The 288358-nt window shown below is 37.3% G+C and overlaps 4 protein-coding genes, 1 non-coding gene and 6 pseudogenes across 15 annotated transcripts; 6 read left to right on the top strand and 5 right to left on the bottom strand.

The window, feature by feature from the left end:
* Positions 1-4653: 4653 nt before the first annotated feature.
* On the top strand, positions 4654-7596 carry LOC143679930 (thioredoxin-like protein 1 pseudogene; annotated as a pseudogene).
* Positions 7597-12197: 4601 nt separating this feature from the next.
* LOC143679923 (ragulator complex protein LAMTOR5 pseudogene) lies at positions 12198-12487 on the top strand (annotated as a pseudogene).
* A 20653-nt stretch (positions 12488-33140) lies between these two features.
* On the top strand, positions 33141-81781 carry ACBD5 (acyl-CoA binding domain containing 5). Of its 6 annotated transcripts, none has more exons than XM_077153251.1 (16): positions 33195-33256; positions 34122-34201; positions 34401-34556; positions 38176-38296; positions 40219-40291; positions 51454-51568; positions 51661-51693; positions 58744-58878; positions 59533-59736; positions 60438-60544; positions 65433-65694; positions 71256-71455; positions 75704-75748; positions 76085-76194; positions 79818-79879; positions 80825-81781. In XM_077153251.1, exons 3-16 carry the CDS (start codon positions 34481-34483, stop codon positions 80830-80832), a joined length of 1551 nt encoding a protein of 516 aa, XP_077009366.1. In that variant the 5' UTR covers positions 33195-33256; positions 34122-34201; positions 34401-34480; the 3' UTR covers positions 80833-81781. The 6 variants fall into 6 exon arrangements, with proteins under 6 accessions (XP_077009374.1, XP_077009364.1, XP_077009366.1 ...); XM_077153242.1 differs by having other exon boundaries at positions 33201-33256; positions 34391-34556; XM_077153259.1 differs by lacking the exon at positions 34122-34201 and having other exon boundaries at positions 33141-33256; positions 34391-34556.
* A 1557-nt stretch (positions 81782-83338) lies between these two features.
* On the bottom strand, positions 83339-84397 carry LOC143677394 (coatomer subunit beta pseudogene; annotated as a pseudogene).
* A 575-nt stretch (positions 84398-84972) lies between these two features.
* On the bottom strand, positions 84973-86150 carry LOC143682798 (coatomer subunit beta pseudogene; annotated as a pseudogene).
* A 36863-nt stretch (positions 86151-123013) lies between these two features.
* On the bottom strand, positions 123014-201762 carry LOC143677344 (serine/threonine-protein kinase greatwall-like). 6 transcript variants are annotated; one of them, XM_077153224.1, is made up of 13 exons: positions 201532-201762; positions 195552-195689; positions 178169-178308; positions 176220-176308; positions 162742-162848; positions 162325-162475; positions 154256-154428; positions 150457-151590; positions 149264-149405; positions 146635-146649; positions 142643-142756; positions 142454-142555; positions 123014-123176 (listed from the first exon to the last, which is right to left on the bottom strand). In XM_077153224.1, the coding sequence occupies exons 1-13, from the start codon at positions 201715-201717 to the stop codon at positions 123127-123129; spliced, it is 2541 nt and encodes an 846-aa protein (XP_077009339.1). In that variant the 5' UTR covers positions 201718-201762; the 3' UTR covers positions 123014-123126. The 6 variants fall into 6 exon arrangements, with proteins under 6 accessions (XP_077009339.1, XP_077009319.1, XP_077009329.1 ...); XM_077153204.1 differs by lacking the exon at positions 123014-123176 and adding an exon at positions 124053-125539; XM_077153214.1 differs by lacking the exon at positions 123014-123176 and adding an exon at positions 124053-125539 and having other exon boundaries at positions 149264-149402.
* On the bottom strand, positions 130717-131606 carry LOC143688255 (GTP-binding nuclear protein Ran-like). Its single transcript, XM_077165996.1, has one exon. It carries the CDS (start codon positions 131534-131536, stop codon positions 130886-130888), a length of 651 nt encoding a protein of 216 aa, XP_077022111.1. The 5' UTR covers positions 131537-131606; the 3' UTR covers positions 130717-130885.
* On the top strand, positions 143218-143324 carry LOC143652746 (U6 spliceosomal RNA). Its single transcript, XR_013160815.1, has one exon. It is a non-coding gene; the product is annotated as a U6 spliceosomal RNA (small nuclear RNA).
* LOC143679919 (NADH dehydrogenase [ubiquinone] flavoprotein 2, mitochondrial pseudogene) lies at positions 146758-148425 on the top strand (annotated as a pseudogene).
* Positions 193254-194408, bottom strand: LOC143679910 (tetraspanin-3 pseudogene; annotated as a pseudogene).
* Positions 201763-201975: 213 nt separating the features above from the next.
* On the top strand, positions 201976-258950 carry YME1L1 (YME1 like 1 ATPase). The gene is made up of 19 exons (XM_077153199.1): positions 201976-202798; positions 206387-206518; positions 211910-212072; positions 224005-224103; positions 227888-227997; positions 229349-229499; positions 229873-229956; positions 231938-232020; positions 236859-236949; positions 238705-238857; positions 239377-239509; positions 240581-240643; positions 244247-244359; positions 245480-245635; positions 246592-246743; positions 249806-249932; positions 250021-250094; positions 254136-254222; positions 256466-258950. Exons 1-19 carry the CDS (start codon positions 202766-202768, stop codon positions 256607-256609), a joined length of 2148 nt encoding a protein of 715 aa, XP_077009314.1. The 5' UTR covers positions 201976-202765; the 3' UTR covers positions 256610-258950.
* The last annotated feature ends 29408 nt before the right edge of the window (positions 258951-288358 follow it).

The following is a 288358-nucleotide window of genomic DNA, read 5'->3' as shown; positions in this document are numbered from 1 at the left end:
TTATAGCAGACATATAAAGGCTACTGTAAAAATAAATCCTGGGAAGATTGTGGGAAGATGGTGGATTCCAGAGGAACTCCCTGAAACAACTATTTTGTAACTCAGCAGTCTAGTGGAATAGAGCAGAGCATCCAAAACAGAATAGAGAAGATGTTAGTAATTTGTGGCAAATCCCTGTGAATTTCACCCGTCTTGAAGCAGTTGTGAGCCCACACACCCCAGCCTTATGGCAGACAGCAAAAGGACATAGCTCTAGCTCCTGGCTTAGCTTGTGGGTGCCAGGTGGGACACAAAGATCTAGTTCTCCACACTCCAGGGGCATAAGGTTTGATCACTGATCACTGCTTTTGATTAGCTACTTAAGAGCACTGGGGACTAGCTCTGAGGGTGGCCATTGTTCCAACTGGCCTTGGGAAAATGTAGCAAAGGAATCTGAAAGATAGTATCTTTGCTCACAACTATGGAAATGAATTACAGGACTGGATTAACTGGGCAAGTGCTGAATCAACAAAACCCATCTTCAAAAACCTAGAAGAAGCTCCTGGTACTCTTGTTGTCCCCGCTCCCATATCATCCGCCCGGCTGGATGGAGCCAAACAGAGCTACACTGTGGGTTCCTCGCCCTGTTGCAGAGGGACCAGAGTGGACTCTGTGCACATACAGGGGTACATTTATGTCAATACCAATCTATTGTGGTGGAAATCTCAGGGACTCAGCCAGGGAATTTGTTTTAGTCTCTACCCTCCCTGTGTTCATACTGAGGGCAGAGAAGCAGTCTGTAGATAGCTGGGACAGTGTGAGAAACAATTAGATGAATGCGGCCTGGGGCAAAGGACTACCTTCATTAAGTCAAGCAAGAGAGCACCTAGTAGGGGGTGAAAGTCGAGTTCACAGAGAATAGAGGAGGCATTCACTGGAATTCCTGTAAGTGTAAACTGTAAATGGGGGAATTCCTAAGGCCACAAGTCCAGAAAAAGAAGCAAGCTCAGCTCATGGTGTCTGGAAGGCTCAGAGAAGAGAGAGGAGACCTTGCACTTTGCATTTTGTCTCAGCAAATGATGGGAGGCCTGAGCTCTGAAAAAGACCACTAGCCAAAACAGCCAATTTCCAAGAACTGTGAAAGGCGATTCTTACTTTGGTTTGCATGATTGAATTAGCTCTTGTCATTCAAGAAAATCTCTGTCACATCATAAGCTAGTTATAACTTAAGGAGCTCAGGGATTAAATCCTAAATTAACACTTTAAAATGTTAAATGTATACTGGCCAACAAAAGATTACCCAGCAAAGAAACAGGAAATGATGGTCCATCCAAATGAACAAGATAAACATTCAGAAACCATCGAGATTTTGAACTTACAAGGCAGAGACTTTTAGAAATGATCTTCGATGTGCTTAAAGAGACAAAGGAAAATACAGAGAAAGAGCTAAAGGATATGAAGAAAACAATAAAACAGCTATATGGAAATCTGTTTAGACTCTTAATAGAAATGAAACAAATGCTCGAATTGAAGACCACAATAACTAGCAAGAAAAAGTTCCTAGATGACTTCAACAACAGATTGGATGTGGCAGAAGAGAGAATCCACTATTTCAAAGACAAGACAGCTGAAGTGATATAGGCTAAAGGGCGGAAGGAAGAAAAGAATAATAAAGAACAAACAGAGTCTAAGAGACCTGTGGGACAGCACCAAATATACTAATGTATGCACTCTGTAAGTCCCAGGAGGAAGCGAGAGAAAGGACTATTGAAAGGAAAAATGGCTGAAAAACTTCACAAACTTAACAACAGAACATGAATATGCACACACAAGAACCCCACTGAGCCCCAAACAGGATAAACTCAGAGAGAACCAATGTGACACATAGTATGTATACTGACCAATGCTAATGCCAAGGACAGGAGAGAGTTCTGAAAGTGCAAGACAAAAGCAACGAGTTACATACAAGGGAGTCCCAATAAGATTAAGTATCATTTTCTCATCAGAAACCAGGGTGCAAGAAGGCAGGGGTACAAACTATTTAAAGTGCTGAAAGAAATCACTTGCCACCCAGAAATTTTATATCCTGCAAGTCTTTCTTTTAAAAGCAAGGGACAGATTAAGATATTCCCAGATAAACAAAAACTAAGGGAGTTCATTACTACCAGACCTGCCGTAAAAGCAAAGCTAAAGGAGTTTTCCAGACTAAAAGGAAAGGAGATTAGACAGTGGTTCAAATTGACATAAAGAAATAAGGTAACCAAATGGGTAATTATAAACGCCGGTGTTATATAATTAGTATATATGTTTGATTACATACACCTTAGTTCTTACAGGTGCTGAAATGCAATGCATAAAAAATCATGATCAATCTATAGTGTTTGACATAGGATGGACAAAGATATAATTTGTAACAAGTGCCAAAAAGGTGAGGGGACACCAGAGTATAGGAACACTGTATTGTATGCTATTGAAGATAAGCTGGTATCCAACCAAACATGATTGCTATAGATTTAGGATGCTAAGTTTTAATGCATGGTAAACACAAAGAAAATATCTGAAAAATATATTCAGGGAGAAAAGATATGGGACTCCAAATGGTACAATAGAAAAGCTAATAAATATGAAGGTAGGTATTAATGGCAGAATTGAGGGGCCTAAACGATGTAAGACATATAAAGAGCAAATATCAAAATGGCAGGAGAAAGTCCTACATTATCGGTCGCACTTTAAATGTACATGGCTGGGCTATCCAGTCAAAAGATAGAGAATGGCAGAGAAGATACAAAAGCATGGGGGGTGGGGCGGAAGGGTAGTTCAGGGGTACAATTCTTACCTTCCATGTGGGAGACCTGGGTTCAATTCCCAGTGTATGCACTTCCCGAAAAAGACAAACAAAGAAACAAAACCAAACAAAAAATAAAGCAAATAAAAATTCAACAAAGGTTGCTGCAATAATGGCATATTCACATGGAAAAAGAATGAAATATGAATCCACCATACAGCATACAAAAATAAAAGGAGGATCCACCTGTATGTTGTCTGTAAGAAACTCACCTAAAATCCAAAGTATAAGTAGGCTGAAAGTGAGAGGATGGGGGAAATTATATACGATACAAGTAATAACCAAAAGAGAGCTGGGGTGGCTATATTAACATCAGATAAGATAGAATTTAAGTCAAAAAATTGTTCTGAGGACTAAAGAAGATCACTAAATACTGACAAAGGGGTCAGTCAATTCAACAAGAATGTGTAGCAGTTAGAAATATACATGTACCTAATAGCAAAGCCCCAAAATATATGACAAAAACACTGAGAGATCTGAAGGGAGAAATAGATGATTCTACATTGACAGGAGACTTCAGTACACCACTTTCAACAATGGACAGAACATCTAGTCAGTGCAGCAGTAAGGGAGGTACAGGACTTGATCGCTATGCTAAACCAACTAGACCTAACAGACATAATAGACCACTTTATCCAAGAGAAACAGAATACACATTCTTCCCTAGTGCACATGGATCGTTCCTCAGGATAGACCATATACTAGATCGCAAAACAAGTCTCAACAAATTCAAAAACATTGAAATCATGCAATATGTCTTCTCTGACCATAATGGAATGAAGCTAGAAATCGACAACAGAGGGAGAAGTGGAAAATTCACAAATCTGTGGGACCTAAAAAATGTACTCTTTTTTTTCTTTTTAAGCAGGCAGAAAATCATATCTATTGATTAAACATATGAAAGGACACATGGGCACACTTACAAAGACAGAGGTAAGAAAGATGAGAAGCTAAACAACATACTCTTAAATAACTAATGGGTCAAAGAAGGAATCCCTAGGAAAACAAGAAAATATCTTGAGGCAAATGAGGTTGAAAAGACAACATTCCAAAACCTATGGGATGCAGCAATGGCAGTGCTGAGAGGGAAAGTTATAGCTCCAAATGCTTACATTAAAAAAGAAGAAAGATTTTTTTTAATATGCCTATGGATAAGTTAAGTAAGATATCCATTTTAGGTGGTTAAGGGTTCCATGTGTTAAGTGTAAAAATACTTGCATCTTCATATAAAATATTTCACAACATAGGTCATTATCATAGCAATGCAGGTATTTGTAAGAACTTTCTACTTGATATTTTGAGAACATCCACAGGTCTGACAGCTAATCAAACGGTATGTAAGTTAGTGTCTGTGGTAGTTAGGTTCAGGTGTCAACTTGGCCAGATGAAGTTACCTAGGTCTATTGCTGTGAACCTGAGCCAATGGCATGTGAACCTCATCTGTTGATGATTATATCTACAGTCAGCAAGGAGGCATGTCTGCTGCAATGAATGACTTAAACGAGAGAGGTCAATGTAGCACAGCCTGAGCAGTTCAGCATACCTCATCTCAGCACTCGCAGCTCAGCCCGGGCCCCCGGAGATGCAGAAAGGAATCACAATGGGGAAAGTTGTTATCACTCAGAGGCCTGGAGAGAAGACCAGCAGAGATCATCCTGTGCCTTCACAACTGTGGGGATGCATGAGTCCAAATTCCGTAGAGCAGGCTGGAAACTGGAAACTCCAATGAAGGTTCTTGATGAATTCCCCAGGAGACGCTGGCTGGCTTTAAAAGCTCTTGTAACCTTTTGTCCAGGGCTCAGACTTTTGAGGTGACTCAGCTGGACCCCATGAACATGGACAAGTAAAATCTTGCTTCCTAAAGCTCTGGAGTCTCGGCCCCAATTTCTTCAGTATTCCGCATAACGTTCCAGGAAGCTCTTGCAGCATTTCGCTCCGGCTTGCATGATCACCTCGCTCCAGTCAGATAGGCAGGGCTGGGGGTGAGTTGTCGCGAACGCTGTGAGGCAGCTCCTGGCTGGCTCGTTAAGACAGAAGCTGCCAGACTTCCCTTGTCACCACAGTCCCTTTCCAGTGTCCACATCTCGGGTGAGAAGGAATTCAAGAATGAGATAAGCAAGTGCAACCCAGTCAGAAAAGATCACTGACAGAAAAGAAAGTGCACCATTAAGAACCCAGAGTGGGCACATTCCAGGGACGGGAGCGTGCAGGTGGTTTAGCCCAACGGTTTTCCCAGACCCACATCTTGAGTCCCATTCCTCCCTAGCCCGGCCTGACCCACACCTTGTGGCTGCAGAAGGGGGATCTCTCAGGCCAGGGGTATGGGTGAGGGTGGAGGCTAGCAGTACAGAGTCCTGGTGCTTCCTGTCCTGACTGCCAGGTACCAGGACCCTCATCAAGTCATGGAACCTCACAATTGCCTCCTGAGAGAAACAGGGTCACATACGGTATCACATACGGTGATTGTAAGGATGAAATGAGTAAGACACTTACACCCATGTCCCGGCAGAGTATGATCTCTCAACACTGTCTTTGCTACCTCTTAGCTTGATTTTTGTGTTTATTGGTTTATCATTTTTTCAATTTTTTAGAATTTTTTTCAAAATGGAAAAGTCCAAAACCTCATATTACAAACACAGTGCCTAATACCTAGAACTGAAAATGGTTTCATCTTTCTTTTTAATGGGAAATGAACCATTCAGATAAAAATGAAGAACTGGGTGGGCCACAGTGGCTCAGCAGGTAAAAGTGCTTGCCTGCCATGCCCAAGGACCCAGGTTCAATTCCCGGTGCCTGCCCATGTAAGAAAAATAAAATAAAATAAAAAAATTTAAAAAATGAAGACCTTTCATCTCATCTGCCATAACCTGTGCCTCTGCCCACCGTGGTTACTAACACGAAATTAATGTTTATCTTTCTATACACTGAAATATAAATTTAGATATTGTCTGTATAAACAATTTATAGTTCTGTTTTGTGTGTTTCATATATTAAGCAAATTCATTTTTTGTCACTTAACATTATATTCTTGAGATCCATTCATGTTGGGATATATAGTCTAGTGTAGTCCATTTTTTTGTTTGTTTGTTTTATTTTTTATTAATTAAAAAAATATTACAAGAAAGAAACACAAACATTCCCAACACATACACTCAGCAACTCACAATATCATCACATAGTTGCATATTCATCATCATGGTCATTTCCCAGAACATTTGCATCAATTCAGAAAAATAGTCCATTATTTTTAATTCGAGTAGCTAGAGGCCAATACAGCTTCATTTTAATAGCTATTCAGTACGTTTATGCAATAAGCTAATTTACAGTTGTCCCAAAACAACCCTCAGAGGGCGTAGGTCTGGGCAGCCCAAAGACCAAAGAAGATGCCAGACAGAGTTAGACATTATTTACCCATTCTCCTCTTGAAAATATTTAGGTTATTCTAAACTGCTTACTAGTACAAACACTCCGTGATGGATAGCTTTATTCCTGTGTCCTTGTATGGATGGGTGAAAATTTTCTTAAATATATAATAGAAAAGGAAATTCCTTCATTATTGGATATGTGTATTTTCATTTTTACTAGATAATGCCAAATTGATCTCCAATAGATTCCATCACTTTACATTCTCATTAGGAACGTGTGAACGTTCCGTTTGTCCATATTCTCACCGGTGTTTGATGTGGACAGACAGAAAACGATTTGGAGGCTCCGGGTCCCGGCTGCTCGGCCCGGGAGAGGGCGTCGCGGTGGCCACCTGCTCTCTCCAGCCTTCAGCCTTCCTGGGTCCCCTCCTTTCATTCCGAAGCCGGTGGTGTCGCAGAGTCCTGGCCCTTTCTCTGTCGGGGGCAACCCGGATTTCCAGCCGGAGCTGAGCAGCGGGCTGCAGACTCACCGTGGCCACGGTTACCAGGGGAGGCTGCAAACCGTGTGCAAGGACTGCCCTAGCATTCAGGTCTGCAAGGAATGAGCATCCACAGGCAGTTTTCCTGGAGATGGCTGTGCATCAGCGACAGGGAACAGCTGCCACCGATAATACACCAGCAACACCTCCATTTCTGTTCTGTTGAAACAAGGTGAGACTTGATCAGTATCAAGGACCACATGCTGTGGGATTCGAAGGAAAAATAAAGAGCACCTAGAAAATGACCTTGGAAGCAATGAGGGCACTGATATTCCAAAAGGCTCTATGGACTTAATGCTTTTTATTAACAAAGCTGTTTGAGAATGTCTTAAGGAGCAATGAAGAGGGATTTGACAACTGTTCACAAAAGACAAGACCTTCTTGGAATCTGTCTGTAATGAAAAGCTGCTTGTTACCGTGGCAGTCAGTCAACCTGTTAAGCTTTATTCCATGAAATTTCGTGGGCCATGTAATGGTTAGGTTCTAAATATGTAAAAATATTTATCAACTAAAAATAAAATATTTATCAACCTACTTCAATCTATGGATTTTGAAGATGCCAAAAGAAGTGAACCAACCAAGTTCTAAAACTAACAGAGGATGATATTAAAGAAGGTGGCATTGTCCCACTTCCTTATATTAAATTTCAGAAACTAACGGTGTAACTGTATTTGTTCAGTCCAATCAAGGTGAAGAAGAAACAAAAATTTTATATTTTACTTTTGGGACTTCAGTTCAGGCAACAAATACGAATGACTTCGAACAAGTAGTTGGCAAAAAAGGAGAAAATCACTAAGGTACAAGACACTAGAAGGCCATACTGCAATCAGATCTACAGCTCCTGGATAATTGCTTAATTCTTGCAAAAGACTGTCAATATTTCATTTATTGTCATTACTTATAAATCGTTTCTTTTGTTCAGATGCTTTCACTAGTGTTTCTACTTAATCTTGATACATGCAATTGTAAATAAAGGTCACTACTTAGCTGTGTTAGGGTTCTCTAGAGAAACAGAGTCAACAGGAGAGAACCGTAAATATGAGATTTATAAAGGTGTCTCACGCAACTGAGGGGATGGAATAGTAAAAAATCTGTAGGGCAGACTGTGAAGCTAGCAGCTCTGATGAAGAGTCTGGACGAACTCCACAGGAGAAGCTTGCAGGCTGAAGAAGCAGTGAAAGAGTCTTTCTTCTTCCTTAAAGTCCTTTAACTGATTGAATTATCTCATTGTGGGAGACACACCTTAGTTGATCACAGATGTAATCAGTCACAGCTGCAATCAACTGACTGATGATTTAATTAGCCAGCCTTCCGGTTTATCAACCAGCCATGAAATGTCCATGCAGCAACAGTCAGGCCAGTGCTCACCTGACCAGACAACCGGGCATCATCGCTTGGCCAAGTGGACACCAGAATCTAACCAGCACATTTGCCAGGCTTAGTTTTTGTCATTTAAAATAAGTGATTTTTTTCATTTATTTGAAAATTGGCATATGTTGCACACACACACACACACACACACACAAGTTGTCAGTTCTCAAAAAGCATTTTTGCTTACTATAATATTGTAAAAGTTTAAATTTAAAATACAAGTGATTGATGTAAATGGACTTAGAAGCTAACCATGTTCTAACAAGTACTAGCTCATTTTATGAAAGGACTTTTGGGAGAATAAAAACTATTCAATTACTACCAGAAATAAACAGGTTTAACGAGATTCAACAATTTAGCATTAACTGGCCTGTAGTGATATCTGTATTATATTTCTTTCCTAGTGATGCTGCCTTGGTTCAAGTAGAGGCAGAAAGGCAAGAAGTAAGAATTGATCATGTTCCTTGTATGTATACCATCTCACATTAATCACATCTGAAGTCAAGGATAAGATTAATATAAAAAGTTTTGTTTTACACTTTGGTATACTTAACCTCCTAGGATGAGTGTTAAAGTGTCTCATAGTAAGTATTGCTGTCTTCATCCTACTTACACTTGACATTTTCAAAACCCAGTGAGAGTAATTTCATATCTGTAAAGGACTGGACATCAGATTTATATTGTTGACTTTTCTATAACTCAATTGGTTGCCATATTCAAGCATTCCATATTATTTAAATTGTAAATAGTGAAAAATTAATGTTTATGAAAAGACATGACCTTCTTAGAATCTGACTGTGATGAACAGCTGCTTATTCCTGTGGCATTCAGTCAACTTGTTAAGCTTTATTCCATGACATTTCATGGGATAAGTTGAAACTGTAATATGTTTAACTTATGGGAAGTTTTAATATTACAAATAAACATACATAATTGACATTAAGAAAACTATTTATAGGACTGATTAATAAAAAATGGTATTACATTTTTGTTTGAATTTCTATTTCCTTGACTTCTAGAGATTGAGCATCTTCTCAATTTTTGTCCTGTTACCTGCCAGTTCATTTCCCTCATCCATTCTTCCTTTGAGTTGTTTCATCTTTTGTTTTCAATTAATTGTAATTCTTCATTTCTTCTATACAAAAAGGTATGGCTTCAGGTAATAAAAAACCCTACAGAAAGCCAGGTGTTTATATTTTTTTGGACATAGACCATACAAAGCTGGTGCAGCTGTCCAAGGATGTCATCAGGGACCCAGACTCCTCCTTTCTTTAAGTTTTGTCCTCCTTGATACAGGGATTTTGTCATCCCTGGGCACTGTAACTGCTATACTTCTATATTAGTTTGTTAAGCTACTAGAATGCAATATATCAGAAATGCAATGGCTGTTAAAAAGGACATTTATTAATTTGCAAGTCCACAGTTCTCAGGCTAGAAAAATGTCCAAACTAAGACACCCAGTTAAAGATACCTTAGCTCAAGAAGCCCAGGAGCACCTCTGCCAGCTGGGAAGGCACGTGGCTGGTATATGCTGGTCTCTTGCTCCTGGCCTCTGCTGATTTCAGCCTCTGTGATTTCCTCTCTAAGCATCTGTCATGGTTAGGGACAGGTGTCAACTTGGCCAGGTTGTGGTACCAGGCCTCACCGTGGGCACAGCTTCTCCCCATAGAAGCAAGTTTCATAAGGACAAGCCTCAAAATCAAGGGCCTGGTCCATTTCCCTGGGAGTCCCCAGTGCTTGAGACCTGGGGCTTCCCAGATAGGAAAGTTCAATAGCTCCATTTTATATATATAGAAACTATATATGTATATATATTTTTCCCTTTGGACCCTCAAGTGACTCCGTCAACACATCCATATTATTAGCCCACGACAATCCGAGATGTATCCCAGCATTATACCCAGCTCCACATAACTGCAAAGCCTTGTTCTCACCCTGGACCCCAGGAGTTTGGGTCATTCGAACGATCTATCCAAACAGGTTGATTTAGACTATGTGTTACAGAAAATTTAGGTTCTAGACATAACCTTTCTGCCTTTGGTCCCATAAAGTAGGTGACAGTTGGGAGCACATACACTATCATGTTTTACTCTGTATCGTGATTCACCTTTTCCTAACCAGATTGGCTTTGTTTTAAATTCTAATTGAGGTTTGATCTCCCCTGCAGTTACTTTAACTGTTATTACACGTATCTGTAGTACTCCATCTCTAGGTCCCAGGTGTCAGGTGTCAAAGGGTTACTCAAAGTTCCAGGGAAATACCAATTGATACATATAGAGCTCAGTGTCTCAGCATCCAGAAACATATTTACAACTTCAGACTACGTGTGGTTGCTATAAGGGTTTACAATCTAGGCTCAAATTTTCCTATATTTTCTGAAAAAGACTTTAGCATATTTGTTCTTTTGTTTCTGTCTTATTTTGCACAACACATGGGCCCCAAGTTTTATTCAGTTCGTTGCATGCCTCTTGGCATCCTGCCTTTTTGCAGCCACACCATATTCCATCATATAAATGTATCACAGTTTACCATTCTACTTCTCAGTCACTGTACCATTCCATCTATGCGGGTTTCATGGATAATGATCACTGAGTTTTTTTTTTTTTCCAGATTTGGCCTGTTAGAAACAGTGGCATTATGGACATTTTTGTACATGTATTTTGGTGCACATAATGTAGCACTTTTTGTATCCTTTCATTTTAACAGTTTTACAATGTGTGGTAATTATTATTAGTCAGGTCTGTTTATCCCATTAGACTGTGAGTTCCTTGATGGGACTTTGTAACCCTGGGGTCAAGTACATCACTTGAAACAAAGGAGTTTAAGCAATTTTTGAAAAGGAAGGGGAATCTCAAAGCATCCTTTTTCATTGATCATTTTAACATTTATTCCTTTATGTTGCTTAAAATCTATAAATGTACTATTTTACCTTTCAAAAGGTCATGTGTAAGAAGTGGGTCCATTGTTAATTAAAACATCTTTGAAATACACGATGATTAAAAATCAATAATGCTTCATGTAGGCATTGCACTGAAAGTACTGAAGGACATTAGCTGTTGTGGACGTGGCTACAGGACTGCTGTTAGCTTTCCCAGTGGGGAAGGTGACCCAGAAGGCAGCCATCAGATGTTTAGAGAAAGTGTGCACTGTCTACAGTGCTGTTTCAGTTTGCTAAAGCTACTGGAATGCGATTATAGCAGACTTGGACTGGTTTTTATAAAGGGGATTTATTAAATTCCAAATTTCAATTCTAAGGCTGTGAAAATGCCCAAATTAAGGCCCCCAAAAGAGGATACCTTCTCAGAGGAAAGGCAGCCAGCAGCTGGGTCATCTCTGACAGCTGGGAAGGCACGTGGCTGGCATCTGAGGTCCTTGCTCCTGATTTGTTGTTTCTAGCTTCTGATTCCAGTGACTTTCTCTCTCCAAGCTTCGGTGGGCCCTCACTTAGCTTCTCTGGGGCAAATTCTGGATTTTATCTCTTAGCTTCCCCTGACTTTCTCCAGGTTCTGGCTATTTCTAGGAGTCCTTGCTTAGCAACTGGAGTATTTCTTTCAACTGTGAAGGCACATGCCTGGCATCTCCTGGTCCTGTGCTCCCAGGTTGAGTTGCTTTCTGATTCCAGTGGCTTTTTATGTTGATACTCCAAGCAATTCCAAAGTCTGTGTCTAGGTGTCTGTTCTCTGTATCATCTCTGACTCTCTCTCTCTCTCCATGAACTCTTTTCAGGATTCTGGTCAACTAACTAAGGCCCAGCTGAAATGGATGGGGCCACATCTCCACGGAAATAATCTAATCAAAGGGACCCACCAAATAATAGGTCTGACCTCACAAGATTGAATTAGGGTTAAAAAACATAACCTTTTGATTCTCAGAGCATGCACACCAAAAAAAAAAAGATGATTAAAAAAACAGGGCTTTTCTGGGGTACCTAACAGCTTCAAACCAGCACAGCTGCCTACACAAATAAACCATGATTGGGGAACCCTTTTCACTGGATGGATAGCCCAATCCTGGGCCATGAATCAAGACATCATGTGGGCCTAATTTCACTGGCAGAGAAGTATGCATTGTGCTGAGGGATCGTGGATGGCTGGCAGAATGGAGGACACTTTGGAGCAGCACTTGGAGGACACAAGGAAGAATCCATCCATTGTTAGAATTCTGTGCACAGACTCACAAGGACTTAATCTGGGCTGCTGTGGGACTTTGTCAGATGACCATGCTAAGATGATATTTGTTATGGTCCAGGAAAGTAGCTAAGCTATCTTGTGACCCCACTGAATATTCCTGTGGCATGTCTAGAATCAGATAATGGGGACATTATGATTCAGAAACACAATTGTATCACAGTGGCTGTAAACCTCTTTTTGTGTGTGTTATACAATTAAAAATTTTTTTTTAATTTGTTTAAACATAACAACACAGAAATATGAACATTCTTACCATATGATCATTCCATTCTTGATACATAATCAATAACTCACAATATCACATAGTTGTGTATTCATCAGCACCATCATTTCTTAGAACATCTGCATCAATTCAGAAAAAGAAATAAAAAGAAAAAAATCGTATACATACCATACACCTTACCCATCCCTCTCATTGACTGCTAGTATTTCCATCTACCCAATATGTTTTGGCCTTTGTTTCCCCTATTTTTTTCTATACCCCTTACCACTTCCTTTCATTGATCACTAGCATTTCAATGTACTAAATTTATTTTAACATTTGTTCACCCTATTATTTATTTATTTTTAATCCATATGTTTTATTCATCTGTCCATACAGTAGATAAAAGGAGCATCAAACACAAGGTTTTCACAATCACACAGTCACATTGCAAAAGCTATATCATTATACAATCATATTCAAGAAACATGGCTACTGGAACACAGCTCTACATTTTCAGGCACTTCCCTCCAGCCTTTCCAATCTACCTTAACTGCGTCAGAAAAACCTCCAGGATAAACTCTCGATTCTGTTTGAAATCTCTCAGCCATTGACACTTTATTTTGTCTCGTTTCTCTCTTCTCCCTTTTGGTTGAGAAGTTTTTCTCAATTCCTTGATGCTGAGTCCCAGCTCCTTTTAGGATTTCTGTTCCATATTGCCAGGAAGGTTTACACCCCTGGGAGTCATGTCCAACATAGAGAGAGGGAGGGCAGTGAGTTTGCTTGTCATGTTGGCTGAGAGAGAGAAGCCACATCTGAGCAACAAAAGAGGTTCTCTGGGGGTGACTCTTAGGCCTAATTTTAAGGAGGCTTAGCCTATCCTTTGCAGGGTTAAGTTTCATATGAACAAACCCCAAGATTGGGGGCTCAGCCTATTGCTTTGGTTGTCCCCACTGCTTGTGAGAGTACATAACTTACACACATAAGTTAAAGTTTTAAAATATGAATTACCATCTATTTTCAACACCCTGCAATACTGACATTCCTTTGTTCTTCCTCATGCAAAAAACATTTTTTAATTTGTCACTATCATTGTACACTCTAGGCATTCCTAGATTATACCATCTCAGTCTTTATCATCTATCTTTCCTTCTGATTTCACTTGTGCCCCCGCCATCCTCCCTCTATTATTCTCACATTCAGCTTCACTCAGTGTACTAACATTACTGTATTACGCTTAGGTAGTATTGTGCTACCCATTTCTGAATTTTTACAATCAGTCCTGTTGCACAATCTGCATCCCTTCAGCTCCAATTACCCCATATCTACTCTATTTCTTTCTCCTGATGGTCTCAGTTCTGAGCTGAAATTCTCCAAGTTCATATCTGTGAGACCATACAGTATTTGTCCTTTTGTTTCTGGCTAATCTCACTCAGCATAATGTCCTCAAGGTCCATCCATGTTGTTACATACTTCATAACTTTATTCTGCCTTACAGCTGCATAATATTCCATCGTATGTATACACCACAGCTTGTTTAGCCACTCATCTGTTGATGGACATTTGGGCTGTTTCCATCTCTTGGCAAATTGTAAATAATGCTGCTATAAACATGGGTGTGCAAATGTCCATTTGTGCCCTTGCCCTCCTGTCCTCTGAGTAGATACCTAGCAATGGTATTGCTGGGTCATATGGCAATTCTATACTGGGCTTCCTGAGGAACCACCAGACCGCTTTCCACAGCAGTTGTACCATATGAAATTCCTACCAAAACTGGATAAGTGTGCCTCTTTCTCCACATCCTCTCCAGCACTGGTCGTTTTCTGTTTTATTGATAATGGCCATTCTGGTGGGTGTGAGATGATATCTGTTTGTGGTTTTGATTTTCATTTCCCTAGTGGCCAGGGAAGTTGAGACTCTTATCATGTGCCTTTTGGCATTTGTATTTCCTCTTCTGAGAAGTGTCTGTTCATGTTTTTTGCCCATTTTGTAATTGGGTTGTCTGTCTTTTTGTTGTTGAGTTGAACAATCTCTTTATAAATTCTGGATACTAGACCTTTATCTGATATATCATTTCCAAATACTGTCTCCCATTGTGTAGGCTATCTTTCACTTTCTTAACAAAGTTCTTTGATGCACAAAAGTAATTAATTATGAGGAGTTCCCATTTCTTTCTTTCTTCCTTCAATGCTCATGCTTTGGGTGTAAGATCTAGGAAACTGCCTCCTATTATAAGAATTATAAGCTATTTCCTTACATTTTCTTCTAAAATTTTTATGGTCTTGGATCACATGTTTAGGTCTTTGATCCATTTTGAGTTAATTTTTGTATAGAATGTGAGATATGGATCCTTTTCATTCTTTTGCATGTGAATATCCAGTTCTCTAGGCACCATTTATTGAAGAGACTGTTCTGTCCCAGGTGAGTTGGCTTGACTGCCTTATCAAAGATCAGTTGTCCATAGATGAGAGGGTCTACATCTGAACAACCTATTTGATTCCATTGGTCAGGATATCTATCTTTATGCCAGTACCATGCTGTCTTGGCCACTGTAGGTTCGTAATATGCCTTAAAGTCAGTTAGCATGAGACCTCTGACTTCATTTTTCTTTCTCAGGATATTTTTACTATTTGGGGCACCCTGCCCTTCCAGATAAATTTGGTTATTGGTTTTTCTATTTCTAAAAAGTAAGTTTTGGGGATTTTAATTGGTATTGAATTAAATCTGTAAATCAATTTAGGTAGAATTGAGATCTTAACTATATTTAGTCTTCCAATCCATGAACATGGTATGCTCTTCCATTTAATTAGGTTTTCCATGATTTGTTTTTTTTTTAGCAATTTTTGTGGTTTTCTGTGTATAGGTCTTTTGTATCCTTACTTAAGTTCATTCCTAAATATTTGATTCTTTTGGTTGCAATAGTAAATGGAATTTTTTTCTTGATTTTCCCCTCAGATTGTTCATTACTAGTGTATAGAAGCACTACAGATTTTTGAGTGTCGATCTTGTAACCTGCCATTTTGCTGTACTCATTTATTAGCTCTAGTAGTTTTGCTGTGGAGTTTTTGGGGTTTTCAAAATATAGCATCATATTATCTGCAAAAAAAAAAAAAGTGAGAGTTTTACTTCTTCCTTTCCAATTTTGACGCCTTGTATTTCCTTTTTTTTGTCCAATTGCTCTGGCTAGAACATCCAACAAATGCTGACTAATAATGGTGATAGTGGACACCCTCATCTTGTTCCTGTTCTTGGGAAAATTTTCAGTTTTTCCCCATTGAGGATGATTTTAGCTGTGGGTTTTTCATATACTCCCTTTTTTACGTTGAGTAAATTTCCTTCTTTTCTTATCCTTTGAAGTGTTTTCAACAAGAAGGGATGTTGAATTTTGTCAAATGCATTTTCTGCATCAATCGAGATGATTATGTGGTTTTTCTGCTTTGATTTGTTGATATGGTGCATTGTATTAATTGATTTTCTTATACGGAACCATCCTTGTATACCTGTGATGAATCTTACTTGGTCACAGTGTATAATTCTTTTTTTAAAAAATTTTTATTAATTAAAAAAAATACAAGAAACACAAACATTACCAACACATACACTCAACAATTCACAATATCATCACATAGTTGCATATTCATCATCATGATCACTTCCCAGAACATTAGCAGCAATTCAGAAAAAGAAATAAAAAGACAACAGAAAAATATAACAAACAGAAAAAAAAATTTTACATGCCATACCCCTTACTGATTCCTTTCATTGATCACTAGCATTTCAAACTAAACTCATTTTAACATTCGTTCCCTCTATTATTTATTTTTATTCCATATGTTCCTTTCATCTGTTGACAAGGTAGATAAAAGGAGTCTCAGACACAAGGTTTTCACAATCACACAGTCACATTGTGAAAGCTATATCATTATACAATCATCATCAAGAAACATAGCTACTGGAACACAGCTCTACATTTTCAGGCAGTTCCCTCCATCCTCTCCATTACATCTTGGATAACAAGGTGATATCTACTTAATGCATAAGAATAACCTCCAGGATAACCTCTCTACTCTGTTTGGAATCTCTCAGCCATTGACACTTTGTCTCATTTCACTCTTCCCCCTTTTGGTTGAGAAGGTTTTCTCAATCCCCTGATGCTGAATCTCAGCTCATTCTGGGATTTCTGTCCCACACTGCCAGGAAGATCCACACCCCTGGTAGTCATGTGCCACATAGATAGGGGGAGGGTGGTGAGACTGCTCGTCATGTTGGCTGGAGAGAGAGGTCACAACTGAGCAACAAAAGAGGCTCTCTTGGGGGTGACTCTTAGGCTTAATTTTAAGTAGGCTTGACCTATCCCCTGTGGGGTTAAGTTTCATATGAACAAACCCCAAGACTGGGGGCTCAGCCTATAGCTTTGGTTGTCCACATTGCTTGTGAGAATATCAAGAATTCAACTTGGGGAAGTTGAGTTTTCCCCCATTCTCACCATTCCCCGAAGGGGACTTTGCAAATACTTTTCCACTCACTGATCAAATCACTCTGGGATTCATCAGGGCATCACCTGGACAAACCAACAAAATCTCATGTCCTATACAAAGTTCCATGTACTTAAGGTGTTCAATCAACTATCTACATAAGTTATATCAGGAGATGCACTAGTCAAAGTGTAGATTTGTACCAAATAAACGTTTTTTGCTTTAGTCTCACTCATTAGTTGAAATTTTTAAATATAAAGTACCATAGTACTTTCTTCTACTATTTTGCCTTCTGGATTTTTTTTTTTTTTTATTTTTTTATTTTTTTTTTTTATTTTTTATTTTTATTTTATTTTTTTTTATTTTATTTTTTTTATTAATTTAAAATTTAATTAACAAATCAATTAGAAATCATTTCAATGTACATGTACAATCAGTAATTCTTAATAACATCACATAGTTGCATATTCATCATTTCTTAGTACATTTGCATCGATTTAGAAAAAGAAATAAAAAGACAACAGAATAAGAATTAAAACAATAATAGAAAGAAAAAAAAAACAAAAAAAACAAAAACAAAAAACCTATACCTCACATGCAGCTTCATTCAGTGTTTTAACATAATTGCATTACAATTGGGTAGTATTGTGCTGTCCATTTCTGAGTTTTTATATCCAGTCCCGTTATTTACAGTCTGTATCCCTTCATCTCCAATTATCCCTTCTCTTTTTTTTTTTTTAATTAACAGAAAAAAAGAAATTAACCCAACATTTAGAGATCATACCATTCTACACATGCAATCATTAATTCTTAACATCATCACATAGCTGCATGATCATCATTTCTTAGTACATTTGCATTGGTTTAGAAGAACTAGCAACATAACCGAAAAAGATATAGAATGTTAATATAGAGAAAAAAATAAAAGTAATAATAGTAAAATCAAAACAAAACAACACAAAACAAAACAAAAACCTATAGCTCAGATGCAGCTTCATTCAGTGTTTTAACATGATTACTTTACAATTAGGTATTATTGTGCTGTCCATTTTTGAGTTTTTGTATCTAGTCCTGTTGCACAGTCTGTATCCCTTCAGCTTCAATTACCCATTGTCTTACCCTGTTTCTAACTCCTGCTGAACTCTGTTACCAATGACATATTTCAAGTTTATTCTCGAATGTCCGTTCACATCAGTGGGACCATACAGTATTTGTCCTTTAGTTTTTGGCTGGATTCACTCAGCATAATATTCTCTAGGTCCATCCATGTTATTACATGCTTCATAAGTTTATCCTGCCTTAAAGCTGCATAATATTCCATCGTATGTATATACCACAGTTTGTTTAGCCACTCTTCTGTTGATGGAGATTTTGGCTGTTTCCATCTCTTTGCAATTGTAAATAATGCTGCTATAAACATTGGTGTGCAAATGTCCGTTTGTGTCTTTGCCCTTAAGTCCTTTGAGTAGATACCTAGCAATGGTATTGCTGGGTCGTATGGCAATTCTATATTCAGCTTTTTGAGGAACCGCCAAACTGCCTTCCACAGTGGTTGCACCCTTTGACATTCCCACCAACAGTGGATAAGTGTGCCTCTTTCTCCGCATCCTCTCCAGCACTTGTCATTTTCTGTTTTGTTGATAATGGCCATTCTGGTGGGTGTGAGATGATATCTCATTGTGGTTTTGATTTGCATTTCTCTAATGGCCAGGGACATTGAGCATCTCTTCATGTGCCTCTTGGCCATCCGTATTTCCTCTTCTGAGAGGTGTCTGTTCAAGTCTTTTTCCCATTTTGTAATTGGGTTGGCTGTCTTTTTGTTGTTGAGATGAACAATCTCTTTATAAATTCTGGATACTAGACCTTTATCTGATATATCATTTCCAAATATTGTCTCCCATTGTGAAGGCTGTCTTTCTACTTTCTTGATGAAGTTCTTTGATGCACAAAAGTGTTTAATTTTGAGGAGTTCCCATTTATTTATTTCCTTCTTCAGTGCTCTTGCTTTAGGTTTAAGGTCCATAAAACCGCCTCCAGTTGTAAGATCCATAAGATATCTCCCTACATTTTCCTCTAACTGTTTTATGGTCTTAGACCTAATGTTTAGATCTTTGATCCATTTTGAGTTAACTTTTGTATAGGGTGTGAGAGATGGGTCTTCTTTCATTCTTTTGCATATGGATATCCAGTTCTCTAGGCACCATTTATTGAAGAGACTGCTCTGTCCCAGGTGAGTTGGCTTGACTGCCTTATCAAAGATCAAATGTCCATAGATGAGAGGGTCTATATCTGAGCACTCTATTCGATTCCATTGGTCGATATATCTATCTTTATGCCAATACCATGCTGTTTTGACCACTGTGGCTTCATAATATGCCTTAAAGTCAGGCAGCGCGAGACCTCCAGCTTCGTTTTTTTTTCCTCAAGATGTTTTTAGCAATTCGGGGCATCCTGCCCTTCCAGATAAATTTGCTTATTGGTTTTTCTATTTCTGAAAAATAAGTTGTTGGGATTTTGATTGGTATTGCATTGAATCTGTAAATCAATTTAGGTAGGATTGACATCTTAACTATATTTAGTCTTCCAATCCATGAACACGGTATGCCCTTCCATCTATTTAGGTCTTCTGTGATTTCTTTTAGCAGTTTTTTGTAGTTTTCTTTATATAGGTTTTTTGTCTCTTTAGTTAAATTTATTCCTAGGTATTTTATTCTTTTAGTTGCAATTGTGAATGGGATTCGTTTCTTGATTTCCCCCTCAGCTTGTTCCTTACTAGTGTATAGAAATGCTACAGATTTTTGAATGTTGATCTTGTAACCTGCTACTTTGCTGTACTCATTTATTAGCTCTAGTAGTTTTGTTGTGGATTTTTCCGGGTTTTCGACGTATAGTATCATATCGTCTGCAAACAGTGATAGTTTTACTTCTTCCTTTCCAATTTTGATGCCTTGTATTTCTTTTTCTTGTCTAATTGCTCTGGCTAGAACCTCCAACACAATGTTGAATAATAGTGGTGATAGTGGACATCCTTGTCTTGTTCCTGATCTTAGGGGGAAAGTTTTCAATTTTTCCCCATTGAGGATGATATTAGCTGTGGGTTTTTCATATATTCCCTCTATCATTTTAAGGAAGTTCCCTTGTATTCCTATCTTTTGAAGTGTTTTCAACAGGAAAGGATGTTGAATCTTGTCGAATGCCTTCTCTGCATCAATTGAGATGATCATGTGATTTTTCTGCTTTGATTTGTTGATATGGTGTATTACATTAATTGATTTTCTTATGTTGAACCATCCTTGCATACCTGGGATGAATCCTACTTGGTCATGATGTATAATTCTTTTAATGTGTTGTTGGATACGATTTGCTAGAATTTTATTGAGGATTTTTGCATCTGTATTCATTAGAGAGATTGGTCTGTAGTTTTCTTTTTTTGTAATATCTTTGCCTGGTTTTGGTATGAGGGTGATGTTGGCTTCATAGAATGAATTAGGTAGTTTTCCCTCCACTTCGATTTTTTTGAAGAGTTTGAAGAGAATTGGTACTAATTCTTTCTGGAACGTTTGGTAGAATTCACATGTGAAGCCATCTGGTCCTGGACTTTTCTTTTTAGGAAGCTTTTGAATGACTAATTCAATTTCTTTACTTGTGATTGGTTTGTTGAGGTCATCTATGTCTTCTTGAGTCAAAGTTGGTTGTTCATGTCTTTCCAGGAACCCGTCCATTTCCTCTAAATTGTTGTATTTATTAGCGTAAAGTTGTTCATAGTATCCTGTTATTACCTCCTTTATTTCTGTGAGGTCAGTAGTTATGTCTCCTCTTCCATTTCTGATCTTATTTATTTGCATCCTCTCTCTTCTTCTTTTTGTCAATCTTGCTAAGGGCCCATCAATCTTATTGATTTTCTCATAGAACCAACTTCTGGCCTTATTGATTTTCTCTATTGTTTTCATGTTTTCAATTTCATTTATTTGTGCTCTAATCTTTGTTATTTCTTTCCTTTTGCTTGCTTTGGGGTTAGCTTGCTGTTCTTTCTCCAGTTCTTCCAAATGGATAGTTAATTCCTGAATTTTTGCCTTTTCTTCTTTTCTGATATAGGCATTTAGAGCAATAAATTTCCCTCTTAGCACTGCCTTTGCTGCGTCCCATAAGTTTTGATATGTTGTGTTTTCATTTTCATTCGCCTCGAGGTATTTGCTAATTTCTCTTGCAATTTCTTCTTTGACCCAGTCGTTGTTTAGGAGTGTGTTGTTGAGCCTCCACGTATTTGTGAATTTTCTGGCACTCTGCCTATTATTGATTTCCAACATCATTCCTTTATGGTCCGAGAAAGTGTTGTGTAAGATTTCAATCTTTTTAAATTTGTTAAGACTTGCTTTGTGACCCAGCATATGGTCTATCTTTGAGAATGATCCATGAGCACTTGAGAAAAAGGTGTATCCTGCTGTTGTGGGATGTAATGTCCTATAAATGTCTATTAAGTCTAGTTCATTTATAGTAATATTCAGATTCTCTATTTCTTTGTTGATCCTCTGTCTAGATGTTCTGTCCCTTGATGAGAGTGGTGAGTTGAAGTCTCCAACTATTATGGTATATGAGTCTATTTCCCTTTTCAGTGTTTGCAGTATATTCCTCACGTATTTTGGGGCATTCTGATTCGGTGCGTAAATATTTATGATTGTTATGTCTTCTTGTTTAATTGTTCCTTTTATTAGTATATAGTGTCCTTCTTTGTCTCTTTTAACTGTTTTACATTTGAAGTCTAATTTGTTGGATATTAGTATAGCCACTCCTGCTCTTTTCTGGTTGTTATTTGCATGAAATATCTTTTCCCAACCTTTCACTTTCAACCTATGTTTATCTTTGGGTCTAAGATGTGTTTCCTGTAGACAGCATATCGAAGGATCCTGTTTTTTAATCCATTCTGCCAATCTCTGTCTTTTGATTGGGGAATTCAGTCCATTGACATTTAGTGTTATTACTGTTTGGATAATATTTTCCTCTAACATTTTGCCTTTTGTATTATATATATCATATCTGATTTTCCTTCTTTCTACACTCTTTTCCATATCTCTCTCTTCTGTCTTTTTGTATCTGACTCTAGTGCTCCCTTTAGTATTTCTTGCAGAGCTGGTCTCTTGGTCACAAATTCTTTCAGTGACTTTTTGTCTGAGAATGTTTTAATTTCTCCCTCATTTTTGAAGGATAATTTTGCTGGATATAGGAGTCTTGGTTGGCAGTTTTTCTCTTTTAGTATTTTAAATATATCATCCCACTGTCTTCTAGCTTCCATGGTTTCTGCTGAGAAATCTACACAAAGTCTTATTGGGTTTCCCTTGTATGTAATGGATTGTTTTTCTCTTGCTGCTTTCAAGATCTTCTCTTTCTCTTTGACCTCTGACATTCTAACTAGTAAGTGTCTTGGAGAACGCCTATTTGGGTCTAATCTCTTTGGGGTGCGCTGCACTTCTTGGATCTGTAATTTTAGGTCTTTCATAAGAGTTGGGAAATTTTCAGTGAAAATTTCTTCCATTAGTTTTTCTCCTCCTTTTCCCTTCTCTTCTCCTTCTGGGACACCCACAACACGTATATTTGTGCGGTTCATATTGTCCTTGAGTTCCCTGATACCCTGTTCAAATTTTTCCATTCTTTTCCCGATAGTTTCTGTTTCTTTTTGGGATTCAGATGTTCCATCCTCCAAATCACTAATTCTATCTTCTGTCTCTTTAAATCTATCATTGTAGCTATCCATTATTTTTTCTATGTTTGCTACTTTATCCTTCACTTCCATAAGTTCTGCGATTTGTTTTTTCAGTTTTTCTATTTCTTCTTTATGTTCAGCCCATGTCCTCTTCATGTCCTCCCTCAATTTATCGATTTCATTTTTGAAGAGGTTTTCCATTTCTGTTCGTATATTCAGGATTAGTTGTCTCAGCTCTTGTGTCTCATTTGAGCTATTGGTTTGTTCCTTTGACTGGGCCATATTCTCAATCTTTTGAGCGTGGACAGTTATCTTCTGCTGCTGGCGTCTGGGCATTTATTCAGATTTCTCTTGGTGTTGGACCCAGCAAGGTTGTAATATTTTTCTGTGAAATCTCTGGGTTCTGTTTTTCTTATCCTGCCCAGTAGGTGGCGCTCGTGGCACACGTTTGTCTGCGGGTCCCACCAGTAAAAGGTGCTGTGGGACCTTAAACTTTGGAAAACTCTCGCCGTCCGGGGGGTTCGCTAGCCGAAACGGCTTGAGCCGGCCCGGGGTCCGAACGCAGGGAGGGTTGCTGGTCCCCGCAGCCAGGGAAAGAGCCCGTCCGAATTTCCTAGTCGGCCCTGGGCAACAAGCGTGGCGGGAGGGCGCCAGCGGCAGCGGCCCGCCCGAGAGAGTGCACGTTCCCCAGGAGTCACCGGTTTGGAAGGGGCCTCCCCCACCCGTCACCGTTCTGCGCGGGCTGGGGATTTCCGATCCAATTCTCTCAGTTGGTCCGGGGGCTGCGCGTGGTGTGGGCGCCAGCCGTCTTTGTTTCAGGGGACCGCCTCTCCAATTCTCCCAGCCGGCCCGGGAAGGGGGAAGGGAGTAACTCCGGCCGCTTGCCACCCCGCCCGGTAAGGCCCGCGCGCCTCGGCGATCTCACCCGAGCTGCTTCTCTCAGCCAGCCAGCCGTTCCAGGATGGGGTACGCTGTCTTTTTTATCTCTGTTGTGGCTTTGGGCGCTTTCTGTATCGTTTCTACTCCCCTAGTAGATGTCCTGGAGAAGAAACTAAGATCCGCGCGTCTTACTAAGCCGCCATCTTCCTGCCTTCTGGATTTTATATGCCATACCTAATTTTCCTTCTTTTTTACCTTTACTCATAGTCTTCCTTTCTACACTCTTCTCCACACCTCTCTCTTCTGTCTTCATACCTGTCTCTAGTGTTCCCTTTAGTATTTCTTGCAGAGCTGGTCTCTTGGTCACAAATTCTCTCAGTGACTTTTTGTCTGAAAATGTTTTAATTTCTCCCTCAATTTTGAAGGACAATTTTTCTGGATATAGAATTCTTGGTTGGCAGTTTTTCTCCTTTAATAATTTAAATATACTATCCCACTGTCTTCTTGCCCTCATGGTTTCTGCTGAGAGATCGGAGCATAGTCTTATTGGGCTTCCCTTGTATGTGATGGATTGCTTTTCTCTTGCTGCTTTCAAGATCCTGTCTTTCTCTTTGACCTCTGACATTCTGATTATTAAATGCATTGGAGTATGTCTGTTTGGATCTATTCTCTTTGGGGTACGCTGCACTTCTTGGATCTGTAATTTTAAGTTTTTCATATGAGTTGGGAAATTTTCAGTGATAATTTCCTCCATTAGTTTTCCCCCTCCTTTTCCCTTCTCTTCTCCTTCTGGGACATCCACAACACGTATATTCGTGCGCTTCATATTGTCTTTCAATTCCCTGAGACCCTGCTCATATTTTTCCATTTTTTCCCTATAGTTTCTGTTTCTTGTCGGATTTCAGATGTTCCGTCCTCCAGTTCAGAAATCCTATGTTCTGTCTCTTGAAATCTACCACTGTAGGTTTCCACTGTTTTTTTCATCTCTTCTACTGTGTCTTTCATTCCCATAAGATCTGTGATTTGTTTTTTCAGACTTTCAGCTTCTTCTTTTTGTTCTTTCCTTGCCTTCTTTATATCCTCCCTCAATTCATTGATTTGGTTTTTGATGAGGTTTTCCATATCTGTTCGTATATTCTGAATTAATTGCTTCAGCTCCTGTATGTCATTTGAATTGTTGGTTTGTTCCTTTGACTGGGCCATATCTTCAATTTTCCTAGTGTGATTTGTTATTTTTTGCTGGCATCTAGGCATTTAATTACCTTAATTTGTTTATTCTGGAGATTGCTTTCACTTCTTTTATCTAGGGTTTTCTTGCTGGATGAATTTGTTGTCTATCTGTTCTTTGACACTCCGTTCAGCTTTATCTGGACCTTTAGCTTAAGTTTTGTTTAACAGAGGAGAATTTTTCAGTTCTTGTTTTCTTGTTTCTTGCCCTGCTTGTGTTGTGCCTTTATCCTCCACACACTTAGGAGGGTCTACTTAGATATTATAGACCCCACCCAGATTTTCCCAGACCAAACTGGCCTCCTATCAGGAGGAAAGAGCACCTGTGTCGGTTTTCCCTAAGGGTGAGACCCAGCAGGTTGAAAGACTTTTCTGTGAAGTCTCTGGACTCTGTTTTTCTTATCCTGCCCAGTATATGGTGCTTGTCTGACTGCAGGTCCCAGCAGCATAAGATGATGTGGTACCTTTAACTTTGGCAGACTCTCCCTGCTGGGGGCGTGGTGGAGACAGAGGAGAGGTTGTAGGCTGGTTTTAATGGCTTCAAATTACCAAGCCCTGGTGTCTGAATTCCTTGATGGAGGGATTCCACCTGGGTGGGGCTTCACCCCTCCCCTGGGGAAGGCAAAGGCTCCAGATAAGCCCCCAAAAGAGCTCACTTCTGCCTATGCCTGGGGCAGCTGCAGCCTGAAAAGCCCTGCCGCTGTATCCAGAGGCAGTCAAGCCTTTGTAGATACACAGTCGCAAAAACCTCTGTTTCATTCTCCAACCCCCCCACCTTTTCTGTCAGTCCTGCCCTTTGGCTCTGGGGCAAAAATGAGCAACCTCCGCTTTGATCAGGTTCACCTAAGCTGGGGGCCTATTTTCAGTAGTCAGAATTTGTTAATTAGTTCCACAATTGGCATTTGATTGTGCCCAGTCCCTGCTGCTGGTAAAGTCCTTTCCTTTCCCCTCTGGGAAGCGGCCTGTGGGGGAGGGGCGCTGGCCACTGCAGCTTTGGGAACTCACGGTTCTGGGGGGTGCACGCAGCTGGTCCAGCTGGTCCAGACTGGAGTAAGCTGTGTGTCCGGTGACTGACGTGGCCCCAGGAGCTGTTCTGTACTGTTCCTGGTTATTTAGTAGTTGTTCTGGAGGACGAACTAAAATGTGCACGTTGTTAAGCTGCCATCTTCCACAGTGTATAATTCTTTTAATGTGGTGCTGGAATCAATTTGTAAGAATTTTATTGAGGATTTTTTCATCTATATTCATTGAGAGATTGGCTTGTAGTCTTCTTTTCTTGTAATATCTTTATCTGGTTTTGGTATGAGGGTGATGTTGGCTTCATAGAATGAGTTAGGTAGCCTTCCCTCCTCTTCAATTTTTGGAAGAGTTTCAGCAGGATTGGTACTAATTCTTTCTTGAATGTTTGGTACAATTCACATGTGAAACCATCTGGTTCTGGACTTTTATTTTTTGGGAGCTTCTTAATGACTAATTCAATTTCTTCACTTGTGATTGGTTTGTTGAGGTCATCTGTTTCTTGAGTTAATGTTGATTGTTCATGTCTTTCTAGGAAGTTGTTCATTTCACCTACATTGTCTAGTTTATTAGCATAAAGTTGTTCATAGTATCCTCTCACTACCTCCTTTATTTCTGCAGGGTCAGTGGTTATGTCTCTTCTTCCATTTTTGATTATATTTATTTGCATTCTCCCTTCTTCTTTTTGTCAATCTCGCTAAGGGACTATCAATCTTATTGATTTTCTCATCGAACCAACTTCTCATTTTGCTGATTTTCTTGATTGTTTTCATGTTCTCAATTTCATTTATTTCTGCTCTATTTTTTGTTATTTCTTTCCTTTAGTTTGCTTTGGGGTTAGTTTGTTGTTCTTTCTCTAATTCTTCCAAGTGGACAGTTAATTCCTCGATTTTTGCTCTTTCTTCTTTTTTGATATAGGCATTTAGGACAATAAATTTCCCTTTAGCACTGCCTTTGCTGCATCCCATAAATTTTGATATGTTTTGTTTTCATTTTCATTTGCCTCAAGATATTTACTGATTTCTCTTGTAATTTTTCCTTGACCCAAAGTTGTTTAAGAGTGTGTTGTTTGAGCCTCCATGTATTTGTGAGTTTTCTGGCCCTCTATTATTGATTCCCAATTTCATTCCTTTATGAAATAAGAAAGTGTTTTGTGTGATTTCAATCTATTTAAACTTATTGAGACCTGCTTTGTCATCTAGCATATGGTCTATCCTTGAGAATGATCCAGGAGCACTTAAGAAAAAGGTGTATCCTGCTGTTGTGGGGGTAATGTTCTGTAAATGTCTGTGAAGTCTAGTTCATTTATTATATTATTCAGGTCCTCTATTTCTTTATTGATTCTTTGTCTAGATGTTCTGTCCATTGATGACAGTGGGGAATTTAAGTCTCCAACTATTATGGTAGATGTGTCTATTTCTCTTTTCTGTGTTTGCCTCAGGTATTTTGGAGCACTTTGGCTTGGTGCATAAATATTTATGATTGTTCTGTCTTCTTGTTGAATTGTTCCTTTTATTAATACATAGTATCCTTCTTTGTTTCTTTTAATTATTTTACATTGGTAGTCTAATTTGTGGATATTACTATAGCTACTCCTGGTCTTTTCTGATTGTTGTTTGTATGAAATATCTTTTCTCAACTTTTCACTTTCAACCTATGTTTATTCTTGGGTCTAAGATGCATCTCCTGTAGACACCGTATAAATGGGTCCTGTTTTTAATCCATTCTGCCAGTCTATGTCTTTCAATTGGAGAATTTAATCCATTAACATTTATTGTTATTACTGTAAGGGCAGTACTTTCTTCTATCATTTTGTCTTTTGGATTTTATATGCCATATCTAATTTTTCTTCTTTTAACATTTACTGATGGTTTTCATTTCTACACTCTTTTCCACACCTCTCTCTCCTGTCTTTTCCTGTCTCTAGTGCTTCCTTTAGTATTTCTTGCAGAGCTGGTCTGTTAGTCACAAATATTCTCAGTGATTTTTTTCTCTGAAAATGTTTTAATTTCCCCCTCATTTTTTGAAGGACTTTAATTTCCCCCTCATTTTTGAAGGACAGTTTTGTTGGATATAGAATTCTTGGTTGGCAATTTTTCTCTTTTAGTATCTTAAATATATCATCCCACTGTCTTCTTGCCTCCATGGTTTCTGTCGAGAAATCTATACATAGTCTTATTGGGCTTCCCTTGTATGAGATGGATTGTTTTTCTCTTGCTGCTTTCAAAATTCTTTCTCTTTGACATCTGACATTCTGATTAGTCTGATTAGTGTCTTGGAGTATGTCCATTTGGATCTATTCTGTTTGGGGTATGCTGCATTTCTTGGATCTGTAATTTTAAATCTTTCATAAGATTTGGGAAATTTTCAATGATAATTTCCTCCATTAGTTTTCCTCCTCCTTTTTCCTTGTCTTCTCCTTCTGGGACACCCACAACATGTATATTCATGTGCTTTATGTTGTCATTCAATTCCCTGAGTCCCTGTTCATATTTTTTTTCATTCTTTTCCCTATATTTTCTTTTCCTTGTTGTATTTCAGACGTCCATCCTTCAGTTTACTAATCCTATCTTCTGTCTTGATCTAACATTGTAGGTTTCCATACTTTTTTTCATCTCTTCTACTGTACCTTTCATTCCCATAAGTTCTGTGGATTGTTTTTTCAGACTTCCAATTTCTTCATTTTATTCATTCCTTGCCTTCTTTATATCCTCCCTCAATTCATTGATTTGATTTTGATGATGTTTTCCATGTCTGTTTGAACATTCTGAATTGATTGTTTCAACTTCTGTATCTTATTTGAATTGTTGGTTTGTTCCCTTGACTGGGCTATATCTTCAGTTTTCCTAGTACGATTCATTATTTTTTGCTGGTGTCTAGGCATTTAATATCCTTAATTATTTTTATTATATCCTTAATATCCTTAATTATGTTTATTCTGGAGATTTTTTTCACTTTTTTTAACCTAGGATTTTCTTACTGGATGACTTTGTTGTCTATCTGTTCTTTGACATTCAGTTCAGCTTATTCTAGACCTCTAGCTTAGGTTTTGTTTGACAGATCAGAGTTTTTCAGCTCTTGTTTTCCTCTTTCTGCCCTGCCTGTATGGTGCCTTCTCCCAACCCTTAGGAGGGTCTACTTAGGTATTATAGACCCCCAGTCAGATATTCCCAGGCCAAACTGGCCTCCTCTCAGGAGGAAAGAGTCACCTGCATCAGTTTTCCCTGAGGGTGAGACCCAGCAGATTGAAAGACTTTCCTATGAAGCCTCTGGACTCTGTGTTTTCCCTATTATGTTCAGTATGTGGTGCTTGTCTGCCTGTGGGTCCCACCACCATTAGGTGATATGGTACCTTTAACTTCAGCAGACTCTCTTTGCTGGGGGCATGGTTGAGACAGAGGAGAAGTTGTAGGCTTTCTTCAATCATTTCAGTTTTCCAGACCCTGGAGTCTGAATTCCTTGAGGGAGGGAATCCACCTGAGCTGTACCACCCCTCTCCCGGGGAAGGCACAGGCTCCAGACAAACTCTCAAACAAGTTTAATTCTGCCCATGCCTAGGGCATTTAGAGCCTGAGAAGCCCTACAGCTATATTCAAAGAGTAGTCAAGCTGTAGAAACACAGCCACAAAAAAGAAAATAAAAATTCTTTTCAGAGCATGGTGCCCATTCCTCCGGTTTGCCAATCAACAGCTTAAGTCAGTACATTGCTCTGTGTATCTCCTAGTCCTATTTGCCCCCTCCTTTCCTTCAGGGCCCAGACCCTTTCAAGTATTTTGTGCTGTCCAATGAAAAAAAACCTCTATTTTTTTTCTCTTTTTCCATCAGCTCTGCCCCCTCTGCACCTGAGCAAAACCCAGCAACCTCACCTTTTATTCAAGGTTCAGCTGAGCTGGGGACCCATTTTTTGTAGTCAGAATTTGTTAATTAATTCCACTATTGGAGCTTGGTTGCACTCAGCCCTTGTTGCTAGTCAAGTCCCTTTCCTTTCCTCTCTGGGAAGCAGCCTGTGGGGGAGGGGTGCTGCCTCCGGGGCTTGGGGAATTTACGGTTCTGGGTGGGCTCGCAGCCAGTCCAGCTCATCCAGAATGGGGTACACTATGTGCCCAGTCATTGATGTGGCCCCAGGAGCTGTTCTGTTTTGTTTCTGGTTATTTAGTAGTTGTTCTGGAGGCTGAACTAAAACGCGCACATTGCTAAGCTGCCATGTTGGCCCGGAAGTCCAGCCATGGCTTTTAGTATTTCTTGTAGGGCTGTCTCTTATTGAGAAATTCTGTCAGGATTTGTTTGTCTGTGAAAAATTTAATTTCTCCCAGCAGTTGTTCTGTACTGTTCCTGGCTATTTAGTAGCTGCTCAGGAGGATGAACTAAATCCCACTTCTCACTAAGCTGTCATCTTGGCTCTAAACCCCAAAATGGTCTCTTGACCCCTCAAAACAATTCTCCAATCTTTCAAAGGGACTCAATCTTACGTATGTTGATTATCTTATAGAACTATTAAAACTCCAGTAGTTAGGCCATTCATGTAGTGTACATTGGGCAATTTTCCATTTTATTTTAGAATAAAATAAAATACTTCTTTGGATTGACCTATCAGATAGGTCTGGATTGACCTATCAAAATATTGGTAAGAAAGAAACATGTTTTGAAGCAGCAGGTCCAGGTCATTTTGTATTTAGAATTTTGTTATGTTCAATAAATCTGGTTGGAGTTAAAAAAAAAAATCATGTGGATGTTCTGGTCATCCTACAATCCCACAGGTGTAGGCCTTATTGAAAGAATGAGTGGTTTGTTAAAGAAATAGCTAAAAGATGTTGTGGTAGTTAGGTTCAGATGTCAACTTGGCCAGGTGAACGTGCCTAGTTTTGTTGCTGTGGACATGAGTCAATGGTACATGAACCTCATCTGTTGCTCAATACATCTGCAGTTGGCTAAGAGGCATGCCTGCTGTAATGAATGAATATTTGATTTAATTGGGTGGTGCTTAAATGAGAGAGCTCAACGTAGCACAGTCCAAGCAGCTCAGCATACCTCATCTCAGCACTTGCAGCTCAGCCCAAACCTTTGGAGATGCAGAAAGGAATCACCCCGTGGAAAGATGTTGGAACCCAGAGTCCTGGAGAGAAGGCCAACAGAGATCACCTTGTGCCTTCCCCCATAAAAAAGAACCTCAGTCGAACGTTAGCTGCCTTTCCTCTGAAGAATTAAAATAAATCCCCTTTTATTAAAAGCGAATCCATCTCTGGTGTGTTGCATTCTAGCAGCTATCAAACTAGAACAGATGGCAAGAGGTTCTTGCAACAGTGGACTAAAAAACTATCAGACCTTAATTCCCTTGAACGCAATGCCTATGCTTCGGCCCCAGCTCCTAATGAAGTGGTAATGGCAGGACCGATACAGGCTCTGAGAACATAAATTGAAGTGCCACCTGCTTTACTGCCTAAAACAGGGAAAAAAATTTGTTTTTGCCTATGTCTCAGACCAAACAAACGGGGGGAAATGAGGTCGCTTAGCCTTAGTTCTAGTTTATGCAACCATGTTGGTTAGGAATCTTAAAACACGTGGGGAAAAGGAGTCACCCAAAATATTGTAATATCACCAATCCAGGGGCTATTTTCATGGGAACCTTATGTATAACTATGTGGACCCTTTTTATGCCTAGGTCAATGATTGATATCACAGCAGAGGCCTCAAAATTCTCAAAGGGAAAATATCTGGTATTTTAAAACATCTCTTTAATGTTCTTTTACCTGGCACCTTGTTGTTAACCTTTGGGATTCTAGCACATATATTGTTATCCATTAACATCTTTCTTTACACCCATAGCATCCCAGCAAATGCCTTCCTAAATGAGCTTCAGTGGTAACTCATTTCCACAATCCAATGCAATGTTGGGTTTACATGGACTTGCCATGTCTAGGCACCAGCCTTCCTCAGACTGTGTCCCTAGTGAATTGTACTGCATGGAATACCTTGCTGGCCTGGTAGAATTCAGCACATTGAAAAATCTGAAAAACAACCTTCTCATTTACAAGACATTGCACATGGGGACAGCCTTATGTCCTGTTACCTTATATAATTCTTCACCCCATACTCCTAAATTAGAAACTTGTTTAACTCCCTTTCTTGGCCATGGCGGTATTTCTTTGGGGGGTTGTTTTCTTGTGTGCGGACTCCTACTATACTGCTGTCTCTTATACTGTTGTGGAATATGAATGCATTATCTGTTCAACGATCAATGTAGTCTGCTGCGTGGGGGTGGATTGTAGGAATCCCAGCGCTCAGGATTCCCTTCCATACTGAGAGCAGGTCATTTCACTAACTGCCTAATTGACTGGGACAGACTTTAAAGGTCAACAAATCTCCTGGTGGTGGTAGTAGTGGAAGAATGTACAGATGAATCATAAACAAAACATTGAAACTCCCCTCTCTTGATCACTGCTGTTAACAAACCCCCGCATCAGGAAAAACTGCTGAAAGTCCGTTCTCACATCCTTGTCCTAGACTCTTACTACCCCTTGTACTCTCCCCACGCCCTCTGCGAAGGACTAACCATTTTCCACGGTCGGGTGCCGCTAAGGAAGATCTTCTCTTCTTAAGTCCTAATGAAAATTCATGTCCAACTCTCTGCCTAGTATGTTCTCTGGGCTTCTCCAACCCAAGCCCTCCCATAAACCTATTGAACAGCTGTCAAAACGAAGTTCTAGATTAGAAATAAATACCCAAACCCTTTTACAAGTATGTATGACTGAGGAGACGAGAACTGAAAAGTATATAAGGGAAAGAAGAGTAGAGGAAGCAACACACATTGAATACAGTCCACCTAGTCTGAGAAAATTAGAAAAGTTTAGTCCCTCACACTTACGGGGTTGCGGGTTGTGCTGGAAGAAGGTTAAGAGATAAAGTCTGAGGTTTTTTGGACTGAATCACATCTGCCTCTGGTGCTTCTTAAATTGTGAGGCCTTGGGCGAATCTGTACTCCTGGGTATCGATTTCCTCATTCGTAATCACCCCTCGGCATTTTCTAAGAGGATTATGAAATATGCTTCTAATGCTTGGCTTAGCAAACGCCACGCACTCAGGGTTGATTTTTACTCCCCGAATGACACTCGCAGCTTTCACATACATGATCTGAAAGATAGTGAGCATCAGAAGCAAGAAATTTGGCCGCCGTTCAGGGGTTTAGCTGCAGGAACCCAGGACGTCCGGCTGAGGACCACACTCCTCTCCGGGAACCGGACGTGGGCGTCTTAAGGAGTAGACCGAGAGCTGGAAGGCGGGCCAATAGGAAGAGGGATTTCCGCCGGGCGCAGACCCCGGACCGGAAGCGGTGGGCGGAGCGCTCGGACGACCGCCTCCGCCGCCGCACGGACGCGCCACGGGGGGAACTACAAGTCCCAGAAGCCCGCGGGGCAGGCCGACGGGAGGGCGTCGGGGCCAGTACCGGACAGGCCTTGCTGGGCAATACCCAGGTAAATGCCGGCACCGCGTTGAAGGGGAGAGTCACTTGTGGTCCTGCGCCTCGTCCTTGCCTAGATTTGAATTAGTCACCCCTCCCCCCAACCCATCCCAGACTGACAAAAACGACTCCCCCAACCTGGTGTACTTCGGGGTTGCTGGGCCGCCGAATTCCAGCCCTCCCAACCCCTGTCAGTGCCGCCACGACGGGTCTGGGGCGGTGCCCGACGCCTGTGGACGCGGGGGCTGGGCTAGAAAGCGGAGCCTCTCTCTTGGGTTGACGGTACAGGAAGGGTTCTGGTTCGTCTCTGCCCCCGTCGCATTGGCTCTGGGCAAGACCTGGCTGAGGCTCGAGGAAGGGGTGGTCGGGGGAAGGGGCGGTCGGGGGAAGGGGCCTCCTTCCCGGCCGCTCTGCTAGTTGGTGACCTCGCCCCACCTCGCCCTCCGTCGGTTGCTGTCCGGCTGTTCTTAGGCCTCGGGCCCGCTCAGCACCTGCGTCCGCGGTCTTCCCTAATCCGACCACCTGCCCACAGGGTGGCGGGAGGATGCACTCTCGAGGCTAAGTAACTTGCCCGAGGTCCCAGGACGTGAGGTTCGGATGCACAGCGCACTTCCTGAGGGGCAGACTCTTGGGCCCCCGACGTCCAGTCCGGCCTCCTTTGGCCCCGAGCTGATCCGTGCGCCAGCTGTCGGGGGCCCCGCGGGCCGATTGGGCCATCGCCCCCGCACGCTCCTTCCCCCTGGCAGCTTTCCCCCATCCCTCCCCTGCTGGGCGGCGACAGCTGGTGGGACCTCCCGTGACTCCGGGGCGGGGCCGAAGGGTGGGCGCGGACCGGCCCGTCGACCCCGCCGGAATGGGGGGTGTGGCTGCTCCGCCAGGGTCCTCCGGGTGGGAGCGCGGCTCCGCGACCGCCGGCGGCCCGACTGGCCCGGTTCTACTGGAGATGTTCTTCCTCCGGGTGAGTGGTTTTTCTGCCTCTGCGGGAGGACTTCGCGGCCTTGGTCACGCCCCGGGGAGGAGGAGGAAGGATCCGGGCCACCTGGGCCCGTGGGGCCTGGATAGGGCAGGGCAAAGGGGGACCTGGCCAGCCGCTCCGGGCCTCCTCCCTCTGGGGCATGTTGATCCGCGGCTGCGCTCCATGTTCCAGTTTCATGCAGGCTCCTGGGAAAGCTGGTGCTGCTGCTGCCTGATTCCAGCCGACAGACCGTGGGACCAGGGTCAGCGCTGGCGGCTGGAGATGGCAGACTCGACATCTGTGCACCAGACCAGGTTTGAGGCGGCCGTGAAGGTGATCCAGAGTTTGCCGAAAAATGGTATGTGCCCTGGCCCTCGCCGAAAAAGCCTTCAGAGGCCGGAGGCCCCAGGCCCCACTTTACTCGCCCCTTCAACCCTCTTTCCCCTTCGAGTCTTGCTTATTTAACCCACTTTTTCCCTGCGTTTAAAAGAAATGTCATTGAAGGGGAGATGTCGAATGTGAATTAATTCCTGCTCGTCTTTCAAGCCAGTGACGAGGGTACTGTCTGGGTTCTAAGCAGTCTTCTGTTGTCTACGATAAACGGTCTTGTCACTTGGTGACTGCGCATTTGGGTATGCCCCCCCCCCCCCCCAAATATGTGAGTATGGTGCCGCATACTCATCAACTACAATTTAAGCCTTTTGAAACTTTTGCTATGAGGGGAGACTTAAAAGAAAAAAAACAAACAAAAACTACTGTGTTCATTAGTGAACCCATTTCCTTTAATTTAGTAAATATATACATTAACTGTGTCTTTTTTCTGGCTGTTTTCCTAGTGTTCTGTTTTTTTATACTCCTATTGGGCCTTCTTTTCAACTTGGAAAAAGTCACTTGACTTGTCCTCTTGTATTTAATGTGTCATATATATGGCTGCTTTGAAGATTTTTTCTTTTATCTTTGGTTTTCAGCAACTTGATTATTGCAAACCAGTTGTGGTTTTCTTATTTAAACTGTTTGGGGATTGCAACCAGGGGTTGGGAAATTTTCAGCCATTATTCACTTTTTTTTTTTTCCTGCTCTATGATAGTAGAGAGGCTTGGTAGGGAGACTTAGTTTTTGCTTCAAATATTTCTGTATTATTTGAATTATTTTTCACAGTAGACTTTTTTTTTTTTTTTTTTTCTTTTTGGGTGGCCAGGTCCTGAGAATTGAACCCTGGTCTCCAGCATGGCAGACAAGAATTCTGCCACTGGGTCACCATCACACCGCCCTGACATGTATTTTAAAGATGCTTTTATGAACTGCCAAGAGTTGTACCAGAGTTGCAAAACTAACTGAATACAATATGAATGCATTCATACAGCATTTAATACCGTGTCCTTTCTTTTCCTTACTCATCATTTGTCTAAGTAATCCATATTTATTCAACGTGGTTCGTTCAATAAATATTCACTAAGTACAGATTCAAAATATTTTGAAAACAGATATACACAAAATAATATTCCTCTTGTAACTTCAAAACCACTTTCACTTTAACAAAATAGCCACCATAGCATTGAAAGAGAACATATAGAGAATTGAAAAATAAGACAGAATGAACAAAAAGAAAATAAATAACTTAGGAGCTTATTTAGGTATTGAATTTTAAAATGCTTAAGAGGGTTCATAGAAAGGCATGATTCCAAGCGTTTTTTGTGAATAGTAATATAGTATGTTAACCTTTTTCCCCAAACCACACATTTAAAAGTTTTTTTGGAAATTGGAAAAGCTAGACTTTGTATCTCTAGTCTATTATCTTTGTTGGCATTATATATCCCTTATTAAGATACCTAAATGTGGTTTGTATTTACATTGCAGGGTTAATAACCTGCCAAATGGCCCGTTTGGGGCAACATTCAGTATACTATTCTCATTCAGATATTGTTCCAGCGACTGATTTAGTATCAGCTGAAGCAGAAATGTTAATAAGTTATTAACTATTTTTAAAATTATATATTTTTAATTATGTGGTCTGCCCAGAACTGTTTTACAAGCATAAGAGTTTGTCATTTTTTTGTTCCTTGTTGTTGTTTAATCCTTATTTAAGACCTAATAAATCCTGTAATCTATGGTATCTATGTTTGGTATGCTTTTGGCCTTTGGATATTTAAATTCTTAGATAATATCTTAAGTACATAGAGATAATGAAACATATCACGTGTGAGTACCTTGATGATGGGAGCATATTTTATCCAGTGCCTTATAGGTAGGATATATTAAATAAACATTCTTAGTTTTTTGTTTTAATATCTTGTAATGTACATATCATGTACGTAAGCCAATACATTTATATATTTAAAAATATTTTTATTGACAAATCTTTCCACATTTGTAGTTCATAATGGTTTACAATCAATGTCAATAAACTTTTTTTAATGCCAGTAAACTTTTTTTTATTTATTAAAAAAAAATTAACTAACACAACATTTAGAAATCATTCCATTCTACATATGCAATCAGTGATTGTCAGTAAGCTTTTAAACTTTGTTTCACTCACTGAAGGTATGATGTCTTGATATTTTAAATTTAGATTTGTTATTTAAATAGCCTTTTAAACTTTAGTTTCTCTAGTTTTCCTTCTGCTATAGAAGAGGGACTATATCATTTAAACAGAATATCTAATAGATATTCCTAAATGTGCATATATTATGTAGATATTACTGTGATTTTGGGATTAGTCATTCACTCTTGGCCAAACCTGAAATACTAGCTCTCAGCTCAGGTGTGTTGTAATTCCCATAATATTTATCAGCAACTAGTTGTTGATTACTGCATATAATCTGTTTATTAGGCAATCTACAAAGTTTTTAAAATATCCTTGTGGAGTTTTAATTTTTATAATCATTTCTGTTATAAAAGTAATAAACACTTATGTTAAAATTTTAACAACAAAGATAAACAAAAAGGAAAACTAATAATCTGTAGACTATGCAGATATATTGTCCTATAACATTTTTTTTTTTTTTAAGCATGGGCAGGCACTGGAAATTGAACCGGAGTCTCAGGCATGGCAGTCCTATAACATTTTGATGTATGCTCTTATAGCCTACTTTTTCTTTACGCAAATACTTATTTTGCAAAAATGCATCATACCTTATATATTGTTTTTAAACTTTTTTTCCCACTTTATAATAGATCATGAAAATGGTTTCATGCCATTATTTATAGTGTTCTACAATATAATGTCAAGGGCTGTAAAAATGAGTCTCTGTGTATCACAATTATTTGTTTATTATATAACATTTACAGTCCAACTTTTTACCTTATTGAGTGTATTATAATTTGTAGCACTCAACAGTTTTAAATTTTAAACATAAAAGAGTTATAGATATGCTAGAAACATATGAAGACTGATTTTCAAAGAAATTGATATGTCCAAAATTACAGAACTAGGAAATGAAATCTATTTTTTTATATTAGATTAATTCTTTTTTTACCATGTTACATATTTATTGGCTTTAGGTAAAGTTACTTATCCAATGAGAAATTGAGATTTGGCTAAGAGAAGATGAATTTTTTCTTCTTTCTGATACAATTTTATTAACCATAGTATTCATTTAACTTTTTCATTTATGCTAGCAAGTTTTGGTTTGTCTTAAGCTTTGAAATACAAATGCTCTATTTTTGTTGCATAATACAATTATCCTATATATTAATATATTTGTTTTTAAATGACCTTTGCCAGTTACTTTGGTTAAGCTTAAAGCCTATTTGTTCATATACTCTATTTCTTGAACTGTGTTTGACATAATTATTAATGTTTAAAATCTTATAGAGCTTTTCAAAGTCAAAGGAACAAGGCAACCAACAGCCATAAATTTTGTTTCTGTAAGCTAGAAATAAATTGTCTGTACTAATTAGTGAAATATAAAATCACTGTTAATGTACCTAAGCTAATTTATAACATTAGATCTGTATTTAATGTATGTTTCCAATAGGCTCATTCCAGCCAACAAATGAAATGATGCTCAAGTTCTATAGCTTCTATAAACAGGCAACTGAAGGACCATGTAAAATATCAAGACCTGGATTCTGGGATCCTATTGGAAGATATAAATGGTAATTTTATGTAGAGAACTATGAAAGAATGTTCATTTTAGTGACTAAACATCATACGGTTATTATTTATGTGATTGTATGTTATTCCATATATTAAGTGTTCTGTGTACTGGGTATGGTTTTATCTGCCAGGTGCTCTTAACACAATTTCACACAAATAGGAAAATCTTGGGAAAGAGATGACAGCGATAAGAAGATAAGAAACATTTTCAGTTAATTTTTTTTTTTTTTTAAATGCGTAGGCACCGGGAACCAAACCGGGGTCTCCAGCATGGCAGGCGAGAACGCTGCCACTGAGCCACTATTGCCCACCTGGTTGGTTGGTTTTTGTTTTTGTTTGAATGCCAAGAACAGCCTACAAACTTAATTAAACAAGCAACTCTCCTGTCTCTTTCATCTGCCAAGAAAAATAATAACTTTTCCTTGTCAAATGATAATTGTGTGCTTTGAGCTTTTAAGGTAAATTAGGAGCATGCTCACTTAGTCTGCTGAGCTGTTTATCTAAGCCCTCGCTCCTGACTCACTGTATCTGGATAGAAAAATTAATTGACTTTTCATATGCTGAAAAGAATGATAAAACATTGAAAGATATCTCTGCCAATTTTTCAATTTGACATTCTTATATACTACTGAAGACTGTTCGGATGTCTAACAGTCTGAATTGGAAGTGCCATCATCTTGTATGAAGATTTCTTAGTACTGTATTTTCTTGTAAGATCATTATGAATAGTCTTTAGAATAACAGGCTAAATAAAATAGCAGTTGTGTATTATTTAATCTGTTTTGTTTTAAGAAAATTTATTTACTTAAATTTTTATTTACTTTGCCTTTTTCCCTCCAAATTGATGTTTGATGGAATTAAACTGTTCTGGAAAAAAATGTGTGAAAAGAGAGATTATCATGTTAGGCAAAAAATACAGAGGACTAGTCTAGTCTCATTATCTTTTGTTTTGAAGAAACCATTTTCACTTGTATACCATTGTCCGTAGCAGCATTATCCACAATAGCCAAAAGGTGGAAACAATCCTAGTGCCCATCAATAGATGAATGGATAAACAATATGCAGCATAGACATATAATGGAATATTACTCAACTCTAAAAAGGAATGCAGCTCTAACATAGATTATCTGGTTGAACCTTGAAAACATTATGCTTAGTGAAATAAGCCAGATACAAATGAGCAAATCTTGTATGATTCCACTTATATGATATATCTAGTATAAACAAATTTATAGAGACAGAAAATATAGTAGAAGTTACCAGGAGCCAGGGCTTGGGGAGAAGAGAGAGTTATTGCTTAATGAGTGCAAAGTTTCTGTTTGAGGTTTTGGTAATTGATGGTGGTGATGGTAGCACAAGATTATAAATGTGATTAGCATCACTGAATTGTACACTTGAAATGGTTAAAATGGGAAATTTTTTGTGTTATATATATAATTATAAAAATTAAGAAAAGTTGATTTTTATTTCTAGTGTAGGCTTTTATTTAAATTAATGGAATTTTTTTTTTTTTTGGCATGGGCTGGCATTGGAAATCGAACTGGGTCTCCGGCATGACAGGCAAGAACTCTGCCTGCTGAGCCACTGTAGTCTGCACAAATTAATGGAAACTTTTAACTAAAAGTTCTGTTCATTTAAGAATGACTGCCACAGCTCAGATAGTCAATAGTTTCTGTATGTGTATAGACTCTGAATCTATTAATAAATAGATGGGTTATATACTTACTGATTTTAAATACAATTTTTTAAATTTATCAGTTTATTTGGTTTGATATTTTCTCTAGAATGTTGCATTTAAAGAGAAAAAGAACATGGTTTAGGTAGAGCCTGCTTTAAATGAATTACTCTGTAGTGTCAACTATAAATTATCTTCTAAGCAGTTAAAAATCAGATGTCATTATTTGGATATTTTCATTTCTAGGGATGCTTGGAGTTCATTGGGTGACATGACCAAAGAGGAAGCCATGATTGCGTATGTTGAAGAAATGAAAAAGGTAGGAAAAGTCATTCACAGTAAAATTCTTGTTATTCATGTCTGTTATACCAATAACACAATCACAAACGAGCCTTTCAGAAACTGGTAAAGAAAGATAATCTAAATCCTCTTTGGCTTATTAACTATTCCTTTTTTTTCTTTACCTTAAACATCATTATAGTTTTGGGGACACAGTTCTATAATGTAAAGCTGAATTGACACATTAAATAAAATTTACCCATTTTTATTTTCCAATTTTATTAATTAATGATGTAGCCACAGTTTAAAATGGGACTGGGATGAAATAATGTATATTCTACTATTTTTTCCAAAGATATTTAAACTATACTGCTGCCTTTTAGCTGTCTTCAAAACTTCCTCTGTGTCTGTAGATTTCTATACCTACTTCTCTAATTGAAAGATTATATTAACTGTTTTCATCAGACTTTAAAAATTTCATTTCATATTATATATATATAGCAAAGCTTATAGTAGACTTTAGAGGTAAATATTAAGTATTAAGATTTCTATAGATCAAAATTTGATTTCTTTCTTATTTTCAGAATTTAGCTTATGAACATTGGTGAATAAAATTGCACGTTTCTGAATGAACATTTATGAGAATACCTATCCCAAAAATTTGTTTACTGAATTTGGAACTTTTTCTAATAGCATTTGCTGAAGCTGTCATTAAATTATGTTCTTAAATTTACTTTACAAATCACCGAGCAGTTAGTTGCTTTTTAGTATTATTCTTTATAGGATAAGTCTCGTTCTGTACCTTCGTATTCAAGGATTTAAGTAATCCTCTTAATTCATATTTTATAATGGATAATGTTTTACCAGAAATTGCTTTTCATGGTTTGTAAATTGTCCAGTAAAATGTCACTTAAAAAAGTTACTGGAATCAAAGATTCTGTTAAGACTGGGATAGAAAGATCAAAGGTGATGGTGGGGTTACAGAGAGAAGGTAGGGTTTAACAAAAGAATGTGACTGTGATTGCTGAATCATTAAATTGATATTTCTTTTAGTCTCCAGTATTTTAGAGCAGCCAGAAGTAAAAACCCAAAATTGTGGAATTGGAACCCATACCAAACTCTGAAATCTGTTCTTCAGTTAATTGTTTTGCTGTGCTTTGAAATTCATTGCTTCTTTGTATATATGTTATTTGTCACAAAAAAAGAAAAAAAAAGTTGATTGTGATGATAAAAACATGTTAATACCTTCTATATTCTGGAGCAGCTAGAAGGAAAAATCTGAGAGGACAGTATGGTAACCCATGACAAACTCTGGGATCTGTCCTATAACTGCTTTTTGAAACGGGCTTTGAAAACCACTGCTTTCTTTTTACTTTGCCTTGACTATATGTTATATATTATACAATTTAAAAAAGTTTAAAAAGTTATTTTAAAGTAATTTAATAGAGTTTTAGCTTTGACTTTAGAATGACTTGTATGGTTTGGGGTGAAAAAAAAATCCATGCTTCTTTAAATGAAGTTGATTTTGATTCACAATCAGAGAAGAATGCAAAATTCTATTTTCAGTATGGATTTGGGAGGCTAGCTTAAAGAGATTTCTGTTGTATTCAGCCAGTACTTGAATAATTTGCATTATGTCTGTTGAATTTAAAGTGAGACCAGTGTACTCAACCCTGGCTGCATATTAGAATCACTAGAGGATTTTGTAAAAACAAACAAACAACTAAAAACATACCTCAGGATGACCCCAGACAGATTATTTCAGGCTTTCTGAGAGTATGGAATAATCACTGTACTAGAGGGAGGATTGGAAAAGGGTCTGTTCTAGTTTGCTAGCTGCCAGAATGCAATATACCAGAAACGGAATGGCTTTTAAAAGGGGTGATTTAATGAGTTGCTAGTTTACGGTTCTAAGGCCGAGAAAATGTCCCCATTACAACAAGTCCATAGTAATGTCCAATCAAAGGCATCCAGGGAAAGATACCTTGGTTCAAGAAGGCCGATGAAGTTCAGGGTTTCTCTCTCATCTGGAAAGGCACATGGTGAACACGGTCAGGGCTCCTCTCTCAGCTGGAAGGGCACATGGCAAATACAGCATCATCTGCTAGCTTTCTCTCCTGGCTTCCTGTTTCATGAAGCTCCCCGGGAGGCGTTTTCCTTCTTCATCTCCAAAGGTCGCTGGCTGATGGACTCTTTGCTTCGTGGTGCTGCAGCATTCTCTGCTCTCTCCGAATCTCTCCTTCTCCTTTTGTAGGACTTCAGAAACTAATCAAGACCCACTCAAATGGGTGGAGACATGTCATCCCTTAATCCAGTTTAACAACCACTCTTGACTAAATCACATCATCCAGGGAGATAATCTCATTCCGGTTTCAAACATACAGTATTGAATAGAGATTATTCTACCTTTATGAAATGGGATTTATATTAAAACATGGCTTTTCTTAGGGGGTATACTTCCTTTCAAACCAGCACAGGGTCTCCTAAAGACCCTATGCCACACTGGCATTCTCAGTGGTATTAGTGTATTTTTTATCATTCAGTAATATGTCTCTCACCCTGGAAAAGTGCTGGATAAACACAGAAACATTATTTTGCTTTGGATGCTCCTTTTCTTGGTCTTGCTGTGTCTTAAGTATATTGACAACTGAAACTTTACACTCTTGATGAACTATAGTACTCTGTTTATGTTCATTTTGTGCCAGTACATCCTCCATTTAGTTAGTTGTTCTGACATTTCAAATCCACAGTTCCCTCTCTAACATTATAGGATGTAAGAAATCCAAACAGTAAACCAAGTGACTCTACTTAAACGACAATTTGAGAACGACATTGCTTTTATAAGTTTTAATTGAGAGGTAACTGAAAGAGATCTGGTTTGGAGGAGGATCAAAGGAAGGATTGAATGGGGGTCAGGATGGGATAAGTGATTAGCCTACCAGATTCTGCTAAATCAAATCTTCATATTGTTGCAGTGTGCTGACTTAGGTTTGAATTATATCTTTGCCGCTTATTAGCTGTGACTTCGGTCATGTCAAAGTAAACATTACCCTAAGGCTTCAATTTTTTGGTTTAAATCTTATTCTCAGAAATATCATTGTAAACCAAATACATTTCAAATCAAATGTCTATAATTAGCTATAAAAATGCTCCCAACAAAAAATGGCTCCAGTATTATACCAACAAGGATTTCTTTTAGGAAAAAAATTTTTATGATTTCTATGATTAAAGCATTTCTTTCACTCCTATCCACTGATAGGAGCAGCAAATAGATAATTTATTAGCTGTAAACATTATATTGTAATCACTAAAACCAGTTATTAACGTAGTTCAATCTGAATAACCTCTTTCAACTTGCCCCTGCCCCCCATGGTGCTTGTGTTGATTGATATATTTGAGTTCAAAATCATATCAGGGTGGGCAGCATGACCGTGGCTCACTGGCAGAATTCCCTCCTGCCATGCTGGAGACCCAGGTTCGATTCCCAGTGCCTGCCCATGCAAAAAAGAAAAAAAAAATCATATCAGGGTTGCTGATTACCCCAGACTGCATGATATGTTCTGTTTCTGGTTTAGAAACAAAAGCGTGTTTGACCAGAAATTTTAGAGATCTAAACTAGATTGCCAATTATAAACCTATGTTCTAGGTCCTGGAAATAAAACCATGACCTATACAGAAGGCCCTTCTTCATGGAGCTTACATTCTATTGTGGCAGGGAGAGTGACTAAAGAACAGGGGTTGCTGTTTAGAAAGTGTGTTCAGAGTAGGTCTCTCCGTGTTTAAGAGGCAATGTGGAGTAGTGGCCAGAATATGGAAATACGAAGTATGACTCAAGAGAACTGAGCTCAGAGACCTAGGCTGAAATTAGCTGTGTGACCTTGGTTAAGTCATTTTTCTTGCCTTTAGTTTCTTCGGTAGATTTATAGGGAAATTCCATTCTTAAACATGCTCAGTCATACACTTTTTGATGAGTTCCCTTCCTCCTTCTGAAACGATCTTTTAAAAATTGTTCTACTTAGTTTTAAAGATATGAATAACCACTTTAAAACTGCTTCTGTCAGCTGAAAACATCCGTGAGAAGGATGTAGGGTTTGGGTTACCTAAAAATTAAAAAAAAAAATTAAAGTGTTCATTTTCACAATAAAAGTGGTATCTGCAAATGTAAAAAAAAAAAAGACATTAAAAGAAGTTTAAAATGCAAATTAAATGAGTCTTCCCCTTCCCTTCATTTTCATTACTTAGTGATCATTTTAATTGTTTTATAGATTCTTTCAGAAAATTATTTTGCATATGCAAACATTTATGTATATATGAAAATGTACATGAACATAAATGAGTGTATATGTATGCACACATATACCTAATAGGGTATATTAAAAAAGAAGAATATATATATAAAGATATATAAAAAAGAAATCCACTAATGGCATCATACTGAACAGACTCTGTGACAGCTAGCTTTTTTCCTGTTAAAAAAAAATCGTAGTTATTTTTCCACTTAACATATGTAGAACTAACTTACTCTTTTTAGTATTTTGTGTCTTTTTTTAATTAATTAACGGAAAAAAAGAAATTAACCTAACGTTTAGAAATCATACCATTCTACATATGCAATCAGTAATTGTTAACATCATCACATAGATGCATGATCATCGTTTCTTAGTACATTTGCATCGGTTTAGAAGAACTAGCAACACAACAGAAAAAGATATAGAATGTTAATATAGAGAAAAGAAATAAAAGTAATAATAATAGTAAAAAAAAAAAACCTATAGCTCAGATGCAGCTTCATTCAGTGTTTTAACATGATTACTTTACAATTAGGTATTATTATGCTGTCCATTTTTGAGTTTTTGTATCTAGTCCTGTTGCACAGTCTGTATCCCTTCAGCTTCAATTACCCATTATCTTACCCTGTTTCTAACTCCTGCTGGACTCTGTTACCAATGACATATTCCAAGTTTATTCTAGAATGTTGGTTCACATCAGTGGGACCATACAGTATTTGTCCTTTAGTTTTTGGCTAGACTCACTCAGCATAATGTTCTCTAGGTCCATCCATGTTATTACATGCTTTATAAGTTTATCCTGTCTTAAAGCTGCATAATATTCCATCGTATGTATATACCACAGTTTGTTTAGCCACTCTTCTGTTGATGGACATTTGGGCTGTTTCCATCTCTTTGCAATTGTAAATAACGCTGCTATAAACATTGGTGTGCAAATGTCTGTTTGTGTTTTTGCCCTTAAGTCCTTTGAGTAGATACCCAGTAATGGTATTGCTGGGTCGTATGGCAATTCTATATTCAGCTTTTTGAGGAACCACCAAACTGCCTTCCACAGTGGTTGTACCATTTGACATTCCCACCAATAGTGGATAAGTGTGCCTCTTTCTCCGCATCCTCTCCAGCACTTGTCATTTTCTGTTTTGTTGATAATGGCCATTCTGGTGGGTGTGAGATGATATCTCATTGTGGTTTTGATTTGCATTTCTCTAATGGCCAGGGACATTGAGCATCTCTTCATGTGCCTTTTGGCCATTTGTATTTTCTCTTCTGGTAGGTATCTGTTCAAGTCTTTTTCCCATTTTGTAATTGGGTTGGCTGTCTTTTTGTTGTTGAGTTGAACAATCTCTTTATAAATTCTGGATACTAGACCTTTATCTGATATGTCATTTCCAAATATTGTCTCCCATTGTGTAGGCTGTCTTTCTACTTTCTTGATGAAGTTCTTTGATGCACGAAAGTGTTTAATTTTGAGGAGCTCCCATTTATTTATTTCCTTCTTCAGTGCTCTTGCTTTAGGTTTAAGGTCCATAAAACCGCCTCCAATTGTAAGTTTCATAAGATATCTCCCTACATTTTCCTCTAACTGTTTTATGGTCTTAGACCTAATGTTTAGATCTTTGATCCATTTTGAGTTAACTTTTGTATAGGGTGTGAGATACGGGTCTTCTTTCATTCTTTTGCATATGGATATCCAGTTCTCTAGGCACCATTTATTGAAGAGACTGTTCTGTCCCAGGTGAGTTGGCTTGACTGCCTTATCGAAGATCAAATATTCATACATGAGAGGGTCTATATCTGAGCACTCTATTCTATTCCATTGGTCGATATATCTATCTTTACGCCAATACCATGCTGTTTTGACAACTGTGGCTTCATAATATGCCTTAAAGTCAGGCAGCGCGAGACCTCCAGCTTCGTTTTTTTCCCTCAAGATGTTATTAGCAATTCAGGGCACCCTGCCCTTCCAGATAAATTTGCTTATTGGTTTTTCTATTTCTGAAAAATAAGTTGTTGGGATTTTGAGTGGTATTGCATTGAATCTGTAAATCAATTTAGGTAGGATTGACATCTTAACTATATTTAGTCTTCCAATCCATGAACACGGTATGCCCTTCCATCTATTTAAGTCTTCTGTGATTTCTTTTAACAGTTTCTTATAGTTTTCTTTGTATAGGTCTTTTGTCTCTTTAGTTAAATTTATTCCTAGGTATTTTATTCTTTTAGTTGCAATTGTAAATGGGATTCGTTTCTTGATTTCCCCCTCAGCTTGTTCATTACTAGTGTATAGAAATGCTACAGATTTTTGGATGTTGATCTTGTAACCTGCTACTTTGCTGTACTCGTTTATTAGCTCTAGTAGTTTTGTTGTGGATTTTTCTGGGTTTTCGACGTATAGTATCATATCGTCTGCAAACAGTGATAGTTTTACTTCTTCCTTTCCAATTTTGATGCCTTGTATTTCTTTTTCTTGTCTAATTGCTCTGGCTAGAACCTCCAACACAATGTTGAATAAGTGGTGATAGTGGACATCCTTGTCTTGTTCCTGATCTTAGGGGAAAAGTTTTCAATTTTTCCCCATTGAGGATGATATTAGCTGTGGGTTTTTCATATATTCCCTCTATCATTTTAAGGAAGTTCCCTTGTATTCCTATCTTTTGAAATGTTTTCAACAGGAAAGGATGTTGAATCTTGTCAAATGCCTTCTCTGCATCAATTGAGATGATCATGTGATTTTTCTGCTTTGATTTGTTGATATGGTGTATTACATTAATTGATTTTCTTATGTTGAACCATCCTTGCATACCTGGGATGAATCCTACTTGGTCATGATGTATAATTCTTTTAATGTGTTGTTGGATACGATTTGCTAGAATTTTATTGAGGATTTTTGCATCTATATTCATTAGAGAGATTGGTCTGTAGTTTTCTTTTTTTGTAATATCTTTGTCTGGATTTGGTATGAGGGTGATGTTGGCTTCATAGAATGAATTAGGTAGTTTTCCCTCCACTTCGATTTTTTTGAAGAGTTTGAGGAGAGTTGGTACTAATTCTTTCTGGAATGTTTGATAGAATTCACATGTGAAGCCCTCTGGTCCTGGACTTTTCTTTTTAGGAAGCTTTTGAATGACTGATTCAATTTCTTTACTTGTGATTGGTTTGTTGAGGTCATCTATGTCTTCTTGAGTCAAAGTTGGTTGTTCATGTCTTTCCAGGAACCCATCCATTTCCTCTAAATTGTTGTATTTATTAGCGTAAAGTTGTTCATAGTATCCTGTTATTACCTCCTTTATTTCTGTGAGGTCAGTAGTTATGTCTCCTCTTCCATTTCTGATCCTATTTATTTGCATCCTCTCTCTTCTTCTTTTTGTCAATCTTGCTAAGGGCCCATCAATCTTATTGATTTTCTCATAGAACCAACTTCTGGTCTTATTTTCTCTATTGTTTTCATGTTTTCAATTTCATTTATTTGTGCTCTAATCTTTGTTATTTCTTTCCTTTTGCTTGCTTTGGGATTAGTTTGCTGTTCTTTCTCCAGTTCTTCCAAGTGGACAGTTAATTCCTGCATTTTTGCCTTTTCTTCTTTTCTGATATAGGCATTTAGGGCAATAAATTTCCCTCTTAGCACTGCCTTTGCTGTGTCCCATAAGTTTTGATATGTTGTATTTTCATTTTCATTTGCCTCGAGGTATTTACTAATTTCTCTTGCAATTTCTTCTTTGACCCACTCGTTGTTTAAGAGTGTGTTGTTGAGCCTCCAGGTATTTGTGAATTTTCTGGCACTCCGCCTATTATTGATTTCCAACTTCATTCCTTTATGATCCGAGAAAGTGTTGTGTATGATTTCAATCTGTTTAAATTTGTTAAGACTTGCTTTGTGACCCAGCATATGGTCTGTCTTTGAGAATGATCCATGAGCACTTGAGAAAAAGGTGTATCGTGCTGTTGTGGAATGTAATGTCCTATAAATGTCTGTTAAGTCTAGCTCATTTATAGTAATATTCAGATTCTCTATTTCTTTATTGATCCTCTGTCTAGATGTTCTGTCCATTGATGAGAGTGGGGAATTGAAGTCTCCAACTATTAGGGTATATGTGTCTATTTCCCTTTTCAGTGTTTGCAGTGTATTCCTCACATATTTTGGGGCATTCTGGTTCGGTGCGTAAATATTTACGATTGTTATGTCTTCTTGTTTAATTGTTCCTTTTATTAGTAGATAGTGTCCTTCTTTGTCTCTTTTAACTGTTTTACATTTGAAGTCTAATTTGTTGGATATTAGTATAGCCACTCCTGCTCTTTTCTGGTTGTTATTTGCATGAAATATCTTTTCCCAACCTTTCACTTTCAACCTATGTTTATCTTTGGGTCTAAGATGTGTTTCCTGTAGACAGCATATAGAAGGATCCTGTTTTTTAATCCATTCTGCCAGTCTATGTCTTTTGATTGGGGAATTCAGTCCATTAACATTTAGTGTTATTACTGTTTGGATAATATTTTCCTCTACCATTTTGCCTTTTGTATTATATATATCATATCTGACTTTCCTTCTTTCTACACTCTTCTCCATACCTCTCTCTTCTGTCTTTTCGGTTCTGACTCTAGTGCTCCCTTTAGTATTTCTTGCAGAGCTGGTCTCTTGGTCACAAATTCTCTCAGTGACTTTTTGTCTGAGAATGTTTTAATTTCTCCCTCATTTTTGAAGAACAATTTTGCTGGATATAGGAGTCTTGGTTGGCAGTTTTTCTCTTTTAGTAGTTTAAATATATCATCCCACTGTCTTCTCACCTCCATGGTTTCTGCTGAGAAATCTGCACATAGTCTTATTGGGTTTCCCTTGTATGTGATGGATTGTTTTTCTCTTGCTGCTTTCAAGATCCTCTCTTTCTCTTTGACCTCTGACATTCTAACTAGTAAATGTCTTGGAGAACGCCTATTTGGGTCTATTCTCTTTGGGATGTGCTGCACACTTCTTGGATCTGTAATTTTAGGTCTTTCATAAGAGTTGGGAAATTTTCAGTGATAATTTCTTCCATTAGTTTTTCTCCTCCTTTTCCCTTCTCTTCTCCTTCTGGGACACCCACAAGACGTATATTTGTGCGGTTCATATTGTCCTTGAGTTCCCTGCTACCCTGTTCAAATTTTTCCATTCTTTTCCCTATAGTTTCTGTTTCTTTTTGGAATTCAGATGTTCCATCCTCCAAATCACTAATTCTATCTTCTGTCTCTTTAAATCTATCATTGTAGGTGTCCATTGTTTTTTCCGTCTTTTCTACTTTATCCTTCACTTCCATAAGCTCTGTGATTTGTTATTTCAGTTTTTCTATTTCTTCTTTTTGTTCAGCCCATGTCTTCTTCATGTCCTCCCTCAATTTATCGGTTTCGTTTTTGAAGAGGTTTTCCATTTCTGTTCGTATATTCAGCATTAGTTGTTTCAGCTCCTGTATCTCATTTGAACTATTGGTTTGTTCCTTTGACTGGGCCATATTTTCAATTTTCTGAGCGTGATCCGTTAGTTTCTGCTGGCATCTGGGCATTTAGTCAGATTTCCCTGGGTGTTGGACCCAACAGGTTGAAAGATTTTTCTGTGAAATCTCTGGGTTCTGTTTTTCTTATCCTGCCCAGTAGGTGGTGCTCGTGGCACACGTTTGTCTGCGGGACCCACCAGTAAAAGTGCTGTGGGTCCTTTAACTTTGATAAACTCTCGCCGTGGGGGAGGTTCGCCAGCCGAAGTGGCTTGGAAGAGTGTCAGCCGGCCCGGGGGTCCGAACGCGGGGAGGGTCGCCGGCCGCTGCAGCCCGGGAGAGCCCCTGTCCAAATTTCCTAGTCGGCCCGGGGTACCAAGCGTGGCGGGCGGGCACCAGCCGCCGCAGCCCGGGAGAGTGCACTCTTCTCAGCCGGACTGGGGAGTCACGTGTTTGGAAGGGACCCCCCCGATCACCGTTCGCCACGGTCTGGGGATTTCCGATCCAATTCTCTCAGTTGGTTCGGGGGGCCTCGCGTGGTGGGGGCGCCAGCCGCCGCGGCTTGAGGGGGCCGCCTGCCCAATTCTGCCAGCTGGCCCGGGAAGGAGGAAGGGAGGTACTCTGGTCGCTTCCCGCCCCGCTCGGGAAAGCCCGCGCCCCTTGGCAATCTCACCGGAGCTGGTTCTCCCAGACAGTCAGCCGTTCCAGGGTGGGGTACGCTGTCTTTTTGATCTCTGTTGTGGCTCTGGTAGCTGTTCTTTATCGTTTCTACTCCCCTAGTAGCTGTTCTGGAGGAGGAAAGGTGAGGGTGGCAAGGCTGTCGAGGGCGGTGGCGGAGGAGCCGGTGAAGGCGGAAGAGGGCATGGTGGTGGTTGGAGAGCCGCTGGAGTAGGAGGAGAAAGGAAAGGATAAGATGGCGGATGGAGCACCGCCGGAGCAGAAGGGGAAGAGGAGGGCTGGATGGCGGCGGGAGCGCCGGTGGAGAAGGGGGAAGAGGAGGGCTGGATGGCGGCGGGAGCGCCGGCGGAGAAGGGGGAAGAGGAGGGCTGGATGGTGGCGGGCCTTTTTTGCCTTTTTTAAAAAACACTACCTTAATGATAAAGAACAGAGATAATAATTTGACTCTACCCTCTTATTTTTGTTTTATTTAATATCAATGCTCCTTTTATTTATGTATACAATGCATAATTTATATGATTCTATAAAATTTTTCATGAAGCTTGTGTAAAATAATCTTCAAAATGAGACCACTTTTGGGTCTTTAATGTACTTGAAAATTTTCTAGGAGACTATATACATTCAGTGCGTAATTATTATAGATACTTTAGAGAGTTTTGTAAATAATCTTTAGCTCTTAATAACTATTGTAAGTTGAAAATATTAGGTTATTTGATACTAGTGTGGATCAGATTAATAGTTTGGGATTTCAGAAAATTTTTCTATTTTGATTGCAGATTCTTGAGACTATGCCAATGACTGAGAAAGTTGAAGAATTGCTACATGTCATAGGTCCGTTTTATGAAATTGTAGAGGACAAAAAGAGTCGCAAGAGCACTGATTTAACCTCAGGTTGGATTGTTTTACCTATTTTTATCTGGTAACTGATAATGTTATGCATTAATATTTATATAATTTTTTTTTTTTTTACTTTCACATGCCAGTCCGAGTGGAGAAAATCTCTAAATATTTAGAAGGTAGGAATAATAAAATCCATACAAAATTTTTCTCTTTATCAGTTTCCATGCCAAAAGAATTCTGCACAAACGTATGAAACTTATAAGTTTGTCATGCAAGTTTTCATCTCAAAACAAGCTCTTTTTATGTAGTGTCAAAATATTATAACCCTTAAGTGCTCAGTTATTTAAACATGGCAGGTGGTTCACTCAACATATAAAAAATTGTGACAAAATTCATAATTTTGTTTTGGTGGGTTACATTTTCTGGTTTGCTTTTGAAATTAGCTGAAATGATCTTCAAGTTTCATATTTTTAATAATTTAGTTATAGAGTGGCAAGCTAAACAAGACATTGATGAATTTAGTTATCTTTTTTTTTTTTTAGAATTTTGCTTTCATACTAGTAACGGATTGAATGGACTTATGTTTTGCTTTCTGCAGGGGTTGTGTAGTATGGAGGATTTGCTGGTATTACTGTAAACATTTATGCTTTGCATTTTTTTAGAAAACAGAGTAAAATGAGCCCACAACTAGTCATTTAAGTGAAAATTGTATAAGCTTTAAAAGCCAGCCTGGCAGTATGTTGTGGTTTTGTTTTGTTTTGTTTTTTCCCTGTCATCCCCATTACAAGACATCTTTCCATAATTGTTAGAAATTGCAACATTTCAGAACATACCTTTTCTGTTCTGTAATCAGTTTCTATCTGCTGTAATAACAAAACCAGGCACAAAGGAGTAGTGACTGTTTCCTGGGAGTCCCTCTGTACCATACCATTCTATTGGTGATTTCTTAGATTTCAAATATTAACAAATGGTCTTCCTTGTAATTCAGGTTTACCCCAGAAAAAAATATTAGATGTTTTCTCTGTGTGAAGTACATTGTTAGATTAGGAAGAGGAAGAAGTCTGGACCTCTTTTAGTAGTGTTTAACCTACTGGCCAGATACAGATGTTTAAATAACTTTTTATAAAATAAAGAATGGATAATAGTAGTAAATAAAGGCTTAGGTCCACAACCACTTGGCTATAATTTAAAAATACAAAAAAAGCATTTGACAGCTGATCAAATGGTATCTAAGTTAGTTTTTAATACTTGGAATTTAGGAACTTTGCTATCCAAATATGTAGATTTTTTTCCTTATTGCCTTAATTTTAAATTGGCTTATGAAACTTACTGTGCAAACATAGGCTTTACAATGATTATATGGATACTTATTTAAATATGCCTATGGGTAAGCTAAGATACCCATTGTTGGTGGTTCTAAGTATATTGTTTGTTTTATTAAATAAAAAATATGTGAAAAAAAAAACCAAAGGTTTTTTTATAGTTCACTTGGCGGCAAAACCTTCCTGATATGAACTAAGTTAGAAACAAATCCTGACCTGTAATGACATGAGGATATTTTAAGTCACACGTGTTTTACTGCAGAAACACATTTTTAGTGGGAGCCATTGTTGACACTACTGAAGGTGTTGTTGCATAATTATACAGAATAGGCACTATCTGACCTTTGCAAAAGAAGAACAATTTGGATTTCAAAAGCTATCTGGATTCTAGGGTTGTAAGTAAGGGACCTTAACCTATACCATTCTGATGGACATTTGGTTTGTTTCTTCTTTCGATCTGCTGAGAGTAACCATGTGCATACATCATTTCACATATGTGGAAGTATATCTCTAAGAAGTAGAATTGTTAGATCAAAGGATATAAGTATTTATAATTTTATGATATTACCAAATTGCAAAACTATTTTAAATCTTAACTTTTTCTCTTTTTAAACAAAGCATCTTGTTAAAAGTATTCCTATAAGCCCAGTAGAACAGGTGTTTAAGTGTCATGAGGGCTTTTATACAATATATAGGTGCAATTTACAATATATATTGAAACTGGGCAGAATGGGTCCTCCAACTTTGTACTATTTAGCTTGTCTGAATGTTTAAGTTTGGATATTTTTGGCTAATCTTAATCTCTCACATTTCCATATGAATTTTAGAGTTCGCTTGTCAGTTTCTCCAAAAAGGCCACCAGGATTTTGCTAGGGATTGGGATGAACAATTTAGGGATTATTGCCATCTTGACAATATTAAGTCTTCTAATCCATGTACATGGAATGTCTTTCTCTTTATTTAGGTCTTCAAATTCTTTCAACAATGTTTTGTCACTTTCATTGTACAAATCTTACACTTTTGTTAATTTTTTCCTAATTATTTTCTTCTTTTCAGTGCTAGTACAACTTGAATTATTTTCCTAATTTCATTTTTGGATTGTTAATTGCTAGTGTGTATGGAAATGGAGTTGATTTTTGTATATTGTTGTATTTTGCATATTTTCTAAACTTGTTGAATAGTTCTAATCATTCTCATAGTTTTTTGTAGATTCCATCGATCCCTCTACAAACAGAAGGAGTTATACTTCTTCCTTTGCAATATGGAAGCCTTTTATTTCTTTTTCTTGCGAGTTGCCTGGGCTAGAACTTTCAGAACAATGTTGAATAGAAGTTACAAAAGCAGACCTCCTTGTCTTATTTATTATTTTAGGGGGAAAACTTTCAGTCTTTTATTGTTAAGTATGATGTTACTTGTGAGGTTTTTTGTAGATGCCATTTATCAGCTTGAGAAAGTTCCCTTTATTTTGTAGTTTGTTGAGTGTTTTATCATGAAAAAGTGTTGGATTTTGTCAAAGGCTTTTTTCCTATCTATTGAGATAAACATGTAGCTTTTGTCCTTTAATCTGTCATTATGGTATAACTAATTAATTAATTTTTGGATCTTAAGCCACCCTTGCATTCCTTGGATAAATTCAACTTGGTCATGGTGTATAACCCTTTTTTTATATATATTGCTGGATATATTTTGCTAGTATTTTGTTGAGGATTTTTGTGTCTATATTCATAGAATATATTGGGCTGTAAATTTCTTTACTTGTGGTGTCTTTGGTTTTGGTATCAGAGGAATACTAGCATGATAGAATGAATCAGGAATTGTTGCCTTCCTTGAGTTTTATATTTATCTGATGTTAGGACCAAAAGCTTGACTAAATTTAAATTGAACTTGTTTGGCAAGAATACCTCCTGGATGGTTCCTTTGCATTTCATATTTTATCACATCAGAAGGTGTGTAATGTCTCTTGGGATTCTGAGATTGATGTATTAAAGAGTTCCCCATCAATCTTCTCATAATGATTTTAGCATTCATTAATAACTGTTATCTGAATCAGATATTTCAGTAATGGTTGAAAAATGATGATTTAAAAAATTCACTTCTACACTTACTTACTTGCAATTTTTCTGTAATGAGAACTTCTCAGCAGCCAAAATCACTTTATTTCTCTAAATTACAGAGACATATATACTAAAAAAGCAGGATAGATGCTTTAATTCTTACCCAGTACTTACATTTTTCGCATTTAGGGATTGGTGCCCTGTTTAGTTTTGTTTTGTAAAAGATCATTATGAACGCATTGATTTTTTTTTTTTGCATGGGCAGGTACTGGGAATCGAACCCCAGTCTCTGACATGGCAGGTGAGAAATCTGCCACTGAGCCACCTTTGCACCACCCCCTTTTTTTTTTCTTTTTTTTTTTTTTTTTGAGAAGAGAAAAAGTTTACCATGGCTAGCCTTGCAAAGACAGAAAGGCAGTCCTCAAATCTGTATTCCCCAAGCTGGAGGAACTTTTAGTGTTGTATATAGCATTCAAACAAAGGCAGGCAGGCTCCGGATCATAAGCAAGGCAGTTTGAGATGACAATGATGAGGTCAGAGATAGTCTAATTACCGAATATGTGCAGAGTGACTACATGCTTAGGATGAGAAACATGTCGGGTGTGCTAACCTTTATTAGAACTGGCTTGGTTCAGCAAGAGAGTCGGAATTTGGGGTGATTAGTTCTGGGCTTACACATATTAATCAGTAAGGTACTATACATGTAAGGGCACCCCACCTCAGGGGGATACATGCAAGGGCACCCAACTTCAGTGTTGCAAACAAGATAAGTGGATATAAGCAGAGCCAGTCACAGATTGTCTTGTTACTGCCCATTTCCAGGGTGCCCATTTCAATATATATATTTTTAATACATATTGTTTGTTTTAGTCAATTGCTTTATTTTAATCCTATCCTTGTCCAGTAGGAACTGCTTAGAGTAGGTGCCTGTACCCTTTTAACTCAATCCTAATAGGAGTTGGCAGATTCCTTGCTCTCAGGCATAAAATATCACAGGTATATCTTGTGCATTTCCTGCCCAATCTTAGAATCAGCCATTTCTCCAAGGAGCCCTAGTTTTTTTCTACTAGAAAATGATATTTAGAGACAATCTACACACTGTGCATGCTCACTGCTACTAGGTATTCATCTTTTCTAGGCCTAATTAGGGAACAGAGCTGGGACATATGTATCGTTTAAAAGAAAAAAATTGAGTTCATACTGATATTTGTATTTATAACGATACTTAAATGGTTTGATTTTTTACTCATAACTGTTTTCTCTTTGGTCCTTATGGTAACAGTAATTCCTTATTTCCTTTGTCTTATACATAAAATTGCTCCAAAGCAACAATACTACTATTATTACCAACTGCAAGACCAGGAAACAAAGTCTTTAGAATATACCCTAAAAATGTATAGCTCAAATACTTTTAAAATCTTTACTTTTTAAAGGTACTTGAAATAATAAAGTTCTTTTCTCCATTTTGCTATGACATCAACTTATGACTTAATGTACATTTAGGTACATTTGTTTCTGCTTGTTTTTAAAACTTAGGGACTTTTTTCTTTTGATTTAATTTTGAATATGTGAAGCATTTATATAATTCCAAAGACAAAACTGTATACCCCTTTTCCTGTTTTCTCCCTGTGCCTATATGTAAACATTTGTTATTTTGTTTTATTCCTCCAGTGTTTTTTCTTTGCAAATATTTAATAAATGTTTGTACCTTACCTTCTTACATAAATGTAGCATGTTTATATACACTGTTCTGTACTTTTTCCTTTTAACTATATTTTTGTCATCACTCAATATTCATAAATAGAGATATTTTCCCACTTTTCTTATTTTCAGACCCATGTACCTAAGTTCCTGTTTAGGGAGGGATTTTCTTCTTTTGGAGATGAATATTAGTGATGTTTGTGTTTTGGGGTCAGTAGGTCTCATCAGTAATTCCCTTTGCTTTCTACTGTTATCACAACTGCTGTGGTACTGCTTCTGCCACTATCAACTAATTTTGCTACAACCATCCATTTTGTGGGGGTTTTAGGAATTACCTGTTGCCTAGGGTTGTTGGAGATGTTAGTGATTTGGGGGGTGAATCAATTAGCTATGTTTTGTGTTAGCATAACAAAACTGTTAAATGATTGTTGATTACCCTTTCCAGTGAATTTGTCTAATATTCTGTGAGGAACCCAGTGCAAGTCACTTATCTAATAGTGACATCTACATAGGACATGTGATAGCTAAAATTAATTGAGCTTTAAGGAATTGTTACTATTAAAGTCTATATTCAAAGACAAAAAAAAAAATATGTCCATGATGGTATTTTGCTTGCTTTTTGATTTTCTTGTTGTGTCTGATAGTCAGGAGAGGAGGATAAGGGAGGTGGAGAAACTGTGCTGCCACCATAATTCTTTAAGAGAGAATAGAACACAATGCCTAAGATAGAGCTGGATTTTTGTTCCTCTGTTAATCGGTTACATAGATGCAAACAAGAAGGTAGGCCTGACTTTAAGACCTACAGAGATTTTGAATTTATTATGTTATTTGGAATGCAGAAGAGCATTCAAGATGCATCTGTAGAAGTAAAAATACAGCCCAGAAATTTACGAGGAAGACCGCTCTTTTTGGTCACTAGCCACTTAGGAAGCCTTTAGTATCTCGAAAAGCGTTGACGGAAAGTTCTTGTTCCTCAAAATGTTTTGGGTTGCTAAAGCTGCCAGAATGTAATATACCAGAAATGGGTTAACTTTTAGAAAGGGGATTTATTAGGTTATAAATTTACAGTTCTGAGGCCATGAAAATATGCAAATTAAAGGCACCAAGAGGAAGATACCTTCTTTCAGCAAAGGCTTCTGGCATCTGGGGTCTGTCATATGGGAAGGCACATGGTGATGTCTGCTCATTTTTCTCTCCTGGATTCTGGTTTCAAAATGGCTCTCTCAGCTCCTCTCCTTTTGGCTCCTTCCTCCTGGGAAGATAAAACCCTGAATGGTTTATCTAAACTCTGTTGTCTCTGAGCTCTCTCCAAAAATATCTCTTAAAGGACTCCAGCAAGGGATTAAGACCCACCTTGAATGGGCTGGGTCACATTGCCATGAAAACAAGCTAACCAAAAGGTCCCACCCACAATAGATCTGCCCCTCCAAGAATGGATTAAAAGAACATAGGCTTTTCTGGAGAACGTAACACATTCAAACCAGCAAGCATCACACAGAGCTTTATGGAAATGCAGAATCTCAGATCACCCCAGATCTATCGATTGAGAATCCGCATTTTAACTAGATCTCACGTAAAAGTTTGAGAAGCTCTGATGTATTTACTCTCAGAGTATGACTTTGGGCAGCAAGGCAATTTGCCTCTAGGTGATTGATTAACTGATGCTTTTAAAAAAACTTAAAACATTAAAGACTTAATAATGTAAGTTGTATATCTGAAGCCCTAGAGGTAATGAAAGGATAACATTTTTAAAAAATCTAATCTAACCATAATAGCGATGAGATCGTTGTTGGGTCCAAAATTATTATATTGATGTTCTCAGTATGCAGTGTATGGCACCTGCCTCTTCATTTACCATGTATGAAGAGGATCATGCATTGCTAAGTTGACTGTTTTCATTGATGTTAACTTAAAAATAACTTATCCTCTGGCTTTGTTCAGAAAGGATTTAAGATGATTTTATCATTTTTATTGTAAACCAATAACATATTTATGTAGTATATATATTTACAGTTAAAAGAAAGTGTGCTGTTAATTATATATTGAACTTCTAACTTTTTACTTCAGAATGACTTTGTTAGTTATTTGTAAATAACAGCACTACTGTGTATTGCAACATTAGAGATTAAAAGGACATTTCATATTTTAGATCTTGGTAATGTTCTGACTTCTACTCCAAATGCCAAAACTCTGAATGGTAAAGCTGAAAGCAGTGATAGTGGAGCTGAGTCAGAGGAAGAAGAGACCCAAGAAGAAGTGAAAGGTGCAGAACAAAGTCAAAATGGTAATCTCTGAATGATGGACTAATCATTTTACATTAAATAAGATAAAAGACTGTGGAGAGGTTTGGGCTGATATGGCATATGGTGGGATGTGGGCTGTTGACCCTTGATCTGGGTTTTGCTGTGGACTAAAAGGCACTACTATAGAGTATAGGGACAGTAAGGCAGAGGATTTGATGAAGACGAAAGACTGGTATCATGGAGCACTGCATTCAGGGTTCCATGTTAGTAAAAGCACCAGTAATTCATGGGAAGAAACTAAAGGTAACTGCACGCCTTAGTTTTTGCCTTCACTTTCCAGTAAGGGATGACAAATAATACCTTCTCTGTGAGATCTTCTTGACTATGTGGACCTCTTTGCATTGCTGGGTCTTATAGCACAAATTGCCTTGGCCTGAGAGAGTTTAAATACTTTAAGAGTGTCTCTGAAAAGGGTTCTAGGAGATTCACAGGGAACTGAAACAGTTTTGAAGTCAGGACAGTTTGAGTAAGCTCTCAGCATGTGGCAAGCACCCCATCTCTCTGATCCAAGTAGGAGGCCCTTCAGAGAGATTATAGTAGATTGGGGAAACAATTCCTGGATGTTAGAGGTAGTATGAAGAAGTTGATTAACTGTGACCAAGTTTTATGAATCTCTCTCTGTTCTCTCATAAAAGATAAGAAAATGATAAGGAAATCAGCAGATCATAAAAATTTTGAAATCGTTGTCACTAATGGCTATGATAAAGACAGTTTTGTTCAGGATATACAGAATGATATTCATGCCAGTTCTTCCCTGAAAGACAAAAGCACTGAAGAAGTAAAAGCTGTAGATCAAAACTTTGAACAAACTGGAAAAACTGCTCCCTGCATTCACCAAGGTATTGTCCCATAATAATTTTTGTTCAGGCTTTTTTCTCTGAATAAAATGTTCTTTTAGTAAGTTTTAGAGTAATTGGGAGCAGTTTAGGATAAAAAAAGTTTTATTTGGTAATAATATCTTAGGGTTTATTATTATAAAGGTTTATAGCCTTGAAAGACAATGAATTCAAGCAAAGGCTATTTTATTTTTGCTGAGACTTTTTTATTGTGTTATTGTATGACATTTTAAAATAGAATCTTTGAAATTTTTACTTTTATTCCTGATATTTATTTTAGCTGAAACTTCTGATTACATGATGCCTTTGTTCTCCAGTCAGCAAGGTTCATTGTCTAGTGCTCTAGAGGTGAACCTATAGTACATATACAGTGAGTTTTTAGCATTGTAACAGTTCAGTCAAGAGATATAGTATCTTAATGTGACAACCAGAGTAGCATAGTTGCATTTCAAATCAAGGCCTCTTAGCTGGTTGTGAGTTATCTCTGATAAGGTTATTAGTATTTATAAGGTTTAATCTGGATTGCATCTTTGAATAATTCAAATAGAAATTATCAACTAAATTGAAAGTTTTGGTAAATTAAAATAATTTTGACTTGGTAAATTAAATACATCTCCCAATGATAGATTTTGAAAAAATGGAATAAATGGATTTTTCTTGTATTAGAGCACAATTCTACCTGGACATTTATTAATTATATTTAGATATACATGATGATCGTGTTGAAGATGTTTCAGGAATTCAGCATTTGACAAGTGATTCAGACAGTGAAGTTTACTGTGATTCTATGGAGCAATTTGGACAAGAAGAGGTAAAAAATGACATTTTCTAATTGGTAAGTTTTCAAAGTGGAACATAAGAATTCAGTGCAGAGTGCAGGCCACGGTGGCTTGGCAGGCAGAGTTCTAGCTGCCGTTCCGGAGACCTCGGTTCAATTCCCCGTGCCTGCCCATGTTAAAAAAAAAAAAAAGAATTCAGTGCACAGCTTCTGTTAATAGATGTGCATGCCTTCCATCACTTTGAAAACATACCTCCAAAATGTTTAAACATTTGTATTTTGAATTATTTTCTTGCAAATTAAAAATATATAAATCTCTGAATATTCAAAGAAAAGGTAATAATACTTGAATATTATATTATAATTTACAATCTATTTATATTTATAAATATTCTGGGAAAGGTGGGATGGGGAGGCAGAATATAAACTCTTTATGTTTGTTTCTATGTTTGAAACATTGATTAACGTTCAAGAAAATTGAACAATTTTTCAAACAAATAAATCTGTTCTTCATGTTGACTTTAATACATTGGACTGAAATTTTGAGTGGAAATAATTTTCAAATTTCAGAACATTAGAAACTAATATTTGAAAAAAAAAGATTAAAGAAGGATATGAATTTTCTTTTCTCTTTGACGACTTTCATCCTGATCACTGACCAGGGACCTCCTGTCATGTGTTTATGTTGATGTTTCCATGTTCCCTTCCCACCTTGACCCTAATACACTTTAGGTGTCTTAAAGAAAATCATTTCTCTTTTGCCTCCCTGAAGTGATAATTTTAACTTTTTCTCTTTGTGTTTTTCCCTTTTTTAATTTCATAACAAAATTAAATCTACATTTTAGTCTCAAATTTTAAAAACACATGAATGAAATGTTTTTTAACTAAGGTCAAACACAAATGAGTAACATAGACTGGGTAGAATAATGCTAAGGTGACCAAATTGAGAATGAGCTAAAATTAGTGTAAAATGAAAATAATAAAAACTCAGATTCTGTGAGTATATGTTCCAAAAACACTAGATTTAGAAAAACAGGCAACAGACTGTGGGCCATAGTCTATAGCAGTGAATATAATTAGAACAAGTTTAAATCTCAGAGTTCAGGTGGTGTGACAGTGACTCAGTGGCAGAATTCTCTCTCCTGCCATGCCAGAGACTTGGGTTTGTTTCCCGGTGCCTGCCCCTGCAAAAAAAAAATTAAATAAAATAAATAAATAAACAAACAAATCTGAGTTCCCAGGTTCCCTTTGTTTTTTCTATTTTAAAAGATTTATTTGGAGAAGTTTGGCGAGAAAGGACTGGAGAGGAATTACTCTCAATAAATATCTGGCTACTGAGTTCTGGGTTTGCTCCAGTTTTCTCCATTAATCAATTAGTGAACAATTAAAATCCTTCATAGGTTCTGCCTGACCTGGCTCCTACTTACCTCTGACCTCTGTTAACACCTGTCTTGTTGGTCTTTGTTCCTCACCTATCCTGCCCTTCTCTCTATTCCTCTGATAATGTCAGGCTCCTCTACAACCCTCTGGTTGCCCCAGTGTCTTTACATTCCTCTCACTGCAAATGTCCCTCCTCCCCATTATGGAGGTAATGCCTGCACAAGTTTTAAACCCTAACTTATATGTCCCTTCCTAAAGGAAACCTTCTCAGATAGGGTACAGCCCCACCTTATCACCGCCAGTCACCAAGTCTAGGTTCATTGTAGGTTATCACCCACTCATTTCCTAGATGGGTTCTTTTAAACATAATCTCTGTTATCAGTTTTGGAGACCTTGAGAATCAAGGTGCTTTTCAAGTTCTTTTTGTGAGCCACTAATACCAGATTTATAGTTTACCTGTTATGGTTTGAACATTTTCCTTTTCACATTGATTTACGCTTATAAAAGTGTTTTTAAAAAAATCGATAATACCTCTTGAATTTGTCAGTTAAACATAAACACACCACACACATACACACCAAAAGCAAGCTATATTTTAAAATCTTTGGTATAGGTTAAAGTAGGTTGATAAAATTCACTGAAATGGTCAGTGGAAGATGAGTCAATAGGTAAAACAAAAGTAACCCAAAAGTGATAATTCTTGAAGCTAGGTGTTCGGTATTCTATTTTGATATATGTTTGAAATTTTCCATTATAAAAAGTTTACAAATGAACTATATAGTTTTCTATGGACTATTTCTTTTTCTCTTCTTTTTTATTTTCTAACTAATGGTACCTATGTGATGGTTTTCTTTTTTTTCTTCTTCCCTCAGAGTGTTGAATTTAATTTTGTTCTATGTACAATTCCATCATCATTATTATTGCACTGTAGCTCAGTTATGACTCCGTAATCAGCTTCTCTTTACTCTACTTCCTTGAGTTCTATTATCACCTACTCTAAGGAGCCATTATTTATTTTGTCCCTCAGTGCTTTTTATCTGTACCTTGTCAACTGAGGCATTTAACCAATCTGCTGTTATAATGAATATCTTGTTTTACTATTACCTGACCTATTTTTTTTTTAAATGATTAATCAGAATATCTATGGCTACAGCGTGAATTTAGTCAGAGCAACAAGTTACATGTGTTCCTAAAGGGAACAAATACTTACCGCGTGATAGCATATGAATAATAACTTTTAACTTCTTTGTTAGCAAGATAATTGTATATAAAGAGAGAATTACTAATCCCACGCACTGTACAGCTGATATATTTTTAATCTAACCCCAATCCTAAATAACATTACTTCAACTTCTTTATGACAGTTGAGCTAAAATAATCATTTTTTAAAGTATGTAAGGGAATTTCTGTAATACTTTAAATACAGTAATATTTTTGCCTTGTTTCTATTTATATTGCCTGGTTTCTGTCCTTTCTGTTAGGCTTACGGTCTAGGAACACTGCCTCCCGGGGATTTTACTAAATTTCAGTGGTGGTAGAGGTCCTCGTGCTGGCACAGGCCTGATCTCACTCAACAGATTCTTGTTCAAATTTGTTGCACAGTTTTCAGTCCTGTTTAAATCAGTTGAGCGCTTTATAGATTCTTTTTTGAAATGCTGAAATTTTGAAAGATTGAATTATTAATGGTTATTGCTTTGCTGAATAATTATTAGTGATTATTGCTTTGCTGAAGCTGAAAATAAACTATGTTCTAGAATAACTGTTTAGTGAAATGGTTTGGGAGTTTTGTTCTGAAATGGAAATAAAGACTTGAAATGTTTATGTAGTATTTTAGGTCCCTGTAAGACTGATTTTTTTATTGGCTACAAGGGACCAGTGTGCTACTTCTGGTATCATTTCAGCCAGTATACCAGTGTAGGCTCCTAGGCTTGGTATCCTGCCAGGTAGGTTAGTTTCTAAGATAAGGGAGTAAGAGAGATCATTTTAATCATTGAGAAGCTAGAAGCCATTCCATTACTCCTTCAACTTCTTCCACTTACTCTTTGACTTACCAACTGTAAGCTACACCTGTCCAGTCCTTGCCACCTGTCTTCCCACCTCAACAAAAGACATGTTCTTCTTCTCACCTAAGGTCATTTTCTCTACTGTGCTGTGTCATGTTTTCTCCCATCTTTTGGGGATCTTCATCTTTTCTACCTCTCTAGTCTCTATTCCCAATCATTGTCTCTCTTCTGTTTCTTTAAGTTATTAATGTGCTCATATCCTTTCTGTCTTAAAACGAATATTCCCCTACTCTTGTGATATCCTCTAACTATTGTCTTCTCTCCCTCCTTCCCTTCTTGGTCAGGCTTTCTGTCCTTAGTATTCTTTCACTTCAGTAAGGCTTCTGCTATATACTGCAACCTGCCCTGCCCTTGTTACTAATTTGAGTGGATGCTTAACATGACTTGATTTCACTTGATTTATCAGTGTCATTAAATAATTTGACTCCTCTCCTTGAAAATATTCTCTTGTCTTCCATGACACCATTCTTTTAAGGGTTTCTTTTTACCTCTTGGGTCCATTGTAGACTTCCTTTGTTGGCACCTTAAATTTGGTGTTTCTCAGGCTTACATCCCTATCACTGCTCCTAGGTTTGTAATATCACTCTTGTGCTGATGACTCTCAGAGTGATAACTCCCACCTTTGTCTTTCTTCTGAATTCTAACTGCCCTACACTGGCCATCTTGCCAGGGGACCTTGACTTTTACTTATCTGTAACTATAGCGTTTTCTCTTTCTGTTCCCCTGAAACTGTCTGTTCTTTTGTAGTTCTTATCTTGGTAAGTATCACACAACTGTTAGTCCAGAAACCTGGAGTCTTGTCATTCCCTTACTCCCCACACTCAGTCTTTAAGTCCTGTTGATTCTGTAGTCTCAGCAGATCTCAAATCATTGCTTCTTTGCTGTCCCACTACTGTGTTGTTGGTACATGTGTTGTCATGTCCACACCTTTGATTTGGCTTACACTCATTTGTTCTCCAAGTCTCGGTTCATATCACTTCTCCCAGGAAGCCTATCCCGACCAGGCCTCCACTCAGTCTTACTATGGTCCTCAGCTTCTTTGCATGTCTTTTACATAACATTTATCAAACTATGTTGTAATATTCTCACTTGACTGATTCTCTTCCAAAGACTATAAGTTTCTTTCAGACAGAGATTCTATCTCTTTCGTCATAATATCACTAGAGAGTTATCCTAGTTAATGGAATAAGAGTAGATATTTAAATGTTTTTTGGATAAATGATTGATTCCCTGAGAACAGTTCACTGCCAAAACTTCTCAAGTCTTTGCACATGGACAAAGCATTCCTATTCCATTTCTTCCTTGCAAATGGAAAGCAAAATATGAATTGAAGAAATTTTTTAGAAAAAGAATATATGCTATAATAATGTGAAAAAACATTTTAGAAAAACTGTTTCTTCTGTTAGTGTTTCTTCTGTTAACATTGTGAGGTATAATCTTTTTATAGCTCTTAACTAACCATTGTTTTAAATTTGTAGTCTTTAGACAGCTTTACCTCTAATAGTGGACCATTTCAATGTTACTTGGGTGACGATCCCAGTCAGCCCTTGGAAAATGCTGGTTGTCCTGAAGATGTGCCTCCTGGAAATGGCAGTATTGGGGATATGCAAGGGTTAGCAGTCGAAGGAAAAGGTGAAGTAAAGCGTGGAGGAGAAGATGGCAGAAGAGACAGTGGCGCGCCCCACCGTGAGAAACGGGGTGGAGAAAGTGAAGACTTCTCCAGTGTCAGAAGAGGGAGAGGTGTGTATTACTCCTTTTGTACTCACTGACTATCTTTGTGAATTAATTGGTGAAACAAGGTCTAGTTCTAGATAGGAAAGTGCTTCAGAATATATGTTCATTAATAAGTATTTAAAAATAAAGAAATGCTTCAGAAAGGTGAAAAATAAATGAATAGACAAAGGTATATTGGGCAAAGGTATATCAAATTTTATAAAGTAAGGTGTGTGATCTTGATGTCGTGGAAGAGTAAATTCAGGGCAAGAAGCATTAAGACGAAGAGGGTCATTTATAATGTAAAAGTATATAATAAAGATGTAAAAATTATGAATGTATTTACAACACAGAATATAACATCAGCGTTAAAAAACTGCAGAAGATAAAGATGTAGTAGGTAGACTTTATATCAGAGTATAAGGACAAAAATAAGTAGGGATGAAAAGGACCTCAACAATATCATTAATTTAGTAAATCTAATTGGTAATTCTATCACACTATATATCATGTAATCAAATAATATAACAATGGAACCTGATCATTCTGATTCTAAATTCTTCTATTTGTAACCCTTATGTCATCAAGCAAGAAACCTTGGACTATAGTTCTCATTTACAGCCACCATCATCTCCTATTTCTACATTTGATCCCAACATAAACTTGTATGTCTGGCCCCTGGATGTCATGCTTTCTCTTTTGAGAGCTAGGTCATGGTTTTCATTTTTTTACTGACTGCAGGAAATCCTAAGTTTGTTTGGCTATTTTTATTTTCTTCCTATTCCAGTGGAAGAAAATAAAAATAGTGGTTAAATAAAAAAAGTGGTTAGAATACCCTTTCTGACTGGTTTTTGTTTGTTTGTTTTAAAGGCAATAATATTCCTGCTGAAGAATATATTGTGAGTTTTTGTGGTCTGCCTATAAAACTGACACTCCTTAGCTTCTTGTGAAAATAAGTTCCAAACTATCCTTTCCTGCCCCTGACTTTATCATCCTCAGTTTTCCTCTCTCCCCTTTCTAGTTTCTACTTCAAATAAGCCAAGGAAATCTTTCCAGTCCCCATGTCTGACCTACTCATTCCATGCCTTCTCTTTCTGTATGCCTTTCTTATTGTTTGAGATTATCTTTTTTACCTTTTCTTCGCTAATATTTGACTATTCCTTCCTTCAAAATTGAACTTTAAAAATAGTACTTTTTGGAAGTCTTTTGTGATGAATCACATTTCACTTTGAATCAAGGGGTTAATACCCTTTTATTTTCCTTTTGCTGTTTTACGCATTCCCTGCTATCAGGAGGTTCATGTGTTCTGCACATACTATATGCTCAAATAAATGTTGGCAGCACACTGTAAAGCAATAAGCAAAAAGTAGGGCCTGGGTACTTCTAGGGAAAGATCATCACATGTGCATAATCATAAAACATCCTCCCTTAACGTGACTAAAAGAATAATGATTTAAAAATCAAGGCTTATGGCAATAATCCTGAAACTAGATAAAGAGTTTACCCTCATATAGTAGATTTTGCAGGGAATTGGCAGAGAAAAAAGACAATTAGAAATAAACTAAAAGATCAGTCCTGAGATATATAGGAAATTGTATCCCATCCTTTGTAGAAAGTGGTGCAGGGAGGAGGGTGAATCAATGATATTTTGAGAAATCCCCTCAACTTAGTGGAAAGCAGATCAGGAGCATTAGTAACTCAAGGGGAAAGATCCACAATATCCTGCTGGGAACCTTTTGGGTAAAGAACCAGAAGGATTTTAAGGCTTATTCATATTTTACCTTCTACTGGTGTTTGGGAAGAATAATCAGATAGAACTATTCATCCCTTGTGATAAAGGCTAGAGAAGAGGAGAAAATAAACAGGGGATTAGGTAGCCCAACATATGACTCAAAGCACTTTACTTCCACCGTGGGACAAGCACAGCCATAGCCAGAGCTAGAAGGAATTGGGGTTTGTTTTCACATTTGACCTCCCCCTTCCAGGTCTAACCAGAAGGAAGTTGGAGTAGGTGAGGAGGAATAATTGCTCAGAGAGAATTGTTTCTGTGCCAAAGCCCCAGTGGTGGGAAAGTTGTGAGGCACTCAGGTTCCTTGTCATTTGAGACATACACTATGGTCCAGGGGGAGAACCCCTAGTGTGGGACATTGAACAAAGTTAAAGAAAAGAGAATGCACACACAAAATCCACTTTTATCTTATCCCCGGCAGCTAGTCCCTGTCAGAGGAAGAGCCTAATGCAGAAATGCAATGCATTAATATCAAGCCTACAAGCTTAGATTCTGAGGGAATCTACTAAGTGAGGTAAGCGAGGCGAGAAACATACTGTTTAGACAATTAATAGAACTGCCCCCATCACAGATGCACAGAAACAGACCTGGAAACTAGGTGGAAATTGTACAATCAAGAAAAAAGGGAAAGGAAGGACAGAAGCGCATACTATACAAACAAAAGATGAAGAATATTTTAGAAGAGCACATAAAACCAATACTCCCCATTCAAGGAAAAAGAATATAAATTCTTACTAACAGGAGGTCAGAGCAGAGAATAAAGTAACAAATTGACCTGAAAAGAGGAAATTGCACAGGTAAGGGAAAATTGAGACATAAGTAATATTATTTATGGAATTATAAATAGATTAGAAAAAGTAAAGAAGGAAATTGATGTGGCAGAATCACAAGTCATTCATTTATTTCAAAGAAGCAGTTCTAGGTTTTATGAATATGAAAATGAATATTTGTTTAAAATGGAAAAAGAAAAATTACAATATTTTATTAGAGCCTTGGAGTTAGGCAGGTTACTAGAAGTATTTATGTTAAAGCCTTCCTAATTAAAACCTGACTTTGCCACCCCACCTACAACACCTGACAACTCCCACCCCTTACCTGGGTGCTGTAAATGTTAACCTGGAAGCTGAGCTTCATTAGCCTCATAATAAATCTGCCTGACATTAAGCCCATATTATTGAACACCTTCTCTTTGTCAGGCTGCTTTCTGGGTCCTGGGGAGACTGTGGTGAGCACGGCAGAGTCCCTTCTTCCATGGAGCTCACATTAAAGGGGAGCCGAGATAAATAAGCAAACAAAATACATTTCAAATGGTAGTAGGTGAAGAAACTCAGATTGGGTCATTGGACAATCACTGGAGGTGGGGATCACGGCAGCGTGCAACTGGTCGAACTTGTGTTCTTTGTGCAGATTGATTTGAAGCTACATGTTGTACACAGTGCAGGGTGAGTGCCCTCTGGGAGATCATCACAGAGGATCTTTTTTTCCCTGTAAATTCCATCCCAGTAGCTGGGCTCATGAAGGGCCACTTCAAAATTTACTTCCTTTTGATACAAGAGTAGAAGTCTTGAAAGAGGCATCAAGCACCTCAGTGTACTTGCTGGGGTTTACTTGCAAACAGCTCCATTTGTTTCTCTAAAAATCCCAAAACTGCTCACTGCAAATTCAGGTACTGAAATCCTTCTGTTGAAGAGTTCAAAATGCCAAAGGACAGCTAGACAGATGATTTCCTACTTATTATTTTAAACAAAACAAACAAAACTTACCCGTTATATTAGCAAACACTTAAAAATTGTAATATTCCACTTCTGCAAAGTTAGGGTAACATGGTGTACCTTTTATACACTGCAATATAAACTGTTTTAGCCTTTCTGAGAAGTAACTGGCAACATCTTTTAAGAATCTTGCAAAATATCCCTTGACCCACTAACTGCTCTTGAAATCTGTCTTAAGAAATGAGCAGAAATTTAGACAAGAATTTATATACAGAGATATTCATTGCAGTGTTATCTGTAATAGCAAAAATCTGGGACCATCTTAACTATCTGAAAAGTAGGAAATGGTTAACAATATTACTTTTATGACTTTGTTAGGGACTCTGTATAGCCATTTAAGTGTTTTTGGAATAAAAATGTAAGGATGTGGATCAATGTTCATAATAAGATTTAAAAAGCAGGGCACAAAATCATAGATAAGAGGTACTACTGATTTTGTTAATATACACATAGAAGAATAATGGAGCAATATGTAGCTAAACCTTCATAGTAGTGAGATTTCAGTATCGCTATAAGGAATATGAAATTTATAATAAGAAAAACATATTTTAAAAACTTTTGAGTGTACTTTAAAAATAATAGAATGATGATATCCTTTATTTCCTGGAAAATTTATTTTATACATTGTTTACATCTTAGATTGCATTTGTCTTTACTTAATTTAAAGTGATGAATCTAATTTGAATCAGCTGATCTTCCAAGCTATCATGCTTAAGCTGTGTCAACAGCATTTATTTGTATTAATGATAAATATTTCCATCAAAATTTGCCTCTGAAACATATGCCATTTTTAATTTTGAAATGTCGGTTCTTAAGATACACTGTTTGAAGCTACTGTGAGCTTCTCTATTTCACAGTGCAATCAGCATATGACTATATAATATTAGAAAATATTGTTCATAAAATATGTTGATAAAAAACAATAAAAGTTAAACAAATTAAAAATAAAATATATTGATATATGATAAAGATCTGATTTGTGAGTGTGTATGTGTGTGGTTACTTTTTTTTTTTCTTAGAGGAGTTTATTTAAAAAGATGGGGTTACCTTTTTGTATGTGATGACATTTTTTTTTTCCCCCCAACCTGGGCAGGCACCAGGAATCAAACCTGGGTCTCTGGCATGGCAGTTGAGAACTCTGCCTGCTGAGCCACCGTGTCCCACCTGTGGTTACTTTTTAAAATGTGAAATAATGAATAATTAATTTTCTTAAAATAAAACATAGGTTAATAAAAGAGACAAAAAAAAAACTTTGTGTGCATGGGTAGTTTAGGGGTAGAATTCTCGCCTACCATGCAGGAGACCCAGGTTCAATTCCTGCCCATGCACCCAAAAAACAAAACAAGCATTGTGAACAAAATTTCCTGTGATAAACATGTAACATATCTACCTCTGTATATGTGTGTGTAGAGATTTAGAAATATGTTTGCGGAGACACATGCAAATAAAAAAAACTGTTGGTAGACTTCCAATGTAATGAAACTGAAAATGACCATAAAACGATTAAACATAGCTATTTAGGAACCTCTATTACTCTAAAGAAGCAGTGTTCAGATTTTTTAAATTGTATTATTAGTAGAGAATCTTTTTTGTTGTTGTTGTTGTTTTTTTGCAGAGGCGACCTGCAACAAGGAAAGGGCATCCCTTCCCATTAGTAGAGAATCTTTAAACATGTATCCTGAATATGTCTATTATTTCTGTGTTAGGTGTATTTAGTTCTGTACCCTGAATATGTCTATTATTCCTGTATTAAGTGTACTTAGTTATGTACAAATATATGCATTGTAAAACTAGCAAAACATTTTTAAGTATATCAGTGTAAATAGACTTTTATATTTACTTCTTTTTAACAAATGTTTACTTCTTTTCTCTCTGTAAATTATTTTGGGTATTACCTGCTTGCTTACACTCCACTTTGGAGATTTAGTATTCAAAGAAATAACAGAAAGAGGAAAATGAATAAAACCTACAGCTTCTACTTTCATAAGAATTATTTAAAACTAATTTATTTTGTTCTGTTGAAATAGGGCATAGGATGCAACATCTGAGTGAAGGAACAAAGGGTCGACAGGTGGGAAGCGGAGGAGATGGAGAACGCTGGGGCTCGGACAGGGGGTCACGGGGAAGCCTCAATGAGCAGATTGCTCTAGTGCTCATGAGATTGCAGGAGGACATGCAGAATGTCCTACAGAGACTTCATAAACTGGAAACACTAACTGCTTCTCAGGTCAGCTTCCAAATTTATCTTGTCTTCTTCCAGTTGTTGATCCTGTAAATTAGTGTGTAAATCTCTGTTATCAGATTATGCAGATCACTGAATTCTAATGATTCTTGAAAATAAGAAGGACCTACTTTTGAAAATATTAGTTAATAAAAGATTAACTTGAAAGCTAAATGCCACTTAAAATATTATCAGTTTTCATGGGGTGCCAAGATTGTTCAGTGGTAGCCTTCTCATCCACCTTGCAGGAAACCTGGCCTGTGTACATTCTCACCCCCCCAAAAAAATTAACAAATGGTCCTGTATTTACAGGAGACTCACATGGAAAAAGAATGAAATGTGACCCCCACCATACAGCCTACAAGAAAAAAAGTCAATTTTCCAGAGTGTAAAATTAGCTTTGCCATATTAGATATAGGAGTTGAGTGTCATGGTATTAGAAAAATAAGAATAGTTTAATAGTGCAGCTTGGAGGAACTAATAGAGACCATCCTCTTGCCTAAAATACCAGTCTTAAAAGAGTTGGTCTTTAGTAGTAAACATTGTCCCCTATCTTGGCTTCTTTTTAAAATGCTGGTAGAGATAATAGGTTACTAATCTTGAATGTTAATTAGTTTTAGGATCAGAAGAAAGGAATTTAGAGTTATAGCTTGACCTACATTTCCTGGAAGATCCAAGTGTAAGGAACCTTTAGAAAAGGCAGTATAGCTTCTCAATTGCAGAAACTCAAGCAGAGCCCAGATATCCTGTCTCCTATCCAGTGTTCTTTCTACTACATAAGACTGCTTTCCTGAATTGAATAAAGAAGTACTAAATGGGAAAATTAAGCTTTGCTCACACTTTCGACTGGGTCGTGGTGTTTTCTGCGCTTAGATACAGAGGTTTCACATGGCTGCTAGAGATCTTCCCCATTTGTCTCCTGACATATGCCATTTGAGTACCACTGCCTGGAGAGAAGGACACAACCAGCCTGCTGCCTGACCTGACCTTCAGACATGTTCTGACAGCTAAGCATCATGCTATAACAGATTTAAGAAAGATTATAAAGGTTAATCAGAGAAAATTGTCCCATTCTTAATGTGCTTCCATTGTAAGATGAACACATTAGCTTTGAACCTTTGTGAAGAAACTGATAACTGCAGCTTTTCTAAACAGCCTTTGTGAATGCTTTACCCTAATAAATAACTTATTCAGGTTATCTCAAGGAATCTCAGTTACATCTATTTAAAGGATTCTCAGTTGCATTTTAAATTTGTCACTTTGTGCCATTCTAGGCTTTAGGGAGTCTGTGAACACACTGAAATAATATGCAAACTTTTATGTGCTTTTGTATTTTTGAGGGAAGAGTATCTGTTGCCTTATCAGATCCTCAGTAGGCTCTATGATGCAAAAGAGGTTAAGAATAGTCCTTTAAATAATTGACATTTCTGGCTTCAACACGTATGTATAGGCGTTGGTAACAAATGCACTATTTTATGTATGTTTTTCATGAATTAATAAGTCTATTTTGTATGTGTTTGACAAATAAAAAGGATATTAGCTCCATTACCCCATGAAATGATCCCTACCTTGGTATAGAACTTTTTGGGGGGAGGGGGGGTTATGCTATATGGCAGGGTCACATTTCATTCTTTTTTTCATGTGAGTATCCTGTTTTTGCAGCACCGTTTTTTGAATTTGTTTGTTTTTTTGTTGCATGTTTGTTTGTTCTTTTTGGGAAGTACATGGGCCAGGAATCGAACCTGGGTGTCCCGCATGGCAGGCGAGATAGAACTGTTTTTTAAAAAACATATGAGCTACCACTTATAGGAAAGCTCAATTCTTAGTTTAGAATTATTGAACTTTATTGTTACTGACAATATGTTTTTTCTTGTTCTGTGATTTTCTAAAATAATACTTTGTATATTTTCCATGTTGTTAATGATATTGAATGTCTACTAAAATTCCTTTTTTTCCAGACATTTCACTTTTTTACTCATATGTAAAACAAACTTTAAAAAACAGGATTCTGATCTGTTAAAGCCTTTTTCTTCAAATTTGTGTAATTCATGTGAATGACTCTTAAAATACCTAGTTGATAGTAGAGTAGGAGTGGATTTGGGGATTGAAGGGAGCCTACTAAGTTATGTGCCTTTACTTGGCAGAGGGAGAACTTGAGAGCTGAGAGGGTTCACTGATTAGTGCTGAACCAGGACTATAACTCAGGTCTCCTGATTTCTAGCATAATGCACTTTCCAATGCTGTCAGCTTCCTGAGATATATTATTTTTTGCAAAATGGCTCCTTTGATTCATTCACACTTAGTAAATATTTGTTGAATGACCATGTAGCAGATCCCTTTCTAGGCAAAGGGTACAAAAATGAAAAGGGAGCTCGTACAATGTGTAGGCCTGGCTGGAGCAAGCAAACTGCAGGGCTCATAGCCCAGCATGGCCAATTAACTGTGTGATCTTGGGTCAGGTGACTTAACTTCTCGGTGCCTCAGTGTCCTTCTCTATAAAATGGAAATAGTTATTACTGTTTTCTCATGCTTATCTCATGGATGGCTTGTTTTCTCCCTTCAGGAAGCTTATAGCCTTAGAGAGAGCCAAATTTAAACAACTCCTAGTTTCCTTAGTTCCTTTGCAGTGGTTACTATTGTGTGAATTCAACATGAATTTCAAAAACAGTTCAGTAATCCTCTGTTTTAATCTAGCAGTAGAATAACAAAATGATTGGGCTTTTTCTAATTTCTAAATTTTTCTAATTTCTAATTATGTAAAACTACATAAAACCTACTTAACATATGAATACTTGTCTTTAAACTAAAGAAATTATAATACTATTTCCAGTGGCTGTATCTGTTACTTCTTTAGTGAGGGTCTTTCAAAATCTTCATTTGCCTTTTCAAACCTTTTGTAACTCTTAAAAATCCATTGATAGCTCCATTTAGTAGCTCTAGTTGACCTTAGCATTTGTTTAGTAGCTGCTGCTTTAATGGGGAGTGGTAGTATTTGCCACATTTGGGTTTCGTCATCTGTAAGTTTCATTTCCATTCCTGAGTGCACTGAGTATAAGGTGACCTTGGATTAGTCATTAGCCACCTGAGAGCTGGGTTTTGTAAATCTGCTCTTTCTTCCATCTAGTTTGGAGAAATGCCAGAAAGGAAATCCTTGGTTGAATATCGTTATGCCATTTATCGCATAAGAGTAATTAGCGTGTATTGATGCTTTTAGCACTCAGAGTGTATAGCTTGAGTTTGCTAGGACTGTGCCTTGTTGTTTAGTACCTTAACTGTCTGTAGGGACTGAGGCAACATCCATGGGCAACTAAGTGATTTTTCTCTGTAAACCATAGTCGTTCTGAAGTCCTTGAAATCATATTATCCCGTAACAAAGAAATATAAAAGACCACCTTCCCTCCCCACCTCACCCCCCACTCCCACACCCTTCCTTTTGTTCTCGTTTAGTCTCCTTCAGTTTACTGGCTTCCTTGTTGTTTCTTGAACTTGAATTTAGTAAATATTTGTTGAATGGAAGAGTAAATTATCTCATAAATCTTAATACTATTTCTCTAAGGCTTATGATAAATGAAGAACTAATATCTAGCCTAAGAAAGTTTGTGTTTGGGATGAGCCAAATTATAATCAGATTTCCCTAAATTATTCTGCTGTTTTTCTGCTTAGTTTAGCTACTTCTCATTTAAAAACATGCAACATTAAAAGTTCATTTCTCCTATCTTTCTTACACCTCCTCTGCTACATCTTGTCATGAATTTCTGATACACATTATGGCACATAGTTTTTATTTAGTCACCAAGGTTACATTCTAATTTTTTTTGTATATTTTGACATCTCCGGGAATCAGTCTCTGGCATGGTAGGCAAGAAAGAACTCTGCCACTGAACCACCATTGACCACCCTATTCTAATTTGTTTTTAAATCAGTAGTTTGTATGGAAATTAAGAGATCAATTAAAAATTGAGTAGGAAATTGAGACGAATATGAAAGCCATGAGAATTTAAGTTGATTTGAGGTTTATTTAGATAATTTTATATAATTTGAACTAAAAAATATAAGGATCAGAGGTATTCATTTGGCTAGCAATTTTAAGGACCTTGTCATTTGGTGGTATGGATTTCAGGGTAATCAGAGCACAATTTGCAGATAAATAGGTAATATATTAGTATTTCAGCCTTTTTCTAAAAAAAAAAGGTAAATAAAAAACTTACTGTATTTTTTTCATTTTGACAAAACTAACGTCATTTGTATATCTAGGCAAAATCATCAACATTGCAGACCAGTAATCAGTCTCCCTCACCGGTAAGACATTTTTTTCTGAAATCTAAATGCCAGGGTTTCAAATAAGTTATAATAAATTCAGATCATATGAGGTCTTTAATGCATGAAATGAAATCTATCCTTTAGAATTTAGAAGTTAAAGAATATTGTATTGTATTGAAGTCTGAAATACTCCTGAAAGTCTGTGCTTTAAAATATGAATTATGCTTTGAAATGCAAAAAAAAAATCTCCCTCCCTTTAGCAGGAGTGGAATTCATTACTAGTTACATATTTTCAAAATAATGAATGAGATATGTTTTTATACTATACATACATTACTGAAATAGATTGATGACTAGCTTATTTTATTTTCTCAGAGACCATCTTGGTGGCCCTTCGAGATGTCTCCTGGTGCATTAACTTTTGCTATTATATGGCCTTTTATTGCCCAGTGGTTGGTGCATTTATATTATCAAAGAAGGAGAAGGTAATAATATTTGCTTACAGTTTTATAATTCAGAGTGGTGTATAAGCTCTTATGATCTGTAGTAGACAGAGTTTTCAGCAGCAGTTAAGGGGAGAGGGCCATTTTGTAGATATATTATCATACTGAAGATTCTGTACTGATCCTAAGATTTCCACTTCCTTGGAAATGCTGTCTTGTGGGTTACCAGGTACTTCTTAGACTTCAGATACTGTCCCTTGAGAACATCTGGTTGATTTGTGCACCTTTGATTTAGGCAACAACAAGAAAATTACCCCACGTTTCTTAAGTTTTTTGGCTTGTGAGAAAAGAATGCTCTTAAAGTGTGACGTTTATTTTGGACCCTTTGCTAATAATTACAGGAAAATGGAGAGGTAAACAAAACCCAGAAAGCCTCCCACTCTCTCTGCCTGTGAAAAACAGACATTGATTATGGGCATCATGATAAATTTTCAGCCCAGTGACTGACTATTTCTAGAATTAGAGATTATCTAGCTGGGGCCAGGCTTCCAGTTTGAGATGCCAGGAAGATACCCTGAATAGGTCTAAGAATAATAAATTGGAATGCCTGAAAATGCCTTGAGACTATCTATATTAGGAATAAATAGCTTCAGGCCAAAACTCAGGGGATCAAAACAATGTATAAAGCATTTTTGTTGTTGTTGTTGTTACCTTGTAAACTGAACTACTTTCTCTGAATGGGAGAATAATTGTTTCCCTCACTGACTGCACTGTTATTGCTTTTTGTTTTTTTCTTGTTATTTCATCACCATTCTCCATTAGGTAACAGCAGATAGAGAAAAGAAATCGGGTATTTGCTAATGTGCTTTTAAGTGCACACTTAAATATGTGCAGTAGAAACATTTTTTTAGAAAGTGTATGTTTAAGTATTTATGAGCATGTTTTTCCTCTACCAAAAAAAAACCCAGGTTTGTAGTTTTTAAGCTTAATAACAATAACAAACATTAAACATTTATCCTTTTGTTATGGGAAAGGGACAAGCAGCCCTCTGGTATAAGTGCTGTTTATAGTAGATAAACTGAAATACTTCTGAGTTTGGGTATATGGGTTGTCTTCCTTGTTCTTTGCTTATATTAAGTCAGTTTGATTTATGTTCATAAATGAACTAAGTAAGTTTTCTGGTTCACTAATGTTTTTGAAATACACCCTTCCACTTGGAAAAAACTTTAGTTAGGGTTTCAGGAGCTTAAGTTGCTGTGTCAGCTTTATCTACCCCTTTTCAAATCCATTTTGTGTGTATGTTGTTACAGCAAAGATATAGACCTTAATAGACCTTAATTTATAAACTTCTTTTTCTTCCTTTCTCATACTTAAAAATTGTCCTATGATGGTTGGGTTAGTGGTCTACAGTGTTTTAAATTCCAATTTAATTGGTAATGGAAGGAAAAAAGAATCAAATCTTTTTCAGTATGTTGTAGTGCTAAGTTTAAGCAAACAAGGCACAGTGACACTAAATAAACGTAGGCATTTACATATTTTGCAATACATTTCAGAGTTCTTTTCATGTTTGCATTTGGAGAGTTGGGGATTAGAGAGTAGAGAATTTTGGCATAAGACAAAACCAACCCTGATGCTTATTTTGGTTAATAATTTATTTCATGCTTAAGGTTGAAGCAGTTTGTCAACTCATTAAAGATAAAACATTAAATTCTGCTTTGGCAATTACAGGAAGTTGGAGTTTTTCTAAAAAAAAATTTACTAGTAGAAGAATAGTAGAAGGTTATTCACCATTTCTCTTAGGGATCCCTTTCAGTTGTTCACAGATGTCTCTGAATGAAGAAACTCCTCCCTATTTTTAATGTTCTTTTTCGTTATTATTGAATGTTTATGAAATTTTCACTATACGCTAAGTATTTGATCTTCCCAAATTACAAATTATTTCACACTAGGCAACTGCATTTTGCTGAGGGATAGCACTTTTATGTATTATTGGCTTATATAACAGATTAACTGGGCTTAGAGGTAGAGCCATATTTGAAATGGAAATAAATTTTAGCCTCGAGGAATTTAGGCAGTGTTTAGCAGTTATAGGAATGAAGACTAGAGCAGTATGTATGTTTAGAAGAGATAGGTTCCCAGTTAGAGATAAAGAGAAAGCCCTGGAAATCTGATTGGGAGAGGAAAAGCATGTTCCCTACTCATAATAGGGACCGTCTGATGCACTTGATAGCCCAGTAGGTATATAAGCAGATATATTTGTGATAAGCTTTTTTTTTTTTGCATGGGCAGGCACTGGGAATCAAACCCAGGTTTCCGGCTTGGCAAGTGAGAACTCTGCCTCCTGAGCCACTGTGGCCCACCCTGTGATAAGCTTTTTTTTTTTTTTTTTTTTTTTTTTTTTTTTAAAGAAAGACAGAGAAGGAAGGAAGGATAGAAGGAAGGAAGAAAGGGAAACATCTTTATTTTATTATATTTTGTTTGTTTGTTTGTTTTTTTTTTTTTTACATGGGCTGGGGCCGGGAATCGAACCGGGGTCCTCCGGCATGGCAGGCAAGCACTCTTGCCCGCTGAGCCACCGCGGCCCGCCTGTGATAAGCTTTTTAAAACAGTATTTTCCTTTTTTAATATTAAAAGTAATACCCTTTTAATAGAAATAATTTAATGTGCCCTTGTGATTTTTTTTCCAATATAATAGAATAAAAATTTTAAAGTAAAAGATTTCTTACATTATTAGTGCAACAGCAGATCATTTGTAAGGGAAGAGCAACACTTGCAGACATCTTGTTCAAAAACAGCCCCTGACCAGTCTCGTCAAAATTATCAACTAATTACATCCCCCTATCCTTTAGTCAACCCCCTTCTCATCATGAAAAAGTCTGAACAGGCATTGCCCAAAGATCCCTATAGATTGGGAAAAAGATCAAAGGAGAAGAAGGAGTTATAACAGAGAAAATAGGATTTAACAAATGAATATGACTGCTGAATCACTATATTGATATTTCTTTTAGCCTCCACGTGTTTTGGAGCAGCTAGAAGGAAAAATCTGAAATAGTAGAATGGTAACCCATAACAGACTTTGAAATCTGTTCTGTAACTACTTGTTGAAGTGAACTTTGAAAATTATTGCTTTTTCCAAAAAAAAAAAAAAAAACCCAGCCCTTGAAGAGCCTTGTATGGTACCACCTCTCCCCAGTGACCTAGCCTGATAGTTAAATACTGAAAACAGACCCTTAAATCCAGAAGTCTTCTGTCAAAGTATTACTTGGAAGGGAAGGGTGTTTCTAGCCACCCTTGTCTTTTTCAGTCTGCCCTCTGTTTTCCTGGCCACCCAACCTTCACTGTGGATGAGTAGAGCCAGAGAGAGGCAAGGAGCTCAGGCAGGGGGACCTGCCTCACATGGAGCCTGGGGCAGACAGAGGTGGGAAAGAGGCCCACACAGAGTTCATTCAGCTGCCTGCTGAGGAAGGGAAAAGGCAGAGAATATTCCTGTTCTCTCCTATTCCCTCATCTGTTGTTTTCTGAAACGTTTCTTCTCTTATCACACCACACTCTCCATTTTTGCAAGTTAAAAACCAGAGAAAGATCTCATTATGAAACTGAAAAAATTCTTAGGATACAAAACATAAAGGGACAGTGATTCGTTTTTATTCTGTTTCCCCTTACAGTAGTCAGGGTTCAAAGACCAAGTTGTCAGCTATTTTAGTAAATCTGCTCCACATGGTCCTTGGTAAGTATTGCTCACTGTTCTGGAACCCTATGACTAAGACTTCTGGTAAACTTCACTCAGGCAGCTTGTCTTTAGAACCTTTAGAATCACCCATATCTGTCTTGTCTTTGTCAGTCATTTCAGTTTTCTTCCTCCAGGAGTCTATTTTCTTTCTGCTACCAGGGATCTCCTGTGGAAAATTGATGTGATTATTTAAAATGTCACTCCTGCTAATGGGGTTGCATAAGAGGACTTCCAGATATAAGAATGAATCTGTAATGAAAGGGTTTCAGGCATTTTGGCACTCTGTGTGTGGGGAATGGTGCAGAGACTTTACCGCGGCCGGACTTCCCAGAATAGTTCTTGTCTTTTGTGCTAAAAAGCCCACCCTTCTCACATAACCCGTTCACTGTGCTATTGTCAAAACCATGGCACTGTGCAGATCTGAGCTGCTGGTTTGTGAGCATCCCTTGCACTATGAGCTCGCTGAGGTCTGAGAGCCTGCCTTATATCTCTCTGACTCCCAGTGATTGGCAAATAATATATGACAGAGGTTTTATTAAATGAGTAGTCTAGGTTGTGTGCAACTACCATCCTTTTGTAATTTCCTTAAGATTTTTGTTTCATAACTTGCCCATTTTGATAAAATTATGAAATAATTCCTAAAAATATGAATTATATAAAAACCAACCAGAAATGAATGAGAATCTAAGGAGGTTTGAAAGGAGGGATGTTAATTTAAATTACTTCTGAAAACTGGTAATTTTAGTACTTGCTGTTAGATCTTTCCTATTGGGCTATAAGTCACATGAAGTATGATCATAATGATCATTTATAATTTGTAGTTTTACTTTGAATTTGCATATAATTATTTTTATCATTCAGAGAACTCTTTGGTATGGATGTGTTTCATATTTAGGTTGCATATATACTCATGGGAGATTGATTTTTACTTTCTTTTTAAAGAAAACTGACCTGAAGGAAATGGTGTTTTACTTCAGAAGACTACTGGGCCTGGATGACCTCAGAAAGAAATGAATTGTGGAGTTCACAAGAAAATCTTAGTTCGTAATGATTACATTTCTTTTTGTTGTCCAGTAGTTTGGTTTGTGTATACACACACACACACACACACACACACATATATGTATATATATGCGGTGCACTACACAAATGATAACATTTTAAGGACTTATATTGCCGATACTTGAATAATCAATCTCAACTAGATTATAAGTAGCATACATAGATTTACCCTACCCTTAAACTTGAAGGACATTAAATTATTAATTATTGTTTGGTAATATGTTTACCTGATTATCTCCTATAGAGAAATTTAAGCTGCTTTTCAAAGGTACAGTTGTGATAATGAGATCAGATTTATTAATGGCTATTTTTAGTTTGCTAAAGTAAATATGAGAAAGAATACAAACCAAGAGTGAATTTCAGCTGAGATAAAATTGACTTTATATCTTAGTCACCTGACAGAAAACTGCAGGGTGAATCTTTTCCACAATTCTCTTTGTGGACTGCCCAGAGTACTTGATTTCCATAATCTTTTCGTGGGCATTCACAGCTCTAACTTTGGTGTTCGGTCATCATTGTTAAAAGTAGAGCCCTACTTTGGCTTGGGTTTTACAGATGACTCCCAGATTAGGCATAGCCTGTGGATGGAAATGAGGAAGAATGGGCCTAATGGAGGTTTGAAAATGTATTCTGAGCCTGCAGATAACTGATATGATTTTTATTCAATCATACATTTATTCGTTGGTAATCCTTTTTCTTTAACTGAGGATATCTAGTTTCTGCTTCATAGGGTGCTCTGAAATATAAAATGAAAACTTATTTATAATGTTTTTACAAAGGTTAACATGAAAAACAAAACATTTTTCTGCTAATAAATTACACAGACTGGACTCTTAACCTCATAGTGCCTCAGTTTTTCCTTCAGGATATATTTGAGATGTATGTACTGCACAAGGGTATTGGAAGGACTTGCAAGCTAGCAGGCAGATGCTTCTTTGTGGATAAGAATACCCAAGCTACACAAGTTTAGTCTCTCCTCTTCCTTCCCAGAAACGTAGACTGAAAAGAAGACTGATTTAATCAGCTCCTTGGAAAGCCTTGTTTGGAAAGTCAATTCCTGTATCCTTCTAAAACTTCATACTCAAATTATTTAGTAGATAAATTTTGTGCTTTTAAAGATTTCTCAGATTCAAAGGCTTTATAGCAAATATTTTTTAAGCATTCTCAGTATGAATGATGTTAGGTTTGGCATCATGTGTTCAGAGTGTTTTAAGTAAGAGTGGAAAAGTTAATCTATCCCTCCTATACAGAATGCTTCTTTGTTTGCCTAAAGAAAAAAAGTATAATACAATTTGCTTTTCCCAAGACTCTGATTTTCCTTTTGTTTTTATGTAACAATTTTTTTTTAATTTTTAAATCCCATCTTGATTAAAATGTGGTCGATCTAAAGGGACCTACTAATATTTGCTTTTTAAAAAACTGTCCTCTCTTTATTTTGGGAGAAAATGAAGCAAGTATCTGAATTATATATAAAAATAAAGTTTAGACCTGTGGATCAGGAATTATTTTTAAAAATTAAATATCAATCTGGTTTCAAAAGATGGTAACTTTTCTCTTAGAGTATAAATAAATAAAGTGCAAATTCAGAATGTAAGCAGTTGTAATTTGTTTTGAATAGTCAGGGCTAGCTAGCTCCTAGGGGTAATCACTTGTATCCTGTTCCAAAGTCTTATTTTATAGTTTGAAAAGCACTTTGCACACTGTTCTTGTATATAAATATAATGATGTAATTATAAGATATAGTGTTACTGCTTTGTTTAAAAAGAAACTCATTTTAAATTGACAGCTCTGGTATTTTTTTAATGATCTGCTTCTTTTCAGTTTATTGTAAAACTAAATTTAAAATAAAAGATTAATGAGAAATGATACTGCTTTTATTATTTATTACTATTGAATGGGCGGGCCACGGTGGCTCAGCAAGCAGAGTTCTCACCTGCCATGCTAGAGACCCGGGTTCAATTCCCAGTGCCTGCCCATGCAAAAAAAAGAATATTCCTATGAGAAGTGGATATGTACTAAGAATTAAATGAGAACAAATAGTAGGAATGATATCAGGTAATTGTGCCTCTTTTAAAATAAAGCTATATTCTTAACCCTAAGTTGAGAAAAATAAACTGGGATGAAATTTAACTCAGTCTTTGCTTGAGAACGTTATTGACCCAGGCAGAATCTTATTTTGAATTCTTTTGTTTTTAATTATATAATGATACATTTATTTTTATAAAGTAACAAAAATTTAGCAATAGATTTGTTTATTGTACTGTGAAAATGGTCTCGGTATATGTGAGAAACATATACTTTATACAGCATTCAAAATGGTTAAGACAAAAGACAAACTAATTTTAAACTCAATCTTTATTTAAGGGAAAGATTATAAATTATTGGCTGGAATGCTTTCAGCATGAACTCAGATTCTAAATAATAGAAAGCATGAAAAAGTGCAAAAGATGTTGGAGTCCAGTAAGCCCACACCTAAATTGTAACTGTAAAGCTACAAGGACTTTTTGTTTATATACTAGGTTTTCTTCTGAGGCAAGTTGATTTTATCTCCAAGGCATAAGGCCATTCCCTGACTCTTTATATGAATTCTTATGTGGCCAGTAACAGAGGTCTCTGGTCCCTGATGAATTGGCTTCTCAGTGCTGACATTTGCAAACACATTCCTCTATGGAATGGGCATAGAGGTTGATTTCTGCAAAGCCACAGAAACCAGAAAGGGCCTTCTTTTGAGTGAGGCATTTCATGTTAGTTGCCTTTAACATGTGCTGTAAATACTCATTAATCAGTTATGTTTGTATTGACCGTTACTTTCTTTTCCAATTCAACTTTGGGCCACATCTGATGAAATTCAGCATCAGTGCAAGTTGCAGCCTGGACATAGTCCAGGATCTCAATGTGGATGTCACTGAGGAGCACACAATTTCTGTCACTTGCAGCTCCAGAGACATCATAAACTACATTACCAAAAATTATTCAATTTTCTATCGATGCTACTTTGACATTAGCTTTAATATTTATGTAATCATGAGGAACAAAAATCAAGGGAGATGGCTTTTCTACAAATGTCAGATCCCTTAGAGTAGCTAACTCTAATGTGCAGTTCTGTAAAGTATCACTGGTTTGAATCACAACAAGTACCTCCAAGACAATGTCATATTGGTTGACATGAATATAAGCTTCTGCATATACAGGAGTTAATAAACCTGTTAACTGGGTGACCTTGTTAAGTTTAGATGTGAGGGGGTCTGCTGCCTCTTTTCTCTGTGTGTTACCCATTGCTGCCAGCAAATTCTGCTGAAACTGATATTCCTTGCAGTTCATCTCATCCTTAGCAGTTAGTTGCATGAAAGAAATGGAGTCATCAGGCTTTACTGTCACATCTTCTTTTCAGATTCTTTCTTCTGGGATAATACCTTTCCTTCAAGTTTAACAGATAACATGTGAGAAATGGACTGTCTGTTCCTTATTAAAAATGTCATTCATGGGCGGGCCACAGTGGCTCAGCAGGTAGAGTTCTCTCCTGCTGTGCTGGAGACCCGGGTTCGATTTCCGGTCCCTGCCCATGCAAAAAAAAAAAAAATGTCATTCATTAAAGGTGAATGCTCAGACAAGACCTTGAGGCACAGGGAAATTTTGATCTATATCATCATCTGTAATTGGCTTCTTAGAAAGAGAACTGCCCTAATGAAGTATGGCGGCCGTGAGTAACGTAGCTTCAGTAACAAAATAATTTTGTTTCTCCTTCTCCTGAACCAAAGCTATATAGTGCAAGGCAACCTTAGTCAGATTTGTGGCAAGGGAGGCAGCAACAAAGAAATCTCCATATAGAGGGAATCCTCTCAGGGGAGGTGTTTCTTCCTCTTGGTGGGTCAAGAACTGCCAAGAGCACTCTGCATTGCATAGGTGCCCATCATTTACCGATTTCTGAATTGGCCCCACAGTGATTTCCTCAGGTTTTCATTCATCAGCTTCTTTCTTTATTTCTGACTCTACAATTGGGATCTTCCGAAAGGACCTGTGGACTTCAGTCATTTACTCTGAATGTCCTCCTTTGTACTACAGTATTCTCCTAGGATCCATAATGCTCCTCAGTAAATCTTGACTGATTAATAGCATGAAAGACTTCAGGCATCTTTCAACAATGAGCATTCTCAGATTATCAAGGCTTTGAATGGCTTCATGAATAAACTCCAAGACATCAGCAGCTGCTGCTTCATTATTATCACTGAGAAGCTCCATCAACACAGGAACAATCTTTGCAGCCAAATCTGGAAATCAAACAAATGCAACGTTTGCACATGAAATTGTATTTGTCAGTGTCTTCATGCTCAGACACATTATTTGTTTTAATCACCTCTTTCTTCAGGATAGTAACCAGCTCTTGAACATTCCTAGAAGACACAAGATCCAGGGCTTATTGTAGAGTTTTGTTGCATACTTCTAAGTCTGGTGTGCTTAATGTTCTTAGGATATCCATAACCAAATCCTGTAATACTGTGTTCATGAGCAGGATGTTCTTTTAATTCTATCAATCGTTCCAGAACTTTGAACTTTACATTGTTGTAATTCTCCTTAACAATTAAATCAGTTTAACACTGAGAAACTGCCTTGATTGCAGTTGGTGCACTAATGGTACGAATGTTCCAGCAGTTCATATTTTACAGCAGGGCTAGGGCTAGATGACTGTAATAAGTTATAGATGCAGTGAATGAAGTGAGCCCTTTCTGATGGATTAGCATGACAGACCTTATAAATGAGTTCACCAATAACCAGTTGAAGAATGCTTCTCCAAATGTTTGAACTTAATCTATACAAGTGTTAGGTAGTCCAAAACTCTATCATGAGCTACATAAATAAGCATCATAAATGCATTCCTTTTGCAACTTACATCCTTCTCATTCACCAGAAAATCATGTATCAGTTCAGGAATATCAGGTATAAGATGTTCAAAATTTCTATAGATAGTATGGAGAGCCAAAACAGCATTTCTTCTAACATAGTTGTGATGTTCCAAACTAGCACAGATAGCTGGCATTAAATTTTCTAGCAATTCTGCTTTGAATTTGCAGAGAAGACAAAGAGAGGGATCCTTAAACTCATTAGGCTGCTGAAGATCCTTCCTGTGTGCATCACATACGAAGATCAATTCATGTAAAAATCTTCCATCTGGGCGGCCACGGTGGCTCAGTGGCAGAGTTCTCACCATGCCAGAGACCCGGGTTTGATTCCTGGTGCCTGCCCATGCGAAAAAAAAAAAAAGTCTTCCATCTGGAGTTGTTTTAGGAACAATTTCCAAAAACACCAAAAGTAATTATTTGATGGTGTGATCTTGAAGAGGTAGCACAAAATTACTCATGGCCATCAGAAATCCAGGAAGTTTTTCACCATTGAGAATCATAATGATTCATTTCTTAAAAGCTTCAGGCTTTGACTTTGTATCTCCTTTTCTTAGGTCATTTTTAAAGCTAATTTCAGATGTGGTTCTGAATCCATTGGCACGTTAACATATAGCACAGTTCTCAGCAGCCATCATGGTTTCCGATTATAATCAATCTGATACAAGATTTAAGGTTGACAGATGCCCGAAAATCTGGCTCCAAGGGGCAGCGGCTGGGGCAACAACAGGGCTGTCTATTCCAGCTCCAATCTTTCTGCTTCTCAGTTCTTGTTTTCCCACTAAGTTTCTCTCTCTTTTTTTCCTTTTTATTTATTTATTTAAAAAATTAACAAACAAAAACATTAACATATCATTCCATTCTACATATACAATCAGTAATTCTTAATATCATCACATAGTTGCATATTCATCATTTCTTAGAATATTTGCATCGATTTAGAAAAAGAAATAAAACAATAATAGAGAAAAGAAAGATTATACATACCATACCACTTACCCCTCGCTTTCATTTACCACTAGCATTTCAAACTAGGCTTATTTTAACATTTGTTCCCCCTATTATTTATTTTTATTCCATATGTTCTGCTCTTCTGTTGATATGGTAGCTAAAAGGAGCATCAGACACAAGGTTTTCACATTCACAGAGTCTCATTGTGAAAGCTATATCATTGTTCAATCATCATCAAGAAGCATGGCTACTGGAACACAGCTCTACATTTTCAGGCAGTTCCCTCCAGTCTCTCCGCTACATCTTGAACAACAAGGTGATATCTACTTAATGCATAAGAATAACCTCCAGGATAACCTCTCGACTCTGTTTGGAATCTCTCAGCCATTGACACTTAGTCTCATTTCCCTCTTCCCCCTTTTGGTCGAGAAGTTTCTCTCAATCCCTTTATGTTAAGTCTCAGCTCATTCTAGTATTTTTCTCAATCCCTTGATGCTGAGTCTCAGCTCATTCTAGGATCTCTGTCCCACATCGTCAGGAAGGTCCACACCCCTGGGAGTCATGTCCCACGCAGAGAGGGGGAGGGTGGTGAGACTGCTCGTCATGTTGACTGAAGAGAGGTTTCTCTCTCTCTTTTAATCCTTCTTTCCTTCTCTCTCTCTTTTAATCCTTCTTTCCAACAGTACCAAATATTATAAGCTAGACCATGAGAAATGCCCTTTGCCTATTTAAGAATAACTTTTGCATCCATACATAAAATCAAGTGAGGGGAACTATTGCTTTTTTTTTTTTTAATTCTGCCTAGCACCCTCCCCTCTCCTGATACAGCTTTCCTTTGCCCCATACTCCCATCCCTTTGCAGTGCCCTTCTTCCTCCACTCTAACCAGGGGTTCTGGTAAGGCTGCTACCCAGGTCCCCAGCCTGCCCCCACCTACCCCCCAGCACCAGGGATGGATGTATAGCCATCAGGGAGGTGAGCAGTTACTCTCTGGGATTTTTTCATGAAGCTGGGAGACAGCATTCTCTTTTTCTTGTTGAATGATAGTTTGTAAGGTTATTGCCCCAGAGATTCAGGACACCGTATCTCTTGCCATTTGGAGGAGGCTTAGATAATGAGGTCAACCCCTAAACCCAGAAACTGAGTTGAGAGGCCTAGTGCTGACGTGGAAGTCTCTTGATCCGCTTAACTCTGAAACCAGCATGAGACTTCTCTTACACAGTCTGTCTAATGGTGTATTGGTTGGGGTTCTCCAGAGCAGCAGAACCCATAGGATATATATATATAAACACACACATCTTAAGAGCTTTAGTTTAAGGAATTTGTTCCTGTGATTGCGGGGGCTGGCAAATCTGAAGTTTGTAGGGCAGGCTGGTAGGCTTGAAACTCAGGAGTTGCTGTTGCAGTCTTGAGGCCGTATTTCTCTTCCAGAGAACTTCAGTTTGGCTTTTAAGGCCTTCAGCTGCTTGAATGAGGCCCAGCCATATTCTCAGGGATAATCTTCACCGCAACTAATTGTAGGTGTTAATCACACCTACAAAATACCTTCACAGCGACATCTAGACCAGGGTTTGACCAAGTACCTCGCACCATAGCCTAACTAAGTTGGCACTTGAAATTAGCAATCACAAATGAGTTACTAAGTTTCCCTGATTACTTAAGGTATTTTAAGCTAAGTTTGGTTGGAACCACAGTCCTGCCTAGTCTAGGTAGCTCTTAATTTTAGGTATGATTACAGTCTCTGGAATCAGCTATCTAGATTTGAATTCTGGTTCTGCCAGTTTCCAGCTGGGCCAATTATGGGCAAGTCACTTGAAACATTTCTGTGTTTCAGTTTCCTCGTCTGTAATATTGAGATAATAATATTTACCTTGTAGGGTTCATACACGCCAAATACATAAAACAGTCTCTGAGCACAGTAAATATTTAGTAAATAGCAGCTATTATGATGGTGATAATGATACTTTCAATTATTATTTCACTATAAGTACTTCTACAGAAGCAAGCCAGAGGATATAAAATCCATTCCCTTTTGTGGGTTTTGGAAGTGCTTTGAAGAGACAGACACTGGAAAAGGTTGTGCGCAGATACAGATTTTTTTTAAAGACCAGTCCCTTCCACTTATCCTTTTCCCAAGTACTTTGTCACATTTTTTCTTCCCCAGAGGGAACAACTCTCATCACTCTTGGCTGATTGGTACTTGCTTCCAAGTTTCAAAATAATGTTTAGATTGCTATGTGTTGATTTTTCAGTTTGAGGAATTATCTACTGACTTTCTACTATCGAAATTGAAGGTTTCATTCTTTTTCCTTCCTCCACATTCACTGCTCACATGTATCCTTTTCACTTCCCACCTTTTATATGTAGTTCTTCAAGAACTGTGAAGTATCTGAGATTTTATGCTACTTGCAAACTAACAACTTAGTCATAGTTCCCCCCTGCCGCAATTCCATGGCTGCTAGTAGAAGACATGATCCTCCTGGGTCAGAGATGAAGGACAGTTTTTTGCTTGCAGTAACAGCAGTAAGCCAAAAAAATCAGCATTTTTGTACTGGTTCTCCGAGATACAATTACCCCCCAGGACACACAAAAAGGCCAGATGAGACATGCGCAAGCAGCGCACTTTCAGGAGAGGAATCGTGACTTCACTGTACCCAAATCTTTCATCATGGAAATAAACATACATGCACTTTGCTCCAGAGGGAGATCTTTTCCTTATCATATTGGACAGTAAGTATCCTGCCACTTGCGCCAAAGAGAGACATCAACCTTGTCTTCTAAGGATGTTCCTTCTACAAACATCCTTGAAAAGCACGTCCAGAACAGGAGATGGTTGGTACTTCACTCACAAAACATGCAACAGTGCAAGAACCGTGGCACCTTGTTTCCCAATGTTAACATCAGAAAACATGGTCTCATATAGTCAGGCCTGCCTGATCCCACATCAAACAGAGAAACGAGCCTTTTTGCTTTGGTGAGAAGGTGAGTTTATTAAAGATGCATCGACAAAGAACTAGAGGGCAAAAATCTTTCCAAGATCAGTTCAGAGTAAGAAAGGTGAGTTGGGTTTTTATAGCTCAAGCAAACAAAGGAGTGGGAAGGATCCAGAAGAAAGCAGGGGAAAAAAAAGAAGAAAACTAAGTAAAAGTCACAGGATTCATTCAAATTGAGTGACACTCACCTGCTTCATTTTGCTTGGTCAGCATACGTTGTTATCTAATAATTCCTCCTCGCTTACTGTCTATTCAGACTTTGATCTTTATTTCATGTAATTTTATAGAGATATATTCGTACACCATACAATCCGTCCAAAGTATACAATCCATCCAAAGCATAGTATCATCACATAGTTGTCTATTCATCATCATGATCATTTTTATATCATTTGCGTTACTCAGGAAAAAAATTAAAAAAGAAATACCTAAACATCCTGTGTCAGTTTGAAAGTATTACGTGCCCTAGAAAAGCTATGTTTTAATCCTGATCTGATCTTGTGGGAGATGCTGTTTTTCAATCCTGATTCAAAACTGCAGGCTGGAACCATCTCCATGGAAATGTGGCATGCCCAATTGTGGGTGTGATCTTTTGATTAGATAGAGATGTGACTCCACCTGTATTACAGGTGGGTCTTGATTAGTTTACTGGATTCCTTTAAAAGAGGAAACATTTTGGAAAGATTCAGAAATGACAGAAACCTCAGAGCCGACAGAAACTTCACAGCAGAGCTGATACGGAGAAGTGGAGAACAGAGGTATGGATGTTTGGAGAATTATTTTTCTTTTTCTGCTAACTAGCTAAGCACTGGTGCCCTAGTAATTTTTGCCCATGTGACTATAAAATGTCAGGTATCTTCACAAAGACTTGATTTTCTTATGCAAATATTCCTTTTCTTTGAGTTCAGGCTCACAGAATTGAAGGGGAAGAAAAAATGGTGCTAGACTGTCAGTATGAAAACTATTTGCACATGATAAAAACAAACTTGAATGTTAATTGTCTCCCCTACAGTTCTGAATATCCTAATGAAGAGGAGATGGGAAAAATCCACCAGCATAGTTCCATTCTCTCTCCAGGGCAGTATGAGGATGAGGGCTTGGGTTGACTCAGTTCTGGCAAGTTCAGGAAAGAACCATCAAAGTGACAGTGCCCTTTTTCCACTTAACAGCTTCACGGGTTACTCCTTCTAGACTCTGCCCCTTGACAGCAATGCAGGTCCTTCGTTTTTTACCTTTGTTTTTTCCATCCTTTTTAGAAGTTTGTCAGATCTTCTCTTTGCTTCAGTGTCTGAAATTTAATTGTTATGTATTGGTATGTGTAGGGAATATTTTTGCTGCAATAATGCCATCTAACAACCTAAAAACTCAATGTTTTGAAAACGTTTCCCCCTTGCTTATGGGTTTGTGAGTAGGCTGTGTCTGTGTTCAGCTCTGCTCAGCTTGGCTAGGTTTGGCAGAGTGTGGCTGTGGTTTGAATTCAGTTCTGCTCCCTGGCTCCCTACTTGGATCAGTACACAAGATGTCTGCTAACCTTCCATTGGCCAACACAAGTACAAGACCTGGTACAAGATCAATGTATTGATCTTCCCAGGACACAAAGCAGGCTGGAAAGGGGTAGGTGGCTATGGAAGGGCGAAAGGAAGATCTCCAGACCTGTACCCCTGCCTTCAGTGATGCCTGGCATGCCTCTTGCCCACCTTATACACGGAAAAAAACTGCAGTGCTTTGCAAGAGTCACTGAGGGACAGGGGACAGTCAGGAGGGCGTATGCAGAGTCTAGGGGTCTGCGTCTGAGCCTTTCGTGGGTCTTTTGCATGGTAACTTGCATTGATTTTTACTTTTTTTTTCACAATTCATCTTAGACTTAGTTTTCCTAAGTCTTTTACCACTCACTCTATTTACATCTCCTCAAATTTTGTTGCCTTGTCTCATTTTTTTGTCCTTGTGGGTTATTCCAGTTACTATGGCTAGGTAACAAATTACCCACAAACCTAGTGGCATGAAATGGCCATTTATTATGCTCATGGATCTGTGGGTTTGGAATTTGGACAAGATCTAACAGATTCTAGAATGTCTGAGGCCCCCCAAATCATGAGGCTACCATCACCTGAAAACACACTTGCTCATGTCTGGCAGTTGCTTCTCTGGGGGCTTGAAGCAGTTGGAGGCTGGTACAGCAGGGCTTCTTAGGATATTTATGTGTGGCTTCTTCAAATGGTCTTCCCTGCTCCAGGGTAGCGAGACTTCTTACCTGACAGCTCAGGTTCCCAGATGTATCGCCTTCTCTAAGCCAACCTTGGAAGCCATGTGGAGTCACTGAGGCTTTTTTCTTCACTGGAAGCAAGTCATGAAGCCTGGGCCACACTGAAGGGGAGTGGAATTAGACTCCACCTTTAGTAGGAAGAGTGTCAAATTTGTGGATATGTCTTAAAATCATGTGGGTTTAAGCCTTAAAAACCCAACTCTGTACTTGTTTAGAGGAATTTCATGAAGGAAAATGGCTACCTGTGTTCAATCTATGATTTTTACCCAGAAGTCTCTAAATGGCTTTTTTTTTCTTTTTTGAGTAGGCAAATTTAATGAAACTTTCAATATATACTGAAGATTTATTTAAAACAACTTAAGAGGCAGCCCATGCACTTCCCCCCAAAACAAACAAAGAAACAAAACAAACAAAAATTCAACAAATGATTCTGCAATAACAGGATACTCACATGGAAAAATAATGAAATGTGACCCCAACAAACAGCATAGATAAAGAAAAAGACTTAAAATGGTTCAGTGGTAGAATGCTTGCCTTCCATGTGGCAGAACTGGGTTTGATTCCTGGACTATGCACCCCATCCCCCCCACAAAAAAGGCTTAAGAGTTAAAGATGTGTAAATTGGTGTTGGTATCAGAAAATGAAGCAATATCTATCAGAAAATAGTATCAATATCGATACCAAAATTGATAGCAATACAAGGAGAAATAATGAACCCATTATGACCATTGCAGAATTCAACACATGTCTATTAGCAATTGATGGATACAAGTAAGATTTTCAGGCTATATTTCAATATTGTGGTAATATAGCATGCTTTTCAGCATTTTAATTTTTCAAATTTGTTAAGGTGTGTTTTATGTCCCAGAATGTTATCTATGTTGCAGAATGTTCTATTTGAGCTTGCAAAGAATGTTTGTTGCGCTATTGTTGGATGGAGCAAACCATAAATGTCAGTTAGATCAAGGTGATTGACAGAGCTGTCTAACTCGTTCTTGAATTCTTTATTTGAATGTCTCACAGATATCTCAAACTTATGTCCACCTATCCTGTCCCACATTCCTGCATTTCAGGGTATAACACCACAATTGACCCAGTTGTGCAATCCAGAAATTAAGTGTTAACTTACCTCCTCCCATTCATTCACCCACCACATTCAATACATCAGTAAGTCCATTGATTCTAACTCTAAAATACATATTGAATCCATGTAGGCTGGTGCCTTCTCTTCAATCTCCTCCTTCATCTATTCCTCCATCTAATGCGCCTTGCACACAGTTCGAAGAATGACCTGTCCGTGGCTGGTTTGGTATTACTTGAAAGGACACCTGGTGGAAACAGTAAATGTACTGTCTCCTGGACTCTGAAGATGTTTGTGATTAGCTAAATATATGATGATTCTTACTGGTAAGTGGAGCAACTACATCTGGTGCCCTTCAAGATGTTTGGAACATAATGGCAAGGTTTTGTGTATATGACCATTCCCCACCCAAAGACACATGTTCTAAGAAGGAGCAGGGCACTTAGGGTACAAATAATTCTCATTTATTATGTTTGCTATGCACTTTATCTCATTTGATTCTAACAGAGGTGGGTTAAGATGTTATTGGACAAAGGCTGTGGATTCTTTTGTCTGACACACTCAACAACTGGGGTTTCAAAGAGGGAAAGGGTCTTTTACTAGGTGCATAGTAAGAGAGCAGATGGCCTAGTGGTCCACAATCTGTCTCCCTGAACTGCAGTAATTCAGGTAATTTTATTAGAGAAAAGATGGGCAGGGCTAAAGATAATGAGCCCAGTGGCTCCAGATCATATAATTAGGGGTGGTCTGATTATTGAGCATGCACAAATTGATCACATACTTAGTCATTGAATGTATGAAAGAAAATGGCAGAATGAGGTATAGGTGACTTGTAGGTTAAATTCTAAACTACTGTGCATGTCAGATGGGCCCACTTAGGTTAAATCCAGTCTCAGTCATCAAGATAATTTGGGATTTGGAGTGGGTTAGTTCTGGGCAGATCCAAAACCCTTCATTAAAAACATTAAATAGAGGCTATCTTTAGTGATTTAAAGATTCAAAAGTTGAAAAACTGGATAACAAGGTACAGATGAAGATTAGTCACAAGGTTTTTACAATCACAGGGGCAGAAGATAAGGGCTATACAATCATTATCAGAGATCAAAGCAGCTGGATTACAATTCAGAGATTTCAGGTATTTCCCTGTCTACTCCAATATGCCAGAAAATAAAAGGAACGTTTATAAAATGATAAAGTAATAGAAATCATCACTTAAATCCTGATTTCTTGGTTACAAAGACATATGGGTAACCTCTTCAGATATTTCATTTGCTGGGAATGGGGAGAAAATAATTTTCTATTGGTAAAAATCAAATAAGACAACAATTGCATTTGAATTAACTGCTAGTGATGGTATGGTCAATAGTCAATAGGAAGACATCAACAATACCACAGCAACACCAGGGGCAACTAATTGGGAAGGGGGAGGGGCAAGTGATAGGAGTAGTTTTTATAAAAAGTATTTTTATTGACAAACCTTCACACACATACAGTCCATACATGATTTACAATCAATGGCCCACAATATCCTCACATGGTTGTGTATTCATCACCATGATCATTTTTAGAACATCTGCATCACTCCAGAAAAAGAAAGAAGAAAAAGCTCATGCATACCATACCCCTTCCCCTCCCTTCTATACACAACTGTATTTCAATCTACCCCATTTATTTTACCCCTTATCCCCCACATTTTTTTCTTTCATTTTGTTCTGTTTTTCTTTTTTTCATCTTATTTCTTTTGGTTTTTTTCCTTTTATTATCTTTTTCCTTCCCTGTATTATTTTTATCCGTGTATATTTTTTACTCATCTGTCCATTCCCTGGATAAAAGGAGCATCAGACACAGGTTTTCACAGTCACAAAATCACACTGTAAAAGTTATATTGTTATACAATCAGCTTCAAGATTCAAGGCTTGGGGACAACAGAATCAAAAGGCCAAGCCCTTGATCTTGGCATTCGTCCCTATGAAACTTATTCCTGCAAAGGAGAGGCTAAGCCTATTTAAAATTATGCCTAAGAGTCACCCCCACAGAACCTCTTCGGTTGCTCAGATGTGGCCTCTCTCTCTAAGCCAACTCAGCAGGTGAATTCACTACCCTCCCTGGTACGTGAGACATAAATACCAGGTATATAAATCTCTCTGTCAGTGTGGGACATAACTGGTGGGATTTGCCAGGATCCAGAATCAAGAGATTGAGAAAGCCTTCTTGACCAATAGGGGGAGGAGAGAAATGAGAAAAAATAAAATTTCAGTGGCTGAGAGATTTCAAATAAACTCGAGAGGTTATCCTGGAGGTTATTCTTATGCATTATATAGATATCCCTTTTTAGTTTATGGTATATTGGAGTGGCTGGAGGGAAGTACCTGAAACTGTTGAGCTGTGTTTCAGTAAATTTGATTCTTTTTTTTTTTTTAACTTTTTTTATTAATTAAAAAAAATTAACAAACAAAACATTAAGATATCATTCCATTCTACATATACAATCAGTATTTCTTAATATCATCACATAGTTGCATTTCTTAGTACATTTGCATCGATTTAGAAAAAGAAATAAAAAGACAACAGAAAAAGAAATAAAATGATAATAGAGAAAAAAAAGATTATGCATACCATACCCTTTACCCCTCGCTTTCATTTACCACTAGCATTTCAAACTAGGCTTATTTTAACATTTGTTCCCCCTATTATTTATTTTTATTCCATATGTTCTACTCTTCTGTTGCTATAGTAACTAAAAGGAGCATCAGACATAAGGTTTTCACATTCACAGAATCTCATTGTGAAAGCTATATCATTGTTCAATCATCATCAAGAAACATGGCTACTGGAACACAGCTCTACATTTTCAGGCAGTTCCCTCCAGTCTCTCCGCTACATCTTGAACAACAAGGTTATATCTACTTAATGCATAAGAATAACCTCCAGGATAACCTCTCGACTCTGTTTGGAATCTCTCAGCCATTGACACTTAGTCTCATTTCCCTCTTCCCCCTTTGGTAGAGAAGGTTCTCTCAATCCCTTGATGTTAATTCTCAGCTCATTCTAGGGTTTTTCTCAGTCCTTTGATGCTGAGTCTCAGCTCATTCCAGGATATCTGTCCCACATTGCCAGGAAGGTCCACACCCCTGGGAGTCATGTCCCATGCAGAGAGGGGGAGGGTGGTGAGACTGCTCGTCATGTTGGCTGGAGAGAGAGGCCACAACTGAGCAACAAAAGAGGCTCTCTTGGGGGTGACTCTTAGGCCTAATTTTTTTTTTAACTTTTTTTATTAATTAAAAAAAAATTAACAAACAAAACATTAAGATATCATTCCATTCTACATATACAATCAGTAATTCTTAATATCATCACATAGTTGCATATTCATCATTTCTTGGAACATTTGCATTGATTTAGAAAAAGAAATAAAAAGACAATAGAAAAAGAAATAAAATGATAATAGAGAAAAAAAAGATTATACATACCATACCCCTTACCCCTCGCTTTCATTTACCACTAGCATTTCAAACTTAATTTAACATTTGTTCCCCTTATTATTTATTTTTATTCCATATGTTCTACTCTTCTGTTGATATAGTAGCTAAAAGGAGCATCAGACACAAGATTTTCACATTCACAGAGTCTCATTGTGAAAGCTATATCATTATTCAATCATCATCAAGAAGCATGGCTACTGGAACACAGCTCTATGTTTTCAGGCAAGGCCTAAATTTTAAGTAGACTTGACCCATCCTTTGTGGGGTTAAGTTTCATATGAACAAACCCCAAGACTGGGGGCTCAGCCTATAGCTTTGGTTGTCCACACTGCTTGTGAGAATATCAAGAATTCAACTTGGGGAAGTTGAATTTCTCCCCACTCTCACCATTCCCCAAAGGGGGCTTGCAAATACTTTTCCAGTCACTGATCAAATCACTCTGGGATTCATCAGGGCATCACTCTGGACAAACCAACAAAATCTCATGTCCTACCTGAGATTCCAAGTACTTATGACATTCAATCAAACTATCTACATGAGTTATATTAGGAAATGCTCTAGTCAAAATATAAATTTTGTAACAAACATTTTTTGCTTTAGTCCCACACATAGGTGACATTTTAAAGTATTAATTATCATCTATTTTCAGCACCCTGCAATAATGACATTCCTTTGTTCTTCTCATGCAAAAAAATTTTTTTAATTTGTACATTGTAATTTCACTATTATTATACACTCTAGGCATTCCTAGATTATACCATCTTAATCTTTAGCATCTATCTTTCTTTCTGATTTCATTTATGTCCCCAGCCCTCCTCCCTCTATCATTCTCACATGCAGCTTCATTCAGTGTTTTAACATAATTGTATTACAGTTAGGTAGTATTGTGCTGTCCATTTCTGAGTTTTTGTATCCAGTCCTGTTGCACAGTCTGTATCCCTTCAGTTCCAATTACCCACTATCTTACCCTATTTCTATCTCCTGATGGTCTCTGTTACCAACGACATATTCCAAGTTTATTCACTAATGTCAGTTCATATCAGTGAGACTATACAGTAGTAGATCTGATTCTTGAAGATGATAGTTTAAAGTTATAACTTTTACAGTGTGACTGTGATTATGCAAACCTTGTGTCTGATGCTCCTTTTATCCAGGGTATGGACAGATAAGTAAAGAAAATATGCATTAAAAATAAATAATGTGGGGATAAGGGGTAAAATAAACTGGGTAGATGGAAATACTAGTGGGCAATGAGAAGGAGGGGTAAGGTGTTTGGGATGTATGTGTCTTTTCTTTTACTTTTTTTTCTGGAGTGATGCAAAAGTTCTAAGACAAGGTCATGGTGATGAATACACAGATATGTGATGATATTGTGAGCCACTGATTGTACACCATGTATGGACTGTATGTGTATGAAGATTTTTCAATAAAAATATATTTAAAAAAGAGTCAATGCTACTGGAACACAGCTTAACAATTTCAGGTACTTCCCTCCAGCAACTCCAATATACCATTAAAAAAGATATATAAAAATAATGCATAAGTATAACCTCCAGGATAAGCTCTTGATTCCATTTGAAATCTCTCAGCCACTGAAATTTTGTCTCATTTATCTCTCCCCCCTTCTGATCAAGGAGACTTTCTCAATCCCATGATGTCGGGTCCTGGCTCATCCTGGGAGTTCTGTCTCATGTTGCCAGGGAGATTTACACCCCTGGAAGTCACGTACCACGTAGTGGGGAGGGCAGTGAATACACCTTCTGAGTTGGCTTAGAGAGAGATGCCACATCTAAGCAATAAAAGAGGTTCTGTGGGGTAACTCTTAGGCACAATTTTTAAATAGACTTAGCCCATCCTTTGTGGGAATAAGTTTCATAGGGGTGAACCCCAAGATTGAGGGCCCAACCTACTCATTTTGTTGTCTCTACTGCTTGTGAGAATATCAGAAATTCTTCAAATGGGGAAATTGAATATTTCCTTCTTTTTCCATTCCCCCAAGGGGACTTTGTAAATACTTTTTTATTGTTTGCCAGAATTACTCTGGGGTATATTGGGGCATCACACTAACCTGGACAAACCAACAAGATCTCATGCCCTATTCAAGAGTCCATGTACTTATGGTGTTCAACTAACTGACCATACAATTTAAATTAGATAATGCGTTACCCAAAATATAAATTTTGCACCAACTAAACATCTCCTTCTTTGGTCTCACACAGAACTTGAAGTTTTAAAGTATGGACGATATCATCCTTTAGCCTGTATTCTGATCTACCCCAGTCCTATCCAGATCAGCTTCATTCATATCTCTAGTCAAAGTCTGATCCCTTTTTCCACTTTTTAAACAGTTCCTGTATGGGGTAATGCTGACTTTCATAGCTTCAGAGCTCTAACTCTGAGTCTCAGGTGTCATGTAAATGCCTGAAGTTTCTGGGTATGCCCAGTTTATAAACAAACAGCTCAGTATCTCAGAATTTAGAAATAACAGTTACAACTCATGAATATATGTGGCAGCTATAAGAGCTTATAATCTAGGACCCTTTACAAAAGGCCCCAACCTGATCACCCATGCTCTTGACTTCAGTTCACCAGGTTTTTATATTACTGTTAGTTTGTATGAGTGAGGCGTCATAAGATTTGTCTTTTATTTTTCTGACATTTCATTCACTATACAGTCCTTAAGGTTCATTCACCTAGTTGCATGTCTCACAACCTCATTCCTTCTTCAGCCTGCTCAGTAGTCCATTGTGTGTACACACCACAGTTCCTCCTTCCATTCCTCAGTCATTGTACCCTTAGGCCAGCTCCATCCATTGTGGATCATAAACACCAGTGTGCAAATGTACGTTCGTGTCCCTACACTCAGTTCCTCCAGGTATATGTATGTATATATTTTTAATTTTAACATTTTTTATTGTGAAAGATAACATACATACAAAAAGCAATATATTTCCAAGTACATTTAAAAAAATAGTTATAAAAGAGATTTTAAAGTCTGAAATGGGTTACAGTTCCATGATTTTTTGTTTTTTGTTTTAGCTGCTCCAACACACTGGAGACCAAAAGAAATGCCAGTATAATGATTCAGCAGTCATACTCATTTGTTAAATTCTGTCTTCTCTTATAGTCTTCCTTCTATTTTTTTTCTTTTTTGTGAAAAATGACATATGCAAAAAAGCAATAAATTTCAAAATAAATTGCAGCAATTAGTTGTAGAATACATTTCAGAGCTTGGTATGGGTTACAATTCCATAATTTCATATTTTTACTTCTAGCTGCTCTAAGGTACTAGAGACTAAAAAATTATCAATATGATTCAGCAATCATATTCGTTTGTTAAACCCTACCTTCTCTGTATAACTCCACTTTGATCTTTCTCCCACTCTTTAGAGGATATCTAACTTTTTCATGTTGGAAGGGGCTGTCTATAATATGGAATAGGGGGATGGAGCTAGTTGACATCTGGAGAGGCTGGTCCCTTTGCATTTCAGGACTTATCTGGTCCAGGGACCCATCCGGAGGTTGTAGCTTTCTGGAAAGTTACCCTAGTGCATGGAATATTTGTAGAATCCCATATAATGCCCTAGGTATTCTTTAGGATTGGCAGGATAGGTCTGGTTGGGGTTTGGCAAATTATGATAGGTAGCAATGTCTAAGAAGCCTCTTGACTCTACTTGAACTCTCCCAGCCACCGACACCTTATTTGTTAAACTTCTTTCTCCCTTTTGGTCAGGATGACACAGTTGATTCCACAGTACCAGGCTCAGGCGCATCCTTCTCCATGTATATATTTGAGCAACAGGGTTTCAGGACCATATGGCAAACCCACCCTAGCCTCCTATGGAACCACCACACTGCCCTCCACGGGGCTGCACCTCTCACTTTCCCTACTGACTGTGAATAGCACATCTCTTTCTCTGCAGTTCTTCTAGCACTTCTCTCTTTTCATTTTTTTAATGGCAAAAATGTACTTTTTTGGTTTTCTATTTTTCTTAATATTTTTATTGAGAAATCTTCACACACATGGAGTCCATTCACGGTGTACAATCAATACTCACAATATCATTATATAGTTGTGTGTTCATCACCATGATCATTTTTTAGAACATTAGCTTCACTCCAGAAAAAGAAATAAAAAGAAAAAACTAATACATATCATACCCCTTATCACTCCCTCTCATTGACCACTAGTATTTCCATCTACCCAATTTATTTTATCCTTTGTCCCCCCCATTATTTATTTATCCATATTTTTTACTCATCTGTCTGTACCCTGGATAAAAGGAGCATCAGACACAAGATTTTCATAATCACACAGTCACATTGTAAAAGTTATATCTTTATACAATCATCTTCAAGAAGTGAGGCTACAGGAACACAGCTCAACGGTTTCAGGCACTTCCATCTAGCCACTTCAATACACCATAAACTAAAGGATATCTATATAATGTGTAAGAATAACCTCCAGAATAACCTCTTGACTTTGAACTATCTCAGCCACTGAACTTTTATTTTGCCTCATTTCTCTCTTCCCCCTTTTTTCAAGAAGATTTCTCAATTACATGATGCTGGGTCTTGGATGATATGTGGATTTCTGTCCCACACTGGCAGAAAGATTTACGTCCCTGGGAGTCATGTAGGGGAGGGCAGTGAGTTCACCTGCTGAGTTGGCTTACAAAGACAGGTTACATCTGAGCAACAAAAGAGTTTCTTTGGGGTGACTCATAAACACCAGGGTGCAAATGTCCATTCATGTCATCACACTCAGTTCCTTCAGGTATATACTGAGCCAGTGGGTTTCAGGATCATATGGCAACCCCACCCCCAGCCTCCTGTGGAGCCATCACACTGCTGTCCAAGAGGCTAGCTACACTTCTCAGCTTCCCTGCCAACAGTGAATAGGTACATCTATTTCTCCACATTTTCTCTAGCACTTGTTTCTCTCTGTTCATTTTTAAACACTTTTATTCGCACATGATACAATCCAACCTAAGTGTGTAGACATGCCTTCACCACCATTGTCTAAATGAGAACATTTCCTTTTCTTCTACAAAGAATCCATACCCCTTCCCCTTGCCTGTTGCATTTAGTTTTGGCATATGCCTTTTTTTTACATTTAGTGGAAGCATATTACAATGTTACTGTTGACTATAGACCCTAGCTTGCATTAATTGCACTTTTTCTTATATACCAACCATTTTGAACATCTTGCAATGTTGACATTCACTTGCTCTCCCTCATGCAAAAACATTGTATTTGTACATTTAATCACCATCGTTGTCCACTCTAGGCATTCCTAAGTTGTACCATCTCAGTCTGTATCCTCTATCTTTCCTTCTGGTGTCATACGTGCCCCCAGTCCTTCTCCCTCTATCTTAGTCACATTCGTCTTCCTTCAGTACTTATATTACTGTGCTACAGTCAGATAGTATTGTGCTATCTATTTCTGAATGTTTATCGTGAATCCTGTTTCACTATCTGTATTCCTTCAGCACCAAATGCCCAATCTCTACCCTATTTCTTTTTTTTTAAAAAAAGAGGAATTTATTAAGTTGCAAGTTTACAGTTCTAAGGCTGTGAAAATGTCCAAATTAAGGCAAGCCTATAAAAATGTCCAAATTAAGGCATCCAGGAAAAGATACCTTGGTTCAAGAAGGCTGATGATGTTTGAGGTTTCTTTCTCAACTGAAAAGACACATGGCAATGTCTGCTAGCTTTTTCTCCAGGCTTCTTCAGTGGCTTCCTTAGGGCTCTGCCCATCCTGTTGACCCTATCAGTTCTGGTGGCTCTGTTGGTGCTGTTCGCTTTAAGGTTTTTTTTTTTTTTTAATTTTTTTATTTTATTTTTTTAATATAAAAAAAAACACCTAACAAACGCAAACATTCCTATTTTGATCATTCCATTCCAAATATATAATCAGTAATTCACAATATCATCACATATTCATCATCATGGTCATTTCTTGGAACATCTGTATCTTATTTCTAACTCCTGATAACCTGTGTTCTAAACTTCAATTCTCAATGTTCACTCATTAATGTTATTTCATATTAGTGAGACCATACTGCATTCGTCCTTTTGTTTCTAGTAATTTCACCCCAGTGCAATGTACTCAAGGTTCATCCATGTTACATACTTCATGTCTTTATTCTACCTTACAGCTGTGTAATATTCCATTATATGTATATACCACAGTTTGTTTAGCCGCTCGTCCATTGATGGATATTTGGGCTGTTTCCATCTCTTGGCAATAGTAAATAATACTCCTATAAACATCAGTGTGTAAATGTCCATTTGTGTTTTTGACTTCAGTTCCTCTGAATATAACCTAGTAATGGGATTGCTGGATCATATGGCAATTCTATGCTTAGCTTCCTGAGGAACTGCCGAACTGCCTTCTAGAGTGGTTATAGGTTTTTATATTCTCACCAACAGTGGATAAATGTGCCTCTTTCTCACATCCTCTCCAGCACTTATCATTTTCTGTTTTTTTGATAATGGTCATTTTAGTAGGTGTGAGATGATACCTTATTGTGTGTGTGTGTGTTTACATGGGCAGGTACTGGGCAGATAATCTGGCAAAGTTGACCAATGGTATTGGCTGGAAGGCAGATTTTAAAAGCCATGAACTTGGATATTTATCAGAAGAGATCTCCAATTTAAATGTGGAAAGCACAGCCTGGTTTCTCCTCACAGCTTATAGTGAAATGCAAGAGGAAAGAGATAAGCTGAGAACTGAACTCTTGGGTACAAAGAAACCAGAAATTGAAGTTCTGGAAAATTCTGGGCCTACAGAAAGGGAGACCCCAGAGTATAGTACCCTGTGTGTGGATTTAACCAAATATAAAACCAGTCAGACATTTCAGAGAAAGCCAGGATCGGACATGGAGTTATCCAGGAAAGATTTGTGGAAACTCCTTATGTCTGATGGGCATGATCCAACACTACTGCATAGAAAGCCAACGAGAGTGCTGTGGGACCTGTATAAACAGAGCCACTGCCAGTCTGGACTGAGGGGGTCAGAGAAGGGACACGTTGGAGGAAAAATAATTTCAGAGGCAAAACCATGGAGGCTGAGGTCTGAAGTTAAGAAGCCTCAGGCAAGGAGAGCGGACCCACCCAAGCCCATGGAGAGGGTGAGTTTGCCCCAAAGGCAGAGGATGGGCCTTCTACCTCGTTGCAGTGGAAGAGTCATGCCGCCTCAGGCCTTGGAGAAGGTGAAGCACATTCCTTGGGGTTTGGGGAGAGCCTGGCTGCCACCACATGGAGAGGTTGAGTGTGTGCCCCGGAGAAGGCAGAGAGCCCGGGTATGGCCCCGATGCTTGGAGAGGGTGGAGCCTAGAGAAGGGTGGTCTCCCCAATATCCCCCAAGGTTGCATTTGGAGAGAGGCAGGTGCAGGCATTTGAAAAGGGTGGGACTGCCGCTTTCTAAAGCCCTGAGGATAAATGACTCTCAGACTTTGAAATCTAATAGACTTTGCCCTGCTGGTTTTCGAAACTGACCCCTGTGTTCCTTCCGCCCTATGGAAATGTGTATACATATCCTATGAACGTTCCTCCTTTATATGTTGGCAGCAAATAACTTGTTATGAGTTTTCAAAGGTCCAGAGCAAATGGAGAGAATTTTGCTTTAGGACAGACCATGCCTGTAACTGACTTGATGAGATTTTATAATGTCCCTAATTTTGTACTTCATTGTATTGCTACTGAAAGGTTTAAGGTTTCTGATATTGTTATGAAATTAATGTATTTTGTATTTGGGAAAAACATGTCTTTTTTAGGGGCCAGAGGGTGGAATGTGCTGGTTTGAAAGGAAGCATGCCCCCTAAGAAAAGCCATGTTTTAATATAAATCCCATTTCATAAAGCTAGAATAATCTCTATTCAGTATTGTATGTTTGAAACTGTAATGAGATCATTCCCTGGTTGATGTGGTTTAGTCAAGAATGGTTGTTAAACTGGATTAGGGGATGACATGTCTCCACCCATTTGAGTGGGTCTTGATTAGTTTCTGAAGTCCTATAAAAGAGGAAACATTTCAGAGAGAGCAACACTATGAAGCAGAGAGTCCACCAGCCAACGACCTTTGGAGATGAAGAAGGAAGACGCCTCCCAGGAGCTTCATGGAACCAGAAGCCAGGAGAGAAAGCTAGAATATGATGCTCTATTCAGTATGTGCCCTTCCAGCTGAGAAAGAAGCCCTGACTGTGTTCGCCATGTGCTTTCTCACTTGAGAGAGAAACCCTGAACTTCATCGGCCTTCTTGAACCAAGGTATCTTTTCCTGAATGCCTTTGATTGGACATTTCTATAGACTTGTAATTGGGACATTTTCTCGGCCTTAGAACTGTAAACTAGCAACTCATTAAATTCCCCCTTTTAAAAGCCATTCCGTTTCTGGTATATTGCATTCCAGCAACCAGCAAACTAGAACAATGCCTTTTGCCCATTTTTAAATTGGGTTGTTTGTCTTTTTGTTGCTGAGTTGAAGAATCTCTTTATATATTTTGAATACTAAATCCTTATCTGATATGTGGTTTCCATATATTGTCTTCCATTGAGTAGGCTACTTTTTTGCTTTTTTGACAAAGTTCTTTGATGAATCAAAGGGTCTAATTTTGAGGAGATTCATTTATCTATTTTTTTTTTCAATGTTGGTGCTTTGGGTGTAAGGTCTAAGAAAGGTCTTAATCTATTACAAGATTTATAAGATATTTCCCTACATTTTCTTCTAAAGGTTTTATGGTCTTAACTCTAATGTCTAGGTTTTGATACATTTTTAGTTAATTTTTGCATAGGGTGTGAGATGAATCCCCTTTCATTCTTTTGGATATGGATATCCAGTTCTCCAAACACCATTTACTGAAGAGGCTGCTCTGTCCTAGGTGAGTTGGTTGACAACCTGTTAAGGCATAGTTTGATTTGACAGTTGGTGATCTTGTATTTGCCAGTTCTTTGTCATTATGGACCAATGAAAATTGTCTAAATTTGAGAGTGCTTCTGATTGTACAACCAAGTGAAGATACTGTAAAATATGGTTTGCTTATTTTGGACATTGTCCATGATGCCCAGTAGAGGGAGGGAGCTGAAGGATATAACGACTGAGAAGCACAATGGCAGATGGTGAGAATTGTATAATGATGGAATATGGGGCAGCTACAAAAAGGAAGGATGTTGAAGGACACACAACAAACTGAATAAACCTTGGGAACAATAGTTGTGCAAAATAAGCCAGAAACAAAACAAATATGCTAAGGTCTCTCTTGGAAAATATTTATAAGAAAATGGGAGCCTAGATTGTGGGCACTTATAGTGACCACATTTGGTCTGAAGTTGCAGATGTATTTCTGGATTCTGAAAGACTGAGCTATATGTGTATCAGCTGGTATCTCCCTGAAACTGAGTTGCTCTAGGACACCTAGAACCAGAAATGGAGTGCTGCAGACTTGAAAGTTCACATAGTTATTATAAACTATGTTGTTTATAATAACAACTAAAGTAACTGAAAAAGAGATCAGGCTTCAATTAAAGTTTAGAAGGAAGCCAAGCTAGCTGAGTAAATTAGAAAACAGGGTTAAAGATAATAGTGTATCTACTCTAGACCTTTACCTAGTATGTAAGACCAAAGGCAGAGAGGTTTATTATTCTAGAACCTACATCTTTTGAAACAGATAATCTAGATCAATCTCTCTTGATAGCTCATTTAAACAACCCAAGCTCCTTCCTGGAGTCCAGAGTGGGAATGAGGCCTTGTAATTCTGTATAGCTTAATATACCTGGATACATCTCAGACTATGGTGGGCTGAAAATTCAAATATATTGGTAGAAACTCTGAAATCTGTTCTACAACTGATTGTTGTGGTGTGCTTTGAAATTTATTGCTTTTTGTTTATGTGTTGTTTTTCACAAAAAGGAAAAGAAAAAATAAGTCTATTGTGATGATAAAACAAACAAACAAAAAGAACACTTATTCCTCCTAGCCTCCAATGTTCTGGAGCAGCGAGAAGGAAAAATTTGAGATGATGGTATGGTAGCCCATGACAAACTCTAGGATCTATCTTGTACCTACTTGTTGAAGAGTGCTTTGAAAACCATTGCTTTTTTCTTTCCTTGCTTTATATATATGTTATATTATACAATTAAAAAAAAGTTTTTTTTTTTTTTTTAAAAAAGCATTGGTAGAGAGTTCCTGGGTCAGATAAATCCTGAAACTCAGAGGGACCAGCCTCTCCAGGATTATCAATTAATTACATTCCCCTATCCTTTAGTCTTGACACTCCTTCTCAACATGAAAAGTCAGAACAGGCATTGCCCAAAGATCCTTATAGATTTGGAGAAGGATTAAAGGAGGAGGAGGTATAACAGAGAAAATGGGATTTAACAAGTTTGGCTACTGAATCACTATATTAATATTCCTTCTAGCCTCCAGTGTTTTGGAGAAGCCAGAAGGAAAAATCTGAGATGATGGTATGGTAGCCCATGACAAACTCTGGGATCTGTTCTATAACTACTTGTTGAAGTGTGCTTTGAAAATTATAGCTTCTTTCTTTCCTTGCTTTGTATATGTTACTTTTTATTGGGGGAGGGGTGCATGGTCCAGGAATCGAACCCAGGTCTCCCACATGGCAGGCAGGCAGTCTAAGTACTGAGCTATGTGTGCACCTATATGACACTTTTTACAATAAAAAAAAACATTAAAAAAAATTAACTGAGCTCAGGGTCTGCAGGCATTGCCTGTTTGTGACTGGCCTTTCTGAGAATGAAAAACCACAGGAAAAAAACCAACAGTCAAACTACTGACAATGCATCATTTGGAATCAGTGACCTTCAAAGACATAGCTATAGACTTCACATAGGAAGAATGAGCCCTGATGCACACATTCAAGAGAAAGCTGTTCATAGATGTGATACTGGAAAATATCAATCATTTCATGTCCATGGGCAGGGAATGTGGCCTTAGAAAAGAAATGATATCCATGCAATATATCTGCCATTTAGTCAGATGGAATATCTACTATTTTTTTTTTTGGCAATGCAGAGATCTCACACTCAAGGGGATAGCATGGAATGTAATAATTTGCAAGAAAAATTCATTCACAACTCCATATTAACTCAATATGTGTCAATTCAAGTTGGAAAGAAATCTATTTTAGCAAAAATTTTCAAGAAGTTCTCAGTGACCAGACATCCTTCTATCCATGTGAACAAATTAACACTAGGAGTAAACCACATAACAGTCATATATGTGGGGAAGCCTTCAGAAAGAGTTCTGATCTTAGGCAATATGAGAGACACACACTGTAAGAAAAAAGTATTGGTGCCAAATATGTAAGAAACCCTTCAGTAACTCTTCCAAGCTCAGACAACATTAAAGAACTCATGCTGGAGAGAAACCTTATGATTGTCATCTATGTGGTAAAACCTTCAGTCAAATATCTACCCTTAAGTACTAGAGAGGCTAGAGGGAAGTGCCTGAAACTGTAGAGCTGTGTTCCAGTAGCCATATTTCTTGAAGATAAATGTATAATGATATAGCTTTGGCAATGTGACTATGTGATTGTGAAAACCTGTGTCTGACACTCCTTTTATCTACAATATTGACAAATGAGTAAAAAATATGGATTAATAATAAATAATGGGGGAACAAACGTTAAAATAAATTGAGTAGATTGAAATACTAATAAATAATGAAAGGGAGTGGTAAGTGGTATAGAAAAAAATAGGGGAAACAAAGGTCAAAATATACTGAGTAGATGGAAATACTAGTGGTCAATGAGAGGGAAGGGTAAAGGGTATAGTATGTATGAATTTTTTCTTTTTCTTTCTTTTTCTGGAGTGATGCTAATGTTCTAAAAAATGATCATGGTGATGAATATACTACTATGTGAGGATATTGTGAACCTTTTATTGTACACCATGCATGAAATGTTCGTATGTTAACAATGTTCATGTTTTTATGTTGTTTTGGTTTGATAATAAAAAATATATTTAAAAAAATCTACTCTTAGACAAAATGAGAAAAATCACACTGGAGAGAAACCATATGAAGGCCATTTATGTGGGAAAGTTTTTCAGAAGAAGTTTTAACTTTAGAAGACATGAGAGATCTCACATTAGAGACAACAAATATGGGTGTTAAATACGTGGGAAAGCCTTCAGCAAACTTCCAAGTTCGGACAACATGAGAGAATTCACAGAGGAGAGAAACTATATGAATGCCTTTTATGTGGGAAAATCTTCTGTCACAGTTCTACCCTCAAATATTATGAGAAAACCCACACAAGAGGGAAACCATATGTCATGGTCAGTTTTGTGTGTCAACTTGGCCAAGTGATGGTACCTGTTTGTCTGGATGGGCAAGTGCTGGCCTGTCTGTTACTATGAGGACATTTCATAGAATTAAATCATGATCACGTCAGCTGCATCCAGAGCTGATTCCATTTGTAATCAGCCAAGGGGAGTGTCTTCTGCAATGAGTGATACTTAATCTAATCACTGGAAGCCTTTTAAGGAGGATTCAGAAGAGACAGGCTCTCTTCCAACTTCGGCTGGCAAGCCTCTCCTGTAGAGTTCATCTAGACCCTCCGTCAGAATCGTCAGCTTCCCAGCCTGCCCTGTGGATTTTGGACTCTATGTTCCCATGTGAGACATTTTTATAAATTTTATAACCCTAACAAATACAACTTGGTACCAGGAGTGGTTCTTAAGAAACAGAATTTTAAAAATGGGTTTCTACTCTGACTGGACTCAAAGGCACTAAGGACTCTGATTCCCATAATCAGAATGACACTCCCAATCCATGGAGTGAGTTGGCGAAAGAGATAATCAAAATATCACCATTCAATTCTTCTAATGCTTCGCTTGTATGAAGCCAGGCTCTGGGGGATGTTTTTGACACCTTTATGGAGTTTTGTGGAAATAAAGGTATAGAGATGTTGGCTGGTTGTTGCATTAAAGAGTGAAAAGGATGGGCTTAAGGCTTCAAACAAGAAGCTTAAGCACCGTCGAACAGATGTAGAAGCTTCTATGAGTGTCCTGAAGGAAAATCTTATTTCCTATAGCCGTAGACTTGAGATCTCAGAAAATCAGATTTAGAATCTTATTGTTAGAGTAGCAACTTTACAACATAAACTGAAATCTCAATGTTACATGGTGTCTGCCATTAAAGTGAGGGCATTGATTGGAAAGGAGTGGGACCCTGAAAAATGGGATGGTGACATATGGATTGATAACGATGTCAGGGGCAAGGTTGAAATCCGAGGTCATGCTGAGTCTTCTCTAGATAACCTTGTAATAGCCTGCGCTGAGGACTTGGCCGCCCCACCTCCAGCCTGCCTTGAGGCATTGGCCACCCAACCTCCACCTGAAGGGATTAGCCCTCGAGTGGTTAATCCTGTTTCACCAGATGAAACTGCAAATGAATGCCCTGAAGCAAATGGCTTGGAAGATACTTCTTATTTTTTTTCATGACCGACCCCCACCACCCCTCATTTGTTCCAGACGTGTAACTAGACTGAAGTCCCAACAGGCCCCTAAAGGTGAGGTACAAAATATCACACATGAGGAGGTATGTTATACTCCTAAAGAACTGTGTGAATTTTCCAATTTCTATAGACAGAAATCAGGGGAATATGTATGGCAATGGATTTTAAGCGTGTAGGATAATGGTGGGAGGAATACAAGGCTGGATCAGGCTGAATATATTGATATGGGCTCACTAAGCAGAGATTCTGCATTCAATGTTATAGTTTGAAGGGTTAGGAAAGGCATTAACAGTTTATTTAGATGGTTGGTTGAAACATGGATCAAAAGCTGGCTGACATTACCTGAGGGTGAAATGCCAGAACTGCCCTGGTATAATGTGTGTAGATGAGGGGATCCAGAGGCTTAGAGAGATTGGAATGAATGGATTTATCATGCAAAGCTTGCCCTTACACCTCAGGAATATCCAGAGGATGCACCTTTTACCAGAACAGTGAGAAATAAATTTGGGAGACTTGTGCCATCATCCCTGATAAGCTCTGTAGTTGCACTTCTCTGTAGGTCAGATATTATTGTGGGAACTGCTGTCACTGAGCTGGAATCCTTAAACTCAATGGGAATGATCAGATCCCGAGTTGGCAGATGCCAGGTGGCAGCACTTAATCGCCAAAGACAGGGTAGACGTGACTATTATTATAGAGAGCAAACTCAAAGCAGGAGTCAAAATTATATGGCTCGCAGAGATTTGTGGTGTTAGCTAGTAAATCATGGGGTACCTAGAAATAAAGTAGGTGGGTAGTCTACTAAATTATTGTTTGAATTGTATAAACAAAAGAGTTCTAGGTCAAGTGAACAGAAGTCTAACCTGAATTATGAAAACACAGAGTCACGGCCCCTTAATCAATTTCCAGACCTCAGACAGTTTACAGACCCAGAGCCCCTTGAATGAAGGGGAGGCCAAGTCTGTTTGGGGGAGAACCCTGTTACACCGCCACAAATTTATATGTTAATCTTTCTCCAAGCCTTCCCCAAGAAGACTGACAGCCTTTTACCAGGGTAACAGTGCATTGGGGAAAAGGAAATAATCAGATATTTTGGGGATTATTAGGCACTGTATAATGCCTAATAATAATGTTCAGAAGTAACATTAATTCCAGGGGACCTAAAACGTCACTCTAGTCCACCAGTCAGTGTGTGGGCTTTTGGAGGCCAGGTGATCAATGGAGTTTTAGCTCAGGTCCATCTCACAGTGGGTCCAGTGGGCCCCCAGACCCATGAGGTAGTTATTTCCCTCATTCCAGGGTGCATGATTGGAATAGACATACCGAGCAACTGGCAGAATCCCCACATTGGCTCTCTAACTCGTGCAGTGAGGGCTATTATGGTGGGAAAGGCCAAGTGGAAGCCACTAGAACTACCCTTACCTAGCAAAATAGTAAATCAGAAGCACTACCAGATTCCTGGAGGGATTGCAGAGATTACTGCCACTCTCACGAACTTGAAGGATACAAGGGTGGTGGTTCCCACCACATCCCTGTTCAACTCTCTTATTTGGCTGGTGCAGAAAACAGATGGAGCAGGATAACAGCAGATTATCATAAGCTCACCCAGGTGATAACTCCAATTACAGCTGCTGTTCTAGATGTGGTATCATTGCTTGAGCAAATCAACACATCCCCTGGTACCTGATATGCACTATTGATCTGGCAAATGCTTTTTTCTCAATAGCTTTTAGTAAGGACCACCAGAAACAGTTTGCTTTCAGCTGGCAAGATCAGCAATATACTTTCACTGTCCTGCCTCAGGGTATATCAAATTTCTAGCCCTATGTCATAATCTTGCCTGCAGGAAAGTTGATCGTTTCTCCCTCCCACAAAACATCACATTGGTCCATTATATGGATGATATCATGTTGATGGACCTAGTGAGCAAGAAGTAGCAACTACTCTAGAGTTACTGGTAAGGCATTTGCATGTCAGAGGATGGGAGATAAATCCAACAAAAATACAAGAGGCTTCCATCTCAATGAAATTTCTAGGTGTCCAGTGGTATGGGGTATGTTGAGATATCTCTTCTAAGGTGAAGGATAAGTTGCTGCATCTGGCCCCTCCCACAAGCAAAAAATAGACACAATGCCTAGTTGGTCTTTCTGGATTTTGCTGACAACATATTCCTCATTTGGGTGTGCTACTCAGGCCCATTTATCGAGTGACCAGAAAAGTTGCTAATTTTGAGTGGGGACTTGAACAAGAGGAGGCTCTGCGACAGGTCCAGGCTGCTGTGCAAGCTGCTCTGCCACTTGGAAATGATCCAGCAGATCCAATGGTGTTGGAAGTGTCAGTGGCAAATAGAGATGCTGTTTGGAGCCTTTGGCAGGCCCCTATAGGAGAATCACAATGCAGACTCTTAAGATTTTGGAATAAAGCCTACCATCTGCTGCAGATAACTACTCTCCTTTTGAGAAACAGCTTTTGGACTGCTACTGGGCCTTAGTAGAGACTGAATGCTGAACCATGGGCCACCAAGTTACCATGAGACCTGAGTTGCCTATCATGATCTGGGTGTTGTCTGACCCACCAAGCCATAAAGTTGGGCGTGTGCAGCAGCATTCAATCATAAAATGGAAATGGTATATACGTGATAGGGCCAGAGCTGGTCCTGAAGGCACAAGTAAGTTACATAGGAAGTGGCCCAAATGCCCATGGTCTCCACTCCTGCCACATTACCTTCTCTTTCCCAGACCAGAGCTATGGCCTCTTGGGGAGTTCCTTACAGTGAATTGACTGAGGAAGAGAAAACTTGGGCCTGGTTTACAGATGGTTCAGCATGATATGCAGGTACCATGTGAAAGTGGACAGCTGCAGCACTACAACCCCTTTCTGGGGTGTCCTTGAAGGACAGTAGTGAGGGGAAATCCTCCCAGTGGGCAGAACTTCTAGCAGTGCACTTTGTTGTTCATTTTGCTTGGAAGGAGAACTGGCCAGAGGTGTGTTTGTATACTGACTCATGGGCTGTTGCTAATGATTTGTCTGGATGGTCAGGAACTTGGAAAGATCATCCAAGAGGTGGTGACAAAGAGGTCTGGGGAAGAAGTATGTGGATAGACCTTTCTGAGTGGGCTAAAAACATGAAGATATTTGTGTCCCATGTGAATGCACACCAGAGGGTAACTTCAGCAGAGGAAGGTTTTAATAATTAAGTGGATAAGATGACCCGTTCTGTGGATACCAGTCAGCCTCTTTCCCCAGCAACTCCTATCATTGCCCAATGGGCTCATGAACAAAGTGGTCATGGTGATAGGGATGGAGGTTATGCATGGGCTCAGAAACATGGACTCCCACTCACCAAGGCTGATTTGAATACAGCCACTGCTGAGTGCCCAATCTGCCAGCAGCAGAGACCCACACTCAGCCCCGATATGGCACCATTCCCCGAGGTGACCAGCCAGCTACATGGTGGCAGGTTGATTACACTGGACCATTCCCTTCATGGAAGGGGCAGCAATTTGTTCTAACTGGAATAAACTCATATTCTGGATATGGGTTTGCTTTCCCTACATGCAATGCTTCTGCCAAAATTGCCATCCGTGGGCTTACAGAATGCCTTATCCATCATCATGGTATCCCACACAGCATTGCTTCTGATCAAGGAATACACTCACAGCAAGAATGGGCACATACTCATGGAATTCTCTGGTCTTACCATGTTCCCCATCATCCAGAGACAGTTGGATTGATAGAATGGTGGAATGGCCTTTTGAAAACTCAATTATGGTGCCAACTATGTGGCAATATCTTGAAGGGCTGCGGTAATGTTCTCCAAGAAGCTGTGTATGCTCTGAATCAGCGTCCACTGTATGGTGCTGTTTCTCCAGGAACCAAGGGGTGGAAAAAGAGGGGCACCACTCACTATTAGTGTTCCACTAGGAAAATTTTGTCCCTGCGACCCTGAGTTCTGCAGGTCTACAGGTTTAGTTCCAAAAGGGGGAGTGCTTCTGCCAGGAGAAACAACCATTCCATTGAATTGGAATCTAAGACTGCCACCTGGTCACTTTGGGCTACTCATGCCCATGGATCAACAAGTCAAGAAGGGGAGTACATTATTGGCTGGGGTGATTGACCCTGACTATCAGGGGAAATAGGACTGCAACTACATAATGGAGGTAAAGAAGAGTTTTTCTGGAATATAGGAGAGCCCCTAGGGCGTCTTTTAGTACTCCATGCCCTGTGATTAAAATCAATGGAAAACTGCAACAACCCAATCCAGGCAGGACTACCAATGGCTCTGAAACTTTAGGAATGAAGATTTGGGTCACCCCACCAGGCAAAGAACCACGGCCAGCTGAAGTGCTTGCTGAGGGTAAAGGGAACATGGAATGGGTTGTGGAAGAAGGCAGTGATAAATATGAACTACGACCATATGATCAGTTACAGAAATGAGGACTGTAATGCTGTTTTGTTCATGTTATACTATTTAAGTTGTAAGACATCAAGTTTAAGAATGAATATTACCCAAAGACTTGCACTCTATTCTGAAGAGATTTAATGTGTTTCCGGTTATATGCAGGATAGTGGAGTATTGTTAGGTGAAAGAAAAAACTTGTGCTTTCTTGTTTTGTTTTGTTTTTTATTTACTTATTAATTCTAAAAAAATTAAGAACAAACAAAAACATTAACATATAATTCTGTTCTACATATATATTCACTAGTTCTCAGTATCATCACATAGTTGCATATTTATCATTTCTTAGAACCTTTGCATCAATTCAGAAAAAGAAATAAAAAAATAACAGAAAAAAAGATTATACATACCATATCCCTTACCCCTCACTTTCATTTATCACTAGCATTTCAAACTAAATTTATTTTAACATTTTTCCCCCTATTATTTATTTTTATTCCATATATTCTACTCGTCTGTTGACAAGGTAGATAAAAGGAGCATCAGAGACAAGGTTTTCACAATCACACAGTCACATTGTGACAGCTGTATCATTATTCAATCATCCTTGAGAAACATGGCTACTGGAACACAGCTCTACATTTTCAGGCAGTTCCCTCCAGCCTCTCCATTACATCTTGAATAACAAGATGATATCTACTTAATGCATAAGAATAACATCCAGGACAACCTCTCAACTTTGTTTGGAATCTCTCAGCCATTGACACTTAGTCTCATTTCACTCTTCCCCCTTTTGGTCAAGAAGGTTTTCTCAATCCCTTGATGCTAAATCTCAGCCCATTCTAGGGTTTTTCTCAATCCCTTGATGCTGCATCTCAGCTCATTCTAGGATTTCTGTCCCACGTTGCCAGGAAGGTCCACATCCCTGGGAGTCATGTCCCATGTAGACAGGGGGAGGGTGGTGCGATTGCTCTTTGTGTTGGCTAGAGAGAGAGGCCACATCTGAGCAACAAAAGAGACTCTCTTGGGGATGACTCTTAGGCCTAAATTTTAAGTAGACTTGACCCATCCTTTGTGGGGTTAAGTTTCATATGAGTAAACCCCAAGACTGGGGGCTCAGCCTATAGCTTTGGTTGTCCACACTGCTTGTGAGAATATCAAGAATTGAACTTGGGGAAGTTGAAATTCTCCCCGTTCTCACCATTCCCTGAAGGGGGCTTTGCAAATACTTTTCCACTCACTGATCGAATCACTCTGGGATTCATCGGGGCATCACTCTGGGCAAACCAACAAAATCTCATGTCCTACCTGAGATTCCAAGTACATATGGTGTTCAATCAAACTATCTACATAAGTTATATTAGGAAATGCACTAGTCAAAATATAAATTTTGTAACAAATAAACATTTTTTGCTTTAGTCTCACACATAAGGTGACATTTTAAAATATTACCATCTATTTTCAGCACCCTGCAATAATGATATTCCTTTGTTCTTCCTCATGTAAAAACATTTTTAGAATTTGTACAATTAGTCACTATTATTATACACTCTAGGCATTCCTAGATTATACCATCTCAATCTTTAACATCTATCTTTCTTTCTGATTTCATCTATGACCCCAGTCCTCCTCTCTCTCTCATTCTCACATGCAGCTTCACTCAGTGTTTTAACATAATTGTATTACAGTTATGTACTATTGTGCTCTCCATTTCTGAGTTTTTGTATTCAGTCCTGTTGCACAGTCTGTATCCCTTCAGCTTCAATTATCCAATATCTTACCCTATTTGTATCTTCTGATGGTCTCTGTAATGAACAAAATATTCCAAGTTTATTCACTAATGTCAGTTCATATCAATGAGAACATATAGTATTTGTCCTTTAGTTTTTGGCTAGTCTCACTCAGCATAATGTTCTCTAGGACCATCCATGCTGTTACATACTTCATAAGTTTATTCTGTCTTAAAGCTGCATAATATTCCATCGTTTGTATATACCACAATTTGTTTAGTCACTCGTCTGTTGATGGACATTTTGGCTGTTTCCATCTCTTTGCAATTGTAAATAACGCTGCTATAAACATTGGTGTGCAAATGTCCATTTGTGTCTTTGCCCTTAAGTCCTCTGAGTAGATACCTAGCAATGGTATTGCTGGGTCATATGGCAATTCTATATTCAGCTTTTTGAGGAACCGCCAAACTGCCTTCCACAGCGATTGCACCATTTGACATTCCCACCAATAGTGAATAAGTGTGTCTCTTTTGCCGCATCCTCTCCAGCACTTGTCATTTTCTGTTTTGTTGATAATGGCCATTCTGGTGGGTGTGAGATGATATCTCATTGTGGTTTTGATTTGCATTTCTCTAATGGCCAGGGATGTTGAGCATCTCTTCATGTACCTTTTGGCCATTTGTATTTCCTCTTCTGAGAAGTGTCTGCTCAAGTCTTTTTCCCATTTTGTAAGTGGATTGGCTGTCTTTTTGTTGTTGAGTTGAACAATCTCTTTATAAATTCTGGGTACTAGACCTTTATCTGATGTATCATTTCCAAATATTGTCTCCCAATGTGTAGGCTGTCTTTTTACTTTCTTGATGAAGTTCTTGGATGCACAAAAGTGTTTAATTTTCAGGAGTTCCATTTATTTATTTCTTTCTTCAGTGCTCTTGCTTTGGGTGTAAGGTCTATAAAACCACCTACAGTTATAAGATTTATAAGATATTTCCCTATATTTTCCTCTAATTGTTTTATGGTCTTAGACTTAATATTTAGATCTTTCATCCATTTTGAGTTAACTTTTGTATAGGGGGTGAGATATGAGTCCTCTTTCATTCTTTTGCGTATGGATATCCAGTTCTCTAGGGACCATTTATTGAAGAGACTGTTCTGTCCCAGATGAGTTGGCTTGACTGCCTTATCAAAGATCAAATGTCCATAGATGAGATGGTCTATATCTGAACACTCTATTCGATTTCATTGGTCAATATATCTATCTTTATGCCAGTACCATGCTGTTTTGACCACTGTGGCACCATAATATGCCTTAAAGTCAGGCAGTGTGAGACCTTCAGCTTCGTTTCTTTTCCTCAAGATACTTTTAGCAATTCGGGGCACCCTGCCCTTCCAGATAAATTTGCTTATTGGTTTTTCTATTTCTGAAAAGTAAGTTCTTGGGATTTTGATTGGTATTGCATTGAATCTGTAAATCAATTTAGGTAGAATTGACATCTTAACTATATTTAGTCTTCCAATCCATGAACACGGTATGCCCTCCCATCTGTTTAGGTCTTCTGTGATTTCTTTTAACAATTTCTTGTAGTTTTCTTTGCGTAGGTCTTTTGTCTCTTTAGTTAAATTTATTCCTAAGTATTTTATTCTTTTAGTTGCAATTGTAAATGGAATTCTTTTCTTGATTTCCCCCTCAGATTGTTCATTACTAGTGTATAGAAACACTACAGATTTTTGAATGTTGATCTTGTACCCTGCCACTTTGCTGTACTCGTTTATTAGCTCTAGTAGTTTTGCTGTGGATTTTTCCGGTTTTCGACATATAGTATCATATCATCTGCAAACAGTGAGAGTTTTACTTCTTCCTTTCCAATTTTGATGCCTTGTATTTCTTTTTCTTGTCTAATTGCTCTGGCTAGAACTTCCAACAAAATGTTGAATAACAGTGGTGATAGTGGACATCCTTGTCTTGTTCCTGATCTTAGGGGTAAAGTTTTCAGTTTTTCCCCATTGAGGACGATATTAGCTGTGGGTTTTTCATATATTCCCTTTATCATTTTAAGGAAGTTCCCCTGTATTCCTATCCTTTGAAGTGTTTTCAACAGGAAAGAATGTTGAATTTTGTCAAATGCCTTCTCTGCATCAACTGAGATGATCATGTGATTTTTCTGCTTTGATTTGTTGATATGGTGTATTACATTAATTGATTTTCTTATGTTCAACCATCCTTGCATACCTGGGATGAATCCTACTTGTTCATGATGTATAATTCTTTTAATGTGTTGCTGGATTCGACTTGCTAGATTTTGTTGAGGATTTTTGCATCTATATTCATTAGAGAAATTGGTCTGTAGTTTTCTTTTTTTGTAATATATTTGTCTGGATTTGGTATGAGGGTGATGTTGGCTTCATAGAATGTATTAGGTAGCTTTCCCTCCTCTTCAATTTTTTTGAAGAGTTTGAGCAGGATTGGTACTAATTCTTTCTGGAATATTTGGTAGAATTCACATGTGAAGGCTTCTGGTCCTGGACTTTTCTTTTTGGGAAGCTTTTTAATGACTGATTCAATTTCTTTACTTGTGATTGGTTTGTTGAGGTCATCTATTTCTTCTCGAGTCAAAGTTGGTTGTTCATGCCTTTCTAGGAAGCTGTCCTTTTCATCTACATTGTTGTATTTGTTAGCATAAAGTTGTTCATAGTATCCTGTTATTACCTCCTTTATTTCTGTGAGGTCTCTTCTTCCATTTGTGATCTTATTTATTTGTGTCCTCTCTCTTCTTCTTTTTGTCAATCTTGCTAAGGGCCCATCAATCTTATTGATTTTCTCATAGAACCAGCTTCTGGTTTTATTGATTTTCTCAATTGTTTTCATGTTCTCAATTTCATTTATTTCTGCTCTAATCTTTGTTATTTCTTTCCTTTTGCTTGCTTTGGCGTTAGTTTGCTGTTCTTTCTCCAGTTCTTCCAAGTGGACAGTTAATTCCTGAATTTATGCCCTTTCTTCTTTTTGATATAGGCATTTAGGGCAATAAATTTCCCTCTTAGCACTGCCTTTGCTGTGTCCCATAAGTTTTGATATGTTGTGTTTTCATTTTCATTTGCCTAGAGATATTTACTGATTTCTCTTGTAATTTCTTCCTTTACCCACTGGTTGTTTAAGAGTGTGTTGTTTAGCCTCCATACAGTTGTGAATTTTTTGGCGCTCTGCCTATTATTGATGTCCAACTTCATTCCTTTATGATCTGAGAAAGTGTTTTGTACAATTTCAAACTTTTTAAACTTGTTGAGACTTGCTTTATGACCCAGCATATGGTCTATCTTTGAGAGTGATCCATGAGCACTTGAGAAAAAGGTGTATCCTGCTGTTGTGGGCTGTAATGTCCTATAAATGTCTGTTAAGTCTAGCTCATTTATTGTAATATTCAAATTCTCTGTTTCTTTATTGATCCTCTGTCTAGATGTTCTGTCCATTAATGAGAGTGGGGAATTGAAGTCTCCAACTATTATGGTAGATGTGTCTATTTCTCTTTTCAGTGTTTGCCTCAAGTATTTTGGAGCATTCTGGTTCGGTGCATAAATATTTATGATTGTTATGTCTTCATGCTGAATTGTTCCTTTTATTAGCACATAGTATCCTTCTTTTTCTCTTTTAACTGTTTTACATTTGAAGTCTAATTTGTTGGATATTAGTATAGCTACTCCTGCTCTTTTCTGGTTGTTATTGCATGAAATATCTTTTCCTAACCTTTCACTTTCAACCTAGTTTATCTTTGGGTCTAAGATGTGTTTCCTTTAGACAGCATATAGAAGGATCCTGTTTTTTAATCTATTCTGCCAGTCTATGTCTTTTGATTGGGGAGTTCAATCCATTAACATTTAGTGTTATTACTGTACAGGTAGTACTTTCTTCTACCATTTTGCCTTTTGGATTTTATATGTCATATCTAATTTTCCTTCTTTCTACACTCTTCTCCACACCTCTTTCTTTTGTGTTTTCATATCTGTCCCTAGTGCTCCCCTTAGTATTTTTGCAGAGCTGGTCTCTTGGTCACAAATTTTCTCAGTGATTTTTTTGTCTGAAAATGTTTTAATTTCTCCCTCATTTTTGAAGGACAATTTTGCTGGGTATAGAATTCTTGGTTGGCAGTTTTTCTCTTTTAGTAATTTAAATATATCATCCCACTGTCTTCTCGCCTCCATGGTTTCTGCTGAGAAATATACACATAGTCTTATTGGGTTTCCCTTGTATGTGATGGATTGCTTTTCTCTTGCTGCTTTCAAGATCCTCTCTTTCTCTTTGACCTCTCACATTCTGATTAGTAAGTGTCTTGGAGAACGTCTATTTGGATCTATTCTCTTTGGGGTATGCTGCACTTCTTGGATCTGTAATTTTAGGTCCTTCATAAGAGTTGGGAAATTTTCAGTGATAATTTCTTTCATTAGTTTTTCTCTTCCTTTTCCCTTCTCTTCTCCTTCCAGGACACCCACAACATGTATGTTTGTGCGCTTCATATTATCATTCAATTCCCTGAGTCCCTGCTCATATTTTTCCATTTTTTTCCCTATAGTTTCTGTTTCTTGTTGGATTTCAGATGTTCTGTCCTCCAGTTCACTAATCCTGTCCTCCAGTTCACTAATCCTAACCTCTGTCTCTCGAAATCTACCATTGTAGATTTCCATTGTTTTTTTCATCTCTTCTACTGTGCCTTTCATTCCCATAAGTTCTGTGATTTGTTTTTTCAGACTTCCCATTTCTTCTTTTTGTTCATTCCTTGCCTTCTTCATATCCTCCCTCAATTCATTGATTTGGGTTTTGATGAGGTCTTCCATGTCTGTTCATATATTCTGAATTAATTGTTTCAGCTCCTGTATCTCATTTGAATTGTTGGTTTGTTTCTTTGACTGGGCCATATCTTCAATTTTCCTGGTGTGATTTGTTATTTTTTGCTGGCGTCTAGACAGTTAATTACTTAATTAGTTTATTCTGGAGATTGTTTTCCCTTCTCTTACCTAGGGTTTTCTTGCTGGATGAATTTGTTGTCTATCTATTCTTTGACATTCAGTTTAGCTTTTCTGGACCTCTAGTTTAGGTTTTGTTTAACAGAGGATAATTTTTCAGTTCTTGTTTTCTTGTTTCTTGCCCTGTTTGTATGGTGCCTTCCCCCCCTCCCCCCCTTAGAAGGGTCTACGTAGGTATTATAGACTCCAGCCGGGTTTCCCCGGACTAAACTGGCCTCTTATCAGGGGGAAGGAGTCACCTGCATCAGTTTTCCCTGAGGGTGAGGCCCAGCAGGTTAAAAGACTTTCCTGTGAAGTCTTTGGGCTCTGTTTTTCTTATCCTGCCCAGTATGTGGCGCTTGTCTGCCTGCAGGTCCCACCAGTATAAGAATATGTGGCACCTTTAGCTTTGGCAGACTCTCCCTGCTGGGGGCGTGGTGGAGACAGAGGAGAGGTTGTAGGGTGGTTTTAATGGCTTCAAATTGCCAAGCCCTGGGGTCTGAATTCCTTGAGGGAGGGATTCCACCTGAGTTGGGTTTCACCCCTCCCCTGGGAAGGCACAGGCGGAACAAGCCCCGAATGCAGCCCGTTTCTGCCTATTCCTGGGGCAGTTGCAGCCCAAGAAGTCCCACCGCTGAATCCAGAGGCAGCCAAGCTTCCGTAGGAACAGTGCCACAAAAACCTCCATTTCCTCCCCTTTCCTCTTTTTCCGTTAGCCCAATGAACGACCTCTGCTTTGACCAGGTTCACCTGAGCTGGGGGCCTATTTTTAGTAGTCAGAATTTGTTAATTAATTCCACAATTGGCATTTGGTTGGGCTCAGCCCGTTGCTGGTAAAGTCTGTTTCCTTTCCCCTCTGGGAAGCAGCCTGTGGGGGAGGGGCACCAACCACCACGGCTTGGGGAACTCACGGTCCTGGGGAGGCTCGAAGCCAGTCCAGCTGGTCCAGACTGGGGTACGCTGTGTGTCCGGTCACTGACGTGGCTCCAGGAGCTGTTCTGTACTGTTTCTGGTTATTTAGTAGTTGTTCTGGAGGATGAACTAAAACATGCACATTGCTAAGCCGCCATCTTGACATTATATCTGCTTTCTTGTTTTTTATTTAGAAATTAGATATGGTTTAAGGTGATGTGTATAGCTGCCAAGTTGAAAAGGGGTGGGCTGTCATGGTCAGGTTCATGTGTCAACTTTGCCAAGTACTGGCCTGTTGCTATGAGGACATCGCATAGAATTAAATCATGGTCATGTCAGCTGCATCCACAGCTGATTCCATTTGTAATCAGCCAAGGGGAGTGTCTTCTGCAATGTGAGATGCTTAATTTAATCACTGGAAGCCTTTTAAGGAGGATTCAGAAGTGACAGGCTCTCTTTCTGCTTCAGCTGGCGAGCCTCTCCTGTCCAGTCATCTAGATTCTCCATTGGAATCAGCAGCTTCACAACCATCCTGATGGATTTTGGACTTTACAGTCTCATGGCTACGTGAGACACTTTTATAAATTTTACATTTATGAATGTTTCCTGTTGATTCTGTTTCTCTAGAGAACCCTAATACACCATACAAATGTTATATATGTGGGAAAGCCTTCAACAAAAATTTTATCTTTAGACAACATGAGTGATTGAACACTGGAGAGAAACCATAGGAATGCCACCAATGTGAGAAAGTCTTCAGTCAATGTTCTACCCTTAGACAACATGAGAAAACTCATCTATGAATGTAACAAACACAGAAGAGCCTTCAGCAGCAGCACTAATGTTCAAATAAATGAGAGAACCTACACAGGAGTATAATTCTATGTCAATATAATCAATGTGATAATGCCTTTATTTGTCATTTGTCCTTAAAAAACATAAGCAAACTACACTTGGAGGAGGCCTATGTCTGCAACGACCTGGAGGTCATGTCAGCTGAACTTCAGATAAGGGGCAGACAGGGAAAATGTAGAGTAGCCATAACTCCTAAAACTGAAAATAAGACAGAAAAATACTTAACAGGAGGAAGAGACACTAGAGGAACAACAAATAATGTTGGAGAAGTTATCTGGAGAAAATATTTAATGAAATGAACATGAAAAATTCTTTATTAAATCTGTTTAATAAATAAAGGAAATATTTAGTGATTTTAAATTTCTTCATCAGCATGAAGACTCTCATACTGAAAAAATGCCAATGCAAAAATTAATTTAAAAATACTCAGTTAGTGTTCACATCAGAATCACCAGATGGGGAATAGACCTCTAACAAGGATTCTTTACCACACAATTCAACCACGAATTCAGAATACGGCATAATGTAGGATTGTGAAGATATGACAATGTTGAATGCAGAATTTTATAACAACCAGTAGGAAAGAATACTAAACTTTTCCCCAAATAGATTAGTACATGAAAATGCATGTGAAATAAAAGTTGCTGCTGAAATTTCTATTACATGTCCAGTTCTTATATGTTATTCAACACTAAATGAAATTTTAATTACTGGGGTGAATCAGAAAGCAATACTGAATGAAACTGAAAGGTGTAAAATACAAAATGATGTGCTATATTATTATATATGGTTAAAATGTGTATGTATAGAACTGACTAATGGAATATATAAATAAATAGATAACTTATGAAAAAAATTAATTGGTAGTGGCAGAGCAATGTCCTTTGGACATTCTGCAAAGGGGCACTGATGCCAACAGTCAGAACAAGGATGCTGACCCTCTGTGCAGAACTTCAAAGCCTTTGCTTTTTCTATTACTTGAAAATATTGAAAAAGGATGATAAATAATCCTATGCTTTTAACTAAATTAAGGGAAAGATGGAATTTATATTAAAGAAAGTTTTAACAACTACATATTTTGAACATTTTATTAGGAGTATATAATCCACTTAGTCATTAATAAAACAAGCACAATAAACCATAAAACTATGGATTCAATTATATTACACTGATCACAGTGCTGTATCTTTTACCATAACAGTTTTAAGCTTGTATTCTTTTTTTTTTTTGTAACAACATTACAACAGGGTTCTTACTAGGGTGCTAATGGAAAAGAAATGCTAAAGTCAATGTGCAAAAGCAACAATACAAATTAATAGATTAGCAGAGAATTGTACACATGATACATTTAAATTTCACTGTTGCTCTTCTGGGGATAGAGTACATTGAAAGCTTGAGAGAATTTAATCTGTGATCAGTGAAACTAAATCATGGTATATATATTTTTAAAAGAATGATACTGACAGATAATCTATTTGAAATATGTATTTATTAAACCAAAGAAAATTATTTTTGTTTATTGTTTTAAGGATTAAGCTGTGTCTGCTAATGTCACATGTTTTAAACAAATTACTGTAAGATATAAAATACATTTTCTGTTAAAACTGAAAAAATCTATTAAAATTGCTGTAATATCACACCTAAGCTTTCCAGTAATATTTTGAACAAATATGTATTATAGATCAAGCACCAGAAGCCCTAAAAATAGAAGTATTTCATATTTAACCGCATCTACAATAAAGTAAGCTAAAACACACTTAGTCTCTTTTGTTTATTCTTAAGTCCCCAAACGAGTTACATTACTGAGTGAAAGAATTTTCTGGCTGTATTTTTGAGGCTTTAAATGTATTATCACAAATGTGGTCTTAAATGATTGCCCTTGAGAGCACAACTTTTGAAGATAATCATGAGCAAATAAATTACAATGTTCAAATGCAACTCTAGGATTTTTTTTTTAACACCAAGCAATTCCATAACTGATGCATTTCTGATGGACAGAAACCAACAGAGAAGGAGAAAGAAAATTTAGTGCACACAGATGTACACTCTCTCTCCAAAGTATTAGTATTTTTCTAAGTTCTACTGATACATTATTTTTCATAAAGTGCAGTAAACAAAATAAATAAGAAAATCTATATACATTTCTGAGATTAAGATAAGTTAGTGATTATATTCGTTATAGCCTGTTAAGTCTTGGTAGCTGTTACATACATTAAGAGCGCACTGACTGAAGCCCCTGTCCCAGGTCAATTTAGCATTACGGAATTTGTAATTCTGCAAGCTCATTCTATACCATAAGGTTAGACTAGAAGAACATGCATGCGCTCAATCTAGTATTAAGAAATATAAACGGAACTAGCTCATTCTATACCATATGGCTAGTCTAGAAGAAGAGTGCATGTGCTACAGACTAAATCCAGATACAGTTAAGTGCTGGGCATGATTCCTGGCATCAAAATAGGACGTGTCTGTTTCATCATCTGGTTGGGGTATGAATGGCATCGTTTGGTGCTGCAGATTTTCCCAGTCCACACTGCTGAAGAGGGGATGACATTTCAGCTCTTAGGAAAAATATAAAACAAAACAGGATATAATGACATCATCATATAAGCAAGTACTATTTTGAAGGACTTAAAAACAGAATGTCTCCCAACAATCTTGTCCTACGTTGCCCTGTCCACTTCCTGACTATTTGTTCTATGCTACCTTCCCGTTGGAACCTACATTTGGCAAGGGCACATGTGCCGCTGTCTGTATGTCACCGGGCACATGAGAGGTGCTCAGCTAATTGGATGATTTGTCAAATAAGCGAATGAATGATGTGCTTTTGCAGAAGCCTGGTTTCCTCACACCCTGCCTCATCTCACACAATCCTGACTCTGAGGGTTGGGGTTTCTCATGGTCCCTGACGCAAGTTCAAAAGCACTGACCTTGCAAGACCACTGCTGCAGCCCTCTCTCTGAGTCCCTGCCACCTGCACCATTGTGTACCTGAGGGCTAGCTGCTGCCCCAGATAACTTTACCACACAACTCATCCTCTATTTCCTTCTACTTCACAGTGATTTTAACAGACCCATCAGTGACATTTCTGACACATTCTCCTCACAGTTCTCTTCCTGCCTTAATTCCCCTGACTTGTGTCTTGTATTTATCAGGATTCTCTAGAGAAACAGAACCAGCAGGAGATATCTGTAAATATGGGATTTATAAAAGGGTCTCAAGCAACTGCGGGAATGTAAGAGTAGAAAATCCATAGAGCAGGCTGTGAAGCTGGCAACTCCAATGAAGGATCTGGATGAACTCCACAGAAAGGCTCACTGGCTGAAGCAGCAGTGAAAGAGTCTCCTTCTTTAATGGCCTTCAACTGAATCAATCAAACCAAACTGATTGGATTATCCCATGCCCTTAGTTGATGGTGGATGTAATCAGTCACAGCTGCAATCAACTGACTGATGATTTATTAAACCAGCCTTCTGGTTTATCAACCACCATGAAATATCCTTGCAGCCTCAGTCAGGCCAGTGTTTGCTTGATTGACCAGACAACTGGGCACCATCAGCTGGCCAAGTTGACACCAGAACCTAATCATCATGTTTCCACCACAAATTGCCTGCCTAGCACTTTGGCTACAACCTAAATACAACCTAAATCTTTATATCTTTTCTATTTTCCTCTCTCTACCAAAATGAAATACTTAATTACTAGGCATGACCTCCCCTTTTCTTAAACCTTCACCTCTTAAGGAAACAATGAAGATTGTTGAGGAGCTAAATTAAACTTCTGAATTGGAAAACAATTAAGGGACAATTAAGGCAGTAAACAGCTAAAAAACCCTATACATATTTAAGGAAGCTATTGAGAGAAGACTACGCAGACAGGAAAGAATTATGTGTCCCTCAGGTGTTGGCATGGATTGGGGTGATGCCTGGACATCAATATCATGTCTATAAGTGTTTGTTCCCCTAAACTAAGAGAATGATAGGAAAAGGAATAAAATAGCAAAAAGCTCACATTCAGATAATTTACTTCTATTAATTGGTAACTGTGGAATAATTTTAAACTTATTAAAAAAAACAGGTTTTCAACTGAGGTAATTTTGCTCAAGGAACATTTGTCTGGATGCATTTCCGCGTGTCCCAGCAGGGAGGCTGCGCCTGGGCCTGTACAGTGTGGAGGCTGGGAGGGCTGGCCACCACCCTACCCTTCAGCTCAGGAAAGAGATGCTAAAGGAGTGCTTCAGGCTGAAGCAAAAAGACACCACATAAAAGAAATAAAGAACACAGGTAAAGGTAACTTTATCAATATAAAACCCTGTGCTTTTGGCATATTGCTGCCTATACTTAATATAGGCAAATGTATAAAATGTATTTAAAATTTATGTTGTATATGAGCAGAGAGTTTGTATACTAATAAAATCAGGTTGGTACTAATTCAATTAGTTACAAACCATTTACTAAGCAAATTGGTATGTGTGAAACCAGATTATTATTAGTTTAAGAAGTTAATGGTAATTACAAAGGTAACTACTAACAAAACTTCTAAAATATACAGAGGAAAGGAAAGAAGGGGATCAAAAGGGTACAGTACAAAAAAGGCAGAAATGGAGTGACTGAAGAATTAAAAACATACAAAGGGTGCATAGGTGGTTCAGTGGTAGAATGCTCACCTTCTATGCAAGAGACCCAGGTTTGACTCTTGGACCATGCACGTTCCCCCCCCAAAAAAAATCAAACAAAAAACATACAACACATACAGAAAACAAATAGTTAAATAGCAGAAGTAAACTGTTCCTTTTTAGTTATTACCTCAAATGTCAATGGATTAAACTCCCCCTTTAAAAGGCAGAGTTAGGCATACTGGACGAAAAAGAATGATTCATCTATATCCTGTCTCAAAGAAACACCTTTCAGGTACAAAGACAGAAGTTTAAAGTAAATGGGTGAGAAAAAATGCTCCATGCAAACATTCTCAAAAGGGAGATGGGGTGGCTGACATCATCAACAGGGTGACACAAGACACCCCCTGGAAAAGCCTCCCCTCAGAATCAATTAATAAAAGGAAAAGTTCCACTTGCTTCTTTGGAGGACAACAGAGACTGAAGAATGTCTCCACAAACACTGAATTCAAGAAAAAGAAAAACAAACAGGAGGTTTTCTTCCTAGACGCACCAGTCTGGATCCCTTCCCCTCACTTGGTCTCTTGTACCCTTGAGTCATGCAGGGCAGCATGGACAGGTCTCTCCTGACACAGACGCACACTATAGACCCACTGAGAGCAGTGAGTTAGAACCCCGCACGTATCTGTCACACAGAGACCCAGGGCAGAGCAGAAGCAGTTGAGGAGAGACATATACAATAGGGCCCTGGGTGGGGGCAGTGGGAGTAAAAGTGGGGAGACTGCGGCAGAACTCTTGGCAATGCTCAATCTATTCTCTGTTGATAGGACCACTTAAATGTAAAATGAATTTTTGGAGGGATTAACCCATCTTTCTGGTTAGATTCCATATGGGTACCTGGGGCAGGACACCCTAAAGGAAAGAAACTGGAGGCAGAAAAGCTTCACAGAAAAAAAAAAAAAGGTGGGGGAAACTAAACTGCTGTAAGAAAGGACAGATCCCAAAACTGAAAAGTCTGAGGAAAAGGGGGCACTGAGTGAGGGAGAGAATTTGAATAAATCATAGAAACTGGGGAGAAAATTCTAGAACAGACCAAGATTCCCAGAAAAGGAACAGAGGAAAGAATGCTATCTTCTAGAGGTAAAACAACTAACAAAAAGTACAATTTCAAATAGTGCACTGCATATCCAGAGCAAGAATCAGATGGTAAAGAGCTGAGAAAATGAATTTGAACAGTTAAACACAGGAAACTTTACAGGTGCAAATAAGTTGGACCAAGTATCAAAGAAGAACCTTTACACAAAGCCAATCAACAAAACCCTAGAAAGAGGAAGAAACACAAGTTCAGAGTTAACTCATCAAAATAATCAGATGCCCAAATATCAGCAAAAAATTACAAGCCATACTGAGGAAAAGGAAGATATGGCTCAGTCAAGGAAACAAATTAAAACTTCAGATGAGACAATGAATTTGGAATAAATAATTGAAGTTCAAACAGATTTCCTAAATCATTTCAAGGAGATGAAGGAAAATTTAGATAAAGAGCTAAAGGATATTAAAAAGAGAATGTGTGCGCATAAAGAAGAACTTGAAAGTTTAAAAAGAAACATAACAGAAATTATGGGGATGAAAGGCACAATAATGTAGATTAAAAATACTCCAGAGGCATAAAATAGAAGATCTGAATTGGCAGAAGAAAGAATCAGTAAACTAGAAGACAGAATAGTAAAAGACAGGATAATCAAAATCATACTGTCAGAAAAACAGAGAGAAAATAATAGAAAAAACTGAGCAATGTCTCAGGGCTTTGAGTGACAGCATGAAGCACACAAACATCCATATCATGAGTGTGAAGAAAAAAAGGGGCAAGAAAAATATCTGGCTGAAAGTTTCCTAACTACTATGAAAGACATAAACATATACAGTCAAGAAGCACAATGCACTCCAAACAGAATAAATCCGAATAGACCTACTCTGAGACACATACTAACCAGAATGTCAAATGCCAAAGATGAAGAGAGAATTCTGAAAGCAGGAAGAGAAGAGCAATTCATCACTTACAAGGGATCCTAATAAGAGTAAGTCCCAATTTCTCATCAGAAACCATGGAGGCGAGAAGGCAGTGGTATGACATAGTTAAAGTACTAAAAGAGAAAAACTGCTAGTCCCAAATTCTTCATCTGGCAAAACTGTCCTTCAAAAATGAGGAAGAATTTTAAATATTCAAAGATAAACAAACTGAGTGAGTTCATCAACAAAAGATCTGACCTACAAGAAATATTAAAGGGAGTTCTGCAGGTTGAAAGGAAAAGACAGAAAATAGTGGCTTGGCATAGTGTGAAGAAATGAAGCTCTTCATTAAAGGTAACTGTGCTGGTTTGAATCTGTTGTGTACCTCAGAAAAGCCAAGTTCTTTAATCCTCATTCAATATTGCTGGTGTGTGGGGTGGAAGAGAGCTTTTTGACTGTTTCAATGGAGATATGACCCACCCAATTGTGGGTGGAAACTTTTGATTAGGTGGTTTCCACGGAGATGTGTCTTCACCTAGTCAAGGTGGGGTTGCTTACTGGAGCCCTTTAAGAGGGAAAATGCTTCAGAACCAACAGGCATCCCCTGGGAAAGCCTTATGAAATGAGGAGAGAAAGCTACTAGATATTGCCATTTGCCCTTCTAGCTGAGAGAGGTGTCCAGAGCCCAAAAACCCCAGCAGATGCATCACGTGACTTCCTAGCTGACAGCAGTTCCAGATGGCATCAGCCTTATCATGAGTGAAGGCAACCTTTTGTTGATGCCTTAATATGGACGTTTTTATGGCTTTAGAACTGTAAACTTTTTTTTTGCATGGGCAGGCACCGGCAATCAAACCCAGGTCTCCGGCATGGCAGGCAAGAACTTAGCCTGCTGAGCCACCATGGCCCCTTATTTCCTTTTATTTTATTTTATTTGAAATACAACTTTATTCTGATTCTAAACGAAAAGGATGGGAATGACAATAACAAACAAGACTTCACCACTGAATATTTGTGATGTGACTGTAGCAGTCTAATATTTGAAACTCAAAAAGGAAACAATTGTGTTTCAAAACAGCTAAATACGCAGGTCCAAAAAAAGGTTTTTTTTTTAAACTGCCACATTCACTCCAAAGCCCATTCATCTCCTTCAGCATCCCAAAGATTAAGCACATGTTCTGCTTAGCTATATAATAAAGTGGCAAACACGCTGCACCACTGACATCACAGGACAGTTGCCTATAAAACTAGACTTCTGACGCTGGGCTCCTGCTTCATTTTCTCACAGGTCATCATCCTCATCCGGCAGAGCAGTTGTCTGAGCAACCTCTAAGTCATGCTCATACTGTGCTGCCAAAGCTGGGTCCATGACAACCTCTGGTGGGGCAAGAACAGGCATGGCAACAAACTCCAAGTTAGGGTCACCAATCAGTTTTCTAGCAAGCCAAAGGAAGGGCTTTTCAAAGTTGTAGTTACTTTTGGCAGAAATGTCATAGTACTGAAGATTCTTCTTTCGGTGGAAGACAATGGATTTTGCCTTAACTTTCCTGTCCTTAATATCCACTTTGTTGCCGCACAACACGATGGGGATGTTTTCACACACTCGTACCAGATCTCTATGCCAGTTAGGCACATTCTTGTAAGTAACTCTTGATGTTACATCAAACATTATAATGGCACATTGGGCTTGGATGTAATAGCCATCTCTCAGTCCACCAAATTTCTCCTGACCTGCGGTATCCCATACGTTGAATTTAATAGGTTCTCTGTTGGTAAGGAACACAAGGGGATGCACCTCAACGCCCAAGGTGGCTACATACTTCTTCTCGAATTCACCAGTCAGATGACGTTTTACGAATGTAGTTTTTCCAGTACCGCCATCGCCAACCAATACAAGTTTAAACTGAACTTGGGGTTCTCCTTGGGCGGCCATCGCGATGGTTCTTCCAGAAGCATCTCCGTCCCCCGTGTGACTGAGGGCCCTTATTTCCTTTTTAAAACTCATTTTGGGTGGTGTGACAGTGGCTCAGTGGCAGAATTCTTGCCTGCCATGCTAACGACCTGGATTTGATTCCCAGTGCTTGCACATGCAAAAAACCCCCAAAAAACACAACTCATTCCATTTCTGGTGTATTGTATTCCAGAAGCTTGTAGACTAAAACAGTAACTAAAAGGATAAATGTAAAATGTAGTAGTATTGTATCTTCAACACGCAGCTCTACTCTTCAATTCCTATAAAAGTAAGGCTATTTCCTGATAATGGGCTCACAAAATATTTAGAAACAGAAGACAAAAAACAAAAAGAGGGTAAAACAGGGATATGGGAGCAGAAAATTTGTGTGCTACTGAAACATACACATTATCAAATTAGTAGGTTACAGACATAGGTTCTGTAATTCAAATTTCAGGGCAAACACAAAGAAAATATTTTAAAAATATACTGAAGGGATCAGTCAGATATATCATACAAGATCAACTCTATAGAAAAAGACTTTGCAATAAAAGAAAAGAGAGGCAAGAAAAAAAGAGATATTTAAACAAAAGGACAAAATGTCTGAAGTCTGCCTTTAGAGTAATAACACAATGTTAATAGACTAAACTTCCAATCAAGAGACGCAGGTTGGCAGAAAGTATAAAAAGCATGATGCAACTGTATGCTATTTACAGGAGACTTGCTTTATACCCAAAGACACAAATATGATGAAAGGTAGGAAAAAGATATTTCATGCAAATAATAACCAAAAAAGCTGGGGTATCAATACTTATCAGACAAAATAGACTTTAAGTAAAAAATAAAATGTTTTGAAAAACAAAGAAGGACACTATTTATTAATAAAAGAGGCAATGCACCAAAAAGAAATAACAATCATAAACATTTATGCATCTAACCATGGTGCCTGGAAATACATAAGGCAAATATGGCTAAAACTGCAGAGAAAAACAGATGTCTCTACAATAATAGTTGAAAGCTTCAATATATCACTCTCATTAATAGACAGAACATCTAGACAAAAGATCAATAAAGAAACAGATGATCTGAATAAAATGATAAATGAACTAGACCTAACAGACATATGTAGAAGATTGTACCCCCAGACAGCAGGATATACATTCTTTCGAGGGCACATGGATCATTCTCCAGGATAGACCACACGTGAGATCACAAAACAAGTCTCAATAAATTAAAAAAGAGTGAAATTATATAAAGCATCTTCCATGACTATAACAGAAAGAAGCTGGAAATCAATAACAGACAGAGAACTGGAAAAACCACAAAAATATGGAAGTTAAGAATAACACACTCAAACAATAAATGGGTCAAAGTAGAAAGAATAATGAAAACAGTAAATATCTTGAGATGAATAAAACCAAGAACATGACAAATCAAAACTTATGGGATACAGTGAAGGCAGCGCTGAGAGGGAAATTTACAGCCCTAAATGCTTACATTAAAAAAGAAGAAAGAAGGGTGCAAGGGTAGTTCAGTGGTATAATTCTCGCCTGCCATGTGTGAGACTTGGGCTTGATTCCCAGCCCACGTACTTCCAAAAAAAAAAAAAAAAAAATCAACAAATGGTGCTGCAACAATGGGATACTCACATGGAAAAAAGAATGAAACGTGGCCCCTACCATATAGCATACAAACAAACAAATGAACAAAAAAAGAAGAGCCAAAATCAAAGACCTAATTATGTAACTGGATGAACTAGAAAAATAACATAAATCCCAATTTTGGGATTTGGGTTTATTTATAAAAAATATAAACCCAAAGCAGGCAGAGGGAAAGAAAATAGAGAATAGAGCAGAAATAAATGAAACAGAGAATAAAAAACAACAGAGGGCATTAACAAAACCAAAAGTTCATTCTTTGAAAAACTGATAAAATTGACAAACCATTAGCAAGATTGACAAAGAAAAAAAGAGAGAAGATGCAAATAAATAAAATCAGAAATGAGAAGGTGGACATTAGTACTGATGACACAGAAAGAAAAAGGGTGATAAGATACTATGAACAACTGTATGCCAACAAGTTAGACAAACTACATGAAGTGGACAAATTCGTAGAACCTACACTGGCTCTAGAAGAAACACAAGATCTCAACAGACCAATTACAAGTAATAAGTCATCAAAAAACAAAACAAAACAAAAAACCCAACTAAAAACCAGATGGCTTTGCAGGGGAATTCTACCAAACATCCCAAGAATTAATACCAGTCCTGCTCAAATCCTTCCAAAAATGAAGAGGAGGGTACACTACCTAACTCATTCTAGGAGGCTGTTATAGTTTACTAGCTGCCGGAATGCAGTATACCAGAAATGGAATGGCTTTTAAAAAAGGGAAGTTTAATAAGTTGCTAGTTTACAGTTCTAAGGCCGAGAAAATGCCCCAATTAAAGCAAGTCTTTAGAAATGTCCAATCTAAGGCATCCAGGGAAAGACCTTGGTTCAAGGAGGCCGATGAAGTTCAGGGTTTCTTTCTCAAGTGGAAGGACACATGGCGAACACACTGAGAGTTTCTCTCTCATCTGGAAAGGCATATGGTGAACACAGTCAGGGTTCCTCTCTCATCTGGAAGGGTACATGGCGAACACGGTGTCATCTGCTAGCTTCTTTTCCTGGCTTCACGTTTCATGAAGTTCCCTGGGAGGCATTTTCCTTCTTCATCTCCAAAGGCGGCTGGCTGGTGTATACTCTGCTTCGTGGTGCTACAGCATTCTCTGCTCTCTCTGAATCGTCTTCACTCTCCAAAATGTTTCCTCTTTTACAGGATTCCAGAAACTAATCAAGACCCACCCAAATGGGTGAAAACACGCCTCCACCTAATCCAGCCTAACAACCACTCTTGATAAATCACATTTCCAGGGAGATGCTCTAATTACAGTTTCAAACATACAATATTGAATAGGGATTAGAAGCAACGGCTACCTTTACAAAATGGGATTAGGATTAAAACATGGCTTTTCTAGGGTACATACATCCTTCCAAACCAGCACAGAGGTCAATATCACCCTACTACCAAAGCTAGATAGAGATATTACAAGAAAAGAAAATTACAGACCAATTTTGTTTACGAATATACTAGATGCAAACATTCTCAAAATATACTTGCAAGTAGAATCCTATAGCACATTTAAAGAATTATAAGAATAGACCATTGTGCTGGTTTGAAAGGAAGTATGCCCCCTAAGAAAAGTCATGTTTTAATATAAATCCTATTTCTTAAAGGTAGAATAGTCTCTATTCAATGCTGTGTATTTGGGACTGTGATGGGATCATCTCCCTGGTTGATGAGATTTAGTTAAGAACGGTTGTTAAACTGGATTAGGGGATGATATGTCTCCACCCATCTGAGTGGGTCTTGATTAGTTTCTGAAGTCCTATAAAAGAGGAAACATTTTGGAGAATGAGAGATTCAGAGAGAGCAGAGAATGCTGCAGCACCATGAAGCAGAGAGTCCACCAGCCAGCGACCTTTGGAGATGAAGAAGGAAAACGCCTCCTGGGGAGCTTCACGAAATAGGAAGCCAGGAGAGAAAGCTAGCAGATGACGCCGTATTTGCCATGCGCCCTTCCAGCCGAGAGAGAAGCCCTGACTGTGTTCACCATGTGCCGTCTCACTTGAGAGAGAGACCCTGAACTTCATCGGCCTTCTTGAACCAAGGTATCTTTTCCCTGGATGCCTTTGATTGGACATTTCTATAGACTTGTTTTAATTGGGACATTTCTCGGCCTTAGATCTGTAAACTAGCAACTCATTAAATTTCCCTTTTTAAAAAGCCATTCCGTTTCTGGTATATTGCATTCCAGCAGCTAGCAAACTAGAACAGATTTTGGTACCGGGAGTGGGGTGCTGCTGCAGTTTGCAAATACCAAACATGTTGGAACGGCTTTTTAAATGGATATGGGGAAGATTCTGGAGGAGTCGTGAGAAGCTTGATAGAGAAGGCCTAGAATGCTTTGGAGAGACTGTTGGGAGAAATGTGGACTCTAAAGATACCTCTGATGAGGACTTAGACAGAAATAAGGCACGTGTTATTAGAGACTGGAAGGTAGGTGACCCTTGTTTTAAAATGGCAGATAATCTGGCAAAATTGACTAGTGGCTTTGGCTGGAAGGCAGATTTTAAAAGCCATGAACTTGGATATTTAGCAGAAGAGATTTCCAAATTAAGTGTCGAAAGTGCAGCCTGGTTTCTCCTCACAGCTTATAGTGAAATGCGACAGGAAAGAGATAAGCTGAAAACTGAACTCTTGAGTAAAAAGAAACCAGAAGTTGAGGTCCCGGAAAATTCTGGGCCTACAGAAAGGGAGACTACAGAGTATAGTGTGGATTTAACCAAATGTGGAACGAACCAGCCATTTCAGAGAAAGTCAGGATCGGACATGGAGTTATCCAGGAAAGATTTGTGGAAACTCCTTATGTCTGATGGGCATGATCCAAGGCTACTGCATAGAAAGCCAACGAGAGTGCTGTGGGACCTGTATAAACAGAGCCGCTGCCAGTCTGGACTGAGGGGTTCAGAGAAGGGACACATTGGAGGAAAAATAACTTCAGAGGCAAAACCGTGGAGGCTGAGGTCTAAAGTCAAGAAGCCTCGGGCCAGGAGAGTGGACCCACCCAAGCCCGTGGAGAGGGTGAGTTTGCCCCAAAGGCAGAGAATGGGCCTTCCACCTCGTTGCAGTGGGAGAGTCATACCGCCTCAGGTCTTGGAGAGAGTGAAGCACGTTCCTTGGGGTTTGGGGAGAGCCTGGCTGCCACCACATGGAGGGGTTGAGCGTGTGCCCCGGAGATGGCAGAGAACCCGGGTGTGGCCCCAATGCTTGGAGAGGGTGGAGCCGAGAGAAAGGTGGTCTCCCCAATATCCCCCAAGGTTGCATTCAGAGAGAGGCAGGCGTAGGCATTTGGAAAGGGTGGGACTGCCACTTTCTAAAGCCCTGAGGATAAATGAGTCTCAGACTTTGAAATCTAATGGACTTTGCCCTGTGGGTTTTCGAAACTGTATGGGTCCAGTGACCCCTGTGTTCCTTCCTCCCTATGGAAATGTGTCTGTGTATCCTGTGAATGTTCCTTCTTTGTATGTTGGCAGCAAATAACTTGTTATGAGTTTTCAAAGGTCCAAAGCAAATGGAGAAAATTTTGCCTTAGGACAGACCATGCCTGTAACTGACTTGATGAGATTTTATACTGTCTCCAATTTTGTACTTCATTGTATTGCTACTGAAAGGTTTAAGGTTTCTGATATTGTTATGAAGTTAATATATTTGTATATGGGAAAAACATGTCTTTTTTAGGGGCCAGAGGGTGGAATGTGCTGGTTTGAAAGGAAGTATGCCCCCTAAGAAAAGTCATGTTTTAATATAAATCCCATTTCTTAAAGGTAGAATAGTCTCTATTCAATGCTGTGTATTTGGGACTGTGATGGGATCATCTCCCTGGTTGATGAGATTTAGTTAAGAACGGTTGTTAAACTGGATTAGGGGATGATATGTCTCCACCCATCTGAGTGGGTCTTGATTAGTTTCTGAAGTCCTATAAAAGAGGAAACATTTTGGAGAATGAGAGATTCAGAGAGAGCAGAGAATGCTGCAGCACCATGAAGCAGAGAGTCCACCAGCCAGCGACCTTTGGAGATGAAGAAGGAAAACGCCTCCTGGGGAGCTTCACGAAATAGGAAGCCAGGAGAGAAAGCTAGCAGATGACGCCGTATTTGCCATGCGCCCTTCCAGCCGAGAGAGAAGCCCTGACTGTGTTCACCATGTGCCGTCTCACTTGAGAGAGAGACCCTGAACTTCATCGGCCTTCTTGAACCAAGGTATCTTTTCCCTGGATGCCTTTGATTGGACATTTCTATAGACTTGTTTTAATTGGGACATTTCTCGGCCTTAGATCTGTAAACTAGCAACTCATTAAATTTCCCTTTTTAAAAAGCCATTCCGTTTCTGGTATATTGCATTCCAGCAGCTAGCAAACTAGAACAACCATGATCAAGTGAGTTTCATCCCAGATACGCAAGGGTGGTTCAACATAAGAAAATCTATTAATGTAATACACAACATTAATAAAATGAAGGGAAAAAATACATGGTTATCTCAATTGATACAGAAAAGGCATTGGACAAAATCCAGCATCCTTTCTTGATAAAAACACTTTGAAAAACAGGAATATAAGGAAACTTCCTCAATGTCATGAAGGGCATACATGAAAAACCTACAGCTAACATCACACTTGATGTTGACTTACTGAAAGCTCTCCCTCCAAGATCTGGAATAAGACAAGGACGTGCACTGTAAACAATGTTATTCAACATTGTACTGGATGTTCCAGCCAGAGAAGTTAGACAATAAAAATAAAAGGCCTCCAATTGGAATGGAAGAAGCAAAACCTTCCTTGTTTGCAGATGACATGATACTACATACAGAAAGTCCCCAAATATGTACAAAGAAGCTATGAGAGCTAATAAACGAATTCAGCAAAGTGGCAGGGTACAAGAACATCCAAGAAATTAGTAGTGTTTCTACATACTTGTAATGAGCAATCTGAGATGGAAATGAAGAAAAAAATTTCCATTTACAATAGCAACTAAAGGAAATTAATATCTAGGAGTATATTTAACTAAGGTCATAAGGAATCTACACATGGGAAACCACAAAATTTTGCTAAAAGAAATCAAAGAAGATCTAAATAAATGGAAGGACATTCCATGCTCATGGATTGGAAGATTAAATATTGTTAAGATGTCAATTCTACCCAAAATGATTTACAGATTCAAGGCAATCCCAATCAAAATCCCAACAGCCTAGTTTGCAGAAATGGAAAAGTCAATTATCAACTGGCCCTGAATAGCCAAAACCATCTTGAAAAAGAAGAATGAAGTTGGAGGACTCGCACTTACTCATTTTAATGCTTATTATGAAGCTACATTGATCAAAACTGCATGGGACTGGCACAAGGATAGTTATATAGACCAATGGAATCAAACTGAGAGCTCAGAAATAGACCTTCACATCTATGGCTAATCAATTCTTGCAAGGCTGTTAAATCCACTCAATTGGGAAAAGACAGTCTCTTCAACAATGGTGCAGAGAGACCTGGATATTCACATGCAACAAAATGAAAGAGGATCCCTATCTCTCAACATGTACAAAAATTAACCCAAAATGGATCACAGACTGAAATATAAGAACCAGGACTAAAATTCCTAGAAGAAAATGTAGGGAAGCATCTTCAGTATCTTGTGTCAGGCAACAGTTCCCCTGAACTCTACACCAAAGCACAAGCAACAGAAGAAAAGACAAATAAATGGGACCTCTTCAAAATTAAAACATTTTGTGCATCAAAGGACTTTATAATGAAAGTGAAAAGACAACATACTCAATGGGAGAAAATATTTGGAAACCACACATTCAAAAAAAGGGTTTAACATCAAATATATAAAGATACTTTATAACTAAACAATAAAAAGAAACACAATCCAGTTATAAAATGGGCAAAAGACTTGAAAAGACATTTCTCCAAAGAAGATACACAAATGGCTAAAAAGCACAGAAAAGATGCTCAACATCACTAGTTATTAAGGAAATGCAAATCAAAAGCACAATGTGATATCATATCACACCTGTCTATTATTAAATAAATGGAAAATTACAAGTTTTGGAGAGGATATAGAAAAATAGGAACCTTCATTGCTGGGGGCAATGTAAAACAATCCAGCCACTGTGGAAGACAGTTTGGCAGTAAGTCAAAAAGCTAAGTTTAGAACAATCATATGACCCAGCAATCCCTCCCACGAGAACTGAAAGAAAGGGCTCAAACAAATATGTGGACATTGATGTTGATAGCGGCATTATTCACAATTGCCAAAAGGTGGAAGCAACCCAAGTGTCCATCATGAATGGATAAAGTGTGGTAGATATATTAAAAGTTCTGGTTCATGCAACAACATGGATGAACTTGACATCTTGTTATGAAAGAAACCAGACACGAAAGTACAAACATTGTATGATCTCACTGACATGAAATAATTAGGAGAAGTAAACTCACAGCATTAGAATCTAGGACACAGGTTATCAGGGATTTGGTTGGGGATAGAGAATGGAGAGTTATAGTATTAATCTTAATTAGTATAGAATTTCTATTTAGGTTGACTGTACAGTTTTAGAAATGGATGGTGGTAATGGAAACACAACATTATGAGTATAATTAACAGCATTGAATTATATATGTGAATATGGTTAACGGGAAATTTAAGGTATGTATATATTACTAGAATAAAAATTAAAAGGTAAAACATAGTACTGTATAACAGCTTACCCTATTGTAAATGATGGACTATATTTAATAGTAAATTATAAAAATGTTCTTTCATTATTATAATAAATATACCACATTAATACAAGGTGTCGACAGTGATATATTGGGGGAAAAAACCACCCTCATGCAAAGAATGGATTATAATTAATACTACAATTATAATATTCTTTCATCAAATTTAACAAATGTACCATACTAATGCAAAGTGTTAATAATAAGGGTATATGGGAATGCTGTATTTTTTACATGATTTTTTTTGTAAACTTAAAATTTCTCTAATTTAAAAAACTTAAAAAGAAGAGGCTGATACAAATGATCTACTACTAAACTAATTTTCCTAAATATACTCTACTTCATGTGGAAATGCATTTGGGGTTAAAAGCATATTTGTCTTTCTCATACCTTGTTACAAAAACGATTTTAAGGCCGTTGCTAATGAGATTAACTAGAATTTCAAAAGTGAGGATTAATATACACCTTTCATTGAGAAAAACATCTAAAGGTTCATAACATACCAAGTTGGTTTTGTTTGAAGCAACCTGGGACCTGATAAATAAGTCAGTTGAAAATAATATGAGAAATGAAGCAATGATAGATTATAGAAGATTTTGATAAAAAAAATTTCCTGTGTTTGCTGATGGTTAATTTTATTCTTATTAGACTTGGAAAAACCTAAGACATTGATAAGATAAAATTGTTTAGGGTACCTGCCTGAGATCAGTAAAATTCAGTGAGTGACGAATGCAATTTGACAGCACTGAATTTCTCTTTATTATGTTATGTTCACACAATATTTCTGAACTTTTGCAATCAACCTTATTAAACATTCTGTACTCCTTAAGCATCAAATGCCCAACCTCTGCCCTCTTTCTTGCACTGAATTTTTTTAAAAATATTTTTATTGAGAAATATCCACACACGTACACTCCAACCATATTATATAATCAGTGACTCACAATATCTTACTTGGTTGTGTATTCTTCACCATGATCATTTTTAGAACATTTATATCACTCCAGAAAAGGAGATAAAAAGAAAAAAAACCTCATACTTTCTATACCCCTTATCATTGACCTACAGTATTTCAATGTACCTGATTTTTACCCTTTTTCTCCTCCAGTACTTATTTCCTTTTTATCTTTATTGTTATTATTATTTTTTTTACTCATCGATCCATACACTAGATAAAAGAAGCATCAGACACAAGTTTTTCACAATCACGCAGTCACACTGTAAAAGCTATATAGTTGCACAATCATCTTTAAGAATCAAGGCTACTGGAATACAGTTCAACAGTTTCAGGTACTTTCCTACAGCCGTTACTAAAAAGGGATATCTATATAATGCATAAGAATAACCTCCAGGATAACTTCACGTCTCTGTGTGAAATCTCTCAGCCAGAAACTTTGTCTCATTTTTCTCTTTCCCCTTTTGTCAAGAAGGCTTTCTCATTCTGATGATGTCGAATCCTGGCTTATACCGGGAGTCCTGTCCCATATTGCCAGGGAGATTTGCACCCTTGGGAGTCATGTCCCATGTAGTGAGGGAGGGGGGGAGGGCAGTGAGTTCTCCTTGGCTTAGAGAGAAAGGCCACATCTGAGCAACAAAAGAGGCTCTCTAGGGTGACTCTTAGGCAAAGAGTAGGCTTAGCCTATCCTTTGCAGAAATAAGCTTCATAGGGGTGAACCCCAAGATAGAAAGCACAGCATATTAAATTGGTTGTCCCCACTGCTTGTGAGAATATCAGGAACTCCCCAGATCGGGAAGTTTAATTTTTCCTCCTTTATCCCCAGTCCCCTAAGGGGATTACTCTGGGATATGTCGGGGCATCACACTAACCTGCACAAACCAACAAGATCTCATGGCCTATTCAAGATTTCATGTAGTTAATGGTGTCCAAGAAAACTGACTATACAAGTTAAATTAGGTAAGTGCTACCCAAAATATAATTTTAGCACCAAATAAACATCTCTCCCTTTGATCTCACACAGAGGTTGAAGTTTGAAAATATGGGCCATATCGTACTTTACCCAGTATTCTGATTTTCCTTATTCCTATCCAGATCAGTTTACTCATATCTCTAGATGAAGTCTGGTCACTTTTTTACATTTTAACAGTTGCTGAATGGGCTAATGTTGACTTTCATAGCTTCAGAGCTTTAACTCTGAGTCTCAGGTGTCATATAAATAAATACCCAAAGTTTCAGGGAACAACCAGGTTATATAAATATAGCGCAGTATCTCAGAATCTAGAAATATCAGTTGTAACTCCTGAATATATGTGACTGCTGTAAGAGTTTGTAATCTAGGATCCTTTACTCTAGGCCCCAACCAAATAACCCATTTTGCATTGAATTTTAATGTAGATTAAGGACTAATATATCAATACTTACCTAAAGGGCAGAAATAAAAGGAATTATCTCTTTACCAATTTAGCAATCAAATTATCTGTAGTATTATATTGGCATTTGATATTGTTACTAACAACCACCATTTGGAACAAATCAGGGGTTAAAGAGTTCATTAACACAAAACCTTACGTTTCATTCCAGCTCTTTTTGTATCATCAATGGTTAAGAGGATATCTACTGCGCTTTGAGCATTATCAGACAACTTTTCTTCACCTTCTGGCCAAGGGATATCTACAAATACAAACAAGCTTGGTAATTCCTGCTCAAAATGATAGTATACAGAAATAAATGTATCTAATAGAAGAAAAAAAGAATCACCTCTTTTCAAAATATTCTGGAACACTTGTTGTGGTGTTTCATCATTGAAAGGGGGAATTCCAGTTAGAAACTCAAACAAGCAAACCCCAAGTGCCCACCAGTCTACTGCAGGACCTGGAATTTAAGAGGAAATAGCTGAATTTGCAGGTATTTTCTTTAAATGTTTAACCAACTGAAATATTTATACAGGGATATTTGTGTATATTAAGGTATCCATTTCCTCAGGTTTTCTTCTGGTTTTATAATGTGGGAAAACCCAAATTATCTTCCTTTAGGCAAGACCATCATTAATTTCCTTCTCTATTTTTTTCTTAATTAAAAAAAATTAACTAACAAAACATTTAGAAATCATTCCATTCTACATATACAATCAGTAATTCTTAATATCATCACATTCCTTCTCTATTTTCCAAGAAGTTTAGATTAGCAATTACATAGCTAAAGAAAAGTTAAAGCCAACTTTTACCATTTATTAATAACCTTTGATATTCCAGATGCTTTTATTTGCCTTAACTCCTAAAATACAAGCTATGAATATATTAATGCTAACCTCTGATTTTAAAAATCCTTAGAATATGCTTGCTTCAGCAGCATATATACTAAAATTGGAACGATATAGAGAAGATTAGCATGGCACCTGTGCAAGGATGACATGCAAATTCATGAAGTGTTCCATATTTAAAACAAAAATACTTAGACTACTTCTCAATTCAAATCAGGAAACAACGACACTTAGATTATTTTGTATCCCATTTGTTCTACATAAGTTATGAGACGAGGTAGCAGCATTTATACTAATTGAAGGACAGACTGACAAGTAGACAAAGCCTTAATTACAGAGGTTTTTTTTTTTTTTTTTTAACTTTTTTTAACTGTGAAATTTAACATATATACCAAAAAAGAAAAACCAATAATTTTCAAAGTGCACTCCTACAAGCAGCTACAGAATAGATTTCACAGTTTGGTATGGGCTACCATTCCACAATTTCAAGTTTTTCCTTCCAGCTGCTCCAAAACACTGGAGGCTAAAAGAAATATCAGTATAGTGATTCAGCAGTCATACGCATTTGCTAAGTCCTATCTTCTCTGTTATAACTCCTCCTTCTCCTTTGATCCTCCTTCCACCCTATAAGGACCTTTGGGCTATGTTCTTTCAAAATTTTTCATGTTGAAAAGGGGTGTCGATAATTTGGGATGGGGGATGGGACTAGTTGATGTTCTTAGAGAGGCTGGCCCCTCTTGGTTTCAGGGCTTATCTAGCCTAGGAAACCTCTGGAAGTAATGGGTTTCAGGAAAGTAAACTTAGTGCATGAAACTTTTACAAAGTCTCAGAGCACTAAGTGTTCTTTAGGGTTAAGACACATGATGTTGGTTGGGGTTTGACAGATTGTGGCAATAAGCAATATCTAGCTGAAGCTTGCATAAGAGTAGCCTCCAGAATAGCCTCTTGACTCTACTTGATCTCTCTTAGCCACTGATATTTTGCTTTGTTAACTTTCCTTTCCCCCTTCTGGTCCAGAAGGCATTATGGATCCCATGGAGCCAGGGCCAGGCTCATCCCTGGGAATCACGTCCCACGGTTTCAGGGAGATTTTCTCCCCTGAATATCATGTCTTCGTAGGGAGGACGGTAATGATTTTCCTTGCAGAGTTGGGCTTAGGGAGATGGACTACAGGTGAGCAACTAGAATTTTTGTGGAAGTAACTCTTACGCATAATTACAGATAATCTTAGCATCTCCACTTCAGTAGTCAGTTTCATTAGGCCAAGCCTCTAAATCAAGGGTTTGGCCTATTTTCATGGGAGTCCCTAATGTTTGAGAGAGTACCAGGGGTTTCCAAGATGGGAAAGTTTAGTATTTCCATATTTTTAATCCCTCAAGAAACTCAACAACACTTTATCAGCCCACCATCGTCTCAAATGTTTCCGGGTATTACATTAAGCTAAACGGAATCACAAGGCCTTGTTACTTGGGCTGTTTAAATGAGCTATTCAGAGGGTTGATTTAGATTGTGTTAGAGAAAATTTAGGTTCTAGACACAATAAACCTCTCTGCCTTTGGTCTCATACAGTAGGTGAAGCTCTAGAGTTCATACACTATCATCTTTTACCCTGTATTCTGATTTACCTTAGACCCAACCAAACTGGCTTCATTTTTGATCTCTAATTGAAGTCTGATCTCTTTTTTGTTTGTTTTAACTATTATTGTAGTAGCAGAACTCCATCTCTTAATGTTAAGTGTCACAGAGTTACTCAAAGATCCAGGGAAATACCAGCTTGCACACATAGAGCTCAGTGTCTCAGAATCCAGAAATAAACTTTCAATGTCAGACTACGCATGGTTGCCAAAAGTGCCCACGATCTAGGCTCCCATTTTCTTTTAAGGGTTTTCTGAATGAAACCATAGCATATTTGTTCTTTTATTTCTGAGTTATTTTGTACAACTCATTGTCCCCAACGTTCATTCAGTTTGTTGTGTGCCTCACGGTGTCATTCCTTTTGGTAGCTACACAGTATTCCCTCATATATATAGAGATATACATCAGTTCGTCTTTTGGGTTCTCAGTCATTCTACCTTTCGGCCCTCTCCATCCATTAGGCATCATGAATTATGCCCAAAATGAACAAACCATGTCTTACAGTGTCCTCATTTGGTTGTGCAATAATTACCAAGTTTTAATGTAGCACAATTCTTTTACAGAAAATAGTGGTAAATTAGTTTAGCAAAGAATATTCACTTAAACGATGGCTTGAAGAGGTAATTAGTGGAAATGTTTTAACTAATGGGTAAAACTGATTTCTAAATAAATCTTTATTGGAAGGATGATTTATATACAAAGATGTTTCAAATGATTAAATATAATCATTTGATTTCAAATGATTATATATAATCTGGTTTAGATTTGTGATTAGCTTCATCTATGAAGAAAGTGCTTCCTAAGCAAATGCTAATTTTAGTACAAAAAAATGGTTGACAACAATATATTTTAGGATAGGAATCTAGTCTAGGTTAAATATATCTGAAAATTACTCTTTAAAAGTAATTTCATTATTGCGATTACATAATTGCCACCATTCCAATTTAAAACAAGTAGGAAAGCAATCTGGAATTCAGTAACACAGTAAAAGTAATTCAGAATGCCTTTTACTTGCAAGCCACATAATTCCTTCTTCCCCATAAGGAACACAAGCTGCAAATAGTCTATAGGCTTCTGTTTAGAGAGTAATCACTAAAAAACACACCATCCACCTCAGTTAGTAGACCTTTTAAGCACCATTCAGAAAGAATTATTCCAGTAGATTAGATAGCATGAAAGGGCTTTAAACAAATAACAGAGAAAGTGGGGGAAATCAGGGGAAAATGTATTTATTTTCCCTAAGTTAGAAATTAGGACCCTTTTCCCAGCTCAGCCAAAATGTACTCATGTCAAAAACACACATGATTTCCCCATGGGTATGCCACACATACCCATATACTCAAGTCAAAGTTTAATAAGATCACATGTTGTGATGAATGAGGACAATTGTAATACATAATATTAGCCAGAAAAATGGAACGGCCTTGCTTTACGCTACTGGCTTTCTAATTGAGAACACACTTCTACAATTTGTAGGAATGGACTGATATTGTTGTATCTATTTACTTACTAATGATAACAGAATTAGATGGTTTAGCAAATTCAAGTGCTTTTGTAGCTGATAATTTAAGTATTTTTACCATGCCTAATTCCTCTGCTGCAATAAAGGAGCTATATCTTCATTCTATACTACCCTAAAATTTCTAAAGAATGCTGCATGCTTGCGCAGCTTTTCACAAAGATCAACCTCTCTGGGTGCCTTCCTGCCCAAAAGATAGAAAACAGATCATTTTTGTATGTCATAAAAAGCTCAGCTAAAAAGGCAAACAAATGTTTTTTGCAATGTGATCTATTTATACTTTGACTGTTCAGTTAAATATGCTTTGCCATATCATTTTATAGAAAGCTTACTTACCCGAAGTCAGAAATCCTGCATATAAGAAAAGAGCAGTTAAGTATATAACATTCAAATTATAAGTTTTCATAACATTCATTGAACTAGATACCCAATATTGTGTCATACATAAAGGATATAAAAATGAGTAAGAAAAAGATCTTTTCCCAAGAGTGGAAGTGACTGCTCTAGTGGGGGGCGGGGGTTTGGGGGAAGATGGAGAGAGCAAAGAATTGCTACTTTTTATTATAAATTGTGTTGTCTTTTTTGTTATTATAAAAACTACATTTCAGAAGTCAGAAATTTAAAAATATATCACCAGATAGCTGCGATAACTAGATGTTCCACTAAAAGAGTAACAAGATCTTGGAGTTTGAAGCTTACTTACATACTGTATCCTACTAGACAGGATACAGACTGTTAGAAGAACTGAGCTGGTAAATGACTAGCAAAAAGTCACTGGACATAAATCAGCTAAGTGCCCACAGAACTGAGTTGTTCTGGTGAACAGAGAAGGGAGGAATTTTCAATGTGCCTTTATTTCCAATACTGGAAAGATTGTTAACATGCATTGAGTACTTTCAAGGAATTCTCCTGGAGTGCTATGTTCAAGGCAGAAAACCCAGATACAGCTCTTTAGAACTTTTCTTAAGCTTTCATAGTGAAGACGGGGGTTATAATTAATCACAATACTGGCAGAATGACATTGTTTTAAGCTATGTGAGTAAGAAGTGGATAATTCGCCATAGGTATCAATGGATGCTTTATGGAATGGGTGACCTTTGAACTGATGATGAGAGGAGGAGAAGAAATCTGACAGGAAGATACTTAGGTCTGTCTTTTCTAAGATCTTGAAGAACCTCTATACTTAGATGGGACAAGGCAGGAAACAGGAGGAGCAGTAGAGGTCAGAGGAACCAGATGGAGAAAAGGCTGGGACAGTTAATAATAAGGACATTACTAGGGACTGTTAAATTCCAGCTAAATAGTAAGGCTACCAATCAGATGGCCAGAACAAAAACAATCTAAAAAAACAGGAGCTTTTTGGCTCGCAGTGTTCTCCACGGGGGTCTGGACCTGGGCAGCTGGTCTTACCGCTGTGTGGGAAAGACATAAAGGAGTTTGCATAACACAGCTGTGCCAAATGGAGCTGGAGGAGCCTTATTTGTGCACAGAGATACTCTTGAGAATAACCTAGATAATCCATTTGATTTCACACCAAAAAACTATAAGAGGATAGAGGCAATTATAAAAAACTACCAGACAGGCATAAAGCAGCAGCTGGGTTTCCAATCCTGGATTTAGCCCAAAGACAGAATGAATGTTGCCCATCTCTGTTATGAACAAGGTTGCTGAAGTTTTACAAGTGTCCCCCCATGAAAGTATACTAAGTAGCAACTTTTTATACAATGTATAATGGAAAGCCAGAAGGCATTCAGGTCTGCACTATTACACCTTGCATGCTGAGATTCTGACAGCATACTAGAGGCCATTCAGATAAAGCACGGAATAAAAGTTGGGGAGACTACACCTGATAAACTGTTCACTCCTATAGAGGTGGAATGTTTAGAGACCTATGTAAATGCACTGATCATCCAAATAAATGACAACTATTATGAAGATCTGACTCCAAAGAATATTGGAAAAATTATCAATGAGCTCAAGGTTGGCAAAATTCCAAAACCTGGGCTAAAGGAGTGGATGCTTCGCTTATGAGCCAGCTGGCAGTCTTACCTCTTTGAATGAACCACTCTAAAACCTGGCTTTGGTGTGCAAAAGGTCTTTAATTTATATTCAACTGTACATATATAAATATATCACAAGAAATAAAATATGAATCTCCCATCTAAAAAAAAAAAAAGAAAGAAAACAGGACACCTCTGAGAAGTTGGGCTGTGAGGGGAAGACAATGGTGGAAACTTATTTTCAGGCTAAGGCAAAAAGCCAGCAGAGAAATCAAAACAAAAGAAGGGATGTGGTGTGAAAGGGAGGATGAGGTGGTCCACCATGAAAGGAGCAAAGGAAAAGGGAAATAATTAGACTTGAGATATAGGAGATGGAGCTCAATCAGAAGGTAGGAAGGGAAAAACACTGCCAGAAAGAGAAAGGGAAAAAGAGAAGAGAGATGGAAATACCCTTTTATTCTTCTTTCATGTTCCATTTTGAAGGATAGTTCACATCTGGTTCAACTCTTCTGGGAGGGTATGAGTGAGGGTAAGCTCTAAACAGTCTTTGGCAGACTGAAGAAAAGGTTAGACCCAACTTTGTATACCTGAACCCAACCTTGAACAAACTTAAGGAAACATTTGGATTAAAGATAATCCCAGGATGGTCAAAGGGGACTGTAGATTGGGTTTCTCTGGGACACTGAGACTGAGCCAGAAGGCAAAGGACAAATGATTGCAGGCTCTTCAATGTGTGGACTTTCACTTCAGAGAATAAATCAGCCACGGCCATTCCTTTTCTCTTTTTCTACAATGAATGCCATATAATAGAAGAAACAGAGTCCTGCATGAGTTTGCTTTGTTATACTTTAGGTAATCTAAATACCAAAGAAATTTAAAACAATTTTACCTAAAAAAACAAACAAACAAACAAACATAGCCATAGATAGATAACATTCCAAACTCTCAAGCCACACACGTCTTACCATGGGCTCTGCCTAATAACAGCTCAGGTGCGAGGTAGTCTGGGGTTCCTAGAATCCTCCCATCCTCCACTGGGGCTGCCCCTCTTCTCACGCTCTTTGGAGTTCGGTATGGAGTTCCTGACTTGGTCAGATTTGGGGTCTGCTAATTCAAAAAGGGTTTCAGAGTCAACAGATATCTTAATTCCTTTTGCAGTGAAGAGAAGTGCTGAAACAATAGAAAAGCTGGATCACAGCCTGCCAGGCATAAAATACATACTCAAATCCATGGTTAATTTTGGAAATAGATTCAAAACTATTTAAAATTACGAAAAGTTCTAAAGAAGTTCAAAAGCATAGATATTACTAATTCTTTCAATAAAACCTAAATATGTAAGAAACAATGAATAAAATCTACAAGAAAGAATTTCATGAGAGCATGGACTAATATAAGCTTAAGCGTGACCACTGAGGGAAGCTGTGACTGAAAAATAATTGAGGTATTAGGGCAATACCCAAAATGGAACTAAATATAAATAATCTCTTGTTCTAAGTGGCATTTAACAGTTTTCATGGCAGCTTGTTTCCTCCTAACAACCCTATGAGGTCAGTAGAACAGGCTGGATTATGACCTAGAGACTGATGGAAAAAACAGACTCTAAGGGTAAAAGACCTTCTTCTAAGTCACTTGGTAAGGTTTGGATAGAAATCTCAAGTCCTGTAACCCTAAGTTCAGGGTTTATACTTTTCATATCATGATGTCTCCCCAAAGGAAGGGAAAAAAAGAAATTCTGTGTTTATAAGGGTAAAGGTTTAAAAAATAAAAATAAAATAAGATTTGAAATATATTTTAAACATTTTTCTATAAAGAAAGGAGATCATCTAAATGTGTTCTGAGAAGGCAGTAATGTAGAGTGGACTTTCACTGTGTATCTTATATGTTGCTAGGACTGAGTGAAAATATGTGGTTGAATTTCCCTATTTCTTAGAAAAGTATATAGAGCTATATAAATGGAAGGAGGCATCATAGTTAAAAACAAATGTTATTACTATCACCTTTACCTTCCTGCACTAAAACTCTCAACAACTTGTAGATTCTCAACCAAAGGGAACAAAATTGTGATGTCATACACGGTCCAGTTAAGAGGCAAATGTCTGGCCTTGATAGTTATTTTTCTTAAATTCAAAGAACAAAGTGTTAGAAAGTTATAACATACCTGATAAGGAACATAGGCTCTTTCTTTTTGAGTAGGGGTTACAGCCATGGGATATGAACCACTATAAACACATGAAATTTCCATTGTATCTAAAGAAGTAATGCTCATTTTGGATGGTTCTGAGTTATTGGATGCATTGATATGACTGTTAAAACTTCGAAAAGCTACAGTGTTTCTCTTAGAGAGGGTTAATGTCTTCAACACCTCCAAAGAAGGAGCCAACATTTTTTGGTTACTGTCTTGGACATCTGAATTCTCATCACCTTTTGGTAAGGTATTTTCCTGGCAGCTTGTTGATACAATCAGTTGGTCTTTGATATTTGATTCTTCAAAAGAGGATTCTTTGATGCTGTTACCTGGATCTAAAGACTGCCTTTCCACTGGACTTTCCATTACAGAAGTTCCAGGAAAAGATGAATCAGAGTCCATACATATACTCTTAGGAGCTCTATCATCATCAGAACATAGAAAACTAGAACTTAAGTAGTCCTTCTTACTGTTCTTTTCACAATCTTCATCCAGTTCACACATAAGGTTTTTTGCTATTACAGGGATAGGTGATTTTTCTGGTGTTTGTTGTTTATCATTAAAATAATTGACAATGTTCTCCTTATTATCACAGTCACTTTGCTCACTTCTGTACATTGCGAGGTTAAGGTCCTGGACTTCAGTTGTTAAGCCTGTACTTCGATTTGCAAAACAATCCATCATTTCATTACTCTGATTAATCTCTACACAATTTTTTTTATTCTGTATAATTTTCTGACAAGGACTGGAATCAACTAACTCAAAATTTCTTTTTAAACCTTTCTTTCCAAGGTGCTCTTCAGTCATATTGCTAGAATCCACAGCCAACTGGCTCAACTGAGGAAATCCAGGCTGTCTTGTGTCGGCGAACGTATTAGTGTTGTTTACATCCAGTTCTCTTCCTTCCCAAGAAGTTTTCCCAGAGAAGTGTTTTTTAGCAACTTTTATGCAAGAGCTTCCAGGGGCAGGAATGCTGCTGCTGGTACGAATGGGAGAGAGGGCTAACTCGAGATCCTTTTTATAGAAACTTTTGGTAAACTTTGTACATAAAGCCTTTTCAGTTGCATTCAAACTCATCATTGTTGAGCCCAGTGCCTCATCACTTTCCTAAGAGGGGAAAAAATAATTTTCTTAGTTTTATAAAGCTGAGATTCCCACCTAAGTGGAATAATGGACCTCATAAAATACTATGCTGCCCATTCCTACTTTCCAGTGAAAAAAAGAACAAGGAAAACAAGAATCAAAAAGCAATAAAAACAGCTGCAGAGTAAGTGTATTAAATTACTTTCGGTGAAATACTGGTGTAAAATTTAAGTCATTTATTCAACAAATACTTATTTTGTTAGTTTATTACATGTTATTTCAATGAAACAAATTAAGGGGCAACATATTTAGGAAAATTTTGGGGTAAGGTACATTATATATATAACTTTTGCAATAGGGCTATGGATTATTCCTTTTTCTTAAACATTTTTAATGTGATATATACAGAATGAAAAATTTCCCATTATAACCACTGTTAAATGTGCAATTCAGTGGAATTAATTATATTCGCAATGTTGTGCTACCATCACCAAGACCTGATTCTGGGACACTTCATCACTCCACATGGAGACTCTGCACTCTTTAAGAAATAACTCCCTATTCTCTTCTCTTAGTTCTTGGCAACGTCTAATATATCTGCTGTCTCTATGAATCTGCTTATTCTAGATATTTCATATAAATATAACCAAACAATATTTATTAATTTTGGTTTATTTCATTCAAATAATGAGTTTGAGGTTCATCCATGTTGGAGCATGTGTCAGAATTTCAGCCTTTTTAAAAGTTGAGTAATATTCCATTGTATAGATGTACTACATTTTGTTTATTCATCCATTAAAGGGCACTGGGTTGTTTCTACCTTTCAATTATTGTGAATATTGCTATTATGAAAATTGTTGTATGAGTATGGATTGTTTTGTTTTGAATTGTAAAACGCATGGGGCTTGAAGCCTAGTTAGTGGAAAATTATAAACTAAAATATTGTTAATGTAAATATGTATCAGTTCATATAAGTTAAATAAAACCAGGCTGATAATGAAACTAAACTTATTGTGATTTATAATAAAAAACCCCAAATTACCAGGATTTAAATCCATTGTCAAATGGATGATGTATTGAAAAACAAAACACTTTGTTGATAACTGAATTCCAACTATCTGTGGGAATTCATGTGCATTCAGAACTTTAGATGTATTGCGAATTAGTAAATGGTAACCAGGATTTTTAAAGGATTATTTAATTAGAATCATCAGGAAACTACTTATGAAGTGCAAACATCAAACTTCAGTAACTATTATTAACTTACTTTGTAATAATAATGAGTACTTAATCATGATCAAAAAGAAAATTATCAATCACTAAACTGCAATCAAAGAAAAGGATGCATATTGGGATAAGTGTAAAGTTTACCAGGAGTCATCATGGTCTGGTATTCATTGGTCATAGCTTGGGAACCACTACTACAGTCTTTTGGTTTTTTTCGCATGGGCAGGCACCGGGCAACGAAACCGGGTCTCCGACATGGTAGGTGAGAACGCTGCCTGCTGAGCCACCATGGCCCACCCTGTAGGCTTTTTACTGCATTTCTCAGGGAGGCAGAAGAAGCAGGAGGAAGAGGTGTACAGAGTTTGAAATACTAATACAATCTGCTTTCTTGAATAGGAAAGGGCTGGAATAATAATAGTACTAGGAATGGTTTCTGTTTACCCAGCAGTAGATTTTACCTATACAACAGCCTATAAGGAGAGAAGAAAATGAGATTAAGAAATCCTGTCTTAACTGAAAAATAATTTGGTCTTACTCCTAACATATAAATATCTAATGATAATAAAGATATCATGTTACTGAGAACAAAGAACAGACAAGATCCAAATTATTTTATCAAATGGAAGGTTTATTTTAATAATGATAAAATATCATTATTCTAATCAAACATTATAATATCTTATCAGCACTTTATGAAGTAGACCATAGTATAATTTTAAATTTTAGCTCCTAGCAATATCTATTAGCTGTAGTAACTTGAAAAAGGCAAAAACTGAAAATACAAATGAAGTAAAACAACTTTAAGTAAATTCATTCACTTGGTAAGCAATCTCCTCAGAACACATACTATTTTTCCCCCATTATTTATTTATTTTTAATCCATATTTTTTACTCATCTGTCCATACTGTAGATAAAAGGAGCACCAGACACAAGGTTTTCACAATCACACAGCCACATAGAACAGATACTTTTAAAGATACAACTCTATCACTTCTGTGGTCTAAAAGTTGTTTCTGATCCAGAAGAGTTACCATTCCATTTAGTTAGAAACTGAGGGGAAAAACAGTATAGAGGGAGATAGTATAAGTTTTAAAATAAGATATAGATTTAAAAAAATAAAAAGACCCAACTAGTTAATATCTGTACCATGATAGGGAATTAAAGAAAAAACTCACCTAGAGGCCTAGAAGGCAATTATCTACTATCAGTTTATTGCAGGAACTAAAAAAAAAAAAAAAAATCTCCTCATATAGTCAAACAAGAACAAATTCACATCTGAACAAGAAGGGAAATATTTCAAAAGAATTTGAAGGAATGGACAGGAAAATGAAGACTTTTTTATAACACGTGGATTGCCATTCATGTAACAATTTCACTTCCACAATTTTGAAGGAAAGTTTAAAGAATTTCTATCACTACTTTCACACACATAATTATTTGGGTAAGATAAAATGAATTAACCTGATAATCCTTTTCCCATCTGGGACTGCTGTGGCACTCTGATTCCACGCTGGATATAAAAGTGTGGGACTGGCTGCTGGCACTGGAAGTAGCCAGCCTCTTCCGAGACTGGAGTAGATTACAGGTCAGACACTTCACTGGCATTCCTGGGCTGGAGGGAATGGTTTCAAGACCTGGAAAGAATAGAGAAAATTGGGGTTTTGTGTCACATCTTTCTTTGTTCCTACCCTAATCTGACTCCTTACTCTGCAGATAATCCAGCAAAATATAAAGCATGGCATATTGGAACTATTTCTACATAAAACCGCCCAATCCATACAGCTGGAGTCACACTTTTCTGGCATGCTTCCCATTATGCTTAGACAAGCAAGTTGTTACAAATACAAGACTGGCTCTGAAACAATAAAACAAAACGCCTTCAACATTAGTCTAGTCAAAATCAGGACAAGGGAACTATAATAATTAGGAGGAAATCAATTTTGAGACCCATGATTCAGTGTGAACTATTCTTGATAGAGAGGCATTATAGATCTGCTATATTAGATGTGCTATAAAGTTGGAATGTGATGAGATTTACTCAATTCAGTTTGTATAATTAACAGTGTAGCTTTATTTTAATGTTGAGGCTTATGTGCTTATAATGCCAAGCCTTGCACATTCTTTTATTTATTTATTTATTTATTTTTAATTCCTAAATATTTTATTCTTTTGGTTGCAATTGTAAATGGAATTCGTTTCTTGATCTCCCCCTCAGATTGTTCATTACTAGAGTATAGAAACACTACAGATTTCTGAGTGCTGATCTTTCTTGTAACCTGACACTTTGCTGTACTTGTTTATTAGCTCTAGTAGTTTTGCTGTGGATTTTTCAGGGTTTTCGACATACAGTATCACATCATCTGCAAACAGTGAGTTTTACTTCTTCCTTCCCAATTTTGATGCCTTGTATTTCTTTTTCTTGTCAAATTGCTCTGGCTAGAACTTCCAACACAATGTTGAATAACAGTGGTGATAGTGCACATTCTTAAGAGAGTTCCTTAATACCATTGGATAAAATAAATTAACAACAGCAAATTGGCTACAGCCTCAGCAGCATGATGCATGTTCCTGCATCATATATAAATAAATGATACTGCTGTAAATTGTCACTCAACTGCTAAGTAGACACAATAAGACAGTCACATTTTTACTAAAAATCATAATACATATATTACACTTTACACACAACTGTGTGTGCGCGTGTACATACAGGCATGCATATATGTGTGTCTGTCTGTCTATCTAACTTTTCTCTTTCCCAAAAGGGGCAACCATGACTTCAACTGCAGGAAAATCCTTAGGCTTTTGAGCTATAAATTGAAAACTGACTTGAAATTACAACTTTAAAATTGGAAGGAGAATTTTAGTCCATCTAATCCTACCGTATTTTTGGTTCATAGATCCTTTCAAGTGGGCACTTGGTTTAACTGAATGCTATGTGATGAGTTCTTTTTGGGCCATGCAGACCATGTAGGTACTTAATTTTTTTTTTAATTCAGAAAGCTTTATTGAATCTAAGGCCCAAGTACAATCAATGAATGGGCTGAAGTGGATGAATCAAGAGTCCGATCCAAACCTGTCTACCTTTACTCTCAAATGTGAGCATTCTTTTTATTTCCCCTCAGGAGGTCTGATTTTATTAGACAGTATGCATACATCAAATTGATTTTGAGTCTGGTTTTTAAACTCTAATAGAGAGAATTTCGAATATACAGAAAGTAGACAGAGTATTATGCCCATCATTTAGTCCTAATACCCATCAACCCATGTCCAATTTTGTCATATCCACACTCCTATTCACTCCATCCCATACTATAATTTTTTTTGCATATGGATTTTTATTGTTTATTTAATCAAGGTGACAAAAGTTTGACAGTAATAAATAATAAAAACATAACATGATTTTTAAAAAACATTTTTTTTAAAAGTGAAGAGGCATTGTCTAAAACAATAAGGAAAGAGATGGTCAACATATATATCAATAAGTATCCTGGTCTAATAAGACATAGAATATTTGTCATCTACTCAGATGTTTAAGAACCTTTTAAATCTTCTCACTAAGAGCAAACAATTAATCCAAGAAAACATTGTCATTTAAGAGTAAAAACAAATTCTTGTTTTGCATGAAGATACATCTGATAAGAAAATTATTAAAAATCTTATAAAACTATAAAATCCTAGCTAACGTTAACCGCAACCCATAAAATTCACTTCCAAGAAGACTTCTACAACGTTCTATATCCCATCTCTTTTGTCCGACACATTCCTGTTTATCATTCTGCAACTGTCAGTTACTTTACTTTAGGGGAAAAAGTATTCTCTTTTTCCTTAACAAAAATACTTCCTGCACTGATTGTAAAAACTCAGAAATGGATAGCACAATACTACCTAGCTGTAATATAATTATGTTAAAACACTGAATGAAGCTGAATGTGAGAATGATAGAGGGAGGAGGGCTGGGGGCACAAATGAAATCAGAAAGAAAAAAGTGATAAGTATTGAGATGGTATAATCTAGGAATGCCTAGAGTGTATAATGATAGTGAGTAAATGTACAAATTTTAAACATATTTTTGCATGAGGAAGAACAAAGGAATATCATTACTGCAAGATGTTGAAAATAGATGGTAATTCATATTTTAAAACTTTAACATATATGACTAAAGCAAAAAATGTTTATTTGGTACAAAGTTTATATTTTGACTAGTGCATTTCCTAATATAACTTATGTGGAGAGTTAAATTGAACACCATAAGTATATGGAACCTTGAGTAGGGCATGAGATTTTGTTGGTTTGTCCAGAGTGACATTCCGATAAATCCCAGAGGGATTTGAACAGTGAATAAAAAAGTATTTAAAGTCCCCTTCACGGAATGGTGAGAAAGGGGGAAAATTCACCCTCCCCAAGTTGAATTCTTGATATTCATATTCTCACAAGCAGTGGGGACAACCAAAGCCATAGGCTGAGCCCCCAATCTTGGGGTTTACTCATATGAAACGTAACCTCCACAAAGGACAGTTCAAGCCTATTTAAAATTAACCCCAACAGTCACCCCCAGGAGAACCTCTTCTGTTGCTCAGATGTGGCCTCTCTCTCCAGCCAACACAACAAGCAAACTCACTGTCCTCCTCCTGTCTACGTGGGACATGACTCCCAGGGGTGTGGACCTTCCTGGCAACGTGGGACAGAAATCCTAGAATGAGCTGAGACTCAACATTTAGGGATTGAGAAAATCTTCTTGACCAAAAGCGGGAAGAATGAAATGAGACAAAGTAAAGCGTCAATGGCTGAGAGATTCCAAACAGAGTTGAGAGATTATCCTGGAGGCTATTATTATGCATTAAATATCCTGGAGGTCCATCTCTCACACCCTATACAAAAGTTAACTCAAAATGGATCAAAGATCTAAACATTAGGTCTAAGACCATAAAACAGTTAGAGGAAAATGTTGGGAGATATCTTATGGATCTTACAACTGGAGGCGGTTTTATGGACCTTACACCTAAAGCAAGAGCACTGAAGAAGGAAATAAATAAATGGGAACTCCTCAAAATTAAACACTTTTGTGCATCAAAGAACTTCATCAAGAAAGTAGAAAGACAGCCTTCACAATGGGAGACAATATTTGGAAATGATAATATCAGATAAAGGTCTAGTATCCAGAATTTATAAAGAGATTGTTCATCTCAACAACAAAAAGACAGCCAACCCAATTACAAAATGGGAAAAAGACTTGAACAGACACCTCTCAGAAGAGGAAATACGGATGGCCAAGAGGCACATGAAGAGATGCTCAATGTCCCTGGCCATTAGAGAAATGCAAATCAAAACCACAATGAGATATCATCTCACACCCACCAGAATGGCCATTATCAACAAAACAGAAAATGACAAGTGCTGGAGAGGATGCGGAGAAAGAGGCACACTTATCCACTGTTGGTGGGAATGTCAAAGGGTGCAACCACTGTGGACGGCAGTTTGGCGGTTCCTCAAAAAGCTGAATATAGAATTGCCATACGACCCAGCAATACCATTGCTAGGTATCTACTCAAAGGACTTAAGGGCAAAGACACAAATGGACATTTGCACACCAATGTTTATAGCAGTGTTATTTACAATTGCAAAGAGATGGAAACAGCCAAAATCTCCATCAACAGAAGAGTGGCTAAACAAACTGTGGTATATACATACGATGGAATATTATGCAGCTTTAAGACAAGATAAACTTATGAACCATGTAATAACATGGATGGACCTAGAGAATATTATGCTGAGTGAATCCAGCCAAAAACTAAAGGACAAATACTGTATGGTCCCACTGATGTGAACGGACATTCGAGAATAAACTTGAAATATGTCATTGGTAACAGAGTTCAGCAGGAGTTAGAAACAGGGTAAGACAATGGGTAATTGAAGCTGAAGGGATACAGACTGTGCAACAGGACTAGATACAAAAACTCAAAAATGGACAGCACAATAATACCTAATTGTAAAGTAATCATGTTAAAACACTGAATGAAGCTGCATCTGAGCTATAGGTTTTTGTTTTGTTTTGTTTTGTTTTGTTTTGATTTTACTATTATTACTTTTATTTTTTTCTCTATATTAACATTCTGTATCTTTTTCGGTTATGTTGCTAGTTCTTCTAAACCAATGCAAATGTACTAAGAAATGATGATCATGCATCTATGTGATGATGTTAAGAATTAATGATTGCATGTGTAGAATGGTATGATCTCTAAATGTTGGGTTAATTTCTTTTTTTCCGTTAATTAAAAAAAAAAAAAAAAAAAGAGAAGGGATAATTGGAGATGAAGGGATACAGACTGTACAACGGGACTGGATATAAAAACTCAGAAATGGACAGCACAATACTACCCAATTGTAATGCAATTATGTTAAAACACTGAATGAAGCTGCATGTGAGGTATAGGTTTTTTGTTTTTGTTTTTTTTGTTTTTTTTTCTTTCTATTATTGTTTTAATTCTTATTCTGTTGTCTTTTTATTTCTTTTTCTAAATCGATGCAAATGTACTAAGAAATGATGAATATGCAACTATGTGATGTTATTAAGAATTACTGATTGTACATGTAGATTGGAATGATTTCTAATTGTTTTGTTAATTCTTTTTCTAATTAATAAAAAAAAAAAAAATATCCTGGAGGTTATTCTTACACTAGTCAAGATGTAATGGAGAGGCTGGAGGGAACTGCCTGAAAATGTGGAGCTGTGTTCCAGTAGCCATGTTTCTTGAAGATGATTGTATAATGATACAGCTTTCACAATGTGACTGTGTGATTGTGAAAACCTTGTGTCTGATGCTCCTTTTATTTACCTTATCAATAGATAAGTAAAACATATGGACTAAAACAAAATAATAGGGGGAACAAATGTTAAAATAAATTTAGATTGAAATGCTAGTGATCAATGAAAGGGAGGGATAAGGGGAATGGTATGTATGAATTTTTTTCTCTTGTCTTATTTCTTTTTCTGAATTAATGCAAATGTTCGAAGAAATGATGATAATGAATATATAACTATGTGATGATATTGTGAATTACTGATTATATATCGAATGGAATGATCACAAGTTAAGAATGTTTGTGTTTATTTGTTATATTTTTTTAAAAATTAAAAAATTAATTAAAAAAACACTTCCTGCATATTTTACATACTTATATTACAAAAAAAGATGTTGAAATCAATCTTCAAGCCAACATCCTACAAACCACAATTCTTTTTTTCTGAAAAATTACATACATACAAAAAGCAATAAATTTCAAAGCACAGCACAACAATTAATTGTAGAACAGATTTCAGAGTTTTGTATGGATTACAATTCCACAATTTAAGGCTTTTACTTCTAGCTGCTCTAAGACACTGAAGACTAAAGATCAGCACTCATACTCATTTGCTAAACCCTACCTTCTCTGTATAACTCCACCATCACCTTTGATCTTTTCCCCCCTCTTTAGAGGTATTTGGGCTATGCCCTTTCTAGCTTTTTCATGTTGGAAGGGGCTAGCAATAATATGGGGTAAAGAGATGGAACTAGTTGATGTTATGGAGAGGCTGGCCCCTCTGCATTTCAGGACTTATCTGGTCCAGGGACCCATTCGAAGGTTGTGGGTTTCTGGAAAATTACCCTAGTGCATGGAACCTTTATAAAATCTTATATAACTCCTGAGGTATTCTTTAGGATTGGCACAAATGGTTTTGATTGGGATTTGGCAAGTCATGGTAGGTAGCAATATCTAACTGAAGAGTGACCTCCAGAGTAGCCTCTCGACTCTATTTGAACTCTCTCAGCCGCTTATATCTTATTTATAACACTTCTTTTCCCCCTTGGGGTCAGAATATAGGTACTTTTGATAGCTCCCCATTTTCTACAGTATAACCCCTATAAGCCTTGCATATAGCTGGTCCTGTCTAGATTAAAGAATGGTTAAGGGAGAATCAATTGTTGTTTCTTAAGAATTAGGCTACAATTAATATTAGCATGTTCCATATTTTAAGTCTTCTGCTTATCACCTATATATACTTTTCAGCCATGTGATTTTGTAATGATGCCAGGTCCTTCCCCAACTACCTGCCAAACTCCCTTTCCCACTGTTTGAGTTTCTCATTACCACACATTAGACCTCGCTCTTATTGTCTGAATATGGAATCAACTTCCACGCACACATGCCTCCGCCCATGCCAGCCCTCTAACTAAAATGCTGTTTTCCACCATATTTTCATTATTGAGGTCCTGCTTGTTTTTCTGAGTCCAGCTTCCCATAATTTAGAACCATTCCTGAACCTTCTCAGCTAGCATTTGTCACTTTTCATGTTGCATCATGGAGCCCCTCTTGCACATTTACTTTCTAGGAGTGTGCTTCTTACTCCATATATCTGCCCCACCACATAAAATCCAAGCTGTTTCTGAGGCAAGGGCTTCTCTTACTCATCTGCCTATCCACTCATGTGGCTAGCACACTGCCTTGCATATAGCTGGTCCTGTCTAGATTAAAGAATGGTTAAGGGAGAATCAATTGTTGTTTCTTAAGAATTAGGCTACAATTAATATTAGCATGTTCCATATTTTAAGTCTTCTGCTTATCACCTATATATACTTTTCAGCCATGTGATTTTGTTGTGTGCGTGCATGGGCCAGGAATCAAAGGTGAGCATTTGACACTGAACCAGCCATGCACCCTCAGCCATATGATTTTTTTTTTAGAGGAAAATGTAGGGAGATATCTTATGAATCAGCCATATGATTTTAACAAAAGAAATAAGACTCAGAAAAAGCTTAGTTGACAGAGAATTGTTATTTCCAGTCAGAACTTAGATTACCAACTTTCTAGTGTATAACTAAATCTTTATACACATTAGTTCTCTCATCAGGAGAGGAAACAATATATACGTCCTACATATGCCCAGCTTGGTGACAACCAAATGAGGTAACATTTATGAAAACAACATCTGATAGCCATCACCCTCCAGAGCCTTATTGTTCATATTCCTAAGATGAAGAATACGGGCTCATGGAACCAAACTGTTCATGTTTGCCAAGTCATAAAGGGAGAAGGTAAGTGCAGTACAAATGTAAGTGTGTCCTGTACTCCTCCTCTCCTGCTTGGCTTTTGCCTTTATTGGATGCTAATTAAAAATATATATATTTCAGCTTTTTAAATTGCCACAAACTCTTTTGAAATAATTTTATAAAGACACAATATAGCAGGGACTACTCATTCTCCACATGATATCAGATTTCTATAGATCCAATATAGTAAAATTTGCCCAATGATCATTTCAATATTATAAGTAATTGGAAATGATCTCATAGCTAAAGATATTTTATTTTCTTGACTTAAAGAACTGCAAGAATCCTTGTTGAAGTGGTCTTTATATTATAAAATACAGAATGCCACATAACATTCAAATATTTGTATATTTAAATTATTAAATTGATATTAGAAATACTAATTTTGTCTCTCAAAGGACAAATGTAATAGAAAAAGCTACTGTTTCATTTCATACTTACATGAGTTTAGGAGTTTGCTAGTATGTGGAGTAATGTCCTGTTCATCTATAGACATAGGACAAATTAATTCTTGAGAAAGCTGTGATGTTTCAGATGCATGAGTCGAAAGAATATCCACAGAGCTTTGAATGTTTTCTCCAACTGGTGTGTACTATTAAAAAGAGAAAGATTTTTTTTGAATGCTAACAGATTTACCTTCATGAAAACACCACCTAAGACAGATTATTATACCAATTAAGTAAATAAATTTTAAAACTAAAAGTATAAAAATGATTCAACATGCTTGATATTTAAATCTTTCTTGATCATATATTTAAAAAAAGAAAGAATACATGAAAGAGTTGGAATTTCAAATTTTAAATGGTAATCACGGAAAGGGAAGGTTATGTGTTTTTTTTTTTCTTATCAAATACTTACAAATCCTAAAGAGCTGATAAGAGATAATACTTGTCCTGGGGTTCTTGAATAGTCTTGGGCAGGTTTAGCCATTGAGGGTGTAGTTAGGATATCCATCATATTGATATCTATGCAGGCAAAGAAAAGTATAATGATTTCTTTAGAAACACTAACTGACATAGACTAAATCAAGTCACATGGGGTGTTTTAAACTTCGTACCTTTATTTACATTAACCTTACTGACAACTGGCTTATACAAGATACATATACCCAGAGAAATCACTATGCCATAGAGGAATCATACAGAACTAATCAACTGACCAAAATCATTAAAAAGTTTAATAGGACAGAGTCTTGCTCTGAAATAAATAAAAACGCAGTGAAATGGCCCAAATTCTTAGGTCTCAGGGAGTGCTCAGTAACTAAAAAGAGTGTTAGCTAACTGTCAACAAAATAATTTTTCATAAATCAAATATTAGAAAAGAAGGAGGTGAGAACATCAAGGAACAGAATCAAGAGTCTAAGAATATAAATTTCAATAACAGAATCTATTCTCACCAAATTAAAAACTTTTGCACAGCAAAGGACTTACCATGAAAATAAAATGGCAACCTAAAGAGGAGAAAATATTTGGAAACTACAAACCCATAAAAGTTTAATATCCAGAATATATAAAGAAATCCTTCAATTCAACAACAAAAAGACAAACAACCCAATTAAAAAATGTGCCAAAGAATTGACAAGGCATTTCTCTAAAGAAGATACATGAATGGCAAAAAGGCATATGAAAAGAGGCTCAACATCATTAGTCTTTAGGGAAATGCAAATCAAACCTCAGTGAGATACAATTTAACATCCATCAGAATGGCTACTATTAACAAAAGATAAAAGTACAAATGTTGGAGAGGATGCAGAGAAATAAGAAAACTCATTTGCTGCTGGTAGGAATGTAAGATGGTACAGTTGCTGTGGAAGATTGTTTGGCAGCTCCTCAGAAAGTCAAGTATAGAATTACAAAACCCCATTCTAAACATATACCCCCCAAAATTGAAAGGCAGGACTCAAGCAGATATCTGCACACCAATGGTCATAGAGGCCTTATTCACAATTGCCAAAAGATAGGAAGCAACCCAAGTGTTCCTTGGCAAATGAAAGGTGAAACAAAATGAGATATATATGCACAATGGAATATTATTCAGCTGTAAAAAGGAAAGAAGTTTCTGATATATGCAACAACAGGGATCAACAACTTAAAGACATCATGTTGAGTAAAATAAGGCAGACACAAAAGACAAACATTGTAGATCTCACTGATAGGAAATAATTAGAATAAGCAAACTCATAGAGTCAGATACTAAAATATAGGTTACCAGGGGACAGGGTAGGGTAGGGAATAGGGAGCTAAGGCTTAAAATGTACAGTTTCTCTTTGGGACGATAGAAAGTTTTGGTAATGGATTGTGGTGATGGTAGTTAAACACTGTAAATGTAATTAACAGTGCTGAATTATACATTTGAAAGTCGAGAGAGGAAAATTTTAAGTTATATATATGTTATTTAGAATAAAAATTAAAAAAGAAAAAGAAAAAAAAAAGAATATCACTTCCAGGAAGATGGCTGACTAGAGTGGCTTGAGGTTAACCCTGCTCCACTGAAAGGTTAGAGAGGGGACAGGAGGGCGACTGAGACGGCTATTCATGAGTGTGGCTGACCTGGACGAGCCTTCTGCACCACCTGCAGCAGCGCTGGTTGCAGAGGCCAAGGAACTGAGAGGCAGAAGGCTGGAACCTGGCACGGAGGCGCAGAGCCCACAGGAGTCATGGACTAGAGAGCAGGACAAGGAAGTAAGCCAGGCCACATGCCGTGGGCGCGCTGCCCTCACCAGTGCAGCCTCGCGACTGGCGACTCACCCCACACACCATGCACCTGAACCCCACTACCCTCTCCCATTCCCTGCGCTCCAGATGCCCCATCCCACCAGCCCCCAGTGCACGTACCTGCTCCCCACCCCCACCCCAAGTGCAGCCCAACTCACCCCTCCTGTACCTCTCCTGAGCACTGCAACCCCCTTCTTGTTCCTTGCAGGCTGTTGCCAGTACATAAAGGCTGCGGGCACTAACCTCCATACCTAGGCTACCCCCACCCCCGCCCATAGTGTTGCACAGACTCACCCCGCTTTCCCAAGCTCAGCACATCCCTTTACAGCACTCCCAGGCCCATGCACACACATGGATCCCCAATCACATAATTCAGCTCTGGGAACCACACTTTACAGCAGTCCTAGAACTACACATGTGCACAGACCTCAGCCTCACTTCCAGCTCTGAGAAAGTTCCAACCTGCACAGCCGGGTCACATCTGCCCACAATCCACGAAGGCATAATGCCAACCTGCTGCCACAGCTCTACACATGCACAGAAAGGGACCTGTGCCTTAGATCAGAGCACACCAGGGTTATGCTCCCCGGACCAGTGCACCGGCACAGCTACATCCTCCCTGGCCACTGGGCGCCCACGATCACAAGAATCAGTGTAAAAAAGGTCCCCAACCTGCACCCATACATGCCCTGAAACAAATCAGCGTACTGAGTGCTCCTCCCCATGCGCTGCTCCCTGCTGTACAACCATCTTGCAAACACAAGGCCTTAGACTACTAAAGAAATCAACTCCCAAAGTAAATCATTCAAGATATTTACATGAGATGAAGACAGCAGAAGATCACTAAGCATATCACAATGCAGACAGATATAGCCTGCCTAATGACCAAATTAAAACACTAGAGGAGACACAGACATTGGAACAACTAATCAAAGATGTTCATACAACTCTACTTAATAAAATAAGTGGGATAGCAAATGACATAAAGGAGATCAAGAAGACAGTAGAAGAGTACAAAGAGGAATTTGAAAGAATAAATAGAAAAAAAGTGGAAATCACAGAGATTAAAAACTCTGTTGACCAAATAAAAAACATACTAGAGGCATACAACATCAGATTTGAAGAGACAGAAGAAAGAATAAGTGATACAGAGGACAGGATAATTGACTTTGAAAACTCAAAACAGCAAATGGCAAAAAAGACGGAAAAAATTGAATGGGAACTCAGGAAATGACAGACAAAACAAAGCACACAAATATAAGAATCGTTGGTGTCCCAGAAGGAGAAGAGAGGAGTAAAGAGCTAGGAAGAGTAGTAGAGGATATAATGGAGGAAAACTTCCCAACCCTTATAAAGGACATAAATATACAAGTCAAAGAGGCCCAAAGAACTCCAAACAGAATAAATCCAAATAGGCCTTCCCCAAGGCACATACTAATCAGTCTGTCAAACGCTGAAGAGAAGCAGAAAATTCTGAAAGTGGCAAGAGAAAAACAATCTACTACATACAAGGGAAACTAAATAAGACTGAGTGCAGAATACTCAGCTAGCACCCTGGAGGCAAGAAGGCAGTGATATGATATATTCAAGATCCTGAAAGAGAAAGATTTCTACCCAAGAATTCTGTACCCAGCCAAATTGCCCTTAAAAATTCAGGGAGAGATTAAAGTTTTCACAGACAAAGAAGTCCTGAAAGAAACTGTCAACAAGAGACCGGCCCTAGAAGAAATACTAAAAGGAGTTCTGCTGGCTGAAAAAAAAAAAAAAGACAGGAGAGGGAGGTCTGGAGGAGGGCACAGAATTGAACAATACCACTAAGGGTAATTTAAAGAATACAAAGAGAAAGAGGCAAAGGAATATGTAGATCTGAGAAATAAAATAAAAAAGATAAGATGGTGGAATCAAGACATGTCTTTTCAGTAATAACTTTGAATATTAATGGACTAAACTTACAATTAAAAGATATAGATTGGCAGAATGGATTAAGAAACATATTCCAGCTATATGTTGCTTACAAGATACAAATAGATTGAAAGTGAAAGGATGGAAAAAGATTTTCTACACAAGTTGTAATCAAAAGAAAGCAGGAATAGCTATGCTAATATCAGACAAAATAGACTTTAAATTTGAAGACATCATAAGAGACAAAGAAGGACACTATACCCTAATTAAAGGGTCAATTCACCAAGATATAACGATCATACATTTTTATGCTTCCAATCAAGGAGCTCTAAAGCACATGAGACAGACATTGGCAAAACTGAAGGGAGCAACAGATGTTTCAACAATAATAGTAGAAGACTTCAATACACCACTCTCCTCTATAGATAGAACAACCAGACAGAAGATCAACAAGGAAACAGGGAAGTTAAATAACATGATAAATGAATTAGACCTAACAGACATGTAGAGGTCATTGCATTCCAAAGCACAAGGTTATACATTCTTCTCTAGTGCTCATGGAACATTCTCCAGCATAGATCATATGCTGGAGCTGGAGCACAAAACAGGTCTTTATAAATTTAAAAATATTGAAATTATTCAAAGCACTTTCTCTGATCACTATGGGATAAAGTTGGATCTCATTAACCACCAAAGAACGAGAACATTCACAAATGTACGGAGATTAAATAACACACTCCTAAACACTGAATGAAGCTGCATGTGAGAATGGTAGAGGGAGGAGGGCTGGGAACATAAACGAAATCAGAAAGAAAGATGGATGTTAAAGATTGAGATTGTATAATCTAGGAATGCCTAGAGTGTATAATAATAGTGAAATGTACAATGTACAAATTTTAAAAATGTTTTTGCATGAGGAAGAACAAAGGAATGTCATTATCGCAGGGTGCTAAAAATAGATGGTAATATTTTAAATTGTTACCTTATGTGTGAGACTAAAGCAAAAAATGTTTATTTGTTCTACGTGGGACATGACTCCCAAGGGTGTGGACCTTCCTGGCAACGTGGGACAGAGATCTTGGAACGAATGGAGACTCAGCATCAAGGGATTGAGAAAAACCCTAGAATGAGCTGAGACTTAGCATCAAGGGATTGAGAAAACCTTCTCTACCAAAAGAGGGAAGAGGGAAATGAGACCAAGTGTCAATGGCTGAGAGATTCCAAACAGAGTCAAGAAGTTATCCTGGAGGTTATTATTACACATCAAGTAGATATCATCTTGTTATTCAAGATGTAATGGAGAGGCTGGAGGGAACTGCCTGAAAATGTAGAGCTGTGTTCCAGTAGCCATGTTTCTTGAGGATGATTGAATAATGACACAGCTGTCACAATGTGACTGTGTGATTGTGAAAACCTTGTGTCTGATGCTACTTTTATCTACCTTGTCAACAAAAGAGTAGAACATATGGAATAAAAATAAATAATAGGGGGAACAAATGCTAAAATAAATTTAGTTTGAAATGTTATGATAAATGAAAGCAAGGGGTAAGGGGTATGGTAGGTATAATCTTTTTTTTTTCTTTCCTGTGTTCGTTTTATTTCTTTTTCTATTGTCTTTTTATTTCTTTTTCTGAGTTAATGCAAATGTTCTAAGAGATGACGAATATGCAATTAAGTGACGATATTGTGAATTACTGATTATGTAAGTTGATGTTTTATTTTGTTTCTTAATTTTTTAATAAATAAATAAATAAATAACACACTCCTAGGTGGGCCACGGTGGCTCAGCAGGCAGAGTTCTCACCAGCCATGCTGGAGACCTAGGTTTGACCTACCCATGCAAAAAAAAAAACAGCAACATGAGAAGCACATGAAGAGATGTTTATTTCCACTGGTTATCAGGGAAATGGAGATCAAGACTATAATAAGATATCACCTTACCCCTATAAGAATGGCTGCCATTAAACAAACAGGAAACTATAAATGTTGGAGAGGATGTGGAGAAACTCGGACACTTATGCACTGCTGGTGGGAATGTATAATGGTGCAGCCACTATGGAAGACTGTTTGGTGGCTCCTTAGGAAACTAAATATCGAGTTGCCCTATGACCCAACAATAGCACTACTTTGTGCTATTGCTTATACCCAGAACAGCTAAAAGCAATGACACAAACAGATATTTGCACACTGATGTTCATAGCAGCATTATTCACAATTGCCAAGAGATGGAAACAAACCAAATGCCCATCAACAGAGGAGTGGATCAACAAAATGTGGTATATACATACAATTGAATATTTATGCAGCAGTAAGACAAAATGACACCCTGAAGTATATGACAAGATGGATGAGCCTTGAGGACATAGTGCTGAGTGAAGTTAGCCAGACATGAAAGGATAGATACTATATGAGCCCACTTTTATGACCAGCATAAAGGTATAGTCAGAGGCTTATAATACAGAAGATAGGGGACTTAGAGATACACAGAAGCTGGAGTTGGCTAATGAGGTTGAACTCCAACGTAAGGGAACAGTTAGGAGCAGAGGTGATTCTCTAGTGGGTCTAGAAGTAATATTACCATATTGAAGATGAACAAGATTGAAAGGCGTTGTATAGACCTGCGTGTCCCACTGACTCACACTAGAAATATGAACCAGTTCTCGTAAGAATTATTTCAAAGATACGATTCTTGTACGAAGAGTGTTTAAGTCCAGGGTACAGGGGGGAAACTGCTATTGCATGCTATGAGCTATGTTCAGAAGGAAAACATCAGCACTACCACAGCAATAGCAGAGATGAATAATGGGGTGAGGGACAAGAGTTAAGAGGAGGTTTAAATTTCCTACTTGGTGAGGGTATGTTTATTGGTTTTCTGTCTCTTGGGAACAATGAAAGTATCTAAAATTTAGAATGTTGATGGACTGTGGACTTTGGGCCCTCTACGTTATGCCCAATGAATGCAGGTGGCTGAAGGATGTAATGATGGAGAAGTAGATTGGCAAACGAAGTAGTATACTTATGAATGAAGGTTGTGCTGCTACATAAACGAACAGTGTCGTGAGGCATGCAACGATGTGAATGAACATGTGGGACATTTGGTGAGACAAAATAAGCAGAAACAAAAAAACAACAATGGTATGGTCACCCTTAGAAAATGCTTATAAGAAAACAGGGGCCGAGATTGCAAACTTATAGAGCAGACATATTAAGTCCGGAGTGGTGATTATTATATCTGGATTTTGAGAGGCTGTTATATATATATATATATATATATATATACAACCTGATATTTAGAGATAAGAACAAGCTGAACGAGTTGGAGTTAAAGTAACTCAGAACATAGAGGTAAGGAAGACACTGTCTATATTTTAGAATCACACATATTCTTTGAGACCAATGAAAGAAAGGTTTATTTGCTCTGGAACTGAAATTTTCTGTAGTACATAATCTAATTCAACCTATCTATATAGCTCATTTAAACAACTGAAACACAGGAAGCACAGAATAAGAAAGAGGTCCTTTAATCCTGCATAATTATTGTAATGCCTAGACATATCCTAGAGTATATTAAGCAGATAATCAAAAAGTATTAGCAAAGTACCTCGAGGGAGGGGCGAAAGAATATAGAACTATTAAATCTTACCATCAGAGAATCCCTAGATACCGTGTCAAACTTCAGGGACACCCAAATCAATAGGCCGTGCCCTCGATCATGAGGCTTACGCTTGTGAAGCTTATATAGGTAGCATAGAAGCTTCTTAGACTACCTATAGGTATGTCTAAGAGTTACTTCTGGAGAACCTCTGTTGGTGCTCAGATGCGGCCTCAGTCTCTCTAATCCCAACTCTGCAAGTGGAATTATTGCCCTCCCCACTACGTGGGACATGCCATCCAGGGGTGAAATTCTCCCTGGCGACGTGGGAGAGGACTCCCAGGGATGAATCCAGATCTGGCACCGTTGGATCAACAATTACATCCTGGCCAAAACGGGGGAAAGAAGTGTAATCAATAAAGTATCAGTAGTGGCGAAAATTCAAATAGAGTTGAGAGGCTACTCTGCAGGTTGCTCTTATGCAAGGTTCAGGTAGACCTTGCTACGTATTATAACCTGCCAATGCCCAACCAGGACCATTTCAGCCCAAACCCTAAAGAACACCTAGAGCACTTTATAAGATTCCACAAGGGTTCCAGGCACTAGAGTAACTTTCCAGAAACATATAACCTCCAAATGGGTCCCTGGTCCAGACAAGTCCTGAAACCTAGCCCAGCCTCCTCCAGAACAACAGATAGTTTCATCTCCCTACCCCATATCAGTAATATACCCTTCCAAGAACAAAAATTTAGAATTGCCATAGCCCAAACAACCCCAAAGAGAGGTATGGAAAGATCAAATGTGGTGGCGGAACTATACAAAGAAGATAGGACTTAACAAATGAATGTGACTGCTGAATCATTGAATTGATATCTCTTTTAATCTCCAATATTTTAGAGCAGCTAGAAGCAGAAACCTAAATTGTGAAATTGCAACCCATGTCAAAGTCTGAAATATGTTCTATAACTAACTGTGGTGCTGTGCTTTGAAATTTATAGCCTTTTTCTATATATGTTATTCTTCACAAAAAAAAGAAGGAAAAAAACAGTCGATTGTGATGATAAAAAATATTTAAGCCCACTAGCCTCCTATATTGTGGAGCAGCTAGAAGGAAAAATAGGAGAGGATCATATGGTAGCTCATGACAAACTCTGGGATCTATCATGTAACCACTTTTTGAAGAGTGTTGACAACTATTGCTTTTTTATTTCTTTGCTTTGTATATATGTTAAACTGTACAATAAAAAGTTAAAAAAAAATGTCCATTGGTTTCCCTATCTCCAGTTCCTCTATTTACCTAGTAATGGGATTGTTGGATCATATAACAATCCTATTACTTAGGTTCCTGAGGAACCACCAAACTGTCTTCCGGAGCACTTGCACCATTTTGCATTCCCACCAACGATGCAGAAGTACAACTTTTTCATCTCATTCACTCTAGCACTTGTTTTCTGTTTTTTGATAATGGCCATTCTAAAAGGCATGAGATGATTATAGTTTTAATTTGCTTTTCCCAAATAGATAATGAGGTGGAATACCTTTTTATATGTTTTTGAGCCATTTGTATTTTCTCCTTGGAAAAATGTCCATCCATGTCTTTTGCTCATTTATAAATTGAGTTGTCTTTTTGTTGTTGAATTGTAGGATAGCTTCTTATATTCTGAATATTAAACTCTTATCAGATATGTGGTTTCAAATATTTTCTCCCATTGTGTCAGGTGTGTTTTTTACATTACTGACAAAGTCCTTTGACGCACAAAAGTATTCAATTTTGAGGAGATCCCATTTATCTATTTCTTCATTCATTCATTGCTTGTGCTTTCCATAAACGGTCTAGGAAACCACTACCTATCACAAAATTACCTACATTTTCCTCTAAAATATAGTCTTAGCTCTAAAGTTTAGGCCTTTGATCCATTTCAGTTATTTTCTGTATAAGGTGTGAGTGAGGGGTCCACTTTCATTCTTTTGGATGTGTATTTTTTGTACCATTTTTTGAAGAGGCTGCTCTGTCCCAGTTGAGTCCATAGAAGAGAGGGTCTATTTCTGAACACTCAATTTGATTCCATTGATCAATATACCTATGCTTATGCCAGTACTATGCTGTTTATATAACTTTGCAATATGCTGTAAAGTCAGGTAGTTTGAGACCTCCCACTTCATTCCTCTTTCTCAATATATTTTTAGCTATTTGGGGCACTCTGCCCTTCCAATCAAATTTGATTACTGGTTTTCCCATTTACACACAGTAAGTTGTTGGGATTTTACTTGGTATTGCATTGAATCTACAAATCAATTTTGGCAGAACTCACATTTTATATTTAGTCTTCTATTTATTTAGGACTTCTTTGATATCCATGAGCAATTTTTCATAGTTTTCTGTGTAGTTTTTTGTGACCTTAGTTAAATTTATTTCTAAATATTTGACTATTTTGGTTGCTATTGCAAATGGAATTTTTTTCTTGACTTTCTTCTCAGATTGCTCATTGTTGGTGTATAGAAACACTACTCATTTCTGCATGTTCATCTTGTATCCTGCCACTTTGCTGTCCTCATTTTTTAGCTCTAGTAGCTTTACCATATATTTTTTGGGATTTTCTAAATATAGGATCATGTCATCATAAATAGTGAGAGTTTTACTACTTTCTTTTAAATTTGGATGCCTTTTATTTCTTTTTCTTCCCTAATTGCTCTACCTAGAACTTCCAGTACAATGTTGAATAACAATGGTGACAGTGGGCATCCTTGTCTTCTTCCTAATCTTAGAGGGCGAGCTTTCAGCATTTCCCGATGGAGTGAGTATGATGTTAGCTATGTTTTTTTCATATATTCCCTTTATCATGTCGAGGAAGTTCCCATCTATTCCTATCATCTGAAGTGTTTTCACCAAGAAATGATGTTGAATTTTGTCAAATGCCTTTTCTGTATCATTTGAGATGTGCATCTGCGTTTCTTGCTTTGCTTGATTGATGTGGTGTATTACATTCATTGATTTTCTTGTGTGAACTAGGTTTCCAGGCATACCTGCAAGAAAACCCACTTGGTTATGGTGTATTATTTTAATGAGCCACTGGATTCTATTTGCAAGTACTTTGTTGAGGATTTTTGCATGTAGATTCATTAAAGAAATTAGTAATTTTCTTGTAGTATTTTTGTCTGGCTTTGCTATTAGGGTGATGTTGGCTTCTATGCTGATTGTAACTGTTATGTATCCTCAGAAAAGCCATGTTCTTCTAATTCAATCTTATGGGGACAGACCTACTGTTGGGTGGGACCTATTGATTAGGTTGTTTTCATGGAGATGCGACCCTACCCATTCAAGGTAGGTCGTAATCCACTTACTAGATTCCTTTAAGAGGGAGACATTTTGGAGAAAGTACAGATGCTTGGAGACACAAAAAACCCTGGGAAATGCTAAGAGATGAAATCCACAGTTTTCCCCAGAGAAGCTAAGAGAGGAAACTGGAATCAGAAGCTGAAAGCAATGAACAGGAAGCCACGACCAGCAGATGCCAGTCATGTGCCTCCCCAGGTGACAGAGGTGTTCCAGATGCTGGCAGCCTTAGAGTCCAGGTGTCATTTTGTTCATGCTTTAAATTCAGACATTTTCATGGCCTTAGAACTGTACATCTAAAACCTAATAAATCTCCTTTATAAAAGCCCATCGATTTCTGGTACATTGCTTTCTGGGAGCTTTAGCAAACTGAAACAGCTTTGTAGAATGAGTTAAGTATCTTCCCCTTCTCTTCAATTTTTTTGGAAGAGTTTGAGCAGGATTGTTGTTAGTTCTTTTTGGAATGTTTGATAAAATTCCCCCGTGAAGCAGTCTGGTCCTGGGATGGAACTCAGCTCTGTGTGCCCCCTTTCCTGGGGCATAGCCCTTTTCCAGTATTCTGAGCTCAGCAGGCTCAAGAAGACTTTTTTTTTTTTTGTCAGCCTACCTGTTCTCTGCTGGGAGAGACCTCAAGGTTCCTTTCATCTTTGCTCTGGTTTATCTGCGCTTAGAGCTTGTTTTCAGCAGTCTGAATTTGATAATTAAATCCAAAAAAGTTGGTGCTTGCTTGAGTTTTCCTTGCCTTGTTCTTAGTAGAGACTGTTTCTTGTTCCCATGGGGAAGTGTCTCCAAAACAGCCTGGTCTGCCAGTTGGGGAGAGGCACTATCTCCACAGTTTCGGAGACTTTATTTACAGTTCTGCATTGTGATCTTACCCTGATTCGAGCCTGGTGTGTAATGTGTGTCTGGTCACAGATGTCCCCCAAACAGTTTTTCCAGACAGTTCCTGGTAATTTACTACCTGCCCTGGAGAACTAACACCACAGCCCCACCTACTGATCCAAGTATTACCTCTATACTGAAATATATGAATAGTCACATGAGGTGGGATTAAAAAGACTCTAAATAGTCCATGTCAACTCATGTCACATTTTACTTAACATCTGAAATAATTTTGGTATTCAAAAGTTTTGGAACTTTGTACTTGGAAATACAGAATTGTACATCTGTATGTATGTTCAAATAATTATAATGCCAGAGCTTATAATTTATAAACATAATTTTGGTTTCTACTTTTCATTTATTTCAGAGATTCCTTTTTTTCTAACATTATTTTTTTATTGTGAAATATAACATATATACAAAAGAGCAATAAATTCCCAAGTACATTTTAACAAGTAGTTATAGATCAGATTTTAAAGTTTGGTATAGGTTACAGTTCCATGATTTTTTGGTTTTTTCTTTCCTTCTAGCTGCTCCAAGACACTGGAGACCAAAAGAAATATAAATATAATCATTCAGCAGTCATAATCTTTTGTTAAATCCTATCTTCTCTTTTATATTCCTCCTTCTCTCTTTTTTCCTTTTTTGTAAAAAATAACATATATATACAAAAAAGCAATAAATTTCAAAGCATATTGCAACAATTAGTTGTAGAACAGATTTCAGAATTTGGTATGGGTTACAATTCCATAATTTCAGGTTTTCACTTCTAGCTGCTCTAAGGTACTGAAGACTAAAAGAAATGTCAATATGACTTAGCACTCTTACTGATTTGTTAAACCCTACCTTTTTTGTTATAACTCCAATATCATCTTTGATCTTTCTCCCACTCTTTAGGGGTGTTTGGGCTATGGCCTTTCTAACATTTTCATGTTGGAAGGGACTGTCAATAATATGGGAGTGGGGAGTGGAACTAGTCGATGTTCCGGAGAGGCTGGGCCCTCTGAATTTCGTGACTTATCTGATCCAGGGACCCATGTGGTATTTGTAGGTTTCTGGAACAGAAATACCTTTCTGTCTTTCTACATTTTTATTAGAGAACATAATATGCCTCCAAATCCCCAGTAAGATATAATTTACCCATATTTCTATGACGAACTTAATTTCTGGTTTCCCTGTATTAGAAACAATGCTTCTACAAATCAGTTTATTCACACATATATTTCTTCTTCTGAACAATTTATTTAGAATAAATTCCAAGATATAAGTCATCAGGTTAAAGAAAATCAAAACTTTTTGCTTCTTGAAACACACAGTTTCTTCAGAAAATACTAGTTTATAATATATCAAGAAAAACTTAAGTGAGCTTTTTTATTTTTGTAGTTTCATTGACACTGGATCGTCAGTTTTCTTTTTTTGTTGCTAGTTTAATAGTGTAAGCTGGTTCCTTTATTCTTATTTAAATTAGCATTCTTTAATTACTAACAGTGAAATGAACACACTCCTATATATTTGTGTGTGTGCATGTGTGTGAACTGTGTGTTCATTTTCTTCGCCCCTTTGTTCACCAAGGTCTAAATGGTGGTCATATATATTTGGATAATTTCTTTAGCAAGTAACCCTTTATCATGTTATTGTTATTTTAGTCATCTTACTGATGTTTACTTGGTATCAACCCATTTCAGTAGGGATAAAAAGTAAAAAGAAGAGAAATTTTGAGATCTACTTTGAAGAACTCCATTTTTCATCTTTAATTGAAAAAAGATACCATTATACCTTTCTAGCCTACTTTGGATAGTTATCAAATTTTATTCAGTAGAAGTAACAAAGAAAACTGTATAATTTAATGAAATACAATGTTAAAAATTTGTTAAGATTTTTTTAAAAGGCACTTACCTGCTACTTTTCTTACCTCTGTTCAAAGTTACTTTGGAAAGGCCAAAATCTGTCAGCTTAATATGACCCTCATTAGAAATAAGCATATTGTCTGGTTTCAAATCCCTGTACATACAAAAGACAAATAGCAGATAATTAAAAAAGAAATAGCGTTAATGTTACAGTTGCAGGGGAAAAAAAGAGAAAGTTACAAAAGTCAAATCTTATTATTTTCTCTAAAATAAGATACTCATTGATGGCTTTATAAAATACAGAAAGCAAATCTGAAAAGCAAAACCTCTTCCACATATCTGAATCAACAAAAACAGTTAACTGATTTAATACTAGGCCATCTTTAGTATTAGTCATTAGATACTACATTAAAGTAAACTTCTGGGCTGGTTTGAAACTATTATGCACCCCAGAAAAGCCATGTTCTTTTAATCCTAATCCAAATCTTGTGGGGATAGGCATATTGTTTAGATTGTGACCTTTTGATTACATTGTTTCCATGGAGATGTGACACACCAACTGCAGGTGTGACCTTTTGATTAAATGGATATGTGACCCCACCTATTTAAGACAGATCTTAGTTTACTGGGGTCCTTAAAAGAGCTCACGGAGATATCACCTTTTTGGTTAAGGTACATTGGAGAGGCTGGAGGGAAGTGCCTGAAAATGCAGAGCTGTGTTCCAGTAGCCATGTTTCTTGAAGATGATTGTACAATGATAAAGCTTTCGCAATGTGACTGTGTGATTGTCAAAACTTTGTGTCTGATGCTCCTTTTATCTATGGTACGGACAGATGAGTAAAACATATGGGTTAAAAAGAAATAAATAATGGGGGAACAGATGTTAAAATCAATTTAGTAGATTGAAATGCTAGTGATCAATGAAAGGGAGTGAGAAGGGGTATAGAAAAAAATAGGGGGAACAAAGGCTAAAATATATTGGGTAGATGGAAATACTAGCAGTTAGTCAGAAGGAGGGGTAAGGGGTATGGTATGTATGAGTTTTTTTCTTTCTTCTTTTTATTTTTTTCTGAATTGATGCAAATATTCTAAGAAATGATAATGGTGATGAATATACAACTATGTGAAGATATTGTGAGTTATTGATTATATACCAAGGATGGAATGATCATATGGTAAGAATGTTCGTGTTTGTATGTCGCTACATTAAAAAAAAAAAGAGCTCACCAACAGAAAGAGAGCTCGGAGCTGACACAGATGCAGATACTTTGAGATGTATGGAGAGCCGCCTAGATGTGGATATTTGAAAACGCAGAAGGTCGCCAAAGGGGAAGCCAGAAGGACCCAGAGCAGCTGAGAAAACCATTCTGAGACAACCCAGGAGGGCCAACAGACGTTGCCAAGTGCCTTTCCATGTCCCAGACGAGCCTGGAGGCCGCCTCTCCTCCAAAAAGATATCTTCTTGTTGCCTTAATGTGGGCATTTTTATCACTTTAGAATTATAACATATACCTTAATACATTCCCTTTATAAAGTCCAATCCATTTCTGGTACATTGTATTCTGGCAGCTTTAGCAAACTGAAAACAATCTTATTAGGGAAAAAAAAAACTCAAGCAGGTAAGAAAAAAATCACATCTATCTCTTTAAAGAGAAGTGAGATTAAGTTTTAACAGAGCTAAGTCACTTTACCTTTCTTTGCACAGTTAAAACATTATCTTGTCCCAGTCAATTAGCTGGGACTACAAAACACAGCACTTTTGTATGATGGTAGAGGAGAGGAAAAGGATTCAGTGTTCTTCACATTAAAATGTTATGCTCATCATCAAAGAAATATATTTAAAAAAAACACAAGGAGACAAAAGAAGAGTTGATGGAATTTCTAAACTCACACAAGCTACCACTAAAGCTCAGATGAACTGGATATATGGGCAAGGTTACTGCAAATCTGAGACTCAAATATTTAATACACGACTTGTTTAAAAATAATAATTTGGAGGAAAGTTGGTCATTACCTATGGATGATTCCATGTCTGTGAAGGTAATCTAGAGCCAATGCTACTTCGGAAATATATTTCACAGCCATTTCTTCATCAAAACAACCATATATATGTAGGAGAGACTTCACATCTCCACCAATAAGGTACTCCATCACCTGTCAAAAAGGAATGTAAATGTTGCAAAACAAAAAGAATTATTTTCAAAATATATTATTTTACATTACTTTTATATATTTTCAGCATGGTTATATAACAAATGTTCTCTTGGTATCATTCGTTACACATTAATATCAAATTTGCTCATGTTGCCATTAGTTTTTTTTATTAAAATGTTTAGTTTGAACAAAAATTGAGACTTAACAGAAAATTTGCAAGAATATTAGAATGATAGCCCACATATTCTTCATCTAGTGTCACAAGTTAGCATTTTGCTACATTTGCTTTCTTCCTCTCCACATATGCGTATAAAATAAATATGTATTTATATGAGTAGAAACACTGTATTTTTGCTGAATATGAGAAATAAAGTTGAAAAAGTCAGGACCTGTCACCATTAAATTATTCATCATGAATCTCTTTACAAAGACATTCTCATGTAACTACAGTGTAAGAAAACTCATCAAATTTCATACCAATACTATGTTAACATCTAATGTCTATTGCATATTCAAATTTTGCTGACTCTTCCAATAGACCCTTTATTGCATCTCTTTTCTCCACTCCCCCAAACTCTTCCATTTTGCCCAAGTAGGAATCATGCATGGCTTTTAGCTGTGAATTCTTTTTAGTCTCCTTTAGCCTGGAACAATTTTACAGCCTATTTTTAGGAGGCTATCTTTCACAACAGGGGCATTTTTGAAGAGCACAGCTTGTTTCACAGCATGTCCTTCATGTTGGGATTGTGTGATCATTTTCTCATGACCCACTTCAGATTACACATTTTGGGCAGGAATACTACATACGTGAGGCTGAGTTCTTCCACATGACAACCACCAGAAGTGATGTCAGCTTTTCCCATTATTGTGATGTTAACTCTGATCACTTGGTAAAGGTGGTGATGGTACATCTCTCCATTAAAGTGCATTTTTCCTTTGTAATTAATAAGTTATTTGTGGAGATTCCTTAAGAATGTATAAACAACCTGTTCTCCAACAAACTTTCAACCAGTGCACGATTGATTCTGACACGTGCCTAAATCACTTATTACTACGTTGGCTGCAAAATTCTATAATTTCTTCTACATGTATTAGGTTATTATTATCAGAATTTATTATTCTAGAGTTTTCAGCTATAAAGTAGTGCTAGCTGAGAACATAATGAGTTCATTCTTTTGCTTTCCAGGTCAGTACTTCCCCTCATACAGTTACTCAATGATTCGGATAAGATCAATTATCAAAAGCAGATTCAGAACTGGGAATATAAGCAAACATGAATATGATCAAGTTGTCATAGTTACAGAGTTCATAATTAAGTAGTGGGGAAATAACTAAATAGCACCGAATTTGAGCTCATGAGAATGCTTGCTTTTTGTATGCTTGCCAACAGTGACTACCAAATTTTTTTTTTTTAACAAATCTAGATTTCCAGTCTAGATCTGATGATCAAATTAGGCCAGATAACCACATTTCCCCTAGACACTTTATGTGTTGCTTTTGGAATACATATATAACAGAAACACTCTGAAATTCCCACTTTCCAGTAATCATTTTCAAACTGAAATCTGAGAAGTCCTCCAATCCTAGCACCCTTTGGCCATTTTTAAAAATTATTTTTGAAGCAGTTTTATTCGTACATCAATCTATTCGACGTGTACAATCAGTGGCTCTCAGTATAACTACAGAGTTGTACATTCATCACCACAATCAATTTTAGAATAATTTCACTGCTTCAAAAAGACCCTCCTCCCCCATTATTAGCACTTAGTATTGGTATGGTATCTTTGTTTCGATTGATGGAAGAATAGTAAAACATTATTGTTAATGACAGTCCACAGTTTGCATTAGGTGTATTTTTCCCTCAAATACTACCTGTGCTGGTTAGAAGCTGTTAAGTACCCCAGAAAAGGTCATGCTCTTTTTTAAAAATATTTTTATTGAGAAATCTCCACATACATACCATCCATACATGGTATACAATCAATGGCTCACAATATCATCACATAGTTATGTATTCATCATCATGATCATTTTTTAGAACATTTGCATCATTGCAGAAAAATAACACAAAAAAAGAAAACTTTCATATATCCCATGCTATCCCTCCCTTTCATTGACCACTAGCATTTCAATCTACTCAATTTTTCCCCTTTATACCCCCACCATTATTTATTTATTTTTTATCCTTCTTTTTCACTCATCTGTCCATACCCTGGATAAAAGAAGCATCAGACATAAGATTTTCACAGTCACACTGTAAAAGCTATATAGATATACAATTGTCTATAAGAATCAAAGCGACTGGAACACAGCTCAACAGTTTCAGGTACTTCCCTCTAGCCACTCCAATACATGATAAACTAAAAAGGGATATCTATATAATACATAAGAATAACCTCCAGGATAACTTCTCTACTGTTTGAAATCTCTCAGCCACTGAAACTTTATCCCATTTCTTTCTTCTGCCTTTTGGTCAAGAAGACTTTCTCAATCCCATGATGTCGGGTCCCAGTTCATTCCAGTTCTGTCCCACCTTGCCCGTCATGTCCCACATAGGGGGAGGGAGGTGAGTTCGCTTGCTAAGTTGGGTTAGAGAGAGGCCACATCTGAAAAATGCAGCAAAGTCCACCCTAACAGAGATATTTAATACAGGACCCTCAGACCATTCTGACAAAGTAAATCATATTAAACTATATTTTAAGTCTATGAAACGTTTTCATTCGGTGATTTTTTTAGTTTGACACTTGTCCAATTCCACTTTTGTGTTAGGTGTCAATGAAACAGTGTCCAGCCCCACCATTAGATTCAGGGGGTGATCAATAAACACTTGATTGATTATTAAAAAAAAAAATTACTTAATGAAAATGATAACACAAAGGGAAAGGAATATTTTAATCTGTCTGGCTTGACTATGTGTCTGTTTTCTTTTCATAACCCAGTCCCAGCTGATCAAAGTGTCCAAACACCGTATACCAGAACTGTCTTTAGCGTTGGTTACCTGAATTTTGTCTAAGGAAACAGCTGAAGTATGCAATCCAAAGAGCTGCCTGCCAGTCCAGGCTTTTCCACGTAAAAAGATAGGTGTTGACACACATGCCTCAACTACAAAGTTTTGTTCAGTTTCTGCGGCTTTTTTTTTTCCATCAGGTGTGTCTTTCTCTTTGTCTTCTGTGTCTTACTCTTTGATTTCTGGGGCTTCCTTTGAATTTCTTCCTCTTTTAAAGGACTCCAGTAAAAGGATTAAGAACCACTTGAGGCACACCTCTACTGAAATAACCTAATCAAAATGTCCCAACCACAATCGGTCTACACCCACGGGAATGGATTAGCTTTAAGAACATGATCTTTTCTGGGGCCCATAAAGCCTACAAACCATCACAGATACTTTTAGTAAGAGGCTGGTGAAGAAATTAAAATATATGTCAAGCCAAATACTTAACTTGCTGCGTTTACAGCTTTGAGTTTTAAGAAACTTTAGATAATGAATTCCAAATTTATATTCAGCTCACATCCAGGAAAATAACTGGGCCTCATTCTGGCTGTTGACTGTACCCAAGACTAAGTCCAAGCATAGAAGGAGAATGTAACATTCCCACCGTAGGCAGCAGACGGCCTGGTCCTGCACCCCCGTCCTCCCTGCTTGCTGCTTCTCCACAGCCCGGGTCAGTGCTTTCCCCTGGGGGCCGCCCCATGGCTGTAAGAGCACCCTCCACCCGACCATCTTTCTGGTCATCAGAGGTCTTTCCACAGAGGCCGAGAGAGCAAAACTCAGCCCTCAGCTCCCAGCAGCCAGAGTGTGGGCATGTAGCCTGAGCTGATGACCAATCTTTTTTTATTTTTGTACTTTGAAAAATTTTTTTCATTAAACATAACCACACACAAACACAAACATTTTTACCATATGATCATTCCATTCTTATATAATCAATAACTCACAATATCATCACATATCATCACATATCATCATGAACAATTCTTAGAACATTTGCATCAATTCAGAAAAAGAAACAAAAAGAAAACAGAAAAAAATTCATACATACCATACCCCTTACCTCTCCCTTTCATTGATCACTAGCATTTCAATCTACTAAATTTATTTTAACATTTGCTCCCCCTATTATTTATTTGTTTTTAATCCATATGTTTTCCTCATCTGTCGGATAAGGTAGATAAAAGGAGCATCAGACACAAGGTTTTCACAATCACAGTCACACTGCGAAAGCTGTATCATTCAACTTCAAGAAATATGGCTACTGGAACATAGCTCAATATTTTGAGGTACTTCCCTCCAGCCTCTTCATTACATCTTTTCTAAAAAGGTGACATCTATTTAACGCATAAGAATAACCTCCAGGATAACCTCTTGACTCTGTTTGGAATCTCTCAGTCACTGATACTTTATTTTGTCTCATTTCCCTCTTTTAGTCAAGGAGGTTTTCTTAATCCCTTGATGCTGAGTCCCAGCTCATTCTAGGATTTCTGTTCCACTTTGCCAGGAAGGTCCACACCCCTGGGAGTCATGTCCCACGAAAAAAAAAAAAAAAAGATTATACCTACCTTACCCCTTACCTCTTGCTTTCATTGATCACTAGCATTTCAAACTAAATTTATTTTAGCACTTGTTCCCCCATTATTTATTTATTTATTTATTTATTTATTTTTATTAATTAAAAAAATTAACAAACAAAACATTTAGAATTCATTCCATTCTACATATATAATCAGTAATTCTTAATATCATCACATAGCTGCATATTCATCATTTCTTAGTACATTTGCATCGATTTAGAAAAAGAAATAAAAAGACAACGGAAAAAGAAATAAAATGATAATAGAGAAAAAAAAACTATATGTACCATACCCCTTACCCCTCGCTTTCATTTACCACTATTTCAAACTGAATTTATTTTAACATTTGTTCCCCCTATTATTTATTTTTATTCCATATGTTCTACTCTTCTGTTGATATAGTAGCTAAAAGGAGCATCAGATATAAGGTTTTCACATTCACAGAGTCTCATTGTGAAAGCTATATCATTGTTCAATCATCCTCAAGAAACATGGCTACTGGAACACAGCTCTACATTTTCAGGCAGTTCCCTCCAGTCTCTCCGCTACATCTTGAATAACAAGGTGATATCTACTTAATGTGAAAGAATAACCTCCAGGATAACCTCTCCACTCTGGAATCTCTCAGCCATTGACACTTTGCCTCATTTTACTTTTCCCCCTTTTGGTCAAGAAGGTTCTCTCAGTCTCTTGATGTTAATTCTCAGCTCATTCTAGGGTTTTTCTCAGTCCTTTGATGCTGAGTCTCAGCTCATTCCAGGATCTTTGTCCCACGTTGCCAGGAAGGTCCACACCCCTGGGAGTCATGTCCCACGCAGACAGGGGGAGGGTGGTGAGACTGCTCATCATATTGGCTGGAGAGAGAGGCCACATCTGAGCAACAAAAGAGGCTCTCTTGGGGGTGACTCTTAGGCCTAAATTTTAAGTAGACTTGACCTATCTTTTGTGGGGTTAAGTTTCATGTGAACACACCCCAAGACTGGGGGCTCAGCCTATAGCTTTGGTTGTCCACACTGCTTGTGAGAATATCAAGAATTCAACTTGGGGAAGTTGAATTTCTCCCCACTCTCACCATTCCCCGAAGGGGGCTTGCAAATACTTTTTCCAGTCACCGATCAAATCATTCTGGAATTGATCGGGGCATCACTCTGGACAAACCAACAAAATCTCATGTGCTAACTGAGATTCCAAGTACTTATGACATTCAATCAAACTATCTACATGAGTTATATTAGGAAATGCTCTAGTCAAAATCTAAATTTTGTAACAAATAAACATTTTTTGCTTTAGTCTTACACATAATGTGACATTTTGAAGTATTAGTTATCATCTATTTTCAGCAACCTGCAACAATGACAATCTTTTGTTCTTCCTCCTGCAAAAACATTTTAAAAATTTGTACATTGTACATTTCACTATTATTATACACTCTAGGCATTCCTAGATTACCCCATCTTGGTCTTTAACATCTATCTTTCTTTCTGATTTCATTTATGTCCCCAGCCCTCCTCCGTCTATCATTCTCACTTGCAGCTTCATTCAGTGTTTTAACATAATTACATTACAGTTAGGTAGTATTGTACTGTCCATTTCTGAGTTTTTGTATCCAGTCCTCTTGCACGGTCTGTATCCCTTCAGCTTCAATTATCCACTATCTTACCCTATTTCTATCTCCTGATGGTCTCTGTTACCAATGACATATTCCAAGTTTATTCACTAATGTCGGTTCATATCAGTGAGACCATACAGTATTTGTCCTTTAGTTTTTGGCTAGTCTCACTCAGCATAATGTTCTCTAGGTCCATCCATGTTGTTACATACTTCATAAGTTTATTCTGTCTTAGAGCTGCATAATATTCCATCGTATGTATATACCACAGTTTATTTAGCCACTCGTCTGTTGATGGACATTTTGGCTGTTTCCATCTCCTTGCAATTGTAAATAATGCTGCTATAAACATTCGTGTGCAAATGTCCGTTTGTGTCTTTGCCCTTAAGTCCTCTGAGTAGATACCTAGCAATGGTATTGCTGGGTCATATGGCAATTCTATATTCAGCTTTTTGAGGAACCGCCAAACTGCCTTCCACAGTGGTTGCACCATTTGACATTCCCACCAACAGTGGATAAGTGTGCCTCTTTCTCCACATCCTCTCCAGCACTTGTCATTTTCTGTTTTGTTGATAATGGCCATTCTGATGGGTGTGAGATGATATCTCATTGTGGTTTTGATTTGCATTTCTCTAATGGCCAGGGACATTGAGCATCTCTTCATGTGCCTTTTGGCCATTTGTATTTCCTCTTCTGAGAGGTGTCTGTTCAAGTCTTTTTCCCATTTTGTAATTGGGTTGGCTGTCTTTTTGTTGTTGAGTTGAACAATCTCTTTATAAATTCTGGATACTAGACCTTTATCTGATGTGTCATTTCCAAATATTGTCTCCCAATGTGTAGGCTGTCTTTTTACCTTCTTGATGAAGTTCTTTGATGCACAAAAGTGTTTAATTTTGAGGAGCTCCCATTTATTTCTTTCTTTCTTCAGTGCTCTTGCTTTAGGTGTAAGGTCCATAAACCCGCCTCCAATTATAAGATTCAAAAGATATCTCCCTACATTTTCCTCTAACTGTTTTATGGTCTTAGACCTAACGTTTAGATCTTAGATCCATTTTGAATTAACTTTTGTATAGGGTGTGAGATACGGGTCCTCTTTCATTCTTTTGCATATGGATATCCAGTTCTCTAGGCACCATTAATTGAAGAGACTGTTCTGTCCCAGGTGAGTTGGCTTGATTGCCTTATCAAAGATCAAATGTCCATAGATGAGAGGGTCTATATCTGAGCACTCTATTTGATTCCATTGGTCAATATATCTATCTTTATGCTAATACCATGCTGTTTTGACCACTGTGGCTTCATAATATGCCTTAAAGTCAGGCAGCGTGAGACCTCCAGCTTCGTTTTTTTTCCTTGAGATACTTTTAGCAATTCGGGGCACCCTGCGCTTCCAGATAAATTTGCTTATTGGTTTTTCTATTTCTGAAAAGTTGTTGGGATTTTGATTGGTATTGCATTGAATCTGTAAATCAATTTAGGTAGAATTGACATTTTAACTATATTTAGTCTTCCATTCCATGAACATGGTATGCTCTTCCATCTATTTAGGTCTTCTGTGATTTCTTTTAACAGTTTTTTGTAGTTTTCTTTGCATAGGTCTTTTGTCTCTTTAGTTAAATTTATTCCTAAGTATTTTATTCTTTTAGTTGCAATTGTAAATGGAATTCGTTTCTTGATTTCCCCCTCAGCTTGTTCATTGCTAGTGTATAGAAACACTACAGTGTTTTGAATGTTGATCTTGTAACCTGCTACTTTGCTGTACTCGTTTATTAGTTCTAGTAGTTTTGCTGTGGATTTTTCAGGGTTTTTGACGTATAGTATCATATCGTCTGCAAACAGTGGTAGTTTTACTTCTTCCTTTCCAATTTTGATGCCTTGTATTTCTTTTTCTTGTCTAATTGCTCTGGCTAGAACTTCCAACATGATGTTCAATAACAGTGGTGATAGTGGACATCCTTGTCTTGTTCCTGATCTTACGGGGAAAGTTTTCAATTTTTCCCCATTGAGGACGATATTAGCTGTGGGTTTTTCATATATTCCCTTTATCATTTTAAGGACGTTCCCTTGTATTCCTGTCCTTTGACGTGTTTTCAACAGGAAAGGATGTTGAATCTTGTCAAATGCCTTCTCTGCATCAATTGAGATGATCATGTGATTTTTCTGCTTTGATTTGTTGATATGGTGTATTACATTAATTGATTTTCTTATGTTGAACCATCCTTGCATACCTGGGATGAATCTTACTTGGTCATGATGTATAATTCTTTTAATGTGTTGCTGGATTCGATTTGCTAGAATTTTGTTGAGGATTTTTGCATCTATATTCATTAGAGAGATTGGTCTGTAGTTTTCTTTTTTTGTAATATCTTTGCCTGGTTTTGGTATGAGGGTGATGTTGGCTTCATAGAATGAATTAGGTAGCTTTCCCTCCTATTATTTATTTTTATTCCATATGTTCTACTCCTTTGTTGACAAGGTAGATAAAAGGAGCATCAGACACAAGGTTTTCATAATCACACAGTCACACGTGACAGCTGTGTCATTATTCAATCATCCTCAAGAAACATGGCTACTGGAACACAGCTCTACATTTTCAGGCAGTTCCCTCTAGCCTCTCCATTACATCTTGAATAACAAGATGATATCTACTTGATGCATAAGAATAACCTCCAGGATAACCTCTCAACTCTGTTTAGAATCTCTCAGCCATTGACACTTAGTCTCATTTCCCTCTTCCCCCTTTTGGTTGAGAAGGTTTTCTCAATCCCTTGATGCTGAGTCTCCGTTCATTCCAAGATCTCTGTCCCACATTGCCAGGAAGGTCCACACCCCTGGGAGTCATGTCCCACTTAGAGAGGGGTAGGGTGGTGAGACTGCTTGTTGTGTTGGCTGGAGAGAGAGGCTACATCTGAGCAACAAAAGAGGCTCTCTTGGGGGTGACTCTTAGGCCTCTTAGGCCTAATTTTAAGTAGGTTTAGCCTATCCTTTGTGGGGTTAAGTTTCATATGAGTAAATCCAAAGATTGGGGGCTCAGCCTATTGCTTTGGTTGTCCCCAGTGCTTGTGAGAATATCAAGAATTCTCCACTTGGGGAAGCTGAATTTTCTCTTTCTCACCAATCCCCCAAGGGGATTTTGCAGATGACCAGCCTTTTTAACTTTGACAATCTAGGGAAGAAAAAGTCTTGTTTAAATTTTTAATTTTAGTTATTAGGGAGTGTTTTAGTTTTCTTGGCTGCCCAATACCATGCAATGACTTGGTTTAAACAATGGAATTTAATAGCTCATGGTTTTGAGCCCAAGAATTGCAAATCAAGGCCTCATCAAGGCCAAGCATTCCTCCCAAACACTGGTGCTCTAGGCTGACTGTGGTGATCCTCCATCCTGGGCCCCTCTGTCACAGTGCACTCGGCGGCCCCTCCTGGCCTCACATTTCCTCCGGTTCTGTTGCTGTTTAGCTTCTGGCTGCTCACTGTTCCCCCTTTGTGGCTTCTCCGATCTTTCTGAACTTCTGTCCCCTTATGAAGTGCTCCAGTAATAGGATTGAGACCTTAATGGAAGTTAATTTCATCAAAAGTCCTATTGACAATGGGTTCACACCCACAAGAATGGATTATGTTGAAGAACATGTTTTGCTTGGGTACATAGTACTAACCCAACCCAGAGAAATTAGGCATCTTTTTTTTTTTTTTTTTTTAAAGGAAAGACAGAGAGAAGGAAGGAAGGATAGAAGGAAGGAAGAGAGGAAGAAAGGGAAACATCTTTTAAACATTTTCTTGTTTTTTATTGTATTTTGTTTCTCCGTTTTCGTTACATGGGCTGGGGCCGGGAATCGAACCGAGGTCCTCCGGCATAGCAGGCAAGCACTTTGCCCGCTGAGCCACCGCGGCCCGCCCTGAAATTAGGCATCTTTTATATTTCTTCTGTAAATTACTTTTTAGAGAGCATTTATCCTTCCTTATTGATTTGTAAGATTTGCTTACATAGAAGTGAAATTACCCCTTTGTCTGTCTTCTGGACAATAAATATTTTCCCCATACTTGTCATTTGACTCTGTATATGGTATTCTATGCCACATTTAAAATTTTTAAGGTTTTATTAGTACTTTTTGTGGTACGAGAAAAGAATACAAATAAAATAAAAGATGTTAAGTTAAAACTCTTATAATCCTTAATTGCGTTGGACTATCAGTAAATATGAAGTCATGATATCTTTTTCTCTTCCTATAAAAATGTGTTTCCTAGTCTGTCCACTGAAAAGGCCTGAAAGCAATGACAACCCAGTAGGAATGAACTTTACTAATTGCAAGCACGCAGACTGGTGGTCACTAAATGCAATTTCCTAATATCAGGACCTAGACCTGCTTGCCCAACTCTCCTGCAGGAAATTTACAAAATAAGTCTTAAATATATTGTTATGCAAGAAAGCAAGGAAGATTTCAGAATACTTGGATAATATAAAAAGGACAAAGATGCTAACTTAAAGTGCTCCTTAAAGATGGAACAATTTAAGGACAGAAAAGATAATTACTGCAGTGGATTAAAACCTATCAAATCTTTAAAAATTCATGAATTCATAAAGATACTTAAAAAAACACTTATTTGCATTTTCCACGTGGGGATTTTTTTAAACAGCTGTTAAAGCTCTGGCTTCCCACAGGGCTGGACTGAGGCAGCTGCACCACTTCCCTCTCTACAAAGCTGTAAAGATGGCACACTGCACACAAGCAGAGCCGAATCCAATGCCCTTAGCATGGTAATTGAGAAGTCTGTCAGAATGCTTACTTCTGGTCTAGGCCCTTCCTGGCTGCCTCGTGTTCAGCTCTCACCTCTCCTAGCAACCCAGAGCTGCCCACATGAGCCCTCCCTTCTGCCTAGCACCCAGAGTTCCAGGGGCAGGGGGCCGTGACCTATTTCCAGTGAACCAAAAGGGGTTCAGGGTCCATGTTCATAGAGAATTTCAAACTTCTGAATGATTCAGAAGTTGTTTGGGATCCGCAATCAGTAAGAAGAAACATTTCTGCTGGACTGTCAAAAAGAGTGGAAAACGCAGAGATTAGCTTTCTTCTGCTGACAGCTTGTATTCAAAACCAAAGAGATGTCTGAAATGATTTTGTTTTATGCGGGTCACATTTGAAGAGTTGTTCTATTGAAAGCAACGCCCCTCATGTCTTCCCATTCCCACTCAAAATTCACAGCTGATGCTTCTTCATGTCATTGCTTTGGGAGGGTAAGAAAAATTCATCTTTTAACGCTGCTCTGTGAATGCATATGTTGTGGATTATTTTGAATAAAGTGTTGTATTGCTTTGAAATGAAGCAGGAAGGGTAATGAGTACTATATACTCCTTGGCATAAAGCCTGGTCTCTGTGATAACCAATCAATATCAATAACATTAGTGACTGAGAAAGCAGAAAAAGAAAACAAAATACTCATTTGGAGGTTGCTAGTCTGACGACAGGCGAGTAAAGGGAGAGTGTCGAGCATTATTCTGCCTTTCTTCTGCGAGCCGTCACCTGTGGCTCAGAGGGACAGGCAAGACAAAGGCCAGTTCTTCACAGAACCAGCAAAAGCAGAAGGAACAACAGAATTATGAAATCATCATTTGCAAACATTAATGAAATAATGAGTCTAGGTAAGAATCACAGGATGCCAAAACCATTCAGTGAAAGATTGGTGGAGGGTGGGTAAGAGAAGAGACATATTTGGCAAAATGCTAACAACTGTTGAAGTTGTGTGTTGAGCATGCAGTGGCTCACTGTATTAATCTTTCTACTTGTGTGCATATTTGAAAGTTTCCATAATCAACAGGCCTTTTCATCTTTACGGTCTCTGTACCTAGCACAGCCATCTGGTCAATTACTGGTGTGGCTAAGTTCAGTTACATTTTGTCTTTTGGCCTCAAAGAAGCTTCCCATTTCTAGGAAATGTTTTGTTTGGTCTACATCTATGCCTGGAGATCTTGTTAAAGTGTGGATTCTGATTCAGCAGATTTGGAGTGGGGCTTGGGTTCTGCATTTCTAAAAAGTTCTAACACGCTGCCGCTGCTGTTTACTTGTAGATCGTACTCTAGGTAACAAGGATCTACATCAGTGATCACATGGTCCACTACCTAATTTCAGGAACAAGAAATCAATAGTATTACAGTTTACTTATTTCACTAATTCTATGATATAAGTATTCAAAACATCTAAGAAGTTGAGCAATTCAATCTAGCCCTTCAACCTCCACTATTAGGGAAAGTTCTGGCTGCTGAAGGACCAGGGTTGAAGGACCTTCTGACTGCTGTAGGGCCAAGTCAACCACTACCTCTGGACCAGTTTTAGGGGAACCAACTTGGCCCTGGCTGCTGTAGGGCCAAGTCAGGACTGATGCTGCTGCCAGTCATGTCGTTGGGGAAGGTGTACACACTGCATATGGGGTGGTATGTGAAGGCCTTTGAGAGCGGAGAAGGAACAAGGTGGTTACACAGTCACTTACCATCTCTGAGAAATGTCACACAACAATGTTCTCTTCTAGCTATTACTTTATAGCTTAGAACAAGGGTCAGAAAACTTTTTCTGTAATGGTCAGATCAGAAACATTTTTGGTTCTTGGGCCATATAGTCTGTGTGAAAACTGTTCAACTCTGCTGTAGCACAATAGCAGCCATAGATAATACATAAACAAATGGGGGTGGCTGTGTTTCAATAAAACTTTATTTACTCACTGAAATTCTAATTTTATATAATTATCATGTATCACAAGATATTCATCTTCTTATGATTTTTTCTAATACTTAAAAAAATGTAAAAACTATTCATAGCACGCAGGCTGCCCAAAACAGTGGGCCAGATTTCACTCATAGTCTGTAGTTTGCCAACCACTGGCTTAGAAGATAGAAAGCCAATTATTCTCATGGTATTTGGTATTCACCATCTTACTGCCACCATATTGGGTGCTTTGTTTTTTTTTTTTTTTACTCAGACTGAATCATCCTAAAAAGCAGGCCCCTACTTCCTGCTTTCTCAGAATCTAGGGGGTGTCCCACGGGGCTATCTGTAACCTTGTTCTAATGTGGATTTGCATCCTCACTTCAAAATCCTTCTCCCCCAGTTGATCTTTTGTGGGGATGGTTATGAACTTGACTGACCTCCAAGGGTAATGGAGGAGGCAATTATGAAGCCTCTTGAACACAAGAATCTGGATCTGGATGTGCCACATTTCCCTGAGGTCATGAGTACGACAGAAAATGTGGCTGTATATGTCCGGGAAAACCTTTAGAAATGTCTTCCTGTGGTGGCAGTTCTTTAAAGTAAAAGTATACGAAACTAACGATAATATTGCAGTCTATAGAGCAGAATAGACCTTAGGGTTAGCTTGTAGAAAGACTTAATTTCTGTCTATATTTGAAAAACATCTTTATCCCCTTAGAACATTAAGTAGTTGTTATACCTCCACAATTGTGTTCTGGAGTGCCTGATTTATTGAAATTATTATAAGATCTGTTTTAAATGTATGTCTATTTTAAAACCAGATTGTAATATATCCTCAATATCATTCAAAGAATCTTTTCTCTTAGATTAAAAATCTCATTTTCAAAAAAATAAAAATCTTTCTTCCCTAGCTCATCAGGTCTCATTTCCCACACAAGTAGTTTATTATAACCAGGTATTGCAATTCACATGAAGGTGTTCATTGAGAATAGTAAAAAAAAAAAAAAAAAAAAAGATTAAAATCTCCAAAAGCAACACATCAATAGGACAGTTATATAAATTATGGAATTCGTAAATAAGTCAATGGAATTCTATATGGTCATTACAAAGGATGAGGTGACCATTATACTCAGAAGAAACAGGGAGAAAGATAGTGTTTATAGTATGATTGCATTTCCTACATTCATTTAAACAAGTGTGGCTTATAAAAAACTTTTATTTTCCTGAATTAGCTCTGGTTCAAATAGTAGCTCAACTCTAGAAAACTTTTTATTTCCCAAAGATTTCCATTAAATCTTTGCAACTGAATCTTTTTTTTTTTCTTGCATGGTCAGGCACCGGCATTCGAATCCGGGTTTCTGGCATGACAGGTGAGAATTCTGCCTGCTGAGCCACCATGACACAGCCCTGCAACTGAATTTAACATCAGTCTAAATATTCCACAGATTTACTAAAAGATTACAAATGGATTGAAACATCACGTGTTGGTTTGAAGCTGTGAGTATCCCAGAAAAACATGTTCTTAAATCTAAGCAATTCCTGTGGATGTGAAGATGAGGTTGCTTCAGTTAAGGCATGGCCCAGCCCACATAGGATGGGTTTTTTTTTCTTTTGAGGGTAATACAGGGTTTATTGAATTAGATTTTTCTATTTAAAATTGAGCTTATATTTACGTAGTATTTCGCTAGCCTACATGGGTACATTATTCCATTCAAGTTTAAGACTTATGATGAACAGGGCTCAATCATATAAAAACACACACACTCACATTAATTGTTCTAAAGCAGTAGTGCATACATTGCATTCCTCTATAAAGCCAGCTTTGATTAAAATCACTAGTTTAAAAGATAAGTCTCTGATTTTGAAGATGAACCAAAATACACACTATATGATTCTAAAGTCTACTTTAGACAGTTTGTACAATTGCTATCTTATTGGACTATGGTCTATATATACATACTGATGAGAGGGCACCATCTGGTGTTAAGTTCAGAGAGCTGGCTTCCTCCCTCTTCTCCCTAAACCTTTGCCCAAAAACTCTAACTGTAAAGACTGAAAGGATATGGTATTACTTCAGAATTAATTGGAGCTAACAAAAGCAGACCCACATCCTCCTTCAACTGTACCTCAATACACAGATCACAAATGGTTCTTGAATGAGAACATTTACCACCATACTTAAAAACTTAGGGCATGGAGAGTCAGGCAAAACAAGGGAAAAGAAAGTCACCAGTAAATAAGTAGTAAAGTAGGTATATGAAGAGTCAAGCTGCCTTGCCCAACACCAGTGTATGCATACTTCAACTAAATGAATTCAGGACCAATAGCAGCAGACCTGCTTAATTCACCTTCCAAATCAGAAAAACAAGACAAACAACTTCAGGTTTGAATTTTCTACTATGCATAAGTTCCACCTGTGATGAGGACCTCATAAGCAGTATTTCTAATTCTTCTGCACAACATGATGCATGCAACACAGCACGCCCAGCAGCTAAGTAGCTGCAAATGCCGGCACTGCCCAGGTAATCATCATGCATCATGATTTCTTGTAGCTTCTTCACAACCAGAGCCTCACAACCCTTAGCACAGAGGTCAGAGAGGTGGGTCAGACTGCCACCACAGCGGCTGGCACTCTCTCTGCAATAGCTAAGAGGGACACTCTGGTTTTTGGTTTCTTTGATAGTATATTCCCAGTCTGAGTACTTGTGAATTCCACAAATCAATAGTCTGGCTAGGAGCATCAGGGCTGGTTCCATTGTAAGTCTTACACACTTTCTGAATGCTGCAATCAACCTTGTTTCTAACTTTGCTCAGTAAATGCATCCCAAAACCACTACAACTTCTGTAACAAAAAAGAAGAGGCGGAGGATGACAATGTGATGAGTCTACAGCAGCTTTCCCAGATTGTGGTGCAGCAGCCAATTAGCCCAATAATGAAAAGCATGGTTACTACAGCTGTGATCACTACAACAGGGATGAGAAGGTATACACCTTCAAAGAAGTGGTCAGTCATCAAGAGTGATGAAGACATAGGCTCCCACGTGGCATAAAATGGCCAGCAACACCCCCAGCACAACCTTAGAGATATTGCCGCACTGGCCTATGGCGTCTGCCTGCAGAGGCCGTCCTCCATGAGAGGAGCTGTGCACAGCACTCCCTGCGGCCCCTGCTCCTTCACAGAGCTCAGGCCCCAGCAGATGCCCAGTTCCCAGGATGGGTCTTAATCTCATTAGTGGACTCCTACAGAAGTAGAATAAAATTCAGACAGAGAAAAAGCCATGGAAGCAAGATCCAAAATTCAACAGAACTCAGTAGAGAACGGAGAGACCATGTACCTTGCCATGTGACAAGAATGGCCAGCAGTCAGCCCCCAGAATGCCATAATCTTCCGTAAGAAACCATCGCCCCGATGACTCCTTGGCTTGGACTTTTACCCAGCCTCAAGCCCTGAGCAAATAACCATTATTTAACCAGACCTGTTTCATGGTATTTGTTTGAGCAGCCTAGGAAACTAAAATACATCAGGTGCCAAAAGCTTTTTGGAATAGCCTCAATAAATTACCCTGAATTTTGAGATATTAGCTTGAAGCTGGGGGCATAATGTTCTACGGTATTATCACTCTGTTCAGTCTCAAGTTTTAGTAGAGCAAAAACTTATGTGCAGCACATTTATGTTTCACAGAGTTGAAAGAGAAATTCAGCATATTGGGGAAAGAGTTTCTACTCCTGAAGGCATTCAAATTCTGAAAGGAATGACCTTCTGTTAATTTAAAGTATAAATCTCAGGTATAGAACTTACATCCTAAAATTCTATTCATTTATGGAAAACTGTATGTCCCTATTAAACAGAAGCTATTGGGGTTATCAAACTTTTAATCCACAGACCCTCTTAGAGATCAGAAGAACCTCCAGAACTTGCACTAAAAGTACCTGTCATCCTTGCCTTTCCCCTGCCCCTCAAATTGCTCATTAGAATTAATAGAGTGTAATTAGCTGCTTTAAATGAAGAGCAAACAATTCTCAACCTCCACACACTGAAAACTCACCACTTTTCTTACTATACACCAAATTTTATAAAGTGTGGTTATAAAAATGCCCTTCAGGTCAATATTTTTAGTGCTGTGTGCCAGATGCTGTTCTAAGTGTTTTATAGATTACTTGATCAGAACTTCATAGTGACCTTTTAGATAGGTGCTATCATCTCCTCTTCACAAATGAGGAAACTGGGGCATGGTAACTTGGCCAAGGTCACGAAGCTTATGTGTGCCAGCGTTGTAATGAAAGCCCAGCCACTCTGAATCCAGAGACTGTGCTTTTAAATCACTGGGTTCAGTGACTATTGGATGAAGAAAAATGCAAAGTTACATACTCACCAGGTAGACATTGCTTGTTGATTGCAGGGAATAGTACAAATGGACAATGAAAGGACTTTTGCTTAGTGCCAGTGCATCTCTCTCAGCTTGTACCTGGTGAGTCATGTTTTTGTTGATCATATCTGCTTTTTTGACAACCTATATTAGAGAACATCACAACAGACACATTCACTTTTTTTTCTTACAAAGCATTCTCAGGTTTCAAAGTTGCCATTACAAAAGCATCAAAAGAGATCAAATATATAGATGTCATTTGGATCTCACAACATCACCAGGAAACTCTGTCAGAAAAAGAGCGAAGATGGGGCAAAAAACTATCCTCAAGACAGAACTTCTTACCTTGGAATTTTTTTTTTTTATTAACAGAAAAAAAAAAAGAAATTAACACAACATTTAGAAATCATACCATTCTACATATGCAATCAGTAATTCTTAACATCATCACATAGATGCATGATCATCGTTTCTTAGTACATTTGCATCGGTTTAGAGGAACTAGCAACACAACAGAAAAAGATATAGAATGTTAATATAGAGAAAAGAAATAAAAGTAGTAATAATAGTAAAAAAAAAAAAAAAAACCCTATAGCTCAGATGCAGCTTCATTCAGTGTTTTCACATGATTACTTTACAATTAGGTATTATTGTGCTGTCCATTTTTGAGTTTTTGTATCTAGTCCTGTTGCACAGTCTGTATCCCTTCAGCTCCAATTACGCATTATCTTACCCTGTTTCTAACTCCTGCTGGACTCTGTTACCAATGACATATTCCAAGTTTATTCTCGAATGTCCGTTCACATCAGTGGGACCATACAGTATTTGTCCTTTAGTTTTTGGCTGGATTACCTTGGAATTTAATGGTAAAAATATCACACTCTTTTGGGAAGAAAGAAGAATTAAACAAGTGGTCCTGACTATCCTACATGTTACTATAAAAAAGTCTGTACTGCTACTGTTACAACAAAGCCAGAAAGAAATTAATGGTCACAATAAGCCCCAAGATAACCAGGAACCTAGGCACGGAATAATAATTGCAGATAAATTCCTTTTTTACTTCTGATTCTTTGATAGATGAGAATAGAATCAGAAAGAGGGAGACTGTTGGAAGTTTGAGAAAAAGAAGAAAAGTCAGCACGAATGATTAGAATTACTGAAATTTAGCAGTACCGATTGCTGTCCTATAGAAAACACCCAAGTATTCTTTTCAAATTTCAAGGTAATTGGTATAGAAATAAAATACAACCTACATTAAAGCAATATTACATGTATACTGCTTTTTTTCTATGTAATAGCAAAACTAAGTGAATGTTTAATGTCAAACAAAATAAATAAAAATAGGTACTATACTTCCCTATACTGTTCAGCCCTTTTTTTTTTATGGATTACTACTCTACTGCTAACCTCCGTTTCTGCCCTTTCGGTTACACTGCAGTATGCACAAACTCATTAGCTAATAGGTTCTCCATCTCCTCGGTCTGAAGGGATACCAACCGCTTTGCTTCATTCTTCAGGTAGCTACTCCTTTTCTCAGCCAGCCTTTTCAGATCCCCACTGCTCTTCCTCTTCCATGCAAAACCGTCTATGCTTTCAAGATTCATAATATCTGGCAAAAATCTTCCACCTTTCATTAATGCTATCATTTCTTTCACTACTTCACATATTGCAGTTTTATGCATATGAAGCATTTTTGTTATTTTTATTTATTTATATTTTTTTTTGGGGGGGGGGGTGTGCATGGTCCAGGAGTCAAACCTGGGTCTCCCGTATGGAAGCATTCTACCACCGTACCACGCATGCACCCCTGAATCATTTTTGATACCCCAAATACTGACACCATAGTCACTAAATTCAAGGTCTATGTACACAACCTTTCAAATACTATAGCAGTCTGTTTATTACCTTCATTTATACAATTAATTTTCATAATAAAACCAAGAAACTCGACTTCATTTCTATCTGTGACTCCTCTGAAATCCTTAATATCAATAAACAGGTCAATGACCAGAATGGCCCTTTTAGCTCACTGAGGCCTCCCACCCTCTGAAACCTTCGTCTTCTCTTGGACTAGAAAACTGCCACATCCTTAGACTGCCATTATCAACCAGAACATAATTGTTGATGGCATGCAGAATTTTATTACTAACTCCCTAACCTCCTTGCCTCTTTGCTCCTTTGCTCATTCACTAGATCTCCTTTTCAAATCCCAAACACAAATCAATCACATAATCTGCTTTCTCATTTTCTTAATTTTCAGTTCCTATTTTTATCAGTTATACATATACATCATTTAAAGAGTCAAATATCCCTATAAGACCTGTTAGGCAAAACAATTCACCTCAGCTTTCACCCCCCACTTCATTTCTGCCAAAAGCAATCATTTTTACTTCTTTTGACTGATGATTCCAGTAGTTATCTCCATATATAGCAGTCAGTTTTTGCTGAATAACAAATAAGCACAAAAATCTCAGTGGCATATAGCAATAAACTTTTATTTCTCACTCACAGTGCTGCAGGATGGGAGATGACTGTCAAGCTGCAGGGCTGTGGGTTGCCAGTAGCAACCCTGACTGCTACTCTGCACTTTTCTCCTGCCATCCCTATTCAAAGTGTTGCACTTTTCTCCTGCCATCCCTATTCAAAGTGTTGCACTTTTCTCCTGCCATCCCTATTGAAAGTGTTGCACTTTTCTCCCCCATCCCCTCCCTCCATCTCCCCCCATCCCCATCTAGCCCCCCACCCCCAGACTAGAGAACAGTAACCAACCAGGGTATGCATTCCTTATGGCAATACTAGAAGCACAAGAAAGCAAGCCCAACAGCACAACCACATTTTAACTCTCTGCTTACATCACATCTGATAAAACTGCAATGTCCAAAGCAAGTCAGGTGGCTAAATCCAGAGTCAAGAAGCAGGAAAATATACTCAACTCACCATGAGGCAAGTGTGTGGAAGTATGATACTATTTCAGAGGACTGAAGAACTGGGATAAAAAATTTATCATATCACACCATAGCTCAAAATAGCAAGCTAGTGATGCTAGCCTCTTGATTCTTCTGATTTAGGCATTATTAGGTATGGAGGATAAGAAGTTAGGTCCTTTCTCCTCCCCATTTCACCACAACACACGCTAACACATTCCATTCCCCATCACTCCAATACCACAGTTTTGAGTAGATAAATATTAACATTGACTATGTAAAGGCTACTCTTTGTTTTCCTTGGAATTAGAAATTATCTTTTATGTGTTTAGTTTTTCTATATACTTATGACTCATTCAACTCCAAACACTTTGCTATTTATCTAAATCTACTCTCAAGATGTTTGCATACAAGGTATTTCTTCAATTTCTTCTTTCTGAAATATTTAACTCTAGAGTTTCCTGACTTCTTCCAATATGGGCTGGTTGCTCACTCTGCTAGACATCCTAAGCTATCATCCTAAGAACTCCCTATACCATAAATCTGGTGCTTCTCCTCAACCCTGTTGTGGTTCTCCTATCTCCTGTATCCTATTACATCTTCTTTCGTAACTGAGCCCTCATTTTTGAACAACAAATTCTAAAACAGCTTTCTTAGAAACGGATCATAAATTTAATAGTCGTTATTATCTAATTGTGATATTACTTTCCAGCTGCTTTGTGTTTGCCACACGCCAGATTAAACTGAGAAAGGAACTAGCCAATGTAACAGAAGTAAAAATTATTTTATACAAAATCATAGTATTTTGTAAAATTTTCTATTAGTAATACAAATATTTAAACTATCAAAATATTTAGGTATAAGTTGAGATGATAAATTCATTCATTTTCTTCTCTAGTTGAGCTTACTTTTCTTAGCATTTGAAATGATAGGCATATCTGAGTTTATACGATGGTTATGAATATAAAGGCGTGAACCAGAAAGAGGTATCTAATTTACTTTTTATTTAAGTATTTCCACTCAGCTCAGAGTACTTTCAGCAGTTTAAGCATGTTTGCTTTTAAGGAGAGTTTTTTGAAACCATGTTTTTCCTAGTGTTCTTTACAGCTGCTTCCACATTAAAGTTGGAGCAATCAACCGAATAGCCATGTTCAGCACTGTATGTCAATCCTACGCACAAAGGAGACGATCCACAAAAATTTACCAAACAAGTGAACTCCTGTGTTCATTTCAACAACTGATACTGACTGATTACTAACAGTAGAAGAAAAAGCAAAAAATCTTGGGGACATATAAAGCAAGAAACAATTTCAATGGAGTGGGTCTGAGAGATTAGGAAAAGGTTGACTGGGATCTAAGATGGACCTTAATACATTAAGACAGGTAGAGTAGGGCAGAGAATAGTGTAAGAGAATCACTTAAGGAAGAATGAGCAACAAAAATAAGTTTAGAGGCAAGAAACACACAAAAACTAGTCAGTTGTCTGGAGTAGTGAGATCATGGGGTATGTAGAAATTAAGAGCCATAATATGGAGTATGCCCGTGTTGTAAGAGTTTGGACTTCAATTTGCATGTCATAGCCTACATAATGGATTAAAAAAATGAAGACAGTGTTTCCAGTTAGGGGCTCCAATAGGCTAGCTATGGAAATTAAGGCCTGATAACCTCAAAAACATCATGGTAAATGGATAAAAGGCAGATGCAAACACCACACATTATATGATCCCATTTATATGAGATGTCCAGAAAAGGCAAACTTATAAAGACAAAAAGTAGATTGATGGCTACATAAAGCTGGGGATGGTGAGGGAAAGGCACAGCAGGTAGATCAAGAGAAATCTTTTTGGGGTGATGAAAATGTTCTACAACTGGACTGACGTGAGTTACACAAGTCTTTAGTTTACTAAAAACGATTGAATTGTACCTTTGAAAAGAAAGGAAGAAAGGGAAAAAATGAAGATCTGTATTTACGCAGAGACCTGGAATGGAAAGGAAAGGGTAAAAAGAATGAATATGAGAGAGATTTCAGAGCAGAATTGACAGGACTAATTTAGAGATAGGATATATAGATGAAGTAGAAGAAAGTTAAAATAGCTTAGGCTTTCAACCCAAACAATAGTCAGTGGTGTCATTAAATGGGGAAACGGTATACAGAAAGCTCAGAGTTTGGTGGAGAGGATTATTAAAGTTAAGCAAGTACAATTTGCACGTGCTGGCTAGACAGTCACATGGCAATGTCCATGAGGAAGTTGAATTTGCACCGACTGCTGGCTTCTCCTTTCCTTCCTCACCTTCTCTAGATCTGAAATGAGAGCAACCAGCAACCGTGGGGGTAGAAGACAATCAAGAGAAGGCAAAAGAGCTTCAAATACACTAAAGCTCTTGACTGTTTTCAGAATGATGTATACTGCTGCAAGGCTAGAGGATTGATTCAGAACATATTTCAGTTTAATCGTGTCACTCTCAGTCCTAGTAAAGGCCTAATTGTTAAAAAGGATTCAGAAGATTTTCAAATGATTACCTAACAACATTCAAACATTTCATAACAGACAACAGAAAACGGGGCAGCTCTACAGCCAAACAGTTATTTCATTAGTAAAATTCTTCACTAGGAGGACAAACTTGAAAAGTCTAAAACTAAGCACACTTCTGTGGTTGAAGAATTTTAGCAATTCTTTGTCAAAGAAAGCAAGCATCAAACATCAAAGGACCAGCTACTTTAAAAACTTTCTGGATTCAGAAACCTGAGTAAAGGCTGGGTTGTTCTACGAGCCAGGGCTTTGGCTTTAGTTCCTTGCACTGGGGCGGATGAAACCACAATTTCCCTGGCCCCAGTTTCCCCATCCGGTCTGCCCGGCCACGGACAGGGCGGAGTTCTGCTCTTCTCGCCGGGCAGTTTTGGAGGCTCCAAAGCATCCGAGAGGTGGGGAGGAAGGCGGAGCCCAGGCCAGACACCGACGTGCCCCGCCGAAGTCACCCCAAGGGGAGAGGGTCTGCCCAGGCCAGGTTCAGGAAGGGCGGAAGGGCCGGACCCTAGCCCTCCGCCCGGGCTGCCTTCCTACCTTCACCGCGTACAACTTGCCGCCTTTCTGCCCCAGGTACACTTTCCCGAAGGCGCCCCGGCTAATGGGCTTCACGATGGTGAATTCCTCAATGGAGGGCGGCCTCGGCACCGGGAACCGATTCGCGCCCTGCCCTGTCGCCGCGCCGCCGCCGCTCTCCTTCTCGCTCCCGGCGGGGGGCTCCATCGCCCTCCGGCTCAGGCTGAAACCCGCAGCCTCCGCCTCGCCCAGACCCAGCCGCAGCTCCCGCCAACTGGGTTCAAAGCGGAGCTCCGCCCCCCCGACCGTGACGTAGCCACGCCGCCGCGCGGCCCCGCACCCCACGCAGACTGGGCTGCTGGGCGTGCCTTGAGTTTCCCCGCGTGTCCTCCAGGGCCGCGTACCCGGTTCACTTCGTTTGTTCTGGGAGGGGGGGTGGGAGGAGGTACAAAGGGTCCTTGGCAGACGGGAAAAGGGTCCATGGGGATTTGAGTCTGGGTCTCAGTTGTGGGATTTGAGGAGATTTCTCCCTGGCTCCAAACGAGGCTGGTGGGACCCTTGCCCTCGTCCCAGTCAAGGCCTACTATTTTCCCCCATACCCTTTCTTCACGAGAAATATCGACGCGTTCGGGACATTGAGGGCAGGGATTGGCGGGGATTGAGGCTTGGAAATTTGCAGTAGTCCCGGAATGTGGAGAAACTGGAATAGCAGGGGGCGGGCGCAATCCCTGTAGCCTGACTGAAACAGATTAGGACCAGGAGGAAGGATTTACTACCGGGTAGATCAAGCGTACCGAATTGTAGCGCAAGGCCCTGTCGGGACGGGACGGTAAACTGGGAGGTTTGACAGGGACGCTGTAGAAAATCTGAGGGGGAGGTGCAACAGGGTGGATGCCATTACTCCTTGTAAACAAACACTTCCACGGCCAGAGAGTTTGGGGATCCAGCACGCGTGGCATTTGATGTGAACACCCATTGGCTGGGGACTAAGTAGCCCAGGCGGCGTCCCGTAGACGTCGGTAGCCGGGGCGGGGCACGCCCTGCCCAGGAAGTACTGTTGCGCCACGGTCTCGGCTTCCGGGGTACATTCGTCGGTCGTTGCAGCGGCTGAGAGCAGAAGAGGCCATTTTCCGTCTCGGAAGGGGTTTCGGGGAGTGAAAAGAAGAAAGAGAAAGGGCGCAGCGCCTCCCCGCCGGGCGGTGGACCAGAGGGACAGTTTCGGCAGGCGGGTGAGGTCGCTGAGGGCCCAAAGGAGATGTTTTCACTGTCGACCACGGTCCAGCCCCAGGTGAGTCAGGCATCGGCGACTTTGCTTCGGCCCTGTGCGCTGAGGCTTGCCAGTTGGGTTTCCTGGAATCAGTTTCCTGGAAGGGGCTGTTGGAGGGAGGGGACACAGGGAGTCGGGTCTGATACTTAATAAAGGCTTAACGATGAGGCTATTGGGGGCAGAGAAGTGATGTGAACGTGATGGCTCGTCGAGCCAGTTGGGTGTAATTCTTGAGTGCGAATCTGTCTGGCATTGTTTATTGTCGGGCATTCAGGGGTGGGAATGGGGGGTAAATGGCTTTGCCTTAGTTGTGAAGAGATTATCATTCCCTTCTGCATATAACAGAGCAGAACTTTAGCATTTACAACCCCGGTACCTTATTCTTTCTTTCTCTTTAGTGGAATGCCGCCCAAACCTGCTGTTAGTGTATTTGAAAACCTACCACAAATGCATTTTTTTTAGGTTTGACCAGAAATGGCTTGACTAACGTATACATTTTCAAGGCGTTGCCTATTTGCAGCTAAAGTATTGGATTAAACCTCCTCCTATCTATCTTTTTGTGTAGGGCAGAGAAAAGTCAATCGAAGGGTTTTTGACTAACACCTTCTTTCGTGTGATAATCACTTGTGATAATGTTTTCTTCCTTGTTTATTAAAGTTATGAAATACAGTTTGCAAATAAACGATTTTTGAGAACATTCAGGTGTTTTTTCATGTTTTTTAAAAAATTGACACTCTTAGTTTCTTGGCTTAAGCATGCAATTTGTATTCCTTTGTGTAACCCGTTTCCCTTTTATTGTTTGCTGCTACTGGCTGGATATAGGAAATGAAGTGATTGTTGTAAGGCATCAGTTATGTGCCAGGTAAACCAAGCAAGTGTGGGGTCTTTAAAAATGGAAATATGAAGTAAAAGATGAGTAAGAGGTAGCCAGGGCAAAAGGGAAGGGAAGCAGTCATCCTAGCAGAAGGAATATTTGTGTGGGCGCCCAGATAGGAAAAAGCTGAGCAAAAATAAGGCCAGCCCTGTTAGAGCGAGATGATTTAAAGGAAACAGTGGCAGAAACGAGATTGCAAAGAACCTTAAGGTATAGGGAGTTAGTTTCAGGTTTTTTGTTACGGGAGTTTGGGTTTTATTTCAAGTACACTGGTTCCCATTGTAGACTTTTTTAAGCAGAGGAGTAACATGATCAGAATTACATTTTTAATGGATTGCCTTATCTTCTTGCTGTGTGAAGAAGAATATGGTGGCCTGGGGTAGGACAGGAGTGGAAGTATTAGTTAAAATACACTAATCCAGAAGAAGGATGATGCTTGTACTAAAGTGGGTAGTTATTAAAAGAAAGGGATGAGATTTTATTTTGAAGAAAGAAAAGAGAATTTCGCTAGTAATGGGATGTGAGGGCTGATGGAGAGAGATGTTTCTGGTGTAATTTGCTGGAAGCATGGAGGTACTATTTCTGATGATGTCTACAAGAGCCAGCAGTTTTTGAAAAAACTGACTTGGTCTTTTTTAATACAACGTGAAACTTTTTGAAACTAAACTCCTTTCCTTAGTTTATGTCAGGAAGGCTTGATTTTAGGAGAATTTAGCATAACCTGAATGGAGAGTTAGTAGTTTGTGATGTTTGTGATGTTGGTGGAAGTAGTGCGGGAATTTTATATACTACAGACAGTTTGTAGTGGGCTAAAATATGGAACCCTTAGGCATTTTATACTGTAAAAAATCGTTAACACATTTGGAATTTCTGGTTGGTTTACTTGGTAGAATATTCGTGAATTTGAATTGTAAAGTTAGGGAAGGGACAGTAGATGAACTTTTTCATTGAGAAGAGAATATAACATCTTTTAGCCATTTAAGTCTGTTTTTTGAGTGAAAAAAGTTATAACCAACTAAAATAGACTTCTTATTCAAAGGAATAGAAAATATGTATCTTTAAGAGTATACTGTTTTTGTTCAAAAATAATAAATGCACTTCAATAAAAATGTTAAAAATGCAGAAAAATGTAACAAAGATCAACCACAATCTCATTATCCAGAGATAGTCACATTTTAGAATAAATTCACTTACACTTTTTTCTCCATACAGTGTGTGTACATACTTATAAAAGGTGTATAGTATTACAGCCTGCCATTTTCATTTAGCAATATAACTTGAATTTATCTTCATACCAATAATTATGGAATGAGAAGTCTTTAACAATGTGTAAGTCTAGAGTCAGATTCTCTGGGTTAGATTTCTTGCTCCTATACTTGAGCTGTGACCTTGGTCGTGCCACCATACTTATCTAAATCCTCACTATCTTCATCCATTAAATAGGGATTTTCATAGTAACTAACTGATATGGCTGTTAAGGGAATTAAATGAAATAATATAAGTAAAGCACATAGTATAAAACCTGGCGTATAGTAAGAACCCATTGAATTTATTCAGTCAAAAAATGTGTGCCAGGCACTGTTGTTGGTGGACTTGGATACAGTATTGAATAAAATAGATTTTAAAAACATCCCTTGCCCACATGTAGCTTGCATTCTAGTGTGAGAGACAGATAATGAACAAGGTACAGGTGAATAAATAAATATGTGAAGTGTGTTAGATAGTGAAAATGTCCAAGAAGGAAAAAAATAGGCAGAAAAGGGGTATAAGAAATATTTTTTAGAGAAAGTTTCCTGAAATTTTAGATAGGACTGGCAAGGGAAGGGCTTATGAGAGGATTTTTGAGTTAAGAACTAAGAAAGTTAGAAAGCAAGCTCTGTTAACTACACAAGCAGGAGTAAATAGCGGATGCAAAAGCCTTGAGGGGAGAAACTATGGGATGTGTCCCAGAAACAGCTAGGAGGCCAGTGGGGCGGGAACAGAGAGAAGAGGAACCCAGCAGGAGATAAATCCTAAGAGGTAATAAGAGCTAGGTCATGTGAGGCTTCATAGGTGACAGTTGTTAGGACCTTAGCTTTTACTCTGGAAGAGGAGGGTAACCATTGGAAGGTTTTGAGGAGAGAAATGATACGATCTGCCATTGGTTTTAGTGGATCATTTTAATGCTGTACTGAGAATACATTGCAGCTGACAAGGGCACATGTAGGGAGAGTAGTTCAAAAGCTATTACAAAAAAAAAGCTAGTGGCTTAGAACAAGATAATGGCAGTGGGGATGTTAAGAAGTAGTAAAATTCTGGATTTATGCTTACTATTATTATTTTACAAATGATTGTGAAGTATTTTATTTTGTGGTGCTATCATCGTTATTTTAGGTTCTCTCCTAATAGTGGGTATTTCCAGCTTTCCACCATTATAAAAATGCTTTGATGAAAATTGTTGTTTTTGCATGTGCAAGCATCTGTAAGATTATTTCCTTAGACTACATTCTTAAGAAGTTGGATTGCTGGGATAATGAAATGTTTATGTTTTTAGTATTTTTTATTTATATAGTCAGAATACTATCCAGAAAAACTATACCAGTTTTCTTACCACCAGCAGTAAATCAGAGTAGATACAGTTTGCTGTACAGTATATGTTTAAATTTTTAAACATCCCAAAAACTGATGAGAAAAATAAGATTCTTTCTCTTTTTTTTAAAAAAAAAACATCAGTTTGAACTTTTATCTTTTTCTAGGTTACAGTTCCTCTGAGTCATCTCATCAGTGCCTTCCATTCACCAAAAAACATATCTATCTCTGTCAGTGCATCAGTCCCTCAAAACCAGCATCGAGATGTAGTTCCTGAACATGAAGCTCCCAGTAGTGAGGTAAGAGTTTTCACTTCGATTGTGTGAGAGAGCCTTTTTGATTCAGAAATTTTTAATCATGTTAATTAAGTATATATATATATTTCAGCATTTGTAATGAGATAATTTCTGCTTTCAGCTTTTATTGTGCAAAGAAAAATTTCTGGTTTGTTGTTTAATCATAAATGTTACATATGGTACTATATTTGGTATACTCCTTCTGATTATTCTTTTTGTGATACATTCTAGCTATTCTTTTGTGCTCCTCCAACAGTTAGCCCTGAACTCATAGATAACTCACGGCAATTGCCTCCCAAGTTTTGAGAAAGATAGAATGGTAAGGAACTCTCAGTGTAGTTAAGCAATTGGATATAGGTACCTGAAAGTAAAGTATATAAGCTGTGAAACTGTACTTTCAGTATGCATAGAATTATAAAATCAGTTTTGCCTAGGATATAGGAAATTTTAGACTTAGGGACTTTTATGTTTAAAAGGCTTATTAGTTGTTTGGTAGCTCAAAATATATATTTTTAAATACAAAATATAATCTGTAGCTAAGTTTTTCTAAAGCCTCTTTAGCTCATAAGTAGTTTATAATCTTAGCCCTGATATCAGGGACTTAGGGCATAGAACACCAGAGGAGGAACTGAAAGAGTTTACTTTTTGGGAGGTTGTAGGATCAGTCTTTGACAAAAATTTTAATTACATGAAAAGTTTGCCTTTGTCATCTTTATACTTTGCTTTTATAGTATTTGCTCAGTTCCCATTGCCTTTCTACCATCCTCACACACTGATCCCATATTATAATCTAAGAGAGACTTCCTACTGCAAATACTACCTGTATCAGAATTTAGAAGTTTTGGAAAATATCCATGTAGATGGAAGAAAAAATCATCTTGTGATCCTATTTCCCAGAAAAAATGCCGTCAACACTTTGATGTTTATATTTCATGTCTTTTTTTCTCTTATGCTCTATTTTTTTGGATTCTGCTTTGTTCGTTTAATAATCTGTTGTGAACCTCTTGTGCAGCTGTTCATTTTCTCTATTTTTAATGACTTCTAAGTAGTCCATTGTTTGATGTCCCATAAATTTATTTAACTAAGTTCCATGGTTTGATAATGTTTCCAGTGTTTTTTGTTGCTATAAAAAGCCCCATTGTCATTATCCTTGTTGCTAAATCTTTTATTATTTCATTATGCAAAATTGCTGGGTCATTGGTGTCAAAATTTTTAGGACTTCAAAAATAGTAACTTGGGGTACTGTGGTCTCAGATACAGAATTGGTGTTCTTAATTTGATATATTCTCTTTTTGCTTTTCTTTATTTGGTGCCCTTTGTTGTTTCACAAAATTTTTATTCTCCTTCATCATTTTACAATTCTGCTTTGACCTCCTTTGCTGTGTTGTAACTTCCTTGCTTTCATTAACTCTTGCTAGTTCAAGCACCTGCCCCTCAAAAAGCAAGCAAAACCATCCTTTCAGTTTCTGTTAAGCTACTCAACTTCTTTTTTCTGTGCTTCCAGACTTTCTTGAAGGTGTTGTCTGAATTTATATTGGTATATGCAAAACTTATTCATAGCACATCTCATTGTAATTTGGCTCTTGCTTTTTCATTTTGCAAACTTGTTTTGCTAAAGTCAGTGTTGACTTCCTTAGTGATTACCACAGGCTTTCCTCCCTCCGTGAGGTTTTTTTAAATCCACATCTTTTTAACTATTCCTAAGCGTTATACCTAGCTACTTTCAAAATATTCCTTCAATTGCCAGATACTACTTTTGTGATTTTTTTTCCTCTCTGTTTGATAGTTTTTCAATTGCCGATCCTTTAAATATTGAATTTCCTATACATTTTATCCTTAATCTAATTTTCATTCTGTACGTTCTCCTCAAGTTATCTGTTTTCATATCTTCAGTTAACATCTATATACATCTATATTCTGATAAATATATCTTCAACTCTAAAGTCTCTTAAAGTTTTAGACTAGTTTATATAGTGGTTTGTTAAAGATATCCAAATGATATGCTTCAGACACCTCAAATTTAAGATGTCGAAAACTCAGTTACTCCCACAAATTTCAGTTTTGTTTTGTTTTTTCTTTTTAATTTTTATTTTAGAGTGGCCTTGATCTCTCTGTGACAATCTGGATCCAACTAGAAGAGAAAAACCACACAGTCACATACACAGTGGAAGTTTAATGTAAAAAAAAATTACTAACTATGACATAATTGGAGTAATAAGGCATTTGCTAGTTAAGAAGTAAGGAGAACTCTTAAAAATATATAAGATTTGATAGTCAGTTTGGCAATTCCTTAAAAAGTTAAATAGTAGAATTACCATATGACCTGGCAGGTATCATATATATCTCAAAGAATTGAAAGCAAGGACTCAAAAAGATAATCTGTACACCAATATTAATAGCAGCATTATTCACAATAGCCAAAAGGTGGAAACAACCCAAGTGTCCATTGACATATGAGCAGATAAACAAAATATGATAGATTAATGCAGTGGAATATTATGAAGCCCATGAAAAGGATTGACGTTCTGATACATTCTACAACTGGTAGAACCTTGAAAACATTATGCTGAGTGAAATAAGCCTAACACAAAAGGGAGAATACTGTATGATTCCACATATATGAATTACCTAGAATAAGCAAATTCACAGATACAGATAGACCGCTAATGGTTGCCAGTGGCTGGAGGAAGTGGGGAAAGGGAAATTAAAGGGGTAAGGAGTTTGTTTTGGGTGATACAAAAGTTGTAGTACTGGAAAGTGGTGCTGGTAGCACACATTACAAAAGTAATTAATGCCACTGAATTGTACCCTTAAAAATCGTTAAAATGGCAAATTTTGTGTTATATCTGTTACCACAATCAACTAGCAAATTGAAGGAGTGGCTAATATTCCTAGAGCTGAGATAGAACACCCCAGAAGAGTTCCCTATTTCTGGGCCCACTGTGTTGGAGAAAACATGACCTTGGGTCACTGAATGGCCAAGAAGTTAGTTGCCTTAGTGCTATTCCAGCCAAGCTTGCTGGAAATCTAGGAAATGTGCTCCTAGGGTACCAAGGAGAGCTGTTCGTGGGGATGTGTCCTGATTGAAATGCTGCTGTAAAACTGTCCAGTAGGGAGGGGTTGTAGTACCAGGGGAAGCTGCTGGCTGCTGGCCACTGTGCCTTGCAGGAGCCAGATGCTGGAGCAACCACACCAGAACCTGGAACAAAACCCCTTTCTGCCTCCAGTGTCTCTCTAGTGCCCTCTAATGACAAAGCTTAATGTTGTGCCAGTTTAAAAAGGAAGAATATTTAAAGGACCCAGGTATATTTTCAGGGAGTGAGCAAAAAGGGTAAGGTGAAACCAAGAGGCAATAAATTGATAACCAGCACTTCCATCCAGAACCCTTCTCTCTGTCTCAATCCCCGTGCCCTTCTGTATGTTCGGATGTCTGTCAGCTATGATTTGTTATTTCCGACCTTCTTAATCAGGATTTAGTTCAGGGTCTGATCTTTCATTTGTCCATTCACCTTCTCCCTCAACCAATCCGTCTTCTTGATCCACTCTTATATTTCTATAAAGCAAAACTGATCATTATATATTGCCCATAAAATGAAATTCAGACAAGGCTCTTCACAATTTGGCCACAGCCCATTGTTCTAGTCTCTTCTTCCTTCATTCAACTTTCTGCTACATCTCGAACTTACCAGGCCCTCTGATGTACTCCCCCCCCCCCCCCCAGTTTTTTCTTTCATTTTTATATTAGATGTTACCCAAGAAGACCCTTATCTGACTTAGGAAACAGTTGCTCTGAGCTCTGTGTTTTTTCACCACTATTATTGAATTTCTGTAATAGCAGTCACCACACTGTATATTATCTTATTTGTTTCTTATTTCTCCTTGTGTTCCTAGGAACTGATACCCAGTAAGTTAGGGCAAAGATTCTCTTTCTTAGTTAAGAATGTGTGCGGTTCCTTTTTTTTATTTTTTTTTTGGTCTGGGCGGGCATCAAGAATCGAACCCAGATCTCTGGCATGGCAGAAAGCTCTGCCTGCTGAGCCACGTGTCTGGCCCCTGCAATTCCTTCTTGAATTCTGTGAATTGTAAATAGCTTTTTGGGTTCTTATTTCAAAAGATAACTTTTGAAAAACTGCTCTTGAATTTTATAGTCCTGTTCCAATTATAATAATATGCTTTATTTTGCATGTTCACAAAAGCTCTATTAAATATTTTACTTCAAGTATTTAGCTGTCTTTTACAGAGTACCGTGATGATGCATGTTAGAATATGTAGATAATTAAGACCCACTCTCTTAATCCTTATTATCATCCTGAGAAAAAGGCAAGACATACTTAATAGTCATTTTACTAATGAGGAAGTGAAGTCTAAGAATATGAGTGATTTGTCAATCCAGATATATATAATCCAGAAATCTTTCATTGCATAAATCATAGTGAGTTGATGGCTTGTTCTATTTATTTCTGCTCTTCTTCCTTGAAGTTTTAGCTGTTTTGGCCATAAGTAAAATGTAATTGTTTCTTTGTCTTTGGTGTCTTCCTATCAGCTCTTGTGGACAAGAGAATAACTCACTCCTGAACTGTAGTTATGTTAAAACTGTTTAAAGGTAGCTACATTTTCTATCCTGATTTTTCACCCATTTTTTGACTTTGTTCCGTTCCCTCCTATGTAGAAGGTTAGATATGGGTAACTTGAAAACCTCTCAGTTTTGTGGAAGGATCTCAGCAATGTAGCAATAGGAGGTCTCCTTTGGCAACAGTATGTACTTGCTTTATCTAGTAAGCTTTTAGTGACATGCTTCAGGGGCAGGAAGAAGCTTTAATGCTGTATGTACTGTTGAATATTATCACTGGAATGAAATTTTACCAGTTCAAGAATCTTAATATTGTTCTCAAATCATTTTCACACTATTGGAGGATGTCCTCTAACCTTATATTAACATGCTTTTTAACTCAGCCTGTAGTTACTTTCATACTTGGTCATTATGTTTGGCATTTGGTAGACTAATTCCTGTTCAAAGTAACTTATATGAAGAGAAGGGAAAAAAATCAAGCATTTCATGTAATTTTTTGTGAATGATAGTGTTTAAAACCAGAGATACTGTTTTTTTCCCCTTATATATCCTCAGATGTCACTCCTTATTTTAAAGATAGCATTGTCAATGTAATTTTTAATTTTACCTTGTCAAATCTTAAATAACTTATATACCCAACTTTAATAAAACTAAAACCATAAATAAATAAATTGGTACCACTTTATTTTTAAAAAATTGAAACAACAAAGGAAATCAATGCATTTGTAATATTTTAAAAATTCATATTTTCTTCTGACAAGTTTTCTTTAAAGTAAATATCTTGATAATATTAATGCTTATATGATTGACTTGATTTTTTACAGACTGTACTGAACTTAAGAGAACTTGGATTGTCTGAATTAAAAATTGGACACATTGATCAGCTAGTAGACAGTCTACTTCCTGGATTACGTACAGGCAAAAAAGTTTCTTCCCACTGGCGTACATCTTACGTTTCTTCACAGTCCTTCTTTGAAAATAAGTATGGTATGTTAATATATTTTTGTTTCCATTTAAAATAAGGAATTTTAATACTATTAATAAATAATAGAGTAGCTGCCATTTATTAGCATTTACTATGGGCCAGGTTCTCTCCTGAGATTCTTTGTTTGTTTGTTTGTTTATGTAATTGGAAATAATTTTAGATTTACTGAAAAGTTGCAAGGATAGTATAGAGTTTCCACATATACTTCACCTTGCTTTCCTGATGTTGACATCTTACATAATCTTGATACATTTGTCAAAGCTAAGAAATTGATAATAGTACAGTACTTTTTAAAAATTTTTTATTGTAAAATAGAACATATATGCAAAGCAAAATAAAAGCAATAATTTTCAAAACACACTTCAACAAGTAGTTACAGAACAGATCCCCGAGTTTGTCATGTGCTACCATTCCACCATCTCAGATTTTTCCTTTTAGTTGCTCTGAAACATTGGTGGCTAGAAGGAATATTAATATAATGATTTAGCAGTCATACTCATTTGTTATCCAGTTTTCTGTGTTATACCTCCTCCTCTGATCTTTCTCCTGATCTCTGCGGCTCTTTAGGTAATGCCTGTTCTTTTTTATGTTGAGAAGGGATGTTGCCATTAAAAGTTAGGGGAATGTAAACAGTCGATAATCTTGGAGAGGCTGGTCCCTCTGGATTTCTGGATTTATCTGACCTAGGAACCCTCCAGGAATTATAGGTTCCAAGAAAGCAAACTTAGTGCATGAACATTTTATAGAGTCTCAGTTTGACCCTAGTTGTTCCTAAGAGTCAACAGGAGTAATGTTGGTTGGGTTTTGCCAACCGTGGCCATTAGTAGTATCTAAAAGTTTACATAAGAAAAGCCTCCAGAATAGTCTCTTGACTCTATGTAATCTCTCTTGGCCACTGATGGCTTATTTTATTATTCTTTTCCCCCTTTTGGTCTGCAAGGGATTGTTAGTCCCACAGTGCCAGGGCCAGATTTATGCCCAGAAGTCAGGCCCCATGTTGTCAGGGAGATTTCACCCCTGAATGTCATGTCTCACATAGTGGGGAGGGTAATGGTTCTCCTTGCAGAGTTGGGCTTAGAGAAGGAGAAGCCACATCTGAGCAACAGAAGAAGCTTCGTGGATGCAACTCTTAGACCTTGTTATGAGAAGTCTTAGCTTCTCCTCTACAGAAAAAAATTTCATATGGGCAAGCCTCAGAAAGAAGACCTTGGCCTATTTTCTTGGGAGTCCCCAATGGTTGAGAGGATACCTGGGGTTTCTCAGATGAGAAAGTGGGAAAGTTTAACTGTTCCATATATGTATATGGAACACCCACACCCCTTTTGCACCCTCAATGGACTCTATCGATAACTTTTTCATTATCAGCCCACCACAGTTTGAGATGTATCCTGGTATTGTATTAAGGTGCACAGAATTACAAGGCCTCATTCCCATTCTGGACTCCAGGAGTTTGGGTTGTTTAAACAGGCTCTTTCCAGAGGTTGATTTATATTATGTGTTACCAAAAGTTTAGGTTCTAGATATAATAAACCTCTCTGTCTTTGGTTGCATACAGTAGTTAAAGGTCTAAAGAACATATATTATCATCTTTTACCCTGTGTTCTTATTTACCTTAGACCCAGCAACAGTGGCTTCGTTTTTTTATCTAATTGAAGCCTGATCTCTTTTTTGGTTGCTTTAACTGTTACTGAATATAGCTATGCTAACTTTCAGGGCTGTAGCACTCATTTCTGTGTCTTAGGTGTCACAGAGTTATTCAGAGTTTCAGGGAAATACTGGCTGATGCACATAGAGCTCAGTGTCTCCGAATCTCGGAGTACATTTACAACTTCATTGTTGTAAATGAATCTCGGAGTACATTTACAACTTCATTGTAAATGTGGCTGTTATAAGGGCTTGCCATCTAGGCTCTAGGCTCCCATTTTCTGAAAGAGATCTTAGCATGTCTGTTCTTTTGTTTCTGGCTTATTGTGTGCCACACATTCTCCACAAGGTTTATTCAGTTCATTGTGTGCCTCTTGGCATCCTTCCTTTTTGTAGCCACATCATATTGCATCATATAAATGTATCACAGTTTCTCAGTCATTGTACACTTTGGTTCCTCAGTCGGTTGGGCATTATGGATAAAGTTCAAAATAAACAAACCATGTCTTACAGTATCCTTACTTGGTTGTAGTACACTACTTTTTAACTGAATTGCAAACTTCATTTGGATTTCACCAAATAAAGTTTGATTTCCCCAAATCACTAGGTTTTGCAGTCGTGTCTTTATTCTGTTCTAGGATCCAGTCTAACTTATATTGCATTTAGATGAGTGGTTGGTTTTTTTTTTTAATTTAGACAAACATTGTATGAAGGCACAGTCACCTTCCCTTTGACAGAATATATACTTTGAGGCTTGAAACAATTTGATAGTGGGCTCGTACTCAGTCTGTTGAAAAGGATGTCAGCTTCATGAGGTTGTTTCTTTTCTTTATTTTTTGGTATGGAACTAAAATAAGGAATGTTGGCAGATTATCAAAATACTTGTTTTTTATACTGCAAGAATAGATTTTTGTAAATCAATACCAGCAATTAAAGCCCAGAAACAAGAGATCAGGTTTTTGAACTGTTTTAAGCAAAGGTTTGAATTGGTGCTGTACTTTCTACAAGCTTAATTCATTTATTAATTCTTTACTCTTCATTTGCCTTTATTTTATAAGAGGGCTGAATGATAAATAATGCAAGAGTGAGAAAAAATGAAAAGGTTTTGAACCCGGGGCTTAGTCTAAAAATCTCTTCTGTTTTATTATCTCTTTATACTGTCTGCCTACTTCCTGAATTTCAGTCTTAATGGTTAAAGTGAGGTCTTTGTAGTGGACTAGGATCACACTCAGCCTGCTGCTGATTAACTGCAGAATTTACTTTATTTCTCTAAACCATTGTTTTGTCATATAGGAATAATAACTCCATATCTCATTTAGAGGAAGAAATGAACTTATAAAGTATTGTCACTAGCAAGTGTCGAATAGAGTAGAATTTTTAATGTTGCTTTTGTAATTGTTCCTGTTGCTCTTCTAGTCTGCATATATACATTTCCCTTTAGGTTACTCCTCACCCTGCCAGGTGTTCTCTAAGTTTAGGTGACAGAGGTATTTGTAAGGGGTTTCTTGAGTAGACTGTAAGTGTCCTTTGAAAAATCTCGAATCCAAATCAGGACACAGGGATAGGTGATAGCCACTGTTTGTTTTATTGTTCCTGCCAACCTTTTCTCTAGGATCATGAATATAAAGTAGGATGGGATCCATTAAACAAGAATAAGGAAGGATTGGAGGAGCTGAGATGGCAGCTTAGTGAGGAGCAGGATTTTGTTTGTCCTCCAGAGCAGGCAGTAAATAGCCAGAAACAGTACATAACAACTGCTGAGGCCACATCAATGACCAGACACAGAGCATACAGCATTCTGGACCAGCTGGACCAGGTGCAATCCTACCCAGAAGTGTGAGTCCTCCAAGCCATGGTGGCCAGTACCCCGACCCCACAGGCTGCTTCCCAGAGGGGAAAAGAAAAGGAGTTTACTAGCAACAAGGGGCTGAACTCTACCAAATTCCAATTTGTGGAATTAATTAACAAATTCTAACTACTAAAAATAGGCACCCAGCTCAGCTGAACCTCAAGTAAAAGCTGAGGTTGCTGTTTTTTGCCCCAGCGCAGAAGGGGGCAGAGCTGATGGAAAAAGAAAAAAAAAACAGAGGTTTTTTTGAATTAGACAACACAAAATACTTGAAAGGGTCTGAGCCCTGAAGGAAAGAAGGGGGCACATAGGACCTGGAGATACACAGAGCAGTGCACCAACTTAAGCTCTTGATAGGCAAACCTAAGAACGGGCGGGGGTCCTGCTCTGAAAAGGATTATTTTTGTCTTCTCTTTTTTGTGGCTGTGTTTCAATGGCTTGACTGCTCTTTGAATACAAATGCAAGGCTTCTGAGGCAGGATTAAGCTTCTCTGAGAGCTTCTCGGAGGCTGTACCTTCCCCAGGAGACGGGTGGGGCCCAGCTCAGGTGAAATCTCTCCCTCAAGGAATTCAGACCCCAGGGTCTGGAAAACTAAAGTGATTAAAGCCAGCCCACCTATGTACCCCCTTGTTTCCTTCAGGGCTCTCCTCTGTCTCGACCACACCCCCAGCAGGGAGAGTCTGCTGAAGTTAAAGGTACCACATTACCTTAGGCTGGTGGGACCTGAAGGCAGACAAGCACCACATACTGGGCAGGATAGAAAAAACACAAGACTCTGGAGGCTTCATAGGAAAGTCTTTCAACCTGCTGGGTCTAACTCTCAGGGAAAACTGATGCAGGTGACTCCTCCTGAGAGAAGGCCAGTTTGGTCTGAGAAAATCTGACTGAAGGCTATAATACCTGAGTAGACCCTCCTACGGAGGGGAAAAAGCCACCATAAAGCAGGGCAAGAAACAAGAAAACAAGAACTGAAAAATTCTGATCTGTTTAAGAAAACCGAAGCTAGAGGTCTAGAATAAGCTGAACTGAATGTCAAAGAACAGATAGACAACAAAGTCATCCAGCAAGAAAACCCTAGGTGAAAAAAAGGGGGAAAGCAATCTCCAGAATAAACTAATTAAGGAAATTAAATGCGTAGACTCCAGCACAAAATAAATCATGCTAGGAAAATTGAAGATATGGCCCAGTTCTGTTGGCCCAGAACAAACCAACAATTCAAATGAGATACAGGAGTTGAAACAGTGCAGAATGTTTGATCAACATAGTAAACCTCATCAAAAATCAAATCAATGAATTGAGGGAGGATATAAAGAAGGCAAGAGACAAACAAAAAGAAGAAATCAAAAGTCTGAAAAAACAAATCACCGAACTTATGGGAATGAAAGGCATAGTAGAAAAGATGAAAAAACAATGGAAACCTACAGTGTTAGATTTCAAGAGGCAGAAGATAGAATTAGTGAACCGCAGAACAGGACATCTGAAATCTGACAAACAAAAGAAAATATGGGGAAAAACATTGAAACATGAGCAGGGTCTTAGAGAAATGAATGACAACATGAAGGTGTGAATATATGTATTGTGGGTGTCCCAGTAGGAGAAGAGAAGGGAAAAGGAGGAGAAAAACGAATGGAGGAAATCGTCACTGAAAATTTCCTAACTCTTATGAAAGACTTAAAATTACAGATCCGAGAAATGCAGTGTACCCCAGACAGGATAGATCCACATAGACGTATTCCAAGGCACTTGCTAATCAGAACGTCAGTTGTTAAAGAGAAAGAGAAAGATTTTGAAAGCAGCAAGAGAAAAGCAATCCATCACATGCAAGAGAATCCCAATAAGACTGTGTAGATTTCTCAGCAGAAATCATGGAGGTGAGAAGACAGTGCTATGATATATTTAAGATACTGAAAGAGAAAAACTGCCAGCCAAGAATTCTATATCCAGCAAAACTGTCCTTCAAAAAAATGAGGGGGAAATTAAAACATTTTCAGAGAGAAAAATCACTGAGAATATTTGTGACTAACAGACCGGCTGTGCAAGAAATACTAAAGGGATAAACATAGGTTTATCCTATGTTTTCAATAGGTTGAAAACGAAAGGTTGGGAAAAGATATTTCATATAAACAACAATCAGAAAAGAGCAGGAGTAGCTATACTAATATCCAGCAAATTACACTTCAAATGTAAAACAATTAAAAGAGGCAAGAACACTATGTATTAATAAAAGGAACAATTTAACAAAAACGATGTAATCATAAATATTTGTGCACTGAGCCACAGTGCTCCGAAATACATGAGGCAAATACTGAAAAGAGAAATAGACACATCTACCATAATAATTGAAGACATCAGTTCCCCCACTCTCATCAATGCACAGAACATCTAGATAGAGGATCAATAAAGAAACAGAATTTGAATAATACGATAAAAAAAACTAGAGTTAACAGACATTTATAGAAGGTTACACCCCACAACAGCAGGAAATACCTATTTCTCAAGGATAGACCAGCATATTGAGATAAAACAAGTCTCAATAAATTTTAAATGATTGAAGTAATTCAAAACACTTTCTCATTTCATAAAGGAATGAAGTTGGAAATCAATAATAAGCAGAGGGCCAGAAAATTCATAAGGATATGGTGGCTGAACAACACACTCATAAACAATCAGTGGGTCAAGGAAGAATTTACAAGAGAAATCAGTAAATATCTCGAAGCAAATGAAAATGAAAACACAACATATAAAAACTTATAGGATGTAGAAAAGGCAGTGCTAAGAGGGAAGTTTATTGCCCTAAATGCCTATATCAAAAAGGAAGAAAGAGCAAAAATTGAGGAATTAACTGTTCACTTGGAAGAAGTAGAGAAAGAACAAACTAACCCCAAAGAAGCAAAAGGAAAGAAATAGCGAAGATTAGAGCAGAGATAAATGAAATTGAGAACGTGAAACAATTGAGAAAATCAACAAAATCAGAAGTTGGTTTGATGAGAAAATCAGTAGAAGGACCCTTAGCAAAGTTGACAAAAAAAGAGAGAGGATACAAGTAAATAAAATCAGAAATTGAAGAGGGGACATAACCACTGACCCCTCAGAAATAAAGGAGGTAATGACAGAATACTATGAACAACTTTATGCTGATAAACTAGGCAGTGTAGATGAAATGGACAACTCCTAGAAAGGCATGAACAGACAACACTGATTTGGGAAGAAAAAGATGACCTTAACAGGCCCATCACAAGTAAAGAAATTGAATTAGTCATTAAGAAGTTCCCAAAAAAGAAAAGTCCAGGACCAGATGGCTTCACATGTGAATTCTATCAAACATTCAAGAAAGAATTAATACCAATCCTGCTCAAACTCTTCCAAAAAAATTGAAGAGGAGGGAAGGCTGCCTAACTCATTCTATGAAGCCAATATCACCCTCATACCGAAGCCAGACAAAGATATTACAAGAAAATAAAATTACAGACCAATCTCTGATGAATATAGATGCAAAAATCCTCAACAAAATCCTTGCAGATCGAATCCAGCAGCATATGAAAAGAATTATACACCATCACAAAGTAGGATTCATTCCAGGTATGCAAGAATGATTCAGCATTATAAAATCAACACCATATCAACAAATCAAAGTAGAAAAACCACATGATCATCTCGATTGATGCAGAAAGGGCATTTGATAAAATTCGCATCCTTTCTTGTTGTAAAGATAGGCATAGAAGGGAACTTCCTCAACATGATAAAGGGAATATATGAAAAATCCATAGCTAACATCATCCTCAATGGGGAAAAACTGAAAATTCTCCCCCTAAGATCAGGAAAAAGACAAGGATGTCCACTGTCACCATTGTTATTCAGCATTGTGTTGCAAGTTCTAGCCAGAGCAGTTAGGCAAGAAAAAGAAATACAAGGCATCAAAATTGGAAAGGAAGAAGTAAAACTCTCACTGTTTGCAGATGATATGATACTATATGTCGAAAACCCTGAAAAATCCACAGCGAAACTACTAGAGCTAATAAATGAGTATTAGCAAAATGGCAGGTTACAAAATCAACACTCAAAAATTTCTAGTGTCTCTATACACTAATAATGAGCAATCTGAGGGGGAATCAAGAAAAAAATTCCATTTACAATTGCAAAAAGAGCACAATATTTAGGAATAAATTGGACTTAGGATACAAAAGACCTACACAAAGAAAACTACAAGAAATTGCTAAAAGAAATCACAGAAGACTTAAATGGAAGGGCATACCATGTTCATGATTGGAAGACTAAATAAATATAGTTAAGATGTCAATTATACCCTTAACTGGTTTATATATTCAATGCTATACCAGTTAAAATCCCAAAAACTTACTTTTCAGAAATTGAAATACTAGTAACCAAATTTATCTGGAAGGGCCAGGTTCCCTGAATAGCTACAAACATCCTGAGAAATGAAGCTGGAGGCCCTGACTTTAGGGCCTATTGTGAAGCTACAGTGGTCAAAACAGCATGGTATTGGCATAGAGATAGATAAACTGACCAATGGAATTGAATAGAGTTTTCAGATATAGACCCTCTCGTCTGTGAACAATTGGTCTTTTTTTTTTTTTTTTTTTTTTTACATGGGCAGGTACCGGGAAACAAACCCGGGTCCTCTGGCATGGCAGGCAAGCATTCTTGCCTGCTGAGCCACCGTGGCCCACACGAACAATTGATCGTTGATAAGGCAGTGAAACCAATTCACATTGTACAGAACGGTCTCTTCAGTAAATGGTGCCTAGAGAACTGGGTATCCACATGCAAAAGATTGAAAAAGGATCCATATCTCACACCCTATACAAAAATTAACTCAAAATGGAATAAAGACCTAAACGTTAGATCTAAGACCACAAAACTTTTAGTAGAAAATGTAAGAAAATAGCTTATAAATCTTATAATACGAGGCTGTTTCCTAGATCTTACACCAAAGCACTGAAGAAAGAAAGAAATAATTGGGAACTCTTCAAAATTAAACACCTTTGTGCATCAAAAAACTTTGTCAAGAAAGTAAAAATGCAGCCTACACGATGGGAGGCAATATTTGGAAATGATATATCAGATGAGGGTCTGGTATCCAGAATATATAAAGAGATTGTTGAACTCAACAACATAAAAGACAACGCAATTACAAAATGGGCAAAAGGCTTGAACAGACACTTCTCAGAAAAGGAAATACAGACGGCCAAAAGGCACATGAAAAGATGCTGAACTTCCCTGGCTATTAGGGAAATGCAAATCAAAACCACAATGAGATATCATCTCACAGCCACCAGAATGGCCATTGTCAATAAAGCAGAAAATGACAAATGCTGGAGAGAATGTGTAGAAAGAGGCACACTTATCCACTGTTGGTGGGAATGTCAAATGATACAACTGCTATGCAAGGGCAGTTTGTCGGTTCCTCAGGAAGCTAAGTATAGAATTATCGTATGATCCCGTGATACCATTGCTAACTATCTACTCAGAGGACATGTGAGGGCAAGGACACAAGCGGACATTTGCACACCAGTGTTTTTAGCAGCATTACATATGATTGTCAAAAGATGCAAACAGCCAAAATGTCCATCACCAGACGAGTGGCTAAACAAGCTGTGTCATATACATACAATGGAATATTATGCAGCTGAAAGACAAAATAAAGTTATGAAGTATGTAACAGCATGGATGGACCTTGAGAACATTATGCTGAGTGAGATTAGCCAGAAAGAAAAGGACAGATACTATATGATCTCACTGATATGAACTAGCATTAATGAATGAACTTGGAGAATTTCACTTAAGAGCAGAGACCATCAGGAGATAGAAATAGGGTAGATACTGGGTAATTGCACTGAAGGGGTACAGATTATGCAACAGGACTGATTGTAAACATTCAGAAATAGATAGCACGATACTACCTAACTGTAATACAATAATGTTAGTACCCTGAATGAAGCTGAATGTGAGAATAATCGAGGGAGGAGGGTTGGGGTCACAAATAAAATCAGAAGGAAAGATAGACGATAAAGGCTGAGATGGTATAATCTAGGAATGCCTTAAGTGTAGAAGGATAGTGACTAAATGTACAAATTAAAAAATGTTTTTGCGTGAGAAGAACAAAGAAATGTCAGCACTGCAGGGTGTTGAAAACAGATGGTAATTCATATTTAAAACTCGTGTGAGACTAAAACAAAGAATGTTTATTTGCTACAAAATGTGTATATTTTGAATAGTGCACTTCCTAGTATAACTTTTGTGGACAGTTTAATTGAACACCGTAAGTACATAGAACCTTGAGTAGGGCATGAGATTTTTTAGGTTTGTCTGGAGTGATGACCTGATAAATCCCAGAGTGAATTGAACAGTGGATAAAAAAGTCCTTGCACAGTCCCCTTGGTGGAATGGTGAAAAAGAGGGAAAAGTCAACTTCCCTATATGGAGAAAGCCTGATATTCTCGCAAGTGGTGAGGACAACCAAAGCAATAGGCAGAGCCTCAAAATCTTGGGGTTTGTTCATATGAAACATATCCCTGCAAAGGATAGGCTAAGCCTACTTGAAATTAGGCCAGAGTCACCCCCAGAGAACCTCTTTTGTTGTTCAGATGTGGGCTGTCTCTCAGCCAACATGGCAAGCAAACTCACTGCCCTCCCTGCCTCTACGTGGGACATGACTCCCAGAGGTGTAAACCCCTCTGGCAGCATGAGACAGAAATCCTAGAATGAGCTGGGACTCGGCTCTAAGGGATTGAAAAAACCTTCTCAACTGAAAGGGGGAAGAGAGGAATAAGACAAAATAAAGTGTCAGGGCTGAGGGTTTGAAATAGAGTCAAGAGGTTAACCTCGAAGTTATTCTTATGCATTAAATAAGTATCACCTTTTTAGTGAAGGTATAACAGAGAGGCTGGAGGGAAGTGCCTGAAAATGTAGAGCTGTGTTCCAGTAGCCATGTTTCTTAAAGATGATTGTATAATGATGTAGTTTTCGCAATTTGACTGTGTGGTTGTGAAAACCTTGTGCATCATGCTTCTTTTTTCTACCTTATGGACAGATAAGTAAAACATATGGATTAAAAATAAACAATAGGGGGAACAAATGCTAAAATAAATTTAGTAGATTGAAATGCTAGTGATCAATGAAAGGGGGAGGGGTAAGGGGTATGGTATGTATGAATTTTTTTCTGTTTTTTATTTCTTTTTCTGAATTGATGCAAATGTTCTAACAATATTATCATGTTGATGAATATACAACTGTGATAAAAAATATCATTGCATGTTGATTGGTTTTATTAATAAACATTTTTTTAAAATGTGTATTAAAGAAGCTAGAGGGAAGTGTCTGAAGTTGTAGAGCTGTGTTCCAATAGCCATGTTTCTTGAAGATGATTGTATAAAAGTGTGTGATTGTGAAAACCTTGTGTCTGATGCCCCTTTTATCTACTGTATGGACAGATGAGTAAAAATCATGGATTAAAAGTTAATAAATAATAAGGGGAACAAACATTAAAATAAATTCGGTAGAGGGAAATATTAGTGGTCAATGAGAGGGAGAGGTAAGGGGTATGGCATGTATGAATTTTTTCCTTTTATTTCTTTTTCTGGAGTGGTGTAAATGTTCTGAGAAACAATCATGGCAATGAATATACAACTGTGTGATTATATTGTGAGCCATTGATTACATACCAGTATGGAATTTTCATACTAAGTTAAGCATGTTTGCATTGTGTGTTGATTGATTTTATTAATAAAAAATTTTTTAAAAAAGAATAAGGAAGGATGGTGACCAAAGCATTCATGGTTTACAGTTATGGAAAGAACTTTCTTCATATCAGATGACACTTTATGGGATTCTTAATAGAGAAAGATAACAGTAGCTTTCGTTTATAGTTTTTCATACTTTAGAGCTTTTTTTAAAATTTATTTATTAATTAAAAAATCAACAAATGAAATAAAAATTAACATAGATAATCAGTAATTCACAATATCATCACTTAGTTGCATATTCATCATTTCTTAGAACATTTGCATCCATTCAGAAAAAAATAAAAAGACAATAGAAAAAATATACTTCAGAGTTTTGTCGATTGTCTTTAAGAAATAACAATTCCTTATCTCTGTATGTGCTTAAGTAAAAGTAACTTTAGCCTAAACATATATATATTTTTTGCCTCTTAATTTGAATGTAGTATCATCAGCCTCAATATTTGTATACCACATAAAAATGACAGTCTCCTGGACAGGTACAGTACACTAATGAACTCTTAAGATTTAAAGTAAATAGCAGTATTTAGATATTATTGTAAAAATGGAGTCATATCATGTACAATAAAACATGAGACTCATATTTTGAATTTTCTAATATTTGATAAAATGATGGTATTGCATATGAAGTATTTTGGATTTGTAATTCAAAAGTTTACTTTTTTGCAATTTCCCTCCAGGTTACTTAGATATTTTTAGTAGTTTACGTTCCTCTTGCTTGTACAGACAACATCCAAGAACTCTTCAAAACATTTGCTCACATCTTCAGTATTTGCCAGGTATGAAGCAATAATGTCAGTTATTTTGTTAAAAAAACTTTTAATTAATCTGGTTTGTTTTTCTTGTTGCTGTTAATGAATATGAACATTTATTTGTAGCTCACTGTAAGAATATGTAGAGTTAGTTTTGATGCCTCTATGTAGCATTATAACTGAAGAATATGAAATAACGTGTGAATTTTGAGTGTCTGTGATAAGTCTAACAGTGAATCACACTCCTGGGAACTTATCTATACCACATTCAGGATAATTGACAAAGCACATTTGTTTATGTCTCATTTTCAGAAGACCATTGAAATATTGAAAAAATTAGAAAATGAGAAAATAGTCAGTGATAATAACAGAAAGTTTTCATCAGTGGGCCAATAACTTGAGAACTTTCCATAAGGTATATAAGTACATGATGTCACATTTATAGCAAAATTAAATAAACATTCATTAATATTTTTATTGGGTACCAGGCTCTAGTAATATTATTTACATGCTAGTTATAGATGAAAAACAGGTGTTCCCTACCTTCATTGTTATAAATGAAAAAAGACAATATAACTCCAAGTGTGCTCTTGAACTTATAATACAGTGTATGGAAGAAGTGCTTCCACTTCTTTTCCAGTACTATTTCCAGTGGAATTCAGGAAAAAAAACCCAACCCAAAGCCAGTAAGAGTTGGCTGTGAGATATTGATATAGTAAATGGTTGAAAGATTGCTGAAAGTGGGCCGATCACAGAGCAAATAATGGCTTTCAACCTTCACACTAAAATTAGTTTAAATAATTAAAAAAACAGCTTTCTAATGAGGGTTCTGTGTGTGTGTGTGTGTGTGTGTGTGTGTGTGTGTGTGTGTGTGTGTGTGTTGTAGAATCTGTCTCTGTAGACTCATGGCTTGAACAGTTATGTCATATATACAACAGTACCAGTTTACTTTGGAATTTAATCACACAATTACTGAAGGTATCCTGCTCACTCACTGTAGTCTGTGTTTTATATAATGCTGTTAAATTTACTGCTTTGCTAATAATGTTAAGGAAAATCATCTGTAGTTAGTATTGATTGCTGTATTCTTTACCAAGAATCTCCACATAATTAAGGAAAACTTAAAACGTGAAACAGGCACAAAGTTGAGCAGAGACTAGTTAATGCAGAAGACAGAATAATTCTTAAGATATGATGTAAAATCTGAAGAAAATAAATCTAGAGTTGTGCTAAAATATATTATCAAAAGCTGTATTTAAGGAATACAACAGTGTTTTAACATTAGGTCATCTATGTAATTGATTATGTTGATCAGTTAAAGAAGAAAATCTGTTATTTCATAGATGATAAAAGGAATTTGGTATATTTTAATTGCTATACTTGTTTTAAAAAACTCTTGGTAAGCTAAAAATTGAGTGAAATTGTCATGTTCCCATTTAATATGAAAGACAAAATATCTAGTATCCTGTTTTGTTGGGGTTTTTTTGTATGGGCAGGCACTGGGAATCGATCCTGGGTCTCTGCTATGGCACGGCAGGTGAGAACTCTACCTGCTGAGCCAACCATGGCCCGCCCAGTATCCTGTTTTTATTCAGCATTTATTTGGAGGTTTTGAACAATGTGATTAAAATGAAAAAGAAATGAATCATATTAATTGAAGGGGCGGGTGGGCCACGGTGGCTCAGCCGGTAAGAATGCTTGCCTGCCATTCCCAAGGACCCAGGTTCGATTCCCGGTGCCTGCCCATGTTAAAAAAAAAAAAAAAATTAATTGAACGGGCAAAATCATTATTTGCAGATGATATGATTGTTTACCAGAAAGTTAGTTATAAGTCTTTTCAAATGGTAAGAGTTCGCTGAGTTGGTACCTTAAAAAAGAAATGCATAAAAACCAAAGCTTTCCTATATTTTAGCAATCGGTTTTATTTACAGTTTCTTTCAAACCTAGTAGATGATTTTTATCCTGACAAGGAATATGCAACTTACATGCACACCCTCTCTCTTTCTCACGCACAAACACACATCTTTCCTGGAGGGAATTAATTCACTTTTTTGCAAAATAAAATAAAATAGAATATCATAATCCTTTTTAGAAGGACTCACGACACAAGCAGGATCAACCCTATGCCCAAATGTATAAATTCATTACAATTCCAATCAGAATTGTAAAGATCTGTTTTTAGAAATAGATAAGCTGTTTTAAATTTAATTTGGAGTAGTGGAGAATATTTTGAAAAAGAATACTGATCATGAGGATTTCCCCGCATTCAATAAATATATCAAATGCATTTTTTAGCAACAGAAATCAAACTAGTGTACTATCAATTAACTATAAAACTACAGAATTTAAGCTAGTGCTGGCATAGATATTTACCATATACGTAAATATAATAGAATTAAGATTTTGAGATCAGTGAACAAATGATGATTTATTAATAAATGTTATTAGGCTAATTGGCTATTCATTTTGGAAAATGGGAGTCAGGTTCTTTCTTACATCTTGTGAAAAAATTAATGTCCCAAATACTTTAGAGATCTGAAAATTTGGAAGATATAATGGTGTTATCAGAAATGAATAGACTGTCTTTAAAATACTCATGTGGGGAAGGGATTCTCTAATCAAAAAAATTTCAAAAACTGCTGAAGTTTAAAATATATGGCTATGTTAAATTTCTAAATTACTTTGTCACAGTTAAAATACAAAAGATGTATTAAAAATATATTTGCAATATATAACAGAAGGTTATAATTTGTGACATCTGTACTCTTCTACAAATAAAAAAAATAGAAAAATGTGCAAAGGAATTTAGATTCCATCACTAAAGAAATAAGTCAATAAATACAAATTGTTTTTCAAGATTTTCCCTTGCTTGTAATCAGGGGAAAGCAAATTAAAACAAGAACCAGTTTTTTGTCCATTCAGATTGAATTATATTATCCAGTGTTGATAAGGGTATCGATAAACAGACACATTCATATTCATTGATGGGAGTAGATATTGATAATAGCCTTTTGGGGGACAGTTTCTAACAATGACAAATGGGAGACAGCTAATATCAGTAGTAGGGAAATGGTTGACTAGATCGTAGTACTGTCATAAGTTAGAAAATTATAATTAGCCATTAAACTCAATGTAGCATCTATCCTGTTTTGAAAAAATGTCCATGATATTTTGTTAAGTGAAAGAAGGTAATCGTAGAAAATTATCCACAATTCTAGAATAATTTTTACAGAAAACGTGTGTATACATGTTTGCATATAAGGATAGTCATGAAATTGAAAGTGGTTACCTCTGGGAAGGAAGGTTTGGAGAATTAAGTAATTAGGAGACACTAATTATAACGTTACATTCTTCTTTTTTTCCTGTTTAAAACATTTGTTAATTACCAAGAAAAATATAATTACTTGTATAGATTTAACTGATTTTAATGACTTGGCTTTTGGGGGAATTTGGACAATTTTATCAGAGTTGTTACTCTGCTTTTCCAAATTATAGTGTGAAATCCTCCAACTTCTCTGTTTACTTTTCCAACTCTTTATGCATGAAATAAATAGATATGTCTAAAGTTTTTTTTTTATAAAGGATGATAGACATATGTAGCTTGTGTTTATATCATGTAAAAACTTGTTAAAAAATAGACTAGATTGCCTGCCATTCTGGAGACCCAGGTTCAATTCCCGATGCCTGCCCATGTTAAAAAAAAATAATAAAATAGGATCTACACCTGTGAAGATTCAGGGCTTTGAATCACGGGCATTTTTTTTTCTTGCAAAAATTTGTAATGAGAAGTAAATGGTGTTTTTTTATTCAGTTTTCATACAGTCTCGGGGTTTTAAAACTTTGAAATCAAGGACACGGCGTCTACAGTCCACCTCTGAAAGGTTAGCAGAAACACAGCATATAGCGCCGTCTTTTGTGAAGGTAATTAGATCTTTTTTGTTTCAAAAAGCAATAATGTTCAAATTATTAAAAGAAGGGCCTTTAACATGTTTTGTTATTCGCTGATGGATCTTTTTCCTGTTTTTCCACTTAGGATAAGGTATTAATAACTTGTTTAATCATTAGACCCACAACTCTTCTGGATGCCAAACTTGTCTGTCCACTTGACTATTAGACCTTTCCCTCCTAGTTTTCTGCCACCAACCTCTACCTGTTTATGTGTACTCTGCATTAATGAGTAGCATCTACCCATTCACCCAAGTTGGAAACTAGGCATTCAACCTAAATTTGTCCATCTGGCTTCACTTCCCATGTCCGCTGATAAAGTTATTTGATTGAACCTCCTAACTATTTCTTAAGTTTCTCCCTTTCTCTTCACCTCTAACTCTACTGCCATAAATAGGCTATAATTATTTCTTGTCTAGATTGGTCTAATAAATACTCATATAGTCTCTGCCTCTGTTCTCGCTCCTCTCAGGCTAGTCTCTAGGCTGCTTCCAACCCAAGCTTTCTGAAATGATCATCTAAATGCATTTATTCTGAAATCCCTGATATCATATATGGGGTATTTCATCATCTGGTTTCTGTCTAACATTTTTCTGGTGTCATCTTTCAATGTGTTGCCCACTCTACTTCCGCCTTTACTTTCTTGATATTTTAAAGTACTGTCATAAGTTTGCTTGCAGTTCTTGAGCACTAAAGAATGTTTCATGCCTCTGTGAAATGATTCACAGTATTTATTCCCTGTGGTTTAGATTTCCCATTCTCTGTAAGGTTTTTCTGACTTCCTTAGGTAGGATTTATTTTACTCCTTACTTAGTACTTCTAACATAATGACTATGTAATTTCTGAAACTTATTTATTTACATATCTCTTTCCAGTAGAGTTTTAGATCAATAGTTGAATTTTATAAATTCATAATTTATAGAGGATTGAGTATATAAAAGGTACTCAGTAAACATGTTTAATAAACTAAAGAAGGTTTTCATCTAGCAGAGATAGAGATGTGAGCATCAAGCCATTAGAACTCAAGTCAACAGATATCTTCAACTATTTTCAATATAATGTTCTTACAAAGTATGTTGTCACTTTCTTTATAGTCGTCGGTTGATGCAGTTCTAGTGTCTGGTGTTACGTTTCCTAGTCATTGATTCTCGAATTCATTGTTGAACCTTAATCTAATTCTTTATATTGACAATAAAATTAAAAATTTTAGAATTTTAATGAATTTTTTTTGGAGATGGTCACAGTATTATTATTATTACCTGTATGACAATATAGTGTTGTTATGCATGTAGCCAACCAGTACTGATAATGTTGTTTGTGTATTTAGGGGTTTCTGTTGCGGGACAGGGGCTCTGATGTTGAGAGTTTGGACAAACTCATGAAAACCAAAAACATACCTGAAGCTCACCAAGATGCATTTAAAACTGGTTTTGCAGAAGGTTTTCTTAAAGCACAAGCCCTCACACAAAAGACCAATGGTAAGTTGAGAAGGTCTGAAAGGAATTCTTAGTCCTACATTTAAGTGATTAATAGCAATCATCCGTCTTTCCATTGTTGGGTGCCACATATTTGCAACCTAAACTGAGTGAAAGAGGAAACATTTGCTGGCACTTGCACATTCTCAAGAGAGAAACCAAACTCAAAGATAGAAGTCTGAGTGTCCATCTAACCCCTGTGGCTTCGTGAACTTTTTGGTACCGGGGTGCTAAAGGGAAATCATGGCAATTATGCAAGGTTCTAAGCTAGCATGTGAAAAAATATGATTATCAACAACAACCTAATATTTACTTTTTGGTGAATTGTCATAATTCATTCATGTCATTTGATTGAAAGTTTTTCTTCCCCTTCCAGATTCTCTTAGGCGAACTCGTCTGTTTCTTCTTATTCTGCTGCTGCTTGGCATTTATGGACTCTTAAAAAACCCGTTTTTATCTGGTAAAGACTTTCTTTTAAAATCTTTTTTTATTGGCTCTTTTTATCTGATTTGTTAATTTTTAATTCCTTTAAATAGTCATTTCTCTTTCATAGTTAGTCTGCCTAAAACTTAGAAAAAGAAAATGTTAAGATTAGAGGTCTATGGTCTAGGCCTTTCATTCCTAATAGTCAAGATGCCTTTGAGATTGTTTTTTGCATTCAAGTAGATAAGTTTTAATCTGCTGTGATTGTGTACCATCTGCAGTGTCAGAGGGCTTTTTATATTTACATTGTTTTATAGAGTACAAGAAAAGTTCTTTCATACTATGGAAAAGTTTGTTTTACTTGTTTTGAGAATATACCATTTTGTTGAAATTCTGGGAATTATATTAGAATGAAAGATGTTAGTTCAATTTCTAGTAGTGGTTAATTTCCTAGATTTTAGGAAATGATACTTATCCAATTATAAAATTAAAAATGTAAGAGATTTTTACTGTAGCAATACAAATTAAAATAGTCCGGATTACTTCAAATGAATCCCACATTAGTATTTTTTCAGTTCACTTATGTGGTGTGATGTCAGATTTAAGTGGTTCAAATTAATTTCTCAGCTACAGTTAAGTTTGTACCCAATGTGATCTGCTTCATTTATGATTGGCAATTATGAGACAAAAACTGATGTACGATTAAAAACATTGGTTGACCTTGCTCAGGACTTTATCCCAGGACTTTTCATGTATTTTTTAATGTTTTTTGTGGCATCAAACCTGGGATTACTTTTAACATCTAGGAATGACCCTTTTATAACTAGATTCATTTGCTTGTTCCTTTTCTTCCAAAAAAGAGCCCTATAGGGATGAGATGAGTGCTACCAGATAAGGGAGCAAAAAGAAATGAGCTTCGATTATTCATATACATATCTTGATTTATATCTAACATTAATCAAAGCCTTATTAAAATATGAAATGTGTTGCCTCTGAGTAATTACTCTAATTGTTATTTGGTTCCTGTGGTTCTGCTGCAAATTAATTTTACACTTTTTTTTTCTTTTACATTTTAGAGAAATCATACAGAAAGTACAAGTTCCCATTTACCAGACCCCCACATTGTTTATTAGGTCCATCAGTATAGTTCCTTAAAAATAACTGAAGGGGTAAAACTATTTGTTTATTCTAGAACTAGCTTCAAATTTGCTCTCCCTGCTTATATGTTCTCAGTGTTTTTTTTTTTTTTTTTTTTTTTTGCTTCTAAATTTCTATATACCTTAAAGATGGTATTTTTGCCCTCTTCGAAGGAAATTAGAAATTGTTCAGCACTCATTTATAGCAACTTTGGTTGGAGGCTTTTTACCTGAAGAGAGATTTAAGAAAGCTTTCTCATAGTACCCCAAAGTTGACACCTTTTCTAACTTTTCTTGTATTTAATGATGTCATTACTGATACTTCCTCTGAGAGCAATTAGTAGCAGTTGTCAGAAGAAGGTTACATAAAAAGTGAGACAATCTAAGTCGTGTTTTAAAATACTTATGCCAATTTTTATGTGGGTTTAAGGCAGTGTATTGCGAAAGTATAGATTCCTGATTGATTGTATCAGAATAGAAAAGGATACTTATTAAAATGCATACCTGCAAGCCAGAAATTCTGTGCCATGGCCTGGGAACTTACATTTTATCGCATTTTTTCACAGGATTTTTATGTACATTGATGTTTGAAAATCATTGGTTTAAGATATGTAGCAATTTAGATATTATAAGGAGAAGAGGAAAATAATTCTTGGCTTTAATTATCAAGTACAAAGATGTAGTTTTAATGCAACCATATACTCCTTGAACCTGGTCATGAGATCAAAAAAACATAATTTATACTCTTCATTCCTGCTTAATTTTTGTGGCCTTTGTCAGGTCTCTTAGACATTTAGTTTTTCTGGGCTTTGCTTTCTTGCATCTCTAAAATAAGGAGGTTGGAATTTTATGTATCTATCAACTCTCTCTTCTCCTCTTCAGTCCGCTTCCGCACAACAACAGGACTTGATTCTGCAGTAGATCCTGTCCAGATGAAAAATGTCACCTTTGAACATGTTAAAGGAGTAAGTTCATGTTTTCTTTGCCGCTCTTCAAGCTGTCCCTACTGGATGTTCTGTGTAAAGTCAGCATTTGATTCCAGGCTTTGTTCTGGAATAGATTAATTCACATCCCCAAGTCCTAGAAATCTAAATATTCTGGGATAAATAACAGTAGCAGCTGATCAGACTTTGTCATATGACAGAGATGACTACTAATTTGTGAAGAAGCAGAATGATGTCTTGTAATGAATGTGGACTTCACTGTAAAAAAGACTGAGGCTTCAAATTCAGTTTTGCCTCTTACTGGTTTGAGCAAGTTACTTTAGACTCTGACAGAAATGTACGTGCATTTCTTCTTGGTGCTTCTCCTCACCTGTTCCTCTTTTATTTATCTTTGTAACTCCAGTATCTAGAACATAATAGATAATGTGCATTTCTTGAATTAATAGAATGGATGAATACTAATGTGTATACAAGCCATTTGTTTAACAAATAAGAATGTTACTAAGTGCCAGACTCTGTTGTAAGTGATGGAATAGAAGAAAAATGAAAAATTCTTGCTCTCAAGGAGCTTAAATTCTAGCAGCAGGAAATGGAAATTGATTTGATAAATAAGAAATATGTTAAAGGGTGGTGTGTAATTCGGAGAAAATAAGCAGAGTAATGAATTTGGGATTTCTGAAACAAGGGTTGCAATTTTGAATTAGCTGTTCAGGGTAAGATTGACTGAGAAAGTAACATTTCTGCAGAGATTTTAAGGAGAGAATGGAGTACACCACGTATTTATCTGAGAAAAGAACATTTCTAGTTAAAGGGATAGACAGAGCAAAGACCCTGAAGCAGTATGTACTTGACCTATTTAGTGATCAGTGAAAAGGCCACTTTTATATGGAATGAAGTGAACAATAATATTATGAGATATTAAAGGCCACTTTTTTTATATTCATCACCACGATCCCTTCTTAGAACATTTGCATCAATCCAGAAAAAGAAAATTTGTACATACCATAACCTTCACTCCTCCCCCTCACTGATCACCAGCATTTCAATCTACTAAATTTGTTTTAACATTTGTTCCCTCTATTATTTATTTATTTTTAATCCACGTGTTTTCCTCATCTGTCCATAAGATAGATAAAAGGAGCATCAGACACAAGGTTTTCACAATCACACAGTCACATTGTGAAAACTGTATCATTATATACAATCATCTTCAAGAAACATGACTACGGGAACACAGCTCTACATTTTCAGGCACCTCCCTCCGGCCTCTCCATTATATCCTAACTAAAAAGGTGATATCTATATGATGCATAAAAATAACCTCCAGGATAACTTCTCGACTCTGTTTGGAATCTCTCAGCAGCCATTGACTCTTTATTTTGTCTCATTTCTCTCTTCCCTCTTTTGGTCGAGAAGTTTTTCCCAGTCCTTTGATGCTGAGTCCCAGTTCATTCTAGGATTTCTGTCCCATGTTGCCAGGAATTTCCACACCCCTGGAAGTCATGTCCTACATAAAGAGGAGGAGGACAGTGATTTTGCTTGTCATGTTGGTTGAGAGAGAGAGAGGCCACATCTGAGCAACAAAAGAGGTTCTCTGGGGATTATTCTCGGGCCTAATTTTAAGTAGGCTTTGCCTTTTCTTTGTGGGGATGAGTTTCATATGAACAAACCCCAAGATTGAGGGTTTGACCTATTGCTTTGGTTGTCCCCACTGTTTGTGAGAATATCAGGAATTCTCCATATGGGAAAGTTGAATTTTCCCCCTTTCTCGTAAAAGGCCAAAGTGGGATAGAGTGAGCAATAATAGTATGAGATGAGGTCAGGGAGGTATATGAACCAGATTGTATAACTTCTTGTAAGCCATCACAAAGATTCTGGTTTTTATTCCAAGAAAGTGGAAGCCACTGAAGGATTTTCAGCAGAGAAATGGTATGATTACTTAAATTTAATGGAAACACTATGGCTGCTGTATCAATAATAAACTCAGTGGGGCTGAGGGACGGTGGTGACTGAGACCTACATAGTAGCAGTGGAGTTGGTGATAAGGGACGATATTCTGAATTGATATTTTCAAGGTAGAACCAACAGGATTCCTATTTTTATAAGCCTCAATAGTTGGAAGGATAGAGTTGCCATTTACTGAAATGGGAGACTGTGGGTAGAACAGATTTTGGGGACCAAGATTAGGAATTCAGTATTAGACATGGTGAGTGTGAGATACCCAATGAAGGTGCTAAATAAACAGTTGGATATGCCAATTTTCAGTCCACAGGAGAGGTCTGAACCAGAGATAAAAAATTAAGAGGTTTGCATTTACATATTTCAAGTCCATGTGGTTGGATTTGAACACCAGGGGGGTAACTAGAAAAGAGGTCCAAGTAGTGAGCAGGGGAGCATGACAAGGGTTAAGATGACAGAGAACAGGAGTCAGCAAAGAAGACAGAGATGGGGTATTTCCTGGAAGAAAATATTTCCATGAGGCGGGAGTGGTCTGCTATGTGAAACGCTAGTGATGGGACAAGTGAGAACTGATCATTGGATTTAGTAATGGAGAGGTCATTGGTATTCTTAATAAATTGCTATATCAGTGAAGTAGCAGGGATTAAATCCTGATGAGAATGAGTTTCCAAGAAAATAGAAGGAGAAGAAATGGAATAGATGATTATGAGCAGCTCCTGGATTTTGTTGGAAAGGGGAGTACAGACAATTCATCCTGGTAATAGAAGGTAAAGTAGAGATGTTGGGGGGAATAGTATTTGTGAGGGGGGAGATTTGTGCAAGCTCGCTAGTAGTAAAGCCAGAATCAAGATTATCAGTTGAAAGCATGTAGGCAAAGAAGAGATGTGAATAGCTTATGGAAGAGGTGTGAATTCGGGTAGGACTGGGAGAAGTGGGGGATGGATTAGGGAAATAAAATATAACCCTGGACTTACTTGAAGTTTGGGGTAATGAATTTATATTCAGACCAGGTATCTTAGCCAACTAATACATTAGAGCTGTCATAATAAATTGCTACAAATTTAGTGGCTTATAACAGCAGGAATTTATTCTCTTAATCTACGAACTTGGCTGCTTATAACAGCAGGAATGAATTCTGGAGCTATGGTCCCATACTATCCTCTGTGCTCTAGAGTGATGTGGGCTGTGTTTTAGTTGCTTGCCAGAAGTAAATTTTACAAAGGAGACTGACAAATAAAAAGTTTCCAAAGAAATCCCAAGAAAATTAGCCCCAAGAACATTAGCAGGAGAGAAAGCAATTCAAATACCTGTGAGTCCTGGTGGAATTGCTGAAGAGAACAATTGAAGCAGAGTTTGTGGAGTGGTTACTTGAAAACTTGAATCATCAGTGCAGAGGATCTTTCCTCATTTTGTATGAGATCAGCAATCAGAATGCCCTAGATGGAACCTACTTTTGAGGCAATAGTCAGCTAGGACATGGTTAAATAATTTCTGCTTGCAATGTATGTGCTTAGTTACTGAATATACCATAATTCTTTTGGGATAAGGGCATTTCTAAGTTCAAAGCTAAGGAAGACATGCTGATGATTAAACATTAAGAAAGAAATTGAGTTCCTTAGAGTAGAGCCTCACAAAATTTTCCATGTTAAGATGAATCAATGTTATAATTCCTATAAAATCTAAATTTGTAGCACCAAATAGCATTTGACTTTGTCTCTAGGTAGTTTCTGTGATCAGTTCTACCCAGTCTTTAAAATATTTTTCTAGGAATCTCATTTCCTTACCCAGAATTTCTGAATATGCTGGCATACTTTTTTATATATAGTTACCTTAAAAACATAAATAAGGACTCTTTTGTAACTTGATTCATTGCTTTGGTTACCTTAGTCCCTATTTTCCTCCATAGATCTTGGAATTCCCAGTTGAGGAATACCATAGATATTAGACATTGTCTACTACTCAAACTATAGATGTTGGGGAAGCAAAATGTAGTTTGAGTAGTAGACAATATCTGTCTGACTAGTAGACAATGTCTAATTTCTTTTCCTTTATTCCTACAACTTAAAGTTGGTGTTATACGCATGCTTTGACCAAATATATTTTGGTCTCCTTTTAGTATATGAATATCCTTGAAATCTTTTTTAAACATAACTTTTATTGAAGCTTAACATATTCTTACAAAAGCAACAAATCATAAACTTACAGCTCAGTCGGTTTCTGCAAAAAACAAAACAAAACAAAACAAAAAACCGGAACATTACCAGAATGCCAGAACCACCCTTAGTCCCTGTTTTCCTCTACTGCAAAGTATTACCTTTCTTTGCTATGGGTATTTGCATTTGTGACTTAGTTTTAGAACAGCTGGCAAATTGCTCACCTGTTTTGACAGGTAAGTTTCTTTATCTTATTTTAAAGGTAGAGATTTTAAAATTAAGCTAATGTTCTACTTTCCATCCTTGTTTATTATATTGGGCTTTATCCTGGTGGGGATCTCAAGGCTGAAAATTTTGTTTGTCTTCAGGATTGAATAGCTCTATTTCTGTCTTCTGTTTTTTGCTACAACTCTATGAAACAGTATCAGCACAACATAGCTTAATTTTAGACTGTCACATCATTATGAAAAGAACAACCTCATAATTAATTGCAAATTAGTATTATAAAAATTGTTACAAAATGGATTCACTTTTCATTCATATGTGATAAGACCACATACCACATTTGCAAGAAGTTCAAAATAGTGTTTGTTCAGATTGTGAGAAGACTGCATAACTGTTAATAAGGGATAGGATGCAGTCCTTTGTATGTGTTTAAAGTCCTTTGTATGCTTTTTACACTGATTCAAAAAGGAAGCTTTGACAATCTGATGTATTATATAAAATTATTTGTTAAATTGTGTATAGGTAGAGGAAGCCAAACAAGAATTGCAGGAAGTTGTTGAATTCTTGAAAAATCCACAAAAATTTACTGTGCTTGGAGGTAAACTTCCAAAAGGTAAGGTATTTTCTCTTTGGTATGATTTGACAGTACTAAAAATATTGTTAAATTACTAATTTAACTTTCACCCAATTTAACTGATTAAAGTTTAGTTCTGAATTTTCTATTTTAGCAAAAAAGTACTCATTCTGAATAAACTGTTTTATAACCCTTTTCTTGTAATTTTTAAATTTTGACATAATTTCAAACTTGAAGAAAAGTTGCCAGAATACTACAAAGAGCCTTCCTACCCCGATCTTTAATCCAGAATCCCCGGTTAATATTTGCACCATTTGTTTTTCGTTCACTTTCTCTTTTTCTCTACATATATTGTTTTGACCATTTAAGAGTAAGTTATAGATATTAGGTCCCTTAATTCCTAAATATTTCAGTGTGTATTTCCTAGGAATAAGGTCATAGTTTTCCCTCTTATCTGAAACAGTTCTTCAGCCTGTTTGAGGGGATGGAAGTGGAAGGTGGTCCTTCATGACCATGACAGTTACAAAGACGACAAGCTAATTATTTGTAGCGTGTTCCTCAATATGGATTTGTCTGATGTTTCTTATAGTCAATGTGATTTTAATGGCTTTATGCTGTCCTTCCAATTTATAGTTGTGCCATAATTTATCTAAGCAAGCCCCCCATAATAGTGAACATGTATATTGCTTCCAATGTTTTGCTATTAAATATAGCGCTTGATCATCTTACTAACTCAAGACTTTGCTCACATTCTTAATTGTTTCCTTAGAGTCAGTTTCTAGGAATGCAATTGTGGAGTTAAGGTTGGGCTTGTTTTTATACCATCAGCTATCTCTACTGAGAATTCAGCAGTGTATAAGTGTGTGTTTGCCTAAGCCTTTGTTAATATAGCATTGTCTTTTTGAGCTCTCCAGAAAAAAAATTGTTAAAATGCAACATTAATGTAGTTTGTTCACTTTTTTTATGCGGTCTTTATACTTAAGAAAATGTTACATATAAATCAGAGGCTACTTCTTCTAGCTTTTGAAAATTTTGTTATGAAAAGTTTCAAACATAGAAAATTTAGAAGAGTAGTTTAATTAACCTACATATACTGTCCTCTTAGGTTCAAACAGTTGTTAACATTCTATCATATTTGCTTTCTTTCTCTTTCTCTTTATAGATATAGATACATGTATGTACACATACATTTTTCTCCCTTGAACCATTTGAAAGAAAGCTGTAGACATCAACCTACTTTACATCTAAATATGTTGGTATGCATCTCCTAAGAATAAGGACATTGTCCTTAATAAACACATTATTCTTATCCCACCAAGAAAAATTATCACTAAGTCCTTAATATCTACCGTCTACTTCTTCTTTCATTTTTCACCAAATGCCCCTAGAATTTTTTTATATAAATAATAGCTGTTTTTTTATGACAACAGTTCCAGTCAGAATTCATGCATTACATTTGTTTATTTAGTCTTTGAATCCATTTTTATATGAATTTTATTTTAGTCGTTTAGTAATAAATGGGTGTATATTTTTCTACCTCAAGATCCACTCTTCTTATCTTGTCTGTTGCTGATACGTAAACGAACAGTATTTAAATGTTTAAGGAAAATTGTTTATGGCAAGATCCTGAAACAAATCATTAGCAGACAAACATGTTTTGCTGTGTTTGAAAATACTGTTTGTTGATGTGCCTTTAAGTTCTAAAATTATGTAAATTAATAATTATTTGTATTATAATAGTTGATATGAAGGATTAAGTTTTTATTATTATTATTATTGTGTATTTTATTTTAGGAATTCTTTTAGTTGGACCACCAGGCACAGGAAAGACACTTCTTGCCCGAGCTGTGGCTGGAGAAGCTGATGTTCCTTTTTATTATGCTTCTGGATCAGAATTTGATGAGATGTTTGTGGGTGTGGGAGCCAGCCGCATCAGGAATCTTTTTAGTATGTTTTAATGCACCTTTTAATGCAAAATTTTAGAAGAGGGTTCCTTACGCTTTCTGTGCTAAGTGATTGTGATTGATAGTGGAAAGAAATAGCCATTGTGGGCTTCCAGTCTCAGGTAACTTAATGTGTGAGCTAAAACAGCGCTGTTTTCTTTCTCCAAGTGGGATAGCTCCTGGATTGCTAGATAAGGTTGGGGGCTTCTGAAAAACTCTCAGTTTTAAAAAATTTTATTCATCAATTCTATATATGTAATTAAGGAGTATAAGCTACACATTTGACTGCACAACTGAGAATGAATACCTGATTTTTAAGTGTTATATTATTTTCTTTGTAGTTTTTTTTCTTCTGAGGTTACTACTCGTAAATCAGTGAAAAATGACCTCTGTTTTTGTGTTTTCTCCCTCATGTATAAACTTTATTGGTTTTTGAAAGTCTTACAGGTTGTTGATATTTATATATTTTTGTTCAGAAGGGTTGATTCCTTTCAACTTACTTGAATCTTTTCTGTTTTGTTAGGGGAAGCAAAAGCAAATGCACCTTGTGTTATATTTATTGATGAATTAGATTCTGTTGGTGGAAAAAGAATTGAATCTCCAATGCATCCATATTCAAGGCAGACTATAAATCAGCTTCTTGCTGAAATGGATGGGTAATTAACAGTCTTCCTTTGTCTATTGGAAATGGTGATTTTTTTTTAAAAAATTAGAATTTCATCCAATTTTGAAAATTGAGAATTAATAACAAATGTCTCCTAATATTTGATATATATAAATTTGATATTATGCAAATTGCTCCCATGAAGCATTTGATCACATTCTATAGATAACAAATAATGTTATTTTATGTAGATGACAGAATAGTCCCCATGTAAGAGGTCAAAGCAGGCTTTTTTCTCGAATTGTGTTTCTATTACTATCTATGTAATTGATATATCAGCTCCTCTTAACTAATTTGTATTATTTATAGCTTTTTTTTCATTTCCTGTGTTGTACTTAAGACAGGAAAGCAGTTAATTCAAGCTGAGGTTAATCTGTTTAAAGAACTAGAGAATACACCAGTTCCTACTCAGTTTTTGACTGCTCTTGAGTGCTGTAATAGATTCAGAGCTTGCATCAATTTATGTAATATAGAAGCAACTGATGGGATTGCTCTGAAAAAAGCAAATGTGTGTTAAAGATATTGATAGATATTCTGGAACCAAATAGGAAGTCTAGGAGCAAATATATATATATACATTTTTTTAATCTGCAGATTTTATAGGGATATATTCGTGTATCATATTCCATCCAAAGTATACAGTTATTGTCTCACAGTGTCTTTGCTTCATTGTGCAATCATCACCACACTCAAATTCTAGACTCTTTTCATTATAGGAGCAAATATTTGAATTGGTAAACTTGAAAATAATTTTTCAAAAATTAGTCAGGTACATTTTATATCATTGATCACCAAACTTTTTATGTCAGGCCATTTCTTCCTAAGTAGACTATAATGTATGGAACCATAGATAATTTGGTGATTTGTTATTAGCAGTTTATTGAACTGCACTGGAGTAGCCTTTATTCCTTTTTTAAAAAATTAGCGATGTCTTCTTATTTGGGGCAGGAAAATATCAATCCCTATTCTTGCTGTCATTAAGGTTAATGATAAACAATTTTGCACAGAGATTTGTAAAATGTGTGTTATCCTTTATCAGTGAAAAGATTTTTCTTTTTAATAGCTTTAAACCCAATGAAGGAGTTATCATCATAGGAGCCACAAATTTCCCAGAAGCATTAGATAAGTAAGTATTACAAGGAAAATTTTGTGAAGTGCTGATAACACACTACAGTGTGGGTGAACTTTGAAATCCATTTTGCTGAATGAAAGAAACCAGTCACAGAAGGCCACATAATGTATGATTCTGTTTATATGGAATTGCCAGAATAGGCATATTGATAGAGACAGAAAGTAGATGAGTGGTTGCCAGAGACTGGGGATAATGGGGAGTGTTCCAACTCAGGTTGATGCAGCATTAAGACCAAAGAACACTAGGCAGAGAGTTAGGCATGGGTTTTATGGGGACTTAAAACACAGAAGGGGCAGGCCACGGTGGCTTAGCAGGCAAGAGTTCTTGCCCGCTGGAGACCTGGGTTCGATTTCTGGTGCCTGCCCATGCAAAACACACACACACACACAGGAGAAGATCTTTCCCCGTGATGGCCATTGGGAAAAATTGAAGTCAGTGTTCCACAGAAGGGCAGGGAATACAAGGAAGAGCTTGTAAGGGCTTAGCAAAGATATTCCATAGGGTGCTAAAACAGTTTCAGCAGAGTCTTGTGACAGAGGGGTCTGAAGGTTTTTTATCAACAGTGATCAAGGGAGGGGAATTTTAATACTTTGTTTGTGATACCATCTGTACATTCTTTCCCCCCCCTGAGGAGGAGATGATCCTTAACTTCTGTCCTGGTCATTGTAGGCAACTACTTGGAGTGTCTTATTCTCAACATGGGGTGGGGGCCTGGGGTAACTATTAATGAACAGGGGATTTCTTTTGGGGTGATGAAATGCTGCAAAGTCTCAATAAATCTGTTAAAAAAAAAGAAGATTTCTAATATCTCAAGTTTATTTTAGCAGAGCATTTTTTTTTAACTTTTTTATTAATTAAATTAACGAACAAAACATTTAGATATCATTCCATTTTACATATACAATCAGTAATTCTTAATATATCGCATAGTTGCATATTCATCATTTCTTAGTACATTTGCATCGATTTAGAAAAAGAAATAAAAAGACAACGGAAAAAGAACTAAAATGATAATAGAGAAAAAAAAAGACTATACATACCATACCCCTTACCCCTTGCTTTCATTTACCACTATTTCAAACTGAATTTATTTTAACATTTGTTCCCCCTATTATTTATTTTTATTCCATATGTTCTACTCTTCTGTTGATATAGTAGCTAAAGGGAGCATCAGACATAAGGTTTTCACATTCACAGAGTCTCATTGTGAAAGCTATATCATTGTTCAGTCATCATGAAGAAACATGGCTACTGGAACACAGCACTACATTTTCAGGCAATTCCCTCCAGCCTCTCCACTACATCTTGAACAACAAGGTGATATCTACTTAATGCGTAAGAATAACCTCCAGGATAACCTCCCGACTCTGTTTGGAATCTCTCAGTCGTTGACATTTTGTCTCATTTCACTCTTCCCCTTTTTGGTCGAGAAGGTTTTCTCAATCCCTTGATGTTGAGTCTTAGCTTATTCTAGGATTTCTGTCTCACGTTGCCAGGATAACCTCTCGACTCTGTTTGGAATCTCTCAGCCATTGACACTTTGTCTCATTTTGCTCTTCCCCCTTTTGGTCGAGAAGTTTCTCTCAATCCCTTGATGTTAATTCTCAGCTCATTCTAGGGTTTTTCTCAATCCGTTGATGCTGAGTCTTAGCTCATTCCAGGATCTCTGTCCCACGTTGCCAGGAAGGTCCACACCCCTGGGAGTCATGTCCCACGCAGAGAGGGGGAGGGTGGTGAGACTGCTCGTTGTGTTGGCTAGAGAGAGGGGCCACATCTGAGCAACAAAAGAGGCTCTCTTGGGGGTGACTCTTAGGCCTAAATTTTAAGTAGACTTGACCTATCCTTTGTGGTGTTAAGTTTCATGTGAACAAACCCCAAGACTGGGGGCTCAGCCTATAGCTTTGGGTGTCCGCACTGCTTGTGAGAATATCAGAAATTCAACTTGGGGAAGTTGAATTTCTCCCCACTCTCACCATTCCCCGAAGGGGGCTTGCAAATACTTTTCCAGTCACTGATCAAATCATTCTGGGATTGATCGGGGCATCACTCTGGACAAACCAACAAAATCTCATGTGCTAACTGAGATTCCAAGTACTTATGACATTCAATCAAACTATCTACATGAGTTATATTAGGAAATGCTCTAGTCAAAATCTAAATTTTGTAACAAACATTTTTTGCTTTAGTCTCACACATAAGGTGACATTTTAAAGTATCAATTATCATCTATTTTCAGCACCCTACAATAATGACATTCCTTTGTTCTTCCTCATGCCAAAACATTTTTAAAATTTGTACATTGTACTATTCACTATTACTATACACTCTAGGCATTCCTAGATTATACCATCTTGATCTTTAACAGCTATCTTTCTTTCTGATTTCATTTATGTCCCCAGCCCTCCTCCCTCTATCATTCTCACATGCAGCTTCATTCAATGTTTTAACATAATTACATTACAGTTAGGTAGTATTGTGCTGTCCATTTCTGAGTTTTTGTGTCCAGTCCTGTAGCACAGTCTGTATCCCTTCAGCTCCAGTTACCCACTATCTTACCCTATTTCTATCTCCTGATGGTCTCTGTTACCAACGACATATTACAAGTTTATTCACTAATGTCGGTTCATATCAGTGAGACCATACAGTATTTGTCCTTTAGTTTTTGGCTAGTCTCACTCAGCATAATGTTCTCAAGGTCCATCCATGTTGTTACATACATCATAAGTTTATTCTGTCTTAGAGCTGCATAATATTCCATCGTATGTATATACCACAGTTTGTTTAGCCACTCATCTATTGAAGAACATTTTGGCTGTTTCCATCTCCTTGCAATTGTAAATAATGCTGCTATAAACATTGGTGTGCAAATGTCCGTTTGTGTCTTTGCCCTTATGTCCTCTGAGTAGATACCTAGCAATGATATTGCTGGGTCATATGGCAATTCTATATTCAGCTTTTTGAGGAACCGCCAAACTGCCTTCCACAGTGGTTGCACCATTTGACATTCCCACCAACAGTGAATAAGTGTGCCTCTTTCTCCACATCCTCTCCAGCACCTGTCATTTTCTGTTTTGTTGATAGTGGCCATTCTGGTGGGTGTGAGATGATATCTCATTGTGGTTTTGCAGAGAGCATTTTTAAAATAAAACTTACTGTAGTATTAATATGAGCTTTAAATTAAAATTAGCATTAAATTTTTTGTTGATTTCATTATAGAGGTTAGTGATATTTAATCTAGTATGTTGCCTTAAAACACTAACATTTTATACTTAGCAGTTGAAATGGGAGTGTAGCTCTCAATAGTGGACTGCTATGGAATTAATTATTCCTTCACAGAATAATTTTTTATTATTGCATTATTTTCTGAGAGTTTGTGCTGCATAGATGAGCACAGAGATCTTTATCAACCTTTGCTCTATCAGTTATTGAGAATGTTATTTGAGCTGTGTTTTAAAAATCTCTGGCTGCCACCTATTTTATTCCCATCATCTGTTTAGTGAGTCAGTCACTAAACTGACTTGAAATTGAAATGTTTAACTTAAAATTCAGAATAAATAATATTTATTAATTAGTGTTTTCTTTTTGTATCCGTTATAGTGCCTTAATCCGTCCTGGTCGTTTTGATATGCAAGTTACAGTTCCAAGGCCAGATGTGAAAGGTCGAACAGAAATTTTGAAATGGTATCTCAATAAAATAAAGTATGATCAGTGTAAGTACAGATACTATTGTCTTCATAAAATGGTAATATGTGCATCCACCTTTTTATGGTCTGGTCCTTACTTAATAAATGTTTTTGAAGTTCTGTTCATTTATATGTCTTTTTAAAACTTAAGACCATTCCTTAATTAATTTGTACACAGAAAATCTATATTTGAAGTCTGATTCCAAAAACAGTTTCCTTTAGAGTATTCAGACACACAACACTTAAAGATAAATACATGTATAAGTATTTTTTTTGCTCATTTTTGTTTTTTAACTTATTTATTAAACATGCCAACATACAAACACAAGCATTCTTACGTTATGATCATTCCATTTTACATATATAATCAGTAATTCACAATTGTATAAGTATTTTTGAAGAACAATGTAAAATTCAGAATATTAGAAATTGCACTGAAACAATAGCTCATGATACTGTTTAGAGCCAAAAGGAGGAGAAGGAATATATAAAACAAAATGCATAGAAATGTTATGGGCCCAAGTTAATAAAGTTATTAAAGCTGCAGTATTTTCAACAATAATTAAATATGTTTAGGAAACATAGTGCTAATCATAAGGAGAGCTTTTATATATATTTCAAGATGAAATTGAGAGAACAGGATGTTATCTGTTGGTTTTTTTTCCAGGTTGTGGTTAGGTTAGTAACAATAAAGCTCATAATTGAAGGCTCATAATTCACATCCTGGCGACTCTGTATTTCTTTCGTTTTTTTTCACAAAGCTATTTAAATTTTGGAACTTTGGTGATGTGTCCCTATGCCAATCTATTTTAATTGCATAGTTTCGTGCTAATTCCCCCTATTTTATTAAAGTGAATTTAATCATGAGCTTAATTTTACTGTAGTTTTATTAAGCAAAAAACCACTGCCCTTGGATTTGGTTTTCTTTCTTTCCTTTTTTTTTTTTAAATTTCTTTGCTTTGTTTTTAAAGCACTCTTCAACAAGTAATTTCAAGACACATCTCAGAGTTTCTCATGAACTACCATATGATCCTCTCAGATTTTTTCCCTTCCAGTTGCTCCAGAATATAGGAGGCTGGAAGGCTTAAATACTTTATCATTGAATTTGGTTTTGAACTTTTTAATATTACATGCTTTTTTCCCATAGCTGTGGATCCAGAAATTATAGCTCGGGGTACTGTTGGCTTTTCTGGAGCAGAGTTGGAGAATCTTGTGAACCAAGCTGCATTAAAGGCAGCTGTTGATGGAAAAGAAATGGTTACCATGAAGGAACTTGAATTTTCCAAAGATAAAATTCTAATGGGTAGGTTTTCACTGGTTTAGAAAATAAATAACTTCCCTTCTCCTTTTTTCTCTTTATTTTCGTTTTTGACGCTGTATTTAGACAGCTAAAATCTATAGTTTTGTTGAATATAATCTTACAATAACATTTTCTTATGTCTTGTCAACCATGTGGACTCAGTTTTATTGTGTAGCATATTTATTAATTCTGCCTTATTGTTAGAAGACCTCTCTTCTGAAGAGAATGAAAAGTTAAAAAGAAGATATGGAAACCTGAAAACATATATGTAAAAATATCAACAAAATCTGGTCTCTTAAAAATAAAATACATACCAGTAGCTTACATAATTATAGTGGTTGAGAGAGGGCCCATGCATTTCTTCTTGTCCTATGTCAATAAAAGATGACTGAATTTATTTTTTATCCATATTTTTTTTTGGTTTTAATGCTTTACTAGCTTGAAAACAAGTTATTTATGACATTCCTGTTAAATGAGAAGTTTATTTTCTAGAATTAAAATTCTGTTTCTAGAAAATAAAATTCTGTTTCTAAAAAATAATTTACATTTTTGGATATAAAATTTTTTTCTTTTGGCATAGACAGGCACTGGCTATTGAACCCGGGCTTCCGGCATGGCAGGCAAGAACTCTGCCACTGTGCCACCATTACTTGCCCTATTTTTTCTTTTTTAATGCAGTTTTATCAGAGTGCATTCACACACCATGCAATCCATCCGAAGTATACAAAAAGTATACAGTAAGGTTGATAGTTTTTTATAATTTTGGTTTTCAGTAGGCAGATATGTGGTTTCCATATGTTAATGTGAATTCTCATATTTTAAAGAAACTTTTACTCTGTTTGAACTATTAAAAATAGTAAATCACTTTGCTCTAACAATGACATTAAAGCGAAGAGATTTCATTCATCTACTTTACTTTTCTAATGGAGTAATTTTACTTAATTAAATTTTTTCTTTAGGGCCTGAACGTAGAAGTGTGGAAATTGATAACAAAAACAAAACCATCACAGCATATCATGAATCTGGACATGCTATTATTGCATATTACACTAAAGATGCAATGCCTATCAACAAAGCTACAATCATGCCACGGGGGCCAACACTTGGACATGTAAGTATCAATTAATTTTCTTTGCTTTCAGAAAAGAGTGCTTCAGCAGCTCATGTAGGAAATTAAGACATCCTGAAAGAAAATTAGGGGGTGGGCCACTGTGACTCAGTGGCAGAGTTCTCGCCTGCCATGCTGGAGACCCGGGTTCGATACCTGGATTTGATTCTCGTGCCTATCTGTGCAAAAAATAAAATAAAAATTAGGCTACTTACTGTTTTTTTGTGTTTTTTTTAACATTTTTTATGTGTTTTGTATATGTATAACATATACAAAAAACAATACATTTCCAAGTACATTTTAACAAGTAGTTATAGAACAGATTTTAAAGTTTGATATGGGTTACAATTCCATGGCTTTTTGTTTTTTCTTCTAGCTGCTCCAAGACACTGGAAACCATAGAAATGTTAATATAATGATTCAGCAGTCATACTCATTTGTTAAGCCCTATCTTCTCTGTTATACTCCTCCTTCTCTTTAAATAAAATATTTACATAAAAGCAATAAATTTCAAGTATATCACAGTAGTTAGTTGTAGAATGGATTTTAAAGTTTGGTATGAGTTACAATTCCACAATTTTAGGTTTTTATTTCTAGTTGCTCTAAGGTAATGGAGGCTAAAAGAAATACTAGTATATTGTTTCAGCACTCATACTCATTTGTTAAACCCAACCTTCCTGTTATAACTCCACCATCATCTTTGGTCTTTCTCCCACTCTTTGGGGGTATTTGGGTTATGCCCATTCTAACTTTTTCATATTAGAAGAGGCTGCGATAATATGGGATAGGGTATAGAACTAGTTGATGTTCTGGAGAGGCTTGCTGCTCTGCATTATAGGACTTTTTCTGGTCCAGGCACCCATCTGGAGGTTGTAGGTTTTGGAAAGTTACCCTAATACACAGAGCCTTTGTAGAATCTTAATAATGCCCTAGCATTGGCAGGAATGGTTTTGGTTGGGATTTGGCAAGTTATGATAGGTAGCAATGTCTAACTAAAGTATGCATAGGAATGTCCTCCATGTAGCCTCTCAGCTGTATTTGAACTCTCTCAGCCACTTATACCTTATTTCTTTAAACTTCTTTTCCCTCTTTTGGTCAGGATAGCGCTGTTGATCCCATGGTGTCAGGGCCAGGCACATCCCTGTGAGTGATGTCCCACGTAGTGGGGAGAGCAATGGTTTCACTAGCAGAGTTGGGTTTAGTGAGCAACAAAAGAGGTCTTCTAGGGGTGACTCTTAGGCATGCGTACCTAAGCTTCTCCAGTAAATGCATAAGCTTCACAAGAGCAATCCTCAAGATCAAGGGCTTGTCTATTGATTTGGTTGTCCGTAATGTTTGGTACAGTATCTGGGATTTTGCCCCTGTATTCTGAATTACCTTAATCCTGACCTGAAAGGATCCATTCTTACCTCAGAGTAACAGGTTATGCATATATGAAACAGCCTCTCAAAATCCAGAAGTAATATTACCACTCTGGACTAAAGGTGACTGTTGTAAGAGCTTACAATCTAGGCCCCAGTTTTCTTAAAACTATTTTCTAAACGAGATCATACAATATTTGCTTTTTTGGTTCTGGCTTATTTTGCCTCACCAAATGTCCCACAGGTTCGTTCACATTATTGCATGCCTCACAGCTTTGTTCCTTTTTGTGGTAGCACTGTGTTCAATCATATGTTTACACCATCGTTCACCAGTCTATTTGTTATCAGTGCATATTTCAGCCATCTCTGTCTACTGGACCTCATGTGTAATGTCCAAAGTCAGCAGTCCATCAGTAATCCAAATTTTAGATAATTTCATTGTTCTCAAGAGAAAGATATTACTAAGTATTTTTGTTCTTTCTTCTTTTCGTCTTTGAACCATCTCAGCATCAGGTAGACACACGTGTGATATTGGTTTGCTGATAAAGAATATTTCAATATATTTCAGATATTATACATTTGGAGTCTTATTGCATTAGCCACTTTAGTTTATAAACTGTACTTTTGCTTGATAAAGAATTTTCTGTATTTTATGAGTAGTTGATTTTATTATCATTCACCTCATATCCATCTCTGTTTTAAATTGTGAAATAATTTTTGGCTTTTATCCAGAGTGACAATAAGATTTTTTAAGTCACCAAGTTCTGTTCATTTGTCTTCTAAAGTAGCTCTCAGATTGGTCCTTTCTGCTCCATTTCCCCTCCTCCCACCATGGCCTCAGTCCTGTTGCCTTATCTAGATTCCAGTAGTACCCCCTGCTGCTCGCCCCAGAGCCACCCATGCATTCCCTGACCCATCATTCTCACAGAGCCAGAGGGACCTTTTTACCATGTCACCCAGAGCCTGGTATTCCACATCTCTAAAATCCTTCATTGCATCTTACTGAACTTGCATTAAAATCTCAGCTCTTCACTGTTCCCTGTGAGGCCTGCATATGCTATCTCCTGTCCACCTTCCTTTCAATCTTGTCTTAAGCCATACTCACTCATACAACCATGTCTTTTCTGGACCTACCCATTCTTTGTATTTGCTATCCCTTTCTCTCTTTCCTGACTGGCTCCTTTTCATTCTGATGATTCTTCCTCCAAGAGGCTGTCCTTGATCACCCTGTCCAAAGTGGGTGTCTTTTTTTTATCCTCTCCTTTAACCACTTAAATGTTAGATTTACTTGTTAATTTCTTTTTGTTCTTTTCAACTCTAACTTCATTAGGGCAGGGATCATCACAGGGTCTGATTGTAAGTATTCAGCTAAGGAAAATCTAGAATGCGAAATAAAGAAGGGATTTCATACACATGTAGGGTGCTTCCAAGTAAAGCTCCTGTGATTTTGCCTGCCTTCACAGGCAAATGGCATCCGAAGAAGAGAAGTGAAAAATCCTGCTGTTTTCACCTGGTCAAGGCCCAGGCAGGGGGTTCCCAGTGTGCCTTGGGAACCAGGATCCTTTAGTATAACCAGCTCTTTTAAATGTCTGCTTTCAGCAGAGTGGTATCAAGCACTGTAGTGAGTGCTAAACAATAATTATGTTTTTTAGCCTGATGATTTCAGATCTTTGGTTATTACCTGATTATTTTTCAATTGTCCAGGTGTCCCTGTTGCCTGAGAATGATAGGTGGAATGAAACTAGAGCCCAGCTACTTGCACAAATGGATGTTAGTATGGGAGGAAGAGTAGCAGAGGAGCTTATATTTGGAACTGACCATATTACAACAGGTTAGCTATAAAGAATGACTTTAATTCAAATTGTGTTTGTTGGATATTCTTTAAAAACTGAGTTTATATATAATTTTTTTTATTTTAGGCGCTTCCAGTGATTTTGATAATGCAACTAAAATTGCAAAGCACATGGTTACCAAATTTGGAATGAGTGAAAAGGTAATAAAAATCCTCTCTCTTGTATTAGATGCTTATACCCTGATGATTTACCAAGTGCCTCTTTGTGAGAGAGGTTTCTTGTAGATAACATTAATTTTCTCCTGCCTTATTCCAAGTGTATTTTAGTTGTGCATTCTACCATTATTTCTTTGAATATTCTTTCTGTCACGTTCTTCTCTTTCTGGAATTCCCATAATACATATATTAGGTTTTGGAATTCCACTGTTTACAAGAATTTGAATGCCCCAGACTTCTACTTTCTTTGAAATCCTAGGTGCTCTGTTTTTTGTTTTAAAGCAGGTCATCTTTTGCCCCGGGCCATTTTAACTTAATTGTTTCTTATAGTGCTTTAGCTGCCTGCTGCAGGGCAAGTTCTGAGAAGGCTGGCCTGAGAGAATTGTGGTTCAGGCTTCTACTCTATAGATTGGCTTTGACATTAAGGCACTCCAGTATGCATATAGGGGTTACCCTTCTCTCTCTGAAATGGGGTAGGGATGGACCCACAAATAGGAATGCAGTTTGAGTCCACATGTTGCTGTGAGGGATAGGAAAGGGGACCACAAGCTTCTTCCAACCTTTTTTTTATTTAATTAAAAAATTTTTTTATTAGAGAAGTTGTAGGTTTACAGAGCAATCATGCATAAAATTACAGGATTCCTGGGCGCTGCAATGGTGGCTCAGCAAGTAGAATTCTTGCCTACCATGCCAGAGACCCAGGTTTGATTCCCTGTGCCTGTCCACGCAACAAAATAAATAAATAAAAATAAAATACAGGATTTCCATATACCATCCTACCACCAACACTTGTTATTGTTGTGGAAAATGTTACAATTGATAACAGTTCGTTTTGTAATTCTATTTTTTTGGTGATAGTTACATTGGCTACGATTGATGAAAGACTATTAAAGTAGTACTGTAAGTATTGTCCATAATTTACATAGGTGTATTTCCCCCATTCCTGAACTTTTGTTTTCATGCAATTCTTTATTTTATTACTCATCTGTCTATACACTTGATAAAGGGAGTGTCAGTCACAAGATTTTTATAATCATATGGTCACACAATAAAAGCTATATGATACAGTCATTATCAGAGATCAAGGCTACTGGATTATAGTTCTGCAGTTTCAGGTATTTCCTTCTGGCTATTCTAATATAGTAAAAACTAAAAAGAAGCATCTATATAATGAGTCAGTGATCATAATCATTTGTTATATTCTAACTCCTCAATTATACTTCCCTTTCATTTGATTATTCTCTCAATCTTCAGGGATATCTATCTGGGCAATGGCTATTTTAATGTCTGTGTAGGGAGACTGGTTGATGTTCAGTTTATGAGGTAGAGGAACGAAATTGGTTAATGTTCTTGAAGAGACTGGTACCTCTGGGTTTCAGGGCTCATCTCCTACCTTTTTGGGGGGGCGGTATGCTGTATGGGGGGCATCACATTTCATTCTTTTTCCATGTGAGTGTCCCATTATTGCAGCACCATTTGTTGAATTTTTGTTTGTTTGCTTTTTGGAAAGTACATGGGCCAGGTATCGAACAGGTCTCCCACATGGCCATTGAGAATTCTACCACTGAACTACCCCTGTACCCCCTCTCCTACCATTTTTAAAGCTGCATTTTCTAGGGTAGACTCTAGACTAGTTACTGCAACCCTTTATCGAGTTTTCTGAAGTTTTGAAGAAGATGGCTCTGCTAGTTTTTCTAGTTGTTCAGACATTCTATAGAGAAATTATATTTTACATTGCCATCTTACACATTTTATACTGCCATCATTTTAGTTTTCCAGACAGTAGCAGTTCTAACCTCATGATTTAACCAAATGATAAAACTTCTTTAGTCTTCTCTGTACATGTGGAATAGAAGAGCGTGTTGCTGAAATTGCTTACTTCCCATTTCCTTGTGTTTCACATTCCTTCATTATCCCCATGGCTCCACACAGCTCTTCTGTACTCCAAATTGTAGATTTTTGAACTTAAAATAGTCTTAGATAGGTTCTTAGAGCTTAGAACCTACTCAAAACATGACATAAAGTAATTTTGAATTTTCTTTTTTCTTTTTTTAATACTTTTATTATAGAAAACAAACATTCTATACATGGTGAACCATCAGTGGCTCACATAGTTGTGTATTCCTCATCACCATGATCATTTTTTTTGAACAATTGTATCTCTCCAGCAAAAGAAAGAAAAAAGAAGAAACTCATACATCTATACCCCTTACCCTTCCCTCTCATTGACCACTGGTATTCCAATCTACTTTATTTTAACCTTTGTTCCCCCATTATTTGTTTATTTTTATTCATATTTTTTTACTCATCTGTCCATGCCATAGATAAAAGTAGCGTCAGACATAAGATTTTCACAGTCACACACTCACATTACAAAAGTTGTACAATCATCATTATACAGTCATCTTCAAGAAACATGGCTATTGGAACACAGCTCTACAGTTTCAGGTACTTCCTTCTAGCCACTCTAATACACCATAAGCTAAAAAGGGAATATCTGTATAATACATAAGAATAACTTCAGGATAACCTCTCAACTCTGAAATCTGTTAGTCACTGACACTTTATTTTGTCTCATTTTTCTCTTCCGCTTTTGGTCCAGAAGGTTTTTTTCCCTTGATGCCGAGTTCCAGATCATCCCAGGATTTCTGTCCCATGCTGCCAGGGGCATTTACACCCCTGGGTGTTATGTCTCAATAGAGGAGGTGGCCAGTGAGTTCATTTGCAGTGTTGGCTTAGAAAGAGAGGCCACATCTGAACAAAAAAAGAGGTTCTGTGTGGGTGGCTTTTAGGCATAATTTTAAGTAACCTTCACCTGTCCTTTGTAGGAATAAATTTCATAAGGACAAACCCCAAGATAGAGGGCTTAACCTATTGATTTGGTTGTCCCCACTGCTTGCAAGAATATTAGGAATTCTCCAAATGGGGAAGTTGAATTTTTCCCCCTTTCTCCCCATTCCAAGGGGCCTTTGCAAATATTTCTTTATTCACTTGTTCAAATCACTCTGGGATTTATCAGAGCATCACACTAACCTGGACGAACTAATAAAATCTCATGCCTGTTCAAGGTTCCATGTATTTATGGTGTTCAATTAAACTGACCATTCAGGTTAAATTAGGAAATGCACTAGTCAGAATACAATAAATTTTCTCTCTTCCTCACATTTTTACTGTTTTAATTTTGGTCTTTATGCTTTCAGGAGAATGATGAAAATTCTTTGCCCTCAGGTCATTTATTTTTATAATATCTATCTCCCTTGCCCACCTGATATTTGTTGCCTTATATATAATACAATACTTTTGTTCTAGTTTGCTAGCTGCTGGAATGCAATATATCAGAAACAGAATGGCTTTTAAAAAGGAGAATTAAATAAGTTGCTAGTTTACAGTTCTAAGGCCGAGAAAATGTCCAATTAAAGCAAATCTTTAGAAATGTCCAATCTAAGGCATCTAAGGAAAGACACCTTGGTTCAGGAAGGCCAGTGAAGTTCAAGGCTTCTTTTTCAAGTGAAAGTCATATGGCAGAAACAGTCACAGTTTCTCTCTAAGCTGGAAGGGCACATGACGAGCAAGGCATCATCGGCTAGCTTTCTCTCCTGACTTCCTGTTTGATGAAGCTCCCTGGGAGGCGTTTTCCCTCTTCATCTCCAAAGGTCACTGCTTGTGGGCTCTCTGCTTCTTGTGGCTGTCATTCTTCTCTGCTCTCTCTGAATCTCTTTCATTCTCCAAATTGTTTCCTCTTTTATAAGACTCCAGAAACAATCCACCCAAATAGGTGGAGACATGTCACCTAACCCAGCCTGACAACCACTCTTGATTAAATCACATCTCCAAGGAGATGATCTGATCACAATTTCAAGCATACAGTATTAAATAGGGATTATTCTACCTTTATGAAATGGGATTTTGATTAAAACATGGCTTTTCTAGGGTACATGCATCCTTTCAAACCAGCACAACTTTCTCTTATCCTTGTTAGTGCTTTTGGGCTATGCTGTTCAATTACTGTCTTCCTTTTGGTTTTAGCTTGGTGTTATGACCTACAATGACACAGGAAAACTGAGTCCCGAAACTCAATCTGCTATTGAACAAGAAATAAGAATCCTTCTAAGGGTAATGATAATACTTTCCTATGTTTATTTATTCATTTAGACAGTGTGTGACTAAGTAGTTGGATGCTTATAAAATAAAAAATGAAGGCTCTCTGTTCATTAGAAATGCCACTACATATAATGATAATAGATGCACCATTGTAACTATGATTTAAATATGTTGTTAGGGAACCTCTTGTTGTGAACTCAACCTTTATTTTATTCTTCCCATGGGTTAAGAACAGTTTATATCTGTGGTTATAAGAATTCAAAACCATAAGAGAATAGCGAATGTTGTTTATTGAGTCTCTGACTCTTATTTTCCCACTCTGTCCTTTATTTATTCAACAAATGTTATTGGCTGTATGCTTTGTAACCAGCAGCTGCATGTTCTGAGAATACAAAATAAGCAAAACATATTCCTTTGGCTGCAGTGTCCAATTCAGATTTGGGTTAAAAAATGTGAGAGTAGGGTGGGCCACAATGGCTCAGTGGCAGAGTTCTCACCTGCCATACCAGATTCCCGGGTTTGATTCCTGGTACCTGTCCATATTTTAAAACAAAAGAAATGTGAGAGTACATTCAGTTAGATCATTTAGTAGGCTGCTATGGTAATCCAGGCATGATTATGGGCGCTTGGATTAGGGTGGTGAAAGTACAAATAGAGAAATATGGATGGGTTTAAGAGATACTGATGTAGTCAAATGAAAAGTCTTCAGTGAAAGAGGCAGTGTATTAGGGTAGATGTTAAATGGACAGTGACGAGGGCTGAATAGAGTTATAGACAATCGGTATGAACTGCAAAGGAATTGTGTTTATAGAAGAGAATAGGGTAGTAATGGTCTGGATGTGCTGATGGGAGCAAAGATCTCACATCTCCCTCCTGAAGTATGTGGGAAAAGAGGGAATAAATAGCTGCTGCTTAAAAGGGCTTAGAAAGTGCAGTCTCCACAGGAGAGTGCCAGGTTTTGATTAACTCGTGGAGGTAAAAGTGTTTTCAGATTATAGAGAGTTTGTATAATGAAAAGGTTTAGAAGATGTTTCTGAAGAGATGATCTCTTCCTTCCCAGAAGCATTATTCTATATCCGTTGCTGTTTGTGTTATTATGCATAAATTATCTATCCGGTGGAACTCCAGCATAGGAAATAGTCTTTCTTTGCCATGATACGTTTCTGAAAACCCAGAAAACAGAATAGCAAAAATAGAATCCTTTTCGTCTGTAAGGATAGATTGAAAAGACAGTAGATATTGTTGCCACAAGATGGCAAGGTTACATTGTTTTATCAGTTGGTAGCATCTTAGTTCAAATACATATATGAAAAGCATAAGAACTCAGTAGTATTCTTACATGTATATAAAGCAAGGATTTTGGCTCAAGAGAGCTAAAAAAATTCCTAATTTCACCTTGTTTTTTTTTATCTTCCATGCTCTATTTCTAGTGTTTTATATTTTTTCTTTCATTTAAGAATTTCATAGTTGAACATGTAAAGATCAAAATCCAATATTTAATAATGCTTATTTTTTAATAACTATGTGCTTCTTGATGAGAGTAAATTTATTTTTACATTTTCCACCCACTTTTATAAAGATCAGAATACAATTAAATATTCAAATAATGGCGCAGATTTTTTATAAACAAAAGCCAAGACCTGCGAATATTAGTAGTGCCTTGAGCTGATAGCCTTTTCCAGAGTCACCTTTGAAGTCAGTTGAAGCATTTAAGTGACAAGTTTAAGATGCATTGCAAAAAAAAAAAAAACAAATCAAATGTATGAAAATTGAAAATCGTCTGGAATAATATTGTATTGCAGTTGTCAGAAATTGATGAGTGAGTTGCCACTTAAAAGAATGGAAAGATATGCCTTATCCAGCAGTTTTAGATTCAGTAAATTGGAGAAATCTCACGCGACAAAAGGAGTAAACTCCCTGTCTTTTTACCACAACTATAGACTAGAGAAATAGATTTCTGTGTTCACAGGCCTTAATTTACAAACCAGATAAGTACAATGTATACTTTTCTTTTAAACAGCATAAGTAGTCTTTGAGTGGTCCTCAGTTACCTGTGTATGTGAGGTTAGAAACAGAACATTTGAAAATGTGAAAGAACTATCTTGGGAATCCAAGCTTTTTACCTGTTGCAAACATAAAAGAACAAATTTAACATTTTTTAGGGTATGTAAAGTTTTTATTTCTTTTCCCATTGACTGGTTTTTGCTTCCCCTTAGTGTTCGGTTTCATTGCATATATTTGCTTTTCTATTGCAGGACTCGTATGAAAGAGCAAAACATATCTTGAAGACTCATGCGAAAGAGCATAAGAATCTAGCAGAAGCTTTATTAACCTATGAGACTTTGGATGCCAAAGAGATTCAAATTGTTCTTGAGGGGAAGAAATTGGAAGTGAGATGATAACTCTCTTGATATAAATGCATAGCTGGTTTTATTGCAAGAATATAAGTAGCATTGCAGTAGTCTTCTTATGCAACACTTCCCCCACCCTCCTTCTTGACTCGGTATATTTCAAGGGTGTGTAACACTTTGTCAATCTTTGGTCACATTTATCTAATTTTGGTTATTCTCATGACATCTAGTGCAAATTAGCAGCACATAGCAAATATATTAAAGAAAATAAACAACTATCAGGATTGAAAACCTTGTTTGAGAAATGTCAATCAGTTATTACGTTAAAAGTAAGTAATGTTTTTTATGGTTGATTACTGTGTCAAATGTGAATAAAAATGGTGCCTTTAGCTCTTGGGAAGTATTTTTAATTTGCAAACTAAAATTGTTTAAGGATTGTCTATCATTTGTCTTTGATAATGAAATGATGCTGTTTAGCTGTTGGCACACCATATTTCTCCTCGCATCAGTTGAAACTTAAGTTGCTCTTAGACCATAGAAGAAATTTCTTTATAAGAAAGAATTGTAGATAAACAGATATAAACCAAATTTAAATGATTGTAACCTTTCAAAAAATGCAGCATGGATTTTCATGTTCTTTTTAACATTGCTATCACTGACTAATGAAACTTATTTCAGAGCAGCAGCATTTTGTTAAATGAGTAACAACCCTCATATTCTGAATAACTATATAATTATGTTTGTTATGAAAAGCAAAATTAAAGCAAAAACTCACCTTCTTCAAAGTGAGCTTTTGAATTTACCCTGTATTAGAGAAGGAAGGCATGTTTATTTTTAATTCAGATTTTGTGAATATGAACATGTTCTTACAGGATTTACAGATGAATTTTTACTTAACTCATCAGAGAAATTATTTTAAACATTGTATTGGCTTTACAACCAAATTACATTCTTGAAGTTATTTTATTAAAATTACTTGCAGTTTTTTAATAACTTTAAAACTGTATATGGTCTTCATTGAAGAAGGTGAATATAGTTGGAGGGAGCTTGTTATTCAGTATTCTTCATCTTGTTTTTGTAATTTTAAATTTTGATGTAATTTCAAATTTAGAGAAACGTAAGAATAGTAAAAGGAACTTGGATATAGCTTTGATCCAGATTCACCAGTTGTTTACATTTGCCCAGTTGTTTTAATTACCTCCTCCTTTCTTTTTCTCTCGGTCTTCCTTCATTCTCTTTTTTTCTCTCTCTCCTTCCTCCCTCTTTTTCTGTTTCTCCATATATCTTGAAGTGCAATTCACCCATTATAAGTGTATAATTCAAAGATTTATTTTTATGCAACCCTCATGACAATTCCAAGACAACAGTGATCTGCTTTCAATCTCTAAATATCCCCTTTTTGGACATTTTACATAAATGAAATCAAATAATGTATTGTCTTTTGCATCTGTCTTGTTTCATGTATCAAGTTTGTTTGTTTTTATTTATTTTTTGTTAGAGAAGTTGGGGCTTTACAGAACAATCATGCATAAAATACAGGATTCCCATATACTACCCTATTATTAATACCTTGGTTCCTTTAGGGTGTGGTATGTTTGTTACAATTGATGAAGCCACATTTTTAATAATTGTACTATAAACTATAGCTCATGGTTTAATTTAGGTTTTGCTGTTTATGTAATGAAGTTTCATGGATTTTTTAAAACAATTTTATTCTATTACCATAAGTACCTTCCAACATTTCCCCTTTTAACCACATTCATATATATATTTCATTGCTGTTAATTACATTCATAATGTTGTGCTGCCATTACCACCATCCATTACTAAAACATTTCTTTTGTTCCATAGAGGAACTTTGGACATTTTAAGCCTTAATTCTCTATTCACTATTTTCATCTTCTCCCCTGATAACCAGTATTCTAGATTCTGACTCCAAGTTTGCTTTTCTGATCATACAATGTATGTTCTTTCGCGTCCAGTTTATTTTGTTCACATGATGTTTTCAAAGTTCATCCATGTTACATGTATCAGAACTTCATTCTTTTTTATGTCTGAATAATATTCCATTGTTGATCATGTTTTATAGATTCATCCATGTTGTGTTTATCAATATTTTTTCTGTTTTATTGCTAAATAATATTCCATTGTTTAGATATACCACATTTGTTTATTTATTCACTAGTTGAGAACGCTTGAATTGTTGAATTGTGAATAGTACTGCTATGAACTTTGGCATGTCTTTGCATCTGGACGTATGTTTTAATTTTTCTTGAGTAGTTTTCTAGGAGCGATATTACTAGATTATATGGTAAGTTTCACTCTGGTTGTTTGTCTTATTTTCAAGTTGTAACAATTTGTATGTTGTGAATACACATCCTTTATCAGATGGATCCTGCTTTTTTATTCAGTCAGATAGTCTGCCATTTAGATGGGGGCTTTAGTTCATTTGCATTTAATATTGATATGATTGAATTTGTATCTACCACCTTACTATTTGTTTTCTGTTTGTCTCGTGTCTTTTTTTGTTGTTTTCTCCTTTGCTACCTTTTGTGTTAAATACATATTGGGGGTACCATTTTTAACTTCTCTTTATTTTTATTTAATTTTTTTTTTTAGTTATGTCTTAATAATTTCTCAAGGAATGATTACGCATTTTAATTGATCACAGTCTACTTCAAAATAATACAGACTTAATTGGGGTAAAATGTAGCAACTTTTTCACAGTATATCTCCTTTCCTCTCCTTTTTTGCTATTATTGTCTTATATATTACATCTATACATGCTATAAGTTCAATAATACACTGATGTAATGACTGCTTTATATAATCTTATGTCTCTTATCTTTGTTTATCTGGAAATATGTTTTATGTTGCCTTCATTTTTTTTTTCTTTGTTTTTTTCCAGCTTAATTTTGCTGGTCAACATTTTTTTTAATTTCATTACTTTGTGTCTGTCATTCCATTGCCCTCTAGTTTCCATTGTTTTTGTTGAGAAGTCAGTTGCTGGTCATATTGTTGATCCATGTATGTGATTTTGCTGCTTTGAAGATTTTTTTCCTGGTCTTTTCACTGTTTGACTATGGAAATTCTTTATTTATTGTGTTTTCATCATAATTTTCTTTAATTCTTTAGAAATGATTCCTGCTTAATCTTTGAAGCTGTTTTATAGTAGCTGCTTTAAAGTCATTCTAGTTTGCTAGCTTCCAAAATACAATATAGTAGAAACAGAATGGCTTTTTAAAGGGGGATTTTAATAAGTTGCTAGCTTACAGTTCTAAGGCCAAGAAAATGTCTGAATTAAAACAAATCTATAGAAAAGTCCAATCTTAGGCATCCAGGGAAAAATACCTTGATTCAAGAAGGCCAGTGAAGTTCAGGGTTTCTCTCTCAAACTAGAAGGCACATGGCGAAGACAGTCAGAATTTCTCTCTCATCTGGAAAGGCATGTGGCAAACAAGGCATCATCTGCTAGCTTTCTCTCCTGGCTTCCCTTCATGATGCTCCCCAGGAAGCATTTTCCCTCTTCATTTCCAAAGGTCGCTGGCTGGTGGACTCTGCTTCTCGTGGCTTTGTCGTTCTGCTCTCAGAATCTCCCTCATTCTCCAAAATGTTTCCTTTTTATAGGATTCCAGTAGAAGAATCAAGACACAACCGAATGGGTGGAGACATGTCTTGACCTAATCCAGCTTAACAACCACTCTTGATTGAATTACATCTCCAGGGAAATGGCCTGATTATATTTCAGACGTGCAGTACTGAATAGGGATTAGAAGAAACAGCTGCCTTTACCAAATGGGATTTGTAAACTGCCTTTACAAAATGGGATTAAGATTAAAATGTGGCTTTTCCAGGGTACATACATCCTTTCAAACCAGCACAGAAGTCTTGGTTAAATCTAACATCTGGGGACATTCAGAAACAGTTTCTATTGAATGCTTTTCTTCCTCAGTAAGGGTCACACTTTCTTGTTTTTTTGCATGCCTTGTAAATTTTTGTCGATTTTTACATAATACGGTTTAGCCACTATGGGTTCTTATTTTTCCTCCCCAAAGGGTTTTTATTTTTTGTTTAGTAATTTTCCAGGACTTAAAAACCAAGATTACACTGCAGTGTACAGCCGCTGTTTCTGCTCAGTTTTTCCCCTTGTTTTCATTATGTCTAGCTTCATGTTCAGCCAAATATTGGTCAGAGGTTGTGCTCAAATCACTCCTGCCAGTAAGACCTCCAACCTCAACCAGTGGGATCTGTATGTGTGCTGACAGCACCATTCAGAGTTCAGGGTGTTTTCAAATCTATCCCAGTGTTTACTTTCTACTAGGTTCTTTTTTTGCTTTGTTTTTATGCATATATCTAGCCCTTGACAACCAGAATAGATTGGTGTCTTCTCTGTTTCCAGCTTCTTGGTGAACCCTGAATATGTTGAGCAGTTACCAAGTCCCCTAAGGCCCCCTAAGGGGACTTACACATTTTTTAAAATTCCCTGATTGCATTCATAGCTAACAAATGTCAGAATTTCACATATTATTTGTATTTATTACTTTTAGTAACTGATACGTATTTTTTTTTAGATATTCTTTATATATTTTTTCATATTTATTTGGAATCAAGTACTTAATTATCTCATTCCAGCCAGTTTGGAACATATTTCTTAATGTAAGTATGTATTATTTTGATAAAATTTGTTAGAATGCAGACATAACCTTTGAATTGAAAAAATAACATCTTGCAATGGACATGAAAGTTTGGGTAGTTGATGTGTTTGAAATTAGGATTTTATTTACCAATTCTCTTGCTTCCCTCTTCTGTAAAATATAGACAGAGAGTATATTTTCCTCCCTTTTACAGCAGAAATATGTAAATGACGTGTAGCATTGTGAACTCTTGTTCGGGGTGTTGACAGAATGAGTAACTAATTGTTAGAATTTTGGAATGCATTCCTTGAAAAAAAGAAAAAGGAAGGAAGGAATTATAAAGCTGCCGAAGGGGAGAAGAGCTAAGTGTGAATCTCCTGCATTTCTGGAAGCAGGTATGTGACTCAAACCAGGGCACCTCCAGACCACGAAGAGGACTGGTGAGCTGCTTTGGCTGAGGAAGAGAGAAGAATGGCTGCTTGTCTGGGACCAGTCTGCACTAAGCATTTGTTTTATAAGGAATTTTACAAAGGACCCAATGTTGATCAATCACAAAGGAATGAGAGTGAGCCACTGTAGGGGTTTCATCTTTAGATTCCTCCTAGAAGCCTCAGAACTGAAATTTTCAGTTCCTTAGTTGTTAGGCAGGCAGACAGATCACCAGAATGTAGTACCTTTACTCAAGTCAAGGGAACTGTAGGTGGAATAGCTGTAGGCATAGAAGAACCTTGGGAACAGTGAGCTTTAAAATGCCTGCTGAATCCAGATTGCTCAAAGTCACCTTAGAATAGTTATCAGCCTGGCCAGTTTTGACCGTGGTCTGGTCAGAATCCATGATGAGCCGTGTATGCCATATGTGGTTACCCTGATTGGCCTGAATCGTGCCCTAGCTGATTCAACTCTGACTTTCAGTGTTTTCATAATTACATGGACCAGATACTCTATTTCAGTGCCTTGTGAGTTAAAGCAGCTCTAAGAATTATTATTATTTAAGAGTTAGATTTTTAACCCAGGGAAGATGAACATTATCTGCTGATAAAGGGGATAATGGGAGATGATGATGTGTTCTGATTATATCCCATAAGTTAAAAGTAGTACTTACATATATTAATAGATTTTTCTTTGAACTTTTTTTTGGTGATATAATCCCATTGGGATGAATTGTTTCAAAATCTAAAATATTGTGTAATTTCCATCATAATATGTAAATGTATGTGAATGTTACTTTAATTTTCATCAGACCTGTACTTGTGTCTTCTTATATGAATTTGTACTATATGGTTAGTCCTCTAAAATTCCTGTGCAGTTCTGTCATAATAATCTAGTTATATTCTTTTTCAATAACTTCTCAAAATTAATACTGTTAATACTAAAAAAGCTAATCCAAGGACTTAATATATTTGCGTATTAATCAGTTTGTTACTATATCTTTATTAACATGACTCAAAAAATGGTTTCTTTATAACTTACAGTGAGTATTAGGAAAAGCCAGTATTTTGTTTCCACTTGATTTATTAGGAACTTTTTATGTTGCCCAATAAACCCAGTTACTATCTTCACTCCATTCATTATGCAGACAGAAACATGCAGGCTTTATGTTAAGTACAGAGAAGAGTTATAGGAATTTAAGAGTAGCATAATGATAGACATTGAAATTGAAATTAGAGGACTTGGTTTCAAATTATATTGTTGGCTGTGCTTTTTTGCCTAAGCTGTATAAACCGTGGGTAACCTCAGTTTCCTCAGGTGTAGTTTTAGGATAAGAAAACCTCCCTCACAGGTTTTTGTGAGGATTAAACAAGATCGTGTAAATAAATTAAGTACTAGACATGTAATCCATCTGCATACATTAATATTTTCAGATTTATATTATATATCCCTGTTATCTTTAATTATAAAAAACATGCTGATTGTAATTTTTCATCACTTAAATGACATTACTTTTTTATTTCCTCTAAATCATCAAATCTTAAGATGTAAGAGCTGGAAGTGTCCAAAGAGGTAGCTTAATACAGCAATTTTACTAATCTGATTCTGTAAAGTTGTATGGAAAAAAGAAAATCTTCAACTATCAGTATTTCAAAACCTCAAGTAAATAAAAATAATATTTAGCATTGTTGTGACATCACCAATAAAAATAGATATTTTTATATAACATTTGTAACAGATATCTTTAAATATTACTTATATTCATCATTACTTTGAAAATGTGATTTTATTAGAATCATCACTGTGTATTAATAAGGAAACTTCACAAATTTGTTTTTAGTTGTAATGTTTTGGTTACTGTTTCAATCTGATGGTTTATATTAAAATCTTATGCGATTTGTTTTATGCACTTAACATTACCTGAGATGAAAGCCATTGACTTCACCAGAATACCGTGGTAGAATAAAATTAAGAATAGGTTAAGATATCCTGTTCAACTCATCATTTTACAGTTATGGTGATACTGGAGCTCTCTGGGTTTTCTCTTCAATTTTGCAACTTGCCTGGAAGTTTGAAATTATTTCAAAATAAAATTTGAGAAAAGATAGATCATGGTTTTTGTTTTCTATTTCAGAAGTTTAAAACTGTTTTCATTGAGGTAAATACTGAAAAAGCTAATCCAAGGACTTAATATATTTGCATTTTAATCAGTTTATTGTTATACTTTATTAAAACAGGACTCAAAGAATGGTTTCTTTATAATTTACAGTGAGTATTAGGAAAAGCCAGTATTTTGTTTCCACTTGATTTAATATTTATTAGGAACTTTTTATATTGCCAAATAAACCCAGTTACTATCTTCATTTTACGTGTATTGCTCAGTGAAACTTACTCAGTTCCTAATAGCTGGGCAGCCACCACACTTCCCTCACCATCAGTTTATGTTGCCTATTCTTGAAGTTTATACAATTGAAATCACAAATATTCTTTTGGAAAACAAGTCTATAGAATGCTCATTGCAGTCCCTAAATGGAAACTGTAAAATGCCCAGTAGTAGATTGGCATTATTGTGCTATATTCACAATTGTGTATAGCAGTGGAAGCAAATGGTCTATACAAAACAGCAGTATGGCTAAATCTCACATGAACAACATTGTGTGAGAGAAGCCAGACTCCATAGCACATGCACTGTGTTGTTCCGGTTACAAAAGCACAAAATAAAACTACAGTTAGAAGACAGTAGAATGTTAATCTTGGGGATGAGGGACTGGACTGGCAGGGCACATTAATGAAAGGCACTTAGACTAGGAAGTTTCTAATGTATTTTCCAACAATCATATTCTATGTTTCTCTAAATACTAGGGTGCAGTATATACAAAAAATAAAGAGTGAGATTATGGAATAGAGGAACAAGACAAGATATAGAAAGATGTAGATTTATTTTTAGTTTGATATCAGTGGGGCTAGATATTGCAGATTTAACCTGTTGCCAGGCTGAGCAATAAGTGATTCTAGCTCATAAATGCGAAAATTTCTTTTGATGCTTGTGATGAACTCGGATAGCAGTGGAACTGTCACATAACAAGCTGGATCCTGTCTCTACAACGTTATTTTCTTAACCCATCCGTTCAGGGAGTTCCTAACCCATTAAAAGACCCCTGGGTCACTGTCCCATTTGGAATGTTTCTAGTTATATAAAAAATCATATTGGAATAATCTCATATGTGTTAAAGAATTTTTCCTTAATAATTTTGTTTCTGTTTTCTTCATTCCTGCTGGTTGCTACTAGCATCTAGAAGATGCTAAATTAGTATTTGTTAGATAAATAATGAATTAACTGCACTTGGGGCGAGTCCAGATTCTTGGTAAAAAGTAGATAAGTAGGAAACTTCAGGATGAATAAGTAAATTGTTTTGCAGTTTTGGTGTTAATATGTAGATGTCTATCAAAGAACCAATATGCTGATATTACTGAGTTTATTGAGAAAGGAGTTTGCCAGAACAGTTTACACAGCAAAAAATGAATACATTGAGAAAGATGGTGATGTAATAGCAGAACAAATAAAAAGGAATGAGGCTGAAATAAATTTGAATTTTATTATTTTCCTCCTTCCATCAATCCGTCCTTTTAATTACTATATGAGCATGTATATGTTTAATAATTACAAATTATACAATGTTAAAATAACTTGTAGTTTCCGTTTTTGTGGTGTCCATTATAGTGATTTTTCTAAGATCATTAATAATTAATTGTTAATAAAGTTGGATATATCTTGCCCTTGATCTCAAAGTGCCATCATTTTAACCTACATGTTTGGGCGCTTTCTTGTCTTCCTTGACACATTTTCCACATTTATCTTGAGATCAATCCATGGCTCAGAGATTCTGATAAAAATGGATCTCCCTGGGAGGGGAAGCATCTGGGAAGCAATTGGTCTAATCAGAGCCTGGTCCAATATTAATATGATTAGATATTTGGAAATCTAGATTCCAATCTCAATGTTCCACTAATTAATCATTTGCCTATTGGTAAGTTATGTTTCTTCTCTGGATTTCAATTTCTAAATTACCAGAAATTTAATAAATATTTTAAAAATTGCTTTGGAAAGGTGTAAGTCCTGATTTTTAACCTCCGTGGAGCTGGATGAACATTCTTTCAGCAAACCAGAGGTTAGTATGTTAGAAAACATACTAACGAGGTGTACAAGTACATCTAATATGGGAGCAAAGTAATGCTCTTCAAACCTGCTTTTGTTTTTCACATAAAGCTAGACAACTGGAGATCTGAATGCAAATTAAGGGAGTACTGACACCATGCCAGCTGAACTTGTTGCATGCCTCGAGAAAGCCTTTGCTCTGACATTTGAAAAACATATCTGTTTAATATCCTGAATATATAGACTTCCTACAACTCAACATTTAAAAAATGAAGAAAGAATTTGTACAGACATTTCTCTAAATGGATGTACAAATGCCCAAGAAGCACATGAAAAGAGGCTCAATTAGCCATTAGGAAAATGCAAATCAAAACTAAATGTGAGGATGATTACATGATATGTGAATATATAATACATATCAATAAAATAATTTTTAAATGTACTATTTCACACCCACTAGAATGGCTGTTATTAAATAGAAAATAACTTGGAGAGAATGCAGAGAAACAGGAAAGCTTTCAAATTGTTGATGGAAATGTAAAATGGTGTAGCTGCTGTGGAAAACAGTGTGGCAGTTTCTCAAAAAGCTGAACATGGAATTACCATGTGACCCAGCAATCCCACTTCTAGCTGCCCCAAAGTACTGAAGTCTGGACTCAAACACATTTGTACACTGATGTTCAAAGCAGCAGCATTCCTAATTTTCTGAAAGGTGGCAGGAACACAAGTGTCCATCAACAGATGAATGGATAAGCAAAATATCATAGAAAAAAATTGTCTAAAAAAGTCCTTATAGCAGCCACACTTAGTCTGAGGTTTTAAATGTATTCCTTGATTCTGAGACACTGGGGTATGTGTATCAGCTGATATGTCCCCAAAATTTTGAATAACTCTGTAACACCCAAGGCCCAGAAATGGAGTGCTACAGCCCTGAAAGTTAGCTTGGCTATATATAAAATTTAACGTAACTGAAAAAGAGATCAGGCCTCAATTAGAGGTAAAACAGAACCAGTCTGGGTGAGACTAATGTAAATCTGAATACAGGGTAAAAGGATAGTGTATTTATTCTAGAGCTTCAACTACTGTATGAGAACAAAGGCAGAGAGGTTTATTGTGTCTAGAACCTAAGGTTTCAGTAACATAATCTAAATCAACCTGTGTGGATAGCTCATTTAAATAACCCAAACTCCTGGAGTCCATAATGGGAACGAAGCCTTACAATTCTGTATAGCTTAATGTAATACAAGGTGTGCCGGTTTGAAAGGATTTGTGTACCCTAGAAAATCCATGTTTTAATCCTATTCGGTATTATGGGTTGGAACCTTGATTAGTTTGTTTCCACGGACATGTGGCTTGATCAATTGTGGATATTAATATTAGATGCAGATGTGCCCCACATTCTAAGTCGGTCTTGATTAGTTTGCTGGAATCCTATAAAAGAGAAGACATTTCGGAGAGTTCCTTTTGAGAATGAGAAGAGAGCTGCAGAACCACAGCAGAATGGTGAGAGAACCACTGCGTCCACTGGTACTCTCCCAAGAAAATAGCCTAAACCCTTGTTTTGTTTTGTTTTGTTTTGCATGGGCAGGCACCAGGAATCGAACCCAGGTCTCTGTGGCATGGCAGGTGAGAACTCTGCCACTGAGCCACCATGGCCTACCCTAAACCCTTCATTTTGAGGCTTGCCCTTACGAAACTTATTTCTGTCACAGAGAAGTTAAGCCTACCTATAATTATGCCTAAGAGTTGATTTCAGGAAACTTCTTTGGTTGCTTATATGTGTCCTCTCTCTCGCCTCTCGCTAAGCCCAACTCTGCAGGGAAAATCATTACCCTCCCTCCTAAATGGGACGTAACACTCAGGGTTGAAGGTCTCCCTGACCCCATGGGACGTGACTCCCAGGGATGAGTTGGGTCTGGCAAGTGGGATAGACAACACGATCCTGACCAAAACGGGGAAAGAAATTGTTCTAGTTTGCTGGCTGCTGGAGTGCAATATATCAGAAATGGAATGACTTTTAAAAAGAGGAATTTAGTAAGTTGCTAGTTTACAGTTCTAAGGCCGAGAAAATGTCCCAATTAAAACAAGTCAATAGAAATGTCCAATCTAAGGTATCCAGGGAAAGATTCCTTGGTTCAAGAAGGCCAATGAAGTTCAGGGTTTCTCTCTCAAGTGAGAAGGCACATGGCGAACACAGAATTTCTCTCTCATCTGGAGAGGCACATGGCAAACACGGCATCATCCGCTAGCTTCTTCTCCTGGCTTCTTGTTTCATGAAGCTCCCCGGGAGACATTTTCCTTCTTTATCTCCAAAGGTCACTGGCTGGTGGACTCTGCTTCTCATAGCTCTGCTATGTCGTTCTGCTCTGCTCTCTGAATCTCCCTCATTCTCCAAAATGTTTCCTCTTTTATAGGACTCCAGAAACTTATCAAGACCTACCCAAATGGGTGGAGACATGTCATCACCTAATCCAGCTTAACGACCTCTCTTGATTAAATCACATTTCCAGGAGGATGATCTGATTACAGTTTCAAACTTACAGCATTGAATAAGGATTATTCTACCTTTATGAAATGGGCTTTAGATTAAAACATGGCTTTTCTAGGTTATATATATCCTTTCAAACCAGCACAAAAGTGTAATGAAATGAGGCAACAGTAGCTAAGAAAGATCAAATAGCCAAGAGCCTATTCTAGAACCTACTCTTAAGCAAGTTTCAGTTAGGTAATGCTAATTGTCATCGTTTGCTAAATCCCAAATAACATCACTCCTGCTAACTGTTAAGAACGCCAAGGGTTTGAACTGAGATTCGTGCAAGCTTAGTGCCTTCAGACAAATTTAGTACATGAAACTAAGTTTGCTACATGCACTAAGTTTGCTTTCCTGGAATCTATAGTTTCCAGAGTGTTCCTAGCCAGATAAATCCTGAAACCCAGAGAAACCAGCCTCTAAGATTATCAACGAATTACATCCCCCCATCCTTTATTTAGTGTTGACACTCCTTAACGGGCATTGCCTGAAGATCCCTAAAGATTGGGAGAATGATGAAAGGAGAAGGAGGACTTCTAACAGAGAAAATAGGATTTAACGTATGAGTAGGACTGCTTAATCGCTATTATATTTCTTTTAGCCTCCAGCGTTTTGGAGCAGCTAGAAGGAAAAATCTGAAATAGTGGAATGGCATTCCATATAACAAACTGAAATCTGTTCTATAACTGCTTGTTGAAAGGTACTTTGAAAATTATTGCTCTTTCTTTCTTTGTATATATGTAATATTTCACACTAAAAAAATGTTTTTTTAAAAAAAGTGGGTGAGATTCCCAGTGCCTGCCCATGCAAAACAACAAGAGTGGGTGTGCCTAAAAAGAAGGATGGAAAGATCAAATGTTGGTGGTAGAGTTATACAGAGAAGATAGAATTTAACAAATGAATATGAATGCTGAATCATTAAATTGATATCTCTTTTAGTCTCCAGTATTTTAGAGCAGCTAGAAGTAAAAACCTAAAATTGTGGAATTGTAATCCATTGCAAACTTTGAAATATGTTCTACAACTAACTGTGGTGTTGTACTTTGAAATTTATAGCTTTTTTGTATATATATTAGTTTTCACAGAAAAATAAGGGAAAAAAGTCGATTGTGATGATAAAAAAATATTTAAGCCCTCTAGCCTTCTATATTCTGGAGCAGCTAAGAGATAAAATATGAGAGGATCGTTTGGTAGCCCATGACAAACCTTGATATCTGTCCTTATGAGTACTTGTTGAAGAGTGCTTTGAAAATTGTTGCTTTTTTATTTCTTTGCTTTGTATATGTGTTATACTATACAATAAAAAGTTAAAAATAAAAAAAAGTAAGTTAAAAGTATCTATTTCTTTGACTGCAACAAAATGAAGCAATAAAAATATCTACCAGCCTTAGGAAGCTCTTGCATAAATGCCTAGTGTTTACTGCTAATGTAAAATGTTTTTGATTGTGAACATACTGCTTATATGATTGTCTAAATAAAGATAATTTTGCACTGTGTAAAAAAGGATAATGTAGATTAATCTAAATTATTATGTTGAAAGACAAGAAATTGTTTCACTCAGGTATCTATAAAAGGAAGTACCAGTAAAAAAAAAAACCAAGGTGGGTGTGGCTGCGAAGGGTAAGTGGTGATGGGTCAGTGAGAAGGTTGCAAGCACCATGGTGTATACAGGTGTGGACATTTTTTGCCCATAACCTGGACATAGCATCCTCTGACATCAGCGTGGGAAAGATTAAGTTACAATGAGAAAAACAACATAGTAAACTGACCATGGGTTAAAGAACCAACTGATTAAACAAACAACACAGGTTTTAAATCAATATATGGAGTCAGAAACAAAGTGAGCTGAAAAAAATACAGTGATTTATTTGGCTCCTTGGATTTATACAGCACTGAGAAACACATAGGTATTATATCCGTGCTCCACAAAGGAAACACATTTCTAAGCTGTTGCCCTTGAGCCCAAAGAAGATTCCTCTGCTCCTCTAGAACTTGGTCAGCACCTTTAGCATAAGCTTTTCTCTCCCTCTTCTCCCAGATCCCTGGTGCTCCTACTATTTAGATGTCAATAGGCCTTTTCAATCCCTTTTATAGGTCCTTATTTTTGCCACCCTTTCTTGTTGGTAAACCCTAAGGATAGATCCTTGGTTCTTTTAGCTTCTTTCTGCATTCCTTATTAACTGTAGGCTGATGATTTGTTAATCTCTCTAGCCCCTTTCTATTCCTTAGACTTCTAATTGCTTTCTCTGTTTCTCTTAGAGCACTTGGTTTATTCTTCTGTAATTTGTCATTTCCATGTCTTCCTTCTCCTACCAGTTGATGAGCTCCAGGAAGCTTATGTTGTATCTAGGACTAAATGGAATACTGTATAAATAGACACCTAACACATTTTCAGTAATTGAAAGAATGATAGTGATTCAGTAGGATGATTATCCTTGTTTCTCATTGTCAGGCAGAACTCTGGAATAGATGGACCAGATTCTCTGTTGAAGGCTAAATAATTCTACAGAGAATAGGGAATGTTAAGTGACTTTTTCATCTCTGAAACTATCCTGGCAGGTAAAACTATAAAGGAGATATTCTTTAAAAGCCTGATGGATTTTCTGATAGGGAGAAGTCAGATTGTTTTTTAACAGAAGAGAAAAAAAAATGTAGTAGAAAATAAAGATAGGACAGAGTGCCTGTCACATAGAAGGGTCTATCTGTAAGTGGATAAAAGAATAAATTTAAGCTCCCTAGCTTTGAAATGTTTTAAAGTGTTCTGGGTTTTTTTGTGTACTTTGTATTTGATCAACTAATTGTTGTCCTTTGGGTCCTAAATCATAGATATTACATAACTTTATTACAAATGACAACCCTAATGAATTTCATGAGGCTTTCAAATATCTAGTTCACAATTCTGGGAGATTTCAGAGGTAACTGGAAGACTGCAAGATGTTGTTAATGGGCTTATGAGGAGTGGGGCGGGTGAAGAGGCTTAAGAAATTGAACTCTTACATATTAAGAAACTTCCTCTGTTCATTAATCACTTCCTTGTCAAATTCTTTACTCACCAAGTCTGCACAATTAAAAACCATGGCTTCATTAGTTATGTGATAAGACCATTTAATCAAGGTGGGTGACTTGTTTTTGCTCTCCCTTAAGAAGAACATTTTCTGCAGTTTGTTTGCTTGAACCCTGTCCCCCATGGAGTTTTGTTTTTGTTTTTGTTTTTGTTTTTGGCTTTTAAAAAGGGGAGTTTATTAAGTTGTAAGTTTACAGTTCTAAGGCCATGAAAATGTCTAAACTAAGGCAAGCTATAAAAATGTCCAAATTAAGGCATCCACGGAAAGACACACTTGGCTGAAGAAGGCCAGTGATGTTTGGGGTTTCTCTCTCAACTGGAAAGGCACATGGTGACATCTGCTAGCTCTCTCTCCAGGCTTCTTCAACAGCTTCCTCAGAGGTATTTTCTTTCTTTGTCTCCAAAGACCTCTAGCTATGTAGGCTCTGTTAGTTCTGTTGGCCCTGTTGGTTTTGGTGGCTGTTTCCAAAATGGTTCCTTTTTAAAAAAAACTATTTTTATTGTATAATATAACATACATACAAAGCAAAGGAATAAAAAAGCAATAATTTTCAAAGCACTCTTCAACAAGCAGTCACAGAACAAATCTCAGAGTTTGTCATGAGCCATCATTCCATTATCTCAGATTTCTCCTTCCAGTTGCTCTAGAGCACCAGAGAATAGAAGGAATATAAATATATGTATTTTGTATATTCATCATCATGATCATTTCTTAGAACATTTGAATCAATTCAGAAAAAGAAATAAAAGAAAACAGAAAAAAAATCATACATACCATACCCCTTACATCTCCCTTTCATTATCAGCATTTCAATCTACTAAATTTATTTAAACATTTGTTCCCCCTATTATTTATTTTTAATCCATATGTTTTACTCATCTGTCCATAAGGTAGATAAAAGGAGCATCAGACACGAGGTTTTCACAATCACACAGTCACATTGCAAAAGCTATATCATCATACAATCATCTTCAAGAAACATGGCCACTGGAGCACAGCTCTACATTTTCAGGCACTTTCCTCCAGCCTCTCCACTACACCTTAACTAAAAAGGTGTTATCTATATAATGCGTAAGAATACCCTCCAGGATAACCTTCTCGACTGTTTGGAATCTCTCAGCCATTGACACTTTATTTTGTCTCATTTCACTCTTCCCCCTTTTGGTCGAGAAGTTTTTCTTAATCCCTTGATGCTGAGTCCCAGTTCATTCTAGAATTTCTGTTCCATGTTGCCAGGAAGGTACACACCCCTGGGAGTCATCTTTCATGTAGAGAGGGGGAGGGCAGTGAGTTTGCTTGTCATGTTGGCTGAGAGAGAGGCCACATCTGAGCAACAAAAGAGGTTCTCTTGGGGATGACCCTTAAGCCTAATTTTAAGTAGGCTTAGCCTATCCTTTGCAGTTGAGATTCATATAAGTAAACCCCAAGATTGGGGACTCAGCCTATTGCTTTGGTTGTCCCAACTGCTTGTGAGAATATCGAGAATTCTCCACTTGGGGAAATTGAGTTTTCCCCCTTTCTCACCATTCCCCAAAGGGGACTTTGCAAATACTTTTTAATTCACTGTTCAAATCACTCTGGGATTTATTGGGGCATCACTCTGGACCAACTTACAAAATCTCATGCCCTAGTCAAGGTTCCATGTACTATGGTGTTTATTTAAGCTGGCCGCATAAGTTATATTAGGAGATGTACTATTCAAAATATACATTTTGTACCAAATATACATTTTTTACTTTAGTCTCACACATAAGTTAAAGTTTTAAAATATGAATTACCATGGATTTTCAACACCCTACAGTATTGACATTTGGTCCTTTGGTCTTCCTCATGCAAAACCATTTTTAAATTTTTACATTTAGTCACTTCATTATAAACTCTAGGCATTCCCAGAATATACCATCTCAGTCTTTATTGTCTATCTTTCCTTCTGATTTCATTTGTGTGTCCAGGCCTCCTCCCTCTATTATTCTCACATTTAGTTTCATTCAATGTTCTAACATTATTGTGTTACAGTTAGGTAGTATTGTGCTATCCATTTCTGAATTTTTATAATCAGTAGTGTTGCACAATCTGTATCTCTTCAACTCCGATTATCCAATATCTACCCTATTTCTATCTCCTGATGGTCTCTGTTCTTAGTGAAATTCTCCAAGTTTTCATCCACTAATGTCAGTTCATATCAGTGAGACCATACAATGTTTGTCCTTTTCTTTCTGGCTAATTTCACTCAGCATAATGTCCTTAAGGTCCATCCATGTTGTTACATACTTCATAATTTTATTCTGTCATACAGCTGCATAATATTCCATCGTATGTATATACCACAGCTTGTTTAGCCACTCATCTGTTAATGGACATTTGGGCTGTTTCCATCGCTTGACAATTGCAAATAATGCTGCTATAAACATTGGTGTGCAAATATCCATTTGTGTCCTTGCCCTCATGTCCCCTGAGTAGATACCTGGCAATGGTATTGCTGGGTCATGTGGCAGTTCTATACTTAGCTTCCTGAGGAACTGCCAAACTGCCTTCCACAGTGGTTGTACCATTTGACATTCCCACCAACAGTGGATAAGGGTGCATCTTTCTCCACATCCTCTCCAGCACTGGTCGTTTTCTCTTTTATTGAGAATAGCCATTCTGGTGGGTGTGAGATGATATCTCATAGTGGTTTTGATTTGCATTTCCCTAATAACCAGGGAAGTTGAGCATCTTTTCATGTGCCTTTCGGCCATCTGTATTTCCTCTTCTGAGAAGTGTCTGTTCATGTCTTTTGTCCATTTTGTAATTGGGTTTTCTGTCTTTTGTTGAGTTGAACAATCTCTTTACATATTCTGGATACTAGATCTTTATCTGATATATCGTTTCCAAATATTGTCTCCCATTGTGTAGGTTGTTTTTTACTTTCTTGATGAAATTCTTTGATGTAGAAAAGTGTTTAGTTTTGAGGAGTTCCCATTTCTTTCTTTCTTTCTTCAATGTTCGTGCTTTAAGTGTAAACCTCTTTTATAAGATTTATAAGTTATTTCCCTACATTTTCTTCTAAAAGTTTTATGGTCTTAGATCTATTATTTAGGTCTTTGATCCATTTTGAGTTAATTTTTGTATAGGGTGTGAGAGATGGATCCTCTTGCATGTGGCTATCCTGTTCTCTAGGCACCATTTATTGAAGAGACTGTTCTGTACCAGGTGAGTTGGCTTGACTGTCTTATCAAAGATCAGTTGTCCATAGATGACATGGTCTATATCTGAACACTCTGTTAGATTCCATTGGTCAGTATATCTATCTCTATGACAGTACCATGCTGTTTTGACCACTGTAGCTTCATAATATGCCTTAAAGTCAGGTAGCATGAGACCTCCAACTTCATTTTTCTTTCTCAGGATATTTTTACTATTCAGGACACCCTGCCCTTCCAGATAAATTTGGTTATTGGTTTTTCTATTTCTGAGAAGTAAGTTTTTTAAAAAAATTTTAATTGGTATTGCATTGAATCTGTAAATCAATTTAGGTAGAATTGACATCTTAACTGTATTTAGTCTTCCAATCCATGAACATGCTATGCCCTTCCATTTATTTAGGTCTTCTGTGATTTCTTTTAATAATTCTTGTAGTTTTCTTCACATAGGTCTTTTGTATCTTTAGCTAAATTTTTTCCTAGATATTTTATTCTTTTGGTTGCAATTATAAATGCAATTTTTTTCTTGATATCCCCCTCAGATTATTCATTACTAGTGTATAGAAACACTACAGATTTTTGAGTGTTGATCTTATAACCTGCCTCTTTGCTGTACTCATTTATTAGTTCTAGTAGTTTTGCTGTGGAATTTGGGGGGCTTTCAACATGATATGATACTATCTGCAAACAGTGAGAGTTTTACTTCTTCCTTTCCAATTTCAATGCCTTGCATTTCTTTTTCTTGTCTAATTGCTCTGGCTAGAACTTCCAACACAATGTTGAATAACAACGGTGATAGTGGACATCTTTGTCTTGTTCCTGATCTTGGGGGGAAAGTTTTCAGTTTTCCCCCATTGAGGATGATTATAGCTATGGGTTTTTCATATATTTCCTGTATCATGTTGAGGAAGTTCCCTCTATTCCTATCCTTTGAAGTGTTTTCTACAAGAAGGGATGTTGAATTTTATCAAATGCCTTTTCTGCATCAATTGAGATAATCATGTGGTTTTTCTACTTTGATTTGTTAATATAGTGTATTATATTTATTGATTTTCTTATTCTCCTTGCATATCTGGGATGAATCCTACTTGGCCATGGTGTATAATTCTTTTAATGTGCTGCTGGATTCGATTTGTAAGAATTTTGTTAAGGATTTTTACATCTATATTCATTAGAGAGATTGGTCTGTAGGTTTCTTTTCTTGTAATATCTTTGTCTGACTTTGGTATGAGGGTGATGTTGGCTTCATAGAATGAGTTAGGTAGCTTTCCCTCCTCTTCAATTTTTTTGAAGCATTTGAGCAGAATTGGTACTAATTCTTTCTTGAATGTTTGGTAAAATTCACATGTGATGCCATCTGGTCCTGGACTTTTCTTTTTTGGGGAGCTTCTTAATCACTAATTCAATTTCTTTGCTTGTGGTTGGTTTGTTGAGGTCGTCTATTTCTTCTTGAGCAAATGTTGGTTGTTCTTGCCTTTCTAGGAAGTGTCCATTTCATCTACATTGTCGAGTTTATTAGCATAAAGTTGTTCATAGTATCTTTTCATTACTTCCTTTATTTCTGTGGGGACAGTGGTTATGTCTCTTCTTCCATTTCTGATTTTATTTATTTGCATCCTCTCTTTTCTTCATTTTGTCAACCTCACTAAGGGTCTATCAATCTTATTGATTTTCTCATCAAACCAACTTCTGGTTTTGTTGATTTTCTCAATTGTTTTCATGTTCTCAATTTCATTCATTTCTGCTCTAATCATTCTTTCTTTCTTTTTGTTTACTTTGGGGTTAGTTTGCTGTTCTTATTCTAGTTCTTCCAAGTGGACAGTTAATTCCTCAATTTTTGCTCTTTCTTTTTTTTGATATAGGCATTTAGGGCAATCAATTTCCCTCTTAGTACTGCCTTTTCTGCATTCTATAAGATTTGATATGTTGTGTTTTCATTTTCATTTGCCTCGAGATATTTACTGACTTCTCTTGTAACTTCTTCCTTGACCCACTGGTTGCTTAAGAGTGTGTTGTTGAGCCTTCATATATTTGTGAATTTTTTGGCACTCTGCCTGTTATTTTCTACTTCATTCCTTTATGATCTGAGAAAGTGTTTTGTATGATTTCATTTTTTTTAAATTTACTGAGACTTGCTTTGTGACCCAGTGTATGATCTATCCTTGAGAATTATCCATGAGCACTTGAGAAAAAGGTGTATTGTGCTGTTGTGGGGTATAATGTTCTATAAATATCTGTTAAGTCTAGCTCATTTATTGTATTATACAAATTCTCAGTTTCTTTATTGATCCTCTGTCTAGATGTTCTGTCCATTGATGAGAGTGGGGAATTGAAGTTTCCAACCACAAAATGGTTCTAAAGGGCTCCAGTAAGCAACTCCACAATGAATGGGTGAAGACTCATCTCCACGGAAACCATCTAATCAAAAGTTTCCACCCACAAGTGGGTTGGTCACATCTCCATGGAAACAATCAAAAAGGGCTCCCTCCCAGCAGTATTGAATGAAGATTAATGGACATGGCTTTTCTGGGGTGCATAAAAGCTTCAAACTCGCACATTCAACCCTTGGACTCCAAAAAGACATGTTCTTTCCAGATGCAAAATTCATTCATTCCATAACAATATCAGAAAGCCTTAAACCATTTCAGTAATAAAACAAATACAATACAAAGTCAGAAATAGTACAAAATCTCATCAAACTCAGTTACAGGCATGGTCTTTCCTAAGGCAAAATTCTCCTCTGGCTCTGGACCTGTAAAATGCAGAACAAGTTATCTGCTGCCAACATACAAAGGAGGGATGGTCATAGGATACATATACCCATTTACATAGGGAGAAATTGGAATAAATGCAGGGATTATAAGCCTCAATTCTGCCTGCAGGGCAAACACTATTAGATTTCAAAATCTGACTGTCATTTATCCTTGGGACTTTGGAAAGCGGCAGTCCCACCCTTTCCAAGGGCATAGGTAGGGACCCGGCTCTGTCCAAATACAACCTTGAGGGACACTGGGAGACCATCTCTTTCTCGGCTCCACTCTCTCCAAGTATCAGGGCAGCACCCAGGCTCTCTGCCATCTTCAGGGCACATGCTCAACACCTCTAAAACATAGAACAATGGAGTGGCAGCCACGTTCTCCCAGCAAGCAAAAGGAAAGAAATAATGAAGATTAGAGCAGAAATAAATGAAATTGAGAACATGAAAACAATCGAGAAAATCAACAAAACCAGAATATGCTCCATGCTCTCCAAGGCCTGAGGTTGCACAGGTCTTCCTGAGCAATGAGGGAGAAGGTTCACTGCCTTCCGAGCAAACTCATCCTCTCTAAGTGTTTGGGTGGGTCTGCCCTTGTGGCCTGAGATTTTTTTACTTCAGACCTTAGCTTCTTATGCCTCTGAAGTTATTTTCCCTCCAATTTGTCCTTTTTCTGTCCTTTTTAGTCCAGACTGGCAGTCATTCCATTTATATAGATCAAACACTCTTGCTGGTTTTCTAAGCAGTACATGATGGGATCATGCCCATCAGACCAAAGGACTCACCACAGATCCTTCCTGGATAATTCCAACTCAAATCTTCACTTGTCCTGTAATGGCTGACTGCTTCCATGTTTGGTTAAATCCTCATGTGTGGCACTATTCTCTGGGATTCCTTTTCCTGGAAATCCAGAGTTTTACAGACCATTAATTTCTGATTTCTTTAGTCCCAAGAGTTCAGTTCTCAGCTTATCTCTCTCCTGTCACACTTCATTATAATCTGTAAAGAGAAACCAGGCTGCACTTTTCACATTTAATTTGGAAATTTCCTCAGCTAAGTATCCCTTTAAATTCTAACTTGCATACAATAGCAGTACACAATTTTGCAAGATTCTGCGTCACTTTAAAACAAGATTCACCTGCCTTCCAGTTTGCAATGGCACAGTCCTCATTTTGTCTAGGTCTTCTCTGACAAGCTCCTCACAACTCTTCCAAAATCTTCTCCTTATCTATTTAAAAAGTGTTTCCAACAAATTTGGTATTTCCAAACTGTAGCAGCACCCCACTTCTCTGGTACCAAAATCTGTTTGAGTCTGTAAAAGCTGCTGGAATTTAAAATACCAGAAATGGAATGGCTTTTAAAAAGGAGAATTTATTAAGTTGTAAGTTTACAGTTCTAATGCCATGAAAATGTACAAATTAAGGTAAGGCTATAAAAATATCCAAATTAAGGCATTTAGGAAAAGACACCTTTGCTCAAGAAGGCCATGGATGTTTGGGGTTTCTCTCCCAGGTGGAAAGGCACATGGCAATGTCTGCTAGCTTTCTCTCCAGGATTCTTCAATGTCTTATCCAGTGATATTTTCTTTCTTCATCTGCAAAGGCCTCTGGCTGTGTGGTCTCTGTTAGTTCTGTTGGCTCTGTTGGTTCTGGTCCCTTGTGGAGTTTTAAAGTTGAGTTATGTACCACCAACACTCAGATGCAGTCTTTTTTTGGGAGATTAAAAGTAATGAAACTTCCTTATGTTAAAAGGAAGTATAAAATCTCTCCCATCATTCCCATTTTCCAATCCCTCCCTTCTACTAAATGATCAAATCAAAATGGTGTTGTTTTTGCATTTGAGTAGTTGGATGTCTACTGAGTAGGGCCTGCATTTAAATAGAGGAGGTTGAACTGAAAAAGAATGGATCACATGGTTCTGAGAGGTAGGGGTACTAGAGGATCTTCTCTGTAGTTTCCAGTCTTGAGGAAGAACACTGGGCATTTATGGATACATTTCACTTAAGCGGGCTTATCTTCCATGTTTCTTATTCTCTGTTCTTCAGAAATGATTTTTGGCTTTCACTTCAAATTTTGCCACTATTCCTAGTCTTCAGGCATGTTGAAGACTAGATGTTTTTCTTTAACTGGAGAAGCCAGTTACTTCCAACTCTCCTGGATAGTCTGACCTAGGTGATGAAAGAGACAAAGATAGAAGAAGATAAAAGTAGAAGGCAGCCAAATTATAGAGGCAATTGGAGAGCTGGTTGCTAAGGAATTTCCAGGAAGAAAAAAACAAGACTTTCAGTATTATTTTTTTTATTTTTATTTTTATTTTTTAAACTTTTTTATTGTATACTATAACATATAAATGCAAAGAAAGAAAAAAGGATTAATTTCCAAATCACTTTTCAACAAGTAGTTACAGGACAGATCCCAGAGTTTGTCATGGGCTACCAGGCAATTCTCTCAGATTTTTCCTTCTTAGTTGCTCCAGAATATACGAGGCTAAAAGGCTTAAATATATTTTTTATAACTACAATCAACTTTTTTCTTTCTTTTTTTTGTGAAAAATAACATGTATACAAAAAAAGCTATAAATTTCAAAGCAAAGCACGACAATTAGTTGTAGAACATAGTTCAGATTTTGACATGGGTTACAGTTCCATAATATTAGGTTTTACTTCTAGCTGCTCTAGGATACTGGAGATTAAAAGAGATATCAATTGAATGATTTAGCAACCTGTATTCATCCGTAAAATCCTATATTCTTTGTATAGCTCCACCATCACCTTTGATCTTTCTATCCCTCTCTTTAGGGTGTTTAGGCTATGGCAATTCTAAATTTTTCATACTGAAAGGGTCTGTCACTAATATGGGGTAGGGAGATAGGACGATCTGATGTCCTGGAGTGGCTGAATATCTGGACCAGGGACCCATCTAGAGGTTGTAGGTTTCTGGAAAGTTACTCTAGTGCATGGAACCCTTGTGGAATCTTGTATATTGCCCCAGGTGTTCTTTTTTTATTTTTATTTTTTTTAAATACAAAAAAAAAAAAACCCCACCAATTAAACACAAGCATTCCTATTTTGATCATTCTGTTCTACATATATAATCGGTTCATATTATTTTGAAATAATAATAGTTACCTGAAAAGAAACTGCAATCAACCATGTCCAAAAATGTGAACTGACTGGATGATTATAAGAATTTTGCAAATCAAACAAAGTGAAGCTGGGCAGGTTTTTTTTGAGGAATAAAGTGCCCATGGGTAGAGGAAGTGTAGGGAGTTCATTAGCCTTAGTCAGGTAGAAATGGCACGTTCAAGGTGTCAGTATCAGCTCATCAGTGTGAGCCAAAAGACTCATAGATTTCTTATTTTTATTTTTTTGTTGTTACAGCACAAAACAAAAATTAGATAATTAGGTCGATGTGTTTAGAGCTATTATAGGAAGAAAGGCCAAGTAGAAACCTCTGAGACTGTCCTTACCCTCTGAGCTAAGATAATAAATCCAGGACAATATTGCATCCCTGGGGGTGAGGATGGAGCTTACAATGTAAAAGGGAATTTTATAAAGCTTAACAGTAGCTAATTTTTCCTGCTTAATTTAGCTATTTACATATATTTTAGCTTCTGAAATATCCAGCAAAAGCATTTGTGTCATTTTATATTCACGGCTATGCATTTAGTGTGAGTTAAGAATTATAAAGAAAAGAATTATGGGCCCCATCAGGCTGAAGATAAACAATCCTGGCGCCAAGGTTACTTGTTAGTAAAACTGTTAAGAAATGCTTATTGTAAAACTGTTCTTATCTGCTTTTTTGCAAAACAGCACCTGTGACCCATGCTCAACCCCCACCCCCCTCATCTTACCCTTTAAAAAGCTTTTGCAGACTTAAGTTCGGGGCTCTCTGTTCCTGCGTGTTCAGCGAGCCCCACACATGTGTGGAAAATAAACCCCTTGCGTGTTGCATGAGAGAACATCTCTTGGAGTCCTCCTTTGCGTGGCAAAATTCTCAAATTCTTACAACAATAAAGGATGTGTGTGTGGGGTGGAGTCGCTATCACATTTCTGTCTTCCTTCTGTTGCTTCCTGTGAAACGGAGTTCAAAGGATATTAAGAAATGATGAGAAAGAAAGAATGAAAGAAAGAATGAAAGACAGACACGGATGGGTTCAGGGGGTCTGAAGCTCAGTGATAACAGACCAGAGACATCAGACAACTTTATTCTAAACTGGTTCCTGCTTATATACTGCAGGATTCATGTGACAAAGAGTACGCACGCACCTGGTGAGAATACAGAGTGCTTACTTAAGATGACCACAAAGAACCTGGGGCTAAGACAAAACAAACATTCTCTCTCTCCCAGACTGTTCTCCATTAAGCAAATAACTGTCTCCCCAATTTCTTGCCACCACTTTGACGCCAGCTGCTCCCAACAAATTCTGCAGGTCTTGTTTTAACCCTTGGCTCTTACAGTCTCACTAGTCTGGACCCCTCAGAAACCAGATGAATCCTGGTGAAAGTCTGTAGACTATTGCAAACTCAACCAAATAGTAGTCCTAATCAAAGCTGCTGTTCCTGAAGTGTTGTTTTTGCCAGAGTGGATTAATATGTTGCCAGGGACATGATATGTGACCACTGAGTTGGCGAATGCAATGTTTTCTATTCTAATTTAAAAAGAGCATTGAAAACAATATACATTCACATGGTGTGGACAGTTATATTCAGTTATAGTTTTGCCTCAGGGTTCTATTAGCTCTCCCGCCCACTTTCCATTATATTCTGAACACCCGTAGAACTTTACCCTGAACTACTGCATTGATGACATCCTGCAGCAAGGGGCCCTAATGCTGGGGGCCTTATGAGACACACAAACTGTCAGCTCAGTGAAGATTTTAGGGATCCAGTGTAAGGGGCATGCTAGGATTTCCCCTGAAACGTAAAGACAAATTGCTGTATCTTACCTTCCCTTTCACAAAGGAGGACACAGCAACAGGTAATGTGTGTTCTGTAGGCAATGTAATTTGCACGGGTGATTCCCAACTGGGGGCCAATTTGCTTCCCAGGGGTCATCTGGTGATGTCTGGAGACATCTTTGAGATGCTGAGAATGCTGCTGACATCTAGTGGGTAGAGTCCAGGAATGTTGCTAAATATCCTGCCATACACAGGACAGCCTCCACAAAGAACCATCTGGCCCAATATGCCAATAGTGCTGAGGTTGAGAAACCCCTTTGATTTACATACCAGGTGACACTCAGTGCTGCCAGACTTGAGTGGGCTCAGAGCAGACAGGGAAATCCTGCTGCTTTGTCCAGAGGATCCAGTTGACCCAGTGGTGTTAGTGGTCTCCGTGGTGGGAAAAGAGGTAGTGTGGATGTTATGGTAAGCTCCAATGGGAGGATCTGAGCTCAGGCCCCTGGGTTCTGAGGGTGAGTCTCCATCTAGAGGTTTCCTGTTAGAGGAGCCCTGAGTTGGATAGAAATAGCTTGGCCTTAGTATCCCTGCTGCACTCAGTCACTGGCTAACAGTAGCCTGACAGAAGAAAGGCTCTCTGTGAGCACCCTGCTGGGTGGAGAAATGTGACAGCCAGAGGCTACGCTTCACCTGTGCTCTCTATCTCCAAGACAGTTTCTTCTGAAGCCAGATCTGGACAGTTCAACTCAGCTGAACTGTGTCACTCTGAGTCCGGCAGAAGACAGAAACTAGTCACCCATTTAGCCAGTGGAAGCTTAATATAAAGAATTATTAAGCTATGATAGGATGGTAACTAAAAAGTTGGAAAGAGAACTTAAAGGGTAGCCTAGGATTGAAGGTTGGGACCCAAAGAAGAGCAAACTCAGGATGGGGCTTCAGATTGTGTTGAAGAAGGGTAGGATTGCAACTCACTGGGTGGCAGAGAAGTGCACCCAACTCTCTGTGCACCCAACTCCCAGCCTCTGTACCTCTGTGCCAAGGGGGTCCTTCCAGCTTGCTTGAACCAGCCCTGGCCCGGGTTCAGGCCACTGCTGTTTTATTTTTCCTAACTTCTTCTTCACCAATGCCAGTAGTGCTGCCCCAGCATGCCTTCCCTCGGCAAACTGACAGTTCTGGCCCCAGACCATGGCCCTCCTGACATGGATACCATGCTCTTGGTGAGCAGGCTCCTGATACCCCAATACCCTCTGTGTCCCACCCTCAGCCTTGGCCTGGCTGTACCCTCAGGGTGTTTCCTGTGCTTCCCACATGGATGCACACATCTCAGGCCTTGCCCTGCTCTGCCAGTAAGTGGGTTCCTGTGTCTGACACTTTCTGGGCACCCCTCTGCCAGACTGGGACCCTGCACTCCCAAAGGCTGCTTCCTGCCCGCCCAGTGACTGTGAACCATCTCAGGCCTGAGCAAGTCAGTGAATGTATCTGCCAGGTTTGAAAACCACCCTGGGAGCCACTTTCTTTGGGTGTTCTCCCATCCTGGATTATCCTCTAGATTTCACATTCCACCTCTATATTTGGTCCACTGTAATGGTTAATACTTCTTTATATTAATGATTCCTCAACAATTTCTGTATTTTCTTCTAGCTTTTCTAGTACACTAGAAATTAAAAAGAGATATCTAATAATGAGTTAGTGGTTATAATCATTTTTAAAATCTGAATCTCTCCATTACACCTCCACCCTCTCATTTAATCATTCTCTCAATTTCCACGTGCTCATTCTTTTTTTTTTTTTTAACATTTGTTCCCCCTAGTATTTATTTTTATTCCATATGTTCTACTCATCTGTTGACAAAGTAGGTAAAAGGAGCATCAGACACAAGGTTTTCACAATCACACAGTTACATTGTGAAAGCTATATCATTATACAATCATCATCAAGAAACATGGCTACTGGAACACAGCTCTACAGTTTCAGGCGGTTCCCTCCAGCCTCTCCATTACATCTTGAATAACAAGGTGATATCTACTTAATGCATAAGAATAACCTCCAGGATAACCTCTCAACTCTGCTTGGAATCTCTCAGTCATTGACATTTTGTCTCATTTCACTCCTCCCCCTTTTGGTCGAGAAGGTTTTCTCAATCCCTTGATGTTGAGTCTCAGTTTATTCTAGGATTTCTGTCTCACATTGCCAGGATAACCCCTCGACTCTGTTTGGAAACTCTCAGTCATTGACACTTTGTCTCATTTCACTCTTCCCCCTTTTGGTCCAGAAGGTTTTCTCAATCCCTTGATGTTGAGTCTCAGCTCATTCTAGGATTTCTGTCTCATGTTGCCAGGAAGGTCCATACCCCTGGGAGTCATGTCCATGTAGACAGGGGGAGGGTGGTGAGTTTGCTTGTTGTGTTGGCTGGAGAGAGAGGCCAAATCTGAGCAACAAAAGAGGCTCTCTTTGGGGTGACTCATAGGCCTAATTTTAAGTAGGCTTGACCTATCCTTTGTGGGGTTAAGTTTCATATGAACAAACCCCAGGACTGGGGGCTCAGCCATGTGCTCACTCTTAATATATAAAAATTGCCTCCCTCCCTGAACACAGGGATGTGTCATGTCTTTTGTTTCCACACTGACTTTCACAATGCCTAGAATAAAGAAGGTTCTCAGTAAATGTTTCTGTTTTAACTTTACAGCCCCCATTCTGCAATTCTCCCAGATGATGGGTCTCCAGTGGAGACTGGCAGGTCAGCCTTAGCACATAATCTCTCATATTCTAATCATGGTTTAATTCAAGACAGTTTCATCTTTCCTTGATAAAATCAACAAAATGCGAGGGAAGATATTTCCCTCAGGTTGAATGCACCTGTCATGGAAAAGTGGAAGTTGAGTTTGATGAGTTCCTTGGTAACTCTAGAGAGGAGAAAACATTTATGACAGCCTGAAACTGGAGAGTCTTAACTGAGGGATTTGTTTAGGCATCCAAATACCAGCTGTTTTTCATCATAAAACAAATAGCTGTTCAATGAAGGTACAGGGATGCTTAATTCAGACATAATTTGAGCCTTAGTATACAAGGAATGCTAGGTGACAACTTCCTAGAGGGTACCTGCTCTGGATCTAAAGTTAATTGCGGAAGTTGGAGAGTGGGAAATCTCAGCTTTCAACCGACTCCCAGAAACTCCTTGGGGATCCAGATGGTGTTTGAACAAGGAATTCTGAAGCTCAGAGTTGGCCTAACGTGTACTCCTTGAGTATCTCTCATCTATACCAATCCACTGGGGGCACCGAATCTCTGCAACTTAACAGGAGGTCTTGTGTATGGTTCCTATGTCTCTACAGCCTGGAAATGTCTGTGATTTTCATTCCAGACTGTGTCAGGAAATATCTGAGTTTTCTGTTTAGAGAGGCGTTTTCAGTCTCATAGATTGCTCTGGTGAATATCAAGAAGACATATAGGGATAATAAGATAATCAGAGGGGCTGCCTATGCTGTCTTAGAAAAATAACTGTTTCTGGCTGGCCTACTGTAGCAAATGCTTCATGATCATAGCTGAAACCACTCATACATGCACAGATCTAGCTAATCCACATCGGCCTGAGAATGGATTGATAAGTACTGCACTGCTTTCTTACCAATGAAGACAGCTGTCTTGGAACTAACCACCTGGTTTCTTCAGCAGGGACTCAGGCATCAGGGGCATTCCAGCAGCAATTTCAGCTGAGGGTTCAGGCATTTGGCCTCTGAGTTGCTAATTCCAAGCAATTTGCTGTTCAATTCATTCATCCCACAATGAACTAAACTGGCATTCCATGGCCTCTGGAGAATCAGTACTTGGATTAATATCTATGCATCTGTCGTGCTGTAAAATGTGGCTGACCAACTTTCAAATTGTGCTGATGCATATTGTAGATTCCGTTATTACTAATTTTGGTTAATCCTTGAAATTATTACCAGATAGAATAGAAATCTGATGATTTGAGGGTTGGCTGGTTTGGTATTAGCCGCTGTCGTAGACCCACTGCTGTCTGTGTCACCAACGATATCAGATGAAGTCCAATTGGTATTACTGGGGCAAGTATTACATTAAAAGGAGTTTCTGTATGCATGCACATGTTTATCGCAGTTTCCATGGAATATGGAATCACATGGTTTGTCTTCTTAAAGAAAGAGAATAAAGACTGAAACACAGGAGTTGCAGATTGAGAAGCAAAGGGAAACGAGCATTTAGATGATTAGTTTGGAGGATCTGAAAGACTATGGGGCAAATGTTGAGCACATGGGGCTTCAAACAGTAGAGATTAACAGGCAACACAGGGTCAGCATGATGATTAGATATAAGAGTGGGGAATAGGCTTGTGCAGGTAAAGCAACAGAGACAATATTAAGAGGAGGCAAAACAGATGCCTTAATTAGGTACTATGGTAGGGGGCAGTCCTAGTCTGGCCTGCGCTTTACCCTGGGACCCACAAACATCCTGTGCTCAGGACCAGGTGGGTCAGCCTTGCAGGATAAAACAGAAACCCCTGGAAGATAAGGGGTCTACTTGCCTATCCCTTCTTCTATTGCCATGAACATATGTAAACATTCACTAGAGAAGTTTGACTCTAGAAGACATGTTTTATAACATCCAGCTCACATCCGGTGGGGAGGCAGCACCACGGACACAAGAAAGAGCGTCTCTGCTGGCTCTGGGGAACCCACACCCATTAAAGAAGCTGACCTTGCTCTGTCTCCTCTCTATTTGAGTAACATATCTTTCCCTCAAAGCCTGTGACTGATGCTTTTGGTGGTGACGCTGCACCTGTACTGGACTAGGCTGACATCTCCTTAAGTGTGTCTCCTCCTGACAGTTAACTAACTACTGAAGAATTTGGTTATCAGGATTTGAGGCAAGAATAGCTATATTATATATTTTGTATATTCTATCAATTACTTTACCCTTTAATAGAAGCAGCCTATCTTATCTGACTTTTACTTGACATTTTTCCATCTCATCTTCAGTATTAAAATATTTTTGGTGAAATCTCTACTGTCTAGTTTGTGCCTTCCACAAGTACTTGCCAGAAACTGTTAACTCCTTCTCATGCTACAAAATTGTAGTTTTAAAAAAAAGTTCTCCACTCTGGTTGTAAATCAAAACGATAACCATTTTCAAATTATAAGGGAAAATAGACCATCACAGTAAGAAAAATGAAAAAAAAAATCCCATAAATAAATATATCTAAAGTATGCAGGGTTTACATAAGTAAAAACAACCAAAAGCTAAGAAGAGAAATAAAATATGACAAATAAAAGGAGAGACAAAGCATCATCCTGGATAGACTTATTCAAGAGATTGTCAATTAAGATTGATTCTTTTAACCCAGTAACAATCAGAATCTAAGAAATTTTTTTTAAATTTGACATAGTGATTAAAAATTCATCTCAAATGATGAAGAGGTAAACACTGCCAAGACTATTGAAATGGAAGAAGAATGGACTTATGATGAATAGGAAAACATATTTTATAAAGAAGTAAAATAGTGAAATTATTTTCTTCTTCTGACGCAAGAAGATGCAGTCCATTCCATCGAACAGACTGAAAAACTCAGAAACAGAAAAAACATGCCTAAAAATTTAATGTATGATAAAATGGCATTTTAAATTAGGTGAGGAAAGATGAGTTGTTTGCTAAAGAGACTACACTTAAGCAATTCTGTTATACCAGGCATCAATATGTCTTGGATTGATTAAAGATTTAATTGGGGAAAATAAAGCAAAAAGAAAAAAATGTAAAACTGTGAACGTGAGGCTAGACCGAAGGGGAGGGGGAGAAAGCAGGCTGTGGAAATGCGTTTTCACATCTGGAGAACGTGCATCGGCTTCTCATCAACTGGCACTCGGTGACACACATTGCCACAATCTCCGAAACCCTGGAAACGGTCTGCTGTTGTTGCCCCCGCTAAATTCTCATAGAAACTGGTCGAGGCTAAAATTGAGGGAAAAAGAGACCTTAGCCACTTTTTTTTTTTTATATTTCACATATTTAATACTTGTATTTGAATATATTAGAATAAATATTTCTGCATCTGTATATATTAGTCATATATTACATAGCATTCTGTCAGTTATACAACACAGAAAACACTTATAGGTGAACATTAAAATGGCAGTG

This window comes from Tamandua tetradactyla, chromosome 1, assembly GCF_023851605.1.
Source record: "Tamandua tetradactyla isolate mTamTet1 chromosome 1, mTamTet1.pri, whole genome shotgun sequence".
Lineage (NCBI taxonomy): Eukaryota > Metazoa > Chordata > Mammalia > Pilosa > Myrmecophagidae > Tamandua > Tamandua tetradactyla.
Note: the sequence above shows the minus strand (reverse complement) of the source record. Positions and strands in the feature narration are given on the sequence as shown.

What these genes read in the sequence shown, in the direction of transcription:
- YME1L1 (XM_077153199.1), top strand. Translation starts at nt 202,766, where the DNA reads ATGTTTTCACTGTCGACCACGGTCCAGCCCCAG. An exon ending in CAAAGATAAAATTCTAATGG is followed by an intron (nt 245,636 to 246,591) that starts GTAGGTTTTCAC and finishes TTTTTTCTTTAG; the next exon opens with GGCCTGAACGTAGAAGTGTG. An exon ending in GGGGGCCAACACTTGGACAT is followed by an intron (nt 246,744 to 249,805) that starts GTAAGTATCAAT and finishes TCAATTGTCCAG; the next exon opens with GTGTCCCTGTTGCCTGAGAA.
- LOC143677344 (XM_077153204.1), bottom strand. Translation starts at nt 201,717, where the DNA reads ATGGAGCCCCCCGCCGGGAGCGAGAAGGAGAGCGGCGGCGGCGCGGCG. An exon ending in AGACATGGAATCATCCATAG is followed by an intron (nt 176,309 to 178,168) that starts GTAATGACCAAC and finishes TTGTATGTACAG; the next exon opens with GGATTTGAAACCAGACAATA. An exon ending in CAAAGTAACTTTGAACAGAG is followed by an intron (nt 162,849 to 176,219) that starts GTAAGAAAAGTA and finishes TTGCCTGCATAG; the next exon opens with ATATCAATATGATGGATATC.
- LOC143688255 (XM_077165996.1), bottom strand. Translation starts at nt 131,536, where the DNA reads ATGGCCGCCCAAGGAGAACCCCAAGTTCAGTTTAAACTTGTATTGGTT.
- ACBD5 (XM_077153242.1), top strand. An exon ending in AATCTCTAAATATTTAGAAG is followed by an intron (nt 51,694 to 58,743) that starts GTAGGAATAATA and finishes TTCATATTTTAG; the next exon opens with ATCTTGGTAATGTTCTGACT. An exon ending in TATTATCAAAGAAGGAGAAG is followed by an intron (nt 76,195 to 79,817) that starts GTAATAATATTT and finishes TTCCCCTTACAG; the next exon opens with TAGTCAGGGTTCAAAGACCA.